This window comes from Lacerta agilis, chromosome 12 (genome assembly GCF_009819535.1).
Source record: "Lacerta agilis isolate rLacAgi1 chromosome 12, rLacAgi1.pri, whole genome shotgun sequence".
In the NCBI taxonomy this organism is placed as follows: domain Eukaryota; kingdom Metazoa; phylum Chordata; class Lepidosauria; order Squamata; family Lacertidae; genus Lacerta; species Lacerta agilis.
In genome coordinates, this window is record NC_046323.1 from 54047684 (window position 1) to 54297544 (window position 249861).

At 48.5% G+C, this 249861-nt stretch overlaps 5 protein-coding genes across 5 annotated transcripts; 2 read left to right on the forward strand and 3 right to left on the reverse strand.

The window, feature by feature from the left end:
* The first annotated feature begins 1297 nt into the window (after positions 1-1297).
* MYO1G (myosin IG) lies at positions 1298-75802 on the forward strand. Its single transcript, XM_033165983.1, has 22 exons — positions 1298-1415; positions 7255-7463; positions 9795-9888; positions 12120-12285; positions 14591-14644; positions 17534-17629; positions 18731-18847; positions 19949-20155; positions 21243-21388; positions 23496-23610; positions 24613-24783; positions 25802-25872; positions 26226-26300; positions 27267-27399; positions 32067-32233; positions 33120-33327; positions 35538-35761; positions 36696-36840; positions 43135-43239; positions 44497-44610; positions 46631-46785; positions 75623-75802. The coding sequence occupies exons 1-22, from the start codon at positions 1321-1323 to the stop codon at positions 75777-75779; spliced, it is 3024 nt and encodes a 1007-aa protein (XP_033021874.1). The 5' UTR covers positions 1298-1320; the 3' UTR covers positions 75780-75802.
* Positions 75803-91668: 15866 nt separating this feature from the next.
* Positions 91669-92985, reverse strand: LOC117056116 (cyclin-dependent kinase 5 activator 1-like). The gene has a single exon (XM_033166235.1). The coding sequence runs from the start codon at positions 92836-92838 to the stop codon at positions 91888-91890; it is 951 nt and encodes a 316-aa protein (XP_033022126.1). The 5' UTR covers positions 92839-92985; the 3' UTR covers positions 91669-91887.
* Positions 92986-115608: 22623 nt separating this feature from the next.
* Positions 115609-170738, forward strand: PTPN23 (protein tyrosine phosphatase non-receptor type 23). The gene is made up of 26 exons (XM_033165128.1): positions 115609-115704; positions 123445-123519; positions 126170-126297; positions 128122-128198; positions 131235-131284; positions 133705-133836; positions 134899-134979; positions 135620-135751; positions 137212-137259; positions 140029-140085; positions 140384-140442; positions 141348-141427; positions 142912-143026; positions 145648-145713; positions 147655-147800; positions 150062-150385; positions 153056-153210; positions 154327-154478; positions 156972-157107; positions 158397-158415; positions 159209-159951; positions 162174-162358; positions 163727-163831; positions 165713-165851; positions 166450-166563; positions 168258-170738. The coding sequence occupies exons 1-26, from the start codon at positions 115621-115623 to the stop codon at positions 168846-168848; spliced, it is 3993 nt and encodes a 1330-aa protein (XP_033021019.1). The 5' UTR covers positions 115609-115620; the 3' UTR covers positions 168849-170738.
* A 439-nt stretch (positions 170739-171177) lies between these two features.
* Positions 171178-218687, reverse strand: SCAP (SREBF chaperone). The gene is made up of 23 exons (XM_033164979.1): positions 218602-218687; positions 202686-202919; positions 201312-201441; positions 200455-200612; positions 198342-198562; positions 196602-196707; positions 195320-195492; positions 194594-194720; positions 192878-192990; positions 191106-191200; positions 189285-189383; positions 187779-188000; positions 186273-186688; positions 184673-184858; positions 183715-183916; positions 183025-183140; positions 181580-182162; positions 180218-180303; positions 179375-179457; positions 178475-178641; positions 177052-177132; positions 175895-176101; positions 171178-173338 (listed from the first exon to the last, which is right to left on the reverse strand). The coding sequence occupies exons 2-23, from the start codon at positions 202805-202807 to the stop codon at positions 173093-173095; spliced, it is 3939 nt and encodes a 1312-aa protein (XP_033020870.1). The 5' UTR covers positions 202808-202919; positions 218602-218687; the 3' UTR covers positions 171178-173092.
* A 5663-nt stretch (positions 218688-224350) lies between these two features.
* ELP6 (elongator acetyltransferase complex subunit 6) lies at positions 224351-235710 on the reverse strand. Its single transcript, XM_033166059.1, has 7 exons — positions 235609-235710; positions 234083-234161; positions 231055-231125; positions 229307-229446; positions 228846-229041; positions 226712-226858; positions 224351-225549 (listed from the first exon to the last, which is right to left on the reverse strand). Exons 1-7 carry the CDS (start codon positions 235660-235662, stop codon positions 225421-225423), a joined length of 816 nt encoding a protein of 271 aa, XP_033021950.1. The 5' UTR covers positions 235663-235710; the 3' UTR covers positions 224351-225420.
* Positions 235711-249861: the final 14151 nt, after the last annotated feature.

The following is a 249861-nucleotide window of genomic DNA, read 5'->3' on the forward strand; positions in this document are numbered from 1 at the left end:
TTTTTAGGGTCAGTTGGGGTGGGGATAAGAAACGTCCCTATTTTCATCGGAGGAAACTTGGAGGACGTGTAAATGTGTGACTCGGTTCCATTTCAGAATTTGCTGGCCAGTTTTGTCCGCCGTACAGCAAGAGAGCGGTGGAATAACTTGCCTCTCTTTCTCAGAGCCAGTGTGATGTAGTGGTTAAGAGCAGTGGACTTGTAATCTGGGGAACCGGGTTCGATTCCCCGCTCCTCCACATGCAGCTGCTGGGTGACCTTGGGCTAGTCACACTTCTCTGAAGTCTCTCAGGACCACTCACCTCACAGAGTGTTTGTTGTGAGGGAGGAAGGGAAAGGAGAATGTGAGCCACTTTGAGACTCGTTGTTGTTGTTCAGTCGTGTCCGACTCTTCAGGACCCCATGGACCAGAGCACGCCAGGCACTCCTGTCTTCCACTGCCTCATGCAGTTTGGCCAAACTCACATTGGTAGCTTCGAGAACACTGTCCCACCATCTCGTCCTCTGTCGTCCCCTTCTCCTTGTGCCCTCCATCTTTCCCAACATCAGGGTCTTTTCCAGGGAGTCTTCTCTTCTCATGAGGTGGCCAAAGTCTTGGAGCCTCAGCTTCAGGATCTGCCCTTCCAGTGAGCACTCAGGGCTGATTTCCTTCAGAATGGATAGGTTTGATCTTCTTGCAGTCCATGGGACTCTCAAGAGTCTCCTTCAGCACCATAATTCAAAAGCATCCATTATTCGGCGATCAGCCTTCTTTATGGTCCAGCTGTCACTTCCATACATTACTACTGGGAAAACCATAGCTTGAACTATACAGACCTTTGTCGGCAAGGTGATGTCTCTGCTTTTTAAGATGCTGTCTAGGTTTGTCATTGCTTTCCTCCCAAGAAGCAGGCATCTTCTAATTTCGTGACTGCTGTCACCATCTGCAGTTGTCATGGAACTCCTTAGGGTAGTGATAAAGCGGGATATCAAATCCAAACTCTTCTTCCATGCAAAGTCCCTGTGTTATAAACCTCTTACGGCACCCCCTCTCCTTAGTCATCATTCGGGTGAGTTTGGTCTATGGGTTGCAAGGGCGCAATTTTTTTCCACGCACGATGACACCCGAGCGAGCGGAAACGCAGGCGTCTCAAAAGTCCCAGCTAACCACAGGGCCCCACCCTCGCCTCTCTGAAGGAACCTCTGGGCAGGAAGCTCTCCCCGCCAGCCATCAGTGACTTGAGTCATTTGCTTTCGGTCTGCCAGTGGCGGGACCCGGCGGCCCCACAGAGCCTCTCTGTCTCTCTTTCTCTCCATCTCTGCACCCTTCACGCAGCGGGCCATGGCTGAACAAGAAAGCTTGGAGTTCGGGAAGGCCGATTTTGTCCTCCTAGACCAGGTCACCATGGAAGACTTCATGGAAAACCTGAAGCTGAGGTAACTTAACTTGGAAGTCCCGAGGGCTTGCGAAAGATGGCGGGGCCGGGGGCATTTGTGTGGGGCCTGTGGGAATCACTGCCACATGATGTGGCTAGGGAGGGTCGCTGGCAGGGACTGGAGATGAGACGCAGGAAGAGAGCTGCCAGATCAGGTCCAAGGCCGGCTTCCCAATTCCCGGCGCGGCCAGACATAAGCCACAGTCATTTAGCTGCGACTGCTGCATTGCAGGGGGGTTAGACTAGATGACCATTGGTGTCCCTTCCAGCTCCACAGCTCTATAATTGCCCACAGCTGTGCGGTTCTGGTGGTTCCCTCACTGCGAGAAACCAAGTTACAGGGAACCAGGCAGAGGGCCTTCTCGGTAGTGGCACCCGACCTGTGGAACTCCCTTCCACCAGATGTCAAAGTGAAAAACAACTACCAGACTTTTAGAAGACATCTGAAGGCAGCCCTGTCTAGGGAAGCTTTTAATGTTTAATAGACTATTGTATTTTAATATTCTGTTCGAAGCCGCCCAGAGTGGCTGGGGAAACCCAACCAGATGAGTGGGGTATACCGGTAAATAAATTATTATTATTATTATTATTATTATTATTATTATTATTATTATTATTATTATTATTATCCAAGGAGAGGGAATTCCAACAGGCAGGGGCCAAGACAGTGAAGGCCCAATTCCTATACTGTGTGGTAGGGACTCAATGAATAACAAAACGGTAGAGATGTTTTTAAAAATAAATAAATAAAAATACTCTTTAAAATTTTTTAAAAAATGTTTTATTGAATAGTCCATCTTTCCTGCAATGAGCTCAGCACGTGCTATGAGGTTCTGCCAAACCCCCCCTGCCCCCATTTTATCTTCACAACAACCCGGTGAGGTAGGCCTGGCGGAGAGTCGATGACTGGCCCGAGGCCAGCCACTGAACTTCAAGCAGGGATTTGAACCCTGGTTCAGATTTAGTGCCACATCGCCTCTGAATCGAAATACGATTTCCATATAGCCATCGTTGCTACCAGGACAGCCCAAACATTTGTTCTTTCCAAGTCACCCGAGCCGGTGTCTGTTGCCACATCTTGTGGCAGTGAGTTCCAAAGGTTTGTGGTGCATTTTGGGGGCCAAAGAAGGAATGGACACCACACACACAAACACACAGGTGGTGGCAGTGGCTCAGTGAGACTTCAGGTTCCCAGACGAAACTGGCAACGAAAAGCAATGCAGATATAGAAAGAAACTAGGCAGTAGGAACCGAAGAGGTTTGGACGTCCCCGCCGTGCGCGATGTTGCCGAGCGGCTTGTGCAAATGAAAACTCAAAAGTAGTTTGCGGCTTCTCTCCTTCCCTGGCCAGGAGACGGAAGGAGCAATGAATGAAAAGGCAGAGGAAGATTGGAGGGTTGTTGTTGTTGTTTCAGAAGCCGGGACAGCTTCTGTAAATCTGGAACTGTCCCTGGAAAATTGGGACACTTGGAGGATTGGAGGCAGCAAAACTTCTGAATTCGAGTTTCTGGAAATCGCATGACGGGCGAGTTCTCTTGCACTCAAATGCTGCTTGCAGGTTTCCCATGATATCTGGTTGGCCAGTGTGAGAATGGGACTAGATGGCCTCGGTCCAGTATACCTGAAGGAGCGTCTCCACCCCCATCGTCCATCCCGGACATGGAGATCCAGCTCCGAGGGCCTTCTGGCGGTTCCCTCCCTGTGAGAAGCGAAGTTACAGGGAACCAGGCAGAGGGCCTTCTCGGTGGTGGCACCCGCCCTGTGGAATGCCCTCCCGTCAGATGTCAAAGAGAAAAACAACTACTGGACTTTTAGAAGACATCTGAAGTTGATTGAATATATGGAACTTGCAGAACTGACCGCGGAACGCCGAGACCAGAGGGAAGAAACGGTACAGGAGCATTGGAAGAAATTCAAAGACTATTTGAAACGACGTGAAAAGATAGACATTTGAAATTGAAATCAGAGGACATTTAAGGCTACAGTAATGCCAGAAGTTAGACTAAGATAGGATATAAGAAGCAGTTAGAACTATGTTATGTTTATTTTTATTAGGATTAAGAATAGAGTTAAATGTTAATTAATGTTTATAATGATTAAGATTAGGTGAGAAGGAAGATTTTACAATGTTATAAAGTTACTAAAGAAGATTAGAAATGAACGCAGAAGAGAGGACGTGAGGAGGTCCCAAAATAATGTTTATAAATAGGATAAGGATAGTTAAATAAGTGTTTGTTTGTAAGATTTTTGTATTTTTTTGTAGTTTTTTTGTAGTGATTTTGTATTTTGTGTGTTTTTTATTGTGAAAACTTAATAAATTCTTATGGGGAAAAAAGAAGACATCTGAAGGCAGCCCTGTTTAGGGAAGCTTTTAATGTTTTACAGAATATTGTATTTTAATATTTTGTTGGAAGCCGCCCAGAGTGGCTGGGGAAACCAAGGCAGATGTGCGGGGTATAAATAAATTATTATTATTATTATTATTATTATTATTATTATTATTATTATTAGGCATTGGCCGGATCCCACTGATTCTCCTTATGTTCTTATGTCCTTATTTTCTTGCTGTGCCTGAGATTATCTTTCCTACGTGGAGTAACCTGTTTTGCACTATTTGCTATGGACTGATGAAGCACTTTGCGAAACCTGATATATATCTGGAAAGCAGGTCTTCTTCATCCCCATCTCGGTGGTGGCCTTGATTCGCCTTTTCCATTTACACGGCTTGGAGTTTCCAACTGGAGACCCTTTGAGAAACATTCCATCTAGTTCGACACCAACAACGGTTTTTGAACTTTCTCTGTTCTCCTATGTGCCACCCTCACCATTGTGTCTGCACAGGGTCATTATCCTGTATTTGGGCTCACGCCACTTGTTATATTATTCATCAATCCAATTTGTTCAGATGTCGCTGTATTCTTACCCTTTGTTTTCAGTATCTGCACTTGTGAATCCAACGGTCATTTCTATTCCAGTAAATTTGTTTTTTTGAATTCTGGTGCTGGAGGAGACTCTTGAGAGTCCCATGGACTGCAAAAAGATCAAACATATCCATCCTTAAAGAAATCAGCCCTGAGTGCTCACTGGAAGGGCAGATCCTGAAGTTGAGGCTCCAGTACTTTGGCCACCTCATGAGAAGAGAAGACTCCCTGGAAAAGACCCTGATGTTGGGAAAGATGGAGGGCACAAGGAGAAGGGGACGACAGAGGATGAGGTGGTTGGACAGTGTTCTCGAAGAGACTGGCATGAGTTTGGCCAAACTGCGGGAGGCAGTGAAGGATAGGCGTGCCTGGCGTGCTCTGGTCCATGGGGTCACGAAGAGTCAGACACGACTGAACAACAACAAAATTTGGTTTTATAGTCATAGCCAGTTTGTGGTGTTGTTTTGTTTTCTTATTTTCTTGCTGCCTGGCTCACGCAGCTGTGGGGCACACATGTTGGCCACACTGGCACATCTGAGCCTGGCTGCCTCAGCTTGTGTCCTTGTTTTTATTTCACAACGGTTGCGTACGCCGGAGAAGGGCCGTCGCTCCGAGGCAGAGCATCAGCCTTGCATTGCAGGAGGCGGCTGAGGCGAAGAGGGCTCTGCCCATCTTCCGCCCTGTGGTTAGTCCCCCTTCCTCATATCGGTTTGACGCGCCCTGGGAGTTTCCTGCCAACCACCCTTCTTCCTCTGTTTACAGGAAGGCGTTCGTTTCTCAACTTCAGAGCAGACACTCGCCCTTGACAGATATGGGAGAAGACTTTTGTTTCTGTAGCCCCTGCGGGTAGCTAGCGTCCAGGGGTGCCCAGCGGGCAGAGACAGGTCAAAGGGACCCCTTGTAGGTGGCGCCGTATTGGGGGCGGACAGAGGAAAGGCAGAGGTTGGCCACTTCCAGACTGTCACTCCTTGGCAAGTGGGATTCAGTCGCATTCTTGCAAATTCAGTTTGCAGAATTACAGTGGGTTTTGGCACGCTGTGGGGGCACGCCCAGTGCCGGTTTTACATATAAGCTAAACAAGCTACAGCTTAGGGCCCCACTCTCTTGGGGGCCCACCAAAAAATCCCGCCAATGTTCTTATCTGTTTGCAATTTATCTGTAAACATTCAATAAACCATTTCCATTTTTTAATTTTAAAATTTATCTTGACTTCTTATTCTTCCGGTAAGTTTCGCCATGTCTGCATATTCCATAGTTCTTTGTATCCTTTCTTCCTTTGCTGTGATTTCTGCTCCTTTTCATTTTGGGGTGAGCAACATTCTTGCCGGTGTCATAGTGTACGTAAATAAATTTCTATACAGATTAGGTAGTTCTGTCCCTATAATTCCCCAAAGAAAAGCTTCTAGGTTTTTTGTGTTTGTTTTTTTACAAACGTTATTTTAAACATCCTTTTCGATTCATTATATATCATTTCCCAGTAAGCTTTGACCTTACTACAAGACCTCCACATATGATAAAAATAACCTTCTTTCTCTTTACATTTCCAACACTTATTTGATTTCAAATTATACTTCTTTTATACAATTGATTAATTTTATGATAACAAAAAAACCAAACCAAACAAACCAAAAGAACACATTACAATCAAACATTTTAAACCATAAATCTTAATTGACTTCCCTCCACTCCCCTTCCTGGTTCCATTGTTTTATACTTATTCTTGCACGTCCATATGATCTTACATTCTTAACAGTCCAATTTTAAAACCTTATTCATCTTGTGACTAGTGACTTTTAGAAGTTCAACTAATGTAAAATTATGAAAAAGGCCTGGGTAAGATGGTATTTCATAAACACAGTTTTAACAATGAGTCCGTAAGTGACTGTGGAGGCCAATTCTGGACCCACACGTCCTTCCACAGTGGGGACATTGGTTTCCGGGCGGGAGTTTTTTATTTATATATATATACTTTATTGCAATACACCACAATTCACATTTGTTGTTGTTCAGTCGTTCAGTCGTGTCCGACTCTTCGTGACCCCATGGACCAGAGCACGCCAGGCACCCCTATCCTCCACTGCCTCCCGCAGTTTGGCCAAACTCATGGCAGTCGCTTCGAGAACACTGTCCCACCATCTCGTCCTCTGTCGTCCCCTTCTCCTTGTGCCCTCCATCTTTCCCAACATCAGGGTCTTTTCTAGGGAACAATTAACAATTAAACAATTAACATACTTTACATAAAAAAAAATCATCATACCTCATTCTGCATTTTGACCAGACAAAATAAAGTTTATCTACATCTTGCACTATACCTCGTGTTTTTACTTTGTATTTTTACTAAGTCTTTTCCTCTCATGAAGTGGTGCTTAAAACAATGATTAAACGCAAAGATAATCCCCAGAAGGGAAAAAAGGAAAAAGAACAAGAACAAGAAAGGAAAAAAGAAAAAAGTAACGAAAAAAGGAAAAGAGGGGGGAGGGGATAAGAAAGAAAGAAAAACACAACAATACACAACACACAACACGCCAGTACTTAGACTTCCAATCAATTCCCAATGAACGTACCTTTTCCGCTTATGAATGTACCCCTGGTTTCCGGGCGGGAGTTGATCACGGTGTGGATTTGCCAAGCGTGCCTTCCTCTTAGCACGTTTCTCCCTTGTGTCCTGAGTTCGAGTGTCTTCAAAGCCCATGACACCTTTGGTAAAGGCTGTTATCCAACTGGAGCGCTCGCAGGCCGGTGTTTCCCAGTTGCCAGTGTTTATACTACATTTTAAAAGATTTGCCTTCAGACAGTCTTTAAACCTCTTTTGTTGACCGCCAGCATCACGCTTTCCGTTTTTAAGTTGGGAAGAGAGTAGTTGCTTTGGAAGACGATAATCATGGAAGCCCTCCTAACTGTGCTCCTTTGGCCTCCAAGGTTCGAGAAAGGGAGGATCTACACGTACATAGGGGAAGTGGTGGTCTCCGTGAACCCCTACAAGCAAACGGCGCTTTACGGGAAAGATGTGGTTGAGCAGTACCGCGGCCGCGAGCTCTACGAGAGGCCGCCCCACCTCTTCGCGGTGGCCGACGCAGCTTACAAGGCCATGAAGCGCCGGGCGAAGGACACCTGCATTGTCATATCAGGTACGGCAGGTGCGGTGCCGGATTTACGTATAAGCTAAACAGGCTATACAGGTGAAACTCGAAAAATTAGAATATCGTGGAAAAGTCCATTTATGTAAGCAATTGTTTTCATTAGCTACTGGAGTTTAATATATGAGATAGACTCATGACATGCAAAGCGAGATACGTCAAGTCTTTGTTTGTTATAATTGTGATGATTATGGCGTCCAGCTGATGAAAACCCCAAAGTTGAAATTGTTAATTTGGGGTTCTCATCAACTGAGAGCCAGTGTGGTGTAGTGGTTAAGAGCGGTAGACTCGTTATCTGGTGAACCGGGTTCGCGTCCCCGCTCCTCCACATGCAGCTGCTGGGTGACCTTGGGCCAGTCACACTTCTCTGAAGTCTCTCAGCCCCACTCACCCCACAGAGTGTTTGTTGTGGGGGAGGAAGGGAAAGGAGATTGTTAGCCGCTTTGAGACTCCTTCGGATAGTGAAAAGCGGGATATCAAATCCAAACTCTTCTTCTTCTTCTTGACATATCTCGCTTTGCATGTCGTGAGTCTATCTTATACATTAGTTTTACCTTTTAAGTTGAAGTACTGAAAGAAATGAACCTTTCCACGATATTCTAATTTTTCGAGTTTCACCTGTAGCTGTCTGTTTTTGTTTGTTTTTCAGAGGGGGCTTGAGCACCAAACCAAAATAATAATAATAATAATAATAATAATAATAATAATAATAATAATTTATTTGTACCCTGCCCATCCGGCTGGGTTTCCCCAGCCACTCTGGGCGGCTTCCGACAAATATTAAAATACATTGAAATGTCACACATTTAAAACTTCCCTAAACAGGGAACTGTGCACCCTAAATGTGCCAGGAGATGATTGAAAACCACCAGTGCAGGATTTACATATGAGCTAAACAAGCTATAGCTTAGGGCCCCACTCTCTTGGGGGACCTCCCCCCCAAAAAAAAATTAAAGGAAAAAAACAATTGGATGTACCTTTCCAAAATATAAGATAAAAAACAAATAAAATAAAACCTACATAAAGCAACAGTGTTTGTGTGTTGTGTAGGCTCCTATGTAAGTCATGGACCCAGCCTGCTCGCCTGCTCCCTCAAATGTCACTGGTTTGCTCCTTTCTCTATATAGGGTGCCTACATTCTGCATGGACTGGTTGCAGGTCAACATGTGCAAATGGCTTGAGATACCTATGAGGTCCATAAATTTCTATACAGTCATACCTCAAGTTGCGTACGCTCCATGTTGCATACGTTCGACTTACGGACCTCCGCAACCCGGAAGTCCTCCCCGGAGCCCGCGCAACACACGGGTGCGCAGAACCGTTCTGCGCATTTCGCGCATGCACTGAAATGCAAAAACGTGTGAACTTCCGGGTTTTTTGTTTGGGGGGGGCGTTCGTGTTAATCACGCCCGTGTTACGTAGCACGATCCAGAACACAGGGTACCACTGTATAGCATATATTCAAAACAAAAAACAACGACAGTTTGTTATTGACAAAGGACAGCTGGACATGCAAAGGGCCCCATTATCTTCAGTAGCTTATAGGTAAAGGGACCCCTGATCATTAGGTCCAGTCGTGTCCGACTCTGGGGTTGCGGCGCTCATCTCGCTTTATTGGCCGAGGGAGCCGGCGTACAGCTTCCAGGTCGTGTGGCCAGCATGACTAAGCCGCTTCTGGCGAACCAGAGCAGCGCACGGAAACGCCGTTTACCTTCCCGCTGCAGTGGTACCTATTTATCTACTTGCACTTTGACGTGCTTTCGAACTGCTAGGTTGGCAGGAGCAGGGACCGAGCAACGGGAGCTCAATCCCTAGGCTCTGTGGTTTAACCCACAGTGCCACCCGCTTAGGGCTTCATCAAACCTGAATCCGGCCCTGGGCAGGGGAGAGGGATCCTGATGCTCAAATCCTGTTTGTGGGTTCCTTTGTATAAACCAGGCATCTCCAACAGGTAGATCATTGGACGTCTACAGTAGATCACTGGTAGGTCATTTTCTCCCCCCAAAGAAGCTGAACAACTGTGGCACCCCTCAAAAAGCTCAACATCTTACCTCCTCCCTCAAAAACTTTGACCCTAACCTCCCCAAAATGGGCCTTCCTCTTCCTCTCAACAACTTTGACCTGAACCCTGAAAAAGGGGGTATATCACTGCCATTTTTAAACTCTGTGAGTAGATCGCAGTCTCTTGGGAGTTGGCCACCCCTGGATAAACCATCACATCGCCACCCCGCAGTCCGAAGTGGGACCTGTCCTTCTCCCTATCGATGGAGGAAGCATCTCCCAGCTCCACTCCTCTCCTCAACATCTTGTCCTTCTTTATAGGGGAAAGCGGTGCTGGGAAGACAGAGGCCAGCAAGTACATCATGCAGTATATTGCGGCCATCACAAACCCCACCCAAAGGGCAGAGGTGGAAAGGTAAGCGACTTGGTGCGTGCCCTTCCTGAAATTGTAGTCATAGAATCATAGAATCGTAGAGTTGGAAGAGACCCCAAGGGCCATCCAGTCCAGCCCCCTGCCAAGCAGGAAACACCATCAAAGCATTCCTGACAGATGGCTGTCAAGCCTCCGCTTAAAGACCTCCAAAGAAGGAGACTCCACCACACTCCTTGGCAGGAAATTCCACTGCCGAACAGCTCTTACTGTCAGGAAGTTCTTCCTAATGTTTAGGTGGAATCTTCTTTCTTGTAGTTTGAATCCATTGCCCCGTGTCCGCTTCTCTGGAGCAGCAGAAAACAACCTTTCTCCCTCCTCTGCATGACATCCTTTTATATATTTGAACATGGCTATCATATCCCCCCTTAACCTTCTCTTCTCCAGGCTAAACATACCCAGCTCCCTAAGCAGTTCCTCATAAGGCATCGTTTCCAGGCCTTGGACCATTTTGGTTGCTCTCCTCTGGACACGTTCCAGCGAGGGTGTGTTGTTGTTTTTGGCCACCAGCCATAGCAACAACTCGTAACGAAAGTGTGGAACTTCCACACCCAGAAGCAGTCTACCCCCAAGTACCTGGGGTTAGTTAGATATCACCATCTCGCTCTGTTCCCGTGCGCCCTACCCTATTAAAAAAACATTCTTCAGAGCTGTGGTTTACACAAACATCTAAGGAACACAGTAACAAATGCAAAACAGGAACAATTAATTGCACATTGATTATTAAAATATATATATATTCAGGGGCTGGTAAGAGAAAGTGCTTCTTAACGCCACACATAGTTAAACTGTGGAACTCCCGTCCACAGGAGGCAGTGGCGACCTCCCCAAGAGGAGAAATTCATGGGGGAGGAAAAGGCTATTGATGCCTATGTGAGCTTGCATTTCTTAGTGCAGAAAGTATTGATCTGATGTGTGTAGAGATCTTTCCTATTCTAATTAATTCAAGAGGACTCTGGAAGCTTCTCTGCGTGAAAGAAGCAAGCAGAAGGTTTCATGATGTTTGGGTTATTCCTTCAGAGAGTACAGCTGATTTAAACTGGCTCCGTTAATCTCTTCTGTCAAGGTCATGCTGACTATAAAAGTAAGGCCAGGAAGGGCCTGGGTTTCACTTTTTCAATAATAATAATAATAATAATAATAATAATAATGTGAGGTTTGGAGCTTTCAGGGTTAAATAAGCTCAACAGTTCGCCCCTCCCACAGGGAAGATGTGTCACAACATCCGGGGTATCTGCTGTATGCGAAGCCTATGTGATTCATGTGACGCACTGTTTATTTCCTGGTCAGTCCTACTTTCGCTTTTGACCGGAGCAGATACATGTCTTCCGTAAGCCCAGGAGAGAAGCTCCGTGATTTATATGCCTGTAAATTAAAGCTTGCTTGACTTGAAACAAGCTAGACTTTGCGGGAGTTTAATTGCTGGCAAGAAAGGCACACATACCGTTGCGCAAGAAGAAGTTTGAAGTTTGAACAACTCTGCAAAAGCACCGGAGAAGCAGGGAAAACGCAGCAGGAAGCGTTGCTGGACACCATTCCAAGTGCTATACTGGTTTGGAGGCTTTTCCAGTTAAAACCAAAAGTCCCAACAAATAACAACAACAACAACAACAATAATTTATTTATTTATTCTATCCTGACCAGCTACTTTGGGCAGCATCCAACAAAAGATTAAAAATACATTAAAACACCAGTTTTTAAAAACTTCCCTAAACAGGGCTTCCTTTCACAGCAAAGGAAATATTTAGAGTCATTATCAGAACCGAGATGGCATTGAGATTATTATTGTGTTTATTGTTTATTAAATTTGTATAACACCCTATACAACATAAAATCACAGTATTAAAAAAATGCATAATAAAAACGAAAACAATCCAATAAACCCCACGTGTTCTGTACCTTCTTCAGGGAATATTTCCCAATTTTGAAGGGTGAAGTGTGGGTTTTCTGTGGAGTGCGTGTTTGCTATGTGCGATGTATACTAAGAATTTTCTATAGCAATATTCAGGATTTGGGGTGAGGTGGGGTGAGGTGAACCCAAAATAAGTCCCACAAGCCTGCAGTGTGTTGCCCTGAAAAGTTCCTCCACACCCAGCAAGTTTTGCAGGGCCGGGCGTGGGATTTGAACCTGGGTCTCCCTGCACAGCAATCGCTACATTCCCCGCCTGGCCCTGATTCTTCCCTCTCTGTCTTCCTTCCTCTCTGCTTTCCTGCAGGGTTAAGAATGTCCTGCTAAAGTCCAACTGTGTCCTGGAAGCTTTCGGCAATGCCAAAACCAACCGCAACGACAACTCCAGCCGGTTTGGCAAATACATGGACATCAATTTTGACTTCAAAGGGGACCCGACGGGGGGCCACATCAACAACTACCTCCTGGAGAAGGTACTGGGTGTGGGTGAAGGTGGGGTGGCCCCACTGAATCATAGTGTTATCAGAATTAAAAACTGCTCCTTTTCCCTTATGGGATACCCAAGAGCCAGTATAGAGTCCTTAAGTGGGTTCCCTATCGGTAGGAGAAAAGGCCGACCAGAGTATATTGAGAAGCAAAGCGGTTAGTAATCTTTATTAAAGGAACTGTTTCCCTCACCACACGCAGGAGAGAGGAGAACCCTGATCAATGGTGCACAAGCCCTTATATGGACTTTTGAAACTGCCCATCCTGTAGCCAGAAACCACCCCCCAAAACATCATACCTACATCACAGGAGGAGGCGGTCTCCAGCAGAAATCCTGTCTGCAAGGACACCCGATAATGGTCACTGATTGCATTACCTGGGCAGCCCGGCCATTCTTTCGCGATGGTAAATACAGGTGAAACTCGAAAAATTAGAATATCGTGGAAAGGTTCATTTCTTTCAGTAATTCAACTTAAAAGGTGAAACTAATATATGAGATAGACTCATGACATGCAAAGCGAGATATGTCAAGCCTTTATTTGTTATAATTGTGATGATTATGGCGTACAGCAGATGAGAACCCCAAATTAACAATTTCAACTTTGGGGTTCTCATCAGCTGGACGCCATAATCATCACAATTATAACAAATAAAGGCTTGACATATCTCGCTTTGCATGTCATGAGTCTATCTCATATATTAAACTCCAGTAGCTAATGAAAACAATTGCTTACATAAATGGACTTTTCCACGAAATTCTAATTTTTCGAGTTTCAGCTGTACTTTAATTCCTGAATCCAGGTCATAGGCTCACCCTGTTCATGCACAAATTAATGCACAAATTACCTGCCCTTAAGACAGATGCGGGTGGCGCTGCGGTCTAAACCACAGCGCCTAGGGCTTGCCGATTGAAAAGGTCGGTGGTTCGAATCCCCGCGACGGGGTGAGCTCCCGTTGCTCAGTCCCTGCTCCTGCCCACCTAGCAGTTCGAAAGCACATCAAAGTGCAAGTAGATAAATAGGTACCGCTCCGGCGGGAAGGTAAACGGCGTTTCTGTGCGCTACTCTGGTTTGCCAGAAGCGGCTCTGTCATGCTGGCCACATGACCCGGAAGCAGGGGCGTAGCAAGGGGGCGGGGGGCCCCGGGCAGCGCCCCTGCTGTGGATGACACATCGGGAGTGGCCCCGCCCCCTCGGCTTTTTTTTTTTTAATCTCTTTAAGCTATTGTCACCCCCCTTGCTGGCCGACCCTACGGCTCCGCCCCGGCAGCGCCGAAAATAGCCCCCCTTCCAGCGGCGGAGCTTGGCATGGAGGCAAGGGGCGGGCCAGCGAGGTGGGATGCCACCCCCTCCTCGCTGGCCCATCCCTCTCCCTGCCCCGACTTGCGCTCTGCCAAGGGAGCCCAGGTGGCGGATTCGGGAGTCTTTGCAGCCCACAAAGATTCCCGAATCCGCTGCCCGGCACCCCTTTATGTAGCGGCTGCTCACGCAGGCACGAGCAGCCGCGGCACGAAGGAGTGCCGCCACTGGGCGGCGGCTTCGGGAGTCTCCGACGCACGCACGCACTGTGATGCCCCGCCCCCAGGGGTGCCTCTTGGCTTCCTGCCCCTGGCAGCCATGGGGCTAAGAACGCCCCTGCCCGGAAGCTGTAGGGCGGCTCCCTCTGCCAGTAAAACGAGATGAGCGCCGCTACCCCAGAGTCGTCCGCAACTGGACCTAATGTTCAGGGGCCCCTTTACCTTTACCTTTTTAAGACAGGTAAGCAAAAGACAATGGAAAGGTTCCCATTTCCTTCCTCCTTGCAGAGAAATATTTGAGGTCAATTTGGGAGAGTCAGAATGATTTGGGAGAGTCAAAATATCTTCAGGATTGTTCCCCTGTACTATTTCAGACGCATGGTTTATATACTTACGTATGTGTTTGCCTTGTACATTTATGAATGTCTATTTGGGAACCTTATGACAATAGAATCCCAGAATTGTAGAGTTTGAAGGGACCACTGAGGGTCATCTAGTCCAACCCCCCTACAATGCACAAATCCCAACGAAAACATCCCTGGCAGATGGCCATCCAACCTCCTCTCCACTCTCGAACAGCTCTTCCTGTCAGAAAGTTCTTCCTCATGTTTAGTCCGATTCTCCTTTCTTGCAACTTGAAGCCACTGGTTCGAGTCTTACCCTCCAGAGCAGGAGAAAACAAGCTTGCTCCATTAATGAAACTTAAGCATATTGGTTATATGAGGCTGGTTACCCCACAGTTCAAAGACGTATCCTGGGTCTTCTCTTCCCTTGCAGTCTCGGATCCTCAAACAGCAGCCGGGCGAGAGGAATTTCCACACCTTCTACCAGGTGAGCAAACCTCCAGAAGAAGGCCCAACCTTTCCTCTCCCTGCTGGGATTTCTCCTCATTCCTGATCTGCTTCTCGGGACTCAGGATTGTGCCAGGGCTGTTACAACTCTGCCGGTGTGCTCCCTTATCCCTCAAGATCTGAAAGCACCGTACGCCATATCAGCTATATATTTTGGAAAGTGGTTTTCTGTCCATTTGTTCCCTAAAGGTTTGGAAGCCTCTTGAGATAGCGTTGCCAAACTTGACTCGAGGGTTCCCAAGGGTGAAAGCTGTGGTTTTCATCAATGTTTGACCGCCATTTTGCATCAAGCAGGGGCGTAGCAAGGTAAACTGGTACCCGGGGCAAAAAAAAAATTGTCACCCTCCCCACAGGCATGGGAAGGTCAGGTGGTACCGGAAAATTTCTTGTCAACCCCCCCATTGATCCCCCCCCGCAAAAATGGTTTTACGTTATTTCATATTTTCTTACAAAGGAATAATAAAAAGTAATAATAAAAAACACTTTTATTCATATCCCGCCCTCCCCGGCCGAAGTCGGGCTCAGGGTGGCTAACATCAGATACATAACATTGGTATAAAATCAAACAATAATTAAATTACCTCCTAAAAACATCTCAAAATCAAATTAAAGTCTAATTAGATGGCTTTCCACAGGGTTAGGGTTGGGAACAGTAAGTGTTCTCTGAACTGAAATTTCAGCCTTCATGACATAGGAAAACAGCCAAGTGAACAGCTATTTTGGTGGAGGAGGGTAAGGATATTTACCGATATGAATGAAATTTCATATATAGCTATATAATCCCTAGTATAGTAAGATAAGATGTTCGGAACTGGCATTTTCAAAATAAAAATAAAAATAAATATAAATATTTTAAAAAAAATGTTTCTTGATAATTTGTCACCCCCTCCATTATGGAACATGGGGCGGCCTGCCCCCGCCCCCCCTTGCTATGCCCCTGGCATCAAGAAGTCACTTTGGCAAGGCTTTGCCCGTTTTGGGCGCAGGTTCAGCTGTTGCTCGAAATACCATCACTAAACATACCCTAATGTGGGGGTAGCAGTCTTTGCCAGTGTTTGGATGCAGGGCGTCATTCTGGTTCAATATGGCAGACCGAAACAAGACTACGGTGTGACCGCGCCTGCTTTTTGTCACAGGTTTGGCCACCTCCTAAGATGCCGTTGCCAAACTTGGTACTTTTTGCCAATGTTTGGTCGCCAGGCGCCATTTTGAATCAATATGGCATACCAAAATGCATCGTGACTTCACCTGATTTATGGTGTGGCAGGCTCAAACTCACAAATTACACGATGCATTTGAAAATCAAAATTTGTTGTGGTTTCTAAAAATTCCCAGGCAGCGCCAAGCACTCATTGTTGTTGTTGTTCAGCCATTCAGTCGTGTCCGACTCTTCGTGACCCCATGGACCAGAGCACGCCAGGCCCTCCTGTCTTCCACTGCCTCCCGCAGTTTGGTTAGACTCATGCCGGTCGCTTCAAGAACCCTGTCCAACCATCTCATCCTCTGTCATCCCAGTGTGGTGTAGTGGTTAAGAGCGGTAGACTCGTAATCTGAGGAACCGGGTTCGCGTCTCCGCTCCTCCACATGCAGCTGCTGGGTGACCTTGGGCTAGTCACACTTCTTTGAAGTCTCTCAGCCCCACTCACCTCACAGAGTGTTTGTTGTGGGAGAGGAAGGGAAAGGAGAATGTTAGTCGCTTTGAGACTCCTTCGGGTAGTGAAAAGCGGGATATCAAATCCAAACTCTTCTTCTTCTTCTTCTTCTTCTTCTTCTTCTCCTTGTGCCCTCCATCTTTCCCAACATCAGGGTCTTTTCCAGGGAGTCTTCTCTTCTCATGAGGTGGCCAAAGTCTTGGAGCCTCAGCTTCAGGATTTGTCCTTCCAGTGAGCACTCAGGGCTGATTTCCTTCAGAATGAAATAAAATAAAAAATTCCTTCCAGTAGCACCTTAGAGACCAACTAAGTTTGTTCTTGGTATGAGCTTTCGTGTGCATGCACACTTCTTCAGATACACGAAAGCTCATACCAAGAACAAACGTAGTTGGTCTCTAAGGTGCTACTGGAAACAATTTTTTTTATTTTGTTTTGTTTTGACTATGGCAGACCAACACGGCTACCTACCCGTTCCTTCAGAATGGATAGGTTTGATCTTCTTGCAGTGCATGGGACTCTCAAGAGTCTCCTCCAGCACCATAATTCAGAAGCACAAGCACTCCTTACTACCACGTATAAATATTAAAAGTATAAGTCATGGGTAGGCAAACTAAGGCCCGGGGGCTGGATCTGGCTCAATTGCCTTCTAAATCTGGCCTGCGGACGGTCTGGGAATCAGCATGTTTTTACATGAGTAGAATGTGTGCTTTTGTTTAAAATGCATCTCTGGGTTATTTGTGGGGCATAGGAATTCATTCATATTTCCCCCCCCCCCAAATATAGTCCGGCCCCCCACAATGTCTGAGGGACGGTGGACCGGCCCCCTGCTGAAAAAGTTTGCTGACCCCTGATATTAGTGCTGACTGGTGTAGGACTTGGTGGGGCAGGAGGCCAGGAAGCCAACAGTAGATGGCGCCAGAGGCGACGACAGACAGAGCCAACTCTTTCCAGCTCCGTCCTCTTCCAGCCTTCATGAGGTCTAGTAACTTGCTGGCTTTTAACGAAACGACAGAGCAAATGCAGAGTTCTGGTGCACAATAGGATCTAGCATTTCAGGCCACAATTTTCTATTGCTCCCTCGCATGCATGCATGCCTCCCTCCTTCTGCACGTCGCATTTTTGTCCCAACAACACAACTTTCAGAATCTGGCTGCCCAGACTTGGGTTCGGAAACTGCTGCGCTGGGCTGTTTACGAGAGAGCTCTTGTTTCCTGCAGTTGCTGCTCGGAGCCTCGGATGCTTTGCTGGAGTCCCTCCACCTCAGCAGGGATCCGGCGGTCTACAGGTTTACCAGAGAGGGTGCCAACAACCACGTAAGTTTCCCAGGGGTTTCATTTCCCCCCAAAAAACACCTTTTAAAAACGCTTCCGGCCAATTCCAGCTTTTTCCAGGCTAATTAATCTGCACACATCTCATTGATTGGCAAGTATCTTGGAGCATCAAGTAACATAAGAATCTGCTGCCTTATTATTATTATTATTATTATTATTATTATTATTATTATTATTAATACCCCACCCATCTGGCTGGGTTTCCCCAGCCACTCTGGGCGGCTTCCAACAAAAGATTAAAAGTACATTGAAACACCAGTCATTTAAAACTTCCCTAAGCAGGGCTGCCTTCAGATGTCTTCTAAAAGTCGGATAGTTGTTTATTTCCTTGACATCTGCTGGGAGGGCGTTCCACAGGGCAGGTGCCACTACCGAGAAGGCCCTCTGCCTGATTCCCTGTAACTTGGCTTCTCGCAGGGAGGGAACCGCCAGAAGGCCCTCGGAGCTGGACCTCGGTGTCCGGGTTGAATGATGGGGGTGGAGACGCTCCTTCAGGTATACAGGACCGAGGCCATTTGGGGTTTTAAAGGTGTTTGAACATTTTGAATTGTTCTCGGAAATGTTCTGGGAGCCAATGTAGGTCATTCAGGACTGGTGTTATGTGGTCTCAGCGGCCGCTCCCAGTCACCAGTCTGGCTGGCGCATTCTGGATTAATTGCAGTTTCCGGGTCACCTTCAAAGGTAGCCCCACGTAGAGCGCATTGCAGTAGTCCAGGCGGGAGATAACCAGAGCATGCACTACTCTGGGGAGACAATGTTTGGGAGCAGACCATGGCTCTTGGAGTACGTCTGTGGTTCCCAAACTTTTTGGGGGAGGGCGTTGCCCCCTTGGTACCCTAAGCTCTTCCCCGGTGCCCCCTACCCTATAAAAAACATTATTCAGAATAGCTGTTTGCACAACCCACCAAGGAAGGCAATAAGGGGAGGTCTGTTTTCAAGCAGCGGCCGGAGAATTCAAGGAAACACGAAACAGGCTTGATTTGCAGGCACCAGAAAGAAAGTCTTCATTATTCTTATTTCCCCTTGTTCTTTCTCCCGATTCATTTCTTTCTGGTTCTCCCCGGCATCCCCCTGCAACCCTAGTCCTCGGGCAGTGAGAAATCCAGCCACCAGGCCGTTGCAGACGCCATGGCCGTGATCGGTTTCACTTCGGAAGAGATCGACTCTGTCTACAAGATCCTGGCGGCCATTTTGCACTTGGTAAATGAAAGGGAGGGGGGTTGCTTGCTGGTGCCGGGAAGGCATACGCAGATGGAATAAATATTCAAGTTAGAAAAGAAATAGCCGCACGGGTTTGTCCTTTACGCCCTCCGCGCTTTTGGTATGTGAGAAGAAATCCTCTCTTCTGCCAGGAAACGTATTAAGACGTGGCAAGAAACTGTTCAAAAGTCCTTCACTGGGAACATACGGCCCTGGGGGGCCGGTTGTGGCACCACAATGTGGCCCTTGAGATTCTTCCCAGGCCACGCCCACTTTCCTAGGCCACTCCCCCCTCACAGTTTCCTCAATGGCTTTTCAGCCTGGCTGAAATGTTTCCTGCATTTGGGATAAGGATCCTCGCCTGCCTGGGTGGAGGTTAGAGAGACAGTGGTGCCTCAGAAGTCAAAACGTAATCCGTTCTGGAAGGGCGTTCAACTTCCGAAACATTCGATTTCCGAGGCGCGGCTTCTGGTTGGCTCTTGCAATCGGAAGAGCCAATCGGAAGCCCCGCTTGTCTGCCGCGTCGGACGTTCGGCTTCCGAAAAACGTTCGAAAACCGGAACGCCTTCTTCCGAGTTTTCGACATTCGGGAGCCGAAACTATCGGCAACGGATAGGGTGATCGAAAACCGAGGGTTGATTGTAAATAAGTTAAGTGAATTTGGATGTGCAGAAGATATTAAAAAAAATAATTTAGGCACCACGGAAAGAGGGGGAGGGACGTCAAGTTTTAAAATATCAAGATGGTTGTAAAATCAGTGAAATGTGTATCTCTGAAAAGTATATACAGTGGACGCACGGGTTGCGAATGTGATCCGTGCGGGAGGCATGTTTGCAACCCACAGTGTCCGTAACCTGCAGTGTCGTGTCTGCGCATGCTCGTGATGCAATCTGGTGCTTCTGCGCATGCGCAAAGCGTGATTTAGTGTTTCTGTGCATGCGCGAGCACCAAAACCCAGAAGTAACCCATTCCGGAGCGCAACCTGAAGAAACGTAACCCGCAGTGGCTTCTGTAATTCTGGGCTGTCCAGCTTAAATCGGGACGATTCAGCAATATATGCTTCTGTCTGTTTGACTGTTCTTCTCTCGCTGGATTTCCCAGGGCAACGTGTGCTTTGTCGCCACGGGGGACGATGTGGAGATAGAAAACGCTGAACTGGTACCCTACCTGGCGGAGCTGACCTCCACGGAGCCGGAGAGTCTCCTCAACACGCTCCTCTATCGGACAGTGGCCACCGGAGGTGGAGAAGTCATCCAAAAGGGCCACAGCGCCAACGAGGCCAACTACGCGAGGGATGCTTGCGCCAAGGTAGTAGCTGTGGCAAGGTGCGGGAATGTTCAGGGAGGCAGGAGAGGATATATCCTTTGTAATAAAGTATAAGTGTCTCTGCGTCCAGCCCCTGTGTCCGTGGGATTGCGCTACTGCGCATGTGCCCCACGGACAGCCGTTGGGACTTGGAGCGCAGAGACTTCGGGCGGCCGGGCGAAACTGTCGAAGCGGCGGGTGTGCGCGGGCACATGGCAGGTGCGCACTCGCGTGGACGTACTTCTAAGCGGCAGCGGCCATTCCGAGTGGCGGCGGGCGAGCGATGCCAAGCGAGAGCTGCTCGGTCAGCTCTGCGCGTGTTCCCGATGTTGCTAGGGCAACAGGGACGCTATGCGCAGAGCTGGCTACGTCATGCGGCTCTCGCGTTGTTAGAAAAAAACACGAGATAAGCGAGAGCCGCTCAGTCAGCTCTGCGCATGTCCCCGACGTTGCTAGGGCAACAGGGACGCAGAGCTGACAAAGTTTCCATAACTAACATTGAGGCAGAGTCGCCTCTGAAATTCTGTAGGACAAACATTTATTTATTTATTTATTTTGGGGGGGGAACCACTGGTGTGAGCTATACCATAAACAAACATTGCCCAAACTCTGTTTTTAAAAATGTTTGACCACATATGTTCTAGCGCCCGTTAATTTAACGGGTTTAATATCCTAGTTGTTTAATAATATCCTTCCTAACTTGCGTGCGCATGCATACGGGCGCTCCTCTGGGTGAGCAGCGCCCATGCGCGTGCGCACAGGCTATTTCCGGCGCACTTCCAGGACGGAGGAGCTCCCATGTGCATGTGCACACACTATTTCCGGCGCTCGTCCGATCCGGAAGTCGGTCCCCGCAGTGAGGGAAAAAATGACGCCGCGAAGAAGAAAAAAGCACGGAATCCTCATGCCGATCCACGGAACGGCCAAGGAGCTCATGGGCCGGAACCAGCCCATGGGCCTTAGGTTGCCGACCTCTGGTTTATATGGTCCTGGGGAGGTATTGTGGTCCTGAGGCGCTGAGGGCCTTTGAAGTCTGAAAACTCTGTTCAACCAAAAGATGACACGGCCACCACTGTGTTTTAACCCCCAGGCCTTCTACGAGCGTCTATTCTGTTGGATCGTGGCCCGCATCAACACGGTCATCGAGGTCAAGAACTACGATGCCCGAATCCATGGCAAGAATACGGTGATTGGAGTCCTGGACATCTATGGTTTCGAGATCTTCGACAACAATAGGTAGGTGTCTTTCTCCTCGGGGAGACCCCCCTGAGGCAAACGAAATAACAGTTCTGCACCCCCTTCTCCACATTTAAAGCAGTGTGATAACTATTTAAACAGTCGTCGCTTCCCTCAGAGAATCCTGGGAGACGTAGTTTGTTAAGGATGCTGAGAGTCGTGAGAACCCCCTTCCCTTCACAGAACTACAATTCCCAGAGTTGCCAAAGGAAGAGGGATTGATTATTAAACCATTCTGGGAATTGTAGCTCTGTGCCGGGAAAAGGGGTCTCTGAACAACCCTCAACAGCTCCCAGAATTCTTTGGGGGGGGGAAGCCATGGCTGTTTCCTAAGTGGCATGATACAGCTTTAAATGTATGTGTTCAGAATCCCATCAGCAGGTGGACTATGGGTTAGTTTCTGGGTGTTGCTAGGATCCTTGCAAAGGACCCGGCCATTTTCAGGATCACGTCACAACAGGCCACATTCCCGCTATCCATTTAAAGTTCTGTGATACCACTTTAAGCAGTCATGGCTTCCCCCAAGGAATTCTGGGACCTGTAGTTTGTTAAGGGTGCTGAGAGTCGCTAGAAGACACAGAGCTACAATTCCTGTCACAGAGCTACAATTCCTGGAGCAGTTTCAACAGTCAATACCTCTTCCCAGGGAACTCGGGGAAATGTAGTTCTGGGAGAGGAATGGGGGCTTCCTTACAACCTTCATCACCCTTCCCAAACTACAGCTCCCAGGATGCTTTGGGGATAGCCATGACTGTTTAAAGTGGTACCACAGTGCTTTAAATGTGTGATGTGAATGGGGCGCGCTGGGCTTCCTTCCCCTGGGACCCCAAAATTATTGGTAAAACTGGAGTCCCACCAGAGTCACCACAATGTTATAAAAATTAGGTTCAACCCCAGAAGGGAGTCCACGAACCCGGGGGAGAGCCTTAGTAGGGCTCCCCTCCTCTCAAGAGCACTTATGAATAAATAGAGACGATACAAAATCTCCCAAAGCAAGGCGATTGCCCTTTATTAGAAACTGCTGCAGCAGGGTGTCTTGCAAGCAAAAGACCCCCAACAAAGGTGCGCAAGCTCCTATATAGACTTTTGAAATTGCCCCCCTCCAGCTCAAGACCACCCCTCCATACATCAGAATTACATCACAAATTGGGAGGGTCTGGTAGCAGTGATCTGAGCATCTTGGACCCTGCCCCCATGTCTCCTCTTGCCCTCCACCAAAAACCCATCAAGTGAAATAAAAGATATTTACATTTCCCTATATCCCAGCCAAGTTAATCACACCCTTTGTCTGGCACTCAGGTATCAGGATGCCAGATATTATCACTCAGGCAGGGGGCTGCTGAGTAGCTGGAGGGGCAACCCCCCCCCCTTTTTGTTCCTGAGACAAAGAAATACTTGGTCAGTTTGGAGTCAAAATGGAGTGAGGCCTATCTTCCTGTGCTGTTTTTTCAGACGTGTGGCCTTATTTGTTTTGGTACATTAATAACAATATATATAAATAAAATACCTTAAAATTCTTACAACACCATCTCTTCTCCAGGCTCCGTGGTCCCATCCATCCCTCACACAACCTGCTTTCCATACCACTGACCGTCTTCCTGGCCCTCCTCTGAACCCCTTCCAAACTGCCTACCCTCTTTCCGAAAGTGCGATGTCCAGAATCAGGCCTGCTCAAATTTGGGTTCCCCAATACTAAAATCTGAGGTTTCCCCAACGACATTGATGGACAGGCATTTCAGGGCCAACCAAAGAAAACCCGCTCTGCCCCGCAAAAGTGCGACGTTAACTTATGGAACTCACTGTCACAAGATGCTTCAATGGCCACTGGCTCGGGTGACTTTGAAAGAAAATTAGACAAATGTGTGGGCTATTTGATCAATAACTTGTAGCCGTGACGGCTATATAGAAATATTATTTAGATCCAGAGGCACCATGGCATTAAAACTGAACCAGGGTTCAAATCCCCGCCGTGAAGCTCACCTTCCACAGTAATTAAATAAGTCTGGACTCTGCCACTGAGCTATGGTTTTGCCCGGAGGTGCAGAATCCCCCTTGCTCTGTGGGGTGCAGATTGGGGGAGTCCTGAGTCTCACCCTCTCCCTTTCAGCTTTGAGCAGTTCTGTATCAACTACTGCAACGAGAAGCTGCAGCAGCTGTTCATCGAGCTGATCCTGCAGCAGGAGCAGGAGGAGTACCAGCGCGAGGGGATCGAGTGGCAACACGTGAGTCGCGGGGGCCGTTGAGGGGGAGATTATGGCAGGACGGGAAAGGTGTGGGGTTTTGAGGGGTTACATATTTTGTGGTTTTATGTTGTAAACTGCCCTGTGATCTTTGGATGAAGGGCGTATATATCAATTTATTAAAAAAAATAACAACCACAGAATCCTCTCTCTGGCTTGAGAGCAGTACATGTGAAAAGGATCTAGGAGTCTTGGTAGACCACAAACTTGACACGAGTCAACAGTGTGATGCAGCAGCTAAAAAAGCCAATGCAATTCTGGGCTGCATCAATAGGAGTATAGCATCTAGATCAAGGGAAGTAATAGTACCACTGTATTCCGCTCTGGTCAGACCTCACCTGGAATACTGTGTCCAGTTCTGGGCACCACAGTTCAAGAAGGATACTGACAAGCTGGAAGGTGTCCAGAGGAGGGCAACCAAAATGGTCCAAGGCCTGGAAACGATGCCTTAGGAGGAACGGCTTAGGGAGCTGGGTATGTTTAGCCTGGAGAAGAGAAGGTTAAGGGTTGATATGATAGCCATGTTCAAATATATAAAAGGATGTCACATAGAGGAGGGAGAAAGGTTGTTTTCTGCTGCTCCAGAGAAGCGGACACGGGGCAATGGATTCAAACTACAAGAAAGAAGATTCCACCTAAACATTAGGAAGAACTTCCTGACAGTGAGAGCTGTTGGACAGTGGAATTTGCTGCCAAGGAGTGTGGTGGAGTCTCCTTCTTTGGAGGTCTTGAAGCGGAGGCTTGACAGCCATCTGTCAGGAATGCTTTGATGGTGTTTCCTGCTTGGCTGGGGGTTGGGCTGGATGGCCCTTGTGGTCTCTTCCAACTCTAGGATTCTAGGATTTCACAGGGGAACTGCATGAGTCTTATTTCTAGCAACACATGGAATTTTATTTCGGCTGCAGTACTATTTCCCACTCTACCCCTGAGTCACAGACCTTCTGAAACACCCCAGAGACTTTGTTTCAACTGTTTTCCTGACAGATTGAATATTTCAACAACCAAATCATTGTGGACCTGGTGGAGGAGCCGCACAAGGGCATCATTGCTGTGCTTGATGAGGCCTGTCTGACTGGGGGGAAAGTCACCGACACCCTGTTCCTGGAGTCCATGAATGCCAGGCTTGGCAAACACCCACACTATGCCAGCAGGAAGGTAAGGAGGGGATTAGGGAAAGGTTAAGTGACCCCTGACCATTAGGTCCAGTCGCGGATGTCTCTGGGGTTGCGGCGCTCATCTCGCGTTACTGGCCGAGGGAGCCAGTGTACAACTTCCAGGTCATATCCAGCATGATTAAGCCACTTCTGGTGAACCAGAGCGGCGCACAGAAACACCATTTACCTTCCCGATGGAGTGGTACCTATTTATCTACTTGCACTTTGACGTGCTTTCGAACTGCTAGGTGGGCAGGAGCTGGGACTGATCAACGGGAGTTCACCCCATCGTGGGGCACTTTAGAGACCAACTAAGTTTGTTCTTGGTATGAGCTTTTGTGAGCTCACCCCGTCGCAGGGATTCGAACCGCCGACCTTCTGATTGGCAAACCCTAGGCTCTGTGGTTTAACCCACAGCGCCGCCCGCGTCCCTTGAGGAGGGGATATCTCGAAGCAAACAGAGACAGCTTCCCACCCCTCTTCAGCACATGGGCAAAAGGAAGGAACAGAATTAATCTGTTAAAGATACAGGGAACCAGGCAGAGGGCCTTCTCGGTAGTGGTGCCCACCCTGTGGAACTCCCTCCCTTCAGATGTCAATCCCAAACGTACACAACCCAAACGTACACAACATGGAGCGTGCGCAACCTGGACTATGACTGTAGTACAAAACATCCTGTCTCCATCACTTCCCACACTGCGCAATGAAAACATGCACCGTCATGTGATGGACAACAATCCCATGACTGCAAACACGGAGCGAGAATCCTAACAGGGAGTTCCATGGATGAACCGTGCTCTCTGTGAAGAAGTCCTTCCTTTCTCCCCCCTGCCCTGATTCCCCCCACATTCAGCTTCGCTGCATGGCCACGAGTTCCATTGTGAATGGAGCAGAATCATCTTCACAGTGATATGTTTCTGTTTCATGTTGTGAACCGCCCTGAGATCTACAGCTATCGGGCGGTCAAATGAATGAATGAATGAATGAATGAATGTCTGCTTCCTTCCTCCTGCCTGCAGCTCAATCCTGCTGATAAGTCCATGGATTTCGGACGCGATTTCCGCATTAAGCACTACGCAGGGGACGTCACGTGAGTTTTGCTCTGGCTTGATAGTTATACTCCGTTATTCGTGGAAGGTGGGCACGGTGTTTGTAGGGTAGGGTAAGCCCGTGTGTGGCTTAGGGTGTCAAACTAGCACCTGGGAGAGACCAGGGTTCGAATCCCCGCTCAGTCAGGGACTAGTTAGATGCAGAGGAGTGGTGAGAGGAACGGGCCAGGGAACCGCCAAGGGAAGAGGGTTGTGTGGAGTGGTGGCGGGATGATCATGAGCGGTCAGAGGGAGAAGAGGGGGAAGACTGGGAGGAGGAGGAGGAGGCATCACAAGCATGGGAAGCAAGCAAACCGGCAGGGTTTTTAGAAGCCTCTACGGATCTGTGTTTCAGGTACTCCGTGGAGGGATTTCTGGACAAGAACAAGGACACTCTTTTCCAGGACTTCAAGCGGCTGATGTATAACAGGTATGTCGGCCTGAGCCAGGCAGAGCTTCCAGAATGACCTCGATGAAATGGCAATATCTATCAGGTCAGAGCAGGGACGCGGGTGGCGCTGTGCGTTAAACCACAGAGCCTAGGGCTTGCCGATCAGAAGGTCGGTGGTTCGAATCCCCACAACGTTATACTGCTTAGCGGAAGGATGGTCTATCAGCAAACTATTGAGAAGCAGCAACAATGATGATGATAATAATAATAATAATAAAAATAATAATAATTTATTTGTACCCCGCCCATCTGGCTGGGTTTCCTCAGCCACTCTGGGCTGCTTCCAGCAAAGACTTCCCTAAACAGGGCTGCCTTCAGATGTCTTTTAAATGTCAGGTAGTTGTTTATCTCCTTGACATCGTGATGGGAGGGCGTTCCACAGGGCGGGCACCACTACCGAGAAGGCCCTCTGCCTGGTTCCCTGTAGCTTTGCTTCTCGCAGGGAGGGAACCGACAGAAGGCCCTCGGAGCTGGATCTCAGTGTCCGGGCTGGATGATGGGGGTGGAGACGCTCCTTCAGGTTTACTGGGCCTTTGAGGCCATTTAGGGCTTTAAAGGTCAGCACCAACACTTTGAATTGTGCTCGGAAACATACTGGGAGCCAATGTAGATCTCTCAGGACCGGTGTTATATGGGTCTCGGCGGCCGCTCCCAGTCACCAGTCTAGCTGCCGCATTCTGGATTAATTGCAGTTTCCGGGTCACCTTCAAAGGCAGCCCCACACAGAGCGCGTTGCAGTGATCCAAGCAAGATATGCACCACTTAAGCCCCTAGGGTGGATGAGTTGCGTCCTGCAAGTTCTTAGCTCCCCTGCGTCCTGTGATGTCCATCCACACATGGTCACCAGTGGGCTTTGGCCAGGCCCAGAAAGGCTGAGAGTTAAGGAACGTGTGGCGTCGGCAGCGGCCTGCACCCCCTCACTCCCGCTCTGTGCTCTTTCCCCAGCGCAGACCCCGTCCTCCAGGACATGTGGCCGGAGGGCCAGCAGAGCATCACCGAGGTCACCAAGAGGCCCCTGACGGCTGCCACCCTCTTCAAAAACTCCATCGTGGCGCTGGTGGAGAACCTGGCCTCAAAGGTAACTTCAGATATCACACACACACACTGAAATATACTCGGAGTCAAATGTGGATTTCATGCTCTTTATTCAGCTCATAGTAGTGAGGAGTGGAAATTTCCCCAAAACATCTGCTATATGTACATTATTTACACAATGGGCCCCACGTGATTGGCTAATTCCGGGATTCTCCTGCAGGCCAATCAGGTTGGGGATTCACATCCACCTGGAGCTGAATTGGGTGGCTCCTGTGGACCAATCAGACTGCTGCATTCTGAATCCTATTGTTCTAGGACCCACCAGACTGCTGCATTCTGGATCCTATTGTTCTAGGACCAACCAGACTGCTGCATTTTGGATCCTATTGTTCTAGGACCAATCAGACTGCTGCATTCTGGATCCTATTGTTCTAGGACCAATCAGACTGCTGCATTCTGGATCCTATTGTTCTAGAACCAACCAGACTGCTGCATTCTGGATCCTATTGTTCTAGGACCAATCAGACTGCTGCATTCTGGATCCTATTGTTCTAGAACCAACCAGACTGCTGCATTCTGGATCCTATTGTTCTAGGACCAACGAGACTGCTGCATTCTGGATCCTATTGTTCTAGGACCAACCAGACTGCTGCATTTTGGATCCTATTGTTCTAGGACCAATCAGACTGCTGCATTCTGGATCCTATTGTTCTAGGACCAATCAGACTGCTGCATTCTGAATCCTATTGTTCTAGGACCAACCAGACTGCTGCATTCTGGATCCTATTGTTCTAGGACCAAACAGAATGCTGCATTCTGAATCCTATTGTTCTAGGACCAACCAGACTGCTGCATTCTGGATCCTATTGTTCTAGGACCAATCAGACTGCTGCATTCTGAATCCTATTGTTCTAGGACCAACCAGACTGCTGCATTCTGGATCCTATTGTTCTAGGACCAAACAGAATGCTGCATTCTGAATCCTATTGTTCTAGGACCAACCAGACGGCTGCATTCTAGATCCTATTGTTCTAGGACCAATCAGACTGCTGCATTCTGGATCCTATTGTTCTAGGACCAATCAGACTGCTGCATTTTGGATCCTATTGTTCTAGGACCAACCAGACTGCTGCATTCTGGATCCTATTGTTCTAGGACCAATCAGACTGCTGCATTCTGGATCCTATTGTTCTAGAACCAACCAGACTGCTGCATTCTGGATCCTATTGTTCTAGGACCAACGAGACTGCTGCATTCTGGATCCTATTGTTCTAGGACCAACCAGACTGCTGCATTTTGGATCCTATTGTTCTAGGACCAATCAGACTGCTGCATTCTGGATCCTATTGTTCTAGGACCAATCAGACTGCTGCATTCTGGATCCTATTGTTCTAGGACCAAACAGAATGCTGCATTCTGAATCCTATTGTTCTAGGACCAACCAGACTGCTGCATTCTGGATCCTATTGTTCTAGGACCAATCAGACTGCTGCATTCTGGATCCTATTGTTCTAGGACCAACCAGACTGCTGCATTCTGGATCCTATTGTTCTAGGACCAAACAGAATGCTGCATTCTGAATCCTATTGTTCTAGGACCAACCAGACGGCTGCATTCTAGATCCTATTGTTCTAGGACCAATCAGACTGCTGCATTCTGGATCCTATTGTTCTAGGACCAATCAGACTGCTGCATTTTGGATCCTATTCAACTCAGTACATAACACCACCCACACACACACCCCTGCGCAACACACACCCTGTCATTGAAATTCTACTCTTTATTGATCCAGAGCAGATTCCAATGTCTAGTTAGCAGAGTAAAAACTTAAACGTGTTGCCGGATTCCCAGAAAATAGACCAGAGGCAATTAATACTTCATGCAGCAGAGCTTTACTGCTACTGAAGGCAAACGAGCAGAATGGGGTCACAAATCCAATACATTCACTGTCCATAAGAAATCCAGTTGCAGACTTAAATTAAACTTACAATAACTTAATATAAGTCTCTAAACCAGCCATCCCCAAACTGCGGCCCTCCAGATGTTTTGGCCTACAACTCCCATGATCCCTAGCTAATGGGACCAGTGGTCAGGGATGATGGGAATTGTAGTCCAAAACATCTGGAGGGCCGACGTTTGTGGATGCCTGGTCTAAACCTTAAGGGACGCGGGTGGCGCTGTTGTCTAAACCACAGAGCCTAGGGCTTGCAGATCAGAAGGTCGGCGGTTCGAATCCCTGTGACGGGGTGAGCTCCCGTTGCTCGGTCCCTGCTCCTGCCCTCCTAGCAGTTCAAAAACACGTCAAAGTGCAAGTAGATAAATAGGGACCACTCCGGTGGGAAGGTAAACGGCGTTTCCGTGCGCTGCTGTGGTTCGCCAGAAGCGGCTTAGTCATGCTGGCCACATGACCTGGAAGCTGTCTGCGGACAAACGCCGGCTCCCTCGGCCTATAGAGCAAGACGAGTGCCACAACCCCAGAGTTGTCCACGACTGGACCTAATGGTCAGGGGTCCCTTTACCTTTACGTCTAAACCTTAACACTAATCATACTATATACAAAATACCACACCAGAAGGAAAAGAGATTGAAAGAGAAAATGAAACCCAGGCTCCTTCTGGCCTTACTGTTATAGTCAACATGACCTCGACTGAAAGAGATAACAGGACCAGTTTACGCCAGCTGTGCTCAGCTTCTCTGAAGGAATAACCCAAAACATCATGAACCTTCTGCTTGCTTCTTTCACACAGAGAAGCTCCCAGAACCCTCTTGAATTAATTAGAATAGGAAAGATCTCTGCAAATCAGATCAATACTTTCGGCACTAAGAAATGCAAACTGACCCACCCTAAGGAAGGGAAGGGGTTTGATTCGGTTAATGGAGAATCTTCCCAATCTGCACTTCCCAAAACAGCTTGCAACCCGAAAAACAGCCATCCTTCTAAATTTGCCCTTCTCCGAATCTTGCAATGCGCTTCTCCGGCCGATTAACATGTACAAAAGCGCCTGGATGAGGGCTGCTAGCTGGGATGGCTCTGTCCTGCCACCACAGTTGGACACTGCAACGTTTCTGAAAACCAGTCGTTGGAAAGCACCGCAGGGGAGAAGCACATTTGTGCCCGGATCCTGCTTGCTGGTTCCCCACAGGCGTCTGGTCGGCCACTGTGAGAACAGAATGCTGGACTAGAAGGACCATTGGCCTGATCCAGCAGGGTTCTTCTTATGTTCTTACATGTGTTGTTTTATTATAAATAAAGGTAAAGGTACCCCTGACCGTTAGGTCCAGTCACGGATGACTCTGGGGTTGCAGCACTCATCTCGCTTTACTGGCCGAGGGAGCCGGCGTACATCTTCCGAGTCATGTGGCCAGCATGACTAAGCCGCTTCTGGCGAACCAGAGCAGCGCACAGAAATGGAGTTTACCTTCCCGCCGGAGCGGTACCTATTTATCTACTTGCACTTTGACGTGCTTTCGAACTGCTAGGTGGGCAGGAGCTGGGACCGAGCAACGGGAGCTCACCCCATCGCAGGGATTCGAACCGCTGACCTTCTGATCGGCAAGCCCTAGGCTCAGTGGTTTAGACCACAGGGCCACCCGCATCCCTTTTATTATAAATAAATACATGTAAACCGAAAGGAACGAAAACAGAACGGAGTTTCAGCATCGAAGTACCGGCTTCACGGGGAAGAGGGGACCAACCCCTCTTTGGACCACCTCCCCATCTCCATTTGCACCCTCTCTCCCTCAATTCCTGCAACAGCCGGTCCTGAGAAGGCGCTGGCGAGAGCAGGCCACCGGGGGTCCTCAGCTGCCTTGGTAACCGTTGGCAGGAACCAAGGCTCTCTCGCTGGGAACCAAAATTAGATGCCTCTGGCAGAGGAATCGGAGCACCGTGGAGAGAAAAGGAGAGTCCAGATGGTCCCCCCCTTTGCGTGCCACCGGGGCTCTATAAATAAGCCTGTTGTGATTATCGATCGCATTTCCAGCTTCTGCTCCCTCCAGGGAACCCGGGGGCAAGCGCACATACCGTGGCTCCCCCGTTTTTATCCTCGCAGCTTCTCTGTCGGCTAGGCAAATGCAGCATCAATATCAATAAAATTAAAAAATTCAGGGGTCATTTTTTTGGGGGGGGGGGGAACCCCAGTCAGTAGACATCAAATAATCACCAGGGCTAACTGGCCAAGTTGGAAGTTTCTCCATCCTCTTGATCATTTCAGTTGCATTTTTCTGGACATTTTCCAGCTCTGCCATAACCTGCGCGCAGAATTCCAGGTTTGGCACTAATCTACGTTCTGCCCCTCGCCCAAGCCTAGATGTTGCTGCGTTCCAAATCCACCTGTTTTTGTTCTCCACCGGCTATATATTTATCCGTCTCCTTTATACCTCACTCCAACGACCTCCGAATGGCGTACCTGGTTCTTTCGCCTCTCCTCCTTTACCCCCCCCCGAAACAACAACCCTGCGAGGCAGGCTAGGCCAAGAGGGAGTGGCTGGCCCCCAAGGTCACCCAGCGATCTTCGCGGTTACCGAGCGGGTGATGCGAACCCAGGTTCCTAGTCCAACACTCTAACCACTGCGCAACGCTGCCTCTCCATGAAGCAGAATTCCTCAGTGAGTCGCTGGCTCTCTACAAGCGCTTGGGAAGATGGGCAGGGGAATGTTGCCGAACTTCACCTATTCTTCGCTGATTCTTTTCCTGCCTCTTCCCAACAGGAGCCGTATTACGTCCGTTGCATCAAGCCAAACGACCAGAAGTCGCCCTTGCTCTTTGACGAAGAGCGCTGCCGCCATCAGGTGTCGTATTTGGGGCTGCTTGAGAACGTGCGCGTCCGGAGGGCGGGATTCGCCTACAGGCAGCCTTACGACCGCTTCCTCCTCCGGTAAGGAGCAACACCACCACCAGGCCTTCTGTACAAACACAGCACCGCAAATTTTCCAAAGGTGGGTGGCGGTTGTTTCCTCCCCCTCTGGCACCCCGTGCCTGGCCCAAAAATCAATGGAAGTAGTTTCTCAAGGTAGGAATATTTCTAGGGCGTGGTAAGTAAGCGGCGCGGGTGGCGCTGTGGGTTAAACCACTGAGCCTTGGGTTTGCCGATCAGAAGGTCGGCGGTTCGAATCCCCGCAATGACGGGGTGAGCTCCCGTTCCTCGGTCCCTGCTCCTGCCCACCTAGCAGTTCGAAAGCACGTCAAAGTGCAAGTAGATAAATAGGTACCGCTCCGGCGGGAAGGTAAACGGCGTTTCCATGCGCTGCTCTGGTTTTGCCAGAAGCGGCTTAGTCACACTGGCCACATGACCTGGAAAAAACAAAACGTCGGCTCCCTCGGCCTGTAAAGCGAGATGAGCGCAGCAACCCCAGAGTCGTTCGCGACTGGATTTAACCGTCAGGGTTCTTTTACCTTTTAAGTAAGCGAAGTATAATGAGACCTGGGAGAAGCACCTCAATATCCTCTCCCAGAATGAAGTGGTGCGGTCCCGAAGCTGCGGAAGAGACTGTAGCATTTCAGCTTTCACATTTTTTTTGCAATGAACTCTCCTGCAAAAAAAACAGTAACAGCAATGTTCCATGCAAGCAGAAAGCTAGCACAGCGGGGAGTGGGCTGAGCTACAACCTTTCTCCTTGCAGGGGGTGTCAGCTTTGCCTGCAGCTCTGCGAAAAGGCTGCTGGGATGGTGATCTCCCCCATCCCGCAGTGCAGCAGCCAGCGTTTCCTGGACTCTATCTCAGGCCACGCCAGTCACCGATAACTTTCTCCCCCCCCCACCAGGTATAAGATGACCTGTGAGTACACGTGGCCCAACCACCTCATGGCTACCGACCGGGAGGCCACGCAGGCCTTGATGGAGCAGCACGGCTTCCAGGACGACGTCGCCTATGGACACACCAAGATCTTTATCCGCACGCCCCAGACGCTGTTCACCCTGGAGCAGGAACGAGCCCAGCTGATCCCCATCATTGTGCTGCTGCTGCAAAAGGTACCCGTTGACCCTTTGCAAACACCGTGCTGACTGGCTGACGTACCTCCAGGTGAAAACAGGGCAACCGAGTCTGGAACCGGGGACCTTTTGGCCGCAAGGCAGACACTCCGCCACTGAGCTACACCCCTGATGGCTTCCTTAGAGGGAGTTTTCCCTGCCCCTACCTGGAGATGCCCCTACCTTCGGCATGCAAGGCAAGACTGTTCTGCCACTGAGATCTGAACGCAGGTGGCGCTGTAGTCTAAGCCGCTGAGCCTCTTGGGCTTGCCGATCAGAAGGTCGGCGGTTCAAATTATTATTATTTATTCAACTTATACACTGCCCTATAACCGGAGGTCTCGGGGTGGTTCATAACAAGACAATAACAACATATAAAATCAAACCAAATGCAGTAACTCAATAATGCCCCCCCCACCAAAGCCATATTCTAAAAGGGTGTTGGATGGCAATAAGATCAACCAAAGGCCTGGTTAAAAAGGAACGTTTTGCCTCACGCCTGAAGGTGCATAATGAAGGCGCCAGGCGAATTTCCCTAGGGAGAGCATTCCACAGAAGGGGAGCCACTGCAGAGAAGGCCCTGTTCAAATCCCCGTGATGGGGTGAGCTCCAGTTGCTCGGTCCCAGCTCCTGCCAACCTAACAGTTCAAAAGCACACCAGTGCAAGTAGATAAATAGGTACCACTGCAGCAGGAAGGTACAGGTGAAACTCGAAAAATTAGAATATCGTGGAAAAGTCCTTTTTTAAAAATTAGAGATTTTCTTGGTTTACAAGTGTACAATGTCTCTCGCATTTTTCCATGTAACATTTTTACAGATCAATTTTGGTTGTTGAGACATTAGGCAGAAAAGGGGGGGAGGAGGTGGGTGGGATGGGAGGGAGGGTAGATCATCACAGCCAACCACAAAGGAACAAGCACACCCTACGCCAGTCGCGACCTCTCACCGCCAAGGAAATACAAGCGAACAACAGAGAACCAACACAAACGATGCTGACACCAAATCCTACATATACTAAGGAAAAGTCCATTTATGTAAGCAATTGTTTTCATTAGCTACTGGAGTTTAATATATGAGATAGACTCATGACATGCAAAGCAAGATATGTCAAGCCTTTGCTTGTTATAATTGTGATGATTATGGCGTACAGCTGATGAAAACCCCAAAGTTGAGATGGTTAATTTGGGGTTCTCATCAGCTGTATGCCATAATCATCACAATTATAACAAATAAAGGCTTGGCATATCTCGCTTTGCATGTCATGAGTCTATCTCATATATTAGTTTCACCTTTTAAGTTGAATTACTGAAAGAAATGAACCTTTCCACGATATTCTAATTTTTCGAGTTTCACCTGTAAACGGCGTTTCTGTGCGCTCTGGTTTCCGTCACAGTGTCCCATTGCGCCAGAAGCGGTTTAGTCCTGCTGGCCACATGACCCGGAAAGCTGCCTGTGGACAAACGCCGGCTCCCTCGGCCTGAAAGTGAGCGCCACACCCCATAGACGCCTTTGAATGGACTTACTGTATTTTTCCGCTCCTTAGGACGCACTGGACCATAGGGCGCACCTCATTTTTAGAGGAGGAAACAAGGGGAAAAAATATTTTTCTGGTTTTCCTCCTCTAAAAGCCCTGTTTTTTTGAGGATCAGCTAAAAGTTTTGCAGCTTTTTTGCAAAGGGAGAAAAGCAAAGCTCCTTTTGCGAAGGGGGAAAAGCAAAGAGGAAAAGCCCCATTTTTATGGGGTTCAACTCACATATCTGCAGCTTCTAAATGAAAGGGAGCCTTTTCTACAGTTCTAGACAGATAATCTAATCAGCCAGTCCCATGTCGCTGGGGAAACAAACAACCTCCCTCTGCAGCACATTCAACAAAGGAGGGTGGGGCTGAAAGGGAGCCAGGACTCTTATCTCTCTCCCGATCTCTTGCTGATCAGCTGCTGAGCGGGGTCCTTTCAACACCCCCTTTTCTCTTTGTAAAATAAAAAGCACAATCTGCTTTTGGCCCCTGGGCAATTCAGCTCCAGGGACCACCATGCGTTCCATAAGACCCCTTACTTTTTAGGAGGGAAAAAGTGCGTCTTATGGAGCAAAAAATACGGTAACCATCCAGGGGTCCTTAACCATCCGGGAGGCTGGGTGCAGGGGGAGTTTGGTGGTGGTGGGGTTGTCACGGCTTGGCTGGTCCTGATTTGACTCGTCCGTCCTACGCAGGCCTGGAGGGGCGCCCTGGCCCGCAAGCGCTGCCGTTACCTGCGGGCCACCTACACCATCATGTCGTACTACAAGCGCCACAAGGTGAAGTCTCACCTGCTGGAGATGGTGCAGAGGTTTCAGGCGGTACGCAGCATGGCGGACTACGGCAAGGGCGTGGAGTGGCCGGAGCCTCCGGCTGTGCTGGCTCAGTTCCAGGAGAACAGCAAGCTCATCTTCCGCAGGTAACAGGAGAGGGCGCGCAAATACCTTTCGGATAGCCGGAGCCTGCGGCAGATCTCGAGTTCCGATCCGCGGCAGTGCAGGCGCAAGGATTGTACGCCGCTTGTGTTTTGCTCCGAGGAGGAGACCCCCTGAAATGACTGGGCATGGCTGACTTCATTGGCCTCTTCCTTTCAGAGCAAAACAGATCTGGATAGCACCCACACATGCCGCGTGCGCCAAGCCCAGCCAGGCAGACTCCGGCTGGATCTCACCTTTTAAACGTTGTTAGAACAATATTGTTCCCAAAAAATCAAGACATTTGGTTTCTCTTTCGCTTCCTTTGCCGTATGATCTACCTGGTTTGTGGGGGCGAGGGGTGGGGTGGCAGAAGCTCTTAACCACCCTCTGGCGTCACATTTGAATAATGCATTTTTAACATTGGAAAAGAATCCCATGTGGCCATACGGTGGAACCTTGGTTCTCGAACTGAATAATCATAATAATAATAATAATTTTTATTTATACCCTGCCCTTCCCCGCCAAACCGGGCTCAGGGCGGCTAACACCAATAAAATCACAACAAAAACATAAAAAATTCATTAAAATACAATTTAAAATTAAATCTCAACCTGCTCTGTTACTTCGGGTTTGGCGTGGTGCGCAACCCGACATCGTGCAACCTGAAACGGACATAACCCGAGGTATGACTGTATGAGGGTCTGGTGACTTCTGTTTCAGTGTATTTGAAGAAGTGTGCATGCACACGAAAGCTCATACTGTACCAAGAACAAACTTAGTTGGTCTCTAAGGTGCTACTGGAAGGAATTCTTTCCAATTTTTTATTTTGTTTCGCCTGCGGCAGACCAACACGGCTACCTACCTGTTGCCAGAAGGTTCTTCCTGATGTTCAGTCGGGATCTCTCTCTGAGCTTCTCCCGGAATCTCTCTCTCCAGGTGGCGAGCCAGGCAGATCGTGAAGAACATCCCTCCCTCCGACATGGACCAGATCAAGGCCAAAGTGGCGGCCCTGGACGTCCTGCAAGGACTGCGGAAGGACTGGGGCTGCTCCCGGAGCTGGGGGAGGAACTACTTGGTGTCGGTAAGTGTTTCCGGAAGCGGAGGCGAGAGGTTGCGCGCCCTGCCAGTTCTGCATCCTCCCGCGCGGCCGGTGGCCCTTGGGAATGGCAGAGAGAGAGAGAAGGCGGAGAGCCCAACTGTAGGCGGAGCCGGAGCCAATGACAGGCAGGCCCGGGGCCCAATGACCAGGCAGGGCCAAAGGATTCTGATTTTGTCCCCGCCCTCCTCCCTGCTGAGTCTCGCAAGCAGCAGCAGCTGGTGTCGGAAGCGAGCCTGCAGTAAATCACACAGAGGCAGCGAAGTTAACCCTTTATTGGAAAATACGCATCAAAACAGTTCATGGCAATAAAAACCAAAAGAAGGGAAAACCAGACACCGGTCGATGGTTGTGGAAGGACTGCAGGGCTGCTATCCTGCTCGTGAGTTGGGGGCCAAATGAAACAAACCTCTCCCACTTTTTCCCGCCTTTATACACTTTTTGGATGCTGCCTTCCAGTTTCCATAGTAACTGCAGAGCTTTTGAAAAAGCCCGGCCTCCTTTTCCTCCTCCTCAACTCGTCCATTCCAACCCCCGCCATACACTCCGCACCCCCGCGATGCCACCTCTCTTCCCGTCTTCTCAACAACCCCTGCCTCACCTGAATCAACGCCCCTTCCTCCCAAATTCAGAAGAACCTTGTGATTCAGCATTTTACAAGCCTTGGGAGAAATAACAGAATCATAGGATTGGAAGGGACCGCCAGGGGCCATCTAGTCCAACCCCCCTACAACGCAGGAATCATAACTCAAGAATCCCTGACAGATAGACACCCGGCCTCTGCTTACTCTTCCTAAGAGTTGCTGAGAGACCCCCCGTTTCACTCACAAAGCTACAATTCCCAGAGTGGTCTCACAAGCAAATCCCTCTTCTCAGAGGAGACTGTGAATTGTAGTCTCACAACTATCAGCACCCTTTGAACAAACTACAGTTCCCAGCACTCTTTGATCTTAGTGGGGGGGGAGCCAAGGCTGTTTAAAGTGGCATCTTACTGCTATAACAATATGGTGTAGGGCCTGTATTTGGCTGCAATCTCTACCTGCAGTTGTTTTCTGTAGTACTGTATTTTTCGCTCCATAAGACGCACTTTTTTCCTCCTAAAAAGTAAGGGGAAATGCCTGTGCGTCTTATGGAGCGAATGGTGGTCCCTGGAGCTGAATTGCCTAGGGGCCAAAAGAGGATCATGCTTTTTATTTTACAAAGAGAAAAGGGGGTGTTGAAAGGACCCCGCTCAGCAGCTGGCCAGCAAGAGATCGGGAGAGAGATCCCGGCTCCCTTTCAGCCCCACCCTCTTGCCCAGGCCTCCATTGTTGAATGTGCTGCAGAGGGAGGTTGTTTGTTTCCCCAGGATATGTGACTGGCTGATTAGATTATCTGTCTGGAAACTGTAGAAAAGGCTCCCTTTCCTTTAGAAGCTGCAGAAATGTGAGTTGAACCCCATAAAAATGGGACTTTTCCTCTTTGCTTTTCCCCCTTTGCAAAAAAAAGCTGCAAAACTTTTAGCTGATCCTGAAAAAAACAGGGCTTTTCCCTTTGGAAAAAAGCTGCAAAACATTTAGCTGAACCTCAAAAATCAGGGCTTTTCCCTTTGCAAAAAAAGCTGTAAAATGTTTAGCTGATCCTCAAAAATCAGCGTTTTTCCCTTTGCAAAAAAAGCTGCAAAGCTTTTAGCGGATCCTCAAAAAAACAGGGCTTTTAGAGGAGGAAAACCAGAAAAATATTTTTTTTCTTGTTTCCTCTAAAAATGAGGTGCGCCCTATGGAGTGAAAAATACGGTATTTGGTGCAAGAGCATCGTGCTTGGAGCTGGGAAAGTTAGCAAGAATCAGCTGGGGGAGGGAAGCTCTGAGATCTGTGGTTCCCAGATTTTTCGGATCCATAAACTCATTCCCAATGCCCCTTACCCCACCCTATAAAAAGCATTATTCAGATAGCTCAGTTGGTAGAGCATATGAGACTTTTTATCTCAGGGCCACGAGTTCGAGTCCCACGTTGGGTGAAGTTCCAGCCTTGCAGGGAGTTGGAATAGATGATGCTTGTGGTCCCCTTCCGATTCCACAATTGGATGTTTCCTCTATGAATTAGGGTTTTGGGCAAGCCGCTAAGGCAGGTAATGACACAAGGAAATTCAAAAAAAGGAGCAATTAATTGCACATTTATTCAAAATCCAATTAGAACTATTCAGTTTAATTCATTCAAGAAAACTGACAAACTTGATCCAGGGGATATCAGACTTTTCAAAGGCTGAGGGTCATTTAAGATGATGTTCAGTCGTTCAGTCGTGTCCGACTCTTCGTGACCCCATGGACCATAGCACGCCAGGCACCCCTATCCTTCACTGCCTCTCGCAGTTTGGCCAAACTCATGTTAGTAGCTTCGAGAACACTGTCCCACCATCTCGTCCTCTGTCGTCCCCTTCTCCTTGTGCCCTCCATCTTTCCCAACATCAGGCTCTTTTCCAGGGAGTCTTCTCTTCTCATGAGGTGGCCAAAGTCTTGGAGCCTCAACTTCAGGATCTGTCCTTCCAGTGAGCACTCAGGCCTGATTTCTTTAAGGATGGATAAGTTTGATCTTGCAGTCCAAGGGACTCTCAAGAGTCTCCTCCAGCACCATAATTCAAAAGCATCCATTCTTCGGCGATCAGCCTTCTTTATGGTCCAGCTCTCCCTTCCGTACATTACTACTGGGGAAACCATAGCTTTAACTACACGGACCTTTGTCGGCAAGGTGATGTCTCTGCTTTTTAAGATGCTGTCTAGGTTTGTCATTGCTTTCCTCCCAAGAAGAGGGTCATTTATACCTCCAGTATATACTGCCCTGATTCTCCCTTGCCTTATAGTGGCTCCCCCCTCCCCAGCCAAGGTAATCCCACTGCCCACTTTGAGAGCTCTATAGGATGGGCTTTTTTTAGTTTTGAAAAGATGAAGGCGAAGGGAGGGAAAGTGATACTAGGAAATCTGTTTTTAAAAAAACCAAGACACCCTGAAATGTGCAAAGAGGGTGAATACAGGGAAATTGTTTATTTATATCCCACGGACGGCGCAAGGCAGTAAACAACAGAACACAGAGAGAGAGAGAGAGATGTGAAAGACTCTGCCATGAAAGATTTATCAAAGCAATCCAAGGCAGGCTATAAAAAAAACCCCAGCAAGCCGTCTGCCTAAATTGCTGAAACCCTAAAGGATCCATCGAGCATCGTTTCACAACTTCTCTGCTTGTCTTTCATCCGCCTTCCTGTGTTTGTTTGCTGAGAATCTAAAACTGTTATCGGAGCTTCTTAAGCTTGTCCGGGATGGGGTGGGGGGTGGGTGTTGAAGTCCACAGCTACAGTATGATTTTCTCAAAATGCTAGGCGTGGATTCATTTAGACCAGGCATGTCCAACAGGTAGATCGTGATCTACCAGTAGATCACTGGACGTCTGTGGTAGATCACCGTTAGATCAGTGGCTCCCCCAAAGAAGCCCAAAAACTTTGTCTCCCCTAAAAAAACCCTCAACATCTTTGCCCTGCACCCCTAAAATGACCTAAACCACCAAAAACAGGGCTTTCCTTCCTTAAAAAAGCTCAATGTCGCTTTCCTCCTCCCTAAAGAAGCTCAACAACATTTATGTGAACCCCAAAAAACAGGACTTTCCTTCCTAAAAAAAGCTCAACAACTTTGACCTGAACCCCCCAAAAGGGGGTAGATCACTGCCAGTTTTTAACTCTGTGAGTAGATCACAGTCTCTTGGAAGTTGGCCACCCCTGATTTAGACTATAGAGGTGGGTGGACATTAACCATATCAAGTGAGGACCTTCTCTCAAGGGGCGTAGCAAGGTAAATTGGTACCCGGGGGCAAAAAAAAAATTGTCACCCCCCCTCCCCCCGAGGCATGGGAAGGTCAGGTGGTACCCGGTGCGGAAAATTTCTTGTCAACCCCCCCATTGATTCCCCTCCCCTGCAAAAATGGTTTTTACGTTATTTCATATTTTCTTACAAAGGAATAATAACAAGTAATAATAATAATAAAAACTTTTATTCATATCCCGCCCTCCCCGGCCGAAGTCAGGCTCAGGGTGGCTAACATCAGATACATAACGTTGGTATAAAAATCAAACAATAATTAAATTACCTCCTAAAAACATCTCAGAATCAAATTGAAGTCTAATTAGATGGCTTTCCACAGGTTTAGGGTTGGGAACAGTAAGTGCTCCACTGAACTGAAATTTCAGCCATCACGACATAGCGAAAACAGCCAAGTGAACAGCTAGCTATTTTGGTGGAGGAGGGTCAAGATATTAACCGATGTGCATGAAATTTCATATATAGCTATATAATCCCTAGTATAGTAAGATAAGACCTTCGGAGCAGGCATTAAAAAAAAGAATTTTTTTTAAAAAATGTTCCTTGATTATTTGTCACCCCCTCCATTATGGACCACGGGGCGGACCGCCCCCCACCCCCTTGCTACGCCCCTGCTTCTCCCCCCCCCCAACCCCTGAATAGCAATTTGTGCATGCAGCCCAGGTAATGAGTCCTGACGGGCTCTCTTTTCGCGAGACGCAGCTGTATTCCCAAGCCCAAAGCTGGCTGGCATGGAAGACTCTAGCTGCCCACGTGTGTGTGCCCCCCCCCACCGCCTTGGTGGCAGTGTCACCTGCCTTTGTTTATTCCTTGAAACGGGATCCCTGAGTCATCCCAGGCATGCTGAGTCAGCCCAAGCCCACACACCACGCCGAGCAGATGAGTTTTCACCCACAGCTGAGTCCTGCCGCCTCGTGGCTCTGGGTGGGGCGATTTGGGGGGAGGGTGCCGAAAACCACCCTGAAAGAAGACACGTGCATCTTGTTCAGGGAGCTTGAAGATGCAGGAGGAGGAGGAACTTTTCTCATGCACCGTCTCCATGGTGACGTCTCCCCCGAATCCTCCAAGTCGGGAGCAAGGGGCTGTGTGGGCGGTTGCCCCTGCAGACATTTCCGACACTCGCTAGCTGTGGAATCACACTGTGTTAATAGATCAGCCTCCACACGCACAGGCGAACGCCCAGTTTCTTACAGAGGGAGAATTGCTGCCTCGGTTCAGCATCAAGAGATGTCGCACGTTAGAGTTCAGCCATCCTCCGATGCCGTTGTCAAAAGCAGCATTGCCCCAAAAGGCGGGGTTGGTAGGCTGAAAGGAAGGCCTCGTGCCATGAGAATAACAGTAACATATTTATTTATATGCTACCCATCTGACCAAGGGGCGTGGGTGGCGCTGTGGGTTAAACCACAGAGCCTAGGGCTTGCTGATCAGAAGGTTGGCGGTTCGAATCCCCGCGATGACGGGGTGAGCTCCCGTTGCTCGGTCCCTGCTCCTGCCCACCTAGCAGTTCGAAAGCACGTCAAAGTGCAAGTAGATAAATAGGTACCGCTCCGGCGGGAAGGTAAAGGGCGTTTCCGTGCGCTGCTCTGGTTCGCCAGAAGCGGCTTAGTCATGCTGGCCACATGACCCGGAAGCTGTACCCCGGCTCCCTCGGCCAGTAAAGCGAGATGAGCGCCGCAACCCCAGAGTCGGATACGACTGGACCTAATGGTCAGGGGTCACTTTACCTTTACCTTACCCATCTGACCGGATTGCCCCAGCCACTCTGGGCGGCTTCCAACCAATTATAAAAACCGCAGTAAGACATCGCACATTAAAAACTTCCCTATGCAGGGCAACTGTTGGTCTGCTTGTGGGCCGGGCAGGCAGAGGTCGCATACGGTTTCGGACTGCATCATGGCAGACTGCGGTGGGAAGCTGTGAATATTTGAACGTTCCCCGTGATTGAAGCAGAAATGAGAAAAGCAACCTTCCATGTAGGCAGCTGTCAATGTATCAGGGAGACAGCGATCCCGAAATCCTTTCTGATTTGCTAGTTTGCTTTAAAATGCCCGTCCCATTTTCCCAGGGCAGTTTTCCTAAATGCAGGGGCTTGTTTGTTTGTCTGATTGATTGATTGATGATGTTTATAAGCAGCCTTCGATTCAAATCAATTCCAAAGCATCTTACAGACAATAAATAACAGTAACATAAGCATGCATATGGAGGGACACGGATGGTGCTGTGGGTTAAGCCACAGAGCCTAGGGATTGCTGATCAAAAGGTTGGCGGTTCGAATCCCCGCGACGGGGTGAGCTCCCGTCGCTCGGTCCCTGCTCCTGCCAACTTTGCAGTTTGAAAGCACGTCAACGTTTAAGTAGATAAATAGGGGCGTACCGCCCCCACTGCACCCTCTGCTCAGGCCACCCTGCTCACGATCTCTCTTTTAACTCTTCCAGGTAGTGGAAAACCCTGCAATGGCCGACCAGTTTGCCAAACGGGTGTCAGCCCTGAAGGAGAAGGTTCACTTCCGTTCCGTGCTGTTCTCGTGCCACGTCCGCAAGGTGAGCAGCCGGCAGAAGCAGAGGCTGCTCCTCTGTCGCTCCTTCCCGACTCAATACAGAATATAAAATGTGCTGCTGAGCTAAATTGGGTTGAGAGCAATTTCTTCTCCCCGGGGAGCCCTGGGAACTGAGATCTTGGAGGGGAGCCTCAGGAACTATAAGCCTAGATTCTAGATTCAGGTAGGTAGCCGTGTTGGTCTGACGCAGTTGAAATAAATAAATAAAAAAATTAAAAATTTGTCCAGTAGCACCTTAGAGACTAACTAAGTTTGTTCTGGGTATAAGCTCTTGTGTATCTGAAGAAGTGTGCATGCACACGAAAGCTTGTACCCAGAACAAACTTAGTTGGCGCTGTGGTCTAAACCCCTGAGCCTCTTGGGCTTGCCGATCAGAAGGTCAGCGGTTCGAATCCCCGCAACGGGGTGAGCTCCCGTTGAGGGGCGGAGGAAGGCGAGCCCCGAGCAAGCCCACCCTGGGCTGGCCCGCCGGCAGTGTGCTGCCTTAAAAGTTGCCGCGGTGCCGCTCAGAAGGGGTGCCGGCCGCTCGCGCCTGCCATCTTGGGTGGACTGCGCATGTCCACCCAAGATGGCAGGCGCGAGCGGCCGGCACCCCTTCCGACCGGCACCACGGCAACTTTTAAGGCTGCAGCCCGCAAACAGTTCGCGCATTGCAGCCTTTTAAAAAATTTCGCGTCGCACGCGCCCGCGCCGATCGCAGGGGCAGGGCCCGCCCCAAGAGTTTCACCCCCCAGGGAGGTACCTAGGATGGCCCACCCTCACTGCCCCCCTTGCTCTGCCCCTGCTCCCGTTGCTCGGTCGCAGCTCCAGCCCACCTAGCAGTTCGAAAGCACGTCAAAGTGCAAGTAGAAGAAGAAGAGTTTGCATTTGATATCCCGGTTTATCACTACCCGAAGGAGTCTCAAAGTGGCTAACATTCTCCTTTCCCTTCCTCCCCCACAACAAACAGTCTGTGAGGTGAGTGGGGCTGATTACGAGTCTACCACTCTTAACCACTACACCACACTGGTACCTCTCCAGTGTCTTATACACGGATAGTGTACCTCCCCATTTTCTTAAATGTCTTATACATGGGGGGGGGCATCTTATATACGGAAAAATACGGTAATTTTCTTTCAACGAACAGCAGGCTGCAAAATTCAGGTCCTCTTTCCATAACTTTTCCCATGAAGAAAACTGTGTATTATAACCCAAATCTCTTGCCCAGTGTATCATTACTGGTGATGTTTTCTCCTCGCAGATCAACCGCTGTAACAAGACCACAGACCGAGCCATCCTCATCACAGACCAGCACCTATACAAGTTGGAACCGAGGAAACAGTACAAAGTGATGAGATCGATTCCTCTGAGCATGGTAAGAGGGACCTCTCCTGGCAACGGGCTCGGAGAGGAGGTGTGGCGGGCAGCTTTTGTGGTAGTTAAGGTGGTATTGTTTCTGCAACCATCTTCTGCATCATACCATCGGCACAAATATAGCGGTTGATTTTTATAAGATGGTCCAATCAACGTTCCACCTTATTAGCTGCTCTGTGATGTTGGTTGGCATCCTTCTGTCTCAGGAGACAATGGAGTGCGCCTCTGGGGGTGAAGTGAAACATGTTGTTGTTGTTTAGCCATTTAGTCGTGTCTGACTCTTTGTGACCCCATGGACCAGAGCACGCCAGGCACTCCTGTCTTCCACTGCCTCCCGCAGTTTGGCCAAACTCATGTTAGTAGCTTCAAGAACACTGTCCAACCATCTCGTCCTCTGTCGTCCCCTTCTCCTTGTGCCCCCCATCTTTCCCAACATCAGGGTCTTTTCCAGGGAGTCTTCTCTTCTCATGAGGTGGCCAAAGTACTGGAGCCTCAACTTCAGGATCTGTCCTTCTAGTGAGCACTCAGGGCCGATTTCCTTCAGAATGGATAGGTTTGGTCTTCTTGCAGTCCATGGGACTCTCAAGAGTGTCCTCCAGCACCATAATTCAAAAGCATCCATTCTTCGGCGATCAGCCTTCTTTATGATCCAGCTGAAACTGTTTCCCCAATATTATTGCATTATTGCCAACTGGAGGGGCAACTTTTGTACAACTAAAGTGAGACCTACCTGACTCCCCCCCCCCTCCCCAGACAATTTGTGGTATGGAAACTTACAGGATTTCAGCAAAAGCTATGGGGCAGGCCCGGATTGGAAAATGAAGCCGTGTATCTGCCCCAAAATTTTTACAATTGAAAAAACACGTAAACGTAATAGGCTGGATGATAACAACTGCAAAGTTATTTACTAGAAACTACTTCTCAAAATATGGTCTGAAGCTCAACATCAAAAAAGCTAAGATCATGGCCACTGGTCCCATCACCTCCTGGCAAATAGAAGGGGAAGAAATGGAGGCAGTGAGAGATTTTACTTTCTTGGTCTCCATGATCACTGCAGATGGTGACAGCAGTCACGAAATTAGAAGACGCCTGCTTCTTGGGAGAAAAGCAATGACAAACCTAGACAGCATCCTAAAAAGCAGAGACATCGCCTTGCCGAAGTCAGCCCTGTTTAGGGAAGTTTTTCATGTTTGATGTTCTATTGTGCTTTTAACATTCTGTTGGGAGCTGCCCAGAGTGGCTGGGGAAACCCAGCCAGATGGGCGGGGTATGTATAATTAATTAATTGATTGATTGATTATAGACCAGCAAGCTATTGTGACAGGAAGGTGTTTCACTCAAGGCTCTAGCTTGGTCAATTGTAAATATCAACACACTTGGAGGGGCCCACCTCCAGTGCCCCCTGCCCCCTCTGCCCTCTTGAAGAAGAAGAAGAAGAAGAAGAAGAAGAAGAAGAAGAAGAAGAGTAGTTTGGATTTGATATCCCGCTTTATCACTACCCGAAGGAGTCTCAAAGCGGCTCACATTCTCCTTTCCCTTCCTCCCCCACAACAAACACTCTGTGGGGTGAGTGAGGCTGACAGACTTCAGAGAAGTGTGACTAGCCCAAGGCCACCCAGCAGCTGCATGCGGAGGAGAGGAGACGCGAACCCGGTTCCCCAGATTACAAGTCTACCACTCTTACCACTACACCACACTGCCTCTTAGCTCCCCTCTAGGTCACCCCCCCCAAGCCCTCTTTGAGAACCTCTCCTCTAGGCTCTCTCTCTATCCAAAACCAGCACTTCCCACCCCTCGTGGGGAATTGTCCATGCAGGGGACCGTTTGCATCACTAACAAATATTCCGGTCTTTTGACACGGCCCTCATCAATCCAGCCGGCCAGACTTGCAATGGTCTCTCTGGTCCCTGTTTGGTTGTTGGGTTTAGACCTTGTTCCGTTCTTCCCTTGGCCGCCTGGTTTCCACTTGGAGGGGAGACGCTGAAACCTTTTTTGTGTGTGTGATTTGTTCCTCTCGACAGGTGACCGGGATGAGCGTGACCAGCGGCGTGGATCAGCTGGTCGTCTTCCACACCCAGAACCACGACGGCCTGGTGGTCTGCCTCCACAAAATGCAGCCAGAAAACGACGGCCGGGTCGGGGAGCTGGTCGGCGTGATGGTTGACCACTTCAGAAGGTGGGTGGCTTTTAAAGGAAAAAAAAAGTTGTCGATTAATTGCAGCACGTAGTCAGAATACAGCTGCGGTCACACCTGCACCTTCTGCTGAAAGTACAACCCTGGGAACTGTAGTTTACCCCTCACAGTGCTGCAATTCCCAGCACTTCTTCACAAACTACAGTACCCAGGATTCCTTGGGAAGGGAACCATGTGCTTTGCCTGTGTCTGAGGAAACAACCAGCTCTTTGCAAAACCTGCTGGGTGTCAGAGGAGCTAATTTCATCTCTTTTGCCACAGTGAAGTGCGGAATGAATCCTTTCCCCTTCCACATCTTAAGACCTCCCCCTAACTATTGCCCCTTCTTGGAGGAAATATGCAGATATTATTATTGTTGTTCACGCTGCTGCTGCTGAAAACAGTAATTGTATTTATTCATTTCATATGGTTTATACACTGCTTGGTTGTTAAAAAACAACAACCTCAAAACAGTTTACACAAATATAAAACAATAAAATCACCACTGAGAAAAATTAACAGCAATAATTTAAGACTTTTGGAAAGTTAAAATAACAACAGACGAGAGTCAGATTAAAACTCATGTCAACTTTCTCCAAACAACTGGGTAGCCTGTTTTGTTTTTTGTTGTTGTTTTTTTAAACAGGCGTTGAAAAGAGAACGGCAAAGGCACCTGCCTGGTATCAATAGGCAGAGAGTTCCAAAGTGCCTCACTAAAATCTTGAGTTCTTGCAAATTACCCGTCCTTCACCATTTGGTCCTCAGGGCAGGTTGCAACATTAGAACACAACACTTTATTAGGAACAGTTTACACTCGCAAAAATAAGTTGGATCCAAAACACGTAGTTATAATATGATTGATTATAATTAATATTTATCTAAGTTATATACTGCTCTTCACCCGAAGATCACAGGGCAGTTTACGACTCAAAAATACAAGACGAGAACACAAAAGACATACTGTATATTCTGGCGTATAAGATTACTTTTTAATCCAGGAAAATCTTCTCAAAAGTCGGGGTGTCGTCTTATACGCCGGGTGGAGAATCTGTGGTCAAGTATATCTCAAACTCTATATTTTAACTGGAAAAGTTGGGGGTTGTCTTATATGCCCAGTCGTCTTATACGCCAGAAAATACGGTAATAAAACAAAAATAAACCATTAACTCCTCTCCCACAAATGCATTTTAAAGAGCATAGGCAGGCCTCATTGAGGAGAGCATCCCACAAGCGAGTGGAAAAGGTCTGTTCTCGTGTTGCCACCCTCCAAACCTCTTTCGGGACTCAGAGGACGATTGCAGGGTCTGGGTCGGTCCATATGGGGAGAATGCTAATGACAGTGTTGGTGGTAATAAATGAATGATAAAACAACTTTGGGTTGATTAGTGCAGGGGAACGAGCTGAGAAGTTGTCAGGAGTGAGCCAGCAGTAAATCACACCTTGCAAGTTGGAGTTAACTCTTTATTAGCAAAAAAACAGGATCTGCACAGGAGTGTCAGTCAGGCCTAATGAGCACAGCACTCATCTCCGGCAGGTCTTGCCCCCCATGAAGCAGTTGCGGAGACTGAAGGTCCCCACCTCCCCACAGCTGCCTAAGTCCCCTTCTCTCCAGGGCATCCCCCAAGCAATCAGAGACTCTGCCTGCATGCAGCCAACCTCTCCTCCTCCCTTTTTGGCCCTCTTCTGGTTCTGGGAGAGAAGCAGGGAGGGGAGCTTATCGCAGCAGGAAGAGGAGATATCAAACAAGATGAATTTTAACAGGGAGAAATGTAAAGTACTACACTTGGGCAAAAAAAAATGAAAGGCACAAATACAGGATGGTGACACCTGGCTTGAGAGCAGTACATGTGAAAAGGATCTAGGAGTCTTGGTAGACCATGTCAAGAGTCAACAGTGTGAGGCAGCAGCTAAAAAAGCCAATGCAATTCTGGGCTGCATCAATAGGAGTATAGCGTCTAGATCAAGGGAAGTAATAGTACCACTGTATTCTGCTCTGGTCAGACCTCACCTGGAATACTGTGTCCAGTTCTGGGCACCACAGTTCAAGAAGGATACTGACAAGCTGGAACGTGTCCAGAGGAGGGCAACCAAAATGGTCAAAGGCCTGGAAACGATGCCTTATGAGGAACGGCTTAGGGAGCTGGGTATGTTTAGCCTGGAGAAGAGAAGGTTAAGGGGTGATATGATAGCCATGTTCAAATATATAAAAGGATGTCACATAGAGGAGGGTGAAAGGTTGTTTTCTGCTGCTCCAGAGAAGCGGACACGGAGCAATGGATTCAAACTACAAGAAAGAAGATTCCACCTAAACATGAGGAAGAACTCCCTGACAGTGAGAGCTGTTGGACAGTGGAATTTGCTGCCAAGGAGTGTGGTGGAGTCTCCTCCTTTGGAGGTCTTTAAGCGGAGGCTTGACAGCCATCTGTCAGGAATGCTTTGATGGTGTTTCCTGCTTGGCAGGGGGTTGGACTGGATGGCCCTTGCGGTCTCTTCCAACTCTAGGATTCTATGATTCTATGATATCCATTACTCTTCACCAGCCAGACCCATCTCTGCCTCTTGGCCCCCCCCCCCTTATCTCCTTCTTCCGCTTCTTCCTCTAATTCTGGACTTCCCTCTGCCACGGACTCTCCCCGCTCACTAAGCCCTGTTGCCTCTTCAGCCTCTGACACCTCCTCCTCCCAGTCTTCTCCCTCTAACCACCCATCATTATCCCACCACCGATCCCCGGGTTCTGCGCCTTCTTCTTTCGGGGGGGGGGGGGGTTTCCCAAGCTGGTTCCTCCCCCCCCCCAAAAGAAATTCCTCTGTTTCCAACCAGCCCCTGACCGAAGTTCCTCTCTGCATCGACTCATCGACTGCAATGCTTTAAAAATCGGAGATAGGCAAACCCTCAAGATAAAACCGCAGGCTGCTGACAGGCCCCATTGAATGACAATCGGTGTCTGCGCCAACAGGGGGACAGCGTGTAAAACAGTTCCCACCCCTCTCCCCACCCCATTAATCCCACTTCCTTAGGCATTGTGCAAAGGCATGTGGGTCACCTTTTACCCTCCAGCTGTCTGTGGACACAAACCACGATCCTGTGCCCTTGATAGCTGCCCTCCCCCCCCTCCGTCGGCAGTGGGATTAGAGAGAGCCACTCTTGACCCAGTGACCCCCCACCCGGGGCATCCTAACGCAGATCTGAAGAGGGAGGAGGCTCAGGAGTCTGAGCTGGGATTAGGGGTGGGGTGTGGGGTGGGGGGTAGGGCAGACCCTGGGACACACGCAGAGACCCTTTTCTTGGCTCGCACCTCGATTCCTGAACGAGGGTCTGAGAGCAGGTTTCTGTGCAGCACTCCAGGAGTATGCTTGGCACAATGACTTCGCTTTTGGGGTCTGCACCAAAAATGAAGTAATGGAGGCAAAAAAAAGGAGAAAGCTTGAAGGGCGACAGAATGCTTACAGCAGGGGTCAGCATGCTTTTTCGGCAGGGGGCCGGTCCACTGTCTCTCAGACCTTTTGGGGGCCGGACTGTATTTTGGAAAAAAAATATGAATGAATTCCTATGCCCCACAAATAACCCAGAGACGAGTTTTAAATAAAAGGACACATTCTGCTCATGTAAAAACATGCTGATTCCCGGACCGACCGCGGGCCGGATTTAGAAGGCGATTGGGCCGCATCCGGCCCCCGGGCCTTAGTTTGGGGACCCTTGGCTTACAGCCTTGTAAAAACAGTGGGGGAAACAGGCGTTCTGCCCCTGAGCAGCAGCCCTTCCCCCAAATAAGTGATGCTGCCTCATTACCATCTATCTCAGTATTGGCTACACAGGCCGGCAGCAGCTCTCCGTGGATTTCCTGGAAGGGGACATTCTCAGGTGCCGGATTGCACCTGGGACCTTCCGTGTGCTCTGCCCCCGAGCCACCACCCTTGCCTTTACAGCTGAGCTTCATTTCAGTAGAGCATGAAACTCTTAATCTCAGGGTCGTGGGTTCGATCCCCACGTGGGGCAAAAGATTCCTGCATTGCAGAGGGTTGGGCTAAATGACCCTGGTAGCCCCTTTGGACTCAGTAGAACACAAACCTCTTGATCTCAGGGTCGTGGGTTCGATCCCCATGTGGGGCAAAAGATTCCTGCATTGCAGAGGGTTGGGCTAGATGAGCCTGGTAGCCCCTTTGAACTCAGTAGAACACAAACCTCTTGATCTCAGGGTCGTGGGTTCGATCCCCACGTGGGGCAAAAGATTCCTGCACTGCAGGGGTTGGGCTAAATGACCTTGGTAGCCCATTTGGACTCAGTAGAACACAAAACGTTTGATCTCAGGTTCGTGGGTTCGATCCCCACGTGGGGCAAAAGATTCCTGCACTGCAGGGGTTGGGCTAGATGAGTCTGGTAGCCCCTTTTGGACTCAGTAGAACACAAAACTTTTGATCTCAGGGTCGTGGGTTCGATCCCCACGTGGGGCAAAAGATTCCTGTACTGCAGGGGTTGGGCTAAATGACCCTGGTGTCCCCTTTGGGCTCAGTAGAACACAAACCTCTTGATCTCAGGGTTGTGGGTTCGATCCCCACGTGGGGCAAAAGATTCCTACATTGGAGAGGGTTGGGCTAAATGACCCTGGTGTCCCCTTTGGGATCTGCTACGATTCTATGATTTCGAGGACCTTTCAGGGGCATGGAGCTGGGTGGGGCGTGCGTGGAGCAGCGTGATTTATAACCGTAAAGAGCTCCAGTAAGCAACCATCCGTATTGGCAGAGAGAGGGGAAGGGAAGCCGGACGAATGCAAGTCTGGGCCCTTCGCCGTCGCAGCAGGTGACAGATGGGATCCTTCTCCGGGAACCCCCCCCCCCCCGTCCTTCCAGGGTCGAGCCACTGCCATCTGCCACGGCAGCTGCCGGCACACGCCGGGACGGTGACCAGGTGCCGGAGAAGAAAGCAGCGATGACAAAGGGGGAGGGAGGGCTGGAAGGAAGGGGGGGTTTGGGGATGTTTGTTGTGCATCTCCCCGGAGCTTCACAAAGGGGATTGCGAGAAATTACTGCACAGCACTGGGTGGTTGGGAGTGATGGACTGCAAGGCAGCTGCCAGGGCTGGGCTGGGCTACTGGTGGCAGGGGCATAGCAAGGTAAATCGGTACCCAGGGGCAATTTTTTTTTGTCAAACCCCCCCCCCCCGAGGCGTAGGAAGGTCAGGTGGTACTGGATGTGGAAACTTTCTTGTCACCCCCCCCATTGATTCCCCCCCTGCAAAAATGGTTTTACGTTATTTCATATTTTCTTACAAAGGAATAATAACAAGTAATAATAATAATAAACTTTTATTTATATCCCGCCCTCCCCGGCCGAAGTCAGGCTCAGGGCGGCTAACATCAGATACATAACATTGGTATAAAATCAAACAATAATTAAATTACCTCCTAAAAACACCCCAAAATCAAATTAAAGTCTAATTAGCTGGCTTTCCACAGGGTTAGGGTTGGGAACAGTAAGTGCTCCACTGAACTGAAATTTCAGCCTTCACGACATAGGGAAACAGCCAAGTGAACAGCTATTTTGGTGGAGGAGGGTCAAGATACTAACCGATATGCATGAAATTTCATATATAGCTATATAATCCCTAGTATAGTAAGATAATACCTTTGGAGCAGGCATTTTTTTAAAAAAAAGTTTTTATGAATTGCCCTAGTAGGGCAAAATAAAAAATTCTAGTTACAGGTGGGTTGCTGTGTTGGTCTGCCATAGTCAAAACAAAATAAAAAATTCTTTCCAGTAGCACCTTAGAGACCAACTAAGTTAGTTCTTGGTTTGAGCTTTCGTGTGCATGCACACTTCTTCAGATACACTGAAACAGAAGTCACCAGATCCTTAAATACAGTGAGGGAGTGGGGAGGGGTATTACTCAGAAGGGTGGTGGGAATGGGTGATCAGCTGATAGGTGTGGAAAACCTGTTGACGAGTCTTGCAATTAGTCTTGCAGGGAAAGGCAAGGGGTGAGATGGCTAAAGATAGCTTTGTCATGTATAATGAGATAAGAATCCTAGTTGTTGTTGTTGTTGTTCAGTCGTTCAGAGGTTGGACAGCCACCTGTCAGGGACTCTGTAGCTGTAGCTCCTGCATTGCAGAGGGTTATAGTTGATCCTTGGGGTCCCTTCCAGCTCTACATTTCTACGATTCTATGCTGCTTCATGGAAGGATCTGAAGTCTGTGATCTCCAGCTGCCCTTCCCAAAGGAAAAAAAAGAGGTCTTTGGAAGAGGAGCTGGCCATGGTACTGAAACTTCTTCTTCTTCTTCTTCTTCTTCTTCTTCTTCTTCTTCTTCTTCTTCTTCTTCTTCTTCCTTCTTTGACGATCCCTCATGGCTGAGTAAGATTGTCTTCCACAAACACGGTTTTAACAGTGAGTCCATGAGTGACTGTGGAGGCCAGTTCTGGATCCACACGTCCTTCCACAGTGGGGACATAGGTTTCCGGCTGGGAGTTGATCACTGTGTGGATTTTCCAAGCGTGCCTTCCTCTCAGCACGTTTCTCCCTTGCGTCCTGAGTTCGAGCGTCTTCAAAGTCCACTCTTGGTATGAGCTTTCGTGTGCATGCACACTTCTTCAGATACACTGAAACAGAAGTCACCAGATCCTTATATATAGTGACAGAGTGGGGAGGGGTACTCTGTCACAGGTGAAACTCGAAAAATTAGAATATCGTGGAAAGGTTCATTTCTTTCAGTAATTCAACTTAAATGGTGAGACTAATATATGAGATAGACTCATGACATGCAAAGCGAGATATGTCAAGCCTTCATTTGTTATAATTGTGATGATTATGGCGTACAGCTGATGAGAACCCCAACGTAACAATTTCAACTTTGGGGTTTTCATCAGCTATGCGCCATAATCATCACAATTATAACAAGCAAACGCTTGACATATCTCGCTTTGCAAGTCATGAGCCTATATTAAACTCCAGTAGCTAATGAAAACAATTGCTTACATAAATGGACTTTTCCATGATATTCTAATTTTTTGAGTTTCACCTGTATATAAGGGGCTGGTGACTTCTGTTTCAGTGTATCTGAAGAAGTGTGCATGCACACGAAAGCTCATACCAAGAACAAACTTAGTTGGCCTCTAAGGTGCTACTGGAAGGAATTTATTTTTTATTTTTTATTTTGTTTTGACTATGGCAGACCAACACAGCTACCTACCTGTAATTCAAAGTCCACCACACCTTTGGTAAAGGCTGTTCTCCAACTGGAGCGCTCGCAGGTCAATGTTTCCCAGTTGTCGGTGTTTATACTACATTTTTAAAGATTTGCCTTGGGACAGTCTTTAAACCTCTTTTGTTGACCGCCAGCGTTACGCTTCAGAACAGAGTAGTTGCTTTGGAAGACAATAACCAGGCCTCCACACAACATGACCAGTCCAACGAAGTTGATGTTGAAGAATCGTCATTTCAATGCTGCTGATCTTTGCTTCTTCCAGTGTTGTTGTTATTGTTGTTCAGTCGTTCAGTCGTGTCTGACTCTTCTTGACCCCATGGACCAGAGCATGCCAGGCACCCCTATCCTTCACTGCCTCTCGCAGTTTGGCCAAACTCATGCCAGTCACTTCGAGAACACTGTCCAACCATCTCATCCTCTGTCGTCCCCTTCTCCTTGTGCCCTCCATCTTTCACAACATCAGGGTCTTTTCCAGGGAGTCTTCTCTTCTCATGAGGTGGCCAAAGTAATGGAGCCTCAGCTTCAGGATCTGTCCTTCCAGTGAGCACTCAGGGCTCATTTTCTTCAGAATGGATAGGTTTGGTCTTCTTGCAGTCCATGAGACTCTCAAGAGTCTCCTCCAGCACCATAATTCAAAAGCATCCATTCTTCGGCGATCAGTCTTCTTTATGGTCCAGCTCTCACTTCTGTACATTACTACTGGGAAAACCATAGCTTGAACTACCGTATACGGACCTTTGTCGGCAATGTGATGTCTTTGCTTTTTAAGATGCTGTCTAGGTTTGTCATTGCTTTTCTCCCAAGAAGCAGGCGTCTTCTAATTTCGTGACTGCTGTCACCATCTGCAGTGATCATGGAGCCCAAGAAAGTAAAATCTCTCACTGCCTCCATTTCTTCCCCTTTTATTTGCCAGGAGGTGATGGGACCAGTGGCCATGATCTTAGTTTTTTTGATGTTGAGCTTCAGACCATATTCTTCTTCCAGTACACTGGCATTAGTTCGCCTGTCTTCCCAAGTGATGTGTAAAATTTTTCGGAGCCACCGTTGATGGACACTCGCTGGAACTGAATGGCAAAGTCCTGACCAACACAGATAGGATGTTGCCTTATACCAAGTCAGACCACTGGTCTTTCTTGTCCACTCCTGTGGTTCCCAAACTTTTTTGGCCCACTGCCCCTTGGTTCCACAAACTCATCCCCAGTGCTCGCTATAAAAAGCCTTATTCAGAATAGTAAACAAAGTTGGAGTTCTTATTACAAAAATACACTGAAATAAATATAATCAACGCATAGAAAACACAGGAAAACTTTCTCTAAGACGCTATATCTTCTCAAGAATCAAAGAAAATAGAAACCATATATATATTATATACTTCTCTCAAAAAAACGAGCTGAGGAAGGCGTCTACGCCGAAACGGGGCCCTGTCCTGGTCTCCAGTTGTCTCATTATACATCTGACACGCATCGTAGAAGCCCTTACATCAACTTCTAAAAGACTTCAAGGGATTTTTCAATGTGAAACTATTTCTTCATTTAAGACTGAAATTTTTAATACTATATTTGTATTTACACACGAGTAAATGCATCTTTTTGGTTGAAACTTCCGGCCGGAGTTCTTAATTATATTTATTCAGAGTAGTGTCTTGCTTGACCCACTAAGGAAGATAGCAACACAATAAAATTCAAAACAGTAGCAATTAATTGCATGCTTATTCAAAATCCAATTAAAACTATTTAGCTTAATTCCGCAAAACTGATGAACTGCATGTCCGAGATCAGCTTTTCTCAGAGTTCCTGCTCGTGTTGGCATAAGGCCTCCAGAGATAGTGGCAGGTCCCAGCAGAAGTGGACATGTCACTTTGGCACGTGCTAGAGCAGCTTCTTTATCTATAAGGCCAGAAGCTCCTGTGTGTATTTTTAATTATGGATGGAAATAAATAGTGCATAATTAACGCGAGCCGCATGAAATTTGTGCGAGGAGGCTGGACATGTCGCACTTCCCCCTGCGATGCCGTTTGTGCCGTTTCGAAAGTGCGAGACAAAGAAGCGACAGCATGCGATCACCTGTTAGCGGAGTCTTTAATTTGCACCTCTTAAGATTTGGCAGCGGAAAACGTGTCCTGACAAAATGAAGGCGCTACTGTCAAGGAGGGGATTTGCCCCCATCTGTGGGGCACAAAGCTCGTGCCCATTTATTATTTTTTAACTTGTAAGATTCCTTTGCCATAAGGGGCAAGGGCGGGTTACAGCAACACAGACAGAATCGTAGAGTTGGAAGGGACCCCCAAGGGTCATCTAGTCCAACCCCCTCCAATGCAGGAATCACAACCGCTGACAGGTGGCCAACCAACCTCTGCTTAGAAACCTCCAAGGAAGGAGAGCCCCATCACCTTCTGAGATAGTCTGCTCCACAGCCAAGCAGGTCTTACTGTCAGAAAATTCTTCTTCTTTTTTTAAAACCCGTTTTTATTTGATTTTTCCAATTTTGTTGTTGTTCAGTCGTGTCCGACTCTTCGTGACCCCATGGACCAGAGCACGCCAGGCACCCCTATCCTTCACTGCCTCTCGCAGTTTGGCCAAACTCATGTTAGCAGCTTCGAGAACACTGTCCAACCATCTCATCCTCTGCCGTCCCCTTCTCCTTGTGCCCTCCATCTTTCCCAACATCAGGGTCTTTTCCAGGGAGTCTTCTCTTCTCATGAGGTGGCCAAAGTACTGCAGCCTCAACTTCAGGATCTGTCCTTCTAGTGAGCACTCAGGGCTGATTTCTTTGAGAATGGATAGGTTTGATCTTCTTGCAGTCCATGGGATTCTCAAGAGTCTCCTCCAGCACCATAATTCAAAAGCATCAATTCTTTGGCGATCAGCCTTCTTGATGGTCCAGCTCTCACTTCCATACGTTACTACTGGGAAAACCATAGCTTGAACTATACGGACCTTTGTCGGCAAGGTGATGTCTTTGCTTTTTAAGATGCTGTCTAGGTTTGTCATTGCTTTTCTGCAATACAAAGATTTTTCCAATACAAAGTTATAAAAAAATCCAAATGCGTATACAGAGATTTCTCCAAATCTCAGGACTTCCCCCCACCCCTTCCCTGGAGTCCTGATTCAAATATTTAAAACTGCGCCTTCTTCCAAACTCTGACTTGTATGTCAATCCATATTGTCCCATGGTTATTCTTACTCTACACGTGAAATCATAATCCTGCTAATGTTTCAATCTGCTTACAGTGGTCTCTTAAATAACTTACAATTTTTTCCCCATTCTTCTGTAAAGTTTTTGTCCTCTCGGTCCCTGAGTTTTCCAGTCAGCTTTGCCATCAGCATAGTGCATCGTCTTAGTTTGCCATTCCACTCTGGTAGGGACTCTTTCTTCTTTCCATCTCTGGGCTAGTAGCATCCGTGCAGCTTTTGTCACATGCATAAAATAGTATTTTCTGGTCCTTTGGAATGTTGGTACCTGTAATTCCTAATAAAAAAAGCTTCTGAGGTTTTTTTTTTAAACAAAGGCTGTTTTAAACATTTTTTTCATTTCATTATATATCATCTCCCAAAAGGCTTTTACCACCACCACATATGAAAAAGGTACTTTCTTTTTCTTTACATTTCCAACAGCTATTTGTAAAATAATAATAATAATAATAATAATAATAATAATAATAATAATAATAATAATAATTTATTTGTACCCTATTTGTCCTATACATTTTTGCCAAGTGTATATGAGTCAAATGCCACCGGTACATAATTTTCACATAATTTTCTTTCAAAATATCAACATGCCGTGAACTTCAGCTCTGTTTTCCATAACCTTTCCCAATTCACCATCTGAATATTATGTCCCAGATTGCTTGCCCAGTGAATCGTTACCGACTTGACCTGTTCATCCTTTGTACGCCTTATCTCTTGTTTACGAAAGAAGGGAGGAAAAAGAAACTTTTTTATTTGCTCATTTATTTACAATACAATTATGCTCGTTGAGTCTGACAAGCGATGCCGTTGTGAATGGCAAGCGCCACCGCTAGTGCGGTGAGTCTTTGGTAAATGAGCGCGCAAAGTCGAAAGTCCTTTAGTGAAACAGTAGGTATACGTTTCGGTAATACCTAGGTACATATGTATTTTGTTTTTTAGCTTGATCAAAAATATTTATTATTTCATAACAGGTAGGTAGTTAAGAGCTTAGGCGGCTTCAGCAGCGGGCATCTGGCGCCCCCCAGAATTCTGTGCCCGGGTGCCCCACACCCCTTGCACACCCGGGTAAAGACGGCCCTGGGTCCTACCCTCTGGAGCAGAAGAAACAATCTTGCTCCATTTTTCATGTGACAGCCCTTTAGATACAGTGGAAACCCCGGGTTACGTACCCCCCCCCCCGTGTTGCGAAGTGTTTCCGGAGCACGCGCGACCCCCCGATGCGCAGAAACGTTCTGCGCACTTCGCGCATGCGCAGAAGCGCTCAAATCATGCTTCTTCCGGGGTTTTTTGTGGGTTCGTGATATGCACGCCCGTGTTACGTACCGCGGCCCGGAACGGATCGCTTATGTAACCCGGGGTACCACTGTATTTGAAGGTGGCTAAGCTTTCTTCCCTCTTCCTCAAAGCTGGGATGTGTGAACATCCCATGAAGCAGAATGTTGCAAGATTCAGGACAGAGAAAAGAAAGTCATTTTTCGCACAGTTCATCTATGGAACTCCCTGCCACAGGAGGCAGTGATGGCCACCAACCCGAATGGGTTTAAAAGGGAAAATCCATGGAAGGAATGGGTTTCAGTGGCTGCTAGTCGTGGTTGCCCCATTCTGTCTCACTCACAGGCAGCATGGGAATCTCACTTGGGCAGAAGGCCGTTGTCCTCCTTGCGTCTCGTTGGCCACTGGGTAGCCCTTTGGCTTGATCTCCGGGGCTCTTCTGTGTTTTCAACTCCCCAATCCTTAACACCTGCTTTCGTTTTGCTGCCCGGCGTTCTGGGGGGGACGGGGCGCAGCTAGAATTCGAATCCTGCCCTCGTAAGCTTTCGCAGCTCCTTGCGGGTTTGGGGTCGCCGGCAAAGCCCGCCACACGCCTCTCTGAAGCCGGAGCTGGAAACTGGATTGCCCCACTTTGCAGATGCAGATGGGACGCGGTTGCTAGGGAACTGCCAGAAAGCTCATTAACAGCTGAGGTTAAGCAGTGAGCCTGGGAGGAAGCAGAAAGAGAAAGAAAGAAAGAGAGGTGAAGAAAAGGAAGGAAGGTGTCAAGGTGAGGGAGGGCGCAGTGAGAGGAGAGAGGGAGAGAAAGAGGAGGGAGGGAGCTCTCACAAGGACTGGAACTGTATTGGGGCCTTGGCCAGTGCATTTTTATTTATTTCATTGTCAACAAAGGTGGGGTAATAATAATAATAATAATAATAATAATAATAATAATAATAATAATAATAATTTATTTGTACCCCGCCCATGTGGCTGAGTTTCCCCAGCCACTCTGGGTGGCTCCTAATCAAGTGTTAAAAACAATACAGCATTAAATATTAAAAACTTCCCCAAACAGGGCTGCCTTCAGATGTCTTCTAAAAGTCAGATAGTTGTTTATTTCCTTGACATCGTGATGGGAGGGAGCCACCACCGAGAAGGCCCTCTGCCTGGTTCCCTGTAACCTCGCTTCTCGCAGGGAGGGAACCGCCAGAAGGCCCTTGGAGCTGGACCTCAGTGTCCGAGAAGAACAATGGGGGTGGAGATGCTCTTTACTGGGCCATTGAGGGCTTTAAAGGTCAGCACCAACACTTATGAATTGTGCTCGGAAACGTACTGGGATGCACCGATGTACCGGTACCTCCCAAGTACAAATGTATAGGAGTATACATCAATAGGAGTATAGCATCTAGATCAAGGGAAGTAATAGTACCACTGTATTCCGCTCTGGTCAGACCTCACCTGGAATACTGTGTCCAGTTCTGGGCACCACAGTTCAAGAAGGATACTGACAAGCTGGAACGTGTCCAGAGGAGGGCAACGAAAATGGTCCAAGCCCTGGAAACGATGCCTTATGAGGAACGGCTTAGGGAGCTGGGTATGTTTAGCCTGGAGAAGAGAAGGTTAAAGGGTGATATGATAGCCATGTTCAAATATATCAAAGGGTGTCATATAGAGGAGGGTGAAAGGTTGTTTTCTGCTGCTCCAGAGAAGCGGACACGGGGCAATGGATTCAAACTACAAGAAAGAAGATTCCACCTAAACATTAGGAAGAACTTCCTGACAGTGAGAGCTGTTCGGCAGTGGGATTTGCTGCCAAGGAGTGTGGTGGAGTCTCCTTCTTTGGAGGTCTTGAAGCGGAGGCTTGACAGCCATCTGTCAGGAATGCTTTGATGGTGTTTCCTGCTTGGCTGGGGGTTGGACTGGATGGCCCTTGGGGTCTCTTCCAACTCTAGGATTCTATGATCTTTGGACCGTGGCTTTGGAGCGAAGCATTTACCAAACATCAAACAGACTGCGCTCGGTACATGAAGCAGCAGGAGGTTGCGGCGATGACTTGGCAAGCCCAGTTTGATCCTCAAAGCTGCTAGAGGATCAAAGTCACAAGGGACTGCCGAGTCATTGCAACTGATTCATCCGAGGGTTTGCTGTTGGCACAGGCAAAAACCTGCAGGTGTAATCCTGGGTGTTTGTGTGTGTCTCGATGTAGACAGGCCTAATGCAGTTCTCTCGCTGCCCTGGCGGGTTGCAGACGGAAGGCCTCCAGAACGCGGATTGGTTTTGCCGTGCATCCCTTCAGAATATTCCTGCCCCACCTTTCCGCATCGAAATTTTGAAGAGGGCTCACAAGGGTACAGTGAAAATAGCTGCAGTGATACATGACAGAGACAGTGTGCTGCAGTGGTTAGAGTGCTGGACTACGGCTCGGGAGAGCAGGGTTCGAATTCCTGCTCAGCCGTGAAGCTCACTGGGCGGTGAGCCTAGCTGAGAAAGAAAGAAATGCCGAAAGCCAAATCCCTAATAAAGCAGCAATAGAACAATTAAAATGATTACTTTCTGGAATAACATCTTTTTTTTTAGACAGCCAAGCAGAAATATTTTAGGTTCCAAGGGTATATCATAGCCTGACAAGAAATAGCGTTCAACCTTTTAACTTCTATCAAGATTTTTGTTGTTGTTGTTCAGTCGTTCAGTCGTGTCCGACTCTTGGTGACCCCATGGACCAGAGCACACCAGGCACCCCATCCTCCACTGCCTCTCGCAGTTTGGCCAAACTCATGCCAGTCGCTTCGAGAACACTGTCCAACCATCTCATCCTCTGTCGTCTCCTTCTCCTTGTGCCCTCCATCTTTCCCAACATCAGGGTCTTTTCCAGGGAGTCTTCTCTTCTCATGAGGTGGCCAAAGTACTGGAGCCTCAACTTCAGGATCTGTCCTTCCAGTGAGCACCCAGGGCCGATTTCCTTGAGAATGGATAGGTTTGATCTTCTTGCAGTCCATGGGACTCTCAAGAGTCTCCTCCAGCACCATAATTCAAAAGCATCAATTCTTCGGCGATCAGCCTTCTTGATGGTCCAGCTCTCACTTCCGTACATTACTACTGGGAAAACCATAGCTTTAACTATACGGACCTTTGTCGGCAAGGTGATGTCTCTGCTTTTTAAGATGCTGTCTAGGTTTGTCATTGCTTTCCTCCCAAGAAGCAGACGTCTTCTAATTTCGTGAGTGCTGTCACCATCTGCAGTGATCATGGAACCCAAGAAAGTGAAATCTCTCACTGTTTGTTCTTGCAAAATCGAAAATTCTTTCTAGTAGCACCTTAGAGACCAACTGAGTTTGTTCCTGGTATGAGCTTTCGTGTGCATGCACGCTTCTTCAGATACCTTCCTCTTTTAACACCTTGGTCTCCATCCGTGAATGCTCTGAGACCCTCCTCTCCTCTCTCTCTCTCTCTCTCTCTCTCTCCCCATCCCATTGAAAACACGAGAGGCCCATCAGGCAGGGGGAGGATTATTGCAAAAGACAGATGTCGTCACCCACCGCAGGGCAGAGTGGAGGGAATCGATTACCCAGCCTCTAAAGACTCAGGTCAAGTCTGGGGGCCGTCAGAGGTCGCCTTCCAGATGGCGAGACGTGTGTCTCGAGAAAAGAGGGGCGACTTGCTTTGTAAGGTGAGAAGGCGGCTCTCGAAGGAACTCCCCCTTCGAGGCAGCTCAATGAATCAAAGCACCGATCCCCCCCACCAATCCCCTCCCAATAACCCTCGCTCAGAAAAAGGGCCGTCCCACAGAGCTCTATTGTACACTTCCCTGCTTGGGCACTCTCTGTACTGCTCAGCAAGCCCATCAGCCGAAAGGTTTAGTGGTCTAAATTAAACCACAGAGCCTAGGGCTTGCTGATCAGAAGGTCGGCGGTTCGAATCCCCGCGATGGGGTGAGCTCCCGTTGCTCGGTCCCTGCTCCTGCCCACCTAGCAGTTCGAAAGCACATCAAAGTGCAAGTAGATAAATAGGTACCACTCCAGCGGGAAGGTAAATGGCGTTTCCATGCACTGCTCTGGTTCGCCAGAAGCGGCTTAGTCCTGCTGGCCACATGACCCGGAATCTGTACGCCGGCTCTCTCGGCCAATAAAGCGAGATGAGCGCCGCAACCCCAGAGTCGTCTGCGACTGGACCCAACGGTCAGGGGTCCCTTTACCTTTACCATTTATATGATCAAGCAGGTAAACATGACTGAGGGAGGGGGATGACTGACCCACCAGAAAGGCAGGAGGAGAAAACAGAGCTGGTGATTTTGCCAAGTCCCGAAGACACCTGAATTAGCAGTACGAAACGCCCTGAGATTTGAAACTCCGCAAAATTTGCCTGCCAGAAAGTTTGCTGTGTTGCCTCCATTGCATCTGGTGCTTCCGTTTCCAAGAGAACAGGGTTCGAATTCTGCTACGTGCAACGGGAACAACACGAGCCGCTCCGAGATAAGATGTTGGAGCACTCCAAATTGCTTGCCCCTGGACACGCACAGAGAATAGCAGATCTAGCTGAAAGGCAACTCCTGGGAATCTGCGCTGAGCGTTGCAATGCATCTTGAGTTACAATTGTTGTGTAATTACAAGGTGGTTGCATAATCTCGGCAGGGGTCTGGCTGGGAGGGGGCGTCGCTGCAACTATGATGAAGGGATTTTTTAAATTATGCTCTTCCTTTTGTTGGAAGCCACCCAGAGTGACTGGGGCAGCGGAGTCAAGTGGGGAAGCTACAAATAACAGAATTATTATTATTATTATTATTATTATTATTATTATTATTATTATCCTGCAGCGCTTCTGAATTTGCTTCCAGACTGTTGCTGCCCCCTGAGGCTTCCTCCTTCTCCCTGATCTTGAACCAAGTGGCAATTCACCTCCATCTTTCTATTTTGTTTGTCACCATTAGGGCCATCGGTCCATCCTGGGTATTTACTTTATTATTATTATTATTATTATTATTATTATTATTATTATTATTATTTAAATAAACACAGCCTGCCATGGGCTGACACTTCCAGGTCCTCGCCTTCCAACATCCTGCTGCCGTATTTGGACCGCAGGAAGAAGCATTTGGACCCAGTTGCCATGGTTCTTGCTTAGTGCCCAGTTGCCGCGGCAACGGTCGGCCAGGAAGAGACAGGTTTAGACGTGGGTTAAAACGATCTTACTCCGTCTGCCGAGGGTTGCGGGGGACGGGGGACGGGGGGAGGCGGATTCTCCACCACAAGACGCGATTCGGAATTTTTATATTTTTTTAAAATTACATTTATATCACACCTTTTCTCTCTCCCAAGGATGCTCAAGGTGGCGGGAATGGTTCTCACCCCCCTCCTCTTCATTTAATTCCCAACAACAGCCCTGGGGGGGGGGGTAGGTTAGGCTGAGAGGCAGTGAGCCTCGTGGCCGGGTGTGGATTCGAACCCTGGTCTCCCAGAGGTCCTAGGCCGACACTCTAACCACTATGCCACACTGGCTGCCTGCTAACTGGTCCTTCTTGGGTACCAACATCATGCTGAAGCAGGTTGCAGTAGGTCGACTTGGGACAGTCCCAGCTCCATCGGTGCCCCAAAGGTGCTGAAACAAAGCTTTCCATGTTCAGGGCAATAGGCAGTAGGAGATCAGGACCTGTTTACCTGGCTCAGTTGGTGGAGCATGAGAATCAAGGTCATGGGTTCGAGTCCTTGGTTGGGCAAAAGATTCCTGCATCGCAAGGGGTTGGAGATGACCATTGTGGTCCCTTCCAACTCTACGATTCTATGATTTAATATCATTCAAAGCAACCACCCTGCAATTAATAATCCTATTAACGTATTTAATTGAGTTTTTTCTTTCAAATAATTTGTAAACTTTGTGCAGTCTTATGAATTTTTGGTCTCGTTGTTCTCGAAGTCTTCCTGTCAGCTTGTCTAACTCTGCATACTCTGTTAATTTCATTGTCCATTCCTCTTTTTTTTTTTTTTTTAAAGATTTTATTATTTTCCATAAAACAAAACACAAACAACATTAGACATACATAAACACAATAAAAACAAAATACACAATCAACAATATAAAACACAACAATACCCTACAAAAAGAAAAAAGAACTTATACAAACCTTACTAACTGTTTATCTTTGTTTCTCTACTTTTTTTTTAACTTCTTAAAGGGGACTTCCCCTGGTCCCTCCTCTGTCTTCAAATACATATATACTTTTTAGGTAGCTTCATTTCTTTTCCCATTAACTCATACTCAATATCTTAATGTTCTTCCAATTCGTCTAAACCAATATAATATACACTTATATTCTATATCTTATCACATTCTTATACAAATAAATCTATCACATCAAAATTTCTTCTCAAACCATTATAACTAACCTTAAACTTCTAAAGCCGATTCTTTTATATATTTCTGCACAAGTATTCAAACATTCAGTTTAACATGCTTAACTAAATAGTCCTTAAATTTCTTCCAATCTTGCGACACCTTCTCCTCCCTCTGGTCTCGGATCCTGGCGGTCAGGTCTGCCAATTCCATGTACTCCATCAACTTCATCTGCCATTCCTCAATTGTTGGTATGTCTTCTCCCTTCCAAGTTCTTGCCAATAAAATTCTAGCCGCTGTCGTGGCATACATAAAGAATACTCTATCCTGACTGGGTATCTCTTCATTGGTCATGCTCAAAAGAAAAGCCTCTGGTTTCTTACAAAAGGTAATTTTCATTACCTTCTTAAGCTCATTATAAATCTTGTCCCAGAAGGCCTTTACCCCTGGACACGACCACCACATGTGATAAAAGGTACCTTTCGACACTTTACATTTCCAACACACATCCGACATTTTAGAGTTCATTCTAGCTAGCTTAACTGGTGTCAGATACCATCTGTATATCATTTTCATAACATTTTCTCTTAAACTATTACATGCAGTAAAATTGATACCTTTCTGCCACAATCTCTCCCAGTCATCCATCATAATATTATGACCCACATCTTTTGCCCAATCTATCATTGTTGATTTCACCAATTCATCTTTCGTATGCCACTCTAGCAACAAGTTATACATCTTGGAAAGGTTTTTAAAGTTCGATTCAATCAGTTCTGTTTCCAGTTTTGATTTTTCAACTTGAAAACCAACTTTTTTGTCTAATTTAAATGTTTCATGAACTTGATGATATTGCAGCCAGTCGGGGACTTGATTTTTGACTTGATCATAGCTTTTCAACTTAAATGAGTCCCCTTCCTGCTGCAATATATCCATATACCGTAACCAACTTGCAGACATGTTTGGTCTCTTATAGGCCTTGGCCTCGACTGGTGATATCCATCTAGGAGTCTTTCTCTCCAGTAAGTCTTTATACCTAATCCAAACCTGATATAGAGATTTCCTAATTATATGGCTCTTGAAAGTTCTGTGGATTTTAGCTTTGTCATACCAGAGGTATGCATGCCATCCAAACATGTTGTCGTGTCCTTCCAAGTCCAACACGTCTACATTTTCTAGTTTAAACCAATCTTTCAACCAGCAAAAGGCCGCTGCTTCAAAAGTCTTAAATCCGGCAGAGCAAAGCCTCCTCTCTCTTTGGAGTCTGTCAAAATCTTAAACTTAATTCTAGGCTTTTTGCCCTGCCATATAAACTTCGATAAGTCCCTTTGCCATATCTTAAAACAGTCCATTTTATCCAGAATTGGTATGGCTTGGAATAAAAACAGCATCCTTGGTAGAACATTCATTTTGATCACTGCTATTCTGCCCATTAACGACAATTTCAACCTTGTCCACATCTCCAGATCTTTCTTTATCTCTGTCCACAGTTTTTCATAGTTATCTTTATACAGGTTAATATTTTTTGCTGTGAGATTGATACCTAGATATTTTACAGATTTAACAAAATTGAGGCCTGTGCCTTCTTGTAATCTTCGTATCTGTTCTGCGCTCATATTTTTACTTAAAACTTTGGTTTTCTGTTTATTTAGTTTGAAGCCAGCTACTCGTCCAAATTGTTCAATTAATTCCAAGGCTTTGGGGACACTGCCCTCCGGTTCTTGCAGGGATAGCATCAGATCGTCTGCGAAGGCGCGTAGTTTGTATTCTTTCTCTCCCACCCTAATTCCTTTTATCTGTTTCTCTTTTCGTAGCATATTTAAAAGGACCTCCAGGACCGTGATAAATAATAAAGGGGAGATAGGGCACCCTTGTCTTGTTCCTTTTTCAACTTCAATTTCCTCCGATATCACACCATTTACTATTATTTTTGCTCTTTGTTCTGTATAAATGGCTTTAATGCCATTTAGAAATCTTTCTCCAACTCCCATCTTTTCCAGATTCTTTTTCATAAACATCCAAGATACCTTGTCGAAGGCTTTCTCCGCATCGATGAACAGTAGTGCTGCCTCTGTATTTATGTTTCTTTCCAGTTTTTCTAAAATATCCACAATAATTCTTGTATTGTTACTTATCTGTCTTCCTGGAAGGAAACCCGCTTGATCTTTGTGTATATAGTCTTTAAGCACTCTTTTTAATCTGGTAGCCAAAACATTTGCAAAAATTTTGTAATCCACATTCAAAAGGGAAATTGGACGGTAGTTTTTCATTTGCATTTTATCTGTATCTGGTTTTAGAATCAGTGTGATAAAGGCTTCTTTCCACGTCTCTGGCGCCCTATCTCCTTCCAATATTTTATTGCATACTTCTTTCAAAGGCTGCGAAAGCCAGTCTTTAAGAGTCTTGTAAAACTTTGCAGTTAGTCCATCTGGTCCTGGTGCCTTTCCTAATTGCATGTTTTTAATTGCATCCTCAATCTCTTGGGTCGATATTGGGTGGTTGAGTGTTATTAGTTTATCCTCTGGGACTTTTTGCAGGCCATGTTGTTGCAGAAATCGGTCTATCTCTTCTTCTTTTATCCTTTCCTCCTTGTACAGTTGCTTATAAAATTTTTGAAAACACTTTCTGATTTCCTCTGGGTTTTCCACTATTTTCCCATTCACTGCTAAATTACTGATGACATTTGCCTTCTGTCTTTTCTTTAGTTGCCAAGCTAGTAGTTTTCCACATTTGTTCGCAGATTCAAATGATCTCTGTTTCATCATTTTTAATTTCCATTCTATGTCTTGATTCATGATTTTAGCATACTGGGATTGTAAGTATTTAATTTCCTTTTGAATTCTTAAAGATTTGGGATGTCCTCTTAGCTCTTTCTCCTTAACTTTGATTAGTTTCAACAGTCTTTCCATTTCCGCATTTTGTAATCTTTTCTTTTTTGCTTTTTCACTTATAAGGAATCCTCTCATTACCGCTTTACTTGCATCCCAGGCGGTTCTTTTTTCTACTTCCGAATTCCAATTAATTTGAAAATACTCCTTCATTTTTTTCGCGGCTCTTTCTACCAGCTTGGTATCTCTCATCAATGCGTCATCCATTCTCCATCTGAAGGAACCCTTGGAAACCATCTTAAGGGTTACCTGTACAGGATTGTGGTCCGAATAAGTCCTTGGGCCAATTTCTGCTTTTTGTATTTTCGGTGCCAATTCATTCGATATCCAAATGTAATCTATCCTCGACCATGACTGCTGGGATTCACTGAAATACGTTGCCTCAGTGTCGGTGGGGTTTTTTAGCCTCCAAGCATCCTCCAAATTTAAATTGTCCACCATTTCAAAAAAAGTCTTAGGTAGTTTCCCATCATTTGTTAATTTAGTTCTTTGGGATCTGTCCATTAAAGTGGAAACCGCACCATTAAAATCTCCCAGGCAAACTAACTTGTAGTCCAAATAATCCAGCAGCAGGTCGTGTATTTTTTTTATAAAAAATTGACTTTCCATCATTTGGTGCGTAAAGTCCCAGAATCAGAAATTTTTCGCCTTGTATTTTGATTTCAATAGCGATGTATCTCCCTTCTTCATCTTTAAATAGCTGTTTTGGGCTATATTTCTCCTTTACATATAGTACCACTCCTCTCTTTTTGACCTTGTCTGATGATATGAACTCTTGGCCTAGCTTTTTATTTTGTAGTAATCTTCTATGTCGCCGAACTATGTGTGTCTCCTGTAAACAAATGATATCCAAATTCTTTTTTTCCAATCCGTGAAATACTCTGCGTCTCTTTGGTCTCTGGTTCAATCCCCGTACATTCCATGTCATTAACTTAAACACCATTTTCCTTTGTTAATCCTCTCCTCCAGTTGCTTCTGCTTTCTTATCTTCCTCTGGGTCTTTTTCACTTGGTCCTGGTATCCCCGGTGGTGGGAATACTCCTGGACGTCTGTGTAGAGATGATGAGTCCAGTGACCCTTTGAGCTCTTCCAGATGTTTATCCAAGAATTTTTGCTTTTCAGCCAGGGATTTGATTCTTATCTTTTTTCCTTCAAATGTAAAAGCAAGACCTTCCGGAAATTCCCAGCTGAAGGAGATGTTGTTTCTTCTTAGCTCAGCAACCAGATCGTTGTATGGAATTCTTTTGTCCAAAAAGAATCTGGGGATATCCTTATAAAAGATGACTTTACTCCACTGTACCACCAGGTTGTTTTTATAATGTAAATCCAGAAAGAAGTCCCTGTCGTTTCTGTCATGCAACACAAGCAGACAGTCACTGACTGTTTTGGCACCTTTCTTCCCTCTGGATCCTCTAGGCCCAAATCTGAAGGCCTTCACTATGCGCGCTGCAACGTTTACCTCTTCCAATTCCCAGTATGACGAAAATAACTTCACAATGTAGGCTTTTAGGTCTTCTCCTTCCAATTCCGGAAGACCCCTGAGACGAATGTTCCCCTCCCTCTGGTGGAGTTGAAGAAAAGCAAGAGACTCTTCCACAGTTCTCTGTCGTGTGCCAATTCTCTCTAGATTCTCCAAGTCTATATTGTCCAATTTCTGTTCCACTTTTTTTATTTTTTCTTGAACCACTTTGAATTGCTCAGAGTCCTTTTTCAAGGTTGTTACCTCCTGTGCTATGTTATTTATTTGGTCTCTGTTCTTTTTTACATTCTCCTCAATTTGACCAATCGATCTCTCCAAAGTATCAGTGGAATTTTTTATATCAGCTTTTATATCAACTTGGAGTTTTTCTATTGCAGAGTTGACTGTAGCATTAACTGATGTGCTGATTGTATTAACTGAGGCTTGCGTTTGCTTCAACCCCTCAGTCACACTTTTGAGTCCTTCTGCTATTTCTGCTACACTTGCAGCTAATCTCTCCATTTGTTCCTGTAAAGTTAGGGAAACAGAGCCTTTTCTTTGTGCAGAGCTAGATGTTTTAGATCTAGTGCTCTCATGCATGTCCTGTGAACTCTGCAATTGTAATCTCAAGGTCACTCCAGTTGCTGTGGTAAGCGTTTCAGACATTCACAGTAGAAAGCCAACAGTCTCAAAAATAAACACCAGGTGGCCAGCAGTTCCCTTCTGAGAACAAAGAGACTGCTGAGCCAGGAGTCCCACACAAGTCCAGTAGTCAAACTTCTAGGCACAGAGTTTCCAATTTTAAAGTCTCAAAATACTTTACAGTCAAAAAGAGTTTAGTTTTTAAGTAGCCCAAGCCAGCAACTATATTTCCTTTGCAGTGTTACCACCAAGTCTTTATAATTCGTTGTAGCTGGCCACAAAGTATCTAAAATGTCTCCACTGGTAAACAGTCACTGATACAGTAACAAAGAGAAAAATGGCAACAATTTACTGCAGCCCGCTACCGGCCCGGAATCCTAATCCTGAGGGAGAGCGGTGTCTTCTTTTGCCATATCTCCTGCTTTTAAGTCTTAAAACAACTTTAAAACAACTTTTAATCCACTTTTAAAAAGTTTGGCAGAGTTCGCAAAACTTTTCCGTTAGTCGCGGCTTTGATCTTTTAGCGCTACCAAGCTCCGGCAAACAGTTCAAAGGGAGCAGGCTTCCTTTTGACTTTTCTCTGTAAGTTATTATTCTTCAAAGTTCCAAATCAGTTTAAAATCATTACTTACAGAGTTTCTTCTGAGACTTCTAGGCAGGAAGTGTCGGGTGCTCAAGTCTGGCGGGATCGCTGCTTTGATCCTCCGAAGGCAGTCACCTCTTCAGTCCCGTACCGGGCTCCGCTCGCCTGATTTTCCCCCTTACGAGGGTCAATCAGGAGCGGGGACGGCACGTCTGGGACCCACAAGGATAACGGTCCACGGGACGCTCTTCCCGTGGTTTTAAGGGACCCGTGGCGCAGGCACGGAGGTCCCTAAAGCCTTGCGGAGGACGGAGCCGTCTGACTCCCGTCCGCCATTGACCGGCACCAAACCGGAAGTCCATTGTCCATTCCTCTTTTGTCGGTAGTATATCTTGCTTCCATTTTTGTGCCACTAGCATTCTGGCTGCCGTCACTGCATATTGAAATAGTTTTAAATCTTCTTTCTTTATTTCCGTACCTGTAATGCCTAATAGAAATGCCTCTGGTTTTTTAACAAAATTATACTTTAACATTTTTCTTATTTCGTTATATATTTCATGCCAAAACAATTTTACTTTCTTACACTCCCACCACATGTGGTGGAAGGAACCAATACTTTCTTTGCATTTCCAACATTTGTTATTACCTTTGTGCATTTTTGCTAATTTAACCGGTGTAATGTACCACCTATACATCATCTTGTAGGCATTTTCCTTTTCAAACCTTTTCTCAGGCCAGGTTCCATAAATTCATCCCCAGTGCCCCCTACCCTACCCTACAAAAATATAACTGAGTTTTCTTTCTCTTTTTCTTTGCATTTTCTTTCCCTCTTTCCCCCTCTTTCGCCGCTAAATCTTTTTCTTTCTTTCTTCCCCCCCTCTCTTTCTGCTCTGTGTTTTTATTTAGATCAGCTTTTCAGTCTTGATAAAAATCTATCCGATGTTAATCATTGTATTCCCCCCCCCCGAATAAAGTCTGTTCGGCATAACAGCTGGCGCCACCCACCAAGGAAGATAATAACACTGCGAAATTTGAAACGGTAACGATTAATGGCACGTTTATTCAGAATCCAATTAAAATTATTTAGTTTACTTTATTAAAGGAAACTGATGCACTTGGAACAGGGGTAGTCTGATAGTCATTCACACACCCCAGCACTTCCCTGACGCGCCCCCCCTTGCCTCTTAGTGCCCCCCCTAGGCTATGCCACCACAAATTTAGGAGAGGAATTACATATTCCCAGGCAATAATAATAAACGGGAGTGATTTGGTTCCATCTCCCTCCACCCCTGTTGAAATCGCTTTGTTGTGGGTGACGTCCACAACAAACAAGTACCAAAAGAGAATATTACATATTGGACTCACAGCTGTCCATGGAGGCGCAGGTTAATTCTGTGTCCAGAGGGCAGCTGTCTACCAGCTCCATCTGGTACGCAGGATGAGACCCTCCCTGCCCGCAGACTGTCTCGCCAGAGTGGTGCATGCTCTGGTTATCTCCCGCTTGGACTACTGCAATGCGCTCTACGTGGGGCTACCTTGGAAGGTGACCCGGAAACTACAACTAATCCAGAATGCGGCAGCTAGACTGGTGACTGGGAGCAGGGCCGGCGCGTCCATTAAGGCGAACTAGGCAATTGCCTAGGGCGCCAAAATGGAGGGGGCGCTGGCCAGGATTGGGCGGGGGGTGGGATGGGCTAGCAGCAGCTTCTCCGCTGTAGGTGCTGCTTGCCCCCTACACCACCTTCCACCTCCCGCTAAAGCAGGCTTTGGCGGGGGGTGCCAGAAGGTGATCTGCCTAGGGCGCAAGAAACCCTAGCACCGGTCCTGACTGTGAGCAGCTGCCGGGACCACATAACACCGGTTCTGAGAGATCTACATTGGCTCCTGGTACGTTTCCGAGCACAATTCAAAGTGTTGGTGCCAACCTTTAAAACCCTAAAAGGCCTCAGCCCAGTAGACCTGGAGGAGCGTCTGCACCCCCATCGTTCAGCCCAGATCCAGCTCCGAGGGCCTTCTGGCGGTTCCCTCCCTGCGAGAAGCAAAGCTACAGGGAACCAGGCACAGGGCCTTCTCGGTGGTGGCGCCCGCCCTGTGGATGGAACGCCCTCTCATCTGAAGGCAGCCCTGTTTAGGGAAGTTTTTAATATTTAATGCTGTATTGTTTTAACATTTGATTGGAAGCTGCCCAGAGTGGCTGGGGAAACTCAGCCAGATGGGTGGGGTACAAATAATAAATTATTATTATTATTATTATTATTGTATTGTTCTTAAAAAAATTCTTCCAGTAGCACCTTAGAGACCAACTAAGTCTAACAAGAACAAACTCAGTTGGTCTCTAAGGTGCTACTGTAAGGAATTTTTATTATTTTTTATTTTTTTGTTTTGACTATGGCAGACCAACACGTCTACCCACCTGTAACTGGAATTATATTGTTCTGTTTCTTCAGAGAGGATTTCTTCCTATAAAGCCACCCTCCGCTCTGGAGACCAGAGAAGTTTAGGCAGGGGGGAAAAAACGCTGATCTGCCACAGGGAAGCAAGAGAGCATCACATCACAAGATGCTCCTAGCTGGGAATAGACCAATTAGCATCCCACCATGTGGAGGTGGCGAGCTCAGGCTGGTTTTTCCTCAATCTGTTTTGGAGGTTTCAAAGCTGAGAGAGAGAGCAAGCAAATAAATGCTGGCCGGCCTTATCCTCTCCGAAAATAACCTCCCATGGCTCAGTCCGCCCCTGGGCTCAGGTGCGGGGGAAAAGGAGGTTCGTCCTCCTCCTCCTTGGACTGCTCCTTTGCAATAAGGGGGTCAACCAGGAGCAGAACGGGGTAGGTGGGTGAAAATACGGACGTAACCCGAGGTACAACTGTACTTTAATCCCCGTTCTGCAATAGTAAGAAATAGATATTTTTGTTTATTTATTGCCTTTACACCTCACCCTCTCTCCAGGACCCATACATTGGAACTCTTAAGATTTAGTGTCAGGAGTATAACGTATTCCTGGACACCGCAGAGTTAGACGCAGACTTTTCTGGAAGCTTCTGGCTGTTGTGAAATTGACTAGACAGCACAACGCAGGAACTCAGCAACTCACTGGATAACTATATACAGTATTTATTGATTGAAGCATCTAGTATCCATAAGTTACTATTTACAGACTTTACAAAAGAAAAGAAACAAAACATAAAATCTTTTCCTCTCTTTCTCTCTCTCCACTGACCACTTTCTCCACACTAACACAACCAACACACACTAACCACAAAGCTCTCACACAGAGCTCAGTTCTTTAGGCACTCATTGACCAATCACAGGCCGTTGCTAAGGGTCTGAGAGAGAGCAGATCTGGGCTTTCTGCCAACTAGTTAATTACTTAATTGCTTGGAGATAGACAGCTGCATTTCTGCACGTAGGCAACTCTGAAATCTCTTAACAGGAACTCCCTGCCTATTGACATTGGGAAGGCAAGTGTCTTCTCCATCGTCTTTCCAGAGCATGCTAAGAATTTTCTGGGTTTTTTTTTTAGGAAAGCCCACCCAGATATGTAGACGTGGGTTTTAATCCTATGGGTTTCTTAGCCTGCGCTTGATCTTATGCCCCGCCTGCCCATTATATTTTAAATAGTCTTTCTTAAAAAACAGCTTTACTGGTGGTTTCATTGCTCCATTTCATTGTTTTCATAAACGGCTTCGAGGTAGTTGGGTTTCTCGTTGAGGTTTTTTCTTTCTTTCTCCCTTCGTAACAATCAAGCGGTATATACTTTTTCTGAATAAATAAATAAAATGAAAGCATTTATTCAAGGGGGGGAGAGAATTGGGTCAGTATCTCCTCCCCTTCGCCTTCCAAAATTCTATTGGTAGGACAAGGCTTCTGGTTCCGCAAATCTCTTATCTTCACGTTTGTTTGTTGTTGTTTTTTAAGACATATTTTTTTAATTGATTTTCACAGATGTTACAAATTTATTTATATCTCAATATATGTTTTTCTCAAAATTTTGACTTCCCACCCTCACTTCCATGATATTTTTATTCTTACCTTATACCCGCTGCTTTATATATGACATACTTTAATAGAATTATGCACTGTATTTCGCTTATTGCTGTTTTCATTCCTCTGCTCATAATTCGAACCCTGCCCACGTTTTCATTTGGCTATAACAGTTCTTCAAATAGTCCAAAAAGGGTCTCCACTCTTCCATGAACTGTTCGTCCCTTTTATCTCTTATCTTTGCTGTTCAATGTCGCCATTTCCGCATAGTCCATTAACTTTCGAAGCCATTCCTCTCCTCCTTAATCTGCATTTTCCCTTCTTTCTATTTTTTGCATATGCAGGATTCTGGCTTCTGCTGTTGCAAACCTTAATAGTTTAGCCATCTTTTTCAGTACCTCCCTCCCTATTAACCCTAGGAGAAAACGTTTGGGAATAACCAACTTGAACGTTTTCTTCCATTCATCATGTATCGTTTTCCCAAAGCCTTTTTACATGTCTGCCACATATGCAGGCATGGCCAAACTTGGCCCTCCAGATGTCTTGGGACTACAGTTCCCACCATCCCTGACCACTGGTCCTGTTAGCTAGGGATGATGGGAGTTGTAGTACCAAAACATCTAGAGGGCCAAATTTGGCCATGCCTGACATATGGGGGGGGTATATATGGCCCTTCAGTATGTTTACACTTCCAAAATTTACTTGACGCATTTTTATACTTCTTAGCCACTTTTTACATTTTGTTTTTTTTTAATTTAATTTTTATTAATTCATTTTGTTTAACAAGGAAAGAAAAAAAGGTAACAAAGTATTACAACTGCTATTATATAATATTACTGAATAAAATTTAACATCTCACATAGTCGTATCTCTTATTGTTTATATCTTAAGAGAAACTAAAAGGGAACAAAATTAGAAAAAGGGGAAAAAAATCAGCCAGGCATATAATTAGATAGTCCATACATCCACTTACTTATACATACCTACATATACCTAGACTCTCTTACCTACGTATACATAACAAACTTAACTTGACAAAACTTTAATTTCACAAATCAGACTTCCTGTCAAATCCCCATGTGTCAACCTCTCTTATTATTGAATGTAGATCAAACAATTCTACTTCGTTCAGATATTTTCCAGTACATTCCACCATATTATATATCCATCTTTCCCCAACTCTTTGCCCTTCCTTTAGCACTCATTTTGTGTTTCAAAGAGAGTTAACTTTTTCATACTTCCCAGGAAGCGGTTTGAGGAGCTCCTATCAAGGGCCACCTCGTCCCTAAGAATTTCCCTCTTCCTTTCTTCTATGTTTGCAGGACTAAGAGGGAACTCCGGGTGCAGGTCTCGGACTGCATTCAGCTCAGCCTCCACGGACGGAAAAAATTGGTCTCCGTGAAGACGCGTGCAGAACAGGCCATGCCCGACTTCGCCAAGAGCCGTGATGGCTTCGTGCTTTTCTGGCCGCGGAGATAAACACACTGGTCGGTTTTGGAGGACAGAGCTTCATCCCGACAGCCCATCAACGGAGAGCGAAACGAATAATAATCAAGGCAGCTGTGTTTTAGAATCATGCAGCAAAGCATCGCTGCTTGGACTGCTACTGCGGAGTAGGAACCCTATCAAACAAAGGGAAAGAAGTACCCAGCCTTAGAGTCTTTCTGTCGTTCTTGGATTTCCTCTATGCTAATCTGCATGGTAAAACTTGAAAGCCTCCTTATCGCCGCATTCACTGGACAGAGCAAGGTGTTTTCCCCTTCTTGTACGCCGGAATCTGCAGGAGACCTGTGTGGTGTGGATTGCGCGGCCAGGCGAAGTCCCCCCGTACCCCGGGGCAGCCCCTGAGGGAAATAATGACTCATGACAACGTTCTATGGGATTAAATTGGCCACAACTTTATTAATATTTCAGATGTAGGAAGACCTTGGCTCAGGCATTGGGCGTTTATCCTTCCCAGCCCCGCAGCCGGGGTTCTGGGTACCTTCAGGGTTATCCAGCATGATTGGGAAGTGGGCTAGCTCTGGAGAACATATGTTCAAGCAGATAGCCCACCCCCCTATGTTCGCTGCCACTGGAAGGGGAGGGCAGTGACAACCCTGGGCGTTTGGTCAATGCCTCCCCCTGAGACCCCTTTAACGGGAACCCTGTTATTGCCGCCGCAGTGGGGGCGGGGGTCACCACCCCACGCCCCCCCAATCCTGTAAATGACTAAAGGATTCCGCCCAAGGCCTGCAACCGCCAAAGTTGTGACGAATTGCTACGGGGAAGGCGAAACCTGCCAATGCAGGGAAATTCCTCTCCGGCCCTTCAACAGCGACCTTGTCATAGCAGCGCCTGCGTGGCTGTGTGGCTGTGGAAAAAAGGGGTGGTTAAACCTGCAAAGTAAGCATCAATTGAGGGAGTGGAGGGTGGGGAAGCTCTGAATCCAACGGCCGCTTCCCAGGTATGACTCAAGCTCTATTGTGTGTACTGTATAATCCCTCCTTCTACCTGGCCAATCCCCCTGGCAACACCTCCCCAGCCGGGATTGGGCAGCTGCTGGAGTAGGTGGAGTCCACAGGTATCCCAACCTGGGAAGGCGAAGCCAGACCAACTGCCAGGAGCTGCCACCGTGATCCAACGGGTCTCCCCGCAACCTCGCAACATGCGCACCCCATTTGATGTGGGGAACGCTCATTACGAGAAAGGGAAGAGGCCAATCGAGTTGTGTTCCCTGGGGCTGCGTAGCTCAGCCAGCCTGGGCCGGCAGGAGCTGATGGGAGCTGCTGTGGTCCAACACCGCTGGGTTGCTGCGGGAGGCCAGTTTGGGGAAGGCTGCTTTGCAGGGTTGGTTTCCTCTGGGGGCAAAATCAAACTCTTGCTCTGCTGCAGTGGTTCTCAAAGTGGGTGATCCCCAGGGGGGGGGGGCGGTAGGATTACCTGGGGGGGGCGTGCTAAGAGGCAAGTGGGGAAGCAGGGAGGTACAAATGACGGTCAGACTTTGAAAACCCGGTCAGTTTTTGTTGAGCGAATTAAACAGTTCTAATTGGACCTTGACTAAATGTGCAATTACTGTATTTTTCGCTCCATAGGGCACACCAGACCATAGGGTGCACCTCGTTTTTAGAGGAGGAAACCCAAGAATTTTTTTTTCTGGTTTTCCTCCTCTAAAAGCTCTGTTGTTGTTTTTTTGAGGATCAGCTAAATGTTTAGCAACTTTTTTTGCAAAGGAAAAAACCCTGTTTTTTTGAGGATCAGCTAAAAGTTTTGCAGCTTTTTTGCAAAGGGAAAAGTCCTGGGTTTTTTGAGGATCAGCTAAAAGTTTTGCAGCCTTTTTTGCAAAGGGAAAAACCCTGTTTTTTTGAGGATAAGCTAAAGGTTTTGCAGCTTTTTTTGCAAAGGGGGAAAAGCAAAGCTCCTTTTGCAAAGGGGGATAAGCAAAGAGGAAAAGCTCCGTTTTTATGGGGTTCAACTCACATTTCTGCAACTTCTAAAGGAAAGGGAGCCTTTTCTACAGTTTCCAGACAGATAATCTAATCAGCCAGTCACATGTCGCTGGGGAAACAAACAACCTCCCTCTGCAGCACATTCAACAAAGGAGGGCGGGGCTTATAGGCAGCTGGGGACTCTTATCTCTCTCCCGATCTCTTGCTGATCAGCTGCTGAGCGGGGTCCCTTCAACACCCCCTTTTCTCTTTGTAAAATAAAAAGCAGGATCTGGTTTTGGCCCCTGGGCAATTCAGCTCCAGGGACCACCACTCGCTCCATAAGACGCACAGATATTTCCCCTTACTTTTTAGGAGGAAAAAAGTGCGTCTTATGGAGCGAAAAATACAGTAATTGTTAATGTTTTGAACTTTGCTGCGTTGCTGTCTTTCTTAGTGCTTTTTTTTTAACAGGGTAGGAAAGGCAGCGCTGGGGGTGTGTTCATGGAACCAAGAGGCCCCCGAAAGTTTGGGAACCACGGCTCCGTTGCGTCTTCTAGCAAACGTTGGAAATGTTCTTATAAAAGCTACAGTTGTCTTTGTAATAAACGGTTTCATTTACAAAATGTGTGGCTTGATCGGGCATTGTTGGGGGTGGAGAAGAAAGCACAAAACATGGATAAAAGGAGCAGGTCTTTAAAGATAAAAATTGCATATTAGAATACGTGTCAGATTTACATGTCTGGGGAGGTCTGTGTAAATAAACTGGGGGGGGGGATCAAAAACAGTACTGCAAAATGCCTGATATCAATTGGTAGGGAGTTCCAGAGTAGGGAGTCAGGTGAGCATGAGAATCTTAATCTCAAGGTCATGGGTTCGAGCCCCGTTTGGGACAAAAGATTCCTGCATTGCAGGGGGTTGGACTAAATAATAATAATAATAATAATAATAATAATAATAATAATAATAATAATAATAATAATTTATTTATACCCCACCCTCCCCGGCCAGAACCGGGCTCAGGGCAGCTAACACTAATAAAATCAGTATAAAACGTAAAAGAAAGAAGAAACAATTAAAATACGGGTTAAAATACAATTTAAAATGCAGCCTCATTTTAGTAGCAGCCCATAAAGCAAAAACATCAGAAATAATAATAATAATAATAATAATTATTATTATTATTATTATTATTATTATTATTATTATTATTATTTATACCCCGCCCATCTGGCTGGGTTTCCCCAGCCACTCTGGGTGGCTTCCAACAGAATGTTAAAATACAATAATCTATTAAACATTAAAAGCTTCCTTAAACAGGGGAGGGAAACATAAGGGTCAGTCTGAGTCCAACCCAAAGGCCAGGCGGAACAGCTCCGTCTCGCAGGCCCTGCGGAAAGGGATGTCAAATCCCGCAGGGCCCTGGTCGCTTGTGACAGAGCGTTTCACCAAGTCGGGGCCAGTACTGAAAAGGCCCTGGCCCTAGTTGAGACCAATCTAACCTCCAAAGATGATCCGCGTGCTCCCTTCGAACTCTGTGATTCTACTCTCTTGTGTTCAGAAGTGAAGGAGCAAGAAGCAGGCAGAAATATTACTGTGTGTTGTGGGGTGTTGTTGTTTTTTAAAATGTTATAAACCAGGAGCTCCTAAGAAGTCGAGGCAAAGTGAATCACCGAGAGCTGGAAATTGCCATTAATGACTACATGAATTTTCTTGCTTTGCTGCGAGGTAGGAGAGGAGCTATTCTGTGTCGCAAAGCATCTCTGGCTAGGATGGTTGGCTGGTACCCCTAGAACTTCCTCCTCTGTACCAGCTTGGTCTCATCAGTCAGAAACGACATGTACTTAGCAAGTGCGTCAGCCGATGACGGGAAGATATGCGATGGCACAGCTCGTCACAGATATGAGTCAACCGAGGTCGCTCGCTCTGGCTGCGAATGGCAACGAGGAAAGTGGGCGGGGAGAAACCCAGGGGCCCAAACCGAAACCACTAAGACGGAGCCCAGTGGGTTTATAGCCAAATGTGTTCTACTTAAATGTAAAGGTAAAGGGACCCCTGACCATTAGGTCTGGTCGCGGACGACTCTGGGGTTGCGGCGCTCATCTCGCTCTATAGGCCGAGGGAGCCGGCGTTTGTCCACAGACTGCTTCCGGGTCATGTGGCCGGCAGGACTAAGCCGCTTCTGGCGAACCAGAGCAGCGCACGGAAACGCCGTCTACCTTCCCGCCGGAGCGGTACCTATTTATCTACTTGCACTTTTGACGTGCTTTCGAACTGCTAGGTTGGCAGGAGCAGGGACCAAGCAACGGGAGCTCACCCCGTCATTGCGGGGATTCGAACCGCCGACCTTCTGATCGGCAAGCCCTAGGCTCTGTGGTTTAGACCAAATCAAAATCCTACCAGTTATTATTTTCTAGGGTTTAGGGGGTGTCTCCCTCCCCCCCTCAGAATATATAACACCATTAAAGCAAACAAAAAATCCTCCTCCGTCCTTATCTCTGGGTATACAGTGGATGTTCTTCTCTTGTTGCTAGGTAACCGCAGCCCACCCAAACACTTCTGGGATGTGGAGAGAAGAGGGCTTATAGCGCCGGAGCACATGATTTCGAGGCGTGATGGGCCTTCTGGACTCCAGATTCTCAGATGCCATCCATCAGTCCCAAGATTGTCCTCCAGAGCCCACTTGTATTCGCTCAGCGAGACACATCCCGTCAAAACATGCTTGACCCTGGACGGGGGAAATATTAATTTATCAGCAGCACTCCTGTTGCGTGTGGATATTGCATCCTTGATGAAGACCTGTTCTTGCGGAGTCTATTATTGGAAAGCGTATTTCTCAGCCGTTGAGCTCTCTTTCCTTTCCCCTCGTCCTCCAGCATCGCCATAGCATCGCTGGTGGGGCTTCCAAGGCTGAGCGCATCAGACCCAGGAAGAATGAGGAGAGGACTCTGTATAGCTGAAGGAGCGTCTCCACCCCCATCGTACAGCCCGGACACTGAGATCCAGCGCCGAGGGCCTTCTGGCGGTTCCCTCACTGCGAGAAGCAAAGCTACAGGGAACCAGGCAGAGGGCCTTCTCGGTGGTGGCGCCCGCCCTGTGGAACGCCCTCCCATCACAATGTCAAAGAGATAAACAACTACATGACATTTAGAGAATACCTGAAGGCAGCCCTGTTTAGGGAAGTTTTTAATCTGTGATATTCTAATGTATTTTAATATTTGTGGGAAGCTGCCCAGAGTGGTCGGGGAGACCCAGCCAGATGGGGCAGGGTACAAATAAATTATTATTATTATTATTATTATTATTATTATTATTACCACAATTTGGATCCTTACTCTGATTGCGTCCCACCAAAATCTAAATGTATCCTTTCCCCAACTCATGTTCCGTAGAGCATAAAAGGAGCTTTCCCTTTCCCTCCAGTCAGTCAAGTTCCTACTACCGCAATAAAGGAGATTGTTCTTGTTAGACTTGACTACAGTGGTGCCTCGCAAGGCGAAATTAATTCGTTCCGCAAGTGCCGGCGTCTAGCGGAAATTTCGTCTTGCGAAGCACGGTCGGAGAAAGCGCGGCAGTTTTCCGGGGAGGGGGAGCGCAAAACGTTTTCGTTTTGCGAGTCACGGCAATAGGAAACTTAATCTTGCCAGTCACCCTTTTGCTAGCGAATGCCTTTCGTCTAGCGAGTTTTTCGTCTAGCGAGGCATTCGTCTAGCGAGGTACCACTGCATGGGCATACCCAGGGGGGCAAAAAATAATAATAATCAAATGGTTATCGGCAGCCTAAAAGGAAAAAAAAAAGCCCAAGACTGGTCTTTCTCCCCCTCCCAAAATCTCAATAACAATTGAGCTCTTCCGGTCTTGCCCGAGGCAGTTGGCCACTCTGTGTGTGTGTGTGTGTGTGTGTGTGTGTTGCGCCGGCTGTTTCCCCCTCCCTCATGCCGACAAAGAGCTGGCGTGCCTATCAGAGACCGGATCCTATCCTGCACCCTGCTTGGTCAAATGGGGATGCAGGCTGAGACTTGGGCAGTGCCAGGGGGCGAATTCATTGTTGCCAGGATTCGTCGTTGCAAGGGAGCTTGGCAAACTGAGTTCCCTTGCATGGCGAGTAGTTCCTTTGCAAGGACTGACGATCCTGGGAAACTGAGTTTTTCAGCCATTTGGGGCTTTCTGTTTGGGGGGGGGGGAGTTTTCCTGTTTTTTGAAGCTGTTTTTGTTTTGTGAAGCTGTCTTTGTTTTTGAACCTGAACGACCATGGCTTGCCCCCCCCCTAGTTTTGATCCTGGGTACGCCCCTGTACCACTCTACAGTACTAGCATATCCTTGCTAGCATGCCGAATCGCTACCCAGAGCTGATTACACGAAGAGCTGAAATCGTATAGACACTGCACCCGCGACTTAACAACAGTTAACATTTCTTCCGGTTTTTATTTTATTTTGCATAAAGTGCCGTGGTCAGCAATCACCTCCCCGCCCCACCCCGCCCCACAGAAATCTCCCCTTCCAGTTTTCTCCCCGCAATGATACAGGTCAATACAACGTAGAAATCAAACACTTAGCCAAGACTGAGATAGTAAATATCATACAAAGAGATTTCAAATGCCCTCTGGACGAGGGTTGGGTTTGTTTCTTGTTTGTTTGTTTTTTTCCAAAACTTTAAATATCTTTTCTGGGATAGGCTAACAGTCCTGGATGAGTTTTGCAATCCTGCCTTCCTTGCAGTCTGGAAGCCAGTGGCCGGCTAAGAAGAAATTTTCCTTGCCCAAGAGGGCGAGGGGGCAGGTGTTGAGGTCACCTTTTGTTGTCGTCCCCCAGGCTTCCCTCAACCCCCGTTGAAAGAGAAAGTTGCTGCAAAAATCCCACCAGAGGAATAAATAGAGGTTTGAAAGAGCAAACGTCGCCTCGGTATTGAAAATAAACGTTCAGTCCTATTGCAACGGGGAAAAAGAACGGTCCTGGTCGTCTTGGTGTCCTAGTCCCAGGCTGGGAAGCAGGAAGAATCCAGCAAAACATTTTGCGGGACGCTCCCCATCCTTTTAAAATTTCAAAGCAAACAATTCCAAAAAGGGGGAAAGGAAGACGGAAATTAAATAGATACATCTCAACATGCACATTGTCCATTATCCACCCCACCCCACCCCCGGACCCTCTTAGGAAAGCTATTTACATGATTATATCTACACATCAGCATTCCCACCAAAGCGGAACTTGCCGGGGGGGGGGGGGTTAGCAGCAGATGAGTGGGATCAAAATCTCCCAGAGGCTCAAGAGTTTAAAAAGTCCCTTTGACGGGATGTGCGTTTGTAGTCTTCAAGGGTTTACCAGACTGGTTCTTCCTGCTTTCTCAAGGACGGAGTTCTTCCCCCAGTCCAAATCTGTAGGTTACAGCCATAATGGCCCAGGATCCGTTGGCTTGGATCCATCCACTTGGATGGGGCTAGCTTGGGCTGTGCATAGGGCTCCCTGTATTTTTTCCCTTAAATAATAATAATAATAATAATAATAATAATAATAATAATAATAATAATAATATCCACATGTCACCATCAAATTATGTGCCAACCAATGATGAATCCTGCAGCTTGTATCAATGATGCACGTGGGGGAAAGGGTATCAATGGGGCTTCTCTAGATGCAAGTGTGTCTTTCAAACCCATAAGGCCCAGAAACTTGGCTTTGTCAGGGTGGGTGGGTGGTTCTTAAGAGGCTTAATTTGGTGCCCGTTGTTGATTTCTGTGCTTGTTTGGTCATGGAATAGACACACGGGCTTGGCTGTCCAAATAGGTCACCTTCCACCACCCTGTGTAGAGATATTTCTTTGAGCAGGAAAATTCCCAGCTTTGCGCATCTGCCCCGGTTCTAGATCAGGAGTGTCGAGGAGCCGTTATCTAGATGACCCCCTCAGTTGCAGAATCTGGATCTTTTATAAAAAGAAGTCAACGGCCGAAGCCCATTATTAGAGATATTCTCACGTATAAAAATATATGTGTACAGGTAGCGAAATGGTTTGTGTGTGTGCCTCTATTAATGCGACTGTTCCTCTCTCTCTCAATCCTGCTTCTCTCCAGCTACGTAAATATCCTATACAGAAGGGACCGGCATGTGCGTGGCAGGGCTGGGGGGTCAGAGCTCAGGGTTCAAACGCCTGTTTAAAGGGGTCAGATTCAGGAGGCTTGCGGACCTGCTGTCAATCGGAGCAGCAGTGCTGTCAAGTATCCTGTTTTCCCCGGGATTCTCCCTTATTTCAAGCAGTTTCCCGCTGCTCTCCCTTATTTTTTATTTCCCTTAAATTTCCCATTTTTAATGGAAGCAGCTCCTCCCCTGCTGGCCAGGGGCTGGGTGGGAAGACCTCGCCTACTTGGAGAGAAAAGCCTCAGCCCTCAAAGCAAGTGGGAGCCATTTCCCGTGCTTACAGGGGGGTGTATTCCTCCCCCTGCATCAGCCCCTATCCGTTGCCGCCGAGCCCCTCAGCCGGCCAATAGGGTTAGCTGGTGGGCGGAGCCTGGCTGCCTTTGAGCAGCTGCTGCTTCCTGTCCTGTTTTGATGGGATCAGACAAGAAGACGATGGGGCTCCATCGCGCAGAGCACATGGCTGCCCTCCTCTTTGCTCCGCTCCGAGCCCGAGCCCGCTTGGAGTTTACATTGCTGCTCCGCCCACTTTTGCTTCTGGCTCCGCCCACCACGGACATGTGACTGTCCCCGGGATAGGTGAGACTGCTGGTCCCTTATTTTCAAATCCGAAACTTGACAGCTATGCGGAGCAGGGGTCGAGAACCTGCAGCCATGCAAGCGATGCTGAATGCTCAAATCTCACCTGCCCCAGTTGGAGTCTAACACTGGGGTTTGACATCATCTGGGCAACTGGAGGTTCTCCCCTCCCGGAGTCAGGACTCCCCCCCCAGCTGGAACTCACAGGAACTCAGTTCCGGCACCTCTCAGGTGGACACCATTGCCATTCTAAGAGAACGATGGAGGTGTTCATGGCAAGTTCCAGCACCTCTTTTTCTAGAAAAAAATTGCACTGCCTGGAGTAGCCATTAGAAGACTGGCCAGCGGTCTGGCTACATTTAAGGCAGCTTGGTTGCATTTCCGTAAAGCTCTGGTGTCAGCCTTCATCAACTGGGTGTTCCCCCATCCCAGATGTTTTGGACTCCAGATCCCATCGGTGTCGTGGTCCTGTTGTTGAGCAGCGGTGTGCAGAGCTCAGTGGAGACCAGAGTCTCTGAGATACGCTCAGCATATGAAGTTGGCACAGCATGAGGCTCTTAATCACAAAAACAAGGGTCCGGATGTAGAACAGGAAGCAGCAAGGTAAGGCTGGGAACCATAGGAGTTGTTTCCAGCATCCGACTGCTGCTGAGAGCTCTGTTTAAGAAGGCTGAAGCCAGCTGGTTCTCGTCAATGCCTTCTCCTCCGCTTCCTTGAAGGCTGATCAGCTACAGGCGAAGTCACTCCGCCTTCTCCCCCTTCAGGCTGCTGTTCAGCAGGCGAAGATGACTGCTGGCCCCTGACAATCAGCCCCAGCCGCTGATGGGCGTTGGGAGTCCTAAACGTCTGGAGAACACCAGGTTGATGATGGTTGGGTTCGCCCTGCTTGTGTGGCAAGCGCAGGAAACTCTGGGTGGGGATTCTGTAGCTGGGAGATTCCTGCATTGCAGGCGGGGTGGGCTGGATGACCCCGTGGGGGTCCCTTGCAGCTCTGTGGTTCTGCAAGTCGCACCAGCCCCAGCAGCCATCAGGCCACATGGTTTGATGGAAGCTGTGGTCCAAAACATCTGGGAGGCACCAGGTTGACGGAGGCTATCTTACACAAAACAGAGATTGGGGGCAGCTACCCTGGAACGAGTGGCGCTTATTGCAAAAGCAGAAAAGGGCTTGCTCTGCCAGCCTGCAAAAACAGGCGATGGAGAATTGGGAACTGGGAACTGGGATCACATAGCAACTGGGAGGGCAAATGTTTCACGGCCTCGGGCTTCAGGTCCTAGGTGTGCCAGGATTTTGCCGAGATTGACAGGGAAGTCCAGGTGGCACATCAATGCAACCGTCACACACGACACCTCTCTATCTTTCTCAACCCCCCCCCCCCTTCTTGACAGTTCCTGTTGAATCTAAGTAGTATGACCTGCAACAAAAATTTGCAGCGCGGCGTTCAGCTCTGCATTTCCGTCGCCCTGTTCCATTCCTCCTTCCCCTGCTTTTCCATCCCCCGGGGGGAATTTTGCAAGCACTGAGCATATACCGTATTTTTCGTTCCATAAGACGCACTTTTTTCCTCCTAAAAAGTAAGGGGAAATATCTGTGCGTCTTATGGAGCGAATGGTGGTCCCTGGAGCTGAATTGCCCAGGGGCCCAAAGAGGATCATGCTTTCTATTTTACAAAGAGAAAAGGGGGTGTTGAAAGGACCCCGCTCAGCAGCTGATCAGCAAGAGATCGGGAGAGAAATAAGAGTCTCCAGGTCTCTTTCAGCCCCGCCCTCCTTTGTTGAATGTGCTGCAGAGGGAGGTTGTTTGTTTCCCCAGCGACATGTGACTGGCTGATTAGATTATCTGTCTGGAAACTGTAGAAAAGGCTCCCTTTCCTTTAGAAGCTGCATAAATCTGAGTTGAACCCCATAAAAACAGAGCTTTTCCTCTTTGCTTTTCCTCCTTTGCAAAAAAACTGCAAAACTTTTAGCTGATCCTCAAAAAAACAGGGTTTTTCCCTTTGCAAAAAAGCTGCAAAACTTTTAGCTGAAAAACTTTTAGCTGATCCTCAAAAAAGCAGGGCTTTTAGAGGAGGAAAACCAGAAAAAAAATATTTTTTTCCCTTGTTTCCTCCTCTAAAAACGAGGTGCGCCCTATGGAGCGAAAAATACAGTATTACTTTCTCTGGGATGTTTTGAGGGCACCCCCCCCCCCCCCCGATTTCTTTCCTTCTAACTTAAAAAAATAAATAAAATACTATCTCTGGGAAACTTGGGGCTCCTTGAAGCCTGGCAATGGCTTCCTATTTGTGTGACGGCAGTTTGGGCTACATCAAGACCCATAGTTTACATGAGCTCACCCTGAGCATATTTGTTTTCTCCTGCTATTCAATTCAAACTAAACAGATCTGTTCAGATGGCGAGGAAGGGCCAGTCTGCCTCCTTGGATTAAAGAGTGGGCAACCATGTTTGGTGAAGAAGCCCATGTTTCTGTGGCCTGGGGACAGCAGACAGACCTGATCTGTATTCCTGGCAGAAGAACAGCCTTACTAAAGGTAAAGGGACCCCTGACCGTTAGGTCCAGTTGCAGACAACTCTGGGGTTGCGGCGCTCATCTCGCTTTACTGGCCGAGGGAGCCGGCGTACAGCTTCCGGGTCATGTGGCCAGCATGACTAAGCCGCTTCTGGCGAACCAGAGCAGCGCACGGAAACGGCGTTTACCTTCCCGCTGGAGTGGTACCTATTTATCTACTTGTACTTTGACGTGCTTTCGAACTGCTAGGTGGGCAGGAGCTGGGAACGAGCAACGGGAGCTCACCCCATCGTGGGGATTCGAACCGCCGACCTTCTGATCGGCAAGCCCTAGGCTCAGTGGTTTAGATCACAGCGCCACCCGCATCCCTAGTTCGTACCAAAGACCCACTAAACCCAGCACCCTGTTTTCCACAGTGACCAAACTGATGTTTGCAGCAGGGAATGAGAACCCAATCCCTCTTGTGTCATTGCTTGCCAAACGGTTAGAGTGTCGGACCAATAGACCAAACCCCACTCAGCCATGAAGCTCACTGGGTAGCCAGTCCCTGTCTCTTAGCCCACCCTACCTCGCAGGGTTGTTGTGGAGATTAAATGAGGAGAGGGAGAGAACCACCTTGAGCTCCCTGGAGAAAAATGTGGGATATAGTTCAACGAAATAAATACCACATTTTCCCGTGTATAAGACTAGATTTTTTTTAACCAAAAATTATAGGTTTTACATTGGGGCTCATCTTATACATGGGTAGTGTTGAGGGATGTTTTCTTAATTTGGAGTCCCCCATTTGGAGTCTTATACACGGGAAAAATACGGTAACTTGTTTTCCAGCAGAGGGATGCCCATCTCTTGAGACCAGAGGTAGTTGCCATATTGTCCCACAAATTGTTCCTAGCCCCCTTTTAGATCTGTCCGAGGGGTCAGTGGAAGACTTTCCACCCCGTACGACGCCAAAATTTGGCACCCAGTGCAGGCGAATGGTTTGTGCTCCCCCCCAAAAAAAAATCCTAAACGCATTTCTCAGATGACCAATCAGAAGAGTCCGTGCTGCCTGCCAATCACAGGGCCTGATGTTGCTCCCACCATCGAGCCGCGAGGTTCCCAGTCCCTGGTCTCCATCCTCCCCAATATCGAACCCTGTTTATTTAAAGGATAGCATCTGATGGCCTTTTCCCTCCCTTCAGTGACCTGCAAAAAGGAAAATTCTGGGGGAATTTACTGGAGGTTTCTATAGACAGTAAGAGACCTTTTAGCCTAAGACTAAGACTTCATGCCACGAAAAGGAAAGGTTTTGTTCCTTAATAAAGGAGCCCTTTCATCGGGCGGAGGAGTTAAAGCCTTTTTTGAAAAAAGAAAAAGAAAACTCTAGATTCTGTCTCGAAACACACACGCAACCTCTCTCTGCTGGTGGTTCAGCTGCAACCTCCAAATTTTGCCAGTTGCCATGGAAATCAACAAGAGATAATGTTATATATATATGTACACAGGGGTTTTTTTTAAAAAAGAAAGGGGGGGAGGAAGAGGTCAAATTTTCTTCTCTCTTGAAATGCAGCAGACTGGTCGTGTGTGTGTGTGTGTGTGAGAGAGAGAGAACTTTTATATTTTATTTTATTTTAGATTGTCTTTTTTATGTTTCGAGCTGCCCTGAGATCTGCAGATGAAGGGCAGCACACAAATTTTAGTAGTAATAATAATAATAATAATAATTATAGGCATGCAGAAAGTCCCAGCTTTGGCCCTCTGCAGCTTACAGGTACTGGTGGAAGAGACTCCCTGTCTGAGCCCCTGCCGGACCGTGAGGACAATATTGGGCTCGCTCAGCCTCCGCCAACCTGGTGCCCTCCAGATCTCTGGGAGCTGCAAAACACCTGGAGGGTGCCGGGTTGGCAAAGTCTGGGCCTGACTTGGCTAGGTGGACCAGTTGCCCGACTCCTTAGAAGGCAGCTTCCTCTGTTCAACTACAATTCCCAGGGTTCCTTGGGGCAGGAGCTACGGGTGACCAGGTGCCACACACAGGTTGAGCTCCTGTGTTTTTTCCTTATTTAGGCAGATGAGAACACCTGGGCCTGTGTGCTTCTTCCCATCCCGGATGCCATGACGCTGGTGCTACGTGGGACAAGAAGCCAATGAAAAGGCTGGTCACCTGACCAGGCGCTGGGAGACTGGCAGGCTAACCAGCCAATCCAGGCCATCCTCGCCACCGGGGCCACCCTACCGCCACGTCTCCTTATAAGGGGGCTCTGAGGAGAGCCAGGGTGGCCTAGTGGTTAGAGTGTCGGCCTAGGACCTGGAGAGACGCAGGTTCGAATCCGTACCTGGCCACGAAGCTAGGGGACCCTTGCCGCTGCTCGGGCTCACCTACTTTGCAGGGTTGTTGTGGCAATGAATTGGGGAGGGGGAGATAAATGTATGCCCTCTTGATATCTTTGGAGAAAAAGGTACAAACCTAATACATATCTAAATGTTTTCTGCTTCCCGAAATGGCAGTTGGGGGGGGGGCGAGCCTCCATCTTGGATCCCAAAGGCACAGATTGGGAGTGGGGAGAATTTGCAAACTGGGGGGGTTGAGCGAGAGAAACCGCAGACCATCTGCCGCCATGTTAGCTCGCCTGCTGTCTGGTGGGTTGGAGAAGGCCAGAATGGTTAATACTGGCTATAAATAATATCCTTGGGGTGTCTGTCCTGTTCCTGATCTCCACATCAAAAATGCCGTGAAAGTCAAACAACAGACAGCATTAAGTGGCCAACGCCATTGTGACTTCCTTCCAACTATATCTTATGCCAGCCTTTGCCAAACGAACTACAACTCCCATGATGCTGTGCTCACCTGCTTGGCAATCTCCGTGAGGATACCGTCAGGGCAAACCCAAACATAGCCTGTTGTCAAATTTCTCAAATGGCAGACAGGTAACAAAGGGAAGCAGAGCTATTCCATCCGCCCTGCTGACTTCTTCCACTTAGCAGTAGCTTATCCATCAGGCTAACTATTTGCATCCCAGCTAGTTCTTACAAAAAACGGGTTGCCTGAGTTAGCTTTTTTTATTCCTCCTCCCTCCTCCTCCTCCAACCCTTTTTCCTTTTGTGCTGTGTGTTTCCAGACTATAAGCTTGCAGGCAGGACTGGTTTTTTTTTTTTTTTTTTTTTAAATCTCCCTGTAAACATCGTCCTCTCCCTAGGGAACGGCAGTCCTGTGATGGACAGCAGGGAATTTTCGGCAGCTTCATAAAACTTAAGTTTTCCAGGAGTCATTTGGGGAAGAAGCAACCGCTAAACGGATTCAAGTACGACATAGTGAACGGAGCAAAAGGGAAGGTGAGAGGCCGGGGGGTGGGTACCAATTTTTGGCCTCGCACAGAGCATTGCTAAAATTTGAAAGACCGAAGTGTGTGTCGTCGTCATCCCCCTGCTAATGTGCAACCCAACAAAGGCACATTGACCCTCAGCACATTGCAAAGGATCTTGGGGTGCATTTCCGGGGGCTCACACTGCTTCTCTGGCATCCCCAATAATACTGCGGCCTGCAAGCGATCGCTTTGGTCATCTGTGGTGTCAGCCCAGCCAAGACAACACATCCTAGAAGGTTTTAAAAGAGGGTTGGAGCAATTCGAATCCTGCTTGCGGGCTTCCCACAGGTATCTGGTTGGCCACCGGGAGAACAGGAATCTGGACTAAATGGGCCATTGGCCTGATCCAGCGGGCTCTGCTTATGTACTCACCCTACTTTGCAAATAATTCTGCCCTTAATTAAGGGTTCCCCGCATAAACTGCCAGAACAAGGGACTATTCCACTGGACAACCCCCCCCCCAGTGACAGTAACCCTTGCTGTGGTCGCGATCCAGATTCAGGGCCTGGTGTTTGTGGTTTACAGGGCAAAGGAGAGGTCCTGTGGAAAGATGAGAGGCCTCCTTTTTTGCAGTGCAATGTTCAGGCACAGGGGTCTGAGTTCTGGAACTGCGGTGGGGATGCAAAAAGGTCCTGTTCGTCTTGTGTGGGGGACCCCGATCCTGATCAGACCCAATTGGCAGTCTTCGGGGGGGCGGGGGAGACAGCGACCCTGAGCTTAAGAAGCAGATTGATGCCTTACTCAGAATTCATTTCCTCCCTCTGCTCCCCACCACATGACTAAACCCTCAAAGAGTAACCAAAGCCAAGGGTTTGGCCTGCCTCTCCCACTCCTGCCTCGAAGGAACCCCTTCCCCATCCTTTCGCACAAGCAACACACCAGAGTCAACTCCAGGAGGACAAGGGGCGACCCTTCTAATGGGGATGGGGGGAATTCTAGCAGTGGTTGCAAATGGACTTGGCGCTGAGAGCAACAGGACCCCAGAGCCAGAAAAGGGGTCTGGAAATGCGGGGGGGGGGGGGAGAGGAGCTAGTCTCATTTAAAAAATGTACAAATTGTGGCACCTCCACACTTAATTAGTGCCCAAAGCAGACCTGCAGGCTTGCTTCTTCTCCCTGTGTGCTTGCCACTTAGACCCAACCCAACCTTCAAAAATTATTTTCCTCCTTCCCCAGATCTTTCCGCTCACCTAACCCTCCCCCCCCCGAAAGCATTTTGGGAAGTTCCAAGAAAAATCAGAATAAATGACACCAAGGGAATCCCCCCCCCCCGGAGGCACCTTCTGGCCTTTTCAAAAAACGGTGGCAGAGGTCCAGATACCTTTGTGGCTTCCTCCCACATTGGGTTTATATTAAAAAAAACAACAACCTCTGACAGACAGAGGGACAGATTTCTGAGCATCTGCATTCCACCTCCACCCACCTCGTCCAACGCCTTCCTTGAGCCAGTCTGACTCACTGCAGCAAGCAGAGAAAGCAGTTGTCTGTTTTTGGCAAAGGCCTGGCCTCAGAAGGAGACCTCTCTGGACCACCTCTGAGCATCCATTGCACACCAGGGACCCAGGAAGGAACAGGTGAATCTGGCCAGGTCCGTCCGTCCCCCCCCGGTCCTCGCCAGGAGAACCAGTCACCGGTCCAGGATGCGGGCAAAGTCTTCCCTCTTGCCGCTGCCCTCGTTCTTGAGGTCGGCGAAGACCTGGGTGAAGTAGTGGGGGTCGGCGTTGATGCGGAGCATCTTTGCGCTCATGGCGTTGATGATGCGTAGGCAGCGGTTCCAGAAGACGTCTTTGGAGGCCTCTACCAGGAAGGGCTTCAGAGGGTAGGAGATCTCGTTGCCCATGTAGGAGTAGGAAAGGTAGAGGCAGGTGAGCAGGGCGGCCTGCAGCTCGTGCTCGCTGGCCACCGCGTCCCCGTCGATCATCTCGCGGCACAGCAGGTAGACAAAGACCACGTTGGCCGGGGTGACAAAGGCCTGGTCCTGCCAGCCCTGCAAGAGCAGGGAGCGGTCCACGCTGCGGAGCCACAGGATGGGCTCGGTGGGGGACAGGTGCTTCAGGCGGAAGCAGCGGCGGCACAGGAACTCGCCCAGGCACTTCAGAAGCTCGCTGGTGGACGCCTGGACGATCACCCGCCGGGGGGACGACGAGGTCCCTCCGCCGGTCACGCCGGGCTTGAGCGTGCCGGAGGAGCGCTTGGAGCTGAGGGGTGCCAGCGGCGGCTCGGCCCCGTCAAAGCTGGCGAGGTTGGCGCAGGAGAGGGACTTCTTGACGTTCTCGTGGTTCAGCTGGGCCACGTCCTTGGCGTGGCCGTAGTTGCCGTTGTTCTTCGAGGGGCCCTTGCTTCCGCCGCCCCCGCCGGCCCGCGACCCCTTTTTCTTGGTCGAGGCCACTAGCCGCTTCCAGGTCAAGGCCGGGATGAGCATGGAGTGTCTCTTGAGGCCTTTCTCGGCCTTATGCCCACCGCTGCCGCTGCCCTTGGCACCCGCCAGGCCGGGGTAGTGAGCCAGGGAGCTGGAGGAGCCGTCGTCGTAAAGGCTGGTTTTCCGAAGGCCCGGAGAGAGGGACAGCACCGTCCCCATGGCGGCAGCGGGAAGGGAAGGGGAAAGAGGGGGCGCTGGGATGGAGCGGGAAAGCAAGGGGCTAAGTCAAAGCACCCCAGGCCCACTACAAGTGACCACCAGCAGGAGCCCAGGCCTCATGGCCGGATCCTGCCTCGGTGGGGTTGTTCTCGCCTGGCCTGGCCCCTGGATGCAAAGTCCGTGCAAGGGATGGGCAGCCAGGCCAACGTGGCCAAACACACCTAGCTGGGGTGGGGGGTGGGGAGACTTATTGGTGTTGCACCAGCGTAGTGGCCTCAGCGCCTGTGGCGCTTCTCACCCTGCACCTGCTGCTCCAGTCCACCCATTTGCAAACCTGCACGCCGGCCTCCAGTGCACACCTTTGCCGCGTCCTGGGAATAATTCCGGGCAACGGAGGTTTTGCAACTCAAGTTTCCAGCCGCTGCAAAAAAGCGCCGGCGCTCCTAGGACGGCCAGACGTATTGCAAAGCTTGCAGGTGTGTTTGTGTGTGTGAGAGGGGGGGGGATGCCTCCTGCCCCCCCAGGTGGGGGAAATCGTCGCTGGTCAAAGCTGCTGGTTGGAGACTGGGGGCGCGCAGATGTCCCCGATCGTTGCTGCAGAAAGGTGCTGTTGCAAAACCCCAATTGCAACTGGGGAATCCGGTGGGAACCGATTCCCTTCCCCCCCACCCCCACTGACCTCTTTTCCGTTTCTTTAAAAAACCTAGATCCTGTCCGATCGATCCCCAGACGGACTCCTCCCGCCGCCGCCGGGGGGCGCCATCCCGCTTTCCTTCTCGTTAGTCCCTGGAAGAATTCGTTTCTGCTGCACCCCTCGGGCTGCGTGTGGGGTGCTGCTGGCTCCCCGTCCCCCCCCCTCTCCTTCCGACCCTCCAAGCTCCCTCGTCTTCCTTCCCCCTGGGCGGTCAGATCCTGCGCTCTCCCGACCACCACGACGCTGCTGCCGCAATCGCTCCCGGCTGCCCCCTCTCCGGTGCCATCCAAGAGGAGCGATGGGGCTCTTGTGGGGCGGAGAGGAAGATCCGGATTTCCCCCAGGATAGCTGGTGGGGGGTGGGTTGAGGGGGGGAGCGTGCAGATGCGCAGAGCCTCCGCCGCAGGAAGGATGCTGAGAGAGCCAAACGCCGGTTAGAAAGGAGAACCCGGGATCTTCTTCCAGCAGTGCGGATGGTCCGTGTTATTTTGGGATGGGGGGGGGGGCTGCGGAGCCTTGGTGCGGCCGATCTCCCTCCGGGGCTCCTCGCCGGCGGCTGCCTTTGGACTCGCCGCCTGTCTGCTGGCAGCGTCGGATGGGGATGAAGCAATGAGATGCAAAAAGGGGAGGGGGGCGAGGAGGGAGGAAGGGAGGGAGGGATGGATGGAGGAGGAGGAGGAGAGGGGTGGTCCAGGGATGCTGAGCAAAACGCGCAGGCAAAGAGGATGGATGGAGCCTCGTCTCTCGGGCTCCCCCCGCTGGCTCACCGCGGGCATTGCAGGGAGCTTCCGGAATGCCGAGTCACAGCGCGGGCCCGTCCTTCTTAGAAATGTCAGGGGCACCCCCAGGGTCATCTAGTCCAGCCCCCTGCAATGCAGGAATCTCAACTAAATAACAGAATCACAGAGTTGGAAGGGACCCCCAAGGGTCATCTAGTCCAACCCCCTGCAATGCAGGAATCTCAACGAAATGATAATAGAATTACAGAGTTGGAAGGGACCCCTAAGGGTCATCTAGTCCATCCCTCTGCAGTGCAGGAATCTCAACTAAATGATAATAGAATTACAGAGTTGGAAGGGACCCCCAAGGGTCATCTAGTCCAACCCCCTGCAATATAGGAATCTCAACTAAATGATAATAGAATCACAGAGTTGGAAGGGACCCCCAAGGGTCATCTAGTCCAACCCCCTGCAATATAGGAATCTCAACTAAATGATAATAGAATCACAGAGTTGGAAGGGACCCCCAAGGGTCATCTAGTCCATCCCCCTGCAATGCAGGAATCTCAACGAAATAATAGAATCACAGAGTAGGAAGGGACCCCAAGGGTCATCTAGTCCAACCCCCTGCAATGCAGGAATCTCAACTAAATGATAATAGAATTACAGAGTTGGAAGGTACCCCTAAGGGTCATCTAGTCCAACCCCCTGCAATATAGGAATCTCAACTAAATGATAATAGAATCACAGAGTTGGAAGGGACCCCTAAGGGTCATCTAGTCCAACCCCCTGCAATATAGGAATCTCAACTAAATGATAATAGAATTACAGAGTTGGAAGGGACCCCTAAGGGTCATCTAGTCCAACCCCCTGCAATATAGGAATCTCAACTAAATGATAATAGAATTACAGAGTTGGAAGGGACCCCTAAGGGTCATCTAGTCCAACCCCCTGCAATGCAGGAATCTCAACTAAATGATAATAGAATTACAGAGTTGGAAGGTACCCCTAAGGGTCATCTAGTCCAACCCCCTGCAATGCAGGAATCTCAACTAAATGATAATAGAATTACAGAGTTGGAAGGTACCCCTAAGGGTCATCTAGTCCAACCCCCTGCAATGCAGGAATCTCAACTAAATGATAATAGAATTACAGAGTTGGAAGGGACCCCTAAGGGTCATCTAGTCCAACCCCCTGCAATATAGGAATCTCAACTAAATGATAATAGAATTACAGAGTTGGAAGGGACCCCTAAGGGTCATCTAGTCCAACCCCCTGCAATATAGGAATCTCAACTAAATGATAATAGAATTACAGAGTTGGAAGGGACCCCTAAGGGTCATCTAGTCCAACCCCCTGCAATATAGGAATCTCAACTAAATGATAATAGAATTACAGAGTTGGAAGGGACCCCTAAGGGTCATCTAGTCCAACCCCCTGCAATGCAGGAATCTCAGCTAAATGATAATAGAATTACAGAGTTGAAAGGGACCCCCAAGGGTCATCTAGTCCAACCCCCTGCAATGCAGGAATCTCAGCTAAATGATAATAGAATTACAGAGTTGAAAGGGACCCCCAAGGGTCATCTAGTCCACCCCCCTGCAATGCAGGAATCTCAACTAAATGATAATAGAATTACAGAGTTGGAAGGGACCCCTAAGGGTCATCTAGTCCAACCCCCTGCAATATAGGAATCTCAACTAAATGATAATAGAATTACAGAGTTGGAAGGGACCCCTAAGGGTCATCTAGTCCAACCCCCTGCAATATAGGAATCTCAACTAAATGATAATAGAATTACAGAGTTGGAAGGGACCCCTAAGGGTCATCTAGTCCAACCCCCTGCAATATAGGAATCTCAACTAAATGATAATAGAATTACAGAGTTGGAAGGGACCCCTAAGGGTCATCTAGTCCAACCCCCTGCAATATAGGAATCTCAACTAAATGATAATAGAATTACAGAGTTGGAAGGGACCCCTAAGGGTCATCTAGTCCAACCCCCTGCAATGCAGGAATCTCAGCTAAATGATAATAGAATTACAGAGTTGAAAGGGACCCCCAAGGGTCATCTAGTCCAACCCCCTGCAATGCAGGAATCTCAGCTAAATGATAATAGAATTACAGAGTTGAAAGGGACCCCCAAGGGTCATCTAGTCCACCCCCCTGCAATGCAGGAATCTCAACTAAATGATGATAGAATCACAGAGTTGGAAGGGACTCCCAAGGGTCATCTAGTCCAACCCCTTGCAATGCAGGAATCTCAACGCAAGCACCCGTGCCGGGATGGCTGCTTCAAAACCTCCAGCGAAGGGGAGTCTGCCACCTCCTTCCATGCCACTGTCTTGGCTGGCACTGGGCTGCCCAAGAGGCAGGCTGAGCATGTGCAGAGGTGTTCTTTGGGACGCGTCCCGTGCGGCTGCAGGGGGCGCCGCAACAATACCGGAGGCTAAACTAACCGCTTTCCAGCCCTGGGAGGAGCGCGGGGAGTCTTCACAAGACACACCTACACACTGCAGCCGACACAAAGTTTGGAAAGCTCTGCTCTAACCACTAGGCCAGACTGACTCTCATGGTGCCTCTCTTTATAGAGTCCTTCCCCACTGTGAGGTCTTCTAAGGGCCAAGTTTCTCCTATGTGTGCCTGTGAAAATAAATCAACTGAATCTCTACAGCATGTAATGTTCAATTGCCCTATGTACAGATCGATACGTGCCAGTATATTTGTAGAGGTTTGGAGCTTTTAGAGTTAACAAGCTCAACCAGGTTGTCCCACCCACAGGAGGAAGAGCGTCACCGGATGCTCTGTGTACTGTTGTACTTTGTAATGTGATACTTTCTGTTTCTGTTGTCCGGAGAACGGAGAGAAGGGAGAAGCCACCAACATGGCTTGCGACTCTCCCGGAATGTAGATTTATGCCTTGTAAAATAAAGCTTCTAGATTAGAAAGAAGCCGGACTCTGTTGTCTGTAATATGCTGGCATACACAACCCCGCTGCGTGAGAGAAGATAAGAGAAGATAACTCTGCTGAATAGTACAGGAGACGGCAGCAAGGAGAACGTACAGGAGAGGTACGTGCGCTGAAGGAAGCGTGCCGGGCTCCAAGGTGTACTAAGGTTGGTTTGAAGTGTTTCCAACAATCAAAAACACTTCAGGTTATGGTCCCATATTTGCGCTTGTTTATTATTCTGGACTGGTTCAGGAGTGGTTCTGAAGAGTTCCAGACTGTGTGTGCTGTGCCTCCCTGGTTTGGACTGTGATGGAGCATCCAGGGAAGTTTGCTTTGCCAGCAGGAGCATTCAGCAGTCTGCTGAATGGCTCAGGAGCCTAAAACCTGCTGCCAGAGGTTGGAAGGCAGCAGGGAAGCCCAGATCGAGGGCTGCAAAAGCAGTTGTACCTCTCTGGTGAAACCCCCATCTGTGGAGCCGGGTGAGAAGCTACAGATTCGTGAGTACGCTACCCCTGGGCAAGATGGAGGGAGCCATAGCATTCCCAGCAAGGAGGAGGGAAGCTTTTGTTTGCAAGCACCTCCAGCCTCACAGTTTCAATGCAGAGGGCTGTTCCCTGAGAGCGTTGATGTTCTGGCCAACGCCTGTGAGGAGGAAGGTCTGGCCAGTGCTTGTGAAGCCTGAAAGAAGACCCTAGCCCAGTTTCCTGGGGCTGAGGGACTGGCTGAAGTGGCTTTGGAAAGCTCGCCCCCAGCTCGGCTTATGGCTGTTGTGCAGCAACAGTGCCATGGAAAGCAGGAGGGGGGCCAGATCGCCGTGGGCTTTGCTCCCAGAAAGGGAGGGGCTGTTTCCAAGTCTGAAGCCAGTGTAAAAAGTTTTGACTGTGGACCTGTGTTTTGTCACGTCGCCTGCACCTGGTCTTTTGTTGACGTGCATGGCTGAAGATAAGGGCAAGGCCATTTCTCACAGCCATCAGGTCACGTGCCCAGCTGAGTGAGAAGGACGGAGCCGAGATAAGCCCTACTGTTGTGATGCAGTCACCGAGGCAACGCTGAGAGAGGCCAACCCTGGTGAGCTGCGTGTGATGGTTGCCATCGTCATCGTCATCGTTCCTCCTGGTGGACATGTGAGGAACTGCGAGTCTCCTATAGAGCAGTTTGGAGAACTGACTGTTGGAGGCAAGAAAAGGCTTGACTTTTTGCTAACAGTCAAGGGACAGATCCAAGGCACAGAACTGGCGTTTTCTGTGGCTGTTGACATAACTCTGTATTGGCTGTCTATGTCAAACCTTCTGTCCAATGTTTTTGCTGTTTGTTTTGTGCTTATCACCTGTTCTGATTGCAGGGGCCAGAAGATGCTTCTACGCATGGAATGCAGCCAGGACGGGCTGTTTGCTGTCGAGGGGCCTCAAGCAAGAACAAGGAAAGGTGGCACTGATGCAGTGTTTGCTCAATGCGCCAATGTGCCCATGCATCGTTTGTGTTTGTGTCAGTGGTACCAAAGGCTGGCAAGTCGCCACTGGGACAGTGTGCTGAAGCAGCCTGAGTTCTCTGAAGGGTGCAAGTTAAGGGCATGTAATAGCTTTCTTGATTGCAGGGTTTGCAAGGTCGAGGAGTCGACATCCTGCTACCCCGCGTCTGAAAGGGAAACCACGCGTCCCTTTTCCCTGGTTCATGTGGCTGTTTCTGAAGGGATGCCAGAAGCTAACCTGGGGGGAGCGTGTTGTTCTGAGTGTTTGGCTGATGCTTTCTCTCACCACATGTGGTCTGCGTTGCTCAAGGAGGCAACTGAGGCAGCACCACTGGTTGCAGTGGAACAGCAGGTTTCTACTGGAGTAGGCTGTTCCCAGGTCCTCAGTGAGAGGGGGAGTAAGCACAGTGTGACTAACCTGCTTTCTTCACAGGTATGTGGTCTTGCAGAGAGGCAGCAAAGGATGCTGCATGCTGCCACTGAAGACATGCTCTTGGATGCAGAGCTTCCACAAGGGTTCCGGGTGGAACTAGGTGGTACCAAGGTTCTGAAAGTGTCTTTCTGTGGGTACGAACCCAGCTTGCGTAGCTGGAGGTTAGTTAACCCAGATAGTGACCAGACCCAGGTTCTAGTCAGCAGGAGTGCTGAATTCTTTGAGCAGAATGGATTGGAACACATCCCTAGAAGCCCTGATGTTCTGGATGGTCCTGTCAGTGATGGACAGGCAGATACGCCACCTGCTGGTGGCGGTGGTGGTCCAGGTGGATCAGCCCCAAGAGGGGGTATCGCTGTGGCTTTGGCACCTGCTGGTGGCTCGGGCCGAGTTCCCGGCCATCACCAGGGTGCAGCGCAGCTAGGGGCAACTCCAAGGCAGCAGCCTGGGAGTGCACCCACAACTCCTATGTCACGGACTAGGAGTCAGGCCACGCTTGGCGACTCTTTGTGTGGCAACTCTTCTCCAGGAGAGCCTGACGCAGGTCTCGTCCTGGTGCAAGAGGGGGGTTCTTTGGCAGTGAAGCAGGAGCCCAAAGGCGCGCCAATGTCATCCTTAGGTGGTTCAGTTAGGATGCACAGGCGCAGCAAGTCTGTAGGTGAGATGCCTGACGTCAAGGACGTGCAGGTGGAGTCCAGTGCAACTGGAGCAGAGGGAGAATCTGAAGTGGTATCACAGCAGTCTGCACGATCCACTGAAGGGATTCTGCCCGAAAGGTTCACGGCCACTAGCGTGAGTGCTTGTTTGGTTCAGTGTGAACCGGAGAGCCTTGTGAAGGTTCAAAGGGTATCTCAAGGTGAGGCCCAGAAATGGCATGATGCCATGGTAGAGCAGGTAAGCTCAATGAGGTCTTTGGGTGTGTGCACAACCACGACGCTGTCAGAAGGTCGTTGGGTGTGCAGACTCAAGACGGCAGCAACTGGCGAGTTGCAGTGCAAGGCTAGGTCAGTAGCCAGAGGTTTCACTCAGGAGGAGGAGGTCCATTGTTACGAGGTACTGGACGCGCTCTCTCTCAGAAGCGAAACCACGTGCATGCTGTTAGCGGTCGCGACTCAAAGCAGTTTTGAGGCAAGCCACTTTGGTTTGGATGCCTGTTTGGATTCCGACCTGGATGAGGAGAGGTACGAGGTACCTCCGCCAGGGTTCGAAGGCAACAGGCTGAATCAAGTGTGGAGTTTGCACGAGGCAATCACTGGCTTGAAGGAGTCAGCCAGAGATTGGTCCTCAGGCGTGCAAGAAGCTTTGAGAAAGCTAGGTGTCAGCCAGAGTTGTGCTGATAGCTGCCTGTTTCTGGCAGGAGTAAGTCCAGAGCAGGAGCTAGTTCTGCAGTCCGGTGCGGACATGCTTTACCTGGTGGAGACCAGGGGACAGGTGCAACGGTTCGCAGAGGAGCTTGGTCAGTCTTTCCAGCTCAGGAACCTAAGCCCTGTTGCTGTTTACCTAGGTGTGCAGGTAGACAGAGCCGAAGACGGTAGTGTCTTGCTCAATCAGACTGGCAAGGTAGTGCAGTTGTTGAAGAAGTTCAGAGTGTCTGAATGTGCTAGTGTCAGAACACCCATGGAGACGTGTCTAGGTGAGGACAGTCAGACCGGGGAACGCTCTGAGTTCGAGAGCCCCGAGGTGTTTAGGTCAGCTCCTGGGAGGCTGTTGTTTCCTTCACGGTTGAGCAAACCTGACATAGCAGTTGCTGTGGATCTGTTCAGCAAGGTGGCTGCAAATCCCAGCGTGCATGCCTGGAATGGCATGGTGAGAGTGCTCCAGAGTTTGCAGGAGACTAAGGAGTTTTGCCCGGAGTTGTCAGCTACCGGTGAGCCCCAACTCACGCGCTGGTGCGACGGCGGTTGGGCAAATTCCGAGGACAGGAAATCTGTGTCTGAAATGGTTGTACAGTGTGGAGGAGCTCTAGGCGGGCTGAAGTCCCGGTGCCAGAGCCTCATTGCTCGTTCTCGTGCAGAAGCCAGGTACAGTGCGTTGTCAGTGCTTTGCAGGGAACTGGAGTTCTATAGGTGTTTGGTCCAAGAGATCTGCGTTCAGAGTTGCCTGCCCGTGATGGTTTGGGAGGACAACCAACTCTGTTTGTTGGTGGCAGAGTCTGGACAAGTCAAGGCCAGACCCAAACACCTAGACGTTCTCTTTCGAGACGTGTGTGTTCAGACCGGCTTGGAGAAGCTGAAGTACTGTCCTGGTCAGGTGAACCAGAGGGTTGGGTTCACGAAGCCCAGGAACTTCCAACGTCATGGGGAGTTCTGTGAGGGTTTGTGTGAGGTAAGCTGCAAGCTTACAACGCCCCTGTGTGCGGGACAAGAGGGGGTGTAGAGGTTTGGAGCTTTTAGAGTTAACAAGCTCAACCAGGTTGTCCCACCCACAGGAGGAAGAGCGTCACCGGATGCTCTGTGTACTGTTGTACTTTGTAATGTGATACTTTCTGTTTCTGTTGTCCGGAGAACGGAGAGAAGGGAGAAGCCACCAACATGGCTTGCGACTCTCCCGGAATGTAGATTTATGCCTTGTAAAATAAAGCTTCTAGATTAGAAAGAAGCCGGACTCTGTTGTCTGTAATATGCTGGCATACACAACCCCGCTGCGTGAGAGAAGATAAGAGAAGATAACTCTGCTGAATAGTACAGGAGACGGCAGCAAGGAGAACGTACAGGAGAGGTACGTGCGCTGAAGGAAGCGTGCCGGGCTCCAAGGTGTACTAAGGTTGGTTTGAAGTGTTTCCAACAATCAAAAACACTTCAATATTAAATCCGATAATTCAGTCCATTGCTGATAAGCCAGCTGACCTACGTCTTGCTTGGGTTCTCCAAGGTGTGGACCCTTATATAACTCTACAGGTTGCTAGATTCCTAACAGCCGTCATCTCGCACAAGAGACAAAGTGGGATGTTAGCCGGTTACTGATAATTAGATATGTTTTTCAAAAATAGAATTAGACTTTGGTTTTAGTTTTGGGTGCCTAAATTTTAACCTTAATTCTTTTTAGATATGTTTTATCAAAATGATAATATTGGTCCCTGTGAGTTGTGTTATTATATCCGCGGCCTGTATTGGGCCGTCGTTTTATTTGATTTTATCTGATTTTTGATTGACTGCTTGTTTTGTATTGTATGATTGTATTGTATGATGGGCGCAAATGCCGAATAAACATCTATCTCTCTATCTCTCTGTGAGGTCTTCTAGTTGTTTTGGACTACAAATCCCATCAGCCACAACCACAGCTGTCTGTGGCTAATGGGAGTTGTAGTCGAAAGCTCTGGCTTAGGGCAGAGCAGGGAGACACACCGCCAAAGAGGGAGGTAGCATTGGTGCAGTGGTTGGAGTGCCAGACTAGAATTGTGGAGAATTGCTGAAAAAATGTTTTCAGCAGACACAGACAAAAAAAGAGTGCATCTGCCTGACGTCAACAGGCAGGGAGTTCCACCGTTTTCCAGTGATTGTGTTCATAAACTCCCTGCAAAGCAAGCGGTCTGAATGCTCAACAACCAAGTTGTCTGGAAGCGACCTGGGTATAAATGGAATGTTTAAACCTCCTTTTTTCCAGCCCTGGATGATCTATTCTAGAAAGATCAGCACCAGGAAGGTGATATTTGGAAGTAATTAACTCTCTTTTTTTCTTTTTTTAGAAAAAAAAAGAAAAGGAAAAAGAAACCTCTTTCGCAGTAAAAATAGGCTCCTGCCTTCTGCTTGATTTTTCTATTTTGGTGGCGCCTTTGTCAGCCAGGAGGAGAAAGGGGAGGGAAGGAACTGACGATATAAACAAGAAAACAAGCCCTTTTCCTTTTAATGTTAAGAGGGATGGTATATATCTAAAAGAGGACATTTCGGGACTAGGAACGAGTTGCATAATCGCATGTGGGCTGGCTATATGAGGGATAATTGCATGGGAGGAACAGAGAGAGAGCAACACAGAGTCCCAAACAGCTGCTCCTGAACCATTTTTTGGAGGATGTCTCAGTGAGAAAGGGCAAAGGTGATGGGCGCGGGGGGGGGGGATCAAAAGAGGGGAGAGGGTCCTACAAACCAGTGCAGTGGCAAATTTGGAAGTGCTGAAAGATCGCTTCGTGATAATCGGAGCCAAGCCCCCTTGCAGCCACCCTACCGTCTAAGATTATAACAGCCTTTTCAGATTGTATAATAATCTTACATTTATATGACAACAGTAATAGGGGCGCATTGCAACCGTCAAGGCAGAGCTCCATGTTCAGGTATATCTTCTGTTTTCTCTGGATGTACATAAATGGGTTTCTTGGGTTCCATGATCACTGCAGATGGTGACAGCAGTCACGAAATTAGAAGACGCCTGCTTCTTGGGAGGAAAGCAAGGACAAACCTAGACAGCATCTTAAAAAGCAAAGACATCACCTTGCCGACAAAGGTCCGTATAGTTAAAGCTATGGTTTTCCCAGTAGTAATGTACGGATCCCTAGAAAAGACCCTGATGCTGGGAAAGATGGAGGGCACAAGGAGAAGGGGACGACAGAAGATGAGATGGTTGGACAGTGTTCTCGAAGCTACTAACATGAGTTTGGCCAAACTGCGAGAGGCAGTGGAGGATAGGCGTGCCTGGCGTGCTCTGGTCCATGGGGTCACGAAGAGTCGGACACGACTGAACGACTGAACAACAACAACAAATGTACGGAAGTGAGAGCTGGACCATAAAGAAGGCTGATCGCCGAAGAATTGATGCTTTTGAATTATGGTGCTGGAGGAGACTCTTGAGAGTCCCGTGGACTGCAAGAAGATCAAACCTATCCATCCTTAAAGAAATCAGCCCTGAGTGCTCACTGGAAGGACAGATCCTGAAGTTGAGGCTCCAAAACTTTGGCCACTTCATGAGAAGAGAAGACTCCCTGGAAAAGACCCTGATGTTGGGAAAGATGGAGGGCACAAGGAGAAGGGGACGACAGAGGATGAGATGGTTGGACAATGTTCTCAAAGCGACTGGCATGAGTTTGGCCAAACTGCAGGAGGCAGTGGAGGATAGGCGTGCCTGGCGTGCTCTGGTCCATGGGGTCACGAAGAGTCGGACACGACTGAACAACAACAACATAGATGGGCAAATAATGATTGTGGATCGCCCTGTGATCTATGATGAAGGGTTTCATACAAATTTAGTAAATATTAATAATGGTGATGATTTGTAGTGCCCCAATACAGTATCTTCTTTCAGAGGGACTTAAGCATAGCTGTCAACTTTTCCCTTTTCTTGCGAGGAATCCTATTCAGAATAAGGAAATCTCCCTTTAAAAAAAGGGAAAAGTGGATAGCTATGGACTTAGGTTGTGTTTTCAGTGCCGTTTATCCATTTATTAATTGCATTTATACTTTAATATCCTACCCTACCAATAGCAGGGTCCAATGAGGCGGTTTCTGCACATGCTGCAGACGGACATGAGGGGCAGATGGGGCTTGTCAATCTGGGAAGGGAGCCCATTTAGGAGAAGGAAAACTCTGGTCCTGAACCTCTACCCGTGTTTCTCCTAAAATAAGACACCGTCTTAAATTCTTTCCCCTCAAAAAAACACAGTATGACTTATTTTCAGGAGATGTCTTATTTTAGCCACGCCTCTCCAGGCTGTTTTAATGGGAGGTGCAGCGTCACTTCTTGCAGTCCATGGGACAATATGCCTTTTGTCTTTGTCCATGGAGTTTTCTTGGCAGGGCAAGAAGATCAAACCTATCCATTCTTAAAGAAATCAGCCCTGAGTGCTCACTAGAAGGACAGATCCTGAAGTTGAGGCTCCAGTACTTTGGCCACCTCATGAGAAGGGAAGACTCCCTGGAAAAGACCCTGATGTTGGGAAAGATGGAGGGCACAAGGAGAAGGGGACGACAGAGGATGAGATGGTTGGACAGTGTTCTCGAAGCGACTGGCATGAGTTTGGCCAAACTGCGGGAGGCACTGAAGGATAGGTGTGCCTGGCGTGCTCTGGTCCATGGGGTCATGAAGAGTCGGACACGACTGAACGACTGAACAACAACAACAGCAGCGTCACTATGGCTTATTTTCAGGGAACGGCTTATATCTCGCAAATGCGTAGAAATCCTGCTACGGCATATTTTATGGCTATGTCTTATTTTAGGAGAAACAGGGTACTTGTTTGGGAGTAAACCCCCAAGGAAAAATCCATACCCACTGCCTTGAGGGATATATTTGGGAGAACCCTACACAAATCTGGAGTGGAGTCCCTAAAACGGTTGGATGGCGCTTTGTGTGTCTCCTTCCAGCAACTCCTTCAGCCAAACTGGTGCCAGACGTCTTGCTCTGCTTTCCTTTGGACCAAATCAGCAAGGCCGAGGGGGAGGGGGTTGTTGTCTGGGCAGCCCAGGACCTCCAGACACACTGCCCCGGCTTGCGCCCCAGGGAGGTCACTTTGGCGCTGCAAAGGCAGCAAAAACAACACAGGAGGCAGCAGTTACCAGTTACCAGTTTGACCCCTTGGAGGCGCACTCCATTGCCTCTTGAGACAGATGGATGCCCACGAATCCTACACTTTTCTCCAAGGGGCTCAAGGTGGCGTACATGGATCTCGCCCTCATCATTTATTTAATAATAATAATAATTTATTTACACCCCACCCATCTGGCTGGGTTTCCTCAGCCACCTTGTCAGGTAGGTTAGACACAGTGACTCTCCCAGGGAGCTTCCTGGCTGAGAGTGTAACTCAGGTGGTGGCGAACCTTGGCACTCCAGGTGTTTTGGGACTACAACTCCCATCATCCCTGACCACTGGTCCTGTTAGCTAGGGATGATGGGAGTTGTAGGATCAAAACAATCTGGCGTGCCAGTGTTCGCCATGGGTAGGCGAACTAAGCCAGCGTGTTGTAGTGGTTAAGAGTGGTGGACTCATAATCTGGTGAACCGGGTTCGCATCTCCGCTCCTCCATATGCAGCTGCTGGGTGACTGTGGGCCAGTCACACTTCTCTGAAGTCTCTCAGCCCCACTCACCTCACAGAGTGTTTGTTGTGGGGGAAGAAGAGAAAGGATATTGTTAGCTGCTTTGAGACTCCTTTGGATAGTGATAAAGCGGAATATCAAATCCAAACTCTTCTTCTAAGGCGTGGGGGTGCATCCGGCCCGCGAATGGTCTGGGAATCAATGTGTTTTTACATGAGTAGAATGTGTGCTTTGATTTAAAATGCATCTCTGGGTTATTTGTGGGACATAGGAATTCTTTCTTTCTTTCTTTCTTTCTTTCGTTCGTTCGTTCTTTCCAAAATATAGTCCACCCCCCCACAAGGTCTGAGGGAGAGTGGACCGGCCCCCTGCTGAAAAAGTTTGCTGACCCCTGTAAACCCACCAACTGCTGCGCCACCCAATATTTATCCCAAAAGTATTATTTTATAACATATACTGCACGGCAATAAAAGAACATGCAGTTAAGAGAATGAACACCTTCGGAAACTATCTTAGGTTTTAACAACAGAAGCATTGTATCTTTGTTGTTGTTGTTGTTCAGTCGTTCAGTCGTGTCCGACTCTTCGTGACCCCATGGACCAGAGCACGCCAGGCACGCCTATCCTTCACTGCCTCCCGCAGTTTGGCCAAACTCATGTTAGTAGCTTCGAGAACACTGTCCAACCATCTCATCCTCTGTCGTCCCCTTCTCCTTGTGCCCTCCATCTTTCCCAACATCAGGGTGTTTTCTAGGTGTTATGGAAAAAATCCCAGGTGTGGAACTGCCCAGCCACCTGGCCCTTAGGGATAGGCCCACTGGTTTCTGCGGAGTTAAATAAAAGAAGTCCAGCCACTGGAGCAAGGACAAGACAGGGTTTATTGCGCAATAGGTTACAGTCAAACTGCACACCCAGAACAGTGTTACAAGAACTTTTAAAACTCCTATCATCTCCCAGAATACAGTTTGGAAAACATCATCACTACATCATCACTACCTCACAAAAGGGAAGGGTTATACATGATTTGCATATAGGAAAAACAGGAAAGACAAGATTAGCATATGGGGGAAACAGAGCAATATCAGGGAGATAGCCCTGAGAAGTGTGAATGGGTGTTAAGTATTGGCAAGGATACCTTGAGCACTTATCTGGGAGAGAACAATGGGATTCTGGTTGAGGGATATTAGCCTGAAACACCCAGAGATTACCTCCTGAGGCATTTCCCTGTGTACGTGGTCTCTCGCCTACTGGATCATGGCAGAGATGGGTCCCCTTAAGGGCATCACTCCATACCCCAAATGAGTTTACTCAGGAGGAGACTTTGCTTAGGTGACCCCCCCCCCCCCCATAATTTCCGTATCATTCCCCCCTTCGGAGATAGATTTGCATCAGGTTCTGAAGGAAACGCAAATCCTTTCTCCGCACTGAACTACAGTTCAGAGATAGACATATTTCCCACCCCCCTTTCGTCCTGCATGTTATATACACTGAATATTATCATGGCATCCAACCTCCCAGGTGTGGGTGTATGTAACCTGAAAGGGACTTGCATGTCACGCCTCTTAAGGCTCTTTGGAAGTGTATCAGTGTACCTAGCGAGACATAGGATATTACGTAAAAATAACATATGCTACATTTTGTTACTAAATTACTATTCTAGCACTTTGGGAGAATCATTTCCAATAGTGGTTTATGCTTATTTACCAGAAAGGTCCGCCTGTGACTGAAAATGCAGTTTGTTTTGTTTTTTCTCTTTTTGTGTGTGTGTTGTGTTCCCAGGTGTCAAAGCTAGCTGTCCTCTGGTCTCTTGATGCCACAGCAACACCCATCAACATGCATCCCTGGTGTAAGGGCTTGCATTGACTTGACCTAAAGCCTTTTTACCCCATGTGGTTAGGTGTGACACTCCCTGGAGAGAAATGCCGCACCCTGACCAACTGTGGGGCCTCTGTGGCTTTGGTCCTGCTCTCAAAGGGGTGGGCCTGCGCTCTTGCTATTTAAGGGGACAAAAGCCAATGGCACCTTGGATACACTTTGTCCAATTCAAACAAAGTCCAATTAGAATTTACATATGCCCCTGGTTCTCACTTTCCAAACCAAACTGTGAAAAACCATTCTAAAAAGGCAGTGGTCCAAATTAATAATTTAACCTATAGGGAACCATTCCTGCTAAATCAAAGCATAAACACCTTCATGTATCTGGGGTTCTGTTTTGATCTTGAAGTTTCTTCTTGATAAAATGACCTAAAACAATCTAAAATGTGTAGGGAAGGTTGGAATACCATGTGAGACAAGGAATGTGGTCATAAATTGGTCTAACCTAAATACATGACTATGCAATAGCCTGATCTATTGAAACATAAAATGCATGCAATATACTATACATTAAACATAAAAACAAAACAATTAAACACAAAAGGAACACACTATCAGACACATTTCAGCATTCCTACATAATAACACATTATACACAACATTCAATTATTAATTCCACAGCAGTTGGATGTCTTTGAGGAACTCATGTGATTTTGAGACAGAATCTTGAGGTCAAAAGAAAAATGTCCTTACAATTCAACTCCCCCCTTTGTTAATTCCCCCAAACCCCCCTCAGTCTTATGTCCTTTGGAAGGAGATTGCTGTGGCCACTCTGAAAACTCTGAAGTCTTGTTGCTGTTGTTGCTGCTGCTGCTGCAGGAGGTAGCTAGTCTTGTGGTCACATGGAATTGGGCTGAGGGTTTTCCATCATTGGGTCTGCATTAACGTCTGTAGAAGGGATATCCTGTAAGGGGTAGGGTTTGGGGGCTTAAGGACATAGTTATCAAGGGAATAAGTAAAAGCAAAAAAAAAAAAAAAAAAAAAAAAATCTCCCGGAGTCCTCCTGGGAAACTGCAAACAAAAAAATCTTGATGCATTAAGCATTTTAATTATTTCAATATTATCATCATATTTCTATATAATTACTGTTAGTACCTACTTAGTTTGTTTGGATTCTTTTTTTTCAAAAGGTAAAAATATTAAAAGGAAACAAAATTAAAAATTAGATCCACATTAAACAATGTGCTATCTGATAAAAAAGAACTTTATGAAGGAAAAACAAACAAACTTATAGATGGTACCTGACCCCATCCAAGTTAGTCAAAAATAAATAAATAAATATCAACCATAAGTTTAGGAGATGCAACAAATGACATGTCCCCAAAATAAAAAATGACCTATGAGGAACCAAAAATAAATGATAAAAAACACAATTTCTAACAATGGTTCCCAAATGAAACAAAAAAAATGTTTGTTTATGTGACAACATCAGCTAGAATGTTAATAGCAAAAATAACACCAATAAAAGAATACTTGGTTGTGCTTAGATCAATTTCATAGACATAATGGAGAACTAATTTAATAAATGAAAAGCAGATTATTTGTAGCCTAAAAATATAGGGAAGTAAACTAACATAGCAGGGATTATTAGCAGGGATTCAAACTTGTTATGAAGAGAGGAAAGGGTTATAGCAGATTAACATAAGAGAGAATGCTTGGAGTCAAATGCAAAGAGTGAGTACCTACTGGGAAAGAACAATAGAACCTTCGTTTTGCATAGTCTTATCACCTGAGTGGATTTCAGAGGAAGCATTTGACCAAAGGTGCAAATCAGTGGTAGAATAAAAAGAAGACGGCAATTTACCTTTAGGTGCCCCTCCCCCATTCCTTAACATCCCCACTCAGAAATAGAATTTGCATTTAAGGTTCTGAAAGAACTGCAATTTTTTTTTTCTGCACCCTGGATCTCAGTATCCTGATGTAAAAGGAAAATTATTGCCTGTGAAAATCTGTCAGGATGTGCTGTGGATAAAATGCATAGGCATACATACATACAAAACAAAACAGAAGGGGAAAAAACTACTAAAGAGATGAACTAGAGTGCTGGGATATTTACCTGTGGAAAGAATTTTGCATGTTAGATTTGGAATGGCAACCTCCTAACTTGCAATGGTTCAGTACTTAATCCCCCCCTTTTTCAAAAAAGAAAAGAAAAGAAAAGAAAGAATAGTGCTCCTGAGAGAGCACTCATTTTTACCTATTGAAAGAATTTGGCATGTTAGGATTTTAAAGCCCGAATACTTAATTCTGTTCTTGTTCTTCAGGTGGCTTCTGCAGCAATCTCCCTGCAGGGCTAAACTTTGTCAGTAGCCTCTGTGCATGTACAGAGTTCATGATTTAGAAACCTATTGTACCATTTGAAAGAATTGTATCCATTGGCTAAATTACCTTGAATAAAGGAAGGTAAGCGTGAAGAGTAGATTTTTAAAGAGCAGGGTGGGATTTTTAAACAGAAACCTAGCAATTCACACCCCTAACCAAACAGCAATGAAATTGGTCAAATTAAATTTCGGTTTGGTCAGTTTAAATCCATTTTTCTAGGGTTTCGTCCTAAGACATTTTCTGACACATTTCCTGTTTCTCACTGCTTAGGAAATGGGCTTATAAATCTTAAACTTTAAATAATTAGAACTTCAGCATTCAGACAAACCTAGCTAAGTTTGGTCAAATTAAATTCCTAATAATGAAGTCTCAGCACTAATTAATCATGTTTACGGTATCAAATAAACATCTCATACCCCAGGCAAAATAAATTGGGAGCTATGCCTCCTTTATCTACAGGTTTCGGGGTACAGATCTCTATTAAATGTGGGCTATCATTATTTTGTGTGCACCCCCTCTGGTCATTTAGCAGAATACCTGCTCCCTTATATATGAGTAAAAATGGCCAGAGAGTCAGAATTCATAAAATTCAAATATTCTCAGTGATTTTAGCCAAGGCAGACTAAACTCTCTGCCCCCCTCATGTATGGGAAAATGGCTCTTATAGGGAAGGTCAATTTTGTATGTGTGTGCTTAAACTTTAAAACTTAAATAATAGGTGAAATGGTAAAACTTAGATAATCACTCCTTTAAAAAAAACAAAACACAACACTCTCCTCTTAACTCGGAAAGCTGGGCTGAATTTCAACCCACCACCACACCAGGATTTAAAAATTACCCTCCAATGCTTGCAGACACATGGCCTTCCACATAGCTATAAAGTGGGAGTTGAAAGAAGGACCCTGAGGTCATCCAGTCCAACCCCCTAAATTACAGGGTTCACAAGTTTTGTACTACCTCGTTGTTGTTGTTGTTGTTGTTGTTGTTGTTGTTGTTTTAAGGCTTAAGGCTGATGAAAATCAGACACTGCAGTTTATCTTGTAAAACTTAAGACTTCTGCAGCAGGAAAATTGTGTATTGCACCCTCTTTTACTCTTTGGAGGGGGGGGGGGAAATGGCCTTCTACAGTCTCTTTAAAACAACAAATCTTTACACACCACTTCCACCCATTCCAATATTTGCCATGTTTTTGGGTTGATCAAGCCCTCACACATTTTTTTTTTTTAACTGTGCACCCTTAAGAAGCTATGGCCAATTTCTAAGGCTGACAAACTCAAAAGGAGAACCTGGGCAAACTCCGATTTGGGGACCAGAAAGAGACAGAAACTGAAGGGGCATTTTCCAAGAAAAGGGCTAGTTAATCCTGGCTGATCTTACAGACCGATATTGGGAGCCTTACAATAACCCTTCTGTCCAACCAAATCAAAGTTAAAACTGGACTCAGATGGACAATTGCTGGCTATGGAAGCTTCTACCCTTAATAACACTTTTCCTAGAAGGAACACCATATTTTCATAGGCATATAGTCATAACAATTCCTCAGAACAACAGCAACCACATTTCTCTCTCAAAGGGAGACCTACCTAAGGCTTAATGAAATTACAGGCGCTGCAGTTTAGCTTGCGAGAGCAGTTATACTCAACTTGGCTGTCTGCAGCAGAAACATTAGGCTAAATTCACAGCACATTCCAAAGTAGACTAGAACACAATAGTAGACTAGCTCTCATAAACTTACGTTGCAACTAAACATTTCTCATTAGGTACAGATTTCTTTCCTGTTTAGTTGCAAAAGGAAGGGGGGGAATCCCCCTCTCAGAACACAGTCAAACCCCTTCAGGGGATTTTCCTACCACTTGGAGAGACACTTTTGGAGCCTCTCTTGAATAATAAATATTTGCTCACACCTCAGTTTTATATTCAATAATAATAATAAGTTATTATTTACATCCCACCCATCTGGCTGAGTCTCCCCAGCCACTCTGGGTGGCTCCTAATCGAGGGTTAAAACATATCATGTTTAAGTTGATCAGGTCCAAATAGTTTCTTTAAACTAAAAATTTGAAGCAAGCTTGCAGTTTTAAATTATGCACACTTAAGAAGGGCAGTCTGATGGCCAGTTTTAAAACACAACTCTCTTAAGATCTCTAACATACATGCTCTCAGACTGGATTTTTGTAATTGTTTCTGGTTTTCTCTGGCCCTTTTAAGATCACTGAAATTACATAAGGAAAACAAAATGACAGAGACACAACAGACTCACATACACATAACAGACAACATGTAACATGTAAAAGAAAACTTAACAACTAAACCTATCAACTAAACTTCCGTGTACACCTCAACAACCGTCTGGTTCCCTCCCCAGACCTCTTCTTCCTTATTCCTTTTCCCAGGGGTGCAATCTACCACTCTGCCTTGTCCTGCCCCTCAGGCCAAGCTCTCCCTCCTGGCAACCTCCTACCTATTGTCACAAACTTGAGAAAAGGGGGGACACCCTACTGAACGCCCACTCAATGTGGTGCCAGATCGGGTGGCCCCTGGATAGAAGACAGTCCTTCCAACCCCTTCTGTCGACAGGACACCCGTTTGCAGGGAGGTGGTTGTTTAGGCCGTCCTCCCCGACTTATTCTTCGGGCTCCACACCGATAAGGCAGGCAGAAGTATGAAAAAGAACTCTGACCCCTTGCTTTCGATAAGGTGCCCACAGCGGTGAGGTGGTTGTTTAGGCCGTCCTCCCCGTCTTACGTTCGGGCCCAGTCTCGGTGCGGCTGGCCAGAGAATTTGAGAGAAAGTAATAGAGCTCAGAACTCCCCTGTCGAGTTGAGCAAAGGTCCACAGGCTTTGTGGTCTGGACCAAGAGAAAGGCAAGAAGTAATAACAGGTAAGAGGGCAGAGAATTCGTTGCCAGGAGTCACCACCCCTCTCCCACCAGTGCACTGGGTTTTTCCCTTTAACCTATACTCACGCGTCCTGCGCTGGGATCCCGGGATCAATGAATAAGCCGGCTGGATCTTGTCTTTGCTCCCCGGCTGGCTCCTTAGAGACTTGCAAATTACCGCCCCTGAAGATGGCCGGGGGTCCAAAAGATCTTCCCAGGCAAATGGCCTGGTGCCGGCTGAAGATTTCAGGGCCCCCAGTCAGCAACATGGGAGAACCGCAAGTCCCGGCTTTCGGCACCAACTGTTATGGAAAAAATCCCAGGTGTGGAACTGCCCAGCCACCTGGCCCTTAGGGATAGGCCCACTGGTTTCTGCGGAGTTAAATAAAAGAAGTCCAGCCACTGGAGCAAGGACAAGACAGGGTTTATTGCGCAATAGGTTACAGTCAAACTGCACACCCAGAACAGTGTTACAAGAACTTTTAAAACTCCTATCATCTCCCAGAATACAGTTTGGAAAACATCATCACTACATCATCACTACCTCACAAAAGGGAAGGGTTATACATGATTTGCATATAGGAAAAACAGGAAAGACAAGATTAGCATATGGGGGAAACAGAGCAATATCAGGGAGATAGCCCTGAGAAGTGTGAATGGGTGTTAAGTATTGGCAAGGATACCTTGAGCACTTATCTGGGAGAGAACAATGGGATTCTGGTTGAGGGATATTAGCCTGAAACACCCAGAGATTACCTCCTGAGGCATTTCCCTGTGTACGTGGTCTCTCGCCTACTGGATCATGGCAGAGATGGGTCCCCTTAAGGGCATCACTCCATACCCCAAATGAGTTTACTCAGGAGGAGACTTTGCTTAGGTGACCCCCCCCCCATAATTTCCGTATCATAGGGAGTCTTCTCTTCTCATGAGGTGGCCAAAGTACTGGAGCCTCAACTTCAGGATCTGCCCTTCCAGTGAGCACTCAGGGATGATTTCTTTAAGGATGGATAAGTTTGATCTTTTTGCAGTCCATGGGACTCTCAAGAGTCTCCTCCAGCACCATAATTCAAAAGCATCCATTCTTCGGTGATCAGCCTTCTTTATGGTCCAGCTCTCACTTCCATACATTACTACTGGGAAAACCATAGCTTTAACTAGACGGACCTTTGTCGGCAAGGTGATGTCTCTGCTTTTTAAGATGCTGTCTAGGTTTGTCCTTGCTTTTCTCCCAAGAAGCAGGCGTCTTTTAATTTCTTGACTGCTGTCACCATCTGCAGTGATCATGGAGCCCAAGAAAGTAGAATCTCTCCCTGCCTCCATTTCTTCCCCTTCTATTTGCCAGGAGGTGATGGGACCAGTGGCCATGATCTTTTTTTTTTTTTTTTTTTTGATGTTGAGCATCAGACCATATTTTGCACTCTCTTTCATCCTCATTAAGAGGTTCTTTAATTCCGCCTCACTTTCTGCCATCAAGGTTGTATCAAGGTTGTATTGTATCTAAAATATACTAAATTTTCCAAGGGCTACATGGCACTTGGTTGCTTTTGTTTCAATATGACTAGTGCTTCCCTTCTGGGGCACCCAAGCCCTGGGATCCCAAACATTTTTACCACCCGCAAGTCTGTCTGTTCAGCACCTCAGGGTGCTCAGTTGAAACTGAGGATCTTCATTGCCACCTTCTGATCCACCAAGATCACGGCACCGTTAATGGCATCCCCTGAACTGAAGTTGCTGTTGTCGTCGGTCTATCGCAGATTCATTAGAATCATAGAATCACATCCCCTCCAACATTTCCCACATGGAAATAGAGACGTCTTAAGGAAAAGCGGGACATTCCAGGATAAAATCAGAAACCGGGACTGGGCTTCTGTAAATCCGGGACTGTCCCTGGAAAATAGGGGCTGGAATCACAGAACTGTAGACAAAACAAAATTAAAAATTAAAAAAAAATCCATCCAGTAGCACCTTAGGGACCAACTAAGGTCTCTAATATTTATTTAATATTTATTTTGTTTTGACTATGGCAGACCAACACGGCTACTTTCCTGTAACTGGAACTGTAGAGTGGGAAGGGATCCCCGAGGGTCATCTAGTCCACCCCCGGCCCCCCTGCAATGCAGGAATCCAGCCAGGTGCGCCCCCTCAACACCTGCGCGCCCTTAAGTTGTTGCCGAACTACAACTCCCACCAGCCCCGAGCAAGAGCGGCCGGCGGGCGGGGCCTCTGGGAGTTGTAGTCCACCGAGCACCTTCGCGGCCTCTTCGCGGCGTTCCCCGGGAGCAGGGACTCCGCTTCCCGTCAGGCGCCGCGGCTTCCGGCGGGGGAGTGGGCGGGGCGCCGGAAGTCGGACGGGGCCGCAGGAGCCCCCTCAGCCGCCGCGTCCTCTTCCTCCTCTTCCTCCTCCTCCTCCTCGCGTCGGGCTCGGCTGGGCTTCGGCCTCCTCGGAGGGGCCGGCTGGTGCTGCGCCGCGGCGAGGCCGGCGGGATGGAGGCCGTGCCCCGCATGCCCATGATCTGGCTGGACCTCAAGGAGGCGGGCGAGTTCGGCTTCCACCAGGCCGTCAAGAAGGTGGGAGGCGCAGGGACCATTATTACTACTATCCCAGTGGGGGAGGGCAGGGGCAGAGGCCTAAGGGGGAGGGGCAGGCAGCATTATTATTATTATTACTATTATTATTACTATTAGACTAGTGGGGGAGGGCAGGGGCAGAGGCCTAAGGGGGAGGGGCAGGCAGCATTATTATTATTATTACTATTATTATTACTATTAGACTAGTGGGGGAGGGCAGGGGCAGAGGCCTAAGGGGGAGGGGCAGGCAGCATTATTATTATTACTATTATTATTACTATTATTATTATTACTATTAGACTAGGGGAAGGGAGGGGCAAAGGCCTAAGGGGGTGGGGCAGGCAGCATTATTATTATTATTAGACGTGGGGGAGGGGAAGGGGCAGAGGCCTAAGGGGGAGGGGCAGGCAGCATTATTATTATTATTATTACTATTAGACTAGTGGGGGAGGGAGGGGCAGGCAGCATTATTATTATTATTATTATTAGCCTAGTGGGCAAGGTGGGGAAGAGGCAGAGGCCTAGGGGTTAGGAGGTAGGTGCAGGCATAATAATAATTATAATAATAATGCCTAGTGGTTCTCAAACCTCTCCCCCTGCTCTGGGGCCACACTTTCGGACCAACAATTTTGCTTGCCGGTTTTATTTTTTTGTAGATAAGGAACACATTGGAAAACGGGGGTGGGGTGGGGAAGCAACTCTGAGCGGTGCTTGATTTGTAACATACAACACAACTACTTTAGAATATGATCCTGGGACATCCAGGAAGCATAAAGCAATGCACAAGAGCACGAATCCTCCCCAAAATATAATTCTGTGTTATATTATTCCCGAAATATGATGATATATTATACTGTACTGCACTGCAATGTTTTAACAGTTTCCTGGATTGCCCTTGGATCTTCCTCCCCTGCCCACAACCTTTTGAGAAGCCAGTGTGGTGTAGTGGTTAAGAGCGGTAGACTTGTAATCTGGTGAACCGGGTTCGTGTCCCTGCTCCTCCACACGCAGCTGCTGGGTGACCTTGGGCTAGTCCCACTTCTCTGAAGTCTCTCAGCCCCACTCAGCTCACAGAGTGTTTGTTGTGGGGGAGGAAGGGAAAGGAGAATGTGAGCCGCTTTGAGACTCCTTCGGGTAGTGAAAAGCGGGATATCAAATCCAAACTCCTCCTCCTTCAAGCCGAAGGTCCCAGGGTGGGTTAGCAACACAGCACCAAAAGGGGGGTGGGGGGTGGTTTAGAAGAACAACTCCCAGTTATTTGGTGGGTCTTAAAAACATACCCCTCAATTGCTAAGGTAGGAGGCTGAGTAGTTGCTTGTTGTGGAGCCCTGAGCATAAGAAGTTGGGGCTTGTTGTTGTTGTTGTTTGTTTATTGCTTGCATGTGCCTGCTGTCATGGACCAGGCCCTTGGTGATGGGTTGGGGGAGCAGAAAGTTGAGGAGTGCAGCCTCAAAACCTGAGATTCGCTGGGCTAAGGGGTTTCTGACTTAAATGAAGGAATTGGGTGTGCTTCCTTGATGTGATGGTTGATCAGCGAAGAGCGTTCTTGAGAAATCAGGGCCAGGGAATGGGGAGCAGTGCTTGAAGTGCAGTTTGGTGAAAGGGGAAGGCTTGTCGGGATGGGAAAGAAGTTTGCGAGGAATGACGGGTGGTGACAGCGTGTGGGAGAAAATGTGGGTGTATTTAGGGCCTTTAGTCTCAACGAACAATCTCCAGGCTCATTTTCTGAACTCCTGACTCAGTCTCTTTAATTGGGCTGCTCTTCTGCCCCCAGTGAATGACTTAGCACACTTCACGCCTGCCATTATTTTTGGCTCCTAGATCCAAATTATCTTCGGTTGCTCTGAGAGCCAGTGTGGTGTAGTGGTTAAGAGCGGTAGTTTCATAATCTGGTGAACGGGGTTCGCTTCCCTGCTCCTCCACATGCAGCTGCTGGGTGACCTTGGGCCAGTCACACTTCTCTGAAGTCTCTCAGCCCCACTCACCTCACAGAGTGTTTGTTGTGGGGGAGGAAGGGAAAGGAGAATGTTAGCTGCTTTGAGGCTTCTTCAGGTAGTGATAAAGCAGGATATCAGATCCAAACTCTCCTTCTTCTCTGTCACATACACTTTCCTTGCCACATCCAATCCAATGGTCAAAGGCCTGGAAACGATGCCTTATGAGGAACGGCTTAGGGAGCTGGGTATGTTTAGCTTGGAGAAGAGAAGGTTGAGGGGGGATATGATAGCTATGTTCAAATATATAAACGGATGTCATATGGAGGAGGGAGAAAGGTTGTTTTCTGCTGCTCCAGAGAAGCGGACACGGAGCAATGGATTCAAACTACAAGAAAGAAGATTCCACCTAAACATTAGGAAGAACTTCCTGACAGTGGAATTTGCTGCCAAGGAGTGTGGTGGAGTCTCCTTCTTTGGAGGTCTTTAAGCAGAGGCTTGACAGCCATCTGTCAGGAATGCTTTGATGGTGTTTCCTGCTTGGCAGGGGGTTGGACTGGATGGCCCTTGGGGTCTCTTCCAACTCTATGATTCTATGAATAATCTTGTGCCCCTGGTAGCCTCTTCAGGTTGGCAGTGGCCTGATGCAGGTAGCCCTTGGTAGTGGCCTGATGCAGGTAGCCAAGCCTTCCCTGACCTCCTGCCTTCCAGATATTTGGGACTACAGTTATGCCTGCTGGGGCTGATGGGAGTTGTAGTCCTAGGGATCAAAAGTTCATTAAATGGATGAACTCTCTTGTGCAGGCACCCCCAAACTCTGCCCTCCAGATATATTTTTGGGACTACAACTCCCATGATCCCATCTAACAGGACCAGTGGTCAGGGATGATGGGGATTGTAGTCCCAAAGCATCTGGAGGGCCGAGTTTGGGGATGCCTGCTCTTGTGCCATTGAAGCAGCACCTTGTGTATGGGGAAGAGAATTTTAAAAAGAAACCCGCGGTAGGTTCCTTACGTTCTGACAGAGTGACTCTTGGCACGTGTTCTTCAAAATGTCTCAAGTCTCTGGGTGTTGATGTGCTGCTGACTTCAAGATAAAAAATGAGCCGTGTAAAATGTATTTATAGCGCGGTATACAAATTTATCATTCACCAACCGTTAAGCAAATAGGACTGCGGGCCATAAATAAAATAAAATAATAAAATAAAATAAAATGGAGGGTGATAAAATAAAATGGAGCCTCTACAGGGCTGCCTTCAGATGTCTCCTTAAAGATATATAATTACTCATCTCCTTGACATCTGGTGGGAGGGTGTTCCACAGGGAGGGCGCCACTACCAAGAAGGCCCTCTGCCTGGTTCCCTGTAGCTTCACTTCTCACAGTGAGGGAAAATCCAGAAGGCCCTCGGAGCTGGATCTCAGTAGCATTTGGCATGAGAAGTGCCTGAAGGATTGTTCCCTGGTCTCTGCTCCCTTGCCCCTCCGATTTCTGAGAGTCTCATGTTTTAAGATCTTACTTTGAGCAGGAGGGCCATAAAAATCTGGATTTTTCCCGTATTACACCAGGAGCGTTCTTGGTAATCTGTTTATTTCTAATGTGTTTATTCCGCTTTCCTACCCTTGGAAAGCTCCTAACACAGCGTACGTCCCCAGAAGTTGTACTGTAATAAAAGCGATAATTGAAAAACGGCTTCAAGCAGTAAAATTCCCCGGGCATCTCTGATGGGCAGTGTTGCCTGACTCTGCCTGTGTTGTCGCTTCTGCTCAGAAGGAAGGGGGCTGAGTCACAGTCTGCTGGTGGCTGGTCTTGCCGTTCCTGCTTCTCACTGTAGAAAATGACTGTGTGTGCATGCATGCACATAGGAGGCAGAGATCAGAAAGGGTGCAAAGTCTCTGAGCCAGGAAACCAGGGTGGATTTGATTTAAATCACTAGTCATTAAGGCTCAGGGTGGATTAAAAAAAAAAATCTGATTTAAATCGAAAAAATCTGATTTAAATAAAAAAAATTAGTTTTTTAATTTAATAATAATAATAATAAATTTTTATTTATACCCCGCCCTTCCCCGCCAAACCGGGCTCAGGGCGGCTAACACCAATAAAATCACAACAAAAACATAAAACATAAAACAGTTCATTAAAATACAGATTAAAATACAATTTAAAACTAAATCTAAACTTAGATTTTTTTGATTTAAATCAATCCACCCTGAGCCTTACTGACTAGTGATTTAAATCGTGATTTAAATCAAATCACCCTGCAGGAAACTGCTTTGTACTTGAGAGGGGAGAGACCAGGATACTTGTATAATCCAACTATGGGGCTCTATTTATATTAACGCTGCTTCCCCATGCAAATCTCCCTTGGCTGTGGATCACAGTGACTTTATTCCAGCCTTGATTTCCCCAGCTGCGAAAAGGGTGTAAGAGGGATTTGTTTTGCTCAGTGGCAGTCAGGATGAAGTCCGTTGCAAATCAGAGGTCCTGCATAAGGCAGGCAGCTTCCCTGGACGCCTGAGTTGGCCTTTTTCTTTCCAACACGACGAAGCCTCTTTTCTGGACTGCAGCGCACCTGTTTCCGTGAGCAAAGAATGTGGCCTTTCTGGCCTGACCAGTTGGGAATCTGATGTTGACAGAGCAGGGAACCGTCTCTGGGAAGCTGTGAGGACGGTAAATGGGTATGAGGACAAGAGCTGTAGATTGGATTTTATTCATTTTACATTTATATCTCATCTTTCCTCCAGGGAGCTCTAAGTGGCATAGAGCTGTTGGAGGATGGATGGCGGCTAACAGATTGAGGTTGAATCCTGACAAGACAGAAGTACTGTTTTTGGGGGACAGGTGGCAGGCGGGTGTGGGGGACTCCCTGGTCCTGAATGGGGTCACTGTGCCCCTGAAATACCAGGTGCGCAGCCTGGGAGTCATTTTGGACTCACAGCTGTCCATGGAGGCGCAGGTTAATTCTGTGTCCAGAGCGGCTGTCTACCAACTCCATCTGGTACGCAGGCTGAGACCCTACCTGCCCGCAGACTGTCTTGCCAGAGTGGTCCATGCTCTGGTTATCTCCCGCTTGGACTACTGCAATGCGCTCTACGTGGGGCTACCTTTGAAGGTGACCCGGAAAATGCAACTAATCCAGAATGCGGCAGCTAGACTGGTGACTGGGAGTGGCCGCTGGGACCACATAACACCGGTCCTGAGAGATCTGCATTGGCTCCCGGCACGTTTCTGAGCACAATTCAAAGTGTTGCTGTTGACCTTTAAAGCCCTAAATGGCCTCGGTCCTGTATACCTGAAGGAGCGTCTCCACCCCCATCGTTCAGCCCGGGCACTGAGATCCAGCGCCGAGGGCCTTCTGGCGGTTCCCTCATTGCGAGAAGCAAAACTACAGGGAACCAGTCAGAGGGCCTTCTCGGTAGTGGCGCCCGCCCTGTGGAACGCCCTCCCATCAGGGGTCAGAGAGATAAACAACTACCTGTCATTTAGAAAATACCTGAAGGCAGTCCTGTTTAGGGAAGTTTTTAATTTGTGACTTTGTATTGTATTTTAATGTTTGTTGGAGGCCGCCAACATTTCTCCCCCCATCTCAGTTAATCCCTACAACAACCCTGTGAGGTAGGCTAGGCTGAGGATGAGTGGCTGGCCCAAGGTCACACCCAGGGAGCTTCACATTGTGATTTGAACCCCGGTCTCCCAGTCCCTAGCCCGACGCTCTAACCACCACACCACAGGGGCTTTCTGTGGAGGGAAGCTCGTTATACCGTTTCGCTCCATAAGACACACTTTTTTCCTCCTAAAAAGTAAGGGGAAATATCTGCGTCTCATGGAGTGAATGGTGGTCCCTGGAGCTGAATTGCCCAGGGGCCAAAAGAGGATCATGCTTTTTATTTTACAAAGAGAAAAGGGAGTGTTGAAAGGACCCCGCTCAGCAGCTGATCAGCAAGAGATCGGGAGAGAGATAAGAGTCCCGGCTCCCTTTCAGCCCCGCCCTCCTTTGTTGAATGTGCTGCAGAGGGAGGTTGTTTGTTTCCCCAGCGACATGTGACTGGCTGATTAGATTATCTGTCTGGAAACTGTAGAAAAGGCTCCCTTTCCTTTAGAAGCTGCAGAAATGTGAGTTGAACCCCATAAAAATGGGGCTTTTCCTCTTTGCTTCTTCCCCTTTGCAAAAGGAGCTTTGCTTTTCCCCCTTTGCAAAAAAAGCTGCAAAATTTTTAGCTGATCCTCAAAAAAACAGGGTTTTTCCCTTTGCAAAAAATGCTGCAAAACTTTTAGCTGATCCTCAAAAAAACAGGGCTTTTCCCTTTGCAAAAAAGCTGCAAAACTTTTAGCTGATCCTCAAAAAAACAGGGCTTTTAGAGGAGGAAAACCAGAAAAATATTTTTTCCCCTTGTTTCCTCCTCTAAAAACAAGGTGCGCCCTATGGAGTGAAAAATACGGTAAGTGGGGACCGAGGGCTCTCTTCTGTTGGATTTCCATGAGAAAAGAAAGCTGGAAGATTCACTCATCATTTTGGCTCATATCCACCAGGAGCCGTGCTATGTTCTGTGTTGCGGGTCTCATTCTGTGGAATTCTCTTCCAGTTGGGGGTCAGGCAGGCCACCACTTTGTTCATCGAGTACCATCACTGTCCGAGACGCCTTTTTGGCAAAGTGATTGAGAGGATAGTGGCAGGTCAGCTGCAGGCGCTCTCGGACTAGGGTCGCCATATTTCAAAAAGTGAAAACCAGGACACAAAAGCTGTTGAGCTTTTTTTCGGGGGGGGGGGCGCAAAGTTGTTGAGCAAAATCTCCAAAAAGAGAGAGGAAGGTTTGCCCTACTTTTAAGGAAATTCGCCAAAATCTACACTTCTGAAATGAGTTACCATATGTCCGGGTTTTCCCGGACATTTCAACAATTTTCCACCTGGGCACTGTTTACGATGGCCGAATCGCTGCTATGTCTGGCAAATTCTGGACATATGGTAGCCCTATCTTGAACGCAGCTGATTATCTTGGGTTCAGGATAGTGTCACCTGGTTATAAAAGGGAGGCGGGGCCTTCTTTGTGATGGCACCTCTGGAATACCCTCATCACCCATGGGTGCTGCAGTACCCTCTGCCTCAGCTGGCCATAGGGAGCTTGAAACACCTCTGAGACTTACCCAGATATTTCCTGTACAGTCATAGTGGTTAAGAGCAGTAGACTCGCAATCTGGTGAACCGGGTTCGCGTCTCCGCTCCTCCACATGCAGCTGCTGGGTGATCTTGGGCTAGTCACACTTCTTTGAAGTCTCTCGGCCCCACTCACCTCACGGAGTGTTTGTTGTGGGGGAGGAAGGGAAAGGAGAATGTTAGCCGCTTTGAGACTCCTTCGGGTAGTGAAAAGCGGGATATCAAATCCAAAGTCGTCGTCTTCTCTTCTTCTTCTTTGGGTTGCGAATGCGGGAAACCTAGAAGTGTTTACTTCTGGGTTTCCCCCGGCGAGCATGTGCAGAAGCGTTCTGCGCAGTTTGCGCATGCGTAGAAGCGCAGCTCAGGGTACGGACCTTTCCGGGTGCGAATGGCACCCTGGAACGGATCGGGTCCGTAACCCGAGGTACCACTGTACTCAGATCTTCAAATGCCAGTGTTTGCTTTGTATACTGCTTGCTTATGTTTCTAATATGCAGTTGTTTTGTGTTCCTCAATCTTGCTTTCATCTTGTTTTGCTTCAGAAAATTTTATTGAACATCGTTGGCATTAATTTTATATAAAGGGCTTAGATAGGTTTACTATATTATATATTCATTGAATAAATGTATTCGTTTCCTTCCCTCCCCCATATGCTAGTTTGTCCTGAAGAACTATGGTGAAAATCCAGAGAACTACAATGAAGAGTTGAAGAAGCTGGAGCAGCTCAGGCAGGTGAGGACATACGTGGTTCTCCTCCAACCCTCCTCCTCCTCTTGGGGATGGTGACGCAGGTTTACGTGGTGCACATGATGCAGTGCTGCCCACCAGGACCTTCAGGATGGAGTCCGTAAGAGGGGAAACTGAGGCAGAGAGAAGCGGATTGGGGAGGCAATCTTGCTTTAAAATCTTCACCACTTTTAAAATACTTACATGCCACTTTTCTTCTGAGTTGTTATTTATTGAACTTATTAGCCACTTTTTTAAACCAAGGTAACACAGAACAACACACAAAAAACAAAAAAAAACCCCACAGGACAAAGAAAACTCCAAAAGGCAATCTTGTTTTTTAAAAGGCTGGATTAAAACACCCCACTCTCTCAAGGAGGCCACAGATAGTTAAAAGCTGAAGGCCTGGAGAAAAAGAAATGATCTTCCTTAGTGCCTAAAGATATGTAATGATGGTGCAAAGGGAAACTCCCTGGGGAATGCTTTCCACAAGCAGGGAGCCACCACAGAAAAGGTCCCGTTCTCATGTTGCTATCCTCCGGAACTTTCATGGCACATGAAGAAGGACCTCATGAGTTCCCAGTACGTTTCCGAGCACAGTTCAAAGTGTTGGTGCTGACCTTTAAAGCCCTAATCGGCCTCGGCCCAGTGTACCTGAAGGAGCGTCTCCACCCCCATCGTTCAGCCTGGACACTGAGGTCCAGTTCCAAAGGCCTTCTGGCAGTTCCCTTCCTGTGAGAAGTGAGGTTACAGGGGACCAGGCAGAGGGCCTTCTTGGTAGTGGCGCCCTCCCTGTGGAACGGCCTTCCATCACATGTCAAAGAGATAAATAACTATATGACTTTCAGAAGACATCTGAAGGCAGCGCTGCTTAGGGAAGTTTTTACAGTTTGATGTTTGCTGAGTTTTTATTACATTGGAAGCCACCCAGAGTGGCTGGGGCAACCCAGTCAGAGGGGCACAGTACAAAGAATAAAATAATAATTATTATAAAGGTAAAGGTAAAGGACCCCTGACAGTTAAGTCCAGTCGCAAACGACTCTGGGTTTGCGGCGCTCATCTCGCTTTGCTGGCCGAGGGAGCCGGCGTTTGTCCGCAGACAGTTTTTCCGGGTCATGCGGCCAGCATGACTAAGCCGCTTCTGGCGAACCAGAGCAGCGCACGGAAATGCCGTTTACCTTCCCGCCAGAGCGGTACCTATTTATCTACTTGCACTTTGACGTGCTTTCGAACTGCTGGGTTGGCAGGAGCTGGGACCGAGCAACGGGAGCTCACCCCATTATAATTATTATTATAGTTGGGGTTAATAATATTATATTATCAGTATGTTTTATATACTTATTACATAATAATACTACATTATTGTTGCTGTTATTTAGTCCAATCCGCAGTGCAGGAGTCAAAGCCATCTGGCCCCTGAAGCTGCCTTGAAGTGAGCTCAGTTTGGAGGCATTTATTATAGGAATTTTTAGCCCCTGGGGTGATCATACAATGGGACTTTCCCATCAGGGTTGTGCTTCCCAGGCAGAGCTTTGCTGTGGGAATACACTTCGTGGGTTCCTTTGAACCCGCGATTATTTGTTTAAAGTTAATATTATTTATGCACTATTTTATGTGTTCTTCCACGCAAAAGCAAAAGCAGGGCTCAGTAGGCATCTTGCCATTGAGATCCCTCCGCCTAAACTTTTAGTTCCAGAGGTTTTGAAGTTGTCAATGGTCGTTTATTCTGCTTCCCGCCTTTTTTGGGGGCAGCAACAGCGTTCCTATTGGTAAATATATCGATCATGACGTTGCACTTGGTTGTTAATAAAAGGCTGCGGCTCCCCGTCTTAGGCAGATAGTCAGGATTTATCAGTCGCTTAGTTAGCGGGGTTTTTGGGGAGCGGGTTGGACGGGTTGGATGGGTTGGAAGCATGTGCAGGAGGTAGTTAAGTCTTAGCTTGCGGAAGATTTGGCGGTAAAGGTTTAGATAGCTTTAGTTTTAGCATAGGCTTAGATTGCGGAAGATTTGGCAGTATAGTTTTAGTTAGCCTTAGCATTGCGGAAGATTTGGCGGTGCAGGGTCTGTTAGCTTAGGAAAAGCGTAGAATAGTGATAGGTATAGAGAAGTGTAAAAGCCTACGCGGGTCAGCCAAAGCCATTCAAAGAAGTAATGTTGTCTGTCTTTATTTCATTTTAATTTAAACTTTTTTGGGGTCTATTTAGCCTTAATGCTTGGTCGTAACTTTAGCCTTTATGCTTGGGTATATAACTTTAGAGTAACTCAGGAGGTCGCAAGTGTTTGTAAATACTTTCACGAGGCATTTTCACCCGAACCACTCACGCACCTTCAGATTTAGCCTGGCGGACAGCGGCACGGTGTGAGTTTATACTCCAGAATTATTGGCCGTTCCATTCGCAGGCTTGGCCGGTGCCCGTGCGGAAACGCATGCGAGGCGCTGGCCGCAGATCCCCGGCAACTGGAATCCCGTGTGTAGGTGGCCTAGCAAAGAATCCCCGCACTTTGTGTGTGTGTGTGTGTGGTTTTTATTTTTGAAATGTGATCATGCTTCCCGAAGGGATAGTGGTCATTATTGGCAGTTGTCTTGTGACCTCAACACTGCCTGCTGTCCAGAGCCCTCAACCTGACTCCTGTTCCTTGTCTCTCCCCTCCCAGAACGCCGTCAACGTGCCCAGGGACTTCGAAGGCTGCAGCATCCTGCGCAAGTACTTTGGGCAGCTGCACTACCTGCAGAGCCGCATCCCGATGGGGTCAGAGCATGAGGCAGCCGTCCCCATTACCTGGTGAGCCAGCTGCAGGGGGGAGAGGCGATGGCTGAGGAGCTGAGCCTTGTCCCTCAGCAGAGCTGGCTTCGAGGTTACACCAAACTGGAACAAGTGGCGCTGGGGCTTCTCCCGCTCTGCACATGGACCACGGAGGGGACCCTCTACCGCAGCATTTCTCAAAACTGGGTCTCCAGCTGCTGTTGGACTACAACTCCCATCTTCCCCGACCACTGGTCCTGCCGGCTAGGAATGGTGGGAGTTGTAGTCCACAACAACAGCCGGAGACCCAAGTTTGAGAAACACCGCTCTACAACTTGGGCGCTCCCTGAATCGTAGCACATTCTCTCCACTGGGTATTTCTTCCTCTTTTGGAAGGGGGGCAACAAAGGGGAGTGGGAGGGGGGAGTGTGCAGAGTAATGAAGCAACAGCAGAAATGGAGGACCAGGAAGGCTTGTTGGTTATGCCCCACCTCCATGGTTAGAGGCAGTCATGCTGCTCGATGCCAGTTTCTGGAAACCGCAGAAGGGGAGAGTTGCTCTTGTGTTCGAATCCTGCTCGCGGGTTCCCCACAGACATCTGGTTGGGCAACCGTGAAAACAGGATGCTGGACTAGAGGGGCCAGTCGCCTGATCCAGCAGGGTTCTTCTCAAGCTGTGACGTTCTTGTTTGGCGACAGACAGCTTGGGGGAAATCAGCCGTGAAAGGAGAAATGGGGTTTCGGGAGGAGGAGGGAATGGCTAGAGATGAGGAGGCTGTTGAAGAGAATAAATTTGCCATTTAGGTTTTCAAACCTTCTTTGTAAATGCAGTATTAGAACTGTTTCAGTCGAGTTTTCAACCCTATATTACTGCTCTTCGCTTCCTTGAAGTCGGGCTCTGTTTAAAAATTTACATAGCTCGTTTTGAACTTGTGCAATCTAGGTTTTCTAACCTTTTTTGTAAATACAGTATCAGAATCTTTACTCTTGAGGCCTTAACCAGTTAGGTTTTCAAACCTTCTTGGTAAATGCAGTACTAGAACTTTTACAGTCGTGTTTTCAACCCTATATTACTGCTATTTTATATGTTTGAATCTTAGTTGTTTAAATATCTTATTTCCTTCGGAGGAAACTGAATAGTTCAGTGAAACGAGGTTTGTAGCCGGCATCCCGTTAAGGTCTTGTTTAGTTCTTTAGTTTTTTTTCCTGTATTCACTTCATGCGCTTAGCCTTACTTTTTACATAATTATTAAAGTCCATTCCCCCTCGTTTCAGGGATTTTCACGGTACCTTATTTGTTTTGTTGAAGAGAATAAGCTGGCAAGGTAGCAGTCTTAAAAGACAGGCATGGGGAAACAAGCCTCTGTCCAGACTAGGGGCTTGAAGGAGATTTGAGAAGTGATAGGGATCAACTGCAGAGATTTGGGAAGTGGGGATGCTTTTAGCAGATAAGGGAATCGGTGGTGGGTGAGAGACGAAGCAGCGTGTTTTCTTATTCCTCCTCCGGGTAGTTGGCAGGCACAGCAGCTCTGTGTTGTGTTCACGCAGGAGATGTGGCCCCTTTATGAGACAGGCTGCATCAGCCCAAAGGGGGCCCACCCACTTCTGCATCCTATCCTCACTAGATGCCTGTGGAAAACTCACATGCAGTACCCGAGCACAAGATCCACTCTCCTCTCCTGCGGCTTCCTGCAACTGGTGTTCAGAAGCACTGCCGACTCCAGCTCCAAGCAGGAGGGTGTTTTGTTGGGCTGGGCCCAACTGGGCGTCTGTTCAGTGCCCCAACTGGGCGCTTTGCTGGGAAAAGGCCCGTGCACTGGGACGCGTTCCGCTCAGCCCCCGTAACGGCCCCCTCTGTTTGCAGGACTGAGATCTTCTCCGGCAAGTCGGTTACGCACGAGGACATCAAATACGAGCAGGCCTGCATCCTGTATAATCTGGGTAAGGACCGTTCGGCCAGCTGGACTTGCGACTGCATCCCTTGTTTCCAGGAGGCGAAAGGGGCTTCAGGGGAGGAACGAGTAAAGGATCGTTCCAACAAAAAGTATATTGACAGCTACAGGTGGGTAGCTGTGTTGGTCTGCCATAGTCAAAACAAAATAAAATAAAAAATTCTTTCCAGTAGCACCTTAGAGACCAACTAAGTTTGTTCTTGGTATGAGCTTTCGTGTGCATGCACACGAAAGCTCATACCAAGAACAAACTTAGTTGGTCTCTAAGGTGCTACTGGAAAGAATTTTTTATTTTATTTTATATTGACAGCAGCAGCCAAGGATGTTTTGCTGGCAAATAATCGGCAAGTCTTTCTTGGCTGATGTGGCGACAACCGTGTCTTGCCTTTGCATTCACGAGTCTAGGCTGCTCCTGTGTTCTCTGCCTCAGCTTTCCCCCAAGAAGGTGCCTTCCAGATGTTTTGGACTACGACCCCCGTGAGCCCCAGCCAGCACAGCTGTTACGGGGTAGCGACGGCTGCTTTAATGAAACTACTCTCAAAGAGAGGCTGGAGGCAGGAGCTACTAGCGAGCCTCTTTTTGTCATTGCCTCTGGCTTCCCTTGTCACGTGGAGAGGTCTTGGGAGAAAGGCAAAGGTTGCTCTGACCTGCTCTCCTAACAGTAGCGAAAGTGGGAGGGTGTTGGGTTGGCCCCCTTGCCAGAGGCTGGAATGCTGCACCTTCCTCTTAGGAGCACTGAACCTCTGGAGCATGTCGACCCCCCCCCCCCCTGCTGCTGCATCTGTGCTAGGTTTTGTGTGACTCGCACGGGAAGTGTGGTTCAGTGCCGTGTCCTTTTGTCTGCAGAGACTGGTTCAGAATGTGTGAGCTGCGTAGGGTGGAAGCTGAGAATCTTAAGGGCATTTCCAGTGGTTGGAGGGGAATGCTCTGTGTTTAATTTACATGATTTGCGCAGGCCAGAGAACAGCTCCTCCGACTGCAGAACGTGGCTTACCTTAGCTCAGAATTGTCGCGCGCTTCTGTGTTTCTCAGAAGACCACTTGCCAGTGGTCAGCAAATATTTTATCCAGGCGATCTTCTGTCCCAGCCCCAAATGGAAGATAAGCTCATTTCTGACCTTGTGCTAAGCTTTGGGAGCACTGAAATCAGGGTGATGTGGTGATGACCACAATTTTTGGTTGACTGTTAAGGCAAGTTGAAATATAAAGATGCAGTAGTCTTCTTGTCCCAGCTCGATCGTTTCTGATTTGCTTTGCATTTCTGTGCAATTCTGACATTCCTCACCTCACACAAAATCCTCACCTGGGTGAAGAGTAAAGGGACCCCTGACCATTAGGTCCAGTCGCAGACGACTCTGGGGTTGTGGCGCTCATCTCACTTTACTGGCCGAGGGAGCCGGTGTACAGCTTCCGGGTCACGTGGCCAGCATGGCAAAGCCACTTCTGGCGAACCAGAGCAGGGCACGGAAACGCCGTTTACTTTCCCACCAGAGTGGTCCCTATTTATCTACTTGCACTTTGTGCTTTCAAATTCCTAGGTTGGCAGCAGCAGGGACCGAGCAACAGGAACTCACCCCGTCACGGGGATTCGAACCACCGACCTTCCGATCAGAAAGCCCTAGGCTCTGTGGTTTAACCCACAGCGCCACCCGCGTCCCTGGGTGAAGAGTAGCGCAGGCTAAAAAACATGACCTTCAGAATGCAAAGAAGCACCACTGCTTTCCTGCTGCCTGAACCTCCTGCTCTGACGGTCCATGTTGCATGTGGTGCAGTGGTTAAGAGCAGTAGACTTGTAATCTGGTGAACCGGGTTCATGTCTCCGCTCCTCCACACGCAGCTGCTGGGTGACCTTGGGCTAGTCACACTTCTCTGAAGTCTCTCAGCCCCACTCACCTCACAGAGGGTTTGTTGTGGGGGAAGAAGGGAAAGGAGAACGTTAGCTGCTTTGAGACTCCTTCGGGTAGTGATAAAGCGGGATATCAAATCCAAACTCTTCTTCTCTTCTTCTTCCTGGAAGATTGGCTGCTTTGTGCCGGCCCATCTGAAACCAATGAGACTTCAAAGCAGCCTTTGCCAACCTGGTGCCTCCCAGACATTTTAGACCGCAGCTCCCCTCAGCCCCAGCCATCCTTTGAAGTCGTGGTCCATAAGATCTGGAGGGCGTGAGGTTGGCAAACGCTGCTTCAATGAGTATCTCCGCATGTTTCTGTGTTTTGTCTTGTTGCCTGCACTGAACCTTCCAGGACTGGGCAGGTTAGAAATGTAAATGGCAATACTTTGAGACTTTCATTTAATGGGGTGGGGAGAGGCACCAAAATATTTAGAAGCAGCCACTGCCGGGCACCCGTGTGCTTTTCTGGCCTTGCCACGTGATCGCTGGGAAAAGTCTGAGCTGAGTTGTAGGGAGCTTTTTGTGTAGCTCTGGGAGACAATAGAGGCCCTGTTCTTCCTGGCTGCAGCGGATCGTGGGCATGTCATCTTGCTCATCCCCTGCAGTGGAAATTGCCTGGTGGGAGGAGGGTGCAAGGAGCAGCTGCCTCTTGGCATGTCTGCCAGGAGGGGAAGATTGTCAAGGAGTCTGTTCTGAAAAGGTGCGTCTCTATTCCCAGCTCCTTGGCCCAGTCTACAAGGACTTACAACCAGCCTCGTTCCAAAATTCAAATCTCTCAGCCGACAGAGCAATTGGGTACTTGGTCAATTTTTATTGGGGGACAGGTCCCCTGACATTTCTGGAAAGATGGCCTGTTTCGCCTTTAGGACCACAATTTTGAGGAGGAAAGTTTATGGGGACGATGAGTTAAATTCTTCAGGGAAACAAATATTTATTTGGCAGAATGCCTAGTTTCAATGATCATGTTAACTGGGCAAAGTGTTTTTATTCTGTTGGATATATCTTGCTCTGTTACGGCTTTGGCTGTGCAAATGCATAATAAAATACTTTCCGTAGTAGTAGGCAGGAGGAGACTGGGGAGCCGCTGCCTATTGGATGATGCTGCCACTCACCTTTTCCCTCTCTCCTCCCCCAGGCGCATTGCATTCCATGCTCGGAGCAATGGACAAAAGGGTATCTGAGGAGGTAAGGCTTTGGGCTTTCATTTCCCCCCTCGCCAGGTTAATAGCATCAAGGTAAAGGGAATTATGAATTTGAATTATGGTGCTGGAGGAGACTCTTGAGTGTCCCATGGACTGCAAAAAGATCAAACGTATCCATCCTTAAAGAAATCAGCCCTGAGTGCTCACTGGAAGTACAGATCCTGAAGTTGAGGATCCAGTATTTTGGCCACCTCATGAGAAGAGAAGACTCCCTGGAAAAGACCCTGATGTTGGGAAAGATGGAGGGCACAAGGAGAAGGGGACGACAGAGGATGAGATGGTTGGACAGTGTTCTCAAAGTGACTAGCATGAGTTTGGCCAAACTGCAGGAGGCAGTGGAGGATGGGGGTGCCTGGCGTGCTCTGGTCCATGGGGTCACAAAGAGTCGGACACGATTGAACAACAACAATGGGACCCCAGTCCAGTCACGGATGACTCTGGGGTTACGGCGCTCCTCTCACTTTACTGGCCGAGGGAGCTGGCGTACAGCTTCCGGGTCATGTGGCCAGCATGACAAAGCCGCTTCTGGCGAACCAGAGCAGCGCACGGAAATGCCGTTTACCTTCCCACTGGAGCAGTACCTATTTATCTCCTTGCACTTTGACGTGCTTTCGAACTGCTAGGTGGGCAGGAGCAGGGACCGAGCAACGGGAGCTCACCACATTGCGGGGATTCGAACCGCTGACCTTCTGATCAGCAAGCCCTAGGCTCTGTGGTTTAACCCACAGCGCCACCTGTGTCCCCAATAGCATCAAAGGCACCTCCAATTAGTATATTGGGGCTTTGAAAAAATCAAGTTTTTTTAAAGAGTTTAGTTAAAATTCTCACCATCGTCAGCAGGGTTGCTTCCTTTGAGTCCACTGCATGTGGCAGTGTATTTATTTGCTAATTTATGTGTATCCCACCTTTCTTCTTCTTTTATCCTCAGAACAACCCTGTGGGGTAGGTTAGGCAGTGACTGCTTCCCCCCACCCCTCCGGTCATTCAGTGAGCTTCATGGCCGAGTAGGGGATTTGAAGCCTGGTCTCCCAGCTTTCTGATCCAACGCACTAACCAGCACACCACATTGTTGGTTGCCTGCCTTGGCCAACCCCACCACCAGCCCTTGTCTTGGGTCTCTGCGTGTGTCTCGATCATCCTGGAGCAAGTCTGCACAGCTTGGATCCCGCACAGTCACTGCAGTTCGAGGCAGGCAGCAGAATCAGGAGTTTTCTCACGATCCCTCGGGGGTTGCCCATGGCTTGGTCACTCTCTCTCTCGAGGTGGAGGAGTAGGGTTAAGGGCACAGCCTAGGACCAGGTTCTGCTCTCTCTCTCTCTCTCATTCAGAGAGTCTTTCTCATTCAGGCTGGAACGATGTTGCTTCCTTGCATGGACTCAGGTTGATCTTCCTGAGGGGTCTCCTAGCTGGAGATATTTCTGCGTGGCATCAGCTTTGGAACTCCCCGACTATTGATATCACTGCCCTCCTTTCGGGACTTGCCAAAAGCATTTTTTGTTTAGACAAGCCTACCCAGGAGTTTAGAAGATATATGCGAGTTTTAATCTGTTTTTAGTGTAGTACTATTTTAACTTTTCAAAAGTCTTACATTATTGTTGATAATATAGATAGATATTTATTACAGCCATTGGCCCATCACGCACGATTTTTCAAACAACATATGACATACAGCATATGTATACTTAGCCTATCTACTTAGAACTTCGAAAGGACTTTAAAGTAACAGACTAAGCAGTAAATTTACAACATAAAACATCACCCCCTATTTATAAAATTATAAAAACATCAATTAAGGTAACACATAATTACATCCTGAGTCATGGTTTAAAAGGAATGTCCAATCCGCCCAGAAGTCCGTTTTTCTTCTTTTGGGATAGGACGGTGATCAGAAATCTGGCAACCGTAAGTGATCTTGGAGGGTCTTCATCATTCAGTAGGTATCTCAGTTGGCTTCGTTCAAGTCATCAGCAATTCCCTTTAAATATGGAGCAAGAAACTTACTCCTGGACGATGAGTGAAAAGCACAATCAAAGATTATGTGATACAATGATTCTGGTGCTCTACAATTACAGTCAAATAAGAGCGATATTTGTCCATTGGAGAATCTATTTCCCAACACGTTGGATGGGAAGGTGTTAAATCTTGCCTTTATAAAGGCATATCTATGAGCTGAGGAAGTTAAGGAATTCAAATAATTTGGGAGTTTTAGGGGGGGTTGTTGATAATATATTGTTTCGCCTTTTTTGTAAACCGCTTTTGAGTTTTCTACAAGCAAGCGGTATATAATTTTTTGAGTCTGTGTGGGTTTGGGTTGATCTTCCTTGGGGGGGTCTTCTAGCTGGGCTTGTTGAAAATGCAACTCTCCCCCCCCCAAAAAAAACCAACCCCCATTCTGTCTTGCAGGGCATGAAGGTCTCCTGCACCCATTTCCAGTGTGCAGCGGGGGCGTTTGCTTACCTTCGGGACCACTTCCCTCATTCCTACAGCGTAGACATGAGCCACCAGATCCTTAACCTCAATATCAACCTCATGCTGGTAAGAGCTGGGGGTGGGGTGAGGGGAATTTCCTCTGGCCTGCTCTGCCCCTTGGCGAAGGTGCTGAGAACAGAAGGAGAGCCTGGCTGGACCAGCCAAAGGGCCAACTAGTCCACTTCCAGTGGCCAACCAGAAGCCCTAATAGGAAACCAGCAGGCAGGATTCGAACACGAGACCCTCTTTCTCCCCTCCTGTGGCTTCCACTAACCGGTACCCAGAAGCACTTAACTGCCTCCAACCGTGGAGAGTAGAGCCTAGCCATCGTGGCTGGTAGCCATTGACAGCTCTCTCCTCCGTGTATTTCCAAAGCGGAGGGCCGGGCAGAGCGACTCATTGTTGTAAACGGGCCGGGCGATTTTAAAATGTGCTTCTTAGAGGTGATCTCCGCTCATGCGACGGCAGCCCTGTTTAGGGAAGTTTTTAATCTGTGATGTTTTAATGTATCTTAATATTTGTTGGAAGCCACCCAGAGTGGCTGGAGAGACCTAGCCAGAGGGCCAGAGTACAAATAATAGATTATTATTATTATTATTATTGACTGTTCTCTTGAGGTCACCTGCAGCCTTGCGCCCAAGGCTATAGAACACTGTAACAGCGAGCATCTTGTATTTATTCCTTTTTTAAAAAATAAGAATTTATTAATTTTTCAAAAAAAATCCGAAAAATAAACATGCAAAATACAAATACAAAACAAAAAAGTACAACAATACACTAAAAAAAACAAAATACAAAAACAAAATCTAACAAACAAACATTTATTTAACTATACTTATCTTATTTATAACCTTATTTTGGGACCTCCTCACATCCTCTCTTCTGCGTTCATTTCAAATACACTGTAGTAACTTTATAACATTTTAAATTTCCTCTTCCTCGAATATTCTTAATCCTTATCTATCATCATATAACTATAAACTTATTCCTAACAAAATAAACATAACACCATTCTAACTTCTTACATCCTACTTTCAGCTAACATTTTATTACTATCGCCTAAAATGTCCTCTGTTTTCAATTTCAAACCATCTTGTATTTATTCCTTTGTCGCCTGCGTGTCTAAAGGGCCAAGCCCAGGAGTGCCTTCTGGAGAAGTCAATGCTGGACAACCGGAAGAGCTTCCTTGTGGCCAGGATCAGTGCCCAGGTGAGCAGTTTGGGGAGCCTTGAACTTGGGTGACCAGTTCCTGAACAGTGGCCTCCCCCTGAGCCTGGGGCAGGTTAGAGTTCTCCCTCTAAGAAGAGTTTGGATTTGATATCCCGCTTTATCACTACCCCAAGGGGTCTCAAAGCGGCTCACATTCTCCTTTCCCTTCCTCCCTCACAACAAACACTCTGTGAGGTGAGTGGGGCTGAGACACTTCAAAGAAGTGTGACTAGCCCAAGGTCACCCAGCAGCTGCATGTGGAGGAGTGGAGACGCGAACCCGGTTCACCAGATTACGAGTCTACCGCTCTTAACCTCTACACCACACTGGCAGGTGCATTTTTTGCTGTGCAGTTAGCTTTGCCGGGCAGGGCTATCCCACACGCCCTCTCCGATGGAGCTGTAGAGTCAGAAGAGATCCCCAAGGGCCATCGAGCCCAACCCCCTGCAATGCAGGAATCACAGCTCAAGAATCCCGGGCAGGTGGCCACCCAACCTCTGCATAAAAACCTCCAGTGAAGGAGAGTCCACTTACCTTTAGAAAGTTCTTCCAAATGTTCAGCTGGGTTCTCCTTTCTCGCCAGCGTCCAACGCAGCAGTAGCTCAGAACCTTTCCTCCCCTCCCAAATTCTCTTCCCAAGGTGGTGGATTACTACAAAGAAGCGTGTCGAGCTTTGGAGAACTCTGAAACAGCCTCCCTGCTGGGGAAGATTCAGAAGGACTGGAAGAAGCTGGTGCAGATGAAGATCTACTATTTTGCTGCCGTGGCCCATGTGAGTATCACAGGCAGACCCTGCTCCGGTGAGCTGGGCTTCACCCAACAGGACCTCCCCACACTTCATCCTCTGGTTTGTGTTGGAACCTGAAAGCTGTTATTGGCTCTGTCGCCTCAACCCTCACCGGGATGGGAGCATTGGAATGAGGTTTTGTGGGAAGAACTTGCCTGTCTGTTCCCCTGGGGCTCCTTCTGTCTATGGCGTGTGGGTTGAGCTTTTGATTTCAGCTTCCTGCGCGAGGGATAAGACCACTTCCGCGCATGCGCAGGAGGTGGCGTTGCGGGCAGTCACGACCCGGTCACACGCGCAGGGGGTGAGAGCTCAGGCCCTGTGCGATTGGAAGGATTCCCGCCGCATCGCCCGAAGGCCGACCAACCCGGTCGGCTGGGGGGGGCGTGTCCTGGTTCCCTTTAAGCAGGAAACGGCTGGAACCCTCTCTCTTTCGCTCCGGACCCTAGCTGCATTGCCAAGGCGGTTTCTTCGCCTACCTCGTAGCAACTTTGGTTTGGCGGTTAGGCATTGGAAAACATCAGTAGAGGTGGAAGGGGAGGTAGCGCCATCACTTGCCCCTCATTTGTTTTTGTTTTTTGTTAAATCATATTTATTAAGTATTTTATACACAAAAATTAAACAAACTAACAAACACAGACTACAAATCACACAAAATAAACACAAAATCTACCTCTTATCAAATACTCCTTCCTCACATTGTAGTGGGACTTCCTCCTATCTCCTCTTCCTGCGTCCCTTGTCAAATATTCTTTAGTAACTTCTGTCCTCCTTAAATTCCTAAACTTTATTTATAATTTCTAAGCATATTATATATCTAAACATATTTATCACTTTTAAAAACAAAATTACCTAATTATTTAATCTTATCTATTTCTCCTAAACTTAAACTTACACATCATCTAACTTAACTTAATCACCTATCTTTTACTCCGTAGACTGTCTTTCCTTCTAGTTATATCTAACTTTCAATCATACAATGCTTTTTTAAATACACCTGCCCCTCATTTGAAGGTATTCCATTAAAGGATTCCGGGGGCATGGCCCTGTCCGAAGCCTAGGGAGCTTAGGGCCTAAGGCACGCCCCTAACGGTGATCACAGGGGGAGTTCCAGTAGATCTGCATCACTGGGCTCCTTCCTGGTGGTTAACCCTTCCTGGACTTCCAACACACGGGTTGGGTTCGGATATAGTCGGTTAGGGTCCAATGCCTAAGCCAATACCACTCAACACCCGTAACCAATAACCTCGTGGCCTTTCTGCCCATCAAACCTATACTATGTCTCACGTGTCATTATTTCCCACGGGGAGGGAGGGACATTGCCACGCAAGGGCTTGTGGGACGGATGGAGGCGATGCCAGATTGGGAGGTGGTGCCTGGGATCGTCCCAGGGGTGCTGCGTCTGGCAGGGCTGCTACAACTGTGATTCTTCTCTGTTTTCCTTGCAGTTGCACATGGGCAAGCAGGCGGAGGAGCAGCAGAAGTACGGGGAAAGGGTAAGCCTGTTTGCTTCCAGAGTTCTGGGGTGGGTGGGGAACTCAAAACTGCTTGCCGCGGTCGATCTCCTGGATGATAAGTGGTGAAAAGATAGCCATCTTCAAATACCTGAAGGGCTGTCACATGGACGATGGAGCTAGCTTGCTTCCCGCTGCTCCAGAGGGTGGGACCGGAACCAGCAGTTTCAAATTAGGAGGAAGGAGATTCCGGCTCATTATTAGGAAGAATTGACAGCAGGAGCTGTTGGACAGTGGAATGGGCTCCCTTGGAAATTAAATAATAATAATAATAATAATAATAATAATAATAATAATAATAATAATAATAATTTTATTTATACCCCGCCCTTCCCAGCCAGAAAACCGGGCTCAGGGCGGCTAACATCAATTAAAATCACAGCAAGAAACATAAAAACGATCAATTTAAAATAACAGATTAAAATACAAATTTAAAAATTCAATTAAAACTGCAGGTCTCAATTTCAAAATAACCCACCAATAAAAGACGAAGCATAAATATTAAACAGAAACCAACCCAAAGGCCAGGTGGAACAGCTCCGTCTTGCAGGCCCTGCGGAAAGATGCCAAATCCCGCAGGGCCCTGGTCTCTTGTGATAGGCTGTTCCACCAAGTCGGGGCCAATATTGAGAAGGCCCTGGCCCTAGTTGAGGCCAACCTAACGTCTTTGTTGCTCGGGACCTCCAAAAGGTTATTATTTGAGGACCTTAAGGTCCTACATGGGACATACCAGGAGAGGCGGTCCCTTAAATACGAGGGTCCTAAACCGCATAGGGCTTTAAAGGTCAAAACCAGCACCTTAAACCTGACCCTGTACTCCACCGGGAGCCAGTGCAGCTGGTAAAGCACTGGATGAATGTGGTCCCGCGGCAAAGACCCGGTAAGGAGCCTCGCCGCGGCATTCTGCACCCGCTGGAGTTTCTGGGTCAGTTTTAGGGGCAGCCCCGCGTAGAGCGAGTTACAATAATCAAGTCTGGAGGTGACCGTCGCATGGATCACTGTGGCCAGATCTGGGCGAGAGAGGTAGGGGGCCAACTGCTTAATACGGCGGAGATGGAAAAATGCCACCTTTGCTGTGGTTGCAACCTGTGCCTCCATAGAAAGAGAGGCATCAAAGGTTACGCCCAAACTCTTGACGGAAGGCGCTGGCTCCCCTTCTTTGGAGGTCTTTAAAGAGAGGTTGGCTGGCCATCTGTCAGGGATTTTAAGCTGCGGTCCCTGCATTGCATGGGGTTGGACTAGATGCCACTTGGGGTCCCTTCCGACTCTTCAATTCCATGTTTCTACAATAGATGCGGAGTGGAGAGGCTGGGGCAGGTTTTGCGCTGTCCGTGGTGCTGAAACTAGTAGTGCAGGCTTCTAATTGACCACAGCTGTGAGAGAGTCGCTTGCCCCAAACATCAGCCCTGTATTGTCCCTGTATTGTTGATGTTACAATAACTGAAGGCAGCTGTGTTTGGGAGATGGGGTTAGATGGGATCCAGGAGCCAAGGGGAGGAGGCACAGGGGAGAGCGAGGAAGCCCAACCTCCTCTTCCGGGCGCAGACTTCCCTTTGAAGCCCTTGCCAGGATGAGTCCAGAAGGAGCTTCTTCTGTTCCCTCGCCACGTCTGTGACTTCCTAAGGCGCTACAGTGGTACCTCTGGTTGCGAAAGGGATCCGTTCTGGAGGCCCGTTCGCAACATGAAAAGAGCACAACCTGAAGTGCCGTATCTGGGCATGTGCGCGACGTGATTAGGCGCTTCTGTGCATGCGCAAAGCGTGATTTAGCTCTTATGCGTGTGCACGGAAACCCGGAAGTAACCCGTTCCAGTACTTCCAGGTTCGGCACGTTCGTATCCCGTAGTGAACGCAACCCGAGGTATGACTGCAGTCCTCACACATGGCAGGTGAGGTGGAAGACCTGCGAATGGACTTCTTGTGGGGCTTCTTGTGATGAGATGACCCTCTGTTATGGCCCTCCCTGCGTGCAAGTTCTCTATCTGCAGGGAATTTGTGTGTGTTACAAGAAAAACTGCCTTATGTGGTATTCCAGAGCCCATATAGAGTCCTTAAGTGGGTTCCCTATAGGTAGGAGAAAGTAACAGAGGCCAACCAGAGTATAATGAGAAGCAAAGCAGCTAGTAAGCCTGATCTTTATTCAAGGAACTGTTGCAACAGGGTCCCCCCTCACCACACGCAGGAGGGAGGAGAACCCTGAACAATGGTGCTCAAGCCCTTATATAGACCTTTGAAATTGCCCACCCTGTAGCCCAAGACCACCCCCCAAAACATCATACATACATCACAGAAGGAGGCGGACTCTAGCAGAGATCCTGTCTTCCAGGATACCTGATAATGGTCACTGATTGCATTACCTGGGCAGCCTGGCCATTCTTTTGTGATGGTTAATAGTTTAGTTCCTGACTCCAGGTCACAGGCTCACCCTATTCATACAGAAACAGGCCCCTTAAGACAGGATTTGCAAGCAAAAAGACAATGGGAAGGTTTCCCCCATTTGCCTCCCTTAACTGCAGAGGAATATTTGTGGTCGTTGGGAGAGTCAAACTGGCTTCAGGATTGCTCTGCCATACTATTTCAGACATGTGGTTCATATATTTAGATGTGTGTGCATTTATGAATATTCTGTGTTTGAGACCTTAAAATTCTTATAACGTGCGAGAGAGAGAGGCTCAGTTTTCTTATTTTTAATAGAAAGCATAGCCAGTTTGACTGTGGACTTTGGTCGTCTGAATCTCTGCCCCCTTTGCAGGTCATCTACTTCCAGAGTGCTCTGGACAAGCTCAATGAAGCCATCAAACTGGCCAAGGTACTCCTTTCTTCCTACCCCTGCCCGAAAGTGGCTTTAAAAGTTATTTCGGTAAACTGTGGAACACCCTCCTGCAGGAGGCAGTGGATGGCTTTAAAAGAGAATTGAACCAATTGATGGAGGCGAGGGCTGTCGATGGCTGCGCCCCCTCCCCGTTGCCCCCCTTGCCTCTTAGCTTCCCCCTAGAGAATCCCCCCAGTTGCTGGGGTACCCTTATCCTGCCCCCTCCCCAACATCTCTGCCTGTGGACCACCTGCTTATTATGGGCATGTTTTGAACCTGACATTTCTTCTTGCAGGGTCAGCCTGAAACGGTACAAGAAGCCCTGAGGTTCACCATGGATGTCATTGGAGGAAAGTGAGTCGCTGCTGCCCGTTAACTCTTTGTGTGCCTGGGCCCGTGTCACAGCAGTTCCCTTCCCTAATCTCAGCTCCTGCCTGGCTGGAGAGAGAGAGAGAGAGAGAGAGAGAGAGAGAGAGAGAGAGTGCGCATACTCCTGTCTGGAAATCGGGAGAGCCACTGCCAGTCAGAAGTCAGATGTCGGAAGGGTCTGATGGCCTCACCCTTTGCTTTGCTCAACTCTGCTCTTCCAGGCATTTCCCCTGTATTTTTGTGATTCTGTGAAACCATGAGGACTAGAAAACCTTTTCTTTTTAAACACACCGTGCGTTTGGATTCCTAAGTTACTCGACATAGAGTCATGAATTCAAGAAACGCATGCATGGGAGAAGAAAGAGAGGCTCCCGGGTGAGAGCTGGGAGGGTCCACTCCCTTTTTATGCGAGACAATGGTTAAGATCTCGCTCTCTCTCTGATAGAGGGCTTTGCGTTATTTTCTTCCTCTTTTTTTTCCTTTTTTCCATTTTTATTCAGATTGATCTGGTTTTTTTTTATCGTATTCCACGTCGGGAAAGTTTCAGTTGAAAAAGAGAGAAATGCACACAGTTTTGCAAGTTTCACTTTGGGCTTGGGAAGGAAGGAATTACTGACCAGAGCACACACACCCTTCCCTCTTTCCAAGTTTGGCTTTTATCATTCCTCACATTCCTGGAGCCCCCCCCCCCCCCCCAAATGTCCCGCTGTCTGTAGCTGTAGTTTCTCTGACTTTGAGTGTGGGGCATCCCTAAACACAACACGTTGAAAATGTACAGTTTTGATACTGGTTGCTTTCTTGGAGCAAAGAGATGAGATGCTTTTCCCTGGGTGCCTGCCCCCAAAGAGCCCCCCCCCCCAACAACCTTCAAGCCTGTTTTTGCTCTGCAGGTACAACTCTGCCAAAAAGGACAACGACTTCATCTACCACGAGGCTGTCCCTGCTCTGGATACCTTGCAGTCGGTGAAAGGTAAAGTCAAGACACCCTGTGCTCACCGAATTGTAAAGCTGGAAGGGAAACCCCCCCCCCCAGCGGTCATCTAGTCCCACCCCCTGCAATGCAGGAATATCTTCCCCGACGTGGGACTCAAACCCACAACCCTGAGATTAAGAGTCTCACGCTCTACCAGCTGAGCTATCTCAGCTTTGGAGCAATCCCTATCATCTTCTCTGCCTGCCGGTCTTGGGTAGGGCAGAAGGAGCCCATCCTTTGCCAACCTGGCGCCCTCCAGATGTTTTGGACTACAACTCCCACCATGCATTTCTTTGCAACATCCATCATATCAGATCTACTCAAAGCATAAATGTGCAGTGGGTAGTTTTGAAAGCTGGTCAGCATCACTTTTGGCCGCCTTTTGATGGCGATCAAAAACTTCCTTACTCTCCCAAGCTTTGAGCAGAGGCTGGCAGGGGATATTTTGGCAGATGTTTCCTGCTGATGCAATGTTGTTGGGGAAGGTTTTGCTGCATCTTGATGGGCTGGGCTTTTGTGGCAGTGATTGGCTGCTGTCTTGTCTTTCGTTGTGGGCTCTTCGAATTCCTTTTGTTCAGTTGTTCAGTCGTGTCCACCTCTTCGTGACCCCATGGACCAGAGCACGCCAGGCACCCCTATCCTCCACTGCCTCCCGCAGTTTGGCCAAACTCATGTTAGTAGCTTCGAGAACACTGTCCAACCATCTCATCCTCTGTCGTCCCCTTCTCCTTGTGCCCTCCATCTTTCCCAACATCAGGGTCTTTTCCAGGGAGTCTTCTCTTCTCATGAGGTGGCCAAAGTATTGGAGCCTCAGCTTCAGGATCTGTCCTTCTAGTGAGCATTCAGGGCTGATTTCTTTGAGAATGGATAGGTTTGATCTTCTTGCAGTCCATGGGACTCTCAAGAATTCCTTTACAACTTGTTAAATCACTACCCAGAAAAGTGAGGAAGGGTGGGAAATAAATGTAGTCGTAAAAAGAAAAGCCAAATAAGCCTGCAGGACTAGCAACTTGTGCCTGGGTAAACTCAAACATTTACAGAAGCTACAAGATTATCAGGGACGCAGGTGGCGCTGTGGTCTAAACCACTGAGCCTCTTGGGCTTGCTGATCAGAAGGTCGCCGGTTCGAATCCCCGTGACGGAATGAGCTCCCATTGCTCTGTCCCAGCTTCTGCCAACCTAGCAGTTCAAAAGCACACCAGTGCAAGTAGATAAATAGGTACCACTGTGGTGGGAAGGTAAACGGCGTTTCCGTGCACCCTGGTTTCCATTAGGTGCTCCAGAAGCGGTTTAGTCCTGCTGGCCACGTGACCCGGAAAGCTGTTTGCGGACAAGCGCCGGCTCCCTCAGCCTCAAAGCGAGATGAGCGCTGCAACCCCCTAGTTGCCTTTGACTGGACTAAACCCTTTACCTTAACCTTTTTTAGGAATCAACTCTCTGTCCTCAAGTGCTTTATTAACCCAATATTACTTCATCTGCAGGCGCACCTCTGGTGAAAGCCCTTCCCGTCAACCCCACAGACCCGGCTGTCACAGGCCCTGACATTTTTGCCAAGCTGGTTCCAATGGCTGCCCACGAGGCCTCCTCGCTCTACAGGTGAGCAGCGGCTGTGCATTCTGGGAGACTGTTTGGCTTGCCAGGAGGGGGGGCTGCAGGAAAACAGGTGGGGATTAAAGGGTGGAGATGGGAGGCTTGATAACAAGGCAAGGAGAAGGAGAAGAATTTATTATACGAAGAAGAAGAAGGAGGAAGAGGAGAATTTATGATTTATGCCCCGTCCATCTGGCTGGGTTTCCCCAGCCGCTCTAGGTGGCTCCCAACAGAATATTAAAAACAGTATAAAACATCAAAGATTAAGAACTTCCCTAAACAGGAAGAGGGTTGGGAGTATTGTGGGCCAAGAGTTGACATGTGCCTAGATTTTAACTTCTGGGAGAAACTTTGGGAAAGCGACCTGAAATTTACTGCGTTTTATTTATTGAATGAGAATTATTTGAAAAGGATCCACAGATGGTATTTAACTAGGCTGGCTAAGGTATATAAAACAGAATCAGATATGTGTTTGAAGTGTAAAGAAGCGGAGGGAATCTTTTTTCATATGTGGCGGACATGTAAAAAGGTAAAAGTGTATTGGAAAATGATTTATAATGAACTGAAAAAAATGTTCAAAATTACTTTAAAAAAAAAAAACCCAGAGCCTGTTTTATTGGGAATTAGCCAGACAGAAATTCCCAGGTGTCAGAAAAGATTATTTATGTATGCAACAACTGAGGTCCATGTTTTGTTAGCCCCAAAATGGAAAATGAGCGAGGTCCCAACTAAAGAAGAATGGCAACTTAAGCTGACAGAATATGCAGAACTTGCAGATTTAACACATAGAGAGCAAGAAGAACATATATTTAAAGAAGGAAAACGTTTATTGAGTACCTACAGCTGAAAACGCTGGCAGCATTAAGATAAATTCAACAGAGCAAATGATTTTTGATGGATGTTAAAGTGGAAAACGGGTTTGAATGGTTATAGTAAAATATGCAGGAATGTGTGATATGTAAAATGAACCATGGAAGGAGAAGGAGGGAAGTCGTCGGATATTTTAAAGTTTGTAAAATGTTTATTTTGAAATGTAAAAATGAAAACGTAATAAAAGTTATTATATATAAAAAAGAGTTGATATGTGCCAGGATAGCGCATGAGAGATCGTCTCGCTCCTTACACCCCCAGTCCCATCTGACTGCTACTAAGCCAGTGTGGTGTAGTGGTTAAGAGCGGTAGACTCGTAATCTGGGGAACCGGGTTTGTGTCTCCACTCCTCCGCATGCAGCTACTGGGTGACCTTGGGCTGGTCACACTTCTCTGAAGTCTCTCAGCCCCACTCGCCCCACAGAGTGTTTGTTGTGGGGGAGGAAGGGAAAGGAGAATGTTAGCCGCTTTGAGACTCCTTCGGGTAGTGATAAAGCGGGATATCCAATCCAAACTCTTCTTCTTCTCTTTTTTTCTGTGACTTACTAAATTTTCTGTTTTACATTTTAGAGCATCCATTTAAACAACTTTAAAATAGCAATCTTCCCTTCTCTTTCCATGGTTCATTTTGCATAACATAAATCCCTGCATATTTTACCTAAACTAAACCATTCAGTATTCCATTATTACACCCATCAAAACTTATTTACACAGTTGAATTTATCTTAATGTTGCCAACGTTTTCCAGTGCACGCAATCCCCCCCAATATATTCAATAAACATTTCCCAATCTTCTTTAAACCGTATGTTCTTGTTCTCTTATTCTACAAGCGCTGGAGATGCAGTGAGGTTGAGGGTACGTTCTGTCGTATGTGGTGGACCTGTTAAAGGGTAAAACAGTATTGGGAAATAATTTACAATGAATTAAAAAAATGTTTAAAGGTACTTTAAAAAAAGCGAGTCCTTTTTGTTGGGGATAATTCAAATGGAAATCCTGGTGTCAAAAAAAAAGGCTATTTACAGGTGAAACTCGAAAAATTAGAATATCGTGGAAAAGTCCATTTATGTTGTTTTCATTAGCTACTGGAGTTTAATATATGAGATAGACTCATGGCATGCAAAGCGAGATATGTCAAGGCTTTGCTTGTTATAATTGTGATGATTTTGGCGTCCAGCTGATGAAAACCCCAAAGTTGAAATTGTTAATCTGGGGTTCTCATCTGCTTTACGCCATAATAATCACAATTATAATAAACGAAGGCTTGACATATCTCACTTTGCTTGTCATGAGTCTATCGCATATATTAGTTTTACCTTTTAAGTTGAATTACTGAAAGAAATGAACCTTTCCACGATATTCTAATTTTTTGAGTTTCACCTGTATGTACGCCACTTCTGCAGACCGTGTTTTGTTAGCCCAAAAGTAGAAAATGAGTGAGGTCCCAACCAAAGAAGAATGGCAACTTAAGCTGATGGAATACACGCAGCTTGCGGACCTAACATACAGTCGTACCTCGTTTTGCGGCTGGGATCCGTTCCAGAGCCCCAGCTGCTAGCCAAAAAGGATGCAGGGCAAAGCGCCATGTCTGCACACGGAGCAGTTTGTGCTTCTGTGCATGCGCGAGTGGCAAAACCAGAAGTAACCCGGTCTGGTAATTCTGGGTTTGCCACAGACGTTTGCCGGAATGGACACTAGACGAGGCGGACATTCACGGAGGTATCGCTGTATAGAATAAGCCTCTGTGTTTCTCTTGCAGCGAAGAGAAGGCCAAGCTGCTGAGAGAAGTGATGGCCAAGATCGACGCCAAAAATGAAGTCCTGGAGTACGTATTGAAGGCTCCCGGGCTCTGGGACCCTGAAGCTGGGACGGGGGAAGCCGCCGTGGAGGGTGGGGCGAGGAGGGCTGCCCCCTTGCTCACGGGTCACAGGGGTGGTCTCGCCGCATGGCCTCCTGTCTTTCATTCCACCCTGAGATAGTAGCATCCCTGGAGCTTCAGTGGCATCGCCCAGTATTCCAAGACATACACAACGGATCAAAAACTCATATTCCGTATTGGCCCAAATATGAGCCACACCCAAATATAAGCTGCACATTTAAAATTGGAGGGGGAGGAGAGAGAAAAAATATACCCAAATATAAGCCGCTCCATTCCTCGCTCCATTCCTTATACCGTAAGGTCACGAATATAAGCAGCACTTTAACTTTTCACAGTCGGAATTTGGGGGGGGGGGGGAAGTGAGACATATTCAGACCAATACAGTAATCAAAACAATGCCAGAATAAGTCATATTTGGAATTTGCTGGAATTTCTCCTCTGACAACGCAAAGTTTCTGGGTCAGTTTCTCCAATGTGGCTATAAATAAGGCTTTTGAAAACCAGTTTCTGTTATAGCAGGCATCCCCAAACCCAGCCCTCCAGATGTTTTGGGACTACCAATTCCCATCATCCCTTGCCACTGATCCTGTTAGCTAGGGATGATGGGAGTTGTAGTCCCAAAACATCTGGAGGGCCGGGTTTGGGGATGCCTGTGTTATATAGTGCACGTAGAAGCAGCCTTCCATCCTTGAGCCCCACTACTAAATAATAAAATATTTAAAAACAAATTTTGATTTATACGCCACCCTCCCTGGCCAGAACCGGGCTCAGGGCGGCTAACACCAATAAAATTACAATGAAACGTAAAAGAAAGAAGAAACAGTTAATTAAAATACGGGTTAAAATACCATTTAAAATGCAGCCTCAATTTATTAGTAGCCCATAAACAAAACCATAAGGGGAGGGAAACATAAGGGTCAGCCTGAGTCCAACCCAAAGGCAGGGGCGTTCCTAGCCCCTTGGCTGCCCGGTGCGTGCGTGCGTCATGACGCACGAACACGCTGCGACGCCCCGCCCCCGGGGGATGCTGGGCGGGGGCTTTGGGAGCCTCTGCGGGGTGCAGAGAGTCTCGAAGCCGCTGCTGTAGCACAAAGGGGTGCCAGGCTGCGGCTTTGGGACTCTCTGCAGCCCGCAGAGACTCCCGAAGCCGCCGCCCGGGCCACCTCGGGGGAGCACAAGTGGGGCAGAGAGAGGGGCGGGTCAGCGAAGAGGGTTGTCACCCCTCTTCGCTGGCCCACCCCTCTCCTTGCCCCGGCTCCGCAAGCCAGCCAGCGGCGCGAAAAGCCAGCGGCGCGACCCCTGCGGCTCCACCCCGGCAGTGCTGAAAATAGCCTAAAAAGAATTTTTTTTAAAAAAAGTTTTTAAAAAGCCCAGTGCGCGGAGCCGCCACCTGATGTGTCACCCCCAGCAGGGGCGCTGCCCGGGCCCCCCCCCCCCGCCCCCTGCGATGCCCCTGCCCAAAGGCCAGGCGGAACAGCTCCGTCTTGCAGGCCCTGCAGAAAGAAGTGAAATCTCGCAGGGCCCTGGTCGCTTGTGACAGAACGTTCCCCCAAGTCGGGGCCAGTACTGAAAAGGCCCTGGCCCTAGTTGAGACCAATCTAACCACCTTGTGGCTCGGGACCTCCAAAGTGTTTTTATTTGTGGACCTCAAGGTCCTCCGCGGGGCATACCAGGTACGAGGGTCCTAGGCCGCTGTCAGCATTTCCTTCCCTTGACACCCTCCAGAGACAAGGCAGGCCACATCCAGGGCCGACCTGCCTGCCAGGAGGGGGCAGACCCACCTGTGCCTCCCTGTTGATTTCCAGCCCTTTTGAGGCTCCGCCTAGGGATGGGAGCACCCAAGCTCTGCCGTGTGGCCCCCTCCTCTCAACGCTTCTCCCTTTGTAGACAATTCATGGACTCGTTGCAGCTGGACCCCGAGACGGTCGACAACCTGGACATGTACAACCACATCCCGCCCGTCTTGATGGAGAAATGCGCAGCACTCAGCGTGCGCCCAGAGACCGTGAAAAACCTTGTCCAATCCATGCAGGGTAAGTTTATGGGACTGGGGAATGAGGTGTTTATGTGCGTGCAAGGAAGAGACCACTCAGGTTTTTACCAGTGATGGAGAACTTGTGATGGAGTTGCTGAGGACTAGCTGCTTGTTTGAACTTATATAGTAATTGACTGTAAGCTTTTGTTTTGGAACACGTAGTACAACAATATTATACACCGGGGTTGGGAACCTGCAGCCTCTGGGCCGGTCTTGGCCTGCAAGGCCATTTCCCCCAAACCATGCCCGTCGGCTGATGTCTTTGGCGATGTCAGCCGATGGGTGGAGGACAGGATTTTAATCCTGGATTGCACAGCCAAGGCAGCAGGATTTGATCCTTGCTATTCCACTGAGCGGCGATTACAGCTGTGTGCAAAAGCGCCCTTTGAAGCAGCTCACAGGCAGGAGTGAGCTATTTCAAAGAGGCCATTGCAAAGGCTTTTAAGACGGCGCCTGAGCTTCTTCCTTGAGCCTCCAGAGGAGAAGTTGGGAAAGGGCTGCCAATACAATCAAGGGGATTCAGCAACTCCCTGTAACGGATCTGCCCTAAGTCAGGGTATGGTCAGAAACCCCAGCGCGTTAGGAGTTAAAGAGGGAGTGAGTGGTGACTGAGGGAGAGAGGGTTAGAGACCAGGATAGTGGCGGGTAGGTTAGGCTAGGTCGAAGGTTGAGTATGTTATACTGAATAGAAAACCTTTTATGCTGTTATGAAACTACGTTTAAACATTTGATGCTCTGAAACCGTTATGCTCTATAAAGAAAAATAAAGACTAGTTTTGTTGCTATAAGTCAGTCGTCGTCAATTTTGGGGTCCAGCGGGTTATAAACTGCTCATGAAGAGGTGAACCCAGGGAAGAGACCAACCTGTCCTGTGGGGTGTTAGTTTGTGTCTTAGGGGTTTCACTCAGGTGGAGCTGGCGGGCTGAAACATTGTGTATGCCACTGAGTTGCTAAAAGGGTTTAGCAGACTGATACAGTGAGGGATCCAGAGAGAGAGAGACCCTGGGGCTGTAGGCAATAAGGTGTTTATCCCCTGAAGCCCAGAGCAAGGATTATAAACGGCCGCGGCAGCTGGACAAACACACTCTGGTTACTAAGATACTCCCGTTTTGTAACTACCAGGGAGTTAACTTCATTGACGGACCTCCGAGGGACAGGTGGGGTGGATAATTAGTCTGACCCGGAATACCTGACCAAAAAATAAAAAAATAAAAAATAAAAAAACTTAGTAACGGGAGGGTAGTGTGACAGGGAGGTTCGTTGCACTCCCCTATACAGAAAGGTGGCAGTGTTTGGGCCTTTTTAGTTCGGAGGAAAGGTGAGAAGTGGCGTGATAGCAGTTTATGAAATCAGGCATGGCATGGAGAAAGTGGGTAAATTTATCTCCCTCTCTCATACCACTAAAACTCGTAGACGATAAGTGAAGCTGCGCGTTGGAAGATTTGGGACAGAGAAAAGAAAGGAACTCTTCACACAGAAGCGCAGTTGAACTATGGAACTCCCTGCCACAGGAGGCAGCGATGGCCATCATTCTAGGTGGCTTTAAAAGAGGATGAGGCAAATTCATGGAGTATAGGGCTATCAATAGCTACTAGCAATGAAGCAGGCTATGCTCTGCCCCCACAGTAGTGCTTCCGAATGCCAGTTCCTGGAAACTGCAGGAGGGGAGAAGGCTCCTGTGTTCGAATCCTGCTTGCTTGTTTCCCACAGGCGTCTTGTTGGCCCCTGTGAGAACAGGATGCTGGACTAGATGGGCCACTGTCCTGATCCAATAGGCTCTTCTTCTGCAAGTCTCCTCTCCTTTAAGTCCCCTATCTTGCAGGCTTAAAAATGAAGCATTGGGAGACTTGGAAAAGGTCCCGTTCCCCCTTTAAGCCTCCAAGATCAAGGGCTTAAAAATCAGAGTGTGGGGAGACTTGCAAAGGCGCAAGGGGTTTTGACAGATGGGCAGCCCCGCCAATCGTGTGACATCTCAAAATCGCTTCCTCTGCTTTCCTCCAGTGAGCCAGTGTGGTGTAGTGGTTCAGAGCAGTAGACTCGTAATCTGGTGAACCAGATTCGATTCCCCACTCCTCCACCTGCAGCTGCTGGGTGACCTTGGGCTAGTCCCACTTCTCTGAAGTCTCTCAGCCCCACTCGCCTCGTAGAGTGTTTGTTGTGGGGGAGGAAGGGAAAGGAGAATGCCAGCCGCTTTGAGACTCCTTCGGGTAGTGATAAAGCGGGATATCAAACCCAAACTCTTCTTCTCCTCTGCTCCAGTGCTCTCTGGTGTTTTCACGGACGTCGAAGCGTCTCTGAAGGAGATCAAGGACCTTCTGGATGAGGATGAGGCCCAGGAGCAGAAGCTGCAGGAGGCACTGGGGGGGAAGCTGCCCCCACAGGGCTCCCCTCCCACCCCGCCCTCCTCCGGGCTGGCGGAAGTGGCCAAGGAGTGGGCCAAGTACATGGAGGTTCACGAGAAGGCCAGCTTCACCAACACCGAGCTCCACAAGGCCATGAACCTGCACATCAGCAACCTGCGGCTGCTCAGCGGACCCCTGGAGCAAGTGAGGGCCGCCTTGCCCACCCCCAGCCTGACTGAAGGTGAGGAGGAAAAGGAAGCCAGTTGCAGCCGTCTCTTCTCTGAGAGCCAGTGTGGTGTAGTGGTTAAGAGCGGTGGACTCGTAATCTGGTGAACCGGGTTCGCTTCCCCGCTCCTCCACATGCAGCTGCTGGGTGACCTTGGGCTAGTCACACTTCTTTTAAGTCTCTCAGCCCCACTCATCTCGCAGAGTGTTTGTTGTGGGGGATGAAGGGAAAGGAGAATGTGAGCCGCTTTGAGACTCCTTCGGGTAGTGATAAAGCGGGATAGCAAATCCAAACTCTTCTTCTTCTGTTATGGTTTCCTGCACCTTGAGCCCACAGGTGCCGTGAATCATGGATTCTTTAGCTGCGGTTCCTGCATTGCAGGGGGTTGGACTGGATAACTCTTGGGGGTCCTGACTCTACAATTTTCAGATTCTACACTCTCTGGAATATGGTGCAATCCCCTGCTGCATTCCCCTCCCCTGCTAAGCAGAGCTATATAAAGACCAGGGATGCTGGTGGCTCTGTGGTCTAAACCACTGAGGTCTAAATCCTCTTGGGATTGCTGATCAGAAGGTTGGCGGTTCGAATCCGCACAACGGGGTGAGCTCCCGTTGCTCTGTCCCAACTTCTGCCAACCTAGCAGTTCGAAAGCACGCCAGTGCAAATAGATAAATAGGTACCGCTCCGGCGGGAAGGTAAACGGCGTTTCCGTGTGCAGCTCTGGTTTCCATCACAGTGTTCCGTTGCGCCAGAAGCGGTTTAGTCATGCTGGCCACATGAGCCAGAAAGCTGTCTGTGGACAAACGCCGGCTCCCTCGGCCTGGAAAGCGAGATGAGCGCCGCAACCCCATAATCGCCTTTGACTGGACTTAACTGTCCAGGGGTCCTTTACCTTTACCTATATAAAGACTATTATTACATACTAGTGGTTTAAGCCCGTTACAATAACGGGCGCTAGAACATTTGTGGAGGGGGCTGGCCCCCACCCCCTGCCAAAGCCTGCTTTAGGGGGAGGTCGGGGGGTGGAGGAGGCAAACAGGGCTTTCTCCGCCCTGCTTGCCCGCCCCGCCCCCCCCCCCCCGCCAAAGCCTGCTTTAGCGGGAGGTGGGGGGGTGGAGGAGGCAAACAGGGCTTTCTCCCTTTAACGGAGAAGCCCTGCTTGCCCGCCCCGCCCCCCCCTGCCAAAGCCTGCTTTAGCGGGAGGTGGGGGGGTGGACAAATCCGGAGCCAGCCACCCTCTGCGCGAGCGCGCGCCTTGCCCTCCTCCGTCCGGGATCCCCGGCGCAAGAGGCGCCTCCGCTGCGGGGCTGCTGACTTGCTGCCGGTGCTCCTGCTGCCTGGCCTCGCCTCTCCGCCGGCCATGTCTCCATGACAGTGGGCTCGTGTGGGCGGAGGGAGCAGGAGAGCCCGTGGCTTTCGCGGGCAGAGCAGGCCTCAACTCTTCCCCATCCCCCTCGCTCTCCGCCAGGCTCGCCCCCCCCCCTGCTGCCAACCCCCTCAGAGCCAGCGGCGGCAGCAGCAGCAGCAGCAGCGCCATGCAGGCCAATGGGGCAGGAGGGGGTCAGCAGCAACAGGCTCTCGTCGCGGCAGGAGCAGCAGCGTGGCCTCCTTTCTCGGCCTCCCCTGGCCACTGGAGAGCCAGCGTTCTAAATGAACGCCCTGCTTCAACTGTCGCTGCTGCTCCCAGCCATGTCTCTCCATCCAATCCCTGTGTCCCTGGGGCACATGCGCAGTAGCGCAAACCCAGAGACACACGGACTGGACGCAGAGACACTTGCATTTTATATATATCGATACGTCCTGCTTTTCCTCCAAGGAGTTCAAGGCGGTGTGCACGATTCTCCATTTTATCCTCACAACCACCCCTTCTTCTTCTTCTTCTTCTTCTTCTTCTTCTTCTTCTTCTTCTTCTTCTTCTTCTTATATTTATATGCTGCCATCAGGCATTAAAAAACTCCCAATATATGACTGCCTTCAGGTGTTTTCTAAATGTCTGATAGTTGTACATTTCCCTAACATCTGGTGGGAGGGCGTTCCACAGGGAGGGCGCCACCACCGAGAAGGCCCTCTGCCTGGTTCCCTGACACGTTGCGTCTCACAGTCAGGGAACCACCAGAAGACCCTCCAAGGTGGGCCTCAGTGTTTGGGCTGAGCGATGGGGGTGGAGATGCTCCTTCAGGTCTACAGGGCCAAGGCCAACCGGCGAGCTTCATGACAGCTTGGGGTGATGTTTCAGGATCTGCAGAGACTGATTTCTAGAGCAGTTTCCTTCAGCCGTTTCAGATCCAGGACCCTCCTACAACCCAAACATACATTTGGGGGAAGCAATTTTTCTTTCTTTCTCTTGACCCTGCTGATAGTGCTGCTGTTGGCACACACCTGAGATCAGGTTGCCACCCGGTTGTGGGTCCCAGCTCGCCGGTTGTAGGCCATTGGACTCCGGGGCCACCCTTTCGGTAGAAGGAATTATTCAGCGTCTGTTTTTAAAAATGCAGACCAGAGTATGGGAGCAGGTCCACTTTGTGTAATCTAGGTAGATGGCAGAATTAATCCTGATGCAGTCAATTGAAATCCTGCACCTTAAAAAAAATAAAAATTTAAACCACTCTTTGCCAACCTGCTGCCCTGGAGATGTCTTTTGGACTACAACTCCCATCAGCCCCTGTCTGCCTCTTTCCTCCCTAGACGACCAGCAGGCGATGCAGACCCTGAAGAGGATCCTGTCCAAAGTGCAGGAGATGAAGGACCAGCGGGTCTCCCTGGAGCAGCAGCTGCGCGAGATGATCCAGAAGGACGACATCACCACCTCGCTGGTGACGACGGACCGGTCTGAGATGAAGGTGGGCGGCTTGTCCGGTCGGCTGTTCTGCAGCACCACCACCACCCAGTTCCTCCTGAAGCTGATGGGAAAGAGAATCACAAGAACACAAGAGCACCCCCTAGAGTAACTAGACGGGCAAGTTACCGTATTTTTCGCTCCATAAGACACACTTTTTTCTTCCTAAAAAGTTAGGGGAAATGTTTGTGTGTCTTATGGAGCGAATGTGTGGTCGATTGCTGGCTCCCTTTCCAGCCCCGCCCCCTTGCCCAGGCCTCCATTGTTGAATGTTCTGCAGACGGAGGCTGTTTGTTTCCCCAGTGACATGTGACTGGTTGATTAGATTATCTATCTGGAAACCGTAGAAACGGCTCCCTTTCCTTTCCTACAGAAGCTGCAGAACTGTGAGTTGAACCCCATAAAAACCAAGATTTTCTTCCTTTGCAAAGTAAGCTCAACAACTTTGAGTTGATCCTCAAAAAGGGGGCTTTTCCCCCTTTGCAAAAGAAGCCGCACAACTGTGAGCTGACCCCCCCCCCCATGAGGCTTTTCCCCCTTTGCAAAAGAAGCTGTACAACTTTGAGCTGATCCTCCAAAAAAATTGGGGCTTTCCGCCTCTAAAAACTTGGTGCGTCTTATGGTCAGGTGTCTTATGGAGCGAAAAAATACGGTATGTAGTTGTGGCCACCAACTGCATGACGTTCAAAGAGGATTAGTCAAAATCACAAAGGAGAGGGCTATTGGCTGTTGTCGGCTGTGCTCTGCCTCCGTGGTCAGAAGCAGACATTCTTCTGAATACCACTTGCTGGAAACCGCAGGAGGGGAGAGAGGGCTCTGGTGCTCAGGTCCTACTTGCAGGTTTCCTAGAAAAGGCATCTGGTTGGCCACTGGCCTGATCCGGCAGGCTCTGTTATGTTCAGAGTAGCTACATGCAGCAGGAGCAACCTTTCTGGCGAAGGCACAGGCCTGTCTCCCCTGTCTTTCTCACAGATTCATTTCCAGTTTATACAAAGCTTGGCACTTTTGAGGAGTTGAGGAAGGGAAAGGAGAATGTGAGCCGCTTTGAGACTCCTTTGGGTAGTGATAAAGGGGGATATCAAATCCAAACTCTTCTTCTTCTTCTTCTTCTTGTCTCCAGAAACTCTTTGAGGAGCAGCTGAAGAAGTACGACCAGATCAAGGTCTACTTGGAACAGAACTTGACTGCCCAGGAGAACATCCTCAAAGCCCTGACGGACGCCAACGTCAAATACGCGGCTGTGCGCAAGGTCCTGGCAGAGGTGGAACACAAGTGAGTGGCCGGGGCGAGAAGAAGCGGTTTTTGGATTTCTTAGCAGCCTGGCGAAAGGTTGGTGCGCTGCCAGCTAGATGCCGGGAGGGAGGCAGCAGCCAGAGATTTGGTGCAACGAGAACGGTGGGATAAACTGCACAGCGCTTGGGCTCATGTCTTGAGGAGCACACACGCGCACACCATGTCTGGGTGTTCACAGTAAAGGGTGTCAGGTGCAGTGGGCTACCATAGCAATACCCGTGAGGTCGAGTGTCTGAATTGCCGAGTTATTCAGCCTCCCAAGTGGTTCCAAGAATGTAGAGACAGGTGGAATAGTCTCTAGGGCATTGCTTTCGTTTCATTGCGGTGGTTGTGTCCTGTCCGCTTTGCCGTCAGGGTCTGACTCTGAATCTGCAAGAGTCAGGGGAATGGGCTGTGGGTTCTTTGCAGCAGCGTTGGCTAGCGTGGAAATAGTGTTAGTGGATCTCTCTGCACACAAGTATCCTTACGTCAGAGACCAGAAGAACTGTATATAGTAGGTCGTAGTGGATGGCGCTGTGGGTTAAACCACTGATCCCAGGGCTTGTCGATCAGAAGGTCGGCGGTTCAAATCCCCGCAACGGGGTGAGCTACCGTTGCTCGGTCCCAGCTCCTGCCAACCTAGCAGTTCGAAAACACGACAAAGTGCAAGTAGATAAATAGGTACTGCTCTGGCGGGAAGGTAAACGGCGTTTCCGTGCACTGCTCTGGTTCGCCAGAAGCGGCTTTGTCATGCTGGCCACATGACCCGGAAGCTGTACGCCGGCTCCCTTGGCCTATAGAGCGAGATGAGCGCCACAACCCCAGAGTCGTCCGCGACTGGACCTAATGGTCAGGGGTCCCTTTAGTGTTTTGCCTTGTGATCTGGGGGTGGCAAACACTTTGCAACTCTGAACTACTTGGGAATGGACTTTCCCCTTAACTGTGGACTCTAGAAGAAGCTGTTCTTCTAAGAGCAGGAAATCTCCGAAGGCTCTGCTGGGGCTCCGCATACTCTGCTGATACATCAACGGTGGTGAATTTCTAACTGACTCCCAGAAGTCCCCAGAAGAGATGTGATCCGGGATTGAACCGGGGAGCTTTCTGCTTGCAAGGCAGATTCCCTGCCCCCGAGCCAGGGCCCTGGCAAAGAGGCAAGCTGTCTTGGAGACTCGAGCTTGAAAAATTGGCAGCCACTGATAGACCCGTGAGTTTGCCCAGTTCCCTTCTCACGCCTCCACCAACAGGGTCATGTGCCATCCCTTGCAAAGGAAGGCAAAGGGGCCCCCTCTCCAGAAAGGAGCATGATGTTGTTCAGTGGTTCTCAAAGGGTGTGGCAGGAGAGGATGGCGAGTGTGGCAGGGAAGATTCAAGGACAATCACACATTTAAACATTTCAGTGTAGTACAGTAGAGTATCAAAACGTCTTTTTTATTATTTGCAGAATATGAGAGTATCAAATGATACTGAGGACAACCCTGGTTGCGTTCTCCAATGTTTTTCTCATCAATAAAAAAATTCAAATTTTTATTCTGAAAGTGTGGTCTGGAGAAAAATGTTTAAGAACAACCGCTTTCGTGACTAAGTCGTGGATTACAATCCTGGGAGACCAGGGTTTGAATCCTCCCACTCGGCCACGAAGCTCGTTGTGTGTCCTTGGTGGGCAGTCAGCATCTCTCGGCAGTGGCGGAACTTCATGCTCCGGCACCGGGGGCGGGAAGCAGGCGGAGGCAGGGCTGGTGCACATTCTGGGGGCGGGGGGTGCAGTGTGGGTGGGGGGCAGCCAAGATGGAACCCTACCGGGATCGCGCCGCCCGGGGTGCCCCGCCCCCTATGCCCCGCCCTTCCTACGCCAGTGTCTCTTGGCCTAACCTGCGTAAAATGGGGGGAGGGAACCATATAAACCACCTTGAGCTCACCTTTATAAACCACCTCGAGAGCCAGTGTGGTGTCATGGTTAAGAGCGGTAGACTCGTAATCTGGTGAACCGGGTTCACATCACTGCTCCTCCACATGCAGCTGCAGGGTCACCTTGGGCTAGTCACACTTCTCTGAAGTCTCTCAGCCCCACTCACCTCACAGAGTGTTTGTTGTGGGGGAGGAAGGGAAAGGAGAATGTGAGCCGCTTTGAGACTCCCTAGGGTAGTGATAAAGCGGGATATCAAATCCAAACTCTTCTTCTCTTCTTCTGGAGGAAAATGTGGTATATGTGATGTTAATGTAAATAAATGAATGAATGAATGAATGAATGGGGGCTTGACCAGAGTTTGGGAATCCCCTTTCTCCTGGGATGCACACTTTAGGTTTGTTCACACATGAGACTTGACCTGGGTACAAACCAAGTACAAGTGTCTGTGTAATGTACACTTGTCAATTGGTACAGCTCAGCCGTTGTGCCCAGGCATGTGTGAATGCCCCTCTGTGCACTTTCTGTATGGTCCTGCGAATGCCCCTCTTCCTAATCCTAACCCTTCTTTCCTGCCGCCCGCCCCCCAGGTGGAACACCTCTCTGCAGACACTGGTGGCTTCCTACGAGGCTTACGAGGACCTGATGAAGAAATCCCAGGAAGGGAAAGATTTCTACGCCGACTTGGAGAGCAAAGTGGCCAAACTGCTGGAGAAATCCCGGACTGCCTGCAAGGGAGCCGACGCGGCCAGGCAGCAACTCCTGGAGAGGTAAGGTGGCTTGGCTCTGGGTGCAAGGGGGTGGGTGTCTGTGAGAGCACAGGTTTCCTGCTGCTTCCAGCATCTGGTATTCAGAAACATCAGTACCTCCAACTGTGGAGGTAGAGCAAAGCCATTCTGGCTAGTAGCCATTGTTGGCCTTCTCCCCTGTGAATTTGTCCCTCCTTCCTTTAACGCCATCCAGGTTGGTGGCCATCGCTGCCTCCTGTGGCAGGGAGTTCCAAAGTTTTAACTGCCTACTATAAAATGCGATGTTAAAACGGGGGCAATCCGGGATGATGGGAATTGTATTCCAACAATATCCAGGGACACAAAATAGAGAAAGGCTGTTTTAGGCGATGACCAGAACACCAGCTTAAAAAATATATACAGACCCCTGGGATTTTAGGGACCGTCTCAGGGCAAGGGGGTGCTTGGGAGAGGGTGCGCATCTCATGTGGCTTCTCTGTGGCCTTTCCTTGGCAGGGAATTGAAGAAGAGACCTCCTGCCAGGCCCACCACCCCCAAGCCGGCGCTCCAGAAGAAGGCCTCCGACCTTGAGCTGCCCGACCCCCTGCCCCTCGGCTCCCTCTCCCTGGCCGACCTCCCGGAGGAGCTCCGCAGCCTGCCCCCCGAGGTGCTGGGGGCTCACCTGGCGCAGTTGCCGCCAGATGCCTTGGCCGCCCTGGGTCTGGACCCTGCCTTCCCCCACGCCGGCCTGCGAGCGGCCCCTGGCCATGAAGCCTTTTCTGGCCCCCAGCCGGGCCAGGCCAGGCTTCCCTTCGGCCCGGGCCAGATTGGGACACGAGGTGCCCCCCACAGGCACTACCCGCCGCCCAGAGTCCCAGCCAGCTCCGCCCAAGCCCCTTACCCACCGGCCTCCCACCAGATGCCGCCTTCTGCCCCCCAGGCAGCCCCACCACCTATGAGCTCCACCCCATCCTCAGCCCCCAACCCCCAGGCCTACCACCCCAGTGCCAGTGTCATGCGGGGCCCAGCCACACAGCCCGCCTACCCGGGGCCCCATCTGCCCCCGCAGCACACCTCCCCGCAGCACCTCCCCATGCCCGTCTCCGCTCCCCCAGGGGGCATGGTTTACGGCATGGGGCAGCTGGCCCCCAGCAGCGGGGCGTTCCCTGCCAGCCACTCCACCCCTCTGGCCGTTAGGCCCCCCGCTCCGTCCCCCCACCAGTACGGCGTCGGCAGCTTTGCCCCGCACGCGCCGGGGGTCCGGCCGGCCACCACCACCGTCGACAGCATCCAGGCCCCCATCTCGAGCTGTGCCGCCCCCAGGGGCATGGCCGGGCCGCTCCCCCAGTGGGCTGGGCCTCCTCCTCCGCAGGGTGGCTTCGCAGGACCTCAAGGGATGCCCGGTGCCCAGTTCCCCTACCCCCAGGCTTTCATGCAGCAAGTCCTGCCCCCTTACTCCTCTGCTCAACCTCCGCAGGCCTTCTCCCCCCACGGGCCCCTCCAGCCCCCAATGGACCGGCAGGTCCGCCCCCAGCCCCTTGGCCCGCCCCATCAGCAGTACACACCCCAGTTCCTGGCCCAGGCCCAAGGGCCCCAGCAGTCACCCTTCCAGCACCCCTTCCCGGCTCAGGGCTGCGGCCCGCAAGCTGTCCTTGGACAGGTCCCCCCACACCCGCCCAGCCACCCCGTCCAGCTGGGAGCCCAACACTATCAGCTTGGGCCGGCCCACGACAAGCTGCCTCTGGGCCACGCCCTGCCTCCCCACTCCCTGACCTACCCCACGGCTGTGTCCCACGGCCCCAACATTTCCATGGGCATGATGGGGCCTGGGCAGCAGCAGCAGCAGCAGCTGCCCCTTCGCCCGTCGCTCGCTTCTATCCAACCCTTGCCTCCCGGATCGCCGGCCCAGGTTGCCTTTGGTGCCGGCCCAGCATCCCGGCCCCTGGGCCCTGGGCCCCCCCAGATACCTCCGGTTGCCCCTATGCCCCTGGGAGGGCAGCCCCAGCCCGTCAGTCAGGCCCTCCCTCACCACGTCCCTCCCGCACCCAGCCCTTCCCTGGCGCAGATGCCTGGCGCCGCAGTGGTGCAGGGCGCTGCCTTGCCCTCCCCGGCGCCCTCCCCACAGCCTTCCCTGACCCTGCCAACTCCATCTCTCCTGCCCCCCTCGGGGCCTCTGCCGCAGCTGCCCCCCTCCTCTCTTGCGCCTGGCGGTGCTGCCCCACTGGCGCAGGGCCCCTCGGATGCCTCCCGCTTCCCCCGGCAGAACTCTTCCACCGACGACCTCCTGTCCTCCAGCCCTGAGAGCCAGCACGGGGGCACCAAGGCCTCGGTGGGGCAGCCCCTCCTGCAGCCCACCAAGGCGGACGCCAAGGACGGGCTGAAGCCGAAAGCCGTGCAGCTGATCGAGAAGGACCCCTACGAGAAGCCCGAGCACATCCGGCGGCTCCTGTCGGAGCTGGAGCGCTTCCAGGACGTGGTGGCCGGCCTCGAGAAGCCGGCCCCTTCCTCCGGGAGCGCTAACGAGCTGGACGGCATCTGGAAGGAGCTGCAGGATGCCCAGGAGAAAGACGCCCGCCAGCTCTCCATCGCCATCGCCCGCTGCTACTCCATGAAGAACCGCCACCAGGACATTATGCCCTACGACAAGAACCGCATCGTCCTGCAGTCGGGCAAGGACGACTACATCAACGCCAGCCGCATCGAAGACCTCTCCTCCTACTGCCCCGCCATCATCGCCACGCAGGCCCCGCTGGTGGGCACGGCCTCCGACTTCTGGCTCATGATCTACGAGCAGAAAGTGTCCGTCGTCGTCATGCTGGTTTCCGAGCAGGAGATCGAGAAAGTAAGGAGCAAGGATTTGTCAAAGTCGGGTGTGTTGGGAAATTCCGCCCTCTGCTACTATTGTTGTCTGCATCCAGAGGGAGTCGGGAGGCCAGCTGGCTAGCCCCCAGCTGGATCATGTCCTTCCCCGATCTCTCGTGCGGCGTAAATCAGCGACCCAGACTTCCAAAGCCTGGGCACACTATATTAGCAGAGCGCACTGCGCAACAGAAGTGGCGAGAGGCTTGTGTAAGCTTATTTACAAGCAGATTTATTGAGCATAAATCAGGACAAATAAGACACGTCGTCTTTCCATCTCAGAGAGAGTCTCAAAAAGCAATAGCGATACACAACGGAAGTTCCCAGCAGTCTGTGCTGGTGTGTAAACAGACATGTGACACACAACAGTTCCATGTCTGCAACTTAAGGTGGAATGGATCCCTCACTTTGATCCCTCACTTCCTCTGGTTTAAACAGACTTTCTCAGGTTTTAGGGGCAACACAGGTGGTCTTGTCTGAGACAGGCCTGTCTGCTTCATTGGGGTCATGTTGAGGGTGATCCCCCCCCTCCAATAGATTACACTCAGATCCCCACAGATGTTCCCTGCACTTTTATGTTCTTTTCCGCCCAGCTCTGGGGACTAGCAACTTGCTGTTTGTTTGGTTTTTTTAAAAAAATGCAACCTGAGAGTCTCCGGCTTCTGACCCTATGCACCAGATCCTTTGATTGCAGCTTGGGGGGAAGGAGAGAGTGAGACGCTCAAATGCTTTATCCTCCTCTGATGTAATGTGTATTGCATATGGACCGCAAGAACAAAGTGACTTACGTTCCTAAGGAGGCATATGCTTAGAATTTGCCAACCAGCTCAGGGTCCGTCATCAAAGCCTTATGGGCATAAACTCTTAAATCCCTAAATAGAATGCCACAGGTGTTTGCATCGTGCTAAGCTGTAATTTAGTATGATATAGAATCCCAGAGTTGGAAGAGACCCCAAGGGCCATCCAGTCCAACCCCCTGCCAAGCAGGAAACACCATCAAAGCATTCCCGACAGATGGCTGTCAAGCCTCCGCTTAAAGACCTCCAAAGAAGGAGACTCCACCACACTCCTTGGCAGCAAATCCCACTGTCAAACAGCTCTTACTGTCAGGAAGTTCTTCCTAATGTTTAGGTGGAATCTTCTTTCTTGTAGTTTGAATCCATTGCTCCGTGTCCGCTTCTCTGGAGCAGCAGAAAACAACCTTTCTCCCTCCTCTAGATGACATCCTTTTATATATTTGAACATGGCTATCATATCACCCCTTAACCTTCTCTTCTCCAGGCTAAACATACCCAGCTCCCTAAATCAGGCAACCCCAAACACGGCCCTCCAGCTGTTTTGGGTACTACACTTCCCATCATCCCTGACCACTGGTCCTGTTAGCTAGGGATCATGGGAGTTGTAGTCCCAAAACAGTTGGAGGGACGAGTTTGGGGAGGCCTGATATAAATTAACCACAGTTGGCCTTGAAGGACACACACAGCTGGAAGAATTTGAGACGTTTCTGCTTTTGCTTAACTGCAGTTCATTGAATGTAAATACGTTGTAGTTTTAGGGTGTGAGCTGCCTCGAGATCTACAGCTGTAGGGTGGTATACAAATTTAATAAATGAAATAAATGTCGCTTCCCCATAACCCCAACAGCAGGATCCTAGAGCACGGCATACCGTGGTCCAGGCTATCCCTGCCTAGGAGGAGGCATTGCTGGAAGGAGCAGGCTCTAGCCTAGGGGTTCCCAAAGTGGGCCATACTGCCCCCTGTTGGGGAGATTACCTGGGGGGTTGTGAATGACCTTGGAACAGCAGCTATCCCAGGATCAAGTTCATTCAGCTTTTTTGAAATAGTTTTAATTGGATTTTGAATAGATGCGCAATTGATTTTTACCGTTTTGAATTGTGTCGTGTTACCTTCCTTAGCGGGATCGGGCAAAACCGCTATTCTGAACGATGCTTTTCATAGCGGAGCGCAGGCAGATGAATTCATGGAACCGAGAAACAAAAAGTTTGGGGAGCTGAAGTTGTTTTCTCTAACTGATTGATCTCAGGCTTGCAGTGTGTGTGGGGGGGCCTTTCCCCTCCCCTGCTTTCTTCTAACCATGTTGGGGGGGGGGGTGCAAGGTCAAAATGGTGGCACTGGAGGTGTTCTGCCTTGGTCCTCTTTTTCCCCTCCTGACCTCCCCCCCCCCATTTCTCTTTCTGCCCTGCAGCAAAAGGTTGTCCGCTACTTCCCCACGGAGCGGGGCCAGCCCATGGTGCACGGCCTCCTCACCCTGGTCCTCACCAGCGTGAAGGCCACCCCGACACACGTGGAACGCATGATCACGCTCCAGTTCCGAGACCAGAGCCTGAAGCGCACCGTCATCCACCTCCAGTTCTCCTCCTGGCCGGAGCTGTATGTGACTTTTGTCCCACGCAAGGAGGGCAGTGGGGAAGAGCCTGATGACGAGGGGTGGCCCGGCTGTGCCTCGCTTGCCTGGCCCAGCTAGGGCTGTGTTTCTCAAACTTGGGTCGCCAGCTGTTGTCGGACTACAACTCCCATCATCCCTAGCTAGCAGGGCCAGGGATGATGGGAGTTGTAGTCCAACAATGTCACAGACTTGGTTGGACACAGAGGGATGGTGGGAGGAACCAGCTGGGGAGGCTCAGAGCCTAGAGAGTGGTGGCGGGACGACAGTGAGTGGTCAGTGTCAAACGCTGAAGAGGTAACAGGGCATAGTGAGCAGGGAGAGTCTGTGGTAGAGAGAAGTCCAGAATTGGAGGCCGAAGCTGAAGCAGGAGGAGAGAGGCCAAGAAGCAGAAATGAGTCAGGCTGGTGAAGAGTCAGGGGTGTCTCCCACTTCTGCTGTGAGAAGCTCCCCTTCCCTGCTTGTCTCCCAGGACTAGGGGAGGCGTGAAGTGAGAGGAGCAAAGGCAGGCGCACTGGCATAGTCTCAGATTGCTTGGGAAAAGCCCTGGAGAGCAGGAGATTTCGGCGGCTATGTTGCGGTGGGGAGTTTCTGTCTCCGCAACTGCTTCATGGGGGCCAGACCTACCGGAGATGGTCTTTTTAATTTATTTATTATTACATAATACAAAAGAATACAAAGAAAAAAAGGAACACAAAGCCTATAATAAACAAATTAACAGATGTAAATCAGAAAGATACAGAAATATTTGACAGTACATAAATGACACACCCCCACACCCATGACTCCCCTCCACCACGTCTCAATTTCTTTATGTGTTACCGGTATATTAAATATTAGCATTGCATTCCTTAAATGGTACACCTCTTCTATCCAATTCCAAATATCTTTCTCTCGTATATTCTTCAACCTTAATCTATGCATATCAACATACTCTTTTTTGAACAGTGTTTTTCCACGTATTCTTCGAAGCACTTCCATTCTAGATTTAAATTTTGGTTTGACTAATCTTACGGCTGCTGTTAGTTTTGCCGACTGCATATATTCACTCACTTCACATATGCAGTCATCCTTGGAAGGGATTGTTTCAACTTTCCATTTACTCACTAGGCCTGGTGCTCCTGTGCAGATCCTGTTTTTGCTAATAAAGCGTCAATTCCAGCTCGCAAGGCGTGATTTACTGCGGGCTCGCTCCTGCAAACGACAGGCGGGGACCCATGTTTGAGAAAGACTGAACTAGAGGAGCAGGGATCATCCGGGAGGGTGGCGGTGGAGCTGGCGTGCGGCAGCAAAATCATTTTTGCAAAGATGCTTGCTTCATTCTCTCTCTCTCCCGCTCCCTTTCCCTCCTTCAGTGGCCTCCCGGACAGCAAAGGGGACCTGCTCCGCTTCATTCAGGAGGTACACAGCCATTACCTCCACCAGCGGCCGCTACACACCCCCATCGTCGTCCATTGCAGGTGAGTAACAGCCAGACTTGGAAAGCAGCTTCTCCCAGCAGGGAGTGCAGAGGACTCTGGGCCTCGCAGTGTGTCAGACCAATAACCCGCCGAGCCCAAAGGTGGCAGCTGTGGGCCCCTCTGCCACGCTGGCTTCGTTGCCAGTGGCTGTGTACTGTTTCCTGTGCCCCGGCACCTGATAATCGGAGCCGGAGTGCCTTGAAAAGCAGTATCGAAAAGGATATTGTAGGGTTGGAAGAGGATCAGAAAAGGGCGAGCAGAATGATCAAGGGAATAGAGGAGGGCAACCAAAATGGTCAAAGGCCTGGAAACGATGCCTTATGAGGAACGGCTTAAGGAGCTGGGTATGTTTAGCCTGGAGAAGAGAAGGTTAAGGGGTGATACGATAGCCATGTTCAAATATATCAAAGGATGTCATATAGAGGAGGGAGAAAGGTTGATTTCTCCTGCTTCAGAGAAGCAGACACGGGGCAATGGATTCAAACTACAAGAAAGAAGATTCCACCTAAACATTAGGAAGAACTTCCTGACAGTAAGAGCTGTTGGACAGTGGGATTTGCTGCCAAGGAGTGTGGTGGAGTCTCCTTCTTTGGAGGTCTTGAAGCAGAGGCTTGGCAGCCATCTGTCAGGAATGCTTTGATGGTGTTTCCTGCTTGGCAGGGGGTTGGACTGGATGGCCCTTGGGGTCTCTTCCAACTCTAGGATTCTATGAGAGGAACAAATTGCAGCGCTTGGGACTTTCTAGAGGAAAAGCAGGTGAGAGGCAACATGGAGAGGCGTTTGTAAAATAACGCACTGCATGGAGAAAGTCCATAGTTTCTCAGGCTTGGGTCTGTGGTTGGGCTACAGCTCCCATCATCCGTAGCTAGCAGTACCAGTGGTCATGGATGATGGGAATTGTAGTCCAAAAGCAGCTGGAGACCCAAGTTTGGGAAACCCTGGGATAGAGGGAAGTTTTTCCTCCCTTTCTCGTAGCATAAGAACCCATGGACATTCGTTGATGCTGAATGTTGGAAGATTCGGGAAAGAGAAAAGGAAGCCCCCCCCCCCTTCGAACAGCTCTGGGTTAAAATATGGAACTCTGCCGCCCCCCGCCCCCCCAGGAGGCAGCGATGGCCACCAACTTGGATGGATTTAAAAGAGGATTGGACAAATTCATGGAGGCGGAGAGGGCTATCGATGGCTCCTAGCCATGTTGACTCTGCCCTGCCTCCCTAGTGCTTGAATCCAGCTTGCAGGTTTTCCACAGGCATCTGGTTGGCCACAATGAGAACAAGATGCAGAGTTAGATGGGCAGTCGGCCTGATCCTGCGGGCTCTTCTTAAGTTCCGTGCTCATGTATCCTCCGATACACGCAGTGCGCTTTCCCCTCCAGATGTGCATTTTGGGATTGTTTTATTTGTTTTGTTTACTTGCACGCTGCTTCCTCACCCGTGTTCTCAATGCAGAACTCTGCAACAAGGGTTGGGGTAAAAGCATTGACACCCAGGAGAGAATTAAGCAGCAGCCGGAGGGGAGAGGGCTCGTGTTCAAATCCTGCTTCTGGGTTTCCCAAGAGAGGCATCTGGTTGGCCCCTGTGAGAACAGGATGCTGGACTAGATGGGCCACTTGCCGGATCCAGCAGGCTTCTCTTAGGTTCTTAAATATGAATCGTCCCAGTCTCCTCCTCCTCCATGAACACATCTGAACCCCTTAAAATGATCTGCGGAGTATCTGAAGGCAAATTCATTAGGTGAAGGCCCATCATGGGTAGGAATCTTTGAATTGTAGAGTTGGATCATCTAGGGCGACCCCCTGCCATGCAGGAATCACAGCTAAGGAGGGAAGTTGCGAACGCCCCCCTCCAGCAGAACCTTGTTCATCTTCTGCGTCCCCCACAGCTCTGGCGTGGGCCGCACCGGCGCCTTCTGCCTCTTGTATGCCGCCATGCAGGAAGTGGAGGCCGGCAACAGCATCCCAGACTTGCCCCAGCTGGTGAAGAAGATCCGCCAGCAGAGGAAGCACATGCTGCAGGAAAAGGTACGGGGCGTGGGGTGCAGGTGGGGCTGCAGTGGGCGACACCAGTGAGCCTCCTTGGGTCACCTAAAAGATCTTGGCTGGGTGCTAAGATCCTTGGGTGTGTACCTTGTCCTGGTCACATCGGCATTTGAGGCCCGGTTGCTTGGTAGCACGAGAGGGAGCCTTTTCTGTGGCCGTTCCCATATTGGCAATTCCCTCCCAAGAGAGGTCTGACTGGCTCCCTCCTTGTGATCTTTCCCCCAGTAGGTTTAAGACCTCCCTATTTAGACAGACCTTCAAAAACAAGTGCGGACCATGTTGACAACTGGCCTGCAATTGGACTCTCAATTGCTGGCTCTGAATGTGTTTTATTGTGCTTTAAACCACTGTTTTTAAACTGGTTTTGCATTTTACAATGATGTCTCCCATGGAATCGGGGAACTGTAGCATCGGGCCAGGGACCCTAAAGGGTCCTCCAGCCCAGCCCCCTCCAACGAGGCTTTCCCGAATGCCATAAGCCACCTTGAGAAAAAGGCGGGATCCAGATGCATTTAGGTGAAATGTCTGGCCCAAATACCAGACGGGCCCTCAACCCTGGCTCCTCCTCCTCCTCTTCCAGCTCCACCTCAGGTTCTGCTACGAGTCTCTTCTGAAGCATGCCAAGCAAGTGCTGCAGAGACACGGGGTCACGGCGCCCTCCGCCAGCAAGCCTGCCAGCAGCGCTGCCCAGAAGGTAAGGTGCATCGGAGGGCAAGCGTGGGTGGAGAGTTCTTCTGCTAGCACAGAAAAAGAGGGGGGTTGGCGAAATGTCAGGAGAGTGCGTTAAAAGAGGTGTCTTCTGGCCATGTGCAGAGCGCCTTTCCTTTGCTCCTGTGCCCTCGCAGCTGTCTCTCCTGTATCTGGGATGACTCGGGCAAAGTGCTCTCTCTCAGAAAAATCTCGCTTGGGCTCGGCTGCACTTGGCTTAATTCTGGCAAGGGGGTGCAGCAGCCATCCCCACCGATTTGAAAGCCCACGTTTGGTCAGTAGTTGGGACTTTTAAATGGTAGGAGAGGCTGTCTCGTGACACGAGAAATGCCATCTCTTTTTAGAAGACAGACTGGAAATCTTAAATGCAAACAATTGCACTCTCTTTTGTTACTTTATATTTTGTGCGCTATTAATGTACAGCGTGAATGCAACTTGCGTGAGGGCTACGTGCCCAGAAGTTGCGCGTAAAGGCAAACGCGCACTGTCAGAATGATGCAACGGCTGAGAGCTTAAAAGCTCTTCCTGCAGCGAGAAAACCCTTTGCCGAGCTTCCAGGCCCGTCTCCTTTCAAGCTCCTCCGGAGCTCAGTAAGCAAGGCTGTCCCTCTCCCCATTTGTTTCCTCTCCAGTGAGGCATTTGGCCGATGGATCTACAATGCCTTTTTAAAATGTGCTGCGGGAGAGGGATTTTGGGTTTGTTCTGTTCATATTTTTATTATACATTTTGTGGGGGGGTTTTAATTGTAATTTTTATATTGTGAACCGCCCTGAGATCTACAGATGTAGGGCAGTGTATTATTATTTACCAGTGGTTTAAGCCCGTTAAAAAAACGGGCGCTAGAACATATGTGTAGGGGGCTGGCGCCCCGCCCCCCCGCCCGCCTGTCAAAGCCTGCTTTGGCGGGTGGTCGGGGGGTGGAGGAGAGGCAAGCAGGGCTTTCTCTGCATTAGCGGAGAAGCCCTGCTTGCCCGCCCCACCCCCCGCCCGCCTGCTTTAGCCGGTGGTCGGGGGGCGGAGGAGAGGCAAGCAGGGCTTTCTCTGCATTAGCGGAGAAGCCCTGCTTGCCCGTCCCGCCCCCCCGCCCGCCTGCCAAAGCCTGCTTTAGCCGGTGGTCGGGGGTGGAGGAGAGGCAGCAGCGCTATGCAGGCCAACGGGGCAGGAGGGGGTCAGCAGCAACAGGCTCTCCTTGTAGCGGCGGGAGCAGCAGCGTGACCTCCCTCTTCGGCTTCCCCTCATCCTCTGCAGCGTCGGCGTTCCATTTCAACCGCCCCGCTTGAACTGCCGACGCTGCTCGTGGCCCGATGTCTCTCTGCTCCAATCCCTGTGTCTCTGGGGCACATGCTCAGTTGCGCAAACCCAGAGACACACGGACTGGACGCAGAGACACTTGCATTTTATATATATAGATTGGCAATCTGCATGAAGCTGCTATCATGCAAGCAAAATAAGAGCTGTGATCCTACTGTATTTTAAGTCGCCATAACCTGCCCTGGGACCTTAGGGTGAAGGACAGGTGAATAATAATAATAATTTTATTAGTTGTGCCCCCGCCCCTCGGACTGCGTTGCCCCAACCACTCTGGGCAGCTCAGAATTAAGGCATAATGATCACCACCCCACAGGGCCTTGTCAGGGGACGCTTGCTGCACCCTCTAAGCTGCTCTTCCTTTCCCTCCAGCCCTATATCCACCAGGACCCTCAAGATCTGGTGTTGGGTGCCGACATGCCCATCAGCTCCATCCAGGCCACCATCGCCAAGCTCAGCATCAGGCCTCCCTTGGGAGGGGCAGAGCCCTCGTCCGCCAACGGGCAGCAGCTGGAGCCCCTGCCCTTGAGCGTCCCAGCGCCCCCTGCCGGCCCCCCTCAGAGCGCCTTTGCCGATCTCGGCTGCCCCGTTCCCAGCACAGAGCCGGCCCCTGCGCTCTCCCCGCCAGCCACCCCTGCACCAGCGGAGCCTGAGGCTGCTGGATGCTGCGCAGCCGAGAACAGCAACCATCTGGAAGAGGAGAGTCAGGAAGAGAGCGAAGTCCCGCCGGCGCCTCCTGGGGCAGAGCCTTCCCCGGCCGCGGCCCCATCCTCCTCTTCCTTGGAGCTCCTGGCCTCGCTGACCCCCGAGGCCTTCACGCTGGACAACAGCCTCAAGGGCAGGCACAAGGTGAGCAAGCAGAGCTTCCTTCAGCCCCAGAACGGGGAAGGCCTCCGCGGCACCCGCCCCAGCGACGACCCCCTCAGCATGCTGGACCCGCTGTGGACACTCAACAAGACATGAGAGGAAGGAGGGCATCACACCGACCCGAGACTCTGCTGCTGCTGCTGCCGCCAATACCACCACTGATGCATTTTGAGGACTAGAAACTTGGGAGGGCGAGGGAGGAAAGGTGGCTGGTTCGCACTCCTCAGCATGCAGCTTTTCCAGCTCAAGACTGGCCACAGCCAGGAAGCCTCTGCTGCGCCAGGAGCCATGCAGTGCCCACTCGCCTCGCGTCCTTTCCCCCCCCTCTCCTCATACTTCTTAGAAGACGGTTTCCCACCGGCTGTGTCTGAACGGCTGGAGGCGTGCAAGAAGATTTTTCTGAGCCGGTTGTTCCTTTCTCCCACTTTGTGCCTGCCTCCAAGTGCCATGGGAAGGAAGGAATATGTAAGTGGGCCTTTGGAGGGGCAGGAATCATGGGAGGTGGTTTGGACGGAGCGGGACGTGTGTTTTGATTTTCACTGCGGACATTGGTGGTTACCCAGCTGGAGAATCCCCCGAGGTGATTTTCCAGACCAGGAGGAGGTTTTGAAACACAGCCAGGGTAACGCTTTCCCGGGTGGATTAGTTCCCTGCATCTTCAGCTAAAGGGCTTCAACCCCCACCCCCTGCTGCCACCCTTGGTGTTCCCCAAGGCTTTGAGATGTAGCACTTCAGGGCTGCCACGTCCTCCTCCTGCTCCTTAAACTGCCTCTGGCAAGACTCCCTTTTGCTCCTGTCTACTGACTTCCACTCTGAATGGGGTATCCAAGACCAACCAACCCCCTTTGAGCTGGCGAGAGCCCATTTGGGACCAGGCAGCTACATTTGATCGGCTTGCATGAAAGGTCTGTGGAGTGTCTTTTTAGCTGCAAGGTGAAGGCGCAGGAGACGTGCTTTCTCAGCAACCTCCAAAGCTGCTCCCATGTCTTGCCGGCTCCACCTTTTGTTTCTTGTTCGGCCAGGCCGGTTGCATTTTGTTGCCCTTACATTCCAGCTAGGGATCCCCGTCTTGGAATCAGCTCAGAGGCCGTGTCAAGTCACCCAGCAGCCTTGGAGCGGTGATTGACAAGACTGAGCTGTTCACCAAAAAAACGCCTAAGTCCCTTTATGTGGTTAATTTGGATCATCCGTGTGCCTGATGGTCTTTTACAAAGGTGCAAGTGCTGTGCCTCCTGTGCCCGAAGGACAGGTGATGGCATCAAACATAAGGAGTAACCCTGCAGCACTGTGAGGTCTGGGCAGTAAAGGAGAACTGTGCGTTAACTGAGCCAACTTGGGTCCTTGCAGGGGTGTGCTTCCTTAACAATGCTGTCCGACTGTGGCCAGATGAAGGCAGATCATTAAATGAATGGGAATGCTTAAATGTCCATTTCCCCCCCTAAGCATTTGCTCTTTCCATCAGCTCCCTCAGTTTAAAGGACCATCTTCATGAGTGGCTGGAAGGCAGGAGGGTTAAGGTGGGAGAGGGGCCAGGTCTTGGTGGGTTTCTGGGTTGTTGTTTTTTTGCTTTGTACAAATGTAACATTGTCGTCATGTTTGGACTTACTCTGTAATTTAGAACAAACTTTTTTCAGCTCTTTGCTACTAAAATAAATAAACGGGAGTGTTGCAGAAGGATCCATTGTTAGGATTTTTGTCAAAAGCAGCGGAGGGGGCTGAATTTCAGTTTGCAAGTATCCAAATATAGCAATGTAACTTTTTGGCATTAAGATAATTAATTTGCAGAAGTGTTTTATGATTGGGGGGGTTGAGCAGCTGCTGGGCCTTAAGATACGTTAGCAGCATGCAATAGAAAGCAATGCCTTTTCTCTTTATCTATTTTGGCTTTTTTTTTTAAACTAAGTTGCCCACAAAAATTGTATGCAAGGTGTACCACTTGCTTTTTATAAGGTTTGCATTAAAGTGAGCTACACAAAGAGAACCGTTTGCTCAATAGATCCTGCCAACTTCTTTAAAGTGCTTAGTTGGGGTCTTCATATGAATGGTGTTCTGCTGCAGTGCAAGTGAGATTTGTGGGGTGAGGAGAATCTGTTCTTCACAGGTGGGGCAGAAGCAGCTCCCCCACCCTCTCCGTTTTGTGTTCAGTGCAAACGACACTGATTTGAAATAACAGAAAATATGCTTCTACATCCAGTAGTAGTCCTGATTGGGGCTGGCCCTTTGCACCGGGGTCTCAAAAGATTCCAAGTGTGAGCTACTGCATAGGAGAACACACCAAGAAGAGGCCTCACTGCAGTCAGTTCTGGTCTTGCAGTATGGCAGATGCCCCCTCCCACCCGCCCCCCATCTATGTTTTGGTCACGGCTTGCTAATTTTGGGCTAATTACCTTTGCCTGCTACTCCACAAAACACACAGGAGCAGGAATTAAGTTAGTTCTGTTTAATGTGTCTGTCTCTGTACACATTATAAAACACAATCTGGTACAAAAGCAGCTGCCGCTGTACAGTCCAAAGGGCACAGCAGAGCTAAGGCCACCTGAGGCATGGTGTGGACACGGACGACAATCCAAGAGGAAGCAGCGGGTGCAAGAGTGCGGGGGGGGGGTGCTTTGAGGCCCCAAATGGGCCTCCACTGGCCAGCATTGCAAAGTAGTCTCTTGCCCCTGCCAAGTTTGGGGCAGCGGGACAAACAGAATACAGCAGGTTAATTCCCCCCCCCCCAAGCTCCCTTGAGTAGCATACAGTGCACAGAGCTGCTACAGCAGGAGATGCTAAAGGAAAAACACCGTGAACTAGACAGTCAGTTAATGGTATTACCGTTTCAAAAGCGTTGCTTGTTCCAGCAGCTCTTCCTCCATTTCTCTTGGTCTCTTCTCTTGCTCATTTGCTTTCTTTCCTCCCAGAGCTGCAACCCAGCACACCCAAAAATAAAAGTTGCACACTCTGCTGCGGATTTAGGGGAGCGCAAACTACTATTACGCAGAATGGAAGGCAAGAGGCGGCGAGGGAGTTCTGAATTTTGACGCTGCAAAGGGCACCACTGGCCCCGAAGCTGCAGCCTTTGCTGCTCTGGCAAACCGTTCATCAACCTCCCTCTTGGGAGTTGGGTAAAAAGCAGGGATATTCTGGCAGACTGGGACACGAGATAGGGGCGGAGTCCCCCACCTCGGTGTTGGGTGCAGAAGCCAGGCCCCTGCCAGCCCCCCACTTTCTCTCCACAGTACAAAGCTAGCTCTAGCGACAGCCGTTGCAGAACAGACTCCTGCAGCCCCTTCACTGGCCCAAACCAGGCTGATGCAGAGGGAGGGTACATGAGCAGGGGGTGCAGAGGCCTTCCGCTCCTGGGGAGACCCCACTCCCCTCACGCTTGCATGCCAGAATAAATAACTATGTACAGCACATCAATAAATATGGCAGGTAGCGCAGTATGCCTACCCTTTCCCCTAGCAGGCCGGAGGAGGAGGAGGAGGCTGCCACGAGGACTGGCATCAGTAGGACAGCTATCCCAGGGCTACTGCAGCTGGAGAGACCGCTCAGTGCACCAGCTCTCTTTCTCTCTAGGGAAACAGCTTCACAAATATCCCACCCACCCCCCGCCTGCCCAGGGGTAGGAGTCCCACCACAACAGCCAGCCCAGTTTTTTCTCCTTCAAAGTGTGGGACAGAAGCAGCGCCTGCCAGAGGAGGAAGGAAGGATGGAGCTCGGGTGGAGGAGGAGGAGGAGGGTGTGTGTGGGCTGAAGCAGCTGTTCCTCGCTATCGCTGCACCTCAGGAGGCCACACACAAACACATCCCGTCCAGCAGGAGCTCTCACGGGCATGTGCAAAGAGCTCCTGCAGCGACAGACCTTCGAGGGAGGGATTGGGCACTGCAGCCAGAGCAAAAGACTTATTGGGGATGCAACGCCATCCTCACAAACCGCTCCCTTTTACAGTCAAGCAAACAGGGACCTATGCTTCTCCCTCAAGACTGAAAGTGGAAGGCGGGGCTTTAATGGAGGGTCTTTTCCTCAGCCCACAATCTCCCAGCGCTTGCTCACACCCAACCACAGCAGGCGATTCTACCTCCACAATCCTCCGGTGCTGGGTTCTTCTTAGCTTACTGTGAGCACGGAGAAAACCATCCCCTCGTTCAGCCCCTGCGGATGCCAGTCCCCTTCTCTTCCACCACGGTCAAATTGCAGACCGGGAAAAGAAAAAGGAACTGCTGGAAGATGGGGGGAGGCAGCGGCTCTCTCTTTCTCTCTCTGCTCCCCAAGAGACTGCCCTGATCCCTGCCCCTCCTAGTTAGAATGTCAGAGGGGTGAGGGGGTCATTTCTGGCCTGTCCGCAAGATCCTGCTTCAGTCTCGCTTCTCCAGCACTGACGGGACGTAGACCAGGCTGAGTTCGCTGCCAAAGTTACAGACGATGGCTGCGTTTTCCAGGACCAGGATCTGCCGTGCGGGCTGCGATTCATTGCTCTTGCCCAGGTAGACTGTCTGCAGCAGGTCTCCGTAGCCAATGTCCCAGAAAGAAACGCAGCCCTGGCCTCCGGTCACCAGCAGGTTATCAGAGATCACTCCCAGGCTGGCCCCACATCCCATATCCTGTGCAGAGAGCAAACAGAAAGAGGGTGAGAAGGGTAGGTGGAGCTGAATGGAGCCTGTCATGAGGTACGTGGGCCTAAGCTTTGCCATGTGTGTCCACAGCACCAGAGGCACGGATGACAGGCAACTGCTGTCATCAGAACACGTGTCCCAGCCACCGTCAAGGTGCAATTCGTAAGAGCTTCCTGGATCAGGACAATGATGGCCCACCTAGACAGTGGCCAACCAGCTGACTCTATGAAACCAGCCAGCAGGACCCAAGCACAAGGGCATTTCTCCCCTTCTGTGGTTTCCAGCAACTAGTATTCAGAAGCATTGCTGCCTCCAACTGTGGAAGCAGAGCAAAGTTATCGTGGCTGGGACCACTGACAGCCCTCTCCTCCACCCCTAGGCATGACTATGGCACTTGGCTCTCTTCAAAAACCAGGAGCCAGACCTAACAAACAACTGAAAGAAAAATCAAAGGAGAAATAAAGTAATAACACTACAGCTATTTTTTCCTAAACAGAAAACCATCAAGAGTTTAAGATGGCAATCAACATGTGTTTTGTTCTAAATTGTAAAAAGGTAAAGGACCCACCCCTGACAGTTAAGTCCAGTCGCGAACAACTCTGAGGTTGCGGCGCTCATCTTGCTCTATAGGCCGAGGGAGCCGGCGTTTGTCCGCAGACAGCTTCCGGGTCATGTGGCCAGCATGACTAAGCCACTTCCGGCGAACCAGAGCAGCACACGGAAACGCTGTTTACCTTCCCGCCGGAGGGGTACCTATTTATCTACTTGCACTTTGACGTGCTTTTGAACTGCTAGGTTGGCAGGAGCTGGGACTGAGCAACGGGAGCTCACTCCGTTGCGGGGATTCGAACCACCGACCTTCCAATCGGCAAGCCCTAGGCTCAGTGGTTTAGACCACAGCGCCACCTATGTTCTAAATTGAAACACTCACTGATTTGACTTTCTGTCACATCCATGACATACTCGGGCATGCCTGAAGATTAAAAGACTGCTTTAAAAAGGTCTAAACCAGGCTTCTTCAACCTTGGCCCTCCAGATGTTTTGGGACTACAACTCCCATCATCCCTAGCTAGCAGGACCAGTGGTCAGGGATGCTGGGAATTGTATTCTCAAAACATCTGGAGGGCTGAGGTTGAGGAAACCTGGTCTGAACCAATCCTAAGGAAACCTGGGTATCTCTAGTGTAGAGTCCGCAACTGCAGGGCTGATCCTGAAAGAGCCCTAGCAGCCACTGCAGATAATCTGGCAAAGGGGCACCTGCAAGCAGGTCTCACTGGCAAACTTCAGTGAACAGGCACAAATATAAAGGGAGGGAACACAACTCTCCTTCTGTTAAGCTGGATCTATTACTATCACATTTTTCAGACTTTAAAGCACAGAAAAATGTCAAACACTAAATACATAAAGGGCTCATGCAACCCACCTGACTAAAAGATGAGCACCACCGCAGGAGGCAGCTTTATTACCAATGACCTGGGTAAACCAAAAGATCTTTGCCTGGGGCCAAAAGACTGACAAGCATTCCAGAGACAGGAGGCCACCACTGAAAAGGCCACTCACTGCACCCCACTCAGGTGGAGCACCCACAGAAGGGTCCCTGATGAAGACCAGCAGGGTCTGGGATGCTTCATGCAGGGAGAGGTGGTCCGTGAGATACTGCGGTCATGAGCCACAAAGGGCTTTAAAGGTCAAAACCAGCACTTGGAACTGAACCCATGAACTACTCCACAGCCAGTGTAGTCAGGCCACAACTGGTGTAATATGTTCAGACCTTCTGGTCTCAGTTAACAGTCTGGCTGCTGGATCCTGCCGTAGGTGTAAGTTTTGGAACTCTCTTCAAAAGGCAGCCCCACATATTGCAGCAATCTAACCTGGATGGTAACGCAGCCTAGACAACTGGAGCTAAGGTATCCCTGCCCACACGCGGTTGCAGCTGAGCCACGGGCTGAAACTGATGGAAGAATTTTGTGCAGCTGAGGCCACTTGTGTTTCGAGCGACAGAAGCCGACCCAGAAGTGTCCCACGCTGCACACCTCACGCTATGGGGGAAGCCAGTCTAGGGACCCAGCCACGAGCAGTGCCTTGTCTCAACTTCAATTTAATGGCACTCATCCGGCCTATTATAGAACAAACACCACCACAGAGCTGTGGAGAAACAGAAGAAAGAATAGAGCTGTGCGCCACCAGCACATTGATTACTCAACACACTCCAAATCTCTGGCTGATATAGGGCATACAAAGTCTTTAAAAGGCCCTATGCCTTGAATCTACGTCAGAAACAAATTGGCAATAGGTGGGACCCCCATCACAGAGCCATTAAAACTCTCCCTAGACTCATGGAAGCTTCTGCGACATCTTCAAAGGCAGCCCCACGTTCAGTGCATTACTGCAGTGTGGCTGGGAGGTTGCCAGGACAACAGGAGCGCCACTGGATCTCGCTGCCTCATCCAACCAGCACAGCCTAATTGCCACCACTGTTCTTCCTGGCAGCCGGCAGAGAGATAAAAAGCCTTGTCTGAAGAAGGGTCCCCCCCAGCCACACACCTGCTGAATGGAATAGTGCTTGATCCCGGAGCTTCGGTCCCAGATGCTGATGACGTCATCCAGGCCGCTGCTGATCACGCAGGAGGTAGTGCAAGTCAGGGAGGTGACATCCCCGCGGTGGGCAAACATGTGGCTCACCCTGCTCCCCGTCAGCACATCCCAGAGGCAGATGGCGCCGTCCTGGCCCCCGCTGGCCAGCACCATCGTCTGAAAGGCAACAAGGGCCAAGTCACTAGGGTCCCCCAGGTCCTCCTTCCTCAGGCCTCCACCCGAAGGTGAGAGCCAGGCTGGAGAACTAAGGCTGAAAGCTTCTAAGAAGTCAGGGGGATGAAGATGAGCAGAGGAAGATGGGGCCCAAGCAGTGCAGAAGGAAGCCCTGCCTCGCAGAAGATGGGCAGAGGCGCACCCTTAAAGGCGTTTGCCCTCACACCCCCTCCACCAAAGCTCCCCTCTCCGTTCCAAGCATGAGCAGGGACGGCCTGTCAAGCAGGGAATGCAATGCCATTGTGGTGCCAGGTCTTACAGGTGGGGCAATCCAAACAGGGGAGATCGAAATATTTTACATCTCGGGGTGAAATCAAGGCCATCTGTACCGTGGCCTTACTCCTAAGAGGCACCTCCAGATTAGTGTGTTCAACTATTCTCATTTTGGCTCTGGTGCCATATGGAAAAAATCATACTTCAGGTGTCCAAACCGATGAACAGGACAGAGAGTGACCGTTCCTTGTGTGGTTCAAATCCCAAATTGTGCCCTTTCTTCTTTAACCTCAAAAGGGCACCTGTAATGATGCTCAGCAATGATCCTCATGGCTTTGAAGGAAACACTGAAAGCATTACATATCTTTAAGTGCCAGGCAAAAACAATCCTCTTCTTCCAGGCCTTTGGTTAAGTAAACAATCTATTGCCTTTTAAACGGAGGGGATTGTCGTTGTTTGTTACCATGCTACACATTTTTGTGTTTTTATATCGTAAACTGCTCAGTGGCCCTCAGATGAAGGCAGGTATAGAAATTTAATAAATAATGATAAATAAAAGCGGTGGGCTGGTTGGCCTTATTTTGCCTGTTCCCCCTGCCTTTCTCCACCTGTGCCCTCCTCCTCCTTGCTCTTCTCTTGCAGCTGCAACCGTGTCCTGGGCCCTGTGAGTTCCCTCCTACCTGGTCAACATAGACGGCTGTGATGGCTCCTGAGTGGCCCTGCAGCGTGAAGAGGCAGCAGGAATCTTCCAGGCGGTACACCTGAATGTGGAAGAGGAAGTGTCACCAGCAGTGGAAAAGGGGCCTGTGCAGGAGAGGTGCCTCTCTCTCTCTCTCTCTCTCTCTCTCTCTCTCTCTCTCTCTCTCACACACACACACACACACACACACACACACACACACACTTTACTCTCCCCACTGCAAGTGGGCAACCCCTGGCCTGTGCAGACAGAAGACAGAGACCTGTAAGGAGAGCTCAAGGGGCAGAGGACACACACAGGGGCTGACAGACCACATGCCTGCCCTTCCTTTGGCCAAGCCTGGCATGAAGAGCCACAGAAGCTGTTGGACGTTGTGGTCTCAAGTACTGCTGGCCTCGGGCCGGACAAGACTGGTACATCCTTTCCCTCCTTGCCTGCTCCTGGGCACATCCAGCTGCTGCCTTTTGCAGGGCTGGAGGAAAGAAACACGTACCCCCTGCCACCTCTCAAACGCTCACAGGCAAGCAACCTAACCGAGGGGGTGGGGTAGAATGGGGAAAAGGGCGTAAGGACCTAGGAAGACCCTGCTGGATCAGGGCAATCTTCCATCTGGCCCAGCATCCTCTTCTTACAGTGACTTGTTTGTTAGAGATTGCAAATCGCCTACGTGCAGAAATGCAGCTGTCTATCTTCAAGCAATTAGCAGTTGGCAGAAAGCCCAGATCTGCTCTCTCTCAGACCCTTAGCAACGACCTGTGATTGGGCAATGAGTTCCTAAAGAGTGAGCTCTGTGTGAGAGCTTGGTGTGGTTAGTGTGTGGTGCAGGTGTTGGTGTGGAGAAAGTGGTCAGTGTAGAGAGAGAGAGAGACAGAGAGGAAAAGATTTTATGTTTTGTTTCTTTTGTTTTGTAAAGTCTGTACATAGTAGCTTATGGATACTAGTTGCTTCAATAAATGCTGTATATAGTTATCCAAGTGAGTTGCTGAGTTCCTGCGTTGTGCTGTCCAGTTAATTACAAAACAGCCAGAAGCTTCCAGAAAAGTCTGCGGTTAACTCTGCTGTGTCCAGGAATACGTTATACTCCTGACACTAAATCTTAAGATTGTTCTCCTCCAGTCTGCTCTCAGAAGCTTCCTCCGGGAAGTGGGAGAGCGCTCACAAAACAACTGGGGTGAGCTCCATCTTGGCCAGGCTCGTTGGCCGTGCCTAAAGGCACCTTCTCTTGAGCCACACACCTCAGCCTGCCCCGTGAAGGCTCCATCCCTGGCTGATACCACCAATAAGTCATGGAACGACAGCCAGTCCACGGGCAAGGCATGGGCAACGTGAAAGAGAAGCTGGAACAAAAGGGTTCTGCAGCCAACACCACCCCGCAGCACATTTTCCAGCCCCCAGTTACTCACCCTTAGTGTATGATCCTGGCTCCCTGTGACCAGGCGCCCTGCTGCAGCCTTCAGGGCTGTAATTGGCTTCTGGTGAGCACAAGTCACCGTGTGGGTCAGCTGACACGTGATGACGTCATTGCTGCTGTACATGGGAGAGGGGGGCAGGCTGCTCCTGCTGGGTGTTCCTGGGGGGAAGACGGTTTGGTCAGGCCTCTTCCTCCTCAGGGGACAGGGGAAAGAAAGTCCTTCCTCACGCAGCACACAGGTAAGCTAGGGAACTCGCTCCCAAAGGAAGCAGGGATGGCTGCCAACCCAGATAGCTATGAAAGAGGATTTGGCAAATTCATGGAAGAGGAGAAGGCTATCGGTGACGACTCTGCTGTGTCTCCACAGGGGGATGCAGCAATGCTTTTGGGTGTCCGTTGTTGGAAACCACAAGAGAGGAGAGTTTCTCTTGTGCTCAGATCCTGTTTGCGGGTTTCCCACAGACATCTGGCTGGCCACTGGGAGAACAGGATGCTGGACTAGATGGGCCATTGGCCTCATCCTGCAGGCTCTTCTTAGGTACCCAGAGCACTCTGAAAACTCAAGAGAAAACCATCTATATTTTTGGTAGTTACCACTTCTACTGCAAAGATCCATGTTCTTCCGGAATCTGAAGATGGGAGTTGTGTATAAAAAAAACAAATTCTAACTCTGAGTGGGGAAATGGAAGGCAAATAAAGGTTACAGTCATCAAGCCCATGGAGACTGTAGGTGCAGGAGACTAGCCAGGACCTGCCGCTGGGGAAGGAATTATCTGCCAGCTCTCCCACTATGGGATCCTGGGCAGATCCAGAGGGATGCAGAGCAGAGAGCAGCCTGAACCTGGAGGGGCTTCTGCTTCCACCTGCGGGGTGGGAGGAGCGCAACACTCACCTCTGAGCTGGGAGGGATCCAAAGAGGTGGGCGTCCTCAAGGAATAGAAATCCAGGGAGCCATTCAGCCTAGCAGCAACAATCCTATCCAAGGGGTACAGAAGGAAAAAGAAACATGAGCACTCCCTCTTCACACAGGCCCAGAGAACATTTGTCCCTGTGGCCTGAGGCAGGGGAAGAAGAAGAAGAAGAGGAGGAGGAGGAGGAGTTTGGATTTGATATCCCGCTTTATCGCTACCCTAAGGAGTCTCAAAGCGGCTAACAATCTCCTTTCCCTTCCTCCCCCACAACAAACACTCTGTGAGGTGAGTGGGGCTGAGAGACTTCAGAGAAGTGTAACTAGCCCAAGGTCACCCAGCAGCTTGCATGTGGAGGAGCGGAGACGAGAACCCGGTTCACCAGATTACGAGTCTACCGCTCTTAACCACTACGCCGCACTGGCTCTCTATTGCCACTGTGGGCCTTGTGCAGAGGTTATTGGGAGGAGGCGCATAAGGGTTATTGGGACTGAGGAGCTGCCCTGGAAGTCACACAAGGAAGGCAATCAAATCTGCATGGACTGGCTAGCAAAGGGTGGGGAGATGGGAGAGTCTACACATGAGACCCAAGGAGGCCTGGAGGCTCTGCTTGAGGGCTGACCACAAGGAGGAGCTCCTCCTGGGTTAAGGCAGGCCGAAAGCCTCACCCTCCTGAGACCTGAGGAATATTCCTGCAGTCAGGAGAGGCGAGAAGTTGCGATCACTTGGGAAAGGCAGGCATGCTGGAGCAGCGGTCCATCACCTGGACATGACTAACCATCAGCTACTGTGAGATGCTCTGGGGGTGGAGGAGTCGGGCTGCTTACCTGCTGTTCAGGAAGACAAGGGCAGTGATGCCTGACTGGCCATCTTCGTTACTGCAATGCAGAGTACCCTCAATGGCATCCCACACCTGCAACACAAGAGGCCAGAAGAGAGAGATGTTTTTGGATACTACTCCCACCAGTCTGGACAGCAAGCAAATAACGAACTTTTTTTGGGGGGGAGGACTTGATTATCTTTCAGTTGCTTCTCATCCCCCGCCCCCATCAGAGTCTGGAGACAGCATTCAGGCTGGGTGCGGATAGATGCTCTTGGGGGAACCTCTTGGTATATACTAGTCTTTCTGAAGCCAGAAGGCATTCTGCAGAACTAGGGGTATTTGGGGATGTAAGGAAAACAGAGTGACAATTCCATGCCAGGTGAGGATGGGTGCTGAACCAGTTGGTCTCTGGCTCATTGGCTTCCCATTTCCCCTTGCCCTTGATCAGGACAGATTGGGCCATGGCACCTTCTGAGGCAGAGATGGGAACTGGATCCGGTGGCAGGCCAGATCTACAACTGCCCCCTCCTCGCCATGGGCCCCAGGGACACCCACCTCTCAATCACCTGATGTCAAGCGATTGCAGCCACCGCTTGAAAGCAGAGTGTGAAATTAGTCAGGCACATTTTGTACCTGACTGTTGGCCACTTTTGACCAAGCGAAGATGCCTTTAAGTTCTCCAATTCTTAACCTAGCTCACAATTGATAAATAAGACTTTAGAGCTCTCTTGCCCCCAAAACGGCAACTACGCATTCCATTTTGGCGACTGTAACCTTGGTTTAAGGAACCATTTGGCACCCAGCTTGTATGGCTGAGTTTCTAACACTGCTAGATAGCATGGAAGCAATAAGAAATGGGGAGCCTTTAGACTGCACTCTCAATTCCTTCTTTTGCAGCTGTGATCGGTGGGCTTTAAGATACAAATTCTAAAAGCACTGAACTACACTTGCAACTGGAAAGGAAGGTGCTGGAGTGCACTTAGGTTACAGTTCTGATTCTTTTCCGTTTGGCCCCTTGGGTTTACAAGTCCCACAGCCAACAGTAGGTGGCGGAGAGGTGGGAGGGCCAAATAAGGATCCCTGGTGGGCCTGATCGGGCCCGGGGGCCAAAGGCTCCCGAGCAGTGCTAAGCTGTCATGGGCTTGGTGTGTGGGTGTGGGTGTGTGCACATGGCTTTGTGTGAAACAGCCTCAGGGCAGAGGGCTGGTGCCTCCCTTGATGTCCATTTGCGATCAAAATCTAAAGGAGTTCTTCCTTTCTGGTCTTGGGGGGGAACTCTGCAGCTGAACAAGCATAGCTATGGAAGGCTCTGCTTCCCCCAGGCCCAAAAAGCCCAAGGCTAACAAGACCCGGCCTCCTTCCTTACCTCCAGCCTCCCATTGCTCCGGCCGGCCACAATGAGGTTCCCTTGCAGCTCCAGGCTCCAGATGGAGCTTTCAAAGTCACCGCCCCAAGAGGGAAGGGGGGGCGTCTTCTCCAGCCCAGCATAGGGCTCATCCCCAAGGCTGCTCCTGCGGGCTCCGCACTCCCCTTCCTCACCCCCGCATCCTGGGGATCTGGACCCACTGCCAGCCTGGGGGCTGAAGGCCACCTGTCCGTAGGGGGCGGAGAAGCCCAAGAAGTTCACGCAGTTGGAGGGGTTCTGCTCCTCGCAGACCTTCTCCACCAGACTGCTAAAGTCGTAGCCAGACTCCTGCCGGCCGCAGGTGGCGCGGTGGCGGGGCTCTGGGGCAGTTGCGGCCTTGGCTTGCTCAGAGAAGTTGGTGTCAATGAGGGAGGTGAGGTCGGGTTGGTCGCTGAAGAGGAGGGGCTGCGGGGGGCTGCGGGCCCTCTTGAAGGGGCGGCGGCAGCTGCCGTCCGAGGCGTCATCTAGCCCGCACTTGCTGTCGGGGCGGTTGGGGTCCCAGCAGTCTTGGTAATCGAAGATGCCGCTGTTCTCTCGACGCAGCCTGGAAGGCAGCCAAGAAGAGGAGGACATGGGATGAGGGGTCAAGCAGAGCACAGAGAGGGATATGGCCCCAACTTGGAATTAAGCAAACCCCCACCCTAAGCCACTCCAGCAGCTCATTTCTTCTGCAAGTCTGTGACCAGGTATGCAAAAAATATATATAAAAAAATAGAGATTATAGAGACTTTCTAGGACAAAGCCAGGACTTTGAATTGGGCCTGGAAATCAATTGGTACTCAGTGGAAACTGCCCAGAATTGTTTTCTACTCAGAGCATCTTGCCACAGTGAGCAACCTGGCTGCTGCAGCTTCCAAACCATCTTCAAAGGCAGCCCCACATATAGCACACTGCAGAAGTGTAACCTAGAGACTGCCAGAGAACAGACAACAGACGTTTGGGGTGTAGCTCGACTGCCCATTGAAGTTGACGCATCACACTTAGCACCACTAAGCAACTTCAGTCAGAAGTAGAATTTTCCTTCAGAGATCACTGGCAACATTTTCTCAAGGGATGTCAAGGCAGCGTTTTGTGCATTAGCATTTCTAGAGCACACCCTGGTAGACAACACACTTGTCAGTAGATTATTGATATCTACCCTTTGTGAAACTGAGGCTGAGAGCAGGGAAACCCAGAGATTTAGACTGCATATGGATTTGAACCCAGGTCCGCAATAAGGACTGGAGCATGCCAGATCGGCAACTCCAACTGGAACCTGGCAAAAAATGGCTACGGAGAGGAGGGGCGTCTTCTATAGCCAGCAATCCACAACCAAGCAAGGATTTGTACGCCTTTTCACGACGAACCATTGAAGCTAGCAGCCCATCAGCCTGAACGGCCAGTCGGGAGCGGGAAGCCGAACCTACCCTTGCTTCGGAATGACGGTGAGGCAGTCGCCCGTCTGAGCGTCCCACACGCGGATCTGGCCCACCAAGCAGCAGCTCACAAGCAGCATCCCGTCACTAGCCAGGCACTCAATGTCCTGCAAAAAAATAATAATAAACAGGTCAAATGCTGAACCACTGATGCAATGTAGGAAGGGTCGTGCCCTGAGGACAAGAGAACTCCAGTGTATGCCTCCTGGCTTGCCTCCTTAAAAGTCTGGCTGCTGGATTAGACCCGAGCGAATCCATCCAGCTTGTCACCTTCTTTCCTATCCTTTCTACAGTAGCAAACCAGGGGTCTCCGATAAGTGCACAGGCAGGGAAGTAAGGAAGGCAACAACGCTCTCTCTCGCTCTCTGAAAGCTTATGGGCACTGATTCGTGAAGACTAGGTCTTTTAGGAAAGATTCCCAGTGGCCAGGCTACTGGGAAAGGGTGCTTTGTGCCCCACTTCACACACACACCCCCGTTAGTGTTTCTTGCCCCACAGCATCCCTTTCTGTGACCCCCACCCAGCATCGGCCTGTCAAAAAACGCAGCCTTTAAAAATTCTGCAACAGCATTATGTTTAGATGTGCTTTCTCTACGTGGTTTCGCCTCTGCTATAATCAGGATGGAGAAGCTGAGGGGTGAGATGCCTTCACTACACCAAGGCCCCTGTATTGCTTCTTACCATCAGGTGGCCCCTGAGGACCAGAGGGATGATCTCTGTCTCCGGCGGAGAGTAGCCGTAGTCATCGCAGGGCAGGTCTCCTCTTCTACGCCGGCTGTGGGAGAGCCCATTCTGCCCATAGTTTTTGGGACACAAGATTTTGTACAGGCAAAAGAGCAGGAGGACCAACAGGATCCCAGATGCCAGTCCCAAAGCCGCGACCCTGAGGTGGTTCGTGGAAAATGGAGAAGTCAGTCAGTCAGTCACAAATACCTTTGGCTCCGATGCCATCATTTCAAGTACACTGAGACCATCTGCAGGAGCATGGCTGGTCGTTCCCCGAGTTGCTGAGGCTCACTGGACAACAAGAAACCAAGTCTACAGTGTCGCTGGCCCAGTCCTGTGGAACTCCCTGCCACTAGAGATTCAGCAGGAGCCTTCTGTGCCAACTTCCAAGCTTTTCTATTCTGCCAGGCCTTTGCAGGCAATTAAGAATGCATCCTTCCACAAGGGGAAGTTGATGTCTGTTTTTAATTTCTCTATTGCATGGTTTTATGGTCTTACTGCTGCAAACTGCTTTGATATATCTTTGTACGACACAGCATAAAATATTTCTATAAATAAAGGAAAAGAATACAACAGATCCAAACAGGTGCCAATGACTACAGCAGGGTGATCTAGAACTTGAGTCAGTGCAGCTGAGAGAGAACACAGGGCTACGCTCTGTTATAGTAATTTTAAGGGGCACACACACACATCTTGGATAAATTGTGCGAGATAAAAGCAGATCTTTCACCCAACTCACTAGTTTCTGTTCTGGAAGATACTGAGAAACCAGCCACTCTAAAGCAGGAGAGTGGCATGCCATGCCCAGCAAAGGCTTACAAAGACAGCGGGTGTCTTAATGGGCCCCCCTCAGATCCCCACCCCTCCCTTTGGCAGCATCTCCCCCCCCCCCCCCCACGATCAGCTCTCTTACTTGTACAGCGTGACGTCTTGGTGCCCTTGCACTTTGGGCACACCTTCCGCCACCTGCTCCGACTTCTCACTGCTCGGTGAGAAGAATGGGTAGTATCGATTTGCCTCGTGAGGATGACGGGCCTCCAAGGCATCCTGAGGGTTCAGGTACAGCGTGACTGGGATCACTGGAAGGATGCTGATGTACCTGCAAGAGCAGTAAGAGAAGCGATAATGACTGGAGTGACCGGCCAACATAGAAAAAGCAGGGACAAGAGGACACCAATCACTCAGTTCATGGCTTTTTTGCTGCCTGCGTTTCTTGGCTCGATGCAATGCCCAGTACTGTGTGAATAAGCCAGAAGGCAGCTTTTAGCTACAATTTTTTAAGGACTGTAGATTATCAAAAACTAAACTGTGATATGGCACTGGGGGTGCCTCCATTGATAAGAGTTCCTGGCCCAGCGAGGTTTGCCTGCCCATTTCCCTCTCTTCCTTCAGAAGGTGGCAGGAACAGGCTGCCCTATGCTGGAGCGCATGAGCCTCAACAGGATCTTTTTTTTACTACAGTGGAACCTCGGTTTTCGAACATAATCCGTTCCGGAAGATCGTTTGACTTCCAAAACGTTTCAAAACCGAGGATCAAAGGGCTGTCGGCAAAGTGAATGGGGAAAAAGGAGAAACACGCTTCAGAAGCCGTTTGACATCTGAGGCGCATTCACTTCCGGGTTTTTGGCGTTCGGCTTCTGAAATGTTCGAAAACCGAAGTTCCACTATACCTCCTGTTCTTTCTGAATCTTTGCTCAATTCTCTCCCAGTGTCAATGCTTTGACCCCCACCCCCCACCCCTTGCTGTTGAGTTCTGTTTTTTCATAAAATACTACTGCTACTTTGAGAACTTTGCCCGATCCTCTTTCAAAGCAAAGTTGGTGGCCATCACTGTCTCCTGTTGCAATGAGTTCCATAGTTTAGCAGGAAGAAGCCAGCCATGCACCCGGAGCTCGAGGGGCCAGAAGACTCCACACCAACCTTGGAGGCCAATCTCCAAGTACACACACCTCCCGACATCACAGGGGAGACTGGCCACTGACATTCCCTCCCTCTGCTTAACCAACGTGGTCCGCAGATGATGATGATGATGATGACAATGATGATGATAATTTATTTATACCCCGCCCATCTGGCTGAGTTTCCCCAGCCACACTGGGCAGCTTCCAACAGAATGTTAAAATACAATAATCTATTAAACATTAAAAGCTTCCCTAAACAGGGCTGCTTTCAGGTGTCTCCTAAAAGTCTGGTAGTTGGTTTTCTCTTCGACATCTGGTGGGAGGGAGTTCCACAGGGCGGGTGCCACTACCGAGAAGGCTCTCTGCCTGGTTCCCTGTAATTTGGCTTCTCACAGCGAGGGAACCCCCAGAAGGCCCTCAGAGCTAGACCTCAGTGTCCAGGCTGAATGATGGGGGTGGAGACGCTCCTTCAGGTATACAGGACCGAGGCCGTTTAGGGCTTTAAAGGTCAGCACCAACACTTTGAATTGTGCTCAGAGATGCAGCAGAAAGACAGACTTTGGGAGCTTTCTGCCCTGGCAGAAACATCAGGGCTGTCTTCTTGCCACTCACCGTTTGGCCAGCGTGATGTTGTAGTAGCTGAAGAGAGAGGGCCAGTGCCGGAAGGAGAGCTTCCTCCAGATCTCCTCATCTTCCGCTCCCCACGTCACTTCCGCCTTGGGGCCCAGATCCGGCTGCCCACTGCTCCCCCGGCCCTCCTGCTCTTCAGCCTTGGCACGGTGGCTTGATTCTTGCCTGCTCAGCGAATCCAGCGTCTGGTTCTCTGACAGCTGCTGGACGGGGTCCGAAGCGAAGACGGAGAGGGACAGCTTGGCGTCGCCGGTGGGAAGGACCTCCCCAGGAACCGGCATGGCGGGCAGCCCTGCCTCACCCAGTGGGCTCTGCTCCGTGACTTGAGAGGCCAGGTAAGGGCGGAGGCCAGCCGGGTCGGTGTAAAATAAGATGCCAATCCACACCATGGTCCCCGTCTGCAGGGAAGGCAAGGCAGGGAGAGAGCATTACAGCGTGCAGGACCCTGCTTTCCCTGACACGAAAGTCTCCCAGAACCAAAAATCAATGTGTTCTAATCAAAGGAGCCTTTGTGGACCTCAGAAATCCACAGCCCTCTTCTGGATTGAGTCCACTCCCCAATTTGTTTCACTTCCCTGAAACCGTCTGCTGATGGAAGAGCCAGAAGCAGCGCAAGGGAAACGGAAGAGGTGTAGTTCTCCATGCAGATGGGGAACCCAAGACACTCCAGCTAGTTTTGGACCCAGTCGACATGACCAATGGTCAAACCCCCTTCTGTGTGCTGTTCATGAGCCAGAAACAGTGGCCAACTCTAAACACTGCCTAAGGACTCATCTATCCCACAAGATTTATCACACTGTCGTGCTGATTATTTATTGGTATTTAAATGAACGTTTTGTTGATGGCTTCTCTGTATTCTCTGGTGTCGTTCTATGTATTTTTGGTTTTAAACATTAAATATACTTTATTTTTAAAAAGCTTACTGTGTTTTACATAAACTGCTTACGGATCTTGCATATTAAGTGGTATAAAAATACTACTGATGATGATCATCTGCCCCTCCAAAATCCCAGTCCTTAGGCATGGCCTGGGTGAGTGCACCAACGTCTATCCTCCCAGCTGACTAGGCTGCCTCAAGTACTGCTAAAATATAACAATCATATGGTGCTTTTAAGGCATAAAGGGATTTGCAATCTCTGTCAATTTCAGCCCCCAAAAGAAGCAGCAGCGAGGTCACCATGATTTCAGAGATGGGGGGAATGAGGCCTTATGTCAGCGCTCCACCCTCTGGCTCATGCCATTGTTCCAGCACCCACGGACACCAACCCAGGCAGAGGATGGGTACAAGGAGCCAGCCATGCTAGCCAGCTAACCCTACAGCCTTGCCTCTTGCTGCTTCTTTGTGCTCCGCCTCCCAGCCCTGCCCTCAGCCCAACAGGGCTTTTCTGCTCCGCTTCCCAGCTGACCAAAGCCCTGCCTGCTCCTCCCACTGGAAGCACCCCGCTTCCTGCAGCACCGCCCGCAGAGCTGCTCCGGCGGAGGGCCTACCATAATGAGTCTCTGTGCCAGCCGGGTCCTGGCAAAAAAGTAGATCACCCGCAGGCGCTTGGGCAGGCGCAGGTTCCTGAAGGAGGAGGGCTGCAGGGTGATGGTGTGCGGGGTGGCAGGCCGCATGGCTGGCTGCCGCTCATACCGCTGGGAGCGGCCCGCCGGCTTGGTGGAAGAGGGCATGCAGGATTCAGCCGGGAGGCGCCTGTTCAGATCCGCAAGCTGCCAAGAGAGGGAAAGTGGTGGGGTCAGAAACGGAAATAGACAACAGCAAACTTAACCATGGTCTGAAACACACAGTTGCCAGAGAAGCTGGCCATTGCTGCCCCACACTGCGGCATACAGAATCCCGAATCTGTGTTCAGCGAATTGCGTCCAACAACACGCACCAGTTTATCCACGTACAGTGGTACCTCTGGTTGTGAACGGGATCCGTTCCGGAGCCCTGTTCGCAACATGAGCAGAACGCAACATGAAGTGCTGAATCTGCGCACGGCACGATTTAGCGCTTCTGCACATGTGTGACGCACCGAACCCGGAAGTAACGCGTTCCAGTACTTCCAGGTGCCGAACGCAACCCGCAGCTATCGTAACCAGAGGTATGACTGCACAGCTGACTTGAACCTCTGTATTCAGAAGTGCCTGGGCTTCTTATCTTGTAACCCCTGAAAGGTTGTTTTCTGCTGCTCCAGAGAAGCGGACACGGGGCAATGGATTCAAACTACAAGAAAGAAGATTCCACCTAAACATTAGGAAGAACTTCCTGACAGTGAGAGCTGTTCGGCAGTGGAATTTGCTACCAAGGAGTGTGGTGGAGTCTCCTTCTTTGGAGGTCTTTAAGCAGAGGCTTGACAGCCATCTGCCAGGAATGCTTTGATGGTGTTTCCTGCTTGGCAGGGGGTTGGACTGGATGGCCCTTGTGGTCTCTTCCAACTCTATGGTTCTATGATTCTCAGCTCATAAGACACCCAGCCAAGCACACAATGGTTAGCTCAACCCCCTTTGATTCCGCAAACTCCTCCCCGGTGCCCCCTCCCCTCCCCTGCAAAAAGCATTTTCCAGAACATTTTGCACAACCAACCAAGGAAGAGAACAACACAATAAAGTTCAAAACAGTGGCAATTATTTGCACGTTTATTCAAAATCCAATTATAATTACCTAGTTCAATTCAATTGACGGTATTGATAAACCTGATTCAGTGATGGTCGGATAGTCATTTATACTTCCAGCACCCCCTGCCTCCCCTCTAGAGAATCCCACGGCCCCCTCTGGGAACCACTGCAAGTAATAAACAATTAGGTTATACGACCTTCCGTAGACACCTGAAGGCAGCCCAGTATCAGGAGGCTTTTAATGTCTGGTGTATTGTGTGTGTGCTTTTAATATTTTGTTGGAAGCCACCCGGAGCGGCTGGGGCAACCCTGTCAGGTGGGCAGGGCACAAGTGATAAATAATAATGAAGATTATCATAGCAGCCTCAACCCGACAGCCCTGCCTTCTTTTACCTCCATGCGGCGGATGTCGATGGAAAGGACGGTGGTGAAGAAGAGCATCTGGAGGAAGAAGTCGGACACCAAGCCAACCACAGCAAAAAGGCAGAATTCCTGAAAGGCACAAGAGGCGAGGGTGTTTGCTGGCTGCCGTACTAAGCTCCCAGCAGGGAGAGTCATCCCAGAGCAGGCGGCAAATGCAGATCTCTGCGCAGCTGGGAGCTGGTCATGCCAGACATGACTCAGCAGTTCTCGCCCAACAACAGGGAGCAGCAGTTTTAGGATCTGTGCTGCCCAGCGCAGGGGACAGGAAGGAGGTAAGGGTATGCGTGCACATGTGCGTTCCCACATCTCCCGACACAACGGGTCACCTATTTGAGGGACCAATTCTACCTTTGGAGAGCAAGAGGAGCGCCAAGGCTGAGTAGGCTAAACCCTATGAGATAAATGTCCTTGGCCAAAGAGCGAACAGGGCGAGGGTCAAAAGCACATGAAGCTGGCGGCAACTTGGCTTCCTATTGCCAGGATTCCTTGGACTCTGCGACAAGCATGCTGAGCATTATCTCTTCTGCGTCCTTCATGTTCAGGGCCACAGATAAGGGGCAGAGAAGCAGACCTGTTCGAGGCACCATTATTGCAAAGATGCAGAAATCAGGGCTGGAAGGTTTGGATTTCAGCCACCAGAATCTGCCGCCATTCTGCTGCTACAACATAGGAGGCATAAAGGTTCTGCCTAACAGCTCGAAATATGTTTTCTATCCCATCAAAAGGATCTTAACAATATTTAATCTATGAACTGTGGAGAAGGGAGCAGAGACAAGCAACCCTTTTTCCAATGCCTGCTCCAGGCCACAGCAGGCTTCCAAGAGAAAGTCCCACCAGGAACAGACCCAGTTCAGGGAGTGAACTATTATGAAGCTGCCTTCAGCAGGCTGCGGGCCTTACAATGGTAGTTAAAAGGAAGCATTCCCTAAGATATATGCAAGTCTCAACACACTGACCGGCTTTCAAGGTAAAATGCAAGTTACATTATGGGAGGGCTGTTTCAAGCTGCCCTACCCCTTGCCCTTGGAAGCCCTGCAAGAAGCTGCCGCAGGAGAGGGACTGTGAGCAACGTCACAGGAGGGGTGTTTCTGGGACCAAGGAGAACTCCCTTGTTGCTTTCTGCTATGGGATGCTGGCTGTTGTTTATGTAATCTTGTTATATTTATAGTACTGAAATGTGGTGTGGGGTTGTTTTTTTTTGCATGTTACTACATTTGCTATTGTGTTATTTTGGTTTGTTATCATGAAATTGCTTGTGCACTGTTTGGTTTTGAAATGCGCTCCTGTTTTCTTTGTTGCAAACTGCTTTGAGCATGAATTTTTGGGAGGGGAAGTGGCGAATGAATGATTGAAATGCCGCACTCTCCCCCCACCTGAACTGCATCTAGAAGGTAGCAAGATGCCAACATGGATGGCTTAGATGCCCCCAACAGCCAAGCCCCATCTAGACTTGTAGCGTCAAGGCAGTCTTCAAGGGGGACCCCACTAGGGAAGTGTCTCAGGGCTACGGAAACACAACTGACTGTTGCCAGATGAAAACACGGTGACATATGGTGAGCCGGTAGATTGAAGTGACTGAAAATTTTGGCAACTGTGAACTGCAGGAAGAGGGCTGGCAGATGGCACAAGATGCTGTGGGATGGCAACACAGGAGGTCTGAGAAGAAGGGCAGGAGCAAGGCCTACTATGTCCAAGGATGCTCCACAGGTGGTGGGTAGTTGCCAGGTTAAACCAACCCCCCACCCCAAGAAGCCAAGCGGGGCTTCTGCCCGACGAGAACCCACCAAGTACCTGGATAGCCGGGACGAAGGTGAAATAGCCAATCAGAATGATCCCCAGCTCTGTAGCCATGTTCTTCATAATTGACCAGCTCTCGTTGCTCAAACCTGGGGAAAAGGGACACATGCAGAGGTAAGGTTAAGGTCAGTGATTGGAGGCTGGGGGCCTGCTTGACCTGCAACAAGCATTTTAAGAGGGCAGTGGCATTGTTTTAAAACAGGGGAGCTTTGTTGGCCTGGAGGAACAGGTCTTTATCTCCCCACCACCACCACCATTTGGTCCAACTTTGGTAGCTGGGTGGGACCACCCACTTGCCAATCATCTAATGTAACAACGTCCTGTGAGTGGCAGGCGGGTGGTCCCGCTGATCTGCCAAAGTTGGCCTTCAGGGTGGGAGGAGGCCGTCACCAAGAAGGACTGAACCCCCTGTGCAACAGCTGCTTTTTGCAGGAGAAGCAGCTGTGTCTCTTAACTGCTCCACAGCACGCATCAAATATGGAGGCAGGTTTGAGGAAACCGCCTCAGAAGCCAAATGGGGAAGCATGGTGTCGGCCCGCAGGACAGAGGCTCCCCACCACTTCTTTAAAATGACAGAAATTATTAACAAAACAAAAGTCATACGCAACATGCAAAAATCAACAGGTTGCTGAACTCCCAATGTTCAAAGTGCTCTTCTGGAGGGACAGAGAACTTCACACTTCAGTTTCGTGCCTCTGTTGTCAGGAACCAGTCGGCATACTTTGCACATAAGGGGAAGCTGGAGGCGTGGCTGGAGAATGCAACTGGCTTTGGTATTTTTGAGACATTTTGGTGGGTCAGCTACACCAGTGTTTTTCAACCTTTTTTGGGCAAAGGCACACTTGTTTCATGAAAAAAATCACGAGGCACACCACCATTAGAAAATGTTAAAAAATTTAACTCTGTGCCTATATTGACTATATATAAAGTAATTTTTCAATTTTTCCCACGGCACACCAGGCAACATCTCGCGGCACACTAGTGTGCCGCGGAACAGTGGTTGAAAAACACTGAGCTACACTTCTAAAAATTCAATGAGAGGAGGAATGCTTCCTTACTCGGTTTGTGCAAATTGCTACCTTCACTGAAAGTGAAGCAGCAGTTCACGACCTCCACTGATAGTGTGTCCCTGCCAGTTGCTGGAAAGCATAGGAGGGGAGTTTACTCTTGTGCTCAGGTACTGGTTGCGGGTTTCCAAGGGGCATCTAGCCAGCCACTGTGAGAAAAAGATGCTGGACTGGATGGGCCACTTGGCCTGACCCAGCGGGCTCTTCTTAGTACATATGTTGTTAAAATAAGCTTAAATCAACCTCTACACACACACACACACACACACAAAACACAACACAACACAAAGGCCCCCTAGCTATGCATATTGAGACTGGATTGCACAGCAGGATTGCCAGGTTCCTCCTGTATTTCCTAATGAGCGCCATGCAGTAATCTTGGTGTGCTTAATCTTGTGTCAATTGAGCAACAGGCTTAAGTCGGTCATGGGGCCTAACCCCAGGCTGCTCTGACCCACATCAATATACTCCCCCTGTGCTTTTGACACATCTAAGAGCCAGAGTGACTGCTGGGACATAGATTGTCACAGAGGAAAGGTCACAGCTCAGCAACAGAGGGATTGCTTTGCATGCAGAAGATCACCAAGCACTGATCTCAGGTGCCGGGTGTGGGAAAGACCTTGTCAAGCCACTGCCAATCGGAACAGACCAGAGATGGGCCAACGGTCTGGCAGAACTTGCCGGCTTCGTTCCACATACCTTGCGCAATCCTCAACTTCACTTCCAGGTCGACGGGCGTGGAAACAACAGATTTCGTGAGGACCAGCACATTCTCTAGGCCAATCACTACCACCAGGTAAGGGAAAATCTCTCTAGAGGAAAAACGGAGGGTAAACATATAGAAAGTGGAATTGCCTGGCCTATGTAACCGGAGCAAGTCTCATTCTCAGAAGAGAATGGCTGGAGTGTTGGACTAGTCCTGGGAGACCAGGGTTCAAATCCTCGCTCGGTAATGAAGCTGACAGGGTGGCCTTGGGCAGGTCACTATCTCTCAGCCTAAGCTACCTCACAGGATTGTTGTGGGGATTAAATGAGAAGTGGGGGGAACCACCTTGAGCTCTGGGGGTGGGGTGGGAGTGGGGAGGAAGGCAGTATAGAAATGAGATCAAACAATCCTTTAAAAGATTGTGTAGGGGGTGGTATTGGAAAATAGGAGCTATAGGAAAATAAATATCTGTAGGAAGGCAGGCAATACTAATTGCTATGAACACATCTGACAAAACACACTTCAGATGCTGGCATTTACCATTCCCCCACAAGCAACGAGAAGAGCAAACAAGGCAGCTGGGCTCTCAGTTCAACTTGGCATGGATCCAAAGGGACCGTCCAGTTGAGGGAAGCCTGGCTCTCCTATCAGAGACAGCGGTGCGGTGGTGCTACAAGGGGAAGGTCATGGGGAGAGATGTGGTAATGCTACTCTGTGTTTGCGTGGGAAGATGATGCAAGACTCCGACAAAGGGCAAGCAGGGGGAAAGGAAAGACTGAGTGCAACTCAAGGCCCCCCAAGAGTGGGTCCCTAATTCTTGGACGCGTGGGTGGGGGTCCTCCTCTTCCTTTCAACTCTTAGCTTTGTGTGATAAATAGCAAATCCATGGGGCAGAATATGTTAAACCTGATGAAATGGTTTCTGCTGCTTTCAAACATTGGGATGCATGATTAAGCTATTCACCCCAGCCACGGAGACTAGAAAATTGCTCTATAAAAAACTGCTCCACGGGGGCTAGAAAATTTCAAATGCTAAAACATGGGAGACTGAAGAAGGCACTGAATGGGCTTCTTGGTACAGACTCCAGAGGTTTGCAGGTATAATTGCTGAAGGAATCATATCCCTGTCTGCTCTGGCCTGTAGGTAAATATTTATACAGGATGCAATTTTTGTCAAGCACACAAGGTTTAAAACATCTGGATTTATACCAGAGAGCTACCTTTTTACAAGAGGTTATTCTGTGGCTTCCAAAGATTACTGTTGTTTTGGCAAGAGCCAGTGGAATTTACTGGTTTCTATTGGACATTTTCTGGCGAAACCACGGTTAGAACAGGCGCTTCTATCAATTTATGACTTGTCTCTTAATCTAAAGACAATCTGGTAGGCATTGGGGTGTGTTTGTTCCACTAAGGTCCCCACCTCTGAGCCGATTCACCTGCCAGAAAGACACAGGTAAAATCCCAGTTCTGATGCATGTTTGGTATAGTTGGAGATGTTTGCAAATGAATTTGGTGTACTCATACTGTGCATTTTCAGCAGAAAGATATTACAGTTTGCTCAGGCAGGCATGAGACATTGCTTGGAAAGGAGGTCATTAATATAGCAGCTGTAGGGAGGAACCTGCAACATCCAGAAGATAAAGGAGAGCAGCAGCTCTTTTGCAACCATCTTAACCAGCTTCTGCCAGTTACATTAATTTAGATGCTTACCCTCCATTGAGCGTAGGTGTCAGGCCAAAGAGTGTGCACAATCCAACCGACATGAGCAGAGAACTCAGGACCGTCACAACCGCAGCCAGAGCCAAGCCCCATTTTGATTTCACCATGTCAATCTTCCCTGAGGGAGAGAAACCAAAGCCTCCACAACCGTTGGATGAAAGTAAGACACGGCAACAAAGCCGTGGAGGCAGGGCACACACACACACACACGTTCGCTAACCAGACCATGGGAAAGGGTGAAAAGGTGCCACCCACAAGTTGATGTGCAAATGCGCAAGCGGGTCTGCATGTCTCTCTCAACGCACAACACAATCCATCACTCTAAAATGAGGTTCGCAACAAGGCGTGCAAAGTAGCACCTTGAAGGATGGGACAGAACAATAAATGCTAGTGTCAACTATCCCAAAACAGTGTTTCTTTTTCGTAAGGTTCCAGAAAGTCTCTCTCTCTTTCTTTCTCTCTCTCTCACATACACACATACATACACACACACACACACACACAAACAATACCAAGTACTGCTCTGGCTATTAAATAAAGGGTGCTGCATTTATTACCCTTTTCCCCTGCAAAGTCAGTCTGCTCAGAGACGCAACTCTAAAGGCTCTGCCCCCCTCTGCTGCTGCGTTAAAACCGGAGGGTGGGTGGTGGGTGGCACAACACATGGTCCCTTGAGCCCGCCTCCTCGCAATGCCCTAATCTGCCCTTCCCACTTACGGGTGGAGAAGTAGATGTAGGCAAACAGGATGATGTAGGTGGTGACAAGGGGAATGAGTTCAGCGATGCCTATCTCTTCCTTGAAGTGGACGTGGGTGATGTGCTCTTCCCGCAGGGTGCAGTTGGGGCTGGGGTGCAGCGCCTTGAGGCGGGAGCGGAGGCTGGCAAGGAACCTGCCGTGGAAAGCACAAGGGCAACTCATAGCTCCCACAAAGCACGTGCGTGCAGTGCTCATTGTCTTCAAGAGAAAAAACAACTTTCACAAAAGTTACAGGGTATTATGGTGCTGGAGGAGACTCTTGAGAGTCCCATGGACTGCAAGAAGATCAAACCTATCCATTCTTAAAGAAATCAGCCCTGAGTGCTCACTGGAAGGACAGATCCTGAAGTTGAGGCTCCAGAACTTTGGCCACCTCATGAGAAGAGAAGACTCCCTAGAGAAGACCCTGCCCTGATGTTGGGAAAGATGGAGGGCACAAGGAGAAGGGGACGACAGAGGATGAGATGGTTGGACAGTGTTCTCGAAGCTACTAACATGAGTTTGGCCAAACTGCGGGAGGCAGTGAAGGACAGGCGTGCCTGGCGTGCTCTGGTCCATGGGGTCACGAAGAGTCGGACACGACTGAACAACAACTACACAGCAAAGCTGCCCTATTTGTGTAACCTGTGTAACGGCCGTAAGAGGCTTGGTGTTTCACAGCCACGGCTACTATTCTAATTCACTGGTTCTCAATTGTGCATCAGTATTTGCTTAGACAAAGGAAGGTTTTGCATATAGGCCAGGGGTCAGCAACCTTTTTCAGCTGTGGGCCAGTCCACCGTCCCTCAGACCATGTGGTGGATCAGGCTATATATATATTTTTTGGGGGGGGGGTGAATGATCGAATTCCTATGCCCCACAAATAACCCAGAGATGCATTTTATATAAAAGCACACATCCTACACAGGTAAAAACACGCTGATTCCCGGACCATCTGTGGGCCGGATTGAGAAGGTGATTGGGCCGCATCCGGCCCCCGGGCCTTAGGTTGCCTACCCCTGACATAGGCTTTGCCAGTGTAGCAAGCGTAAAAAGAGAGGTTAACATGACATTTTGACATGCGGTCATTCAGGGGAGAAAGTGACATGGATTTAACAATCCCCATTAGGAAAACATGCTAAAGGCAGCCTTGAGAAAATGAAATACAGTCCTGGAGTATGAGCAACACAAGGAATAAAGGAGAAGCGTTTTCCAAATCTGTAGGCGGCGTCTCATCATCATCTGGATGAAATCGCGAAATACCTGGAATCATAGCGCTGAAGACCCAGGGTAATGGTATAGGTCACCACTCGCTTCCGGTTATATAGGTTCACCCCGCTGTACTTCCCTGGGACTCCGAACAGCAGATCTGAGGAAAGAAGAGGGATGACGCATTGTGAGGTTTCAAAGTCGCACAACCGGGAAGCAAATGAGGCTCCCCAACTTAATGAAGACTATCACACACTGCTCCAGTTGCCACATCTCCAAAAAGATACAATACAACAGAGCTGGGAAAGGTACCAAAAAGGGCAATTAAAACAAGCTAGGAACTGGAGCACGTTCCTTATGACAGAGAACTTAAAAGATTTGTGTCGTGCTACCTCCAGGGTCAGAGGCATCATGTCTTTGAATACCAGGTGCTGGAGAATAACAGCAGCAGGGGAGGGTGGCTGCCCCCACGTTCTGCTGATCAGCTTTCCACGGGCATCTGGTTGGCCACTGTGGGGAACAGGATGCTGGGTCAGCTTTTGGTCAGATCCAAAAATGCTCTCCTATTGAGTTGATGTCAAAGCCCTCTTCTTGGCTCTGACACGGCAGAACGGCTCTTCTCCAATATTCAGGCTACCCTCCCAACACCTGATCAAGGACAAGCTAGATACCATTATGTAAGAAAGCCGAGGGCAAACCAATTCCATTTCACTATGGCGTTTTCCATGTAGTTTTTTTAATTAATTCTCCCAAGATATTTCAACACAGTCTTTTTTAACATAGTTTCTTCTTGACATCCCATCACATCTCTTCTGATGTTTGTTTTTTACTCCTTTTTATTTGTTGTCCTATATTACATATGCTTTTCTTGCCTTGTCAGGGAAAGAGGGATTGCTCGGGAGGAGCAGGGGGAGAGAAAGGGGCAAGCTGCAGCTGGGAGAAAAGATAGCGATTCTTCCAGTAAAGGGGGGTCGCTGGGATACAGAGAGCAGTTGCCTATAATTTCAACAGATTCATCTTCCTGCCCCAGCTCCCATCAGGAATTGTCTCAGGAGGAGGGGGAGATTTCAAACACTGTCAGTAGCAGACAAATGAGTGAGCCGAGGGGGAGGAGGAGGCGCAGACGTCATATCAGAGTGCCGAGAAATTGGCTCTGTTGGCACGTGCGGGAGGACTCAGCAGTCCGGGAAACTGAAACTGATTAAGCAGTCATGCTTCAAGACTCTGTAATTCTTAATGAACAATAAATAGTTTTATAGCTCACCGTTGGAACTGGTCGTTTCTCATGAGCAACCCCAAGGGGAAGAGGATCCCTGACAGCCTAAACCCCAAATCATTGGTTCCTTCAATAATCCACTGTTTATTGCCTGCCTGCAACTTCATGTATGGGTGATAGTTTGACTTGCAACCCATCCATGATCTCCGTTCCTCCTTAAATGTTTCATCATTACGTCCTCGTAATTTAGCAATTTCGCCATTTCAGCATAGCCCATCAGTTTTATAAGCCGTTCCTCCTTGGTTGGTGATCCTTCATTCCACTTCTGTGCATATAAAGTTCCGGCTGCCTGTTGTCGCATTATTCCTAGTGAAAAGGCTTTGGCTATTTTAGGAATTATCAGTTTAAACATCCTTTTCAATTTATTATACACCATTTCCTCCAAAACCCTTCGCCTTATCACAGGACCACCACATGTGGCGTTGCTAAGCTGGTTGTCAGGGGAGACATGAGTCGGGGCCACTGGAGGTTCCATAAGTAATTCCCCTACTAATCTCCTCTCATGTAAGATCTCATACCTTTGGGGGTAGCCGATGTCTGTAATGTCTTTGGTTCGTGCTGGTGGATCGTTCTGATGACATCCGGGTCAGCGCTGAAGAGTTCCTGGTCATTCTGCCAGAAGTTTCCCGGGGACAGCAGCAGGCAGCCATGTTCAGGAAGCAAGCCTCGAAGCTTCTTTAAATTGGGCAGGAGATCTGTTACCTGAAGGCAGATTTCTTCCAGACTTTTGATTCTGGAGCTGAAAGGGGGGGGGGGGAGAAAAGCCAAGAGCTGCAGCAGATCAAGAGAATCCGCAAATGGTCAAAGCAGAAATGGACACTGCAATTCCACTGATTATTCATCCCAGTGATTCAGAAAGAGGCCACAGATATGAAACACATTTTTACAAGTATCCATCAGTTCTCTGAAATGGCAAATTGCCTGTGAGCTCTCTTATGCCTATGGTTATTTTATATTTATATGCTCTACTGTTAAAAATTATGGCCTGGGCTCTGGTGGTTTTCCTTTCAGAGATATTCCCTCTCTATGGTCATTCCAAAACACCTTAGCCAAAGTCATTTTTCCTCTTCTCCTGCTGTTACCATGTCACCATCACTTTTGCATTACTACCCACATTGTCCTCAAGTTCCCAGCCCTTACATTTGAGGTACTCCACCTCTTCCGTCTCTCACTGTTCCCATTCCTTGCAACTCTGCTCTGCAGACAAGCAAAACTGCCACCAAGGGACTCATGGTCAGCTAACAGCTTCAAAAGCAGGTAGGTCTACCCAAAACAAGGGGAAGGAGTCAGCAATCCAAATCCAAGTTTTGCATCCAGCACAAATACAGGATACGTGGACTGACCGTACAGAAGCTGAGATACATGGTTCCAAATATCTCCACATACCGCAGACAAGGTCAGGAACAGAAAGTGCAAACAGAATCAAGGCTCTTGGAGCTCTGAGTCAAAGAGCGTTCGTATTTATTGCTTATTATTATTATTATTATTATTATTACACTAATCTACTGCCCTTCATCTGAACATCTCAGGGTGGTTCACAAGATGAAAAATACTTTGTACAAGATAGGAATGCTGGATCCCTGCACCAGCAAACACCGACCAACATGATCAGGAGCATATTAGGATAAAGCCCAACTGCTTTCCTGCTAATGTGTGTTCGTCCTAAAGAAATACCAAGTGGCTCACACTCATTGCATCCAGCTCAGATATAAGCTAGAACCTCTGACAAGAACATTTAAGGGTGCCACAGTCAACCATTTTTATCTGGTAAACAACTTGGGTTCTGCAGCAGATCGTGAAGACTAGGTTTAGTTTATATAATTTACAGCTCTCATAACAGTATTTTGAAGAGATGGCATCAGATTAACAGCTTGGGAAAGGGAGCCAGGCCAAGGGAGTAAAGCCTCTGACCCTCCTCTGAACAAGAGAAGCTCTCCACAAATACAAAGGTCAAGAGATCCCTCTGAAAAGCCAGGAAATCAGCAAGTCTCAGGCTGCCCAATTCGGGATCCGATACTCTTTATGTTCTACCAGCATAATGAAGTGCCTCACATATTAAGCACGTACAGTGGTACCTCAGGTTAAGTACTTAATTCGTTCCGGAGGTCCGTTCTTAACCTGAAACTGTTCTTAACCTGAAGCACCACTTTAGCCAATGGGACCTCCTCCTGCTGCTGTGCCGCCAGAGCACGATTTCTGTTCTTATCCTGAAGCAAAGTTCTTAACCTGAAGCATTATTTCTGGGTTAGTGGAGTCTGTAACCTGAAGCGTATGTAACCCGAGGCACCACTGTACAACCTTGCCTATAGGCAGCTGGCTGTACACATGCTAAATGTGAGGAAAAAGAGAAGGGAGCTGTTAGCTAGCCCATCCTCATTCCTAATGGGAATCTCTCTTCGGGAGGCTCACTTGGTGCCTTCATTACATATTTAGGCACTAGGCAAAAACATACTTCTTCTCCCCCGCCTTTGGATAATTATGGCCTTTTAAATGGGGGGGGGAGGTGAGGTATTATTTTGTTTGTTATTATTTTATATATTTTTGTGTTCTTATACCGTAAACCGCTCTGTGATCCTCAGACAAGGCATATAAATTTAATAACAAACAAACAAACAACTGAGGTCCACCTACCCGTCTTGCAGGGCATGGTTTCTGATTTCCTCCACTAGCTGGAAGACACGGGAGAGCGGGGAACGAAACACATCAACAGCCAGGAATGTCTTGGGCCATGGAGAGACAGTGGCTTTCACCAGGACCTGCTGAATGTAGGCTACAGGAGCACCTGTGTACTGGGAGGGAGAAAATGAGATCGAGACAAATTTATGACAGGAGACCAAAGTTGCAGCAAAGTACTCCTCAACCAGCTGCTTTCCCTATGGCAGTTTCTATGTGCCATTTGTTTAGCTAACTGCATCCAAGCCTCTTCGTGCTGCAGCTCTTTTGCTACAAGGGTGGAATAGAAGCTCAATGCAAAGAACACAAGCTTCAGAGCTATTCTGGGCCTTAGGAATATGAAAGGCAATACCGATAAAAATATAAAAATGGTGGCTGTGTTTTCTCTGAGCTAAGCCACCCCAAATGCTATCAGGCTCCTCCTCTTCATTTCATGCATGCTCGTTGCACACACACTCCGTTCTGCCCGGACACTGAGGTCCAGTGCTGAGGGCCTTCTGGCGGTTCCCTCGCTGCGAGAAGCCAAGTTACAGGGAACCAGGCAGAGGGCCTTGTCGGTAGTGGCACCCGCCCTGTGGAACGCCCTCCCACCAGATGTCAAAGAGAAAACCAACTACCATACTTTTAGGAGACATCTGAAAGCAGCCCTGTTTAGGGAACTTTTAATGTTTAATAGATTATTGTATTTTAACATTTTGTTGGAAGCCACCCAGAGTGGCTGGGGAAACCCAGCCAGATGGGCGGGGTATAAATAATACATTATGATTATGATTATGATTATTATTACACTGTGGTAGTAGCAATAGTAACAGTACCCAGTCAGGCCTCTCGCTTGGCTCTCCTTGCTGGTGGGTTGGGTAGGCTGGAGGCTGTGTGTAATCCTTCACAGGGGTGGTGTATTCAACAGGTCCAGTGCCAGGCAATGGGAGTTTCAGCAGTGGGTAGCTGCAAGGCAGAAAACAGGCAGCGAAACATTTTTAGGCAAGCCCAAGCGATGAAATCAAAAAATGGGCAAAGACTTTACGTTCTTTCTCCCACCCTGAAACTGAACATCCATCACAAATGCCGGAAGAGAACTAAAGCGCAGAAGGCGCAAGGAACAGCCCTGTGGTGCTTTAAAAGACCTGCATATTTTTGAAAAGCAGCATGAGCTTTTGCAGGCAAGAGCATTGCTGAGGCCTCAAAGCAAACAGATTCCACTTCAAGGCAGTCCCGTCCCATTGTCACACGACTCTCACAGATACAGAATTTTCCTGTTATCTGACCTTCAGCTACTTCTGCACTTCCAACATTTCCTTCAACTGTGAACTAGCGAAAAATGCCAAGGCCTTTTCTAAAGATAAAAAGAATGCAGTATTGCTCTGTATGATTTAAAATACAGGGAATACAGACTCTGAGAACTCTGGGAATACACTCCTCACCTCCCTCAAATTCCTTCCCCTCAAATAATTCCTTCAGGCTGCAACAGCAGAAGTAGCTATGGCCAAAATTTTAATAGGCAAACCAGTTTGAGAAAACAGACTTTCTGTTAAAAGAAAATTAATTCTGGCTGCATCTCTTCTGTGTCTCTTCTCTTGCAGCGGTTTTCCATACGAAAGAGAACATGATGTTTTCTCTTGCTGCCAAGTCCTATGGCAAGGTCACAACTCTGTTTATTAGTGACCAATACCTTCTTACACTCATGCCAAATGTTTCATAGCAGCAAGACACCGTTGCTATAACACTGCCCAGCCACATGACTACCTAGTCCGGCATTGCAAAGGCACTCCAGGACTAAAGGAGACAAAGAGAGCAGGAAAAAGTTTGGACAGAATAAAATATTTCTTCCTCTTTGAAAGTTAATGGAAACAGGAGTACATCCCACACAGCTTCAGAGCTTTAGTAAGCAGCCAAGCCTACACAGCAATGAAAGAATAGCCTTTTCATGTCAAGACATTTTAGCCCACTACTGCAATTCTGCAACCTCTCAAAATATCTGCTAACCCAAACCACAAGTATTGGGGCATTAAGTCAAAGGTATCTAAACTTGCCCCATCTGGGTGTTCTTTGCAGAAATGCAAGTTTCCTCCTGGGCCCTTTGGCCTCTCCTCAATACTTTCACAGCGTTTTTGAAATGAAAATGCACAACCATGTGGTCCACTTGAAGACAAGGCGCACATGGGTGGATACTGCAGAAGAAGAGACTTTACCAGCAGGCCAGGACACAGATGCCGGTGAAAAGGATGATAGGGATGGGGCAGGAAGCACACAGCAGCCCGTGGTTGTAGAATGCCCGTGATATCTTCTCCCGCAGTCTGTCAGTCAAGGTCATTCTCAGCTGTCCATCAGCTAACTGCCATCCCGGAATGTATTAATTAGGGCAGTTTCATCAGAGTCCACCATGGGTGGCACTTCAGAAAAGGCACGGCAAGCAAAACAGAATTCTGGAAGGGAGAGAAGAGAAGGCAGCAGCTGGTCAGTGCAACGGGCAAACTGTCGCCAAGGGGCACAGAGATTCCTTTCCCACATTAACAGTGCCATCCTGTGCATGTTTACTCAGAACGAAGGCCCACTCTGTTCAGTGAGACACATGCTCAAAGAAATGTGCACACAAGACTGCAGACAAAGAGCACTCCCGCAGGGAACTCTCATGCCTGACATAAAAACCTTTTATGTCTTGGCAAAACCCTCTCATTCACAGAAAATGGCACATGAATCAAACATCAGTGTACTACATTTTAGGTACAAGCTCCAGGGGCTTACAATGGACAGTGGTGCTCAGACACGGGACTCAAACCACACATGAGATACCGGGATTTATCAAGTTTTCTAAACTTGTCCTGGTTTTACAACCTTTCTTTCCTTGGTTTTCCTTCCAGATCTTACTTATAGCCCTTCTCAGAATTATTTTCCATTTTTCCCCTCAGTGGCCTTCTGGATTTATGATTCCCCAAATGAGAAAGCACATGATTTCTGTAAGTGATCCTGGGAACTTTGGTGTGTGCGGCAGGTCTAACAGCAACAACAACTTTGGAGGAGCTGTGTCTGCCTGTTCTATTGGGCTGCCAATAAACCCAGGAGGAGGAAGGGCATTACCTGGGCTGGTCTAGTTGACCCGACATCAGCAAAGGCAACATGGCGCAACTAACCCTTGATTGCTAAGCAGGTCAGTTGAAACCTAGGAAAACAGCTGTGCCATCTGACTCTTGCGATCATTACAGTCTTCAACCTTGAATGCAGTCCATTTACCACCAATTGTAACAGAAATGGCCTTGAAATACCAACCAGAAAGAGGAGGAAAAGCAAATACAAAGGAGACAAAGTGCCAACATCACTACCAATAATTGATTTTAAGATATCAGGTAGCAAAGATCAGGAAGCAGATGGCATCATTCACATACTCTCCTCCCACAACACATGCTGATTATCTGCGAAACCACTAACAAGCCAAGCTGTATGAGAGACGACAGAGACAACAGTTTGGCAGAACAGCTACGCTTGAAATTATTTGTGCTTCGCCATGTGGGAAGGGAAGTATATTTCCCACCCCCTCCACTTTAAAGCAAAAACAAAAAACCATAGCACGCTACATGCTAGTAAGCACACAATGTTCCTTTATTTCCACCATCATATTCTGATAGGGTGTTGGATAATAACGCGTGAAGCAACATCACACAAACATGGTCTTCTTCTTCTTCGGCGATCACTCGTAGCCGAGTAAGATTGTCTTCCATAAACACAGTTTAACAATGAGTCCAGTTACAGGTGGGTAGCCGTGTTGGTCTGCCATAGTCGAAACAAAATAGAAAATTCTTTCCAGTAGCACCTTAAGAGACCAACTGAGTTTGTTCTTGGTATGAGCTTCTTTCTGAAGAAGTGTGCATGCACACGAAAGCTCATACCAAGAACAAACTCAGTTGGTCTCTAAGGTGCTACTGGAAAGAATTTTCTATTTTGTTTTAACAATGAGTCCGTAAGTGACTGTGGAGGCCAATTCTGGATCCACATGTCCTTCCAGGTTGTAAAATGCACCAGGAAGAGAATTCAGAAACTAAGCGCCCCCTTATTTGTCAACACATTTGCTGTTCCTATGTTTGTTGTGTAGATGTGAAAGACCCTGAAAGTAACAAGTTGTACAGACATGTAGAGCTGGGTGTAGCCAGGGAACTTTAGATAATATTCACAGTGGAGCCTTGGGTACCTCCGAAGGCCAGCTGGTGAGGAAGCCATACGTCAGTGGTAAAAGGCCCCAGGCCTTGATTCCCAGAAGCTCAAGTTTAAAGTATTCTGGAAAACATATTCCTCTGCCTGGGACACCACAGAGATGCTCCCACTCAGAGCGCATGATCCTGGGCTGGGTATGCCAGTGGTCTGACTCAGCAGAAAACAGTTTTATGCATTTTAGAATAAACCTGGACAAGGTCAGGGATCAAGAGGTCAATTTTGTCATGGAACTGCCGGGAGGGAGGCTGGAACCTGGGGAGGGGTTTGGGCAAGAAGAGGCTGAGCTGTTAGGAGAGACAGACAGGAAGCAGGAGAGGCAGGAGACAAAGAGTTAAGGGAAGAAGGGTCTGTGGTGCAAAGGATCGAGTAATGCCGCCACCTGCATACTTCCAGCACAGATGAGAGAGGGCCGGTTCCCTTGGCCATAGAAAAGAGGGGTTTAAAGCAAAGAGAACAGTGGAAGAGGAGCAGTTTTCCCAAGCTACTTTGTTGGCAAAAGAACCGGTATCTGCTAGCGGACGATTCAGACGTGTAATGAGAGGCTCTGGACTGTACATATGTATATACAATAAAATACTGCAAATAAACCTGGAGGAGGAGCAGCAGTGTTAACTTGCAGGGAGCACACTAACCTCTTCACAAATTTGAGGTTTTTGGGACATGGGTAATGAAGGTGTTGATTTTTTTCCAGTTTCTACCAGGCCACATTTAGACAAGGTATTGTCAAGGATGTTACATGTGTGGCCTTTTACCTGGGTCTTAAAAGGATCATCGTCTTAACAGCTTATCAAAAGCTTACACAGCAGAAGAACTGAAACCAAACCAGCAACAACACAATAGTGTGATTTGGTGCTTAGTGTTGAAACAGCCTTGATTATAGATCTCATCAAGAGTACTACTTGTTTCCCCTCTGCTATCAACAGCAATTGCTACTCCTAAGAAGACAGAAACTGAGCCAGGAAAGCTAGGAGCTAAATGGCACCTTGAACCTAGGTTATGGGTGCAACAACGGAAAGTCTAGGCACACCTTTTTAATAACAAGTATACAAAGCTGAAAATGAATAAACTGCAGCTCAAATATTACGTTCATTTTTCACATGGTCTAGTCTAGGGGTCAGTAACCTTTTTCAGCCGTGGGCCGGTCCACCGTCCCTCAGACCATGTTGTGGGCCGGACTATATTTTTTTTTGGGGGGGGGGGAATGAACAAATTCCTATGCCCAACAAATAACCCAGAGGTGCATTTTAAATAAAAGGAAACATTCTACTCATGTAAAAACACGCTGATTCCCAGACTGTCCGAGGGCCGGATTGAGAAGGTGATTGGGCCGCATCCGGCCCCTGGACCTTAGGTTGCCTACCCCTGGTCTAGTCATTCCCCTGCCCACCCCCTTAATATTCTTAAGAGGGTCTCTTCTCCAGTCTTCAGAGGGTAGCTGGAAGTGGGGAGGCAGAAAAAAGGTCCTTCTTTCCTTCCACTCTACAGTTTTAATGTGAAGTCTTAGGTGCAGTACTGCGCCCAGAGCTCAGAAACTGCTTGCACTAATGAAATTCCCTGTCGCAAAATGCTCCTAGAACTATGGGAGTTTTGAACACTGCTCCTAAGGGGCCAAAATAATGTTGTTTTCAGATGACTCAGCCTTCACAGCACTCTTCGAGGACGCTTTACAGAGTCTCATCAACTGTTTTGCCTAAGCCTGCATGGAGATTTGAGGCTTCACATGGCAGAGCAGAGTCTCAAATAGAGACGTGCTCTCCTCCCACGCCCACATTTCCAGCATGTTCGCATTCCTGTCTTAGTGACATCTATGCTGGCTTGCTAATGCCCACAGAATGGCAGGATCCTCGAAGACGTGTTCTATCAGGCACCAGGCCCATTGGCAACGTCAACTGTGCCATATAGAAATCCCTTTCAGACAACCACAGTGCCTGGAGATAATCAGTCAGGTCCTATATCCATAGTGACCAGAGGAGGAATGACCGCTGGGAGGAGCGCAAAAATGCCATGGCACACCTGTGTCAGCACAACCTGACACCTTCTTCTGCCCCACCTGCAACTAAACACGTCTCTCCCATATCAGTCTCTACAGCCACAGCAGGCGCTGTGTACCTCTGACGATTTGACTTCACCCCCAAAGGCACACACTCCTCCGTTGTCTCCCAAGACAAGATGCCAACCAACAAGCTATGGAGACCAGGGAGTATCTCGTAACATTACTCCCAATACCACCAAGCAAACCTGAAATTCCTAAGCAAATGTGTTACATTTTCTGTATCAAATACTGACTGACTGTAAAGACAGATGGGATTAAAAGCCTGGGAGAAGAAAACAGGCTATATAATATAAGAGGCCTGAGAATACAGCTGGGTGAAATTCAGGCTTGTGAGATCTACGTATCACTGGAATCCCAAGGTCCACCGACAATTCACAGGATGCTTATGAGCACATCCTCAGCCCAGGAATTTGTTTTCAATCCCAGAACTGAGCTCACAGCACTTTCCCCATGCTTTCTTCATTTCAGCAGACAGACAAATCACTCTGCCCTTCCTCCACCAGTCAGCTTGGCAGAAAGTTATCATTTTTTACTTGCCTGTGCTTCCTTGCTGACTGCAGAGAAGAGGCTTCTTCATCATGGCTGATGTGGAAACGCAGGCTACCGAACTCTTAGCAGACTAGTGCAAAATGTGCAGCTACTATCTTTTGTGACTTATTTACCTTGCTACCATGCTCAGGTAAACAAATATGGTCTAATAAGGGAGATGGATACAGAGGATACCCAAGTTCAAATATCAACTCCACATAATCTCACTTGGCAAATGTTCTTGCTTGGCAATTCCTCTGCCACAGCCCATTCACCCTTCCCTCACTCATGTCTCCCATCCATAGGCTGGCGGCTGGGCTGCCCCTGCCACCCCTGGGTGCCTAGGCAATGGAGAGCCCCCCCCCGCCCTGTCTTTGTTCTTCCTCTTCCTCCTCTTTGCGGTGATACCCTTATGCCAAGACCTGCCATCCCCCCACCACCACGCCCCCCCCCCCCCCCGCTTCCTGCTAGAGTGGTCAGAGCGAGGAGGAGGAGGAAGGGCCTGCGGAGGGTAGACCTTGGCATCACCCACAGTGGCCTCTGCTTGCAGGGTGGAGCAATGGCACGTCTGTGTCATTCAGGAGTTGGTTCATGCCAGGGCTCAGCGCTGGTTATTGTTGTTGGGGGCTCCAGAAAAAGGTGCCAGCACTGCGCTCCAGCACACTCCATCTTAAAAAAAAAAGACCTGGTTCTTCCTAACGTTAAGTTGGAGTCTCCTGTCTTGTAATCTGAATCCACTGGTTCAGGTCCTACCCTCTGGAACAGCAGAAACAAGCATTCTGTTCTCCAGGGTAACCATACCCAATACCCAAAACAAAATAAAAAATAAAAAAAATCCTCCCAGTAGCACCTTAGAGACCAACTAAGTTTGTTCTTGATATGAGCTGTCGTGTGCATGCACACTTCTTCAGATACACTGAAACAGAAGTCACCAGACCCTTATATATAGTGAGAGGGTGGGGAGGGGTATTACTCACCCATTCCCACCACCCTTCTGAGTATTACCCCTCCCCACTCTCTCACTATATATAAGGGTCTGGTGACTTCTACCCTGTCAACAAAAATTGCTGAAGGCAATCCGTAGCATTCCTGAATTTTATTAAATTTGGATCCCACCCTTCCTCCCAAGAACTTTAGCTTTTTGTTATGTTGCTAGAGAGAGTAGCTCTAGATGGGTTCAGTACTGTACTTTGCTGGTGCTTATCTGAATATTTCATCTCAATGTTTGAAAACAAAATTGTAGCATTGAAGCTGCAAAGGTGTAATTTGCTAATTTGCTTCACCCACTTGGGAAAAGGGCAAAACCAGAAAGCAGCTGGTTTGTTCCTTTAAATTGCAATCAAGTTAAGTGAAATACGAGAATGGAGAGGTACTTCGCTTGAAGTTATCAAAAGCCATCTGAGGAGAGTTAAAGGAGAAAAACAAGGAAGAGAGAAATGAGACTCCAGGCTACTCTCTCTGGCAAAACAATTTCACAATATAACAGGCAGGAAGAGAGACCCCTAATGTATGTCAATATCATGTGAAATGTCACACAAGATAAAACACTTATTTCTATAAACACAGGTACTAGGCAAAGGGTAAAGAGGGTAGCATATCATTCCTGACAACCTTACCCTCTCAAACCATACAAGTCAGGGGCAATCACCATCTTGGGGTAACAAATTCCTATGCACTGTGCAAAGAAATACTTTTTGTCTGTCCTGACCCTCCTCCTCCTTTCAGTTTCACTGGGGTGCTCCCAGAGTCTAGTGTTATGGTGGGTGGGTGTGAAATGTCTCCATCTGTTTTCTCAACACTATACAATTTTATGCACCTCTTATCATGTCCTCCCCTATTCTGCTTTCCCCAAGACTAAATGGCCACAAACTGTTGTAACTTTTCTTGCAGGAGAGTTGTCACAGATAACCCTGCCCTTTAAACAACCATCCCAAAGACCATCACAGCACAGAAAGGCAAAAGAGTTGTACTTTGAATTAGGATTTTCACTACATCATTTAAGCAGACACCAGCAATCCCCTACATACTCCAGACATGCATGTCTCTGATCGCACAAACACTTCTCACCTTCCTTAGCCAGCCATCATCACCTCATTCTCACTCCTGTCCCTAGGGATTAATTAACTTGGAGCAGTTAATCTCTATATCACTGAAATAGTCACCCTATAAAGTTCACTGTTGCCCACTTACCCCTATGGCTTACCACAATAAATCCATGAAGCATCACCTGCCACAACCGCCCCTCTTCTAACCCCAAAGATGTCAATAAAAAGATGACTTAAGAACCAGTGGGCCTTAGCTGCCCTAATTCCTTCAGCAAACGTCGGCGTATTTTCATGAGTTCTCAGCTTTAGGTTAGCTCCATTTGAAAATTGCTGCGCAAGTCAGTTTCCTAGAGAAAAAGTTCGGTTTTGGAAACCAAGACTGTGAACTTAACAATGGCCCCACTTTGTATGGTAACAGAGTGAACTCCATAATACCAATACACTACTGTTCTCCTTTTTCGTTCTCATGGGAAGCACTGTGCCCTTGCAATATATAGGTACACACAAAAGCAAAGTGAGAACAGAGCTCTTCCTATGGTCATAACTGAAGCACTTGTCACTGGAAGCCCAACGATCTTTGCAAATTCTGGCCGACCAGTTAAAGAATTTGAACTTGAAGACCTCTCAGCACTGTGGCTTGTTCTCTGTTCTCTGTAGTATGTGTTCTGTTCTATCTAGTGACACCCTTAGGTTAGTAAGAAGGGAGAGAGGAGAGGAAGGAAATACTGAACTAAATAAAAAATCCATGGTTCTCAGCAATAAACTCTTCTTCATAGGAGGTTTTTAAGCAGAGGCTGGATGCTTTAGTGGAGATTCCTGCATTGCAGAGGGTTGGACTAGATGACTCTTGGGGATCCCTTCCAACTCTATGGTTCTATGAAATGAAGCAAGGTCCACAGAAAGAGAAATGTAGTGCAGGCGCAGCTCTCACTTGCTCCCTTGTAATAAAGCAGGAACACACAATGGAAAGTAAATTCTAACCTGTTATTGCTGATTGGGAGAAAAGAAGCAGTTACACTGAAGCTCATCTGCACTATCCTTTTTAATGTAGGTTTTGCTGGCAGGTTCAGAGCTACCTTGCGTTCTTCCATCATCAACCAAGTAAGATGTAATACCAAACCCCCACTGCACAAGGCAGTGATGGAGCTGCTTTGGGCCTTGAAAAACACCAGTGAATCACCAGCAATACAATCTTGGCCATAACAGTAAACAAAACGAACAAGGCAAATGTAAAGTTCTCAACAACTGAACTACTCATGAACCTCTCTTTGTTTATTCATATAGCAGCAGCAGAAGTAGCAGCAGCTAGGGAGTTCACCTACAAAGATGATGTAACTAACACCTCAAATTACAACTTCAGTTCTAGAAGATAAAATGTGTGGTGGAGAGAAGAAACGTGTTTCAGAATCATCTCTCTAATGGAAGAGAAAGGCCCCTTCACAAAAGAATTGCAGTATTGCAACAGCAAAATTTGGAATCAGCACAGTTTAAGCATTTTATCCAATCAGTACTACAATTCCATAGTAGGTGGAAATAGTTTCCTAACAATTAAAAGACTTAAGGCAAATCCGTGGATGATAATGTGTTCTCATTAAATTTCTATTATTATTTCAATACATTTTGTTCTACTGCAAATTTGAGGCTGTGTTTTAATTTATCAACACCGCTGATTCTTAGATATTATTGGACTGTGGGCTATTATGACCAGTATGTGAAAAACCACTTGAAAAGCTTCCAAATGAAAAAAAACTGTACCTTTTAGACTTCAAGACCAGGGCCTTGAACACATGGAATGAAAGGGAAGGGTTGTTGCTGGCTAGCAGGCAAATTCCGTATCACGAAGATATTTGTGCGTCAGAACTACCATTCAGCACCAAAACTGATCTTGCAGAACAGTTCTCACAAGCCATGGTTTCTCTAGCACTAAGTTTCACAGAACATGTGCCAAAGGTGTTTGCTGAACAACAATTGCAACTATTCCCAAAGCACTACCACACTCCAAATTCGGAAACTGTAAAAGGACAGTGTCTATAATTTTGACTTGTTTAACAATATCTCTCAACCTCTCATGAACTGATGGTTGATACCTGTATGAACTGAAAAATGCAGAATGGTAGATGTCTTAAAAAGCGATAGTTTTAAGCTACACCAAGATTCCTTTCCCTGTTAACATTTTAACTCCCTCAACATATACCACAGAACTTCATCACGCCATGAAGATTTCTGGGGTGCAAATGAGGGCCAAGCAAAAGACAAGGACTAGTTACTCTGCACAAACCAAGAGGATGTCTTAGAATACAGTTTAACAGTGACCAGAGCAATGTACTTCCCAGTTTCCATTTGCTGGTGAATTGCAAACCATGGTGTGTCAATTCAGATTCACATCAACCACTGTTAAGCTTCCAGAATCACAGTTTGGCTGCTGACTCAACTGAGCATTTAAAATTTTCAGTTGCTACAACTGGAAAGGCTACTGCTATTACTACCAAAGACCTCTCTATCACAGTTAGAAAGCATCAGGAAGGAACATTATGGTTACAAATTACTAGGCCAGTAACCTCATCCAAATGCTTGCTTCGAGAAGCCTCTGTGGAATGGTATTGCAATAATAGCAGATATTATTCCACAACAAGGTAACATAATGTATGAGACTTTTGGGGGGAGGGAAGATGCTAGAACAGAAACTGCAGAACAATGTGGTGTTTTATTTCCATTTCATAAGTTCATTAATAACAATCCATGGATGCTAGCTGCAAATAGAACCAGTTCACTTTGTGTAAATATAAAGAAAAAGGGTTTTAAGTGTTAACCTTATGGCATTTGATCCCAATTAAAATTAAATGGTGCAAGAACTGACCTTTTGTTGAGAGAATGCTCAGAGCTAGGGACCTACATACAACAAGGGTATTAGAATATTGAAGTTTTTAGAATCTGTGCAAATTAGTACTATGCAAAATATGAAACTAGAGTTAAATTCCAGAGATGACATGCAAGGACCTGAGAGTGAGCGAAGAACAAGAACTCAAGGGCTGGGCCAAGCGAAGGCAAGTTGAAGCAAGAGACAAAGAGGATGTTCATGAGATGGAGAAAAGATTAGTACTGAGGTCGGCGATCAGGGAGGGCAGAAATGATGTGGAGATAAAGCGGGGAAGAAAAAAATCACTTTTGTTGTTTACAAAACTCCCCTTATGAAGAGCCACACCATTTGAAACAAACTGCCATCTGATTCTTGAGCACCATTGGGTGAATAGGAGAAATGCAGGTTTAACCAATGAAGTATATAAATAATTGACTAAAAACATCTCTGCATCACTTCACAAACTACTTTTGCTGCATTCCAGAGTTCCCAATACACCTGAACAGCATTTGTCACTAACTAATTTAGCTTAGGTAATTTCAGTAATTTCTGAAATGTTAAAGAGTTTGTACATCAAGATTTGTTTCCTGGGACAGATGAATAGATGCTTCAAACCTAAAGATGTCGCTCCACATGCAGAAGACACCCTCCATTCAGGGAAAAGCTACAGAATTGTGGCAAAAATGAATGATACCGAACACAAAGACCTTGTGCTTGCTCAAAATCTGATGAAAACTCTATGCATATGGAAGAGCTCTCAAACTTCTAACTATCTTACTTTTCAAATCCTGGATTAGCATTTTTCCACTCACTGATCTCTGGACCCAACCCAATGACTTCATCCACAGGATTTCACTCACAAATCCTCAGAGGAGAAACATTGTTTTTTTTAGCGGTTCTTCTTTTTATCTTGAGTCTCGTCAGGGGAAAAGGGAGGGTATATATAAATCTATAACAACAATAATAAAAGATTCACTATGTAAGGTGCTGAGAGAAACCTAGCATCTAGTAAAATTATCAACCTTATAATGAACTCTGACTGAAGTTAACAATGTATTCAATAAATAGCCCAAACGCTTAGCTGTGCATACATTCCTTCCATGTATTCTCTTTGGTGCCTGAGGAACATTCTTATTTAGACAACCCTTCCCAGATTAGAAAGTTTGAATGAGTTTTAAATTGTTATAGCTTATTCTACTGTGGTTTTAATTTTCTATACGTTTTAAATTATGGTTGTAAAATTTTACTCATAATTTTTTTCCTTGTAGACCGCTTTGGGGTTTCTTCTGTAATCAAATAGTATAGCCTATTTTTTTTTAAATAATACATCGCCAGGACCACCCTGGCTAAATAAAGGTCCACCACCTCAAAAAATGTACAAACACACACACACACACACACGGCAGTGCACAAGAAATAATAATCAATAATACACATATAAAATCAGCAATGTTTTAAAACCAAATATACATAAGTATGCTATATGTATGGATAGACTTGCTGGAATAAATATTAAAAAAATTCCTTCCAGTAGCACCTTAGAGGCCAACTAAGCTTGTTATTGGTATGAGCTTCCGTGTGCATGCACACTTCTTCAGCAAGTGTGGCATAGTTTCCTTGCATATTCAGTAGGATAAGTAGATTGTAGAGGGTTCTTAATTCTAAGACCCTTAGGTATAATGTCCAGATTCTTGCATTTAATTCAGAAAGAAGATGTCAGTCAGTACCTGTGCAAGTTTCTTGGTGAGGCTCATGGACTTCCATTTCATGCAGCTCAATGTGGTGCCTTCCACAGTTCTAGTTGCAGGTAGGTAGCTGTGTTGGTCTGCCATAGTCGAAACGAAACAAAAAAATTCCTTCCAGTAGCAACTTAAAGACCAACTAAGTTTGTTATTGGCATGAGCTTTTGTGTGCGTGCACTCTGAAAAAAGTGCTACTGGAAGGAATTTTTTTTATTTTGTTTCGACTATGGCAGACCAACACGGCTACCTACCTGCAACTGGAATAAATATGTTTTAGCAAGGATCTAAAACAGTTTAGCAAGGGTGCATGCCTGTTAATGGGCAGTTCCAAAGCACAGGTAGGTGCTGCCATATCAAAATATTGATTTCTCAGAGACTGAGACATCGTGCAGAGTCACGGCAAGGGTTTGATTTTTATCCCACATTTTCCCAGCCTGGCACCATGTCTCTTCCATACGAAATTATGGCTAATCACTATTTAAAAAACATAAAGAAAAACCCACACATAGTACTGTGCTTAAGGGGAGTAGAATAGAAAGATCATAAATATTTAAATGCAGGTCAGAACACACTGTGAAGGTTGCCAGCATGGTATCTGTGTGCCCCATAGAGGCCGTTTTAAAGCCCACAGGGTTCCGGCCCCACAATAGATTGAGAGAAGCATTCCTATGCAACCAATATAACAGGTTGCAGTGTGTGTGCACTTGGTTGTGGTGCCCACAACAGTTTAATTGGCTTGCAAATGTTCCCCCAGGCCCAAGAAGGCTGGTGATCCCCGGTGAACTGCCACCCTGAATAGCAGCAATGGAAGTGTAGGTTAGTGATTAACAATCCATATTACCCTTGGTTTTTGAAAATACAAATACAAAAAAGCACAGTTGTAAATTCCACTAGATAAGAGCCTTGAGGATAATGGAATTTTCTGTCTGAGATAACAAAAAATATATGATAGAAAACAAGGGGAATTTCCTTTTGTGAACTCCTGAAGAATGTCTCTCTTTCCATTTGCCTCCCTGCTTCATGCAATACATTATTTCCTATGGGAGTCCTTAGGGCTACACATCTGTAGTATGCAAACAAAGCAATCACAGATATGGCCAACAGCACTTTCTGTGGGACCAGAAAAAGCACTGCAGCAATTGTGAGAATGCCGCTGGCTTTCTCATAACTGCCCAGTTCAAAAGCAGCTTGCAATGCATACCACAATCAGGATCACCTGCATGCAACATGCAGTGCAAGCTATAGAACTGACACTAGATGTGTACACATAGCACAGTCCCCTTCCACGCTTTGACTGCTTTGCCATGTACACAGGCAACCTTGTTTTCCCTTTCATGTTCCACAAAACAACTGTCACCACTGCTTCATGACTATAGTATATTATTGGTGTTTTGCCATGGTGAGTAATAGGGCTCAACGCTGAGCCAAATCAGGAATATTCAGAGGGTCAAGGATGAGTCCACTACACACAGCCAAGGATTGCTGTGAGTCATGTTGGATGGGCCCAGAGCGATCCCTCGCTGTCAGGGGATGGAACATCTGGCAGGAAGAAGAGCCAGACTGAGCCCTACCTGGCTGTCTTCCTGGGAGAAGGTAGGCTCAATGCCATAGCTCTCCACCCTGTTCAACACCCCTGCCATGCGTGACCAATGCCTCCGTAAAACAGCATAAATCCTGTAGAGTGTGGGTACTGCTTTGCAAGCTGCTTTCCTGCAGCACTGCACAGGATCAGGGCTGTTAAGCAGGAGGATCCAATCCTGTGCAGTGCTGGTTGCTGCTCCTTCATGATCAGCTTCCCACTTGTGGAGGAGGAGCACTGTGCAGGATCAGATAATCCTGCTTACCAGCTGCAAAGCAGGATGATCTTATACTAAAACAACACTGGTGCACATCCCCCCCCCACAAAAAATACCCTTTTTAAAACCTTGCTTCCTGTCCATAAACCAAACCAGCTGAGACCTACATTCTTCCTCCTCAGGAAGATTTCATATTGCATCAAGACCCAGATCCATATTTTACAAGGAGAAATGTTATCACTCTGCCTGCCCTCAAGGCAGCATGATGTGAAGTTCATTTCAAAAGGGAACATTTGCATGTTACTTAATGGTTAATATAATTATTATGTCATCAGCTAGGTCTTGACAAAGACACTACATTGTTTCATTACTTTTAAATATAATAGATATAATTTTAAGATTTCTATTCTGCCTCTCCTTAAAAGAAAAACCCATGGTTGCTGAAGGCACATAAAGACAAACATCATAACTGATTACCAAAACTCCCCCTTATTTGCTTTCACAACTGCGAGGAATTCTATCATGTAGACCTGTGCACTTTTTTACTTAATCACACCGATACTCCTGAAAGCCAAGTTTCTGCCCTCACTGACTCACAGGGTTGCAGGGAATGTATTTGAACACACACTAGGAAAATGTGACAGTGAAAGCAATGACTCAAGAGTGGAGGTATAGGGTATTGCTAAAGCAACCAAAGTGTACTTTCTACCTGCTTCATGAAGTAAGCCATTTCCTGTTAGCATCATGAAATAAGCTGTTCCCTGTTAACAGACACAGCATCTCTTTGAAGGGAAAAGCGTCTTAGCGTACTGACCAACAACCTGAGCTACGAATCAAGATGTCTGTGGTTCAAAGCTTGCCTCTGCCATGAACACCCTCGGTGGCTTTAGGCAAGCAACTGTCCCTCCACAGTATGGCAGATAGTAATTCTAACATACTTTACAGGTCTGTTGCGAGCATTAGCACTTAGATGTCATGCCTGTTTGCTCAGGATTTGCGGAAATACAGTAAATCTGATGTGAATCTAGCAGTGCTGACAGTACTGCACTTGTGCTATACTATTTTAGTTTTGTAGTTTTTAGATGTTAACAATTTTACTTCTTACTCTGCTGCACACTTCTCTGGGCTCCTTTAAGAGGAAGGGCAGCACAAAAACACACAAAAAAAATATTACCATCCATTGTAAAAGAAGAATGGCCTGGCAAACTTCTGTGTGTAAAGCTGAGTCCTCTTTCTACTCCAGTCAGAAGCAACATGACAGTCCATGCTCATCCCCCTACCCCCAATGTCAAACCTATGCATGATTGTTGAGAAGTAAGGAGGGCTTCCTCAAAGTACAGACAGCCCTGCTCTGTCACTTCCTACATCCTTAGAGCACATTGAAGACTAAACTAGTTTTCACCCGATACTGAGTGACCTGAGGCCTTGTTCTCACATGGTAAGCATGTGTTTGGGCTGTAAGTCTTGATATTCAAATACTCCTCCACACCCATTCACAGAGCAAGCTAAATAAATCACTGCCTAATGGAGAGAAAACAAAATAAAAAAAATTCTTTCCAGTAGCACCTTAGAGACCAACTAAGTTTGTTCTTGGTATGAGCTTTCGTGTGCATGCACTTTCTAAGAGAAAGTTAGACCACTGCCTTTCTCCCTGACATGCTAGTTTTCAGCTACAGGGATTTGTGTTAGCATACTTCAAAGGGTTAGCTAGGTTAATCTGTGGCACTAAAAGCAAAAAGTCTTGCACTGTCTTAAAAAGGTTGACACAATTTATTAAAGCATGCACTTACGTGGATTCATCAGAAAGCTTATGGCACAATAAAATGTGTTACTCTTCAATGTGCTACATCAGCTTTTGTTACCATATATTGCAAGGGAGCTCAATAGCTTCACTTGGCAGGCGGGGTATAAGGGTATAACAGGGCATAACAATTTATTAGTGACACTTACTGGTGGGGAGAGAAGTGAAGCAGGAACATCCTGCAATATCACCTACCTAACAGGGTTGTTATAAAAAAAAAAAATTTAACGGACAGACCATACACTACGCACAAGTGTCCTCAACTCTTAAGAAGGGCGGGATTTTAAAAATGAGACTGGTTCGTAAACACACGTATAACCTCCTCCTCAGTCTGCCGCTAGAAGCCACCTGAGTATGAGGCGATCATTTATAAAACTATGCATTGCATGCAGAAAGTGGATAGAAAGGAGTTTTTTCTCCGTCTCCCATAACACTCCTGTAGATCCAAGGAAGCTGAAGGTTGGAAGAGGAAGGTCAGATAAAAGAAAAGACTTGCAGTGCACAGTTAAACTCTGGAACTCCCTTCCACAGGAAGGGGCAATGGCCAACAACCTGAATGGCTTTAAATGATGGTTCATGGAGGAGGAGGAGGAGGAGGAGGAGGAGGAGGAGGAGGAGGAGGAGGAGAGGGCTATCAAAGGCCAAGGCGGAGGCTGCGCTCTTCCTCCACAGCTGGAGGCAGCGGTGCTTCCGAATACCAGTCGCTGGGAATCACAGGAGGGGAGAAACTTTGGCGGTTCAACGCCCCAAGGTCGGATCCACCTGCATATCCGTTGCCTTGCAAGGGGGTTGGACTAGATGACCCTCGGGACCCCTTCCCATTCTGTGGGAAAGCGCTGTGGCGGGTTTTCCCCCGCTCGGCCACTGCGGGAACAGGATAGCTGGGCTGGGTGGGGCACCCCCTCGGGCCTGATCCAGCCGCGGGGCTCACCTTACTCCATGCTTAACCTCTCCCCCTCCCCCACCGCAAACCGCGCCCTCCTCCTCCTCCTCCTCCTCGCGGCCTACTGGCGCCCCCCCCCCCACGCCTCGCCCCTTCCCTCAGCGGCGTCGCCACCGAGAGGAAGGCCGTCACCTCACCTGAGCGGCGGGAAGCGAGGACGCGGGAGGAAGCTTAAAGACGGCCGGCTTCCTTCTCTCTCTTCTCTCGCTCTCGCTCCCTGACGCCGGCGGCTCCGCTCGCTCTCCTCTCGCGCGCTGCCGCCTCAGCCGCCGCTCCGCCTCTTTCCCCGCCTCGGGCCTCGCGAGCGCGCATGCGCCCGCCCCTCACGCTCCGTTCCGCCGCACCTGTGCGCGCGCCCCCGCCCCTCAATCTCCTAAGCCACGCCCATCCCTCGACTGCCTCCCTCCCTGGATGAGAAAACACGTCACGACGCCCAGCGTCCCTCTGACCACTATGCGCACGCGGCGCTTCCCCGCCCCTCTTCTCTTCAGCTCCTCCTCCCCCGCCCCCCCCCGGCTTTTCGTTCTGCTAAGCCACACCTTCCTTTCCTCACGTCCACGTCCTAGGCCGGCGCGGAGGATGAGCGTCACCCTGATCACTACGCGCATGCGCCAGGAAGGAACGCGCTTTCCTTCCCCGCCCGCGTTGGTCCATCCAGTTCAGTGTTGTCTGCACTGACTGGCAGCTACACCCCGGTATTTCAGGCACAGCTCTCTCGCAGTCCAGGGGTTGAACCTGAGACCTTCTGCATGCCAAGCAGGTGCTCTACCACTTAGCTAGGATCATTTCCCTTAAAGCAAAGCAGGATTCTAGTCTTCACGGTTCTAAGTATAAACTTATTTTTTAATATAAAAAAGAAAGCACCTAAGATTCCAGTCCTCATGATTCCAAATACAAGGCAGCTTTAAACAGGAACATGGGAAGCGGCCTTCTACAGAGTCCATAATCTCTGACAGCTCCAATTCTAATATATATTTTTTTTCACTTTTAAAAATCCAATTTGCCAACATCCATGATGTAAGAGAATGTACCAGAGGCACCAACAAACACAAATCCAGCTTGATTTCAGATTAAACTTCAAAATATTCACAACAATTTACAGCGATTTTATCTTCATTCCTTTTTCCGGCATTTTTTGTTAAGCCAGTGAATAAACTGCCGCACTGTGTGTTACGAGCTACTATTGTCACTCAAAAGAAAAAAGAGAATTATGCCAGGTTGTGCCTGCTTGCTTGTGTGATATATAAGGCGCAGGCTAACATGTCTTCCATCTATCTGCATGTGGGACCTTGTTGTAGCAGCCACCCAAGACTGCAATGGGCATCACTTGGAAGCACAGTTAAATAAAGGCATTTCTTAAGGAAACTGGTTAGTTTTGTAAGATAGCCCACTCTAAAATGTTCTGCTCTCAAGGATGGCTACCAAGGGGGAATTGGGTGTTCTAATTAGTTGCAGGTCCCTTCTAGAGTCTATCCAGAAGAGTCAATCCCTTAGTTGACAGTTACAGGTAGGTAGCCGTGTTGGTCTGCTCAGATTTGGAAAAGAATAATTGTCTAAAACATCTTGATAAGCTGCTTTCCAGAGTTGGTTATGACCCAATTCCATATAACACAGTGTAAGAAAATGTTCAGTAGGTGTTAAGAGAATTATAAGGTCTAAGATATAAAATAAATGTTCATAAATGTACCAGGCAAACAGATACATAAATATATAAACCACATGTCTGAAACAGTTACAGGTAGGTAGCCGTGTTGGTCTGCCATAGTCAAAACAAAATGAAAAATAGACAAGATCTCAAAGTAGCTGTCTTACTGCAAAGGAATTTCAGAAACAGACTGGAAAGAGAAGTTGCTCATACCAAGAACAAACTTAGTTGGTCTCTAAGGTGCTACTGGAAGGATTTTTTTTATTCTTTATTTTGTTATGTCTGAAACAGTGCAGGAAAATAATCCTGAAGCCATTTGACTCTCCCAAATTGACCTCAAATATTTTTCAGCAAGGAGGAAGGAAATGGGGAAAACCTCCCCAATGGCTCTTTGTTCACAAATCCTGTCTTAAGGGCATATCTGTATATGAATAGGGTGAGCCTATGATCCTGGATTCAGGAACTGAGTACAGTATTTGCCATCACCAAAGAATGGCCAGACTGCTCAAGCAATGCAATCAGTGACCATTATCAGGTACCCTGGCAAACAGGATTTCTGTTGCAGACCGCCTCCTCTGTTGTTGACCGCCTCCTTCTGTGATGTATGTATGATGTTTCGGGGGGGGGGGGCAATTTCAAAAGCCTATATAAGAGCTTGCACACCAATGTTCTGGTTTCCTCCTCCCTCCTGCATGTGGTGAGTGGGGGGCCCTGTTGCAACAGTTTAATAAAGATCAGGTTTACTTGCTGCTTTGCTTCTCAATATTCTCTGGGTGGCCTCTGTTATTTTCTCCTACTGATAGAGAACCTACATAAGGACTCCATATGGGCTCTTGGGTACCCCGTAAGGGAAAGGGAGCAGTTTTTTCTTATGACAGTAGGCACAGTAAACAATTTTTAAAATATACTTTTAACTGAGTGCAGTCGGGTAGGGGGGAATTGAGTGCAGTCTACTCTTGCCTTAATTGTTAGCTGCCTGCATTCTGTGCGAAGAAAAGCTGCTGGGTTTTGCTATAAGCAGAATCTGCTGCTCTTCACGTATACGATAGAGCCTGAGGTTTCAGGTTGCACAAGGCCAGCAATACATTAAGCCTCTTTAGGTTGGAAAAAACAAATCTAATCTCTCCATCCCTGTTTCAAGTCTACCATAATTATAAAACAATTCCCCCCCCCCGGAGTCATAATAATGGTGTAGCCCGGGCAACACCAAACAGCCTTTTCCTTCCACCAATTTGTATGACTGCCTCTTTTATTCAGAATTAGATAAATCTAAGCCTTCAAAGGTGGGGCATGTTATAAATCAAAAGTAATAAATGTCTGAGAGAAAAAGTATGATGAATCAACAGATTCCAATTTGTAGCAAATAATTTCTTCTATCTGGAACAGTCTCTTGTCTGAAACCTCAACACTTGTTCTAAGCAGTGCAAAGCACAGCCACCCATGGCCCTCTTCTCCATAAATTTGTTCCTCTTTTAAAGCTGGTGGCCCTCCCTGACTCTTGTGGGAGGGAGTTCCATAGTTTAACTATGCACTGCGTGAAAGAGGACTTTATCTGTCCTGAATCTTCCAACATTCAGATTAGATGGCTTTCAAAGTGTTATGTGTTGAGACACAAAGCAACTATCCTTCCATACACTCCACACCCAGCTTCTCCTAGGTTTAGCTGTCTGACAATAACGGGTGGGGTCGGAGCCCTGTAGCAAACTCTGAGTGTACACATCATTCCTGTCTTCTCACACCTTTACTGAAGATGTGGGAAGAAGTCTGGGCACCACAGTTCAAGAAGGATACTGACAAGCTGGAACGTGTCCAGAAGAGGGCAACCAAAATGATCAAAGGCCTGGAAACGATGCCTTATGAGGAACGGCTTAGGGAGCTGGGTATGTTTAGCCTGGAGAAGAGAAGGTTAAGGGGTGATATGATAGCCATGTTCAAATATATCAAAGGATGTCATCTAGAGGAGGGAGAAAGGTTGTTTTCTGCTGCTCCAGAGAAGCGGACACGGGGCAAAGGATTCAAACTACAAGAAGGAAGATTCCACCTAAACATTAGGAAGAACTTCCTGACAGTGAGAGCTGTTCGGCAGTGGAATTTGCTACCAAGGAGTGTGGTGGAGTCTCCTTCTTTGGAGGTCTTTAAGCGGAGGCTTGACAGCCATCTGTCAGGAATGCTTGGATGGTGTTTCCTGCTTGGCAGGGGGTTGGACTGGATGGCCCTTGGGGTCTCTTCCAACTCTAGGATTCTATGATTCTAAGTCATCCATCACAGCTGTCAATATACAGAGCAACCAACGTTCCCTTTCCTGCAGCAGGTCGGAGACAGAATGTCAACACTGGGTGTCATATTATGGAATAATAATATTTATACCCTGCCCATCTGGCTGGGTTTCCCCAGCCACTCCCGGCGGCTTACAACATATCTAAAAACGTAATAAAAACACCAGTCCTTCAAAACCTCCCTAAACAAGTTACAGGTAGGTAGGTAGCTGTGTTGGTCTGCCATAGTCAAAACAAAATAATAAAATAAATCCTTCCAGTAGCACCTTAGAGACCAACTAAGTTTGTTCTTGGTATGAGCTTTCGTGTGCATGCACACTTCACTGAAACATAAGTCACCAGACCCTTATACAGGTTTTCCACACCTATCAGCCAATCCCCCATTCCCACCACCCTTCTGAGTAATACCCCTCCCCACTCTCTCACTATATATAAGGGTCTGGTGACTTCTGTTTCAGTGTATCTGAAGAAGTGTGCATGCACACGAAAGCTCATACCAAGAACAAACTTAGTTGGTCTCTAAGGTGCTACTGGAAGGATCTTTTTTATTTTTTACTTTGTTTTGACTATGGCAGACCAACACGGCTACCTACCTGTATCTGGTGAAAGTTTGTGGGCAGGTAGGGTCTCAGCCTGCATACTAGATGGAGCAGGTAAACAGCTGCTCTGGGCACAGAACTTACCTGTACCTCCATGGACAGCTGCGAGTCCAAAATGACTCCTAGGCTGTACACCTGGTTTTTCAGGGGCACCGATACACCATTCAGGACCAGTGAGTCCCACACATCCACCCACCCACTGTCCCCCAAGAACAGTACTTCTGTCTTGTCAGGATTCAACCTCAATCCATCAGCCAACTGTATCCAGACACTCACACACACAGGACCTTCACTGCCCTCACTGGTTCTGCTTTGAAGGAGAGGTAGAGCTGGGTATCACCTGCATACTGGTGGGCACCCAGCCTAAATCCCCTGATGCTCTCTCCCAGCAGCTTCATGAAGATGTTAAAAAGCATGGGGGAGAGGACAGAGCCCTGAGGCACCCCACAAGTGAGAGCCTAGGGGTCCGAACACTCATCCCCCAATACCTCTTTCTGGACACAGCCCGGGAGGAAGTCCGTACTTGGCCCTTGGGAGACTTTCCTCAAGCTGGGCTCCACATCCCCAAGCGAGACCCTTCAGTGGTCCTGCTTCGAGTCTTCTAGTGCTTCTGTATGGTGATAATCATAGAATTGTAGAGTTGGTAGGGATACCAAGGGTCATCTAATCCAACCCCCTGCAATACAATGCCTCTTGCTTGGATGGAGGTGGGACTCTCTTACCTCTTACCGTGTGTGTGTGTGTGTGTGTGTGTGTGTGTGTGTGTGTACGTCTGGCAGCTGGCTTTACACAGCTGGAATGGAGCCTCCTTCGCAAAGGCAAGAGTCACACCCATTGGCTCAATCCACTTTGCCTCTGATCCCGCTCACCTCTGGATTATGGCCCCCAGAAAATGGCTCACAAAGGAATGTTGACCTCAGGCTTCAAATGGTCCCCTGCTCCTGCTTCAGCAGAACCAGAGCCCACTTATCAGTATTTTTTAATCAGTGGGGAGCCTGTCTTCCATCGGTGCCTGGCTCTTCAGCTTGCACACTCTACCTCCCAGGACCAGAATGCAGGTACATTAAGGAGATCTGGGACCGCCCTATTTCCTCCACTTGGCGGAGATCTTTAACTTAAGGCTCCTTGCCGAAGGAAGCACAGCAATCTGCCACCGGTGATTAATAGTCGGGGCAGGGATGTCTCCACCTTCCTGTCTTTGAGATGGATTCTTGGGGACAAAGGTCGGTGCTGACTGGAGAGAGTCATTAAGCCCTGTCCTTTCCAGTGGACAGCAGCATCCCAACAGAGTTTGCAAGGCTGCATTGCAAATCCAAACTAAATAGGAGAGAACAGGTTTGGCTCAAACAAGCACGAAATCTGCAACTGGTCTTGAACTGCGTGTTTATTCGGTTGTCAAAAACCCTGCTGGTTTAAGGCCGGAGTTAAGGCTGTCTCACGATTCCGCTGGGTTTAAGGTGGAGGCCTTAACAGACCCATCCCGCAATCAGAAATGGTGTTGGGCTATGTCAGAGATTCCCCATGCTTTCAGGCCCAAATCCAGACGAGGAGAATGGAGTGCCTGGGATGAGCAGAGGTGTCCCTTGTTGTCCTGGTCCTGTCTTTCTCAAGCCCGGGGTTGGGAACCGCCAGCCTGGGGCTCACATTGGGCCCCTGCAAGGCTCCTAATGCGGCCCGCAAGGCTGTTTCCCCCCAAACTTCTGTTTTCCCTGACTTCTGATGTGAAATCAAGTACAGGTCAGGTTACGGTGACTTGGTCGCATGACCAAGTTGCTCATGGGGAAATTGATCGTGATCCCTGCAGAAAGTAACTTTGAGCTCCCTGCCTTAACTACAAGGGTTACTCTGGTGCCCCTTTAATCAGACTGTGCGGCTTGGCTCACTTCCCTGAGTTATCTCATCTGCACACAAGTCATATCCGTAGCATACTTGAAGGCTGGGTTGTGTTGGTATCTTGGGCGACCTGACAGCCTGCGAAGATGGGCACAGCACCTGTACGCAACTGAGCACAGAGCATTTTCAGTGGCCTCTGCCTCCTGACATGCCTTGCTCTCTTTCGACACCGACCCGAGAGCCGGCGAACCAACCGGGACCACCTGGCGCAACACCAAGGCTGGCTGGAGCACCAGTTCTTTTTAGTGAGAGGCCCCAAACTGCTGCAGAGCTGGTTGCAGTATTTTCCTTGTTTTCGACATTGTCCACAGAGCAGCTCAGAACAAATTCAAGATCAGACAGAGGACTGCAGTGGTGGTGGGAAGCCAGTGCCCTGTTCTGCCGCGGATCAAACCCCAACAGGACGCCATAGTGACTGAACCATCACTGCAGAAGCCACCTCTGCATGGGAGAATCCATCTGTCCCTCTCTCGATGCCTTGAGATCTTCCCGAGGAAGGAGCCACTCAACTCTCCACTGCCCCTGCACCTCACCCTCAGAAAGTCACAGCACAGCCGCCGACATCCCGCGAGCAAAAAACACGACGTTTCTGTCCTGGATCTTGTACTGGTAAATGCGCTGGAGGTCCCGCTCCGCTTTCCTCTCCCACGAGCTCCGCTGGATGATTGATAACTGGAGCAAAGAAAGGGGAAATTGAGGGGAAAGAAAGGGGAAGGGAGCAAAGAAAGGGGAGCAAAGAAAGGGGAAGGGAGAGCGTTTATTTAATGCTTTTTAATGCTTTTTACATTTAAAAAAATGTATGTAAGGACTCTCAGTGGTTGCTCATGAGGAATCAGGCTGACGCAGAACTTCTACAAACTAAGTTCTTTATTGTGCAGATATTTACAGTGGAGCTATAGTAAAGACGTCCAGCTCATCCCTCTGCAGAGTCCGGGAATGTCCGTTTCCGGTTCTTGGTCCAACATAAGAGGTGCGGGATCCTGAACCCCCGCCTCCCCCTTTCACGTCCTTCCTCCCTGCGAAAACGGGGCGCGGGAAAAGGTCCCTGTCCCCCACTTCCTGCTTGATGCTGAGGCTCTCCAACACTGTCACAGCCCCTGCCCCGACTTCCTGCTTCCATCTCCCCCTCCCCATAAACGTCCATTTATGTAAGCAATTGTTTTCATTAGCTACTGGAGTTTAATGTATGAGATAGACTCATGGCACGCAAAGCGAGATATTTCAAGCATTTATTTGTTATAATTGTGATGATTATGGCACACAGCTAATGAAAACCCCAAAGTTGAGATTGTTAATTTGGGGTTCTCATCAGCTGTACGCCATAATCATCACAATTGTAACAAATAAAGGCTTGACATATCTCGCTTTGCATGTCATGAGTCTATCTCATATATTAGTTTCACCTTTTAAGTTGAATTACTGAAAGAAATGAACCTTTCCATGATATTCTAATTTTTCGAGTTTCAACTGTATATCACAAATCACGATGTGTGTGTGTGTTTGTGTGCTCTGCAAAAATCACAATGTGGGGAAAACTGTGAAGCCAGCCCTCTACAGAGCTCCTTCGTTATTTCGGACACTGTGATACATCAGTATATCACGATGTTTAGCTGGTGATACTGTATGTGGCAATGTTGAAAACCAGATGTCGCCCAGCTCTACTCGGAGTCCAGGAGAGCATCAAAGCAAGCCAATTAGCTTACATCAAAGCAAGTGAATCGAAAGATAGACGAGCTCACTGCTGCAACAACTACCAATTGATCGTGGGGTTACCTTGACTACGAAGGTGTTGTTTGCAGGTCCTCCATCTTCATATTTGGTTCAACACACTCACCTGCCCGTGAACATCCTTGCAGTAGCCAGTCACCAGTCCTTCTGCCAATAGGATCCGATTGCTCTGGTGATGGACAGCCTTCACAAGCAGCTCATTCTCCTCGTCCTCCGAGTCGGAGCTGCTGTGCAGCATCACAATTAAGTTCCCCTGAGAGCCAGGAAGCACCACAACAGTTTCAGCTCCAATTTTAGATCAGACCAGGAGGCGCAGATAAGACACCCGCCCTCAGTCTCCTAACTACGTAGTATCTGCACTGAGCTGAATTTTGAATTTTTGAAGCTGAGAGGCAGATTACTATTCTATTTATATATACCCCACCTTTTCCCCCAGACCAGGACTCAAGGCAGCTACAGCAAATTAAAACAACTCAGGTAAAATTTTAAAAAGCTAAATGTACGCCCTCTTCAGGCTCGGGAGAGGGTCTCCTTGTGAGTCACGAGGACTCTCCAGCTCTCTCCCACCATTTCAGGGTTTGAATGAAATTATTTACAGTGGTACCTCAGTTTACGAACTTAATCCGTTCCGGAAGTCCGTTCTCAAACCGAAACCGTTCTTACACCGAGGTGCGTGTTCCCTAATGAGGCCTCCTGCCATCGGTGCCCTTCCACTGTTTGGATTCCGTTCTTAGTTCGAGGTAAAGTTCTCAAAAAAAAAAGGTAAAGGACGCCTGAGTTACCATATTTTTCGCTCCATAAGACACACTTTTTCCCTCCTAAAAAGCAAGGGGAAATACCTGTGCGTCTTATGGAGCGAATGGTGGTCCCTGGAGCTGAATTGCCCAGGGGCCAAAAGAGGATCATGCTTTTTATTTTACAAAGAGAAAAGGGGGTGTTGAAAGGACCCCGCTCAGCAGCTCATCAGCAAGAGATCGGGAGAGAGATAAGAGTCCCGGCTCCCTTTCAGCCCCGCCCTCCATTGTTGAATGTGCTGCAGAGGGAGGTTGTTTGTTTCCCTAGGACATGTGACTGGCTGATTAGATTATCTGTCTGGAAACAGTAGAAACTGCTCCCTTTCCTTAAGATTTTTCAGAAATGTGAGTGGAACCCCATAAAAATGGGGCTTTTCCTCTTTGCTTTTCCCCCTTTGCAAAAAAAGCTGCAAAACATTTAGCTGATTCTAAAAAAAAAAAAAACCAGGGCTTTTCCCTTTGCAAAAAAAGCTGCAAAACTTTTAGCTGATCCTCAAAAAAACCAGGGCTTTTCCCTTTGCAAAAAAGCTGCAAAACTTTTAGCTGATCCTCAAAAAACCAGGGCTTTTCCCTTTGCAAAAAAGCTGCAAAACTTTTAGCTGATCCTCAAAAAACCAGGGCTTTTACCTTTGCAAAAAAGCTGCTAAACTTTTAGCTGATCCTCAAAAAAACAGGGCTTTTAGAGGAGGAAAACCAGAAAAAAAATTCCTTGTTTCCTCCTCTAAAAAAGAGGTGCGCCCTATGGTCCAGTGCATCCTATGGAGCGAAAAATACGGTAAGTCCATTCGCAGACGACTCTGGGGTTGCGGCGCTCATCTTGCTTTACAGGCCAAGGGAGCCGGCGTTTGTCCGCAGTTTTTCCGGGTCATGTGGCCAGCATGATTAAGCCGCTTCTGGCGAAACCAGAGCAGCGCACAGAAACGCCGTTTACCTTCCCGCCGGAGCAGTACCTATTTATCTACTTGGACTTTGACATGCTTTCGAACTGCTTGGTTGGCAGGAGCAGGGACTGAGCAACGGGAGCTCACCCCATCGCGGGGATTCAAACCACCGACCTTCTGATCGGCAAACCCAAGAGGCTCAGTGGTTTAGACCACAGCGCCACCCGCGCCTCAAAAACCGGGACACTATTTCCGGTTTTGCGGAGTTTGTGAGCTGAACAGTTCGTAAACAGGACTGTTCTTAAACCGAGGTACCACTGCATTCACGTATTTCCTAGCGCCGCACATGTACATGGTTGCACACAAGGAGAACGTGCAAAAGGGCTTGGTGGTGCCTGTATGAAGCACTTCGGAAATAGTCCTCGGAAGCCCAAGAAAGGGCTGCAAAAGCCTCAGGATTTCCTTCCAAGCCCTGCCTACGCTGGAGTGACAACAGCCGCTCGTTTCAGGGCAGGCACCTGTCGAAAGGAAAAAGGGAAAGCAAATGGCACAGCAATCACGGTACCTTAAGCTGAGCGTTCACCGTGACTCTGCAGTAATGGATGAAGTCGAGAATGTCCGTCAGTCTCACACCCAGGCCCAGCAAGATGCCAAGGTTGTCCACGAGCAGCACAGGGCACCTCCACGAGTCTCCGCCAGCGGCAGGGCTCAGGGCTCTCCGGACAAACTCATAAAGGGCTTTCAGGTTTGAGCCATCACCACTGCTAGGGACAGAGGGAGGAGAGGAGAGGTTACTTACCGCTCTGAGGTCTAAGTCCCTCGAAGATCACATCTACTCCAGAGCCACAACATCCCACCGCAAGCAAGAGACGTTACCTCCAAACATACACCTATGTAACAGGTGCCATGCAACTTCTCCTTCCCACCCACTGAAATATACTATCGGAGGCTTAGGCTGCAATCCTAACCCTACTTCAGTCGGACTTACTTCTGAGTAGATCTGGTTAGGGCAGCGATGCAAGTTACCTGAGGAACTGGAAGGGGCTGGCTTCACCCGCCTGTTCTTGCTGCTGCTGCTGCTCCCCAAACAGTATGTCGTTTGAGGATTTCAGCCCTTCCAAGAACACAAGCTGGCCTCGTTCTTTGGCCGCAGCCAAGCTGACTCCCTGGAAAGCAATATTTGCAGGTGGAGAAATGCAAGCATTGCAATTTTGCAAACAAACGCCGGGCACATTTGAACATCTCTCCGGCGGGTTTTTGGCTAGGGTGGCCAAAAGCAACAAGCAGGAACATTCATCATCTCCCGTTCCACGTGGAAGCTGGCCCAGGAGTCCCTCACAACCCAATTTCAAGTCCTTTTCATTGTTTATCAACGCAGACAGCTATGCAAACCCTTGGGGGAGACACCAAACACACTGTGTGAGAAACCTCTGCACCAGTTCCTGTGTGTTGAACAGTCACCAGAAACAGGATTTTGGAGTAGAAGGGCCCCCTCTGGCCTGATCCAGCAGCCAGGTTCTTTCTTATGTACTTAATTTATTTGGTCATAAATTATACCAAAATGAAGGAAATGGTCCTTCCTGACAGGAAGCGTCTTCATAGATGGTGCTTAGTTGGAGACACGATTGAGCTATGCTGTAGCTGAGTGCTGCCAGCACTGGAGGGGGCAGTGGGATTACTTAAGGGAGAGCCAGTGTGGTGTAGTGGTTAAGAGCATGGCCAGTTATCGGGAGAGGGAATATGTCATAGGGGAGAATTCCAGGAATGAGACAGAGAGGCTTGGAAGTTCCAGCGTGGTGTAGTGGTTAAGAGCGGTAGACTTGTAATCTGGGGAACCGGGTTCGCGTCTCCGCTCCTCCACCTGCAGCTGCTGGGTGACCTTGGGCTAGTCACACTTCTCTGAAGTCTCCCAGCCCCACTCACCTCACAGAGTGTTTGTTGTGGGGGAGGAAGGGAAAGGAGAATGTGAGCCGCTTTGAGACTCCTTCGGGTAGTGATAAAGCGGGATATCAAATCCAAACTCTTCTTCTTCTTCTGAAGAGCCAAGAGGGCATGGGGGGGGGGGCTAGAGGTGGTCTTCTCCAAGTGCATTGATCGCTTTTCTACGATTGACCAGGTTAAAGCCTCAAGCAAAACACCTTCCACACTCTGCATTTCATGTTTTGCTGCTCTTATCGCTATTTCCTTAGGTCAAGTTCATTTGCATTTACGATTATTGGTAACAGCTACTGATTTTCTGCTAAATCCTCAACCGTACATCTGTGGTAGGTGAAGGTTTGTGTGTGTTTGTGAAGCAGTTGCACAGAAATACATTGTGCTATAAAGCCCCTTATGTTTCCGTTAGTCGGAATGCATGAAAATGCTTTTCATGCAATCTTATTTGCTCAACTTAATTGTGTTGTTATTGTCCTTAGTGGGTTGTGTAAACTGCTATTTTATAGGGTAGGGGGCCCTGGGGATGCGTTTATGGAACCAAGGTGTCAGCAGCCTGCAAAAGTTTAAGAGCCACTGGATTAAGTTGCTGATGATGAAGCACCCTTGGTATTAATTTTAATTCCGTATATGGCTGGTAATCGTGATCAGGAGAGCTGTTGTGCTTCCCTTCACAGTTCCCCTTTTGGGCCCCCTCGGCCTGATCCAGCAGCCAGGTAGGTCATCCCTGGAGGCCTGTCTCTGTCTTCCCCCCACCTTCCAAAGTGAGATCTGTTGCTGCCAGAAATGGAAAGGCAGGAGTGAGATGTTTTAATTCATACAATAAAATCAGCCTGGCTTACCAGCTTTTGGGCCACGATGTTGTAGTGGCTGAAGGACTGCAGAAGGGCCACGAAACAGACTTTACAGCCAGCTGGAAAGGCAAAAAAAAAGGACACAAGTTGTTTTGCTGCTGTGATGTTCCTACCATCAAGGAGATTACAACACAAAATCAGCAGGAAACGAACTGTTGCTCTGAACACGCCTTTTTCCATGGTCGTTTTTGCCATCACCTTTCAAGGCTTTCCCATCCTGTGAAAGATGCAAATCCTGCTGTACGTGACAATACCAGATTCACTGCAGGGCAAGATGGCGTCTTTAGACTGTACATGCCCAAATCCACACTCTGGCCACCCAACAAGAGGGCAAGGATGCTCTGCTCTAGGCAAGGTGGTTGGGCCATCAACCAGGGGGACAGCTTTGCACAAGAAGGTCCCTCTGTTATTACAGCCTAGGTGGTGCAGTGGTTAAGAGTGTTGGAGATCAGAGTTCAGATCCCCACTTGGCCATGTAACTTTGGGCCAGTCAAGGCTACCTCATGGGGTTGCTGTGGGGATTAAATGAGGCGGGGGAGAACCATGTCCACCACCTTGATGTCCATGGTGGAAAAAGGTGGGATATAAACGTGTCAGATCGTCAGTGGTTGCTCATGAGTAATCAGCCAGAAGCCGAACTTCTAACAACTAAGTTATTTATTCTGCAAATATTTACAGTGGAGCTCAAATAAAAACGTCCATCTCATCCCTCAGCAGAGTCCGGGAATGACCGTTTCCGGTTCTTGGTCCAGCACAGAAGGCGCGGGATTCTAAACCCCCGCCTCCCCCTTCCACGTCCTTCCTCCCTTCATGATTGGAGCGCGGGAAAAGGTCCCTGTTCCCCACTTCCTGTTTGGTGTTGAGGCTCTGTGATCTTGACACAGCCCCTGTCCCGACTCCCCGCTTCCATCTCCCCCTCCCCACTGGAGGAGCGGTCTCCTCCTCCAGAAGAGGAGGATGACGAACTGCGGAGAGGGGGAGGTGGGTCCCTGTACCACAACGGATCTGGGAAAGCTACCTGTTGGGGTGAGGGGGGTTTCCTGACAAAACGCAACAAATAAATAAGTAAATCGCCAGGTAAGGTCGGGCAAGACGCCCTTGTTTGAAACCCTGAAGAACTACTGCCAGTCCAGCAGAGAGAGAGAATACAGTACTGAGCTGGGTAGGCCAACAGTCTGATAAAGCAACTTCTTATGACCCACTGAGGCAGTATCCTATTCCTCTTGACAACTATCAAATTTCTGAAGGGTTGTCCCATGGAAGATGGGGCCAGCTTGTTTTCTGCTGCTCTGGAAGGCAGGACCTGAACCGATTCAAATGACAGGAAAGGAGATTCCAAACACCAACCAAACTTGCTCAAATGTACAGGACAAGAAATAATAAGAAGAGGAGTTTGGATTTGATATCCCACTTTATCACTACCCTAAGGAGTCTCAAAGCGGCTAACAATCTCCTTTTCCCTTCCTCCCCCACAACAAATACTCTGTGGGGTGAGTGAGGCTGAGAGACTTCAGAGAAGTGTGACTAATCCAAGGTCACCCAGCAGCTGCATGTGGAGGAGTGGGGATGTGAACCCGGTTCACCAGATTACGAGTCCACCGCTCTTAACCACTACACCACACAAATAAGGAGTGTTGGAAATGTAAAGAAAAGGAAGGGAGTTTTTATCATATGTGGTGGACTTGTAATAAGGTAAAAGCTTACTGGGAAAATAATAATAATAATAATAATAATAATAATAATAATAATAATAATAATAATATATTTATACCCCAGCCATCTGGCTGGATTTCCCCAGCCACTCTGGGCGGCTTCCAACAGAATATTAAAATATAATAGTCTATTAAACATTAAAAGGGATGCCTTCAGATGTCTTCTAAAAGTCTGGTAGTTGTTTTCCTCTTTGACATCTGGTGGGAGGGCATTCCACAGGGCGGGTGCCAATACTGAGAAGGCCCTCTGCCTGGTTCCCTGTAACTTGGCTTCTCACAGCGAGGGAACTGACAGAAGGCCCTTGGCGCTGGACCTCAGTGTCCGGACAGAACGATGGGGGTGGAGACACTCTTGCAGGTATACTGGACTGAGGCCGTTTAGGGCTTGAAAGGTCAGCACTAACACTTTGAATTGTGTTTGGAAACGTACTAGGAGCCAATGTAGGTCTTTCAGGACCGGTGTTATATGGTCTTGGCGGCCGCTCCCAGTCACCAGTCTGGCTGCCGCATTCTGGATTAGTTGTAGTTTCTGGGTCACCTTCAAAGGTAGCCCCGCATTACAGTAGTCCAAGCGAGAGATAACTAGAGCATGCACCACTCTGGCGAGACAGTCTGCGGGCAGCCTGCCTACCAGATATAATAAGTTAAAGAAAATGTATAAAAATACTTTTGTTAAGAAACCAGAAACATTTTTACTGGGTATAGTGGGGGAAGAGATACCAAAAAGAGATCAAAAACTATGTGTTCTCTTGACCATCAGAGGTCAAGGGAATAAATAGCTACCTGACATTCAGAAAATACCTGAAGGCAGCCCTGTTTAGGGAAGATTTTAAACTGTGATATTTTAAATGTATTTTAATATTTGATGGAAGCCGCCCAGAGTGGCTGGGGAGACCCAGCCAGATGGGCGGGGTACAAATAATTTATTATTATTATTATTATTATTATTATTATGTGCGAAACAACTGCAGCAAGAATTCTTTTAGCCCAAAAATGGAAGCAATAAGAAATACCAACGAAAGAAGAATGGCAGATGAAGATGATGGACTTTGTGGAATTGGCAAAGCTGACTGGGAAAATCTGAAACCAGCCTGGTCTGTGACCGTAAAAATAAATTCATTCATTCAATCTGAAACCAACGTGATCAAGCATTCCAAAAGGACTGGAGTAAATTTACACAATACCTGAAGGATCATTGTAAGCAGTTAACAACACTAGCAGGGTTGTAAAAAGACTTGCAATGATCATTGTTGTTACTTTTTTATATTTATTTAAAAACTGTGATATTTGAAATGAGTGCATACCTTTCAAGTAAAAGGAAAGAAAATGGTGAAGCAGGAAGCTGGCATCTGTTTTGTCAGCGCACAGCAAGGTCAGCTTGCCCTGGAAAACAAAAAATAGGGAGGGTATGAAAATGAAACGATCACATGAGTCAACTGTGTGATGCAGCAGCAAAAAAACCTAATGCAATTCTAGGCTGCATCAACAGAGGTCTAGTGTCCAGAACAAGGGAAATAACATTATCGCTCTATTCTGCCTTGGCTGGACACCACTTGGGAGTTCTGTATCCAGTTCTGGGCTCCCCAGTTTCATGTGCAGAGGATGACCACCAAGATGACCAAGGGTCTGGAAACGAAACATTATGACCCCACTGGGTCATGGCGGAGATTGGATGAGGATGGGGAAAAAACTGCCTACACCACCTTGAGATCCTTGGAGGAAAAGGGTGATATATAAAATAATAATAATTATGTGTGTGTGTATACTGTATGTAGATATATATAGTTATAACTACAGTGGTAACTCGACTTACGTATTTTTCGACTTCCAAATAACCTCCGGAAGTGAAAAAATGGTCACCGCTTCCGAAATTTTCGACTTACGAAGGAGAAGCGGCAGCACGATACCTCGACTTACGAAGTTTTGAAAGTGGCTTTTTCGACATAAGAATTTTTTCCCGTTCCGAGATGGCGCCTTCGACTTACAAAGAGCGCGACTTCGGAACGGATTACTTTCCTAAGTCGTGGTACCACTGTACATCAATGGTTCATTGTTTTTTAATGGTTATTTTTCTGTCGCTGTTTCTAGCTGTTCTTTATCCACAAGCCACCTTGAGTCCCTATCATGGTAAGAAGTCAAAGAACAAATAAATATAGAATAATAATAATAATGTTAGTATCAATGCAGTACACACATTTAACTAATATTAACAAGAATTAACAGAAATCAGGGATGAAAAATAATAATTTTACATATTGCATGTCTGTTTCTAATTCGATCATTTTATAGTGTTTTGTATGTACTGTGGTATTTTATGCATTGTGACTTGCTGTTATTTTTCTTGATTATGCTTTAGTAATTATTGTAATTGTGAATTTCTGTTTAATTATTATTTGCTGATATTCTGAGAGTTGGTTTTGTAGTGTACCGTTAAATTCAAAGGAATTACTGAATGTTACCTCATTTGATATAAGTCACCTATTTCAAAGTTATGTTTTTATTATGACTTTTTTGTATTTAATCAGATTGCTATAAGGTGTGGGAACACTGCTGTCTTATTTTCCTGTTTCTTCATCTTGTCATCCCCCGGTAGACACATTAGAAGTCAAAACACCTGGAAGTCTCCAAGGCTCCAGAAACAGGCTTCACTTTAAAGGCCTGGAAGGCCAAGGGTGGGAATGACTACGAATCCCAGCATGCTTCGCTCTCAAACCGCGCACGCGCATTGCATCCTGGGAGCCGGAGCCCCACACAACCCAACAGCCCTCCGCCCACCGCTCAACGGAGGCCAGAGGAGGCCGGAAACTTCCAGGCGGCGGCGGCCCCTCACCTGCTCCGGCTTCTCGACGGAGGCTCCGAGCAGCTCGTTCAGCTCTGCGAACATCGCGTCGTTCTCTTTCTCTCTCTTCAGTACGGCGTCCGCCGAGGGTCGAAAGAGCTCTCCGCTGCTTTGCGTCCGCGAGGTCTCCACGGCCGCCGCAATGCGCATGCGCTTGTCGGCCTCCCGCACAGCTCTCGAGGCCGCCCTCTGCCGTCGACTTGTCCAGAGGCGCGGTGCGCATGCGCCCCTGGGTCTCGGCTCAACTCTCGATGCCGCCGCCTGCCGTCCTCTTGAAAGCGGTGCGGGCGGGCGCGAGGTAGCAGAATGGGGCGGGCGGGCAGCGAATTACCCTCTCGCAACACTAAGAGCTGAATGCGGGTGGATAAAAAGAATGTCATAGAATCACAGCGTTGGAAGGGACCCCCAGGGGTCATCTAGCCCAACCCCCTGCAATGCCTGGATATTTGCGGGTGGTCTTCCCTATGAGCTGTTAGAAGGCGACGATATTTGCATGTTTTTTGCAGTACAGTATGGGGAAATTGCAGACATAAATCTGGCACGCGACAAGAGGACCGGGAAGCCCAAAGGCTTCTGTTTCATTTGCCACGAAGGCAAGCGGAGCACCGGCTTTGCTGTATTTAGATCCCAGCTCTTTCTCCAAGGAGCTCAGTGGGGCGTACATGGTTCCTTCCCTCTCCTCGTTTACACAACAACCCTGTGGGGTAGGTTACGCTGAGAGGCAGCGACTGGCCCTCAAGGTCGCCCAGGGAGCTCCATGACCAAGTTGGGGTTTGAACCCTGGTCTCTCCCAGGCCCTCATCCAGCACACTAACAACTACACTACCATTGTCGCTGCAACTCCCAATATAGAATCAAAGAATCCTAGAGTTGGAAGAGACCCCAAGGGCCATCCAGTCCAACCCCCTGCCAAGCAGGAAACACCATCAAAGCATTCCTGACAGATGGCTGTCAAGCCTCCACTTCAAGACCTCCAAAGAAGGAGACTCCACCACACTCCTTGGCAGCAAATTCCACTGTCCAACAGCTCTTACTGTCAGGAAGTTCTTCCTAATGTTTAGGTGGAATCTTCTTTCTTGTAGTTTGAATCCATTGCCCCGTGTCCGCTTCTCTGGAGCAGCAGAAAACAACCTTTCTCCCTCCTCTAGATGACATCCTTTTATATATTTAAACATGGCTATCATATCACCCCTTAACCTTCTCTTCTCCAGGCTAAACATACCCAGCTCCCTAAGCCGTTCCTCATAAGGCATCGTTTCCAGGCCTTGGACCATTTTGGTTGCCCTCCTCTGGACACGTTCCAGCTTGTCAGTATCCTTCTTGAACTGTGGTGCCCAGAACTGGACACAGTATTCCAGGTGAGGTCTGACCAGAGCGGAATACAGTGGTACTATTACTTCCCTTGATCTAGACGCTATACTCCTATTGATGCAGCCCAGAATTGCATTGGCTTTTTAAGCTGCTGCATCACACTGTTGACTCATGTCAAGTTTATGGTCTACCAAGACTCCTCTGCCAATTCAGCCCCAGTTTGGGGCTGGGGAACATCCGGACCTCCAGATACGGCTGGTTTTTAAAAGTTTTAAAAGGGGTACTAGCCTTCACGCCTGCCTGCTAGAGGCACGTGGCTGGCCATGGCTGGAAGCAGGTTACTGGAATTAGGGGGAGCACCTGCTTTGCATGCAGGTTCAACCTCACAGAATTGAAAATTTGGTAGGGATGCCAGGGGTCATCTAGTCCAACCCCCTCCAATGCAGGAATCTCTTTGCCCAACATGGGGCTTGAACCCACGACCCTGAGATTAAGAGTCTCGTGCTCTACTAACTGAGCTATCAAGAAAGGCACACCTCCGACATCTCCGGGTACAAAGAATCTCAGGCACAAGGCGGTGGGAGGAACATCCTCTCTGTGCCTGAGAGAAGGGGCATAGCAAGGGGGGGCATAGGGGGAGGACCGCCCCAGTTTCCATAATGGAGGGGTGACAATTTTTCAAAGAACAATTACTGCCCTACTAGGGCAGTTCATAAAAACTTTTTTTTTAAATGCCTGCTTATCTTTATCTTACTATACTAGGGATTATATAGCTATATATGAAATTTCATGCATATCGGTTAATATCTTGACCCTCCTCCACCAAAATAGCTGTTTCCTTGCCTGTTTTCCCTATGTCATGAATGCTGAAATTTCAGTTCAGTGGAGCACTTACTGTTCCCAACCCTAACCCTGTGGAAAGCCATCTAATTAGACTTTAATTTGATTTTGAGATGTTTTTAGGAGGTAATTTAATTATTGTTTGATTTTATACCAATGTTATGTATCTGATGTTAGCCACCCTGAGCCCAACTTCGGCCGGGGAGGGCGGGATATAAATAAAAGTTTATTATTATTATTATTATTACTTGTTATTATTCCTTTGTAAGAAAATATGAAATAACATAAAACCATTTTTGCAGGGGGGTAATCAATTGGGGGGGGGGGACAAGAAATTTTCTGCACCGGGTAGCACCTGATCTTCCTACGCCTCTGCCTGAGAGCCTGGAAAGAAGCTGTTGGTCAGAGTTGACGATACTGGGGTAAATGAACAAAGAGTCTGGCCGCCTGGTGTAAAACATTACGGTAGAGTAGACTGTGATCTGACGGTCAGTGTGTCTGCGTTCCACCAGGGGGCATCGCAGGGAAGCAGTTTCTTCCGGAAGCCGGAATAAACGGGGAGAACAGGAATGAGAACGGATAAGAAAAATCTGCTGGATTAGGCCAGTGGCCCATCTCATCCAGTACCTAGTGTCCAATTAGATTTCCAACCAGGATTACAGCACAAGGGCCACTCTCCCTTCCTGTGGTTTCAAGAAACTGGCACAGATTGAAAGGGACCACGAGACTCGTCCAGTCCAACCCCCTGCAGTACAGGAATCTACTAGATCTTACATGATAGTTGGCCAGCCAACCTTTGCTTAAAATCCTCAAATGAAGAGTATGGCCAAAATCATTCCTTGCCAGATGCTTATTAAGCAGTAAGGAAAACTGGAGTGCTTGGTTGTCAGCAATTATCTGCGGGGTTCCGTTGCAAAGCTGTGGATGAACCTGAAAGGGATGGATGCGAGAAACAGAGAATCGTAGAGTTGGAAAGGAACCCGAGGGTCATCTAGTCCAACCCGCTGCAATGCAGGAATGTCCACTAAAGCGCCCATGACAGGTGGCCATCCAACCTCTGCTTGGAAACCTCCAAGGAGGGAGACCTTTCCACTGTCAAACTGCTCTTGTTGTTGTTCAGTCGTGTCCGCCTCTTCGTGACCCCATGGACCAGAGCACGCCAGGCACGCCTATCCTTCACTGCCTCTCGCAGTTTGGCCAAACTCATGCCAGTCGCTTCGAGAACACTGTCCAACCGTCTCGTCCTCTGTCGTCCCCTTCTCCTTGTGCCTCCATCTTTCCCAACATCAGGGTCTTTTCTAGGGAGTCTTCTCTTCTCATGAGGTGGCCAAAGTACTGGAGCCTCAACTTCAGGATCTGCCCTTCCAGTGAGCACTCAGGGCTGATTTCCTTCAGAATGGATAGGTTTGATCTTCTTGCAGTCCATGGGACTCTCAAGAGTCTCCTCCAGCACCATAATTCAAAAGCATCAATTCTTCGGCGATCAGCCTTCTTGATGGTCTTACTGTCAGAAAATTCTTCCTGGTGTTTAGTCGGAATCTCCTTCCTTGTAACTTGAAGCCATTGGTTCAGGTCCTACCCTCCGGAGCAGGAAAAAACAAGCTTGCTCCATCTTCCATGGGCCACCTCTTGAGATATTGGAAGATGGCTATCATATCTCCTCTCAGGCTCCTCTTTCCCAGGCTAAACATACATTGCTCCTTCGACCGTTCCTCACAAGGCTTCGGTTTCCAGACCTTTGGTCATCTTAGCATTGCTGCCTTCATCAATTGAAGCAGAGCAAAATATGAATTTGTCTAAACAGCTTTTAAAGCCGGTATTTTCTGTAAAGTTTTTTCATGCTGCCTCTCACTTCCCTTCTCTGTAAACTAAAAATACTTTAGGATTAAGATGGATTAAGACCCCGCCGTAAGGATTTAGTAAAACCAGCGAGATTTAGCCATGGCTTGCTCCTAACACATGCTTCACCTTTATTCCTTTAAGTACTGATTCCATTAATACCCCACCTTTCCCTCCCATAAGCTCCAGGTGGCCTACATGGTCCTCTCTTCCTTTAATCCCCACAACAACCCTGTGAGGCAGGCCAGGCTGAGAGGCACGGGCTGCCCCGAGGTCATGGCCAAGTGGGGATTCGAACCCAGGTCTCCCAGGTCCTAATCCAACACTCTATAACCTTGCTGAGCGGTGATGGCCCTATCAAGCTTGGTGGGGAGGCAGCATCCTTGTGCAGCTAGACGTCAAATTCAAAATGGCGCCCCCCATGTCAAGCGAGATGTGGGTACCTCAGGCCTACCCGCCGATCTTGGGGCGCTTCCCGGGTGTCCAATTGCTTTGGCAACGAAGCCGCAGGGCTCGATCCCCTTGGCGTCCGAAACGGGCACCTTCCTCTCGCCAGGGCCGCTTGCCACAGAATCCAAACAGTGTTAATTCCCAGCTCACCTGCAGCCAGGGAAGCTGACCCTTTGAACACTTTCCCCCTTCTGCTTTCTCCGGGATGTCTCAGCCCTTCTCCCTTCCTCTCCTGAGTTTCCCTAGAGCCGTGAATGAAGGGGGGGGGGGGATAAAGGCCCCTTTGATCCTGCTGTGGGTGCAAGACAGAGAAAAAACGAACAGAGTTTGTGCTCCAGATCCTTCTCTCCCCGTTTTGCATCCTTCATTCTTCTGCCAGCTTCTCTTTCTTTCTCTCTCTCTCTCTCTCTCTCTCAACACACACACACAAAACCCCAGACATGACTCCCTTTCCTTGGCCAACTAACCAAGCATTGAAATTTAATAGCCTCGCCATTTAAAAGTGATTAAACTTTCAGATTACAATGCAGGCCTCCCCGGTGCTGAGTGGCAAGTCCATTCATCGGATGCAAATGCTCTGGGAGCGCAGAGGGGGGGTGGCACCGTGGTCCATCCCGGCCAGCCCCCCACCACAGGGGCACCCACACCCCATTCGCTCCCCAGGGCTCCCCCAAATTGAGTGGGCCTCGTTTTACAAGGCTGCAACTTTGCTTCTGCAATGCCAGGTCTTTGGAATATCAACTGCAGAGTCCTATACGGACAACCATCCATAAGATTTGTTGTTGTTGTTGATGTTGATGTTGTTGTTGTTGTTGTATATGCTGCTTCCCCCCCCCCCCCAGACCAGGACTCCAGGCGGCTCAGACAAAATAAAACGCAAAAACAATAAAAAGTAATTGGTTTAAAAGTAGTGGAATTAAAACCATGGCAGATTAAGTTGATGGATTATGCCGAAATGGCAAAAACGACCGGAAGAATCAGAAATCAGGAAAACCAACCTTTTAATAAAGAATGGGGGAGATTTATAATTTGTCTTAAAAACCATTGTAAACAGTTAAAATCATTAGTAGGATTGGAATAACACTTGTAGTTTAATGGTGAATTTTGGATATAATGGGACATCTAAAGGATTTGGATTATTATAAAAGATGCAGGAGGAAACGATGGACAATAGGACCCACAAAGGGGAGGAGGGAAGTCCAGGAGATTCCGTGGAATGTTGTTTTCATGTTGCATGTTGGATGTGCGATTGTAAAACTGTAATTTGAAAAGCCAAATGAATAAAATTTAAAAAAATAAGTAAAAAATAATGGAAAGATGGCAGGTTTGTAAACTTCTCTTAAAGTTGCATGGAAGGAAACACACTCCCCACAGTTTTTTTTTGGGGGGGGGGAGAACGGAGAAGTGATATGGAGATTCAGATTCCCTGGGTCAACCCCACAAGGAGTGAAAATCTAGGACAGTCTGCTCCATGGGTTAGCGCTCCAGTGAGGAATCCCAGATTTGAGAGCAAAATGCATCCAGACCAGGCCTTTCTTCCTGAGAGAGCCAGTGTGGTGTAGTGGTTAAGAGCAGTAAACTTTTAATCTGGTGAACTGGGTTCGATTCCCCGCTCCTCCACATGCAGCTGCTGGGTGACCTTGGGCTAGTCACACTTCTCTGAAGTCTCTCAGGCCCACTCACCCCACAGAGTGTTTGTTGTGGGGGAGGAAGGGAAAGGAGAATGTGAGCCGCTTTGAGACACCTTCGGGTAGTGATAAAGCGAGATATCAAATCCAAACTCCTCCTCCTCCTCTTCTTCTTCTTCTTCTTCTTCTTCCTGGTCATCAAGACCCCCTTTTAAAAAAGATCTAGAGAGCACCACTTCAATCTCTGCAGACATGGCCCCCGCTCCAACAACCCCCTGTCCCCTTCTTCCTATCCACCAGTCTCCAGATTCCCTGTTCTTCAATATCAATCCATTTCTTAATTTTGAATATCAAGCTCTGACTGCTAAACAAGAGGTTGCCAGTGTGCTGCTCTACAGCTGCATAGGAAACCAGTTAAGCCAGTTAAGAGCTAGAATTTCGATAGCTAAAAACTGGAAGAAAGAAGTCATTCCAACGATTGAAGAATGGCAGATGAAAATGATGGACCAAATGGAGCTCGCAGAGATGACCGGGAAACTTCGTAACCAGAGGGACGACGTGGTGGAAGAAGAATGGAAGAAATGTAAACTATACTTTAAAAATTATTGTACGATTGATAATTAGATATAATTTGGAAGAAAAGTTAGACTGTAGACGTAGAGTTAGTGTTTAAGACAGATGAAATAGGAGTTAAGATAACAGTTAAGATTAATAAGTAGGTATTTTTTATAGTAAATAAGGTTTTGCAAGATGTTTAGAAATTACTAAAGATGATAGACAAGGAACGCAGGAAGAGGAGATAGGAGGAAGTCAACATACAATGTGAAGGACAGTTGTTAGTGAGAATAAATAAGATTTTTTGTTTTTATTGTAGGTTTGTTTTTAAACAATTGTTTATTTTTGATTATGTTGTTGTTTTTGCTTTATAAAATTTAATAAAGATATTTAAAAAAAGAAAAAAAGAAAGAAAATGGGGTCGTGGACACTATTCTGAGCAAAAATGATCCCGAACGAACCGCACAAAGGATGTCTGTTGGTGGGGGGCCCTGGGCTAGTCAAGTCTTTGGCCCAGTAACCTGATCCAGATTCCCAGAAGCGAAAAAGCCGCAGCCAGACGAAGGAGCAGCAAAGAAATGGGTCAAGCTGTCTGGAAGCTCAAAGGGCAGCAGAAACTGTTGCGAAAAGCTCATTCTCTCCCTTGGACGCTTCACAAAAGCCTGGAAGGTGGCAGCCGCAGCCGTCAGAGACGCAGCCCAAAAAGAGGACTCTTTCTCTCGCTCCCCTTTTGTCAGGAGGAAGGAAAAGAGGGCAGCTTTCGAGTCCAAACCCTCCAAGATTTCTCCGTTGAAAATAGGGACGTCCTAAGGAAAAACACTGGGACGTGGGTGGCGCTGTGGGTTAAACCACAGAGCCTAGGGGTTGCCGTTCAGAAAGTCGGCGGTTTGAATCCCCGCGACGGGGTGAGCTCCCGTTGCTCGGTCCCAGCTCCTGCCCACCTAGCAGTTCAAAAGCACGTCAAAGTGCAAGTAGATAAATAGGTACCACTCCGGCGGGAAGGTAAACGGCGTTTCCGTGCTGCTCTGGTTCACCAGAAGCAGCTTAGTCATGCTGGCCACATGACCCGGAAACTGTACGCCGGCTCCCTTGGCCAGTAAAGCAAGATGAGCGCCGCAACCCCAGAGTTGGACACAACTGGACCTAATGGTCAGGGGTCCCTTTACCTTTAAGGAAAAGCAAGACATTCCAGGATCAAATCAGACTGTCTCGCCAGAGTAGTGCATGCTCTGGTTATCTCCTTCATGGAATACTGCAATGCACTCTACGTGGGGCTACCTTTGAAGGTGACCCGGAAACTGCAACTAATCCAGAATGCGGAAGCTAGACTGGTGACTGGGAGCGGCCGCCGAGACCACATAACACAGGTCCTGAGAGAGCTACATTGGCCCCCAGTAAGTTTCCGAGCACAATTCAAAGTGTTGGTGCTGACCTTGAAAGCCCTAAACGGCCTCGGCCCAGTAGACCTGAAGGAGTGTCTCCCCCCCCCCACTGTCCAGCCCCAACACTGAGGTCCAGCTCCGAGGGCCTTCTGGCGGTTCCCTCCCTGCGAGAAGCCAAGTTACAGGGAACCAGGCAGAGGGCCTTCTCGGTAGTGGCACCCGCCCTGTGGAATGCCCTCCCGTCAGATGTCAAGAAAATAAACAACAACCTGACTTTCAGAAGACATCTGAAGGCAGCCCATTTTAGGGAAGTTTTTAATGTCAGATGTTTTATCGCTTTTTAATTATTATAATTCTGTTGGGAACCGCCCAGAGTGACTGGGGAAACCCAGCCAGATGGGCAGGGTGTAAATAATGAGTTATTATTAATTATTATTATTAATCTGTGACTTACTGTAAATCCGGGACTGTCCCTGGAAAACAGGGACACCTGGAGGATCTGTACCCAGCCGAGAATCTGAACGAACCTATGCTTGTCCGTTATTCTTCCAAATGCCCATTTCCTAGGGGGTTACTTGAGGGGAAGCCCACCCCCGCAGCTAAATCCTGTGCCCTACATTCAATCTGTCTTCCTCCCTGCCCAATATTGCTGCTCATCCTCTCCGCTTCTCTGGCTGCTAAGATTGATTCTTCCAATAATGGGTCCTCCAGAGTGGGGTCAGCAAAACGGGAATCCCTTTACGAGGGGCTGGTGTCAGGCCCCGCTCCTAGGTAACTGGGGAGAGGGAGGAATAGGGCTGCAGACGCCAAGAACGGCTGCCTATTTGCTTGGATGAGGGAGGAGGTCCGGAAAGGCTAAGGATCAGGAAAGGGCCACCAAAATGATAAGGGGAATGGAGCGACTCCTCAGCGAATGAAGAATGGTTGCCACGTTCAGGACTTTTCAGTTTAGAGGAAAGGTGAGTGAAAAGGGACAAGGGAGAAGCTTGTAAATGAAAGTGGATGAGGTTTCTCTCCCTCTCTGAGAACACTAGAACTCATGAACAGTCAAGGAAGCTGAACGCTGGAAGATTCAGGATGGATAAAAGAACGCTTATTTAACGCAGAGCAAAATTAAACTGTGGAACTCCCTTCCACAGGAAGCAGCAACCCGGGTGGCTTTAAAAGATGATTACAGACACATTCGTAGAGGAGAGGGCTGTCAATGGCCCCTACCCAGGTTAGGCCTGGGCAATGTATTCATAGATCCTATATCGCCAAGGGCCGGTAGGAGAGGCGGACAGCGATGGCGGCTTCACTCAGAAGGTGAAACCGACTCCTCCTGCACCTGGGCGCTGCAGGCAAAGGGATTCTGGTGCGGTGGCGGTTTCACCAGCGGGATTTGGGAGCAGTGTGTGAAGCCGCCATCGCGCTCTGGGTGAGAGCCTTCTCTCCTGGCTGAAGAGCGCAAAAACGCCCCTTCCTCCAGCTTTGCAAACAGGGATTATCTTCTTAGTGCTGTGGTGATGCTATCTACAAACCTGGAACGCTCCTGTGACAAAACTCCACATATATTTTTCCTCTGCAGCTGACGACTTTGCAGCAGGGACAAAGCCTGTTAGGCGTTTTATTTCAGAGTAAATAAATACAAGGTCCCCTGCTATAGCTGCTGCAGTGGGGAGCTGTCCGAGGTCCTGATTCCAGCATGCCTCTCTCAGGCCAGGAGTGGGGAGAGTCTGGTCCTTCAGATGTTAGAATCATAGAATCCTAGAGTTGGAAGAGACCCCAAGGGCCATCCAGTCCAACCCCCTGCCAAGCAGGAAACACCATCAAAGCATTTCTGACAGATGGCTGTCAAGCCTCCGCTTAAAGACCTCCAAAGAAGGAGACTCCACCACACTCCTTGGCAGCAAATTCCACTGTCGAACAGCTCTTACTGTCAGGAAGTTCTTCCTAATGTTTAGGTGGAATCTTCTTTCTTGTAGTTTGAATCCATTGCCCCGTGTCCGCTTCTCTGGAGCAGCAGAAAACAACCTTTCTCCCTCCTCTATATGACATCCTTTTATATATTTGAACATGGCTATCCTATCACCCCTCAACCTTCTCTTCTCCAGGCTAAACATACCCAGCTCCCTAAGTCGTTCCTCCTAAGGCATCGTTTCCAGGCCTTGGACCATTTTGGTTGCCCTCTTCTGGACACATTCCAGCTTGTCAGTATCCTTCTTGAACTGTGGTGCCCAGAACTGGACACAGTATTCCAGGTGAGGTCTGACCAGAGCAGAATATAGTGGTACTATTACTTCCCTTGATCTAGAGGCTATACTCCTATTGATGCAGCCCAGAATTGCATTGGCTTTTTTAGCTGCTGCATCACACTGTTGACTCATGTCAAGTTTATGGTCTACCAAGACTCCTAGATCCTTTTCACATGTACTGCTCTCAAGGCAGGTGTCACCCATCCTGTATTTGTGCCTTTCATTTTTTTTGCCCAAGTGTAGTACTTTACATTTATCCCTGTTAAAATCCATCTTGTTTGCTTTGGCCCAGTTCTCTAATCTGTTAAGGTCATTTTGAATTGTGATCCTGTCCTCAGGGGTATTAGCCACCCCTCCCAATTTGGTGTCATCTGCAAACTTGATTAGGATGCCCTCAAGCCCATCTTCCAAGTCATTGATGAAGATGTTGAATAAGACTGGGCCCAAGACAGAACACTGTGGCACCCGACTAGTCACTTCTCTCCAGGCTGAAGAGGAGCCGTTAATGAGTACCCTTTGTGTTCGGTCAGTCAGCCAGTTACAAATCCACTGAATGGTAGCCTTGTCCAGCCCACATTTTACCAGCTTCTTTACAAGAACATCATGGGGCACCTTGTCAAAGGCCTTGCTGAAATCAAGATGTTGTGGAACTACGACTCCCATCACCTTGAACACTGGCAATGCTGGCTGGACACTCATGGGAGTTGGAGTCCAGCAACATTTGGAAGGCCGCATGTTCCCCATCCATGTCTCAGGGTTAGTTCCCTACACTTTGTTTAGTTGTTTAGTCGTGTCCGACTCTTCGTGACCCCATGGACCAGAGCACACCAGACCCTCCTGTCTTCCACTGCCTCCCGTAGTTTGGTCAGACTCATGCCAGTCGCTTCGAGAACACTGTCCAACCATCTCATCCCCTTCTCCTTGTGCCCTCCATCTTTCCCAACATCAGGGTCTTTTCCAGGGAGTCTTCTCTTCTCATGAGGTGGCCAAAGGACTGGAGCATCAACTTCAGGATCTGTCCTTCTAGTGAGCACTCAGGGCTGATTTCTTTGAGAATGGATAGGTTTGATCTTCTTGCAGTCCATGGGACTCTCAAGAGTCTCCTCCAGCACCAGAATTCAAAAGCATCCATTCTTCGGCGATCAGCCTTCTTTATGGTCCAGCTCTCACTTCCATACATCGCTACTGGGAAAACCATAGCTTGAACTATACGGACCTTTGTCGGCAAGGTGATGTCTCTGCTTTTTAAGATGCTGTCTAGGTTTGTCATTGCTTTCCTCCCAAGAAGCAGGCGTCTTCTAATTCCGTGACTGCTGTCACCATCTGCAGTGATCATGGAGCCTCCATTCCTTCCCCTTCAATTTGCCAGGAGGTGATGGGACCAGTGGCCATGATCTTAATATAATATGCCGTTTTCCAACCTTACGATGCTATTTTTCAGTACACGAACTCCACGTCCACCGCCAGGACTGCATATACTTGGTTTTTGTTTTTTTCTTCCCAGGGGGAAAAAAATAACACAGCAAGCAAAACGAGCATTTACTGGAAAAGCAGAGTGAGGCGGTCCTGTCTATGTTATGCAAATTGTGCCAATTTGCATAAGCGCTTCATGCCGCCATGCAAAATATCTTTTGCTAGCAAAACGGAAGAAGGGGAGAGTTAGGCTGGGAACTGAAGGAGTGCCATTCACCTCCCACCCCACTGACAACGGAACTTTTCACACTCCTGAGATTTCAGCAGGTGCAGCTGGATCTGCCCTTGAGGGCTAGAAACTTGGGGTTGTTTTGTTTTTTAAAAATGAGCAGTTTTTGGAAACTAAGTGTGAGTTTGGAAGTTGCAATCATTGGAATACTCACAGAGAGACGCCCAGCCACCGTGCATACACGACAATGATGCAAATTAGAAAATGCTTTACATTGTTGACGAAGCAAGCAGCTGGGCGTCTTAACTCCTCATGCCCGCTGCTAAACATCAGTTTGAGAGGTGGAAGCGATTTGTGACTGGACTACACTTGGGGTCCCGATTCAGAGAAAATCAGCCCCACCTACAAGCCCCAATGAAATCAGAGCAACATAAGAAGAGCTTGCAGGATCAGGCCAATGGCCCATCTAGTCCAGCATCTTGTTCTCACAGCGCCCGACCAGAAGCCTGTGGGACAAGCCCACATGCAGGAGCCAAGCACAAGATCCCTCTCCCTTCCCATGGTTTTCAGCAGCTGATATTCAGAAGCATTGCTGCCCTCAACCATGGAAGCAGAGCAGAGCTATCCTGGCTAAAGGGAAAGGGAACCCTGACCGTTAGGTCCATTCACAGACAACTCTGGGGTTGCAGCGCTCATCTCGCTTTACTGGCCGAGGGAGCCGGCGTACAGCTTCCGGGTCATGTGGCCAGCATGACTAAGCCGCTTCTGGCGAACCAGAGCAGCGCATGGAAATGCCGTTTACCTTCCCGTGTGGTGTAGTGGTTAAGAGCGATAGACTTGTAATCTGGGGAACCGGGTTCGTGTCTACACTCCTCCAGATGCAGCTGCTGGGTGACCTTGGGCTAGTCACACTTCTCTGAAGTCTCTCAGCCCCACTCACCTCACAGAGTGTTTGTTGTGGGGGAGGAAGGGCAAGGAGAATGTGAGCCGCTTGGAGACTCCTTTGGGTGGTGATAAAGTGGGATATCAAATCCAAACTCTTCTTCTTCTTCTTCTTCTTCTTCTTCTTCCCGCTGGAGCAGTACCTATTTACCTACTTGCACTTTGACGTGCTTTCGAACTGCTAGGTGGGCAGGAGCTGGGACCAGCTCACCCCGTTGCAGGGATTCGAACCGCCAACCTTCTGATCGGCAAGCCCTAGGCTCTGTGGTTTAACCCACAGCGCCACCCGCGTCCCACCGGGTAGTCATCAAAAGCCCTCTCCTCCATGAGGTTGGCCATCGCTGCTCCCTGTGAGAGCAATCTCCAGAGTTTATGGACTCATAGACACAAACAACTGTGGAATGGGAATGGGAATGGGTTCCCAAGGGTCATCCAGTCCAACCCCCAGCCATGCAGGAATGTCAGCTAAAGCATCCATAACAGATGGCCATGCTTAGAAACCTCCAAGGAAGGAAAGTCCACAACTTCCCGAGACAGACCATTCCACTGTCAAACAGCTCTTACTATCAGAAAGTTCTTCCTTCTGTTTAGTTGGAATCTCTTTTTTTTTGTAACTTGAATCCATCCTCTGTGTGACGGCCCTTGAGATATTTGAAGACGGCTCCTCTATCTCCTCTCAGGCTCCTCTTTCCCAAGCTAAACATACCTAGCTCCTTCAACCGTTCCTCATCAGGCTTGGTTTCCAGACCCTTCGTCATCTTGGTCGCCCTCCTCTGCACAACTTCCAGCTTGTCAACATCCTTTTAAAATTGTGATGCCCAGAACTGGACACCGTATTCCAGGTGTGGCCTGACCAAGGCAGAACAGAGATGGACTATGACTTCCCGTGATCTGCACACTAGACTTCTGTCCTATAATAGCATTAACTTTTTAAAACAATGCACCGAGTGAAGAAGGGCTTAATTTTGTCGGTCCGCAATCTTCCAACGTTCAGCTTCATTGGTGTTATCAGAGAGGGAGAAAAACTTTTCTCCATGCCAGGAATAATTTTACAAACTTCTATCCTGCCGCCTCTTCCTTGCCTTTTCCTCTAAAGTCCCGAACGCTGCAACCATTCTTCATAGGGGATTTGCTCCATCCCCTCGATCATTTTGCTTGTGTTTTCCTGAACCTTTCCCAACTCTACGATATCCTTTTGGAGGTGAGGTAGCTACGGGTCAAAGGCTGCAGCTGTTGACTAAGAAATGGCCCGGTGACATGAGCGGGGCAATGGCATTCTTTCCTTCTGACCCTAGAAAATTTCCAAAATCGCTTCCTCAATCTGAGCATCTTCAACTTTGTCCTGATGCTCACAGCCCTTTCCCCACGTCTCAGCATTTGCAAGTCACCTGTCGCAGTTAGCGCCCTCCTTTCCCGCCTCC

What these genes read in the sequence shown, in the direction of transcription:
- MYO1G (XM_033165983.1), top strand. Translation starts at nt 1,321, where the DNA reads ATGGCTGAACAAGAAAGCTTGGAGTTCGGGAAGGCCGATTTTGTCCTC. An exon ending in ATGGAAAACCTGAAGCTGAG is followed by an intron (nt 1,416 to 7,254) that starts GTAACTTAACTT and finishes TTGGCCTCCAAG; the next exon opens with GTTCGAGAAAGGGAGGATCT. An exon ending in CAAAGGGCAGAGGTGGAAAG is followed by an intron (nt 9,889 to 12,119) that starts GTAAGCGACTTG and finishes GCTTTCCTGCAG; the next exon opens with GGTTAAGAATGTCCTGCTAA.
- LOC117056116 (XM_033166235.1), bottom strand. Translation starts at nt 92,838, where the DNA reads ATGGGGACGGTGCTGTCCCTCTCTCCGGGCCTTCGGAAAACCAGCCTT.
- PTPN23 (XM_033165128.1), top strand. Translation starts at nt 115,621, where the DNA reads ATGGAGGCCGTGCCCCGCATGCCCATGATCTGGCTGGACCTCAAGGAG. An exon ending in CTGCATCCTGTATAATCTGG is followed by an intron (nt 128,199 to 131,234) that starts GTAAGGACCGTT and finishes CTCCTCCCCCAG; the next exon opens with GCGCATTGCATTCCATGCTC. An exon ending in AAGCCATCAAACTGGCCAAG is followed by an intron (nt 140,086 to 140,383) that starts GTACTCCTTTCT and finishes TTCTTCTTGCAG; the next exon opens with GGTCAGCCTGAAACGGTACA.
- SCAP (XM_033164979.1), bottom strand. Translation starts at nt 202,807, where the DNA reads ATGACCTTGACTGACAGACTGCGGGAGAAGATATCACGGGCATTCTAC. An exon ending in ACCGTCATTCCGAAGCAAGG is followed by an intron (nt 182,163 to 183,024) that starts GTAGGTTCGGCT and finishes GCTGCCTTCCAG; the next exon opens with GCTGCGTCGAGAGAACAGCG. An exon ending in CAGCCGTCTATGTTGACCAG is followed by an intron (nt 176,102 to 177,051) that starts GTAGGAGGGAAC and finishes GTTGCCTTTCAG; the next exon opens with ACGATGGTGCTGGCCAGCGG.
- ELP6 (XM_033166059.1), bottom strand. Translation starts at nt 235,662, where the DNA reads ATGTTCGCAGAGCTGAACGAGCTGCTCGGAGCCTCCGTCGAGAAGCCG. An exon ending in CCGTCGAGAAGCCGGAGCAG is followed by an intron (nt 234,162 to 235,608) that starts GTGAGGGGCCGC and finishes TTTGTTTTCCAG; the next exon opens with GGCAAGCTGACCTTGCTGTG. An exon ending in CGGTGAACGCTCAGCTTAAG is followed by an intron (nt 226,859 to 228,845) that starts GTACCGTGATTG and finishes CCTGGCTCTCAG; the next exon opens with GGGAACTTAATTGTGATGCT.